The sequence below is a fragment of the Solenopsis invicta genome, chromosome 1, assembly GCF_016802725.1.
Source record: "Solenopsis invicta isolate M01_SB chromosome 1, UNIL_Sinv_3.0, whole genome shotgun sequence".
NCBI lineage: Eukaryota > Metazoa > Arthropoda > Insecta > Hymenoptera > Formicidae > Solenopsis > Solenopsis invicta.
The window spans coordinates 23,040,260-23,249,722 of record NC_052664.1 but is presented as its reverse complement, the minus strand read 5'-3'; the positions used below and the strand labels follow the sequence as shown (position 1 = coordinate 23,249,722).

General features: G+C 32.2%; 15 protein-coding genes and 1 long non-coding RNA gene across 27 annotated transcripts; 3 read left to right on the top strand and 13 right to left on the bottom strand.

The window, feature by feature from the left end:
• The first annotated feature begins 16,689 nt into the window (after positions 1–16,689).
• On the top strand, positions 16,690–19,910 carry LOC105193262 (F-box only protein 39). Its single transcript, XM_011157640.3, has 7 exons — positions 16,690–17,256; positions 17,899–18,131; positions 18,206–18,370; positions 18,541–18,767; positions 18,996–19,154; positions 19,374–19,538; positions 19,597–19,910. The coding sequence occupies exons 1-7, from the start codon at positions 17,065–17,067 to the stop codon at positions 19,746–19,748; spliced, it is 1,293 nt and encodes a 430-aa protein (XP_011155942.1). The 5' UTR covers positions 16,690–17,064; the 3' UTR covers positions 19,749–19,910.
• Positions 19,911–22,100: 2,190 nt separating this feature from the next.
• On the bottom strand, positions 22,101–22,889 carry LOC105193302 (zinc finger protein 239). The gene has a single exon (XM_011157709.2). The coding sequence runs from the start codon at positions 22,887–22,889 to the stop codon at positions 22,101–22,103; it is 789 nt and encodes a 262-aa protein (XP_011156011.1).
• A 1-nt stretch (position 22,890) lies between these two features.
• On the bottom strand, positions 22,891–26,286 carry LOC120357222 (zinc finger protein 525-like). The gene is made up of 3 exons (XM_039447223.1): positions 25,715–26,286; positions 24,607–25,636; positions 22,891–23,043 (listed from the first exon to the last, which is right to left on the bottom strand). The coding sequence occupies exons 2-3, from the start codon at positions 25,624–25,626 to the stop codon at positions 23,029–23,031; spliced, it is 1,035 nt and encodes a 344-aa protein (XP_039303157.1). The 5' UTR covers positions 25,627–25,636; positions 25,715–26,286; the 3' UTR covers positions 22,891–23,028.
• A 223-nt stretch (positions 26,287–26,509) lies between these two features.
• On the bottom strand, positions 26,510–28,575 carry LOC105193258 (gastrula zinc finger protein XlCGF7.1). Its single transcript, XM_011157636.3, has 2 exons — positions 28,171–28,575; positions 26,510–27,980 (listed from the first exon to the last, which is right to left on the bottom strand). The coding sequence occupies exon 2, from the start codon at positions 27,920–27,922 to the stop codon at positions 26,960–26,962; it is 963 nt and encodes a 320-aa protein (XP_011155938.1). The 5' UTR covers positions 27,923–27,980; positions 28,171–28,575; the 3' UTR covers positions 26,510–26,959.
• Positions 28,576–28,706: 131 nt separating this feature from the next.
• Positions 28,707–29,675, bottom strand: LOC120358339 (gastrula zinc finger protein XlCGF7.1-like). Its single transcript, XM_039452274.1, has one exon. The coding sequence runs from the start codon at positions 29,673–29,675 to the stop codon at positions 28,707–28,709; it is 969 nt and encodes a 322-aa protein (XP_039308208.1).
• A 2,352-nt stretch (positions 29,676–32,027) lies between these two features.
• LOC105193298 (zinc finger protein 436) lies at positions 32,028–84,133 on the bottom strand. Of its 5 annotated transcripts, none has more exons than XM_026131249.2 (5): positions 83,868–84,129; positions 82,780–82,947; positions 81,980–82,322; positions 81,685–81,868; positions 32,028–33,795 (listed from the first exon to the last, which is right to left on the bottom strand). In XM_026131249.2, the coding sequence occupies exons 1-5, from the start codon at positions 83,997–83,999 to the stop codon at positions 32,283–32,285; spliced, it is 2,340 nt and encodes a 779-aa protein (XP_025987034.1). In that variant the 5' UTR covers positions 84,000–84,129; the 3' UTR covers positions 32,028–32,282. The 5 variants fall into 5 exon arrangements, with proteins under 5 accessions (XP_025987034.1, XP_025987033.1, XP_025987036.2 ...); XM_026131248.2 differs by lacking the exon at positions 32,028–33,795 and adding an exon at positions 40,455–43,170 and having other exon boundaries at positions 83,868–84,133; XM_026131251.2 differs by lacking the exon at positions 32,028–33,795 and adding an exon at positions 47,739–49,041 and having other exon boundaries at positions 83,868–84,127.
• On the bottom strand, positions 34,869–37,011 carry LOC120357217 (zinc finger protein 525-like). The gene is made up of 2 exons (XM_039447217.1): positions 36,187–37,011; positions 34,869–36,112 (listed from the first exon to the last, which is right to left on the bottom strand). Exons 1-2 carry the CDS (start codon positions 36,192–36,194, stop codon positions 35,074–35,076), a joined length of 1,047 nt encoding a protein of 348 aa, XP_039303151.1. The 5' UTR covers positions 36,195–37,011; the 3' UTR covers positions 34,869–35,073.
• Positions 60,756–64,519, bottom strand: LOC120357216 (zinc finger protein 239-like). Its single transcript, XM_039447209.1, has 2 exons — positions 63,521–64,519; positions 60,756–62,860 (listed from the first exon to the last, which is right to left on the bottom strand). The coding sequence occupies exon 2, from the start codon at positions 62,803–62,805 to the stop codon at positions 61,735–61,737; it is 1,071 nt and encodes a 356-aa protein (XP_039303143.1). The 5' UTR covers positions 62,806–62,860; positions 63,521–64,519; the 3' UTR covers positions 60,756–61,734.
• LOC105193261 (endothelial zinc finger protein induced by tumor necrosis factor alpha) lies at positions 74,503–81,678 on the bottom strand. The gene has a single exon (XM_026131255.2). The coding sequence runs from the start codon at positions 78,767–78,769 to the stop codon at positions 77,621–77,623; it is 1,149 nt and encodes a 382-aa protein (XP_025987040.1). The 5' UTR covers positions 78,770–81,678; the 3' UTR covers positions 74,503–77,620.
• Positions 84,134–86,841: 2,708 nt separating the features above from the next.
• Positions 86,842–176,165, bottom strand: LOC105193257 (two pore potassium channel protein sup-9). The gene is made up of 7 exons (XM_011157634.3): positions 175,479–176,165; positions 99,966–100,093; positions 99,074–99,466; positions 96,365–96,520; positions 95,574–95,749; positions 94,144–94,473; positions 86,842–93,746 (listed from the first exon to the last, which is right to left on the bottom strand). Exons 3-7 carry the CDS (start codon positions 99,198–99,200, stop codon positions 93,438–93,440), a joined length of 1,098 nt encoding a protein of 365 aa, XP_011155936.1. The 5' UTR covers positions 99,201–99,466; positions 99,966–100,093; positions 175,479–176,165; the 3' UTR covers positions 86,842–93,437.
• LOC105193296 (putative OPA3-like protein CG13603) lies at positions 138,122–138,683 on the top strand. Its single transcript, XM_011157703.1, has 2 exons — positions 138,122–138,370; positions 138,435–138,683. The coding sequence occupies exons 1-2, from the start codon at positions 138,122–138,124 to the stop codon at positions 138,681–138,683; spliced, it is 498 nt and encodes a 165-aa protein (XP_011156005.1).
• A 3,534-nt stretch (positions 176,166–179,699) lies between the features above and the next one.
• LOC113003162 lies at positions 179,700–183,258 on the bottom strand. 2 transcript variants are annotated; one of them, XR_005575213.1, is made up of 6 exons: positions 183,203–183,258; positions 182,956–183,016; positions 182,313–182,739; positions 181,989–182,040; positions 180,262–180,567; positions 179,700–180,087 (listed from the first exon to the last, which is right to left on the bottom strand). It is a non-coding gene; the product is annotated as an uncharacterized LOC113003162 (long non-coding RNA). The 2 variants fall into 2 exon arrangements; XR_005575211.1 differs by lacking the exon at positions 183,203–183,258 and having other exon boundaries at positions 182,956–183,148.
• Positions 183,259–185,278: 2,020 nt separating this feature from the next.
• Positions 185,279–191,916, bottom strand: LOC105193256. 4 transcript variants are annotated; one of them, XM_011157631.3, is made up of 6 exons: positions 191,578–191,915; positions 191,115–191,362; positions 187,523–189,118; positions 187,273–187,402; positions 186,993–187,151; positions 185,279–185,748 (listed from the first exon to the last, which is right to left on the bottom strand). In XM_011157631.3, coding segments are annotated over exons 3-6 (1,863 nt in total). In that variant the 5' UTR covers positions 189,096–189,118; positions 191,115–191,362; positions 191,578–191,915; the 3' UTR covers positions 185,279–185,747. The 4 variants fall into 4 exon arrangements, with proteins under 4 accessions (XP_011155933.1, XP_011155932.1, XP_011155935.1 ...); XM_011157630.3 differs by having other exon boundaries at positions 185,279–185,703; positions 191,578–191,914; XM_011157633.3 differs by lacking the exon at positions 185,279–185,748 and having other exon boundaries at positions 185,792–187,151; positions 187,523–189,030; positions 191,578–191,916.
• Positions 191,917–192,923: 1,007 nt separating this feature from the next.
• On the bottom strand, positions 192,924–194,465 carry LOC105193255 (viral IAP-associated factor homolog). Its single transcript, XM_011157629.3, has 5 exons — positions 194,255–194,465; positions 193,893–194,034; positions 193,586–193,814; positions 193,302–193,510; positions 192,924–193,226 (listed from the first exon to the last, which is right to left on the bottom strand). Exons 1-5 carry the CDS (start codon positions 194,255–194,257, stop codon positions 193,093–193,095), a joined length of 717 nt encoding a protein of 238 aa, XP_011155931.1. The 5' UTR covers positions 194,258–194,465; the 3' UTR covers positions 192,924–193,092.
• A 242-nt stretch (positions 194,466–194,707) lies between these two features.
• On the bottom strand, positions 194,708–199,146 carry LOC105207367 (synaptic vesicle 2-related protein). 4 transcript variants are annotated; one of them, XM_011176788.3, is made up of 8 exons: positions 198,274–198,918; positions 197,979–198,172; positions 197,182–197,366; positions 196,894–197,090; positions 196,747–196,810; positions 196,529–196,654; positions 196,233–196,441; positions 194,708–196,148 (listed from the first exon to the last, which is right to left on the bottom strand). In XM_011176788.3, the coding sequence occupies exons 2-8, from the start codon at positions 197,998–198,000 to the stop codon at positions 195,539–195,541; spliced, it is 1,413 nt and encodes a 470-aa protein (XP_011175090.2). In that variant the 5' UTR covers positions 198,001–198,172; positions 198,274–198,918; the 3' UTR covers positions 194,708–195,538. The 4 variants fall into 4 exon arrangements, with proteins under 4 accessions (XP_011175090.2, XP_025987068.2, XP_011175089.2 ...); XM_011176787.3 differs by lacking the exon at positions 197,979–198,172 and adding an exon at positions 198,925–199,146 and having other exon boundaries at positions 195,539–196,148; positions 198,274–198,478; XM_011176786.3 differs by lacking the exon at positions 197,979–198,172 and adding an exon at positions 198,925–199,145 and having other exon boundaries at positions 195,539–196,148; positions 198,274–198,503.
• A 286-nt stretch (positions 199,147–199,432) lies between these two features.
• LOC105193254 (ATP-dependent DNA/RNA helicase DHX36) lies at positions 199,433–205,552 on the top strand. Its single transcript, XM_026131280.2, has 14 exons — positions 199,433–199,754; positions 200,859–201,362; positions 201,554–201,743; positions 201,807–201,981; positions 202,216–202,364; positions 202,651–202,783; positions 202,902–203,097; positions 203,364–203,628; positions 203,729–204,021; positions 204,100–204,526; positions 204,609–204,817; positions 204,924–205,009; positions 205,078–205,169; positions 205,332–205,552. The coding sequence occupies exons 1-14, from the start codon at positions 199,694–199,696 to the stop codon at positions 205,426–205,428; spliced, it is 2,877 nt and encodes a 958-aa protein (XP_025987065.2). The 5' UTR covers positions 199,433–199,693; the 3' UTR covers positions 205,429–205,552.
• Positions 205,553–209,463: the final 3,911 nt, after the last annotated feature.

Sequence of the window (209,463 nt, the reverse complement as noted above, 5' to 3'; positions counted from 1 at the left end):
TTGACAGCACTATTCCCGTTCCTGCAAATGACGGAAGAGTTCGCGCCTGAAGTTATTTAGCAACTCCGATTCCTTCATGAAAACAGAAAGCGAGCTTCAATACAAGGTAAAGAAAAATATAATCCGAATATTTTATAAATGTTGCATATGAACCTTGCAAGCGACGGCATACCCCAACTCAGACGAATGATAACATGTTACAGACGAGAGCCACGATGCAGCTACAACATGAGGAAACTCACCCCGCGGAAATGACAGCATGTGAGAAGGAGGACCGACAGCAACAGCAGCAGGTCATAACAAGCGATAGTGTTAGCCGAAAGGATGGAGTGGCTGAGAGAATGCTTCCATTGAGGCATATGTACTTGGTTGTCACCTGAAAGATAGAAAAGTGATGACTCGATGCAGCAAAGTCAACAGTTGAACCAGCAGATGCAAACGTCGTATTTACAGTGCCAGATACCGACGGAAGATGTACTGGGAATCACCAAAAGACCAGTCAAGAAAGCGTCGTAGCGGAACGTCATAACATAAAACGCATAACGATGATATAGTGATATTATCAGTATAATTACTTAGTTTATTTCTTTGACCATTAGCAGCGAGTTTATTTTTGTTATTATCTTATTCAAATTTTAAATTCAGTTATGCGTAAACCAGTATTTACTCTGTTATTATTATTATTATTCTTTTATTATTCAAATTACACTAATGTTACTGATTATTTTTATATTTACATATGTGTGTGTGTGTGTGTGTATACATATGCGTAAACATATACATATATAATAGCCTAGTATTCGGTAACACAGCAAATTATTATATTCAAATTATATTTATTTTATAACTTATTAATCTCTTAATTAAACAATATCTATTAATAACTTAATTTTAAGCGTGTACATGAGTACATACATGAATGAGTGTATAAGCATGATACAGAACGTTTCTCATAGTTTTAGTCTATTTTATATTATGTAAGGTCAAACAAATGCGCAGTAATAAATAATATTAATCTTGCGTTTTAATTTTATATTATATAATGTAGGGATCGGCGTTGTGGTACATGTACTCACACGTTTGTGCCCATTTCTACCAGTGTAGATTAACTTTAATCTCAGCTTAACTTACTCTTTGTCTTCTTCTAATTCTTATAACTAAAGGAAGATAAAGAATAAGTTAAACTGAGATTAAAGCGTTGGTAGAAGTAGGCATTAGAGATTGTTACGCGACGATATAAGACGATTGTATCAGAACTAGTAACGGCGCTAATGCGCATTAACATTAACGAGTGTGAGTGTACGTGTATGGGATCGGATTTAAAAGATAAGCAAACAATTATACGGAATATATAACAAGGACGGAAACGGGCGCGTGATATAAATATATGTATTTTATTACAATAAACTTTTACACAGTTACATTCTCACATAAGTACGCGGAGTGCTTATTCACGAGACGTTCCGCCGCATTTCGTTATCCTATAAACGCGTGCATTTCTGAAACAGACAATAAAATAAACATTAATAAATAAACAAATTGTAATACGATACTTATCCGAGTTCGATGAATCCAGAAGGAGAATCCTGAAGCGATATAACCAGATGACATCCCACGTAGAGGCGTTTGTTCAGGAGATAGTCTAGAGATCCGATGATTAGAGATAGAGGCATAGAGAGCGGGCAAAAAAGATGAGATAGGAGTGAGGGCAAGGACGTGACAATGTAAAACCCCTTCCTCCGTGTATGATGAACGGAACGGGATTCGTGACAAAAGGAAAAATCGCGAAACACGGCTGATCAGTGCGACTTAACAGGCTCGGTCTTTTTTCCTCTTTTTGTCTTTCTTTTTTTCTATCTTTTGGCGATTAAAATCGCATTTTCTTCATTAGACATCGTAAACGCCGCGGGTGTATATTCGCGTGTTACACACGTGGACGGGGTGCTCAGGGTCTCGTATGCGTGTTAGTATACGCTTTTCTATTTTTTTCCTCTTTCGTTTCTCTTTCTCTGTGTACATCAGCGCGCACATGTGTTATTTCATCTCTGTGTATGTTGTATGTGCGTGCATATATATATGTCTCCGTTTACGTGCGTATCCATATCGATTGGTGATCCCGTTAGTTAGCTCGCTCGCTAGAAGGCCTCGTTTGCCTCGCTCGCTCGCTTGGTCGCATGCTTTTACTTTCAGTTTGCAAGCGAAAGTAAAGGCTTAATAAAAAACCCGCAAACTGGTTTTTCTGCTGTATCGCGTGTTAATGCTAAGGAGCAGCTGGTGTGGTCAGAGTGCCTCTATTACCGGTCTCTATATAATAATAATAATAATAATAATATTATGTTATTAATAATAATTATAGGATAATAATTATAATATTAAAAATAACATCTATTTTAAAAAGAAGATAAAATGGATATATAGGTTGAAAAGTTTGTTCCAAATTTTTTATGTAAGTTCAGAACGCAATATTTTACTCACAGAGTAACTTTATTGAAGTATATATGCTTCGTTTTGTTTAATGACTTTAGCTCATTTTTTGAGTGACTGTGTAATGCCCTTGCTCCAAAATGAAGATTACTGGCAAAAAATAGATCGAGGTGAATTTTAACGAATTCCAAAGAATTTTTTGGCGCGAAGAAAATTGTTCAAAGAAAGGAATAGATAATAGTTAGATGGGGCAAGGTCGGAAGAATACGGAGGACGAAGAAAAACGTCCCAGTTAAAGTCCAACAGCTTTCTACGGATGAATATCGCGACATGTAGTTTAGCGTTATCGTATGGAAGATTCCACCTGTTGATCGCTTCCGTGCGATGGCAGCCCTCAATTTGTCTAATTGCAGGAAATCCAGCCTGTACTTCTCTGCATTGATAGTCACATTCGACTGAAGAAATTCGTAATACACCACGCCCTTGAAATTCCATCAGATGTTAAGAACTTTTTTGGGTAAAGCCCCGGCTTGGCCACTGTTTGCGCAAAAGCATCTCTGGTTCCCCGTGATCTCTTGCGGCTAACATTGTTGTATAGAAGCCAGTTTTCATCCCCTGTTATAATCCTCTTCAGAAAAGATTCCTTTTGAAGCAGCATATATATCGCAGGTATTCACATGTGCCACTAACTCGACTTGATGTCTGGATGCCACATAAAATGGGTAAACGCATATACGAGGTGTGTTCAAAAAGTATCGCGAATTTTGAATTTTCGCGGGTTACGTATATTCGAATTTCGATCTTTTTGTGGCGTTATGTTGGTACTCATGTCTCTCACTTATGCCGACAAGCTCGGCCATTTTGAATGTTCACTTAATTGTTGACAGCTGCTTTGCTTGCACGTGTTTTGGATCGTCTTCGATTTTTACCTATTCAAAAAAATGGATCAAAGAACCTGTATCAAATTTTGTGTGAAAAACGAAATTAAGTGCGCGGATGCATTCCGAATGTTGACTGTGGCATACGGAGAAGCTACCTTGGACCGAAGCAACGTTTATCGGTGGTACAAAATGTTCTCAGAAGGCCGAGAAGATGTGAACGACGAAGAGCGTGCCGGACGCCCGAGCACTTCAACAACAGACGAAAAAATTAATGAAGTGGAGAAAATGGTATTGGCCAATCGTCGAATCACCGTTAGAGAAGTTGCTGAGGACCTAAACATATCGATTGGCTCGTGCCATTCGATTTTTATCAATGATTTGGGCATGAGACGGGTCGCCGCGAAATTCGTACCAAAATTGCTCAATTGCGACCAAAAACAGCATCGCATGAACATTGCTAATGAGATGTTGGACTCTGTCCGCGACGACCCAAATTTGCTCCAGAGGGTCATAACTGGTGACGAATCGTGGGTTTATGGTTATGACGTGGAAACCAAAGCTCAATCATCTCAATGGAAGTTGCCGCACGAACCAAGACCGAAAAAAGCGCGCCAAGTTCGGTCGAATGTGAAAGTTTTGCTGACAGTTTTCTTCGATTGCAGGGGCGTGGTGCATCATGAGTTCTTGCCACAGGGTAGAACGGTCAATAAGGAATATTACCTGCAAGTTATGCGCAATTTGCGCGAAGCAATCCGCCAGAAACGCCCGGATTTGTGGAAGAACAAAAATTGGCTTTTGCACCACGATAACGCCCCTGCTCACACATCGTTGCTTGTGCGCGACTTTTTGGCCAAAAACAACACACTAATGATGCCGCAGCCACCGTATTCCCCAGATCTGGCCCCCTGTGACTTTTTCTTGTTCCCTAAACTGAAGAGGCCCATGAAAGGACGACGTTACGCTACGCTTGACGAGATAAAGACGGCATCGAAGGAGGAGCTGAACAAGATAAAAAAAAATGATTTTTTGAAGTGCTTCGAAGATTGGAAAAACCGTTGGCACAGGTGTATAATATCTCATGGGGATTACTTTGAAGGGGACAAAATAGATATTCATGAATAAATAAATAATTTTTGAAAAAACACAAAATTCGCGATTTGAACACACCTCGTATATATATATATATATATATATATATATATCTTATGTTGTGTCAAGTAGTTAAACATTACAGTTATACGTTACAAGCACACTTAACTTTTAAGTCCCGGTTTTTCATTATTTGCTTAACTTGTGGTTAAATTTAACCTGATGTTTTAATCAATGAGCTTCACCTATGGCATCATCATGGGTAAAACATCTCATTGGATAAAACATCAGATTAAGTTTAACCTTATTAACCGGATAATGAAAAACCGGGCCTAAGGATTAATGTTAGTCAACATCTTGTTGGGATAATGGATCAAATTCAACATTAAGACACGTCCTAACATTGCTGACAATCTGGTTTTCCAAGTTTCAAGATTATAGTAAATATAAAATCGCACCTTCTTATCGCGATATTTCTGCTTGATTAATTAATTACTTAAATTTCGATGACGATATTCGATTATGCAATGTGCGTATTATTTTCATTTTTAGCCGCAAACCCACTGGACTTTTACATATAATATTGTACGTTACAACTGCGTGGGGCTAGTGTAGTTGTTTGAGATAAATTATCTACTAAACCAGTATTAAATCAGTACGAAATCTCGTTTTATCATAACCCGTCATAGTAGCTTGTAATTAAATTCGTATCTCGTGCGGCGGCGGTAGCAATCTGAATTACGAATTTAATAATGTCGTGAAATTTACTCACGACAGTTTCGTAAGCGTTTCGCGGCAATTAACTTCAATACGAATTGTCACATCTAATCCACATCATTTTTTTTTTTGCTTGCTTGCTCATGAACGTATGCGTGTACGAGTATGTACGCATATGCTTGCTCTAAAAGTTATCCGCTAGAATAAAATCTCGCGGTCGTGTGCGATAACATAACGTCGCGCTCGTGGCGATTATTGCATAAGTGCAGCGCAAAATTTCGAATGCAATCGTGTTGAAATAAGGCGCTTGGTTATTTTGCTTGCTTGCTTTCTCTTAGAAACGTAAATTCCTTAAAAAGCTTTCAAATTCTTTGGGTATTTTCGTTGAACCGTACAACCTGGCTATCTACTTCTGCTAAATCTTGATATTTGCTGCGGAGGACAAGAATCAGGTCCAGTATCATCACGTTTTGCGAGTCTTTCCAAAGAACATCGAAGGTACTCAGTACGAGAAGTACATCAGTAGAAAACCTGGAAACATGTAAGTAGACATTAGTTGATCGAATATTTGATAAATTGATTTATCGAATATTATATGTTAAAATATGGATTACTGTCCGTCGTTGGAACAATCCTGAGGAAAAAATATGTGCGGCGCATAAGGGGATAAAAGAGAGAGAAACAAAAAATCGCCTTTCGAGAGAAATAGCCGTAAAATCGTGGGATGAAGCGTAGAATCAAAATTCGATGCGACGAACGTGAACAAGCGTGCGCGCACTTTCTCTGAGAGCGTAATGAACTTCCTCCATCATTGTCGGTTATTATTCATTATTAGAAAATATTCAAAAATATTTTGCTGCCTGTGTGCGGTGCGAGTGTCACAATAAGTTATAAGCGGGAATAACGAGGTGTATAATTCTGTGTAATTATACGCGTGCACGATTCGGTACACTGTAATTATAAACGCTTGTTGCGTATTTGCACCTGGTCTTTTAATTACTGGTCAATCTAATAAAAGCGCGCTGTGCGCGTCGATGCCATTTACAAGTATATAGTAGAGATTATTCAAAGGTATTAATTATAGTATTTGTGAGCCGGTAATAATTGGTGGGCTGGATGTGACTATAAGGCAATACGCGCATATTTCGTGGGATAAGTATTATCGATTGGACAAATTTTAGTTTAATCGCAAAAAAGATTTGTCCTATGAAATTTTTCACTAGTACTAAAGCTTCTAAGCTTATTCTGAAAGCACATGTACTGTTCTTTATTTTGTAATTTCGAGGACGTTCTTTGCTTATTTTTATACGTACGTTTTATAAGTCTCAAATTTCTATACGTAGCAAATGTTGGCTAACAAAACTATATTTTTATAATTTTTTTTTCATTTTTCATGAGAAATTGTAAATAACCTGTGGTCCGTTTGGAAGGCGCATATTTAGTAAGATTATTAGCTGCGATCACAAATATATTTGGTGTGGAAGCGTTAGTAATTGAAACAAATCTGTTGCCTACTCAACGAAACCTCTCCGTGAGATTGATCGACTGTAGAGGAGCGGAATCTTTTGCCACGAACAAATCTTTTCTGTTCAATATTGATTTTTCCCTGCGGCCAGCTGATTAAAAAGCTTGGTCGCTAACAATACGGACGCAACAATATTATAGAATAAACGCTAGGGTAAACACAATCATTTCACGATTGCTCAGTAAATGAAGATATCGTTTTTTTGTTATGCCATTTTTCTCTTCGGATATTAAACGGGGTTTTAATTTTCAGATATTCATGTAAAACCTACACCGTTTAAGATTGATGATGAAAAAAAGAACACTAACTTAATGAGGTTGTCATTTACTAATGATACTGACAACAAATCACGGTGATGATTGATGGTTAAAAATTAACAGGTCATCATCAGGACGATCGTTCATGGATCCGCCTACCTCACGATGAATCATAAAAAAGTATTGAGATAATTGATTTACGTTCTTACAACAATCTCTTCCTTTCTCCTCTATTGAAAACGACATATTTCAGCAGTGTACATTGACGGGGATGGAAAGAGCGATCAAAGATTTGCATTGCAGATTGGCATTCCAGATAAAAATATTTTCCTGCTATTTCTGTGTTATTTCTTTGCAAAAGCGATTTGTGAAAAAATATCAGAGAAATTTGTCCGTAAATTACATTAGCATAGAAATCGACGAGAAACTGCAAACAAAATTGCAGAAAAAATGTACAAAAATTTGCAGACAATATGTACAGAAATTGAAAGAGACATTTCTATACATTTTTTTTCTGTGAAACTTACTTGCTGAAAAATTGAAGAGAAACTAAAGACAAAGCTACAGAGAAACAGATAAATTTTCAGAAAATTTGTAAAGAATATTGTTGAGGTTCCCGATATTTTTTTTATAAGACCCATCTGCAAAGAAATTGAGAAGAATTTAATAATTTTTTAAAATTATAAAAATTATAAAATTTTAAAATTATAAAAAAAACAAGAACTAAAAATATTAAAAAAAAAAACGTAAAAAATATGTAAACGTATAAGAAGTAAAAAAGATTTAGGACATATTGACAAAAAAAATATGTCAAAATGTATAAAAAATATAAATAAAAAAACTGAAGCACGTTGGATTAATTTATATGCTGTATGGCAGCGATGTAATTAAAGATTCTTTTGGTTTGTGTAATGTAAGGTATTAACCTTACATTACACAAACTAAAGGAATCTTTAATTACATCGCTGAATTATCAGATCATCCTTTCCTTTTCCTCCATTTCTAAATAAAGTTTTCTACAAGTGAAACCGCGTTTCTTAATCATTTTTTTAATGTTTTATATGTCGAGTTTTAAAAAATGTATAGATTTAATCTTGCTGTTAGGAATTAATGTTTTATACATGTGTAAAGTTGAGTATTTGGATAGAATAAAAAAATTCCTTTTTAACGGAAAACATTAATTTGAGCTAAAATTAATGACAGATTTTTTCATATTTTGACATAACAAGCAATTGTAAAAAATTTATGAAAAATTTGATGTCTGACGTTCCTCGAGATTTACTTGTCAAAATATTTTTTAACGCTATTATAAAGTAAAATGGAAGAATACTATACATGCTAGTGCGTATACATTCGCGGTATTATTTATCCAAATAACTAAACGTGATATAGCATATTGAGAAAACTAATGAATTGCACGTTTGCTGTATGTACATTTGCTAACATGGACATAGTCACATTACGAATGCAGCAACATGACTATTTATACTGGAAGTACTGGAAAATAATCTCCAAATCTTGGGGTGGTGTGCCTAAATTGTATAGAAATTGAAACGTGTTGAAATAATGCGGTTTAAAGCTAGAGCGCAACGATTGGTAAAGATTTCAACAACGACGATGACAATGAGATGAGGACGAGATGAGGACGGTACCCGAAATATTCAGACCACAAGACCGTCCCCTGCGGGCTCACGTGGCGTATTTATATTATATTAGGGAAGTAAAAGTGCAGCAGAATAAAATGCGGCATTTTCAGGGCCTGCGGCGTTTCAATTGTACACGTTAATCAAACATTGATCATGGATTTAGGTGAGGTGGAAAGAGGATGCCGCGCAATAATAAATATTCCCTTTCATTCTTTGCATGTGTGTAAATATTTGCACTTTTCTGCGAGAATTGGCAATTTCGGAGAATATTTCAAACGATGATGATAAAACTCGCGACGAGAATTACCGTTATACACCCCCATTCTCTTCCTATTGCATTACGAGTAAATAAAGAGATCGCTTTGTCGGCGATTTGATTTTACGCCAAATAAATATGCCGGATATTCGACCCTTGATATCTGCTATGAGCAGAAAGAGATAATAAAATGCAAACCAGTGCATTTTAATATAACATTAAATATTTATGTTACACACGCGTTGAAAATGTATGTGATATTTTCCATATTCACGCAGTAAAGATCAACTTTGCACGATTACTTATTTAATCGCGATAAATTTATGTGTATATTATGATGCATGACATATTGACATTAAACTCTCTGTCTTCAGCATTAATTTAACATACGTTAGGATGGGTAACCGCTTGGAAATTTCCGAAAAAGATGTTGAGAAAAGATTACCAAGTATTTTTTTGCTTTAAACAACATTTTTATTTAACATTAAGAAAACATTTTTTTTCAATATTAAAATATTTTTTTGACAAAAAAAGTTTGGAGATTAATCCTTTTCGGCGGTCAATCCTATTTATCCACTTACATTTTTCATTATAATTTTCGATTCCGAGATATTTAAATCGAACATTTGACAAGGCGAAAACTCGGGATAAAATTAATAATGATACGATAGCACCTTAACAATGCCAGTACTACAGTCACAAAATATTGTCTCGAATTTTTTTATATATAATACTTAGCGTAATGACCGCATTGCTTGCTATTTTATCATTTTCGTGATGGAAATTTATCTATTGTAAGAATGCCATGGGGAATGTGAAACATCACTGTGTCACGATGTTGGTATATAATTAAAGAAAAACGGAAATATTTCTGATAAAAAACACACGAGATATTTTTCGTACTGTTTTCTTTTGTGTTGCGATTATCACAATATATCATTGAGATCGAGGATTTGCACAAACGTGTTAAATATTCTCGCGGAGAATAAGGTATAAATTTATACAAGAACTATTATAATCTGACTAAGCATCAGGTAACACGTTAGCGTTCACATTGTTAATTAACTATTCTCTTGATATCACATGTCAAGAACAGACGGATAATCTTGCTAAGAGTAAGATAATCTATACAAGATTCCGTTTTAATTTAACAAGATATCAAGTAATGCTCTTGAAATCAATTAGCTATTATCTTATTGCAATTTTACTGGATCACTCGAATAAAAACGAATAATTACTGCCGTTGCGTTAAACTCTTGCCGAAATCACTGTACTTAGAGAATAATAAGTAAGAAAAGAATTGTTGAATACATATCACTGAAATTATCCTTTGTTATGTACTATTTTGTTATGTACTAATTTCTACGCAAATAAATGTTAGAAAATGTACTTCAAGTTGCAAGTACTTACTGTAATATTTCATGTTTTTTATTAATTTTAACACAAATTGATTGATAAATTGATAATTGTGATAATTGATTTGTGTTAAAATTGATAAAAAATAAACACGCAACGTTGTTGACTCCCTGCGAAAAATGATAAGTCGGATCGATATTGACTCGACGTCGATAACTTTTCCACGTCGAAAAATATTAATCAAATCGACATCGATCAGACGTCGATAGCATTTTTGATAGGTGTAATAAATAAACCGCGATACAAAATTTAAAAGTTGTACAAAAACAAAATTTATTAAAAGTTGCACTAAATTAAGTTAAATTAAAAGTGTATTTTTAAAAGTATTATTTATATTAATTATTTAAATTAAATATTTTCTGGTATGACTTTTCCGTCCTTTCAGTTCATTAAACGACTCCCGACAAATAATTAAATTGTAGCACTCCGTAGCATTCCGTACTACTCCGTAGCATTCGTAGCACACGTATTTATAAATAATACTTTTAGAAGTACACTTTTAATTGCTTTAAAATGTTTTAACTTCTGGCATCTCGATCAGATGTCAACAGCATTTACTGCAACAGCAATTTTTAGTAGGTACAATTAATAAACCTCAATAAAAAATTTAAAAGTTGCATAAAAAGCAACTAAATTAATTAAAAGTTGCATTAAGAAATTAAATTAAGTTAAATTAAAAGTTTAATGTTAACAGTTTTATTTGTATTAATTGTTTTATAGAATATAGTTCTTTAAAATTAGGTTTTGAAAATTATTCTAAATGTCAACATAATAAAAGAACATATGTAAACATATTTTAAATACAGTTTAATTATATATTTTTTTTTACATAAAAAGGCGCTAACGATGCTTTGATTATTGTAAACATACCAGTTAATCTGTGCTATCGAGTTGTATGATATCGTACTGTGTGCTAAGGGCACCCACTCATTATTGTTTTTATAAAATATTCATTATATTTATTTTGTAAAATTATAAAAAATATGTTCCTAACAAATTTATACGTATATTCAAAACTGTATAATTTTTAATAATTTATAAATTATGTGCAATTTGTTTTATTTTATGTACAATTTGCAAAATATTATATTACTGGTTTAATTTCAGGAATATGTTAAAGTATTATAGGCAGGTTTAAGTATTATAAAATGTATATTATATTTTTAAAAGGAGATATATTATATTTTTATATAAAATGTATTTTTAATCAAATATTTTAACTTCTGGTATGATTTTTCCGTCCTTTCAGTCCATATTAAAAGACTAAAATTCAGTCCACGACTCCCGATAAATAAAATTGATGTTGAATCGATATCAATTCGATGTCGATATTAACATCTGAAATTCGAACATTTTAACATCGATGTAGACATCAAACTTGATTTTATTTCAACCGTCAAAATGACATCAATTTGATGTCGATCCAACTTATCATTTTTTCCTGCATGGGATTAAACGACTCCCAAGAAATAATTAAATTGATGCCAAACCAATATCAAATCAATGTCGATATTAATATCCAAATAGCATCAAAATTCGAACATTTTAACATCGATGTAGACGTTTGATCTTATTTCAACCGTCACAATGATATCGATTTGATGTCGATCCGACTTATCACTTCTCCCTGGGCTACTGTAACGGCGATTCTGCTTTTTCGAAGCGTTCTGTCACTAAACTGCTTTTAACAAGCCACTCGCGCAGAATTATCAAGTTAGTAAGTCACTCGCGATAATTGATGATTTGAGGAAACGAAATTAAAACACAATTGTTCGATCGGCACAATAAGCACTCTTACGTTTATTCATTGTAAATTGTACATCTTGCTCACAATAGCCGGGAAAAAAGGCAATGTCTCGCGTTCGGTCATTCGCTTCTGTAAATCGTGTCGCGGTTTCGCGGAATTTGGTCTGTATTTCACTGTAGTTACTTATTAAGGTAACTACAGTGAGGGCTAGTATTGTGAACGCGAAATTTTGAAATTCAATTTAAAAGATGGATTTAGAAATTTACTGGGTATAAAATCATAATTATTTCAAGTTTCTATAATACTAGAAATATGACTGTTAGAATCTGAGCGGCAGTTATTAGTGAAATTATTTTAAGTTCCCACGAGAGATTTGCGCGATATTCACTGTCACTCACGATATGAACGGGATGGACAGAGAATCGAAAATTCGGGTTATTCTCGAAAATCGGGGTTTATATACAGTCAGTTTGGTGATGACGCACGGTGGCGAGGGGATGCGAGGTCTTGCGCGCAAGTGTCGTGAAATTGTACATAGCTGTAATTGTGTCACGTACAACATTGTGCCCGTCACGTGTTTCCATTATCAGTTACAATCAAAATTTAAACTTTTAAATAATAAATGTATAAATCATTATGTTTAATGGGACTGGTTCGATTAATTTGAGATACCTTTTGTTCATTAAAACTTTGTTAGTGTTACAATACTTTTCGTATTTAGGCTCGCATAAATTTTATTTCTATTTGTTGCCAATAACTCTACAAATATGTATGTGTGTATGTTCGTACGAGGGTGCGCGCATACACCCACTAAAATCAATTTCATACGTGAAACATTTCCGGTTTGAATAAAGGTAAGGCCACCGTAAAATTAAACTCCGGAATTATATCTCTGTTTCAACGCATCGTGAAAATTCGCATTTCACGGTGTGCACACATCCACGTTCGAGGGTGATTCGAAACAATCGATGCAAAATTTAATAGTTTGCAACGCATGCGTGAAATGGACGTACAGTGACGAAGATAAAAGAGAATTGATAAGTGCGTAAATCGCCTAAACCATATTTCATCAATATTTTATATTTTTACATAATATAGGCAACATTTATATGCAAAAAATAGGACCAAAATCGTTGGTTAGAAACAGCAATTTCCCGTGGCAACAGTTCGGAGAAGTACAAAGAAAAAAGAATAAAAATTTTATTAAAGTAGTAGAGAGATATTTTGACCGTTGCTGTATCAATACAAATTGAACAAGAATGCCTTCTGCGCAGCTAGGTCTTCGTGCTTGTATTGTATGTGTGATTTTATATACTTTCCTCAAGTTCAAAAATTTTATTAGTGGTCAGCGCAAACGCCACAAACTTTTCCACTTTTAAAAACAGTTTTCTATAAATAAAACTAGTTTTTGATTAAAATATTCAATTTCAAATACTAGTGAAAAACTTACGAATCTATATTATCCTGTTTCAAATATCCTACTTTATATTCTTCCAGTATCCATTTAAACATTCAATGCAAGTAAAAAATACCGCTGTACCGCGGGATTCGTAGTCTCCCTGCACTGTAGTTAAGGTAAGCTTCAAAGTGAAGTTAGTTAAAAGTGAAAATTCCATTGCACTAACCATACGAAAATGCCGATTGATTAAAATTTTTTTCAGGTTCAAAGATCCACTGAAGTAGCTGAAAGTTATTCAATAAAAAAATTATTCGATAAAATGAAAATGAGTGTCTATTACTCCTTTCTCCTCTACGCAAATAATTCGATTCTACGGAATGGAATGCACTTCGTCTCGTGCGTCGTAAAAGATTTAAATTTTGTATCGATTGTTTCCAATCACCCTCTCGAACGTGGATGTGTGTGCCGTCACACGGTGGAATACGAACTTTGTGATGTGATGTAAAAACAGATGTATAACCCTGTGATTTAATTTTGTAGTGACCTCACCTTTAAATTTACTCATAACAGAAATGTATCACGTATGAAATTGTATTCAGTGTGTATGTGCATGCGCGCACAAATATACACGTGCGCGCGCGCACACACACATACACACACATATTTACAGTGTTATCAGCAACAGGTGGAATTAATTTATGGGACCCTGGTGACACAAACAATATTTTTCAACATTACATTGACTTCGTAAAATATTCAATATATTTTAATTTAAATATCAATTCATATTTTTTTTATATTTTTGCGCGTCTTTTACCGCATCTATTATATCTGACGTTTTACATTTAATTTTTCTTTATTTTTTTTCAGCACTTTTGTTGCATCCGACGCACATCGCTTACGCGACTTTTATTTTTTTTGATAGTGCAATTAAGGAACTATTCTTTCAATTACTAATCAGTCTAATGAAGTAAATTGAAAATTGATTGAAAGTCATTTGAAATGTTATCATAAAAAATGATTAGTGTATGTAATTTATTTAAATATATTCTGTAAATTTTTAATGTAAGTGTTGACAGTTGAAATTATGAGAAATGGTACAAAAATATCAGAAGAATCCTGTGATTTCGTTAAAATTATGCATTTCCGGGACATAAACCTAAAATTATTGGACACAGGACAAACCAACGAATTTCGGGAATTCCGGGACTTTCCCGAAAATCCCGGAGACCTGACAACCTTACGTTTATGTGTTGTACCGCGACAATTGGCTTATAGCCGAGTCTATTATTGTCATTATTGCTTGGTAGCATAAGATATATGTCGGTTAATTAGTGCGCGATCACGCAGTAACGTGAAATTTTAATCTCACACCTTTGTCACGAAAAATACTCTAATGTGGTAGAATTCCGAATAACGAGGCTTTCATCAATATTAATCGCAAATTACGGCCTTTTAAAGCCATTTGGACAAAGATTTAATAGTTCAATTTAAGCACGTTGATGTGGGTACAATATTACGTGCAGAGAAGCGCGATTAAACAGACCATCACTAATCCGATCACATTTTGAGTGCATTTTCAATGGACATATTGTTATGAATTACTATTACACGTCATCACTGAAGTGATGTAATATGAAGAGTCTGAACGTAAAAGATTTAAAAAAATAATAATAATGATAATAATATTATTAATAATGATAATAATTTAATTAGTTTGATAATAATCAAACTAATTAAATGATGAGACAAAATTCGCGTTAAAATATTTTTTTCTCGCTGCGTGCCGACGTCATTGAACATGGCGCGATGGGCCGTGCTATGAGTTTAGGAGGCGCGGCGTCACCGCACATTGGTTCAGACGTTTTATTTTTTAAGTCGATAATTGTAACGAATATCCCAAAATGGTATAAAATTTTTTTGTTATTCTTGACCGTTTCTACATTGCCGAAACAGCTCGTATCTCTAAGACACCCTGTGAATATACACATATATTGTAACATATACAAATATATTTATAATATACAAACTCAAAAAGAAACGCGAGATCAGATAGACATCTATTGGACATCTATTCGACCGTCTAAAATACTTATTAAAAAATTTACTAGAATTTGTCAGAAAATTTGTTGGAATTATATTGACATTTGGAACAGTTTGTAGGCATTTATCGGATAAATTCTGGTAAAAATACTAAATTCTCTCTCTTGAAATCTGTTTGAATTTCTCGTAAAAACGCGGACAGCCATGACAGATGTAAATCTAGTCTTTAATCTAAGGTTTCTTCTCTAACGCGTACAACGCAATCTTCGCGATGACAGCAGCTCACGAAGTAAGCACAACGGGAGAATCAATCAGCATTACGGAAAAGCGTCAACAATAAACTTCGAGAGATGCGCGACTATCGATATAATATGGATTTTTTCAGATAGGATTTATTTTTTGTTTTATACTTCAAAATATTTCTACTTTTCAATTTTTTAAAAATCTTATTTACCTTTTATTTATTTACATTTATCTTTTAAATTTCTTCATTTCTAATAAAATGGCAATTTTCTCGCCAGCAACAGGAAGTGGTGTTTTATTGGACGGAAACAACAAGTGGCGATATTTCCGCCGGAAACAACAAGTGGCGATATTTCCGCCGGAAACAGGAAATGACGTTGTTTCCGCCGGAAACAGGAAATGCCGTTATTTCCGCCGGAAATAAAAAGTGGCGTTATTTCCGCAGGAAACAGGAAGTGGCTTTATTTCCGTAAGAAACAGAAAGTGACATTTTTTCGCCAGAAACAAGATGTGGCGTTTTTTTACCGGAAACAAGAAGTGGCATTTTTTTACCGGAAACAGGAAGTAGCTTTTTTTCGCCGGAAACAAGAAGTGGCATTTTTTCACCGCAAACAAGAAGTGGCGTTTTTTACTGGAAACAAAAAGTAACATTTTTCCGCCGGAAACACGAAGTGGTGTTTTTTTCGCCGGATAACAGAAAGTGACGTTTTTTTGCCGGAAACTTATCATTTCTCTTTGTGTATGGTTATGCAGCTTTGCAAGTTTGTCTGGAGAGGCCCTAAAATTGTAAAATATGAAATAGGTACGCTTTAGAATACCGGTAACTTTTCCCTGTATAATGTTAGACAGTTAAAATATAACTTACCTCTTTTTCCTTTATACTTGTTGCGGGCACATGAAGAACAAACTGCACGCTGTGAAGATTGTAGGATAACCCTTTGCTTCGCTTCGCTTTACAGCGTGAATTTGAATATAATTGACCAAAAATGACACCTGAAGGATAAGGTTGGACGAGGTGGTAGTCTTTTGATTACATTGCGATTGATTATCATTCCTTCACAATACGCGCGATTCGCACGGTCGATTGAAGCAGCTGTCATCTATGAAGCGTTTAGTGGATTACAGTTGCAGTCGGTAAATCACCTTTAATCGCAGGGATTTTATTCCGCGAGTTTTAAATCACCTTTCCCAATTTTCTTCAAATTTTGAACAGAGGTGCTAATATCAATACGGTGAGCTTTTTTTTCTCGGATCATACACATAAATTCCTTTATTATTTCGGGACATACTTCATCCAATCCTTTATGATCGATCGTTTTTGACAAGAGCAATCGACGAAACTCGACAACGTAACCAAGATTAAGAACTTTAGACCAACGATTGTGCAAGAGGGATGAGGACGGCAAAGCTTAAGCCGAAAAATGTGGGATCAACTACCTGCGCTGATATTGACGCAGATATTTAGCCGTCTCGATCGCGCCGATCGCATTAGCGTCAGTCAAGTCTGTCGATCATGGAATCGCACGTTGTCTTCACCAGTGCTTTGGCGATCCGTTACAGTCTTCATCGATCGAGATTTGTGCGGCGACATTCCCCTAGCAAGCGAACTAGTCGTAAGGGAATTTTCCGATAAGATTTTTCCCGGCAAGTTTAACTAAATCTATTAAATTTTTTCTATTATAAGAATCTATTATAAAATTCATTTCATGTATTTTATTTAATTAGAATTAATTCAATTAATTGGTTTTGATTTCACTCGATTTCAAATTCTAACAGAATTAAATTCAATTTAATTAAATTCAAAATTGAAATTAAAATTGTGAATTTATAGAAGAAAGTATTATTCAAGAAGAAGACAAGAGCTAATCACATTGAAAAATAAGTAAAAAAGGGATGAAAATAAATATTTCAGTAATAAAATGAAATTTACACTTATAATATTTTTGAATTTAAAGTCTCTCAACTTTTGTCAAAGAATTCTCATTAATATAATATAGATTCAAGACTGTTATTTGTGTACAACAAATTAAATAGATGATGGGCCAAGACGGTCATAGCAAGATCTTAATGCTGAAATAATATTTCATATGTGAATTTTACATACAGCTTCTAATTCCTTCTCATCAATCTCATTAATCATTTTGAAGTTGTCATGATAGTTGAAATGTTTCTGCTCTGTATTGTTATTATTAGCCTATTACGTTATCAATGTAAACGTTCAATGTAATTGGCATCAATTTATCGATTTGACATAGACGAAATATGGTCAGCATATGCGCAGTCTAGAGCTCGCCTTTTCACGACCGTACATCTCGCTGAGACAGATCAGGATTAAACGCAACAGTCAAACCGAAGCGGGTGCTGATTTCCTCGCGATCGTGCGCGCCAAGAACGTGCAGCTGCGGCAACTAACGTTAACCAACTGGATATTCGGCTATAAATGGGGCAATCGGAGAACACTGCTGTGTGCCCTGGTAAACTTTCTACGGTAAACCAGTTTCTATTTTATTGATTGTAACAGATGGAATTTAAAAACTGAAGATCTTTTTTCCTATTTTGCAGCAGTCAACGCAGCCTGGAGATCCTGAGCTTATTAAACGCCAACTTCGGCATGGCTGATGTCTTGCGACTGCTGGGAACAGTTGCCAAAGGATCTGGCGAACACCTGATCTCCCTGGACCTCCGCGGTGCTTTCAGAGAGTGGCAAGCTCCTCATGATAATCCAAGGCATGTAAAGGCGTTTAAAAATAGTTTTATATATTTATGAATATAGAAATAAGAGTTAAACTGTGTAAAATGAATATCTTAAATGCTTTTACAACTTCAAAATTTATGTGTAACAATTTTATGTAAATTGTTACACATAATTAATAGAATGTATTTTAATCTTTTTCTAGATACTTGTGTTTATTAGGTCGTTTTCACGCGCTAACTCTATTAAAATTGGATTATCCTGCTTTATCTAATCGCGCTCTTGATGCCCTTGCAAACGGAGCATCAAAAACGCTGAAATATCTATACATATCCGTAAGGGATTCAGATTCTAGACAGCATATAATAGCGGACTCTGCCTGGCGCAACTTGGTGTCAGCTTGCCCCGATTTGACAGTTTCCTATACTATAGGTATAATAGAACGTCGTTGTTCACATACTTTAAGATTACTTTTACTTGTTTAGTTCGATTAAATACAATTAGATAAATAACTTTAAAATCTATTTTATGTTTAATTTTTTGTTTTCATCACACTATACAGTGTTCTATAAGTGAAGAAATTTAATTTTACAAAAAATAATTTATGAAAGATTTACGAAGTATTATTGCCTTAGTCAGCTTTTCACGTTTGATTTTCAGTGAATATCTCGCACTACGAAGATATGTATTACTTGCTATTACCTAGTGTTCCCCTAGCCAAGTTCCATATGTTTAATGGACACGTATGGGATCAGAGCAGATCACGCAACTTCAGAAACACGATCGGTCTGATAATTACTCAATATACGAATACGTTAGGTATTTTACAAGCTGTACTTGCTAATCAATTTTCGAGACTTAACAAAATAAAGTAAAATGTTTATTAGTGCTGCCAAATTTGTTATACACACTATAAGTTATATATACATTTGTATATTCTATAAATTGTAGATCATATGCATGTCGATAAATAAATTCTGTACTTTTCGTACTTTTATAAGTTATAAACTGGATAAGAAGAAGACATCTTCTTTGCAGTTGAAGTTCTGCTACAGCTTAGAAACAATCGTGAATCACTCGACGATTTGTTAGTGTCCATGCTGATACGTTGCAAGCGCTTAACGAGATTGCAGTATGATGGAATTGTAAGAAGCCTTGAAATTATACGCAACATATGTCAGCTTCAAGTCGAACGTAAAACTCGTAAGTAGGAATATCTTTTACGTCTGAATAAACTTGTCTGAATAAATGTAATATGCAGATTTCAGCACAATACATGTGAAACCTCGGAACGTCAATATTCAAAATCGTATCATATTAAACAATATTAATTATCAATATGATCGCAAAATGCACGAACAAGGAGTCGACTTTCAGATTGAAGATCCCACATCGATTTTATTCTTTTATTGATGATTTATTTTGTTATCGTGGATAATTCTGAATGTTTATAATTTGATAAAAAAACTATTATACTTATTTTGATATTGATATTGATTTTACGATGTTATAATATGTACACCAATTTTTATCAAATATAATATAATGATAATTAAATAACAATTTTAAAATTGTCCAAAAATGATAAAATATGTGTTTGTACTAACAATAACAAATACCATACTGTAGAAAAATATTAAAATTGACTGAACTATAATTTTGATTCAAGTTTTAATTGACTAATACGTATGTATGTTTAAATATAATAGTATATATAATAATTTATATAAAATCATTAAATTGTCTTTTTTTCATATTTTTTCATCGTAAAAATGCAAATAATTAGATACAGTAAAATGACATTGATTATAAAAATTTGATTGTGTTTTATAGAACATGTTCGCATATAAGAAATATTATCATATATCAAATCAAAAATATTTTTTATAAAAAATATGTAACATTTATTAAAAAAGTTTTTAATTATATTAAAAAATGTTTTATCAGACATTTAAATATTCTTTATCTTGTTGTAGTCATTAATGTATAAAAAAATAAATTGAAATAAAAAAGAATGTTTATTGCAATATTTTATTTATATTTTGTTTTACGCAAAATACGCATAATTGTACTATTTATAATTATCAATAGATATCCCAGATAACATATAAACAGAGACATGTTTTTCATTATTAATATCACAGTTTTTATCACTAAAGTTACAAAATAAATTTATTTTGAGAAAAAAAAAACATTTAATCCTTAATTATAATATTTTCAGAATTTGGTAAATTTTTATATTAAGACGATCTCACCAATTATTGCATAAATTACTGAAGCTGCATTTGTTGTTCATGCTCTTCGGCGTGTGCAACTTCTTTTTCATATGGGCGTTAAGCATGAATTGCTGGGAATAATTCTTGTCACGTAGGTGACGTACTTAAAAAGTCAATAGATGCCATGCGCTATTCTCAGATGCCCAGTCTAGTAACAAGGTGAAATTTTGATTGTCATATCACAGATCTTCCTTGCCATCTTCGAATCTGCAACCGTTTGAAACAGCAAGCGTTCAAACGGTTTTCTTCCTTTTACAGAGAGAGCCTAGATCGACAACTTATTTATTTAAAATAAATTAATTTAAAATAAATTCCTTCAGACTTATACAAGTATTTTTTCAAACACAAATTGTGCCATCACACATGTAGAATATGAATATATAAAAATATTAGAGTCAATAAGTTAATTAATAAATATCTTTAAAGATATCTCATTAAAATATCAAAATTTTCGATTAAAAATCTACAAAAATTTTAGAAATAAAAACTAAAAACCTACCTTTTTGTGTCATGTTCTCCACCTTCAAATCATTATTCGTCCATTATTGGTTGCAATAATCGATACACATTTACGTAAAGAATCGTAAAAATGTAATTCTGTAAATACTCATTTAATATTATTTAGGATAAAGTCGATACTTTTGTAAAGTGCGCTTTCGCAGCTGAAGAAAACTCACAAGCCGGTATTCATAATCGATTCTCATTTCAAGACCGTCTTAATATGTTAATATGGCTTTCTGATTGATTGATGACATCTTATAAATTGTACTTGAAAGAGTCTTAAATAAGAAGAATCAATTATCAACATTGTAATTAGAATCGCATATGGCAAACGAGATTCGAATCACGAATTTCAGACGTAGAAAAAAAAGGGGAATTGTAGAATTTTGTTTTTTGATAATAACTTAAAACGTTTAAAATAATGTCTTTGCTTCTAATAAATATTTTACGTCTACAATGAGATTAATTGTAAAGTCGTAATGGCGGATGACCATATTCTACAAATCTACAACAACAGCTCACAACATGATTAAATTTGCCGAATTCATACATATATTACGACACACATTAAATTCAATATTATTTGAAATTCACATTCAGGGTCTCCAAGTTAAAGTTAAACAATTAATATGTAACATACTTCACAAAATTACTTAGAGAGGATACATTTGTAAAAATTTCTGCTACCTGTAAAACGGAAATTCAGCTTTTATAAAAATACAGTAAACGCTAATGCATCCTATAAATGTCTAAATAAATTGTAATGAAGTCATTTTAACGATTGCTCTTTGAATTTAACGCGAATTATACGAGATATCATGATATTCCAGTATTCCACCACCCCAGATATATTCCACGATCGCCGTTCTCTAATTAAAATCATTTCTCATTTCAAATCATTTACGTTGCATTTATTAAAATATTATAATACAATCACAGTCAATAAGTCAAATATATGTATTGGACTTTCCTCGAAAGTTCTCTTATCTCACAGCTTTGGCTGCGTGGTCTTCTTGTGCACTTTGCGATGTCTCTTGAGCAAGGTGTTGGACACAAAGCCCTTGTTACAATCCGAACATTGATAAGGTCTCTGACCCGAATGATATCGCAGATGCAGCACCAAGGATGTCCTCTGCGTGAAACCGCGGTCACATTGCGGACACACATACGGTTTGTCGCCAGTGTGCGTTCGCTTATGGATGCTCAGATTTTCCTTGCTGGCGAACTTCTTGTTGCACGTGACACACTCAAAGATTTTCTCCCCCATGTGATTGCGCTTGTGCACCATCAGTCGTCTCATCGACGATAATTCCGCGCCGCAAATGTCGCACAAATGCTTTGTCGGCGCGTCTGTGAATCCGTGCTGATTTTTCATATGCCTCTCCAACAATCTCTTGTACACAAATCTTTCCTGACAAAAGTTACACGCGTGTCTTGTTCTCGTGTTTCTCGTAGACGCAGAAGTTGGTTTGTCGGCATGATGCGTTACCAGATGCACAAGTAGGTTCTTCTTATACACGAAGTGCTTACAACAATGCTCGCAGCGATACATACTCTTGTTCGTGTGCGCATTGTTTGTGTGCACGTTCTCGTGTTCCATATACTCGGTCCTGTGAAAAAAGCCTTTGCCACACGTTTCGCATTTAAAATTATAGTCCTTCGCGTGCCGACGACGATGGCACTCTAGATTGGACTTCTGGTTAGTGCTATACTCGCATAGATCGCAGGTGAACATTCTCAGTCCTGTGTGGATCAATTTGTGGCGAGCTATGTTCATCGGGCTGCGAAATGTTTCGTTGCACTCGTCGCAGCTAAACGCTCGGTCGATGTTGTGTAAGTTCTTCAGATGCTCCACAAGTTTTCGCGTATGACAGAAACGAGCCCCGCATTTAACGCACTGATGCACGGCGCGCGATCTACCCCGTCGTTGTCTGAAAGAAAAAGAGAATAATAAAGTACGCGTCTCAGAATTTTGCAAGAGAACAAAAATTAATGCTACAATTTGAAACTCTTAAATAATTTACTGTTACTTTTTCAATTTGTGAACGCTACCTACCCTCATTTACTTTTCTTCAACAAACAGATGCGATAACATAAGGAACTTTAACAATATGGTAACATAATAATTCTTCAAAGTTTAGTTTCGTTTTTGTAAAATAAAAATAAAAATTATAACTGAGAATAAATCACATTTGTATGGTTCGTCGAAACAGCATATTTTTACGTTAAATCGCAAAACAATGTAAATAAATTAGAAATATTATTCAAATAGATTTCAAAAATAAATTTTTAAAAAGTAATGTTATTTCATTCTGTTAGCTATGATATATTAAATATACAATCTTGTAAATTCGTGTAAAAGTCTTGTAACAAATACGTATTGCAAAAACAATAGATTATTTTTATAAATACATGCTCGAAAAAGAATATATTAATTTTAAAAATATTAATTTAGATTATACGCAAAAATACTACGCATAACTATACAACAAATTAGTGTGCGCATTATGTCCAAACATTTTAGTTATTAAAAAGTTATTAAAGAATAATGATTTTTCATAAAAATAAAAAAATACTTAGTTAAAAGAAGTAAATATATAATTATTATATTTATATATATACACTATATTTATACAACTAGTATAACTTGAAAAAAAAACTGAAGTTTATACATATATAATTTCAAAATATGATAAAATTTTCGCAAGTGTTAAAACTTTTTGATTTTCATTTCCGCGATTTTTCTTTTACCCTTAAAAATATATAACAAAATTAAAATTTATATACCAAATAATTAGGATGACGCTTCTTAATATGAGAGTGATTTCGACAGGTCTTGAGTTTGATTTTTCTCATGTGTCACATATGATTTATGAAATGTTAATTCGAAAGTTTGAAAATTTGTTAGTAAATTAATATCCAACAATAATAAATTATAATCCAACAATAAATTGATATTTATATCAAGTAATTATAATTATAATTTATACAATTTTTCTCTATTTAAAAATTCCAATTTTTGTGCAAGATATATTATTCTTAGTTGCAATGACATAACTAAAAAAACTACATTTTTTAGTTTAAATGTTTTAAATAAAAATGTTGTCAGACTTTAAATACCGGCTTTAATCATGAAAGAGACAGAGTTGTGTAATTAGTAAAATTCTTAACTCAGAAAATAAATAAACTTGTTTAATTCTAAAACTGTATGTATCATTATGGATTACTTTCATCATGTAGAAATTCTCTCTATCGATTACTTTACTACAATATATTAAACTAAATGTTCCAAAAATTAAATTTCAAAAATCAGATTGTTCTTTTAAGACACTTTTCGATATTCAGAGAAATAAATTTTAAATTGATCGCAATAACATATGCTTTCATGTATATAAAATTCTAAGAGTGTACATCCTTGGATAAATGTAAACAAATTTAATTAATTTCGTTGTTGATCGGAGAAAATGATTTCTCAAATAAATTTAGCTATCTACTTTATCTTGTTGCGTAGAAGAGATCAATTCCTGCGTGAAGTCCATGATTATTTTCTTAATGGATACCACAGGTAATGGCGGCAGTGGTCCAGGATGTCGCTTTCTGTGGCAGATGAGTCCAGGTTTCTGCGCAAAGGTATGTCCACATATATCGCAGATGTATGGCTTCTTGCCAGTGTGAATTAATATGTGCTGCTCTTGCGCGGTCTTCCTGGGAAAGGTTTTGCCACAGACTGGACAGGAGAATGGTCGGATACCTTGATGAATCCTCAAGTGAAGATCCAAGTCCCTCTTCTGGCCGAAGGTCTTGCCACAGGTGGGACAAACGACTTTTTCCTTTCGTTCGTGCCAGATCAAATGTTGGTCGAGATTCTCTTGCGTGGTCAGACCGCGCTTGCATATTTTACATTCGTAAGCTGGCTTGTAATGTCGATATTTCATGTGCGCCTTGATGGCAGGCACGTTCTTGCAAGCGTGTCCGCAGATACTGCAGATAATGGGCGGCTCGCCGCTGTGCACCTGATTCATGTGTTGCTTCAAGTCGTTCTTGATCTTGAACTGCTTCTTGCAGACTGCACAAGAATGCTGAAAACCGCTGGTGTGTTTTCGTATAAAGTGGTCCTTTAGGGTGCATTTGTTATTGCTCTTGTACTCACAGATGCTGCAGGGATACAAAAGAGGTCCATGGACATTCATGATATGGCGCTTCAACTCTCGCTTTAGACTGAAGTTTTGGCAACAGGTTTGGCACTGATATTTGTGCAAACTCATGTGTTTTATCATGGTAGCTTTCTGACTGAAACGTTTGCCGCATGTAGCACATTCCAAAGAAAGTTGAGGCTTCTTCTTATCGTTTTTGTTCCGATTCAAATTCTGCTTTCTCGTGTCTTCTCTCATTCTTCTTTTCCTAACTATGTGTCGTTCGATTCTATTTGATAATAAGTCGTACTCAGGTACGCATTCTATGCTTTCAGGCGAGTGTTCCACATTATTTGCCTCCACGACAATAAGAGGGTCCATGGGTGAATTACTAAAACATAAATTACGAAAGAATTAAATTTTATTACACACAATACAGAATCTATCGCTGGATATTAAACTTACTTACTTGGAATATTAATAGTGTTGAATGATTTCCAGTTTTTTTTTACACGAAAATATTTTTAATCTACAAAGAGAATGTAAAAAGTTTGAAAATAATCATTATATTAAATCGATTCCTCCAAATATAAACCATAATTAAAGCAATGGAAAATATTTTTAAAACATTCTAGCACACTAATAAAAAAATAATTAGTTGTTAAAAAATGATTTTTATTTAAATAAATTTACTTAATAAAATAAATTTACTTTATGGTAAATATTTTTAAACAAATCAGATCGTGATTTAAATCTGCAATGCAAATAAAGAATGCGACCAAACGTATTTAAACATTTTGCGAATGTCTTAATACCGTTTTAATTAGGAATTTTGTTATAAGTGGAGTAGTTATAAGGTGAAGACTATTATTTATGTAATAAAAGTGACCGAAGAAGACCAAGTTAGGTCCAAACGTCTTGTCAAATTGTATAAACAAATTAATATTAAATGAAATCTAAGACATTATGCTCGTTTTTAACTCGGGCTTCTATGATTTACTAAAATTTTTTAATAATACTAAAACTATCAAAATAACCTATATTCTTCTAAAATCTTATTACTGCCAAAAATATTTTTAGATAAAAGAAGATAATGCATTTGATAGTTAAAATATTACAATCTATATGACAACTAGTTATAAGTATGTTTGTATTGAACAAAAATGTAATATCAATATATTAAAAATGAATAGAATATTTTATTTACAATTCTTTCATACTATATTCGTTATCACACAGAGGAAATTAATAAATATATAAACAATTTATAAAAATTGTGATTTTTATTACAAAGTACATACAAACTACAGTAAAAATTGCAAAAAAAAGCAATTTTAACATTAAAATTTGACATAAAAAACTGTGTACATACTGTGCATATACTGGATATTTCATGTTATATTAATTTATAATTTTTTATTACAAAGTTTATATGTATCAAAACTATTAAAAGAGGTAATTTTTGTAAGAATATTTATGAGATATACAAATATCACACATTTATATGTACAAAATATATAAAAGAAATATGTATCTCTTCTATATAAATGAAAAATATCATTTAAGTTAGCAACTTCTGAGATTTTTATTTCGTCACTATAGCCTTTTCTATGTCAAACTTTTAATTATTCTCAACGTAATTGCAAAACATTCTATATATCCACAGTTAATTTCGTTACATGTATTCCGTATAAATATTACAAACTTGTATATCTTATTCAATCTTTATAACCGCGTTTTTCGTCGCGTATTCTTTCGTAAATTCCGTAATAATGTTCTTGATGGAAACTACGGGTAGCGGAGGCAGAGGACCAGGATGCCTTTTCCTGTGACAAATTAAGCCGGGCTTTTGGGCAAATGCTTGACCGCAAATATCGCATATGTAAGGTCTCTTTCCGGTGTGGATCAACACGTGCTGTTCTTGAGCAGTTTGCCGTCGAAAAGTCTTTCCGCAGACAGGACAGGGGAATGGCTTCACTCCAGTATGCACTCTCATGTGCGAGTCCAGGTCGCGTCCCCGAAATCTCTTGCCGCAAGTCGGACAAAGCACTTTCTCTCTAGTTTCATGCCACATGAGATGCTGCTCTAAATTCTCCTGCGTAGTCATACCCCGGCGGCATATCCGGCAGATGAATTCCGGTTTGTAGTGCCGATACTTCATGTGAGCTTTGAGAGCGTGAAGGTTCTTGCTGAAGTGACCACAAACGTCACATACGATCGGTGGAGCTTCACTGTGATTTTGCTTTACATGGTGATTCAGAGCCTTCTTTATCTTAAACTGCTTGCCGCATGTATCACACGCGTAATCGTAGTTGCTCGTATGCAGCCGGATGTAGTGATTCTTCAGGGTACCCTTGTTATTGCTCTTGTACTTGCACACGCTGCACTCGTACATCTGCTGTCGATGATTCTTTTCGACGTGGGAGACCAGATAACGCCGAAGGCTGAAGGTTTTCGGGCAGTCAGCGCATTTGTGCCTATGTTGCTTCAGGTGTTCGGCAAGATTGCTTTTCTTCAAGAACCTGCGGCGACAGTGATCGCATTCTACGCACGTCGTCTTTCCTCTAGTCGATCGATTCTCTTCAGTCTGCGGACTAAGGGCCTCTTTTGTTAGATTCGCATTTAGCTTTTCTAACAATCGTCCTTCATGTTTTGTTAACGATTTTTCTCTTTTCATCCGTTCACATTCGACGAATAATTTTTGGATATTAGATTCAACGTTCAATGGATCCACTCTAAAACATAAAAAGGCATAGGTTTACATTATTTTCAATTATAAATCGAAAGAATAATTATATGTCGAGTAAAGTCATCGAAAACTGGATAAGAGGAAAAGGAGAAGATAACTGAGGGTGGTTTATAATAACCATTGGAGGCGGTTTGATAAACATTCGGATGCTTTATTGTCGACGTTCTTTAAATTACCTTCCTAAGTGATTAGAAGTCTGCAGAGATTTGCGAAAATTAAATATCGGCTTTTCATAATGCAACACAAATTTCTCGAATCACCTAAAAAAGAGTACGTATCAGTACCATAATTAATTATGTAACATAATTAATTAATGGCAAATGGTAACTTACCTGACAACGAACAAGTAAATTCTACAAATCAGTACGTAATTTTTGAGGAATAGATTAATCAAACAGTTTGGAAAAACAATATGGATTAATTTTCCTTTTATATATTTCAAGTAAATTCACTATACATGTACGAAATAATCATATACAAGTCGAACCGTATTTATAAAATATAGCATCGTAACATTAACAGAAACTTGCAATTTACCCGAAAAAATAACAACCATCTTATCCTATAATTGCAATTACTGAAGACACTTATAGAAAAATCACGTACTTGTTGGAAATTTATCTTTAAAGAAATTCTATCTCTATAAAGAAAGAGTAACGTGTAAAAAAAGGATTCAGTTAGTACTCTCTAGATTTAACCGTCAGATTTCGAATTAAGTGTTCGGTAAATTTTTTGTTTTGCTAATGTAATTCTTAACGAATTCGCTCACAATGCCTATGACGGGTATAACCGGTAATTTCCCGAGCGGCCCAGGATGCATTTTCCTGTGCCATATCAAGGCAGCCCTTCGTGAATATCTCAGTCCACATATGTCGCACTCGTAAACGTTACTCATATGCGTCAAAATATGTTGCACTTGATTCGCCCGTTTTTCGAAGGCTTTCTGGCATACCGGACATACGTAAGGATTGCTCTCACCGTGAATGATCACATGTTTGTTCAGATTATTCTTAGTGAGAAAAGTCTCTCCGCATGTTGTACAGATATAACTGTCCAGGTTTCGCGAGCCTTCGTGCCGTCGTAGGTGCGCTTCCAAAGAGTCCACGGAGAGGAGACGTCGCTTGCATATCTCGCACTGGTAACCAGTCTTCAAGTGAATTAGCTTGGTATGCGCTTTCAACGCGTGGTAACTGTTATAGACGCGTCTGCAGATGGTGCACGCCACCGAGAGCTTCGTGTGTTGACTGTACATGTGCCTTTCTATAGCGTACTTCGATTGGAACACCTTATTGCATGCGTTGCACGTGTTGCAGAAAGGGTCTAAGTGGGTCACGAGGAAGTGCTTCTTCATGTCCGATTTGTTCCATATCACAGTGTAGCACAGTTTGCAGGTGTACTTCGGCTCGCCGTGCTGCACAACCATGTGAAGTTCTAGCTTCTCCGATGAGACGAACAGCTCGTTACAGACTTTACACGTGTTCTTGTGAAGCTGCATGTGCTTTCTTAAATTTCCCTTTGTCCGGCATGGAAACGAGCAAACGTCACAAGCGTAATGTAAGCGTCTCACTACACTCCTGTTTTCTTTACTGCTATCCGTGCTGATTATCTCGGCGATACTCGAAGACGTCTCGATAAAGAATGCGTGAGAATCCCTCATGCCCTCGCTCTTGATTCCCTCCATTTCTAGCAAATCAAACCTACAACATAAAAGATTTTTTGTCAAAAAATGTCCAAAAATATGAGGGAAGTGCCTCTCTCACTCATATTATTTTCATTTAATGATTTATACGCTTTGCCTATAAACAGCTTGGATTATGGTCGACTTTACAAAATATAAGCTTAACGTTCTGTGAAAAGTGTCGAAGACGCAAAGCAAAAAAATTATACATTAATTACATTTTGCAGTTTTTAAATAAACATTTCATAAAATTTATTATTATAACCTAATTTTAGTATGCATTATTTTATTATAATGATTATAATAAAAAAACGTTAAAATGACATCTTCCTTTAAGGATTACGCAACTAAAGATGACTATTTTAGTACTGCGAAAGGTAAAGTAAAATGAGAAAAAGTCAAAATATTTTATTAACATTTATCATTTTAACAATTTTAATACTGTCACTTTTTAGAAGGTACATGATATGTAAATACCATGTCAATAACAAAAATACAGCGTACATACTTTTTTTTATCCAAAATACGACATCAGAATTAGCAATCTTCAGTTTCCAATCTGCAAAACTTAGATATTTTCGTTAAAAAAATAACGATCAATAAAGATGTTTTTTAAATATCATTTAATGGAAAATACTTGCATCGGACTCTGTTGTTCCATATAAAATGTTTGATTTCTATTTATTTAGTAAAATAACAAATATTTACATACTTATATTTTTAAATATATAATTACATGTCTTAAAATAATGTTTAAGACACTAAGCTTGTAGCATTCACAATGCAATAATTAAGAAGGTATTTTAGTGTAAATATTCATTTTTAAGGTGAATTTTTGGGAATTAATTTAATAAAAAAGTATCAAACCTACAAAGATAATGTTTTATATTCACATTTAGTCATATTTAAAGTAACATCTCAAATTTTTGCAAAGCTTTTTATTTAAAATTGTACAAAACAGAGAGATTCGACACACAGGTCATGTCGCGAAATAACATTCTTATTGGATACAGTAATTGCCGCTGTCTTCATCATTTAAAAGAGTAATAAGTTTTTATTTTATCCTTTACAAATGTAATTATCATTCGGCCTTTTAGTGAATTATATGAAGAAACATTAACAAAATAGCAATATTAAAAAAAAAGTATTCCGATTTTTACTCAAAAATTTTCACTTTTTGCGGACCGGAAAAATAATAATTTTAAAGACATCAAAAAATTGGAAGGACAACCAATAGCCTAATATGTACAAACTCTAAGTTGATCGGCCCAAAGTGTGAAAAAAATACACGCTCGATTTGAAAAATGTCGTTTCGAAAAAATGCGTTTAAAGTTTCTTGTGCAGTTACGAAGAGAATAATGAATAATTTCAATAACTTACCCTTAGTCAGTCACATTTTCAAAATCCCAAACTATTAAAATATGCAAAAAAATCGACTTTTTTTTACCAGTTACACTAGAATATCCCCTTAACTTTTGCTTTAATTTGACTAAAAAGAGAAATAAAAATAATAGCTTTTATTCAAGCATAAAAGATGTTAAATATATTTATTAAAATATGGAGACTCTCTTTTTTAATATAATATTGCATCAACCTTCTCCTTGCAAACTGTCACGACGCGGTCATATATAAATTTTGTTCAAAGTTAGGACTAAATTAACGTCTTGATTTCGTTTTTCCATCTTCTCTTCACTTCTGTCTTCAGCAGGCATTTCATAAGATCTATCGATATCACGGATAACAAAAGATCCAAAATGATTTGGACAACACTAAGTGTTGTCTAGTATTGTCTTTCGACAGAGTTCTTACTAATAACGTAAGATTCCAATAATGTAAGATACACCATGTTCGTAAATAGAATTGTCATTTTATGTACGTTCTTTAAAAGTTTATTATGTGTCAATATTAAGCTGATGAAGACTTAGCACAGTGGAAACGTACACATTATAAGGAAAATAAATCCTTTGTTATAAATCATTTTTCATCTATAATTACTTGTTAACTGGACCGTTTTTTATTTTGTGCTTTGCAAAAAAAATGAGCGTTACTAATACAATATTATTTAATATAATTATATCTATAAAGAAAAAATGAATTAATCTCATGGAGAAATTTATATAAACAATAATTTGCTTATTGTTTTATATACTTTCTTGTTTTCCTTTATTTTAATTTTCCAAAAGCGCAATACCGTAATTTTCTGATTTACACTTTACTTTTCTTTATTATTTATTACTTTTTGTCTTTCGTTTCCTATTTTCCATTATTTTGAATTTGTTTAAGATGCAATACGCGTAAAAGAACAAATAATAAATAATGAAAAATGGATGGGGAAGAATATAGATGTGAACAATATAGATTAAAAAGCCCAATTGTATTATTAAAATCAAGGAATCATAATTATCATAAACATTACATAATTCTGCACATAAACATAAATAATACATAAAAAATTCAATTTGCAGTTATTGCCTGAGGTGCTCTTAATGTTTCTGTCTCGTACAATTTTTCAATTGTATCATTCCTATTCTGTAACAATCGTGTGCTTTTATTATTTTGGACACTGGTAAAAAGAAACTTGGACATATATCTACGCGATGATTTAAACAGTCACACTTCCTCGTTGATTTTATCCTCGGTCTCTTCTCGCGCAATGATTTCCTGCGTGTATCCGTCGGTGAATTCTTTAACAATGTCTGCGATTGGCATCACAGGCAACGGCGGATGCGAGCCAGGGTGAGTTTTTCTGTGACAGATCAAACCTGGCTTTTGCGTGAAAGCTTTGCCACATATATCACATACAAACGGCCGTTTGCCAGTATGGATGAGCAGATGTTGGCGCAATTGCGACCGCCGTGCAAAAGGTTTACTACAGATCATACAGGAATGCGGTTTGCACCCCGTGTGTACCACCATGTGCCTCTTGAATGAGTCTTTTTTCGAGAAAGTCTTACCGCATTCTGCGCAGACTATCTTATCACGTTTCTCATGCTGCGTCAGCAAATGCTGATCAAGATTCTCTTGCGTTACCATGCGTCGTTTGCAGATGTGACATTCGAACTTGGGCTTGTAGTGCGCCCATTTCTGATGCACGTAAAGCGAGCCACTATTAAGGCACAATTTGCCACATACGTCACACTTGATCGGCTTTTCTTTATGATGGAATCGTACATGATTCGTTAGATCTCCCTTGACCTTGAACTTTTTTGAACAGAAATTGCATTGGTATTCGTAATTGTCTGTATGCTTCCTCGTGAAGTGAGACTGCAAGGAATGTTTCGATCTGCAAACAAAACCGCAAACGTCACAAGGGAATTTTGTGTTGCCAGATCGTTTCCTGGACCAAGTATCATGCTTCCTCTCCAAATGAGCGGCGAACGAACTCTTTTTCATGGTTCTAAAGCCGCACACGGCGCATACAAAAGCGCCGTCCTCTCTTATACACATCTTCTTTTTATGGGTCCATGCAACGTGTTTTCTGAAAGATAAAACCGTATCAAATGTATCTGAGCACAATTTGCATTTCAAAGCCTCATTGGAGTTTTTTGCAGATATTTTCACAGACGATGCATTATTACTAAGTGTTACGCTAGGTATGCTAGATACATCTTCCATTTCTTCCTCAAGATATTCTATTTCTCCCTCATCATCATTTATGTCCTCCATCTGGTCTTCGTTTTCTTTCGCATCTGTCTCTGGGTTAGACGCAAGTTTTTCGATGGTCACCATACTGCCCTCTACTTTCACCTGGTATAAATCCCCAGCCGTCTTATCATCCACAGATTCACTGATGCCGTTTAGTGTAATTGGCTTTAAATCTCCTGTATCCATAGCGCTTCCGTTAAAGATTCTCTCATCATTATATGATTTTTCTTCCGTAGAATCATATTCTTCAGCCTCAAAGTGACATTCTTCTTTCATATCATCTATATTAATAAGATTTTCATTTTCCATTTCCTCCTCTAATTGTTCTGGTATATCTTCGTCCAATAGAGGCGTATCGTCTTCAGGTACAAAAGCGTAATACGGTTTACCATCAAATTCCAAAATTTGCCACTTCTTCATTAGCACTGATTCATTATCAAAGATGAAAATACCACGAGGATTATACACGCCTTCGTACCTGAAACATTACAGAATAAAATAATTATTAAAAAGAACGATCATACATGATTTTATTTATACTGCAGTAAATTATACGCTAAAAGTTATTGGTTATCCTACAACCATATATATATATACATATATATATATATATATATATACACATACATATATACATATACATATATATACATATATAAAGATCACAGATCAACGAAGGTACTCACAAACGAGGAGCTAAAACTACCTTTCTTGTTGATCAGCATTGCAGTCCGTTGTGACCTACATTACGAAATTGCCATAAAATGGGAAAAATTCGAAACAAACAAAATACTTTTATAAAATAAAATATTATTGCACATGCGTACACGTTCAGTATAATCAATACAATTTATTTCAATAATTTTAGAAATAGATATCCATTTGAAATTAGCTTATTTCTAAAATAATATATTACATTGCTAAAAAACATAATGAGAAACAAATTGTATTAAGAAATATTTAAAACATAAAATAACAAAATGTAAGTATCATAAATAATATTGCTTATAACTGCGTAATCAATTTTACTTTTGCAAAATTGCAATAATTAAACCTTAGCGTAAATCAGGAATTAAACTTCATAACATAACTTGACAAACTTTCTTTCATTTCTCTAGTTTTCACGTATTTTTACATAAAATATTTTTATATAATATCCTTTTATTTGCACATTTCAATTTTTATTTTAAAATAAAATTAAAAAAATTTTAACATTACAAAGTTTACAAACATTATTTTTTGTAACTTGTTTTATAGATATTTTTTTATATTATTTAGGAATCTATGAATTAATATATAAGATCAAATATATTGCAAAGTAATATGTTAAATATAATAACATTAACGTATAAGTATTAATAAAACGAAATAAGAAATAAAAAGCTTCTCGCATGCAGAATATTCGAAAATAATTCATAATAATTTTCACATTATTACTATTATATTATTGCAAACTCTATGAATCTTGCTATGAAGCTTCGTTGTTTTCAACAAGTCTTTACAATCAAAAGTAAAATAAAACTAAAATAGAATAAAAATGGACTAATTGAACTCATTTGAATTTTTTATATCTGTATCATCAGTCATTATGAGCAAGTGTCTTGTACCTTATGCAATTTTTTTTCCTTTACATTTCAGTGATCAATCAGAAATATATCTTGATTGCAATGCAAACGCGATATTTACATTATTTATTTATCATATAAAAAATGAAAGATAAAGATCGCGAGGCACCAACAATTCAAGTCACGTGATCTCATTTCTTGATAAACTCCTTCAGTATGTGATCGATATGTATTACGGGCAGGGGCGGCAGAACGCCTGAGTGGATCTTCCTGTGGCAGATGAGACCCGCCTTCTGAGCAAACGATTTGCCGCAAACATCGCACGTATAGATACGCTCGCCGGTGTGCAGAAGGAGATGCTGGCTCAGGCTGCTGTGCCTGGCGAACATTCTGCCACAGACCGTGCAACCGTACGGCTTATCACCCGTGTGGATCCTCATGTGCTTTTTCAGATCGTAATTCTCGAAGAAGGTTTTGCCGCACTCCTCGCACACTGACTTCTCTTTCCTCTCATGCTGCGTCAACATGTGCTGATCTAGATTTTCCTGCGTAACGAGCCGCCGATGGCACAGCGGGCACTCGTACTTCGCCTTGTAATGCGCGTGCTTCTGATGGGTGTACAGACTGTGGCTGTTCCGGCAAGTCTTACCGCAGACATCACATATCACTGGTGGTTCCCGATGATTCAGCCGAGTGTGCGTGGTAAGATCGCCCTTGATTTTGAATTCCTTACCGCAGTGCTCACACGAGTAGCTGAAGTGATGAGTGTGCTTGCGGACGAAGTGAGATCTCAGAGTCTCCTTGCGGGCGCATACCAAGCCGCAGATGATGCAGATAAACTTGTTGCTGCTGAGTTTACTGTTGTCCGCGGTTTTCTCGTGCTTCTCGGCGAGATGCGCGATCATCGTGGATCTCTTATTACAACGGAAATTGCAAGTTACGCACGAGAGAGCTTCCTGATTTCGCGGCACTACATCAGTGAAAGCGGAATTCTCTTTTTTTACTTCCGTTTTGCATCCACGCACGATCTCTGCCTTATGTGTGAGCATGTGCTGTTTCAATAAGTACTGACTCTGGAAACGTTTAGGACAGACGTCGCAGCCGAACAAATTACGCTTTTCTTCGCAATCTTTCACCTGCGACTTTTTCTCTTTTTTGCGTTTGGGGACCGATGTTTTCGTTCCAGTTTTGTTCGACGCCGTTTGACCGGCAAGGATGCCTATCAGCTTCCTAAAACATCACACAAAGGTATATCTTTATTACAGTTCTACAACTGAAAAATATACAGATCTTGGACTACTTACATTCGCATCTAAAATTTGCGAAGACACATTGGTACGAGCAGAATCGAAATTATTCTCACCCTCTCTGCTAGGGGTTTAAAAAACAGAAATTTTGTTGATGCAGGAAGCTTAGGGTAATAGAATAATTACGATATATTTATTTTTATATGATTAAAGGCTACTTCAACTAATTTCAGTTAACTTTAATCGACAATTAATTCTATCAGCAATATTGCCAACAGTACGTGTTCATTATATAATAAAAAATTAACAATTTCAGCCATATTAAAACCATAAAATATATCAGATGCGATCAAATATATTATAAAGAGACAAAAGAAAAATTTTGCGTCTTGATCTAATAATAATAAACTATTTTCCTTTCTATATTGACAACTCTGTGGATTGAGTTAATTATCGAAAGTTAATCGAAGTTGGTTAAAGTGGTCCTTAATGTAATAAAATATGCTCTGGACGACTATACAACGGACTTAGCATAACTTTTCTACATTAAACTGTTAAATATACAGCACATTAGCATATTTTTATATTTTATATTATAGAAATATTTTTTAGATATTTTTTTATAATATTTATACGATATTTAAAAAAAAGATTACAACTGTTATCATAGAATCATAAATATAATTACAGAGAGTGTTTTCTGTAACATGATTATTTAGCATATCTGTTGTTTGTAACAATATGAAAAAAAAAATCAAAAGAAAAAAATGTTTGTTTCGAAGAGGTAAATATTAGGATATACAAAAAATTTTTCCTAAAATCAAATTTTTCAAGATTTTAAAGTTATCACATTTTTTTAATGAAATATTTTCACTAACGTAGTAATGTACTTCATAAAAAAACAAATTCAACCGTATAAAATATATTATCATTGAGATAATCTTAAACGTAATAAAAATCGTATTTATATAGGAAAAAACTGTTTTAATTAAACGCGTTTTCAATATTTATTTTATTTTAGAAGGTATTCAAAATGATTACCATTAATTTCCATACATTTTCGAATACGACGAATAAATGATTCTCTCACGATCGTCAATCTTATGCAAATTGATTTTTTGTTACGAGGACATTTAAAAAACTAAGTTTATTGTGATATTTCTATAATATCAAAAAACATTGCAAGAAAGAATTCGGCGTGCATGTACTGCATCGCCCCAGAACTTATTGAAAGTGAGAGACAATCATTTATTCGTCGTATTCAAAAGTGTACAGAAGTTAATAGTAATTAGTTTAAACACCTTCTAAAATAAAATAAAACAAATATTGAAAACGCGTTTAATTTCCATATAAATGATTTTATGTTTAAAGTAATTTCAAGGTAAGAATATTTAATACGATTGAATTTGTTTTTTTATTAACTACCTTACTTAGTGAAAATATGCAATCCTATTTCTAAAAAACGATGATAATCTTAAAATTTTTTAAAATATAACTTTGAAAAAATTTTTTTATGTATTTGATCCTACGAAACAAACTATTCTTCTCTTTGATATTCATATCATCACAAATAATATAGATATTCTAAATAATTGAGTACAAACAACACCCTGTAAAATTCGATGTATTTGTAGTAATTATCTTTATCTTTTTACGTTTCAATTTTTGATTATTTCGACAATATTGCATATCGTAGAAATTCTTGGATTTAATCATAAAAGATTTGGAAAAAAGAAGTTAATTATTATTAAAAGTCACAATTGCGATTATTTCCAACCTGGAAATTTGCTGTAAGAACTCTTCTTCTGTTATATATAAAATTGGAAACATGTCACAGCTTAAAAAAAAAGTTGTTACTTTATATTTAATAATTATTATAAAAATCTAAAAATATTTTTGTCTTTAATTGCTGAAATTAATAAACACTTAGGAAAATGTTATTTTGATAAAAATTCATAATTATAGATTCCTTCATAGATACACAAGTTATTCATAATTCTTGAAATAAATATAACAAAAAAATGTTAATAAAATGATTCTAAAAACAGATTTGATCAATCCTAATGTTACTTACGCCAATATAAGGGAACTAAATAAGATATATTTCTTTGCTAATATTTTATGGAAACAAGACACAAGAACAGGAACATCTGCCTCCAATTTCTGTAAGCACATTTCATATGTAAATCTTTTAGATTCAGAAAGATTATAAAATAATTTTAATTATATATAATTTATTATACTTACATAATTGTTGCTCATTTCTGTATCATATAAAATAAATTTGTGAAAGCATTTTATTGTTTATTTCGCACAGTAAAAAAAAATATTTATAAAAAAATTTACAATAAAGTATTATAAAAAAGATTCGATATTAAATTGCAAATAAGTTATCTTCATCGGCGAAAGAACTTTTTATTAAAATACAATCTGCTATTTATCACATTTTTGTAATCTTATATTTCAACACATGCTGTTTTACGCAATAAAGACATTGATTGTAGAATGAAACTTACATATATTTGATTATGTACATTCAATGAAATTTTTTTTTAAATAATATCGGAAATAAGCATTTATTTTTATCAAAATCTTTTTTTATTTATTGAAAAATAAATGAAATAATCTAATTTATTTTGTGTGTGTGTGTGTGTGTGTGTGTGTGTGTTAGTGTCTAAAAGAAAAATTTATTTAAATCTACATAAAAAAGTAACCTAATGAAGTCTAATGGTTAAAATAATAATTTTGAATTTCTAAAATGTAATCTCAAATTTTTAATATGTAGAGCAATTTTAAATTTTAGAATTTTTTATGTGAGTGTGGTGTGTACTACATAATCACACTTTTTTCATAAAATCATTCAGAATGTGATCGATGTGCACCACCGGTAAAGGAGGATGCACTCCAGGATGAGATTTTCGATGACATATTAATCCAGGTTTTTGCGTGAAAGCTTTCCCACAAATATCGCAAACGTATGGTCGCATGCCCGTGTGAATTAACAGATGCTGCCTAAAAGCAGTCCTACGCGCAAAAGCTTTACCACAAATGTGACAGTCATGCGGTCGATCGCCGGTGTGGGTCATCATGTGCTGCTTCAATCGGTGATTTTCTGAAAAAGACTTGCCGCACTCTTCACACACGAAACTCTCTCTACGCTCATGTTGCAGCAAGATATGTTGATCCAAATTTTCCTGCGTAACCATACGCCTCTTGCAAATTTCGCACTTATATTTGGGCTTAAAATGCGCCCATTTTTGGTGCACGTACAGCGAATTGCTGTTGGAGCAAGTTTTGCCGCAGACGTCACATATTATCGGACTCTCCTTGTGCTTGAAACGCACATGCAATCTCATGTCGCTCTTCACTTTGAATTTCTTGTCACAGAACTCACAATTGTACTTGTATTCAGACCCATGCTTGCGATCGAGATGCTCCTTCAGCCGTCGTCGGTTTGGACATTTAAACCCGCACACGTCACAAGAGTACTCCTCTGGCTCGATAATTTTTTTGCTGAGTCTGCGTCTTCGTTTAATCACGCGTTTCGTAGAATGTTTTCTACTGATGTGCGAACTTAAAGTCGATTTATTAGTACTCTCGTAGTTGCAGAAGTTACACTTATACGTAACGTTCTTTACATTGTTTTTAGTGTTCGTCATCATTTCCTGTTCGTGCACTGTGTCCTGATGATACTTTAACATTTGCATCACGGGGAAGCAAATATTACACTCATCACAAGCATAGACCTTTTCATCCTCCTCCTCCTCCTCCAGTTCCTCCACTTCCTCCACTTCCTCTTCCTCCTCCTCCTCAATGCAAGGTTGATCTTCATCTGTCATTACTAACTCGTCCATCGAAAATGCATTCTCGTTTTCCACCTTTAATGTATAAATATTATTCAACATGTCCGTATACATCACATTGTTGTCACTTGTAATTACGAAGTTTTCCGCATTGTCAATGTTGATTTTCGAGATTTCATCATCTTTTTCATCACATTGATTCTCTTCTATTTTTGACGTTTGATTTACTGGAAGGAAGGCATAATAGAGACATCCTTCGAAATCAACTAGTTTCCACGGCTGCATTGGAATAGATTCTTTGCCATATAGAAAATGTCCACTTCCTTTTACGACCCTGAAAATCATACAATATGTTAGTTAAGAATTTTATTATCAAATGTTTTATTAGAATCTTTTTGTCGTAATTTTATCCTTTTTATATCTCTAACAAAAAGTTTGATACTTGAAACAAAATAAAGGATACTTTGTAAATGAATAAGGTGCATAAGGTACATAAGGTGCATGTTCTAAATAAAACATAAGTTTTAAATTTCATTAATTATTTGTATATTCCAATAATTTTTTCTAATCTCTCAAGAATTACAATCAACGCCAAAAATCACACTTATTTCTAGTGATAAATGGAAGTCTGTTTTGTAGTAACTCACATATTCCGTGACATATATTCATTAAACAGTTAAATCACATTCGGTTACAGCTCATGTATGTAAAAAAGTATTTCTAGGATATAAATACGGTGTTACACGTATATATAAAAAAATATATACCATTCAAATGTTAAAATTTAAACATTCTTTCACAATAGATTTACTGTACTCCCAAAAGCGAATAAATGTACAATAATTTTATATGCATACATTATATATTTAAAATAGCTTTAAAGAAAAGATAACAAAATAACGAACAAAAAATGAAATTCTAACAATCAATTGCTTTACGAATATTGTTAAATATAAATTTCATCATTTTTAAAAACTTCAAAGATTCTTATAATTCTTCTTTAATTAATATATAATGCTAAACAAATTAAATAAGATAATAATGTAATGCATAACAATGTGAAACAAATTAACATACTTAGAAATTTCGTTTAATTTGAGAATATTGATATATTTGATATTATAATATAAAAAGATTCATTTATTACACGTACATATGGCAATTAAAATTTTTTGTAAATAATATATTCAGTTGTCTTACAATATAAATTGTCATAACATCTCTAAATATCACTGAATAAAAAACTCGTGTTAAGGAGCATCTCGTTCGCAATTATACAAGCATGTTTATTTTTTATACATTGCCATCACCGGATAGTCTATTCAAATATTCAGAATCGTCCAAACTTTAATGCAAATTTTATACCGATCAATCAGCGTGTCAACCGTTCATAACGTCATTCAAGATATGATCGATGAGGACGCGCGGCAAAGGCGGGTGAGAACCCGGATGCGACTTCCTATGGCTGATCAAACCTGGCTTCTGAGTGAAGGCTTTGCCGCAAATATCACACACGTATGGCCTGATACCGGTGTGAATGAGTAGATGCTGCTTGAGAGCTGTTCTGCGGGCGAAGGACTTGTTGCAGATGGTGCAGTTGTACGGTTTGTCTCCAGTATGGATCCTCATGTGTACCTTTAATCTGCTGTTCCGCGAGAAAGTTTTGCCACACTCTTCGCACACTACGTTCTCTCTACGCTCGTGCTGCCTGAGCATGTGTTCATTGAGGTTCTCCTGGCTGACCATTCGCCTCTTGCATATTTGACACTCATACTTGGCCTTGTAATGCGCGAATTTCTGATGCACATACAAGGAATTGCTATTGAGACAGGTCTTACCACAAACGTCACAAATCACCGGCTGCTCCCGATGACTGAAACGTATGTGATTCGTCAAATCACCTTTGACCTTGAACTTCTTACCGCAGGTCTCACAGGAGAACTTGAAGTCATCCGTGTGCTTCCGCGCAACATGTATCTTCAACTCATATTTGTTCTTGTTCTTGTAGTCGCACTGACTGCAATAGAACAGTTCCGGTTGCGCATCACCGTCGTAAATCCGTGGCTCTTTATGCTTCCGCTTAATATGAGAGTACAGCGATGACTTCTTGGCGGTCTTGAAGCCGCACTCGTTGCACGCGTACACCTCGTTAGTATTCTCTACCTTGTGCCGGCGTTTATGCGAGTATAACGTGCTCCTCTTCGCGCATGTAAAATCGCAGAGATCGCAATGTTCCTCGACGGGCCTCTTCTGATTAGGTTGTTCCGGGACATCGGCAGTCGATGTCTGGCTATCTTCCACACATACTTCTTTTTTAACTGCCAACGAATCTTCGTGCAAGATTGACTTTGTTCTTCTAGTCATTCCGCGACTGTGCGAGCCAGCCGATTGATTAGGCTTCTTGTGAGACGTATAGTTATACTCCGTTATTCTACGTTTTTTTTCCATACAACTTGCGTCCAATTTTTTTTTAGATTTTTTATGATTTTGTACCAGATGAGACGCCAGAGTAGTGCTTCTTTTACACTCGAAATCACATAAGTTGCAAGCAAAACTCGTCGTATTTTTGTTCCTGTGCTTGAGCATGTGTTTGCTTAAATTTGCTTCATTCGAGCACTCGTAACTGCAAATAATACAAATGAATTTCTTCGGATTCGTATTGGCCGCATGCTTCCTCTTTACATGCGCGTCCAAAGTCGTCAATCTATTACACTCAAAATCGCAAAATGTGCAAACGTATTTTGTTCCCCGTAAACGCTTTTGCGCCTTCAACTGTCTAGACTGTCTTCGAGCATTCGTCCTTAAATATCGCTCATATTTTTCTTTCAGACGTCCTTCACGAAACCATAAACGCATATTGTGCGTCACTTTGTGGCGACTCAGCATAGACTGTATAGGAAATTTCACACCGCACTTGTTGCAAGTGTAATTATCGATAACTACCTTGCGCATACGCATCGAGGAATCCATGCAATTACGGACGCTGCAACCGCTGATTCTTCGATTTCTCTGCTGATCCTCGGTCTCTTCGACTTTAACAGAGGTCAACGATAATATATCGAATACCTTTACATCTTCCTCAGCTTTATCGGTATCGTTTGACATCGGTATTAATGAATAACGCAGTTTACCGTAATTATCAGCGTGCTGCCATAGTCTCATCGGTATCGAATCTTTTCCGACAATAAAGCAACCGGAATCATCCATCTGCAAGATCTTCTTGCTGCAGTTTTGCTCTCTAAAACATATTAAAATACAGCAGTTAGCTTCAATGATATTGTTAGAAGTTAAACATCTCAATCACTACTTACTTCAGGTCTAAAAGATGTTTCAAGAAAGTTTTGGATACAATTGAATCTTGTGGAACTATTGCATGATTTGAAAATCATGAATTCAGTTATCTTTATTAATCAAAACTGTTCATTATAAGAATCTTTTTCCTTCGAAATTAAAGGAACTCTATTAAAATTAATTCTAATGATTCAAATCTATACTATGTAAAGAAAAAGGGCGTATAATTTAAAAATTGTGTAACATAAATTTCAGATAACTTAATGCAATACATTGTTTAATAAGTATAACCGCTTTGTGGCAAATATTTATAATTAGTTTAACTTGTGTTTATGTTAGTTTAACACAATTCTTATTGTTTCTTGTATATCTTTAGACAAGTGCATTTATTAATTGTGTGCAAAATCAAATATAAGTAAAATAATTTTACATGATTAAAACATATGTATTATGCATTAAACTCATCGCATAATAAAAATCACATTATAAATTCCAAATTACATCATACAGCTCTCAACATACAGATCTTTTGCATTACGATAATTGCATGCAATTTTGCATTACAATAATATCCATTTTTAAACTTTGTTAAAAAATTTTTATTAATTTTGGCCTTATCCCTTTACAGTCAATTAATTTGACTTGTATTTTTATTTCACTGGAATTAAGGTCTTTAGGTACCTATAGACAAAAACAAAGTTTTAAAAAGTTAAGCAATTTTGAGAAACCTTCAGAATAGACGGAGAGATGGATGGACAGACCATACTGTAAAATTAAGTCGTTTGCTATGAATAAGTTTTTGCGCTCAAATATCTTTATTGTCGTATGCTTTTCATCATTTTGACATTTATCTTCATGTTGCAACTGTTTGTAAATACAATTTTTATCATCCTAATATTTACACTTGCATAAATGTTGCATAAGATAACATCTATTCTGACATATTTGGCCATATATATATATAATTACAAACTACAGTATGAAGCTCTATATGTTTCAAAAATACCGCCTCATTTTTTAACAATTCAAGACAAGATTGACATTTGTAGACGTAGATGTTAATATGTTGTTTTATCTGATGGTATTTAAGAAACTTTTGCCAACTCAAAACCGCCAACTTAAAACCGCAATCTGAACAATGAAATAAATTCTTGTCGCTTTTATGTAATGACATATGAGATTTGAGCAATGTCTTGCTTTTTAGACATAAACATTTTAGGCCTAATTAATAACCATTAATTAGCTCCCTCTAGAGCATTTTGTATGAAACATTTTTTTCTAACTCGTTAAAATATTTTACCGGTCCAATACTTTTGTTACCCTGTATACACATTTTTAATAAAAATATTAAATCAGGAGTATACAAAATATTATATTACTACATTTCAAGAAATATTAAATTGAAATATTAAAATATGGTACTATATTTTCAATTGATCTCTATTACGTAAACAAAATTATAAGGTTTCGATATAAAAATAAAATATAATTAAACGGTTACAAATTTAAAATAAAATAGGACATTAAAAATAAACTGCACCTAATATTAGATCGATACACATATTACTTCTCTTATACTGTATTACATTATCAACAGATTTATTGTAAATCGTAATACGAGTACGTTAAATTTACAGAAATAAAAAATAATAGAAAGTTTATTATTTCATGAAATAAAATCTTCAAATTTATTTTAAACATAACGTCACAAAATAAATAATTGATTGCAGTTTTAAAATTTAATTTAAACCTGACCAATTGTAATATAGCATTAATTCATAACTTGATTTTGAACAAATATTTTAATGTATGTGAACATAAAATCGATATATCAACATAAAAGCATGTACTTCAGGGAAAAAATTTCGGAATCTATACTTGTCACAAGATAATACATTAATACTTTACATTGTCACCTTTGATGTAGGCAAGATTATCTAAGCTATGTTATATAACAATTGTATCGCCACTGAGATAATATTAAAAAATCACACTTTCGCGCTTTCAAATTATTTATATTTAAAAAATACAAAAATTTTTCGAATTACTCTCCTCATTTTCACATTATTTTATCTGTTGCATATACTAGTCACTTGCCACCATAATTAAAAACAATTTAGTCTTACACGTCGTACAGGAGATTTACAATTCTGATGAGTAGCGATGAATGTACGCCAGGATGCTTCTTCCGGTGTAGTATTTCTCGTAATGTACGAAGTTTTAACCATACATATCTGCAGTAGCAATATGAAGGCGTAAACATTATCGTGTTATTTTATCTTATGGCATTTAAGATTCGAAACCCTTTGCCAACTTGAAATCACAATCTGTAGGGAAATAAATCCCTGTCGTTTTCATGTAATGACACATGAGATTTAAGCAATGTCTCTGGTATTAGGCGTAGACGAAAAATTGCGCACTCGTATGGATAAAAGTTGCTGTGAACATGCAGTTGCTTTTCTCATGTGCCTTTTCAAATACTCATTTCTAGCAAATCTTTTCCCACAATAAAGGCACATAGGTCTCAAATATGTACGCTTTAATTTTTCAGGATATATTTCTGATGACGAATTCAATTTGTTCCTTTTATCTTTGTACATTTCTTCAGGCTTCTCCATAGGTTTATCAGCAATCTCCCTTTTTACTTCCGGCGAAAAATACCTCGATTCTACAATCGCATTTTTATTTGCATCTTTGAGAAATTTGTAAGAATCTGGCATCGACAAAGAATAAAGTTGATAGTTGCTTTGAACCACAAAGAAAGTCTGTTCAAGAGGATCACATGGCACAGACCTAAAAGTAAAAAAAATAAGTCAGTTTAATGCAAAGCACATACACAGACATGTGAGGTCTATAACTGTAAAAAATATCTTTTTATATTCTATTAAACATTATACATTCAATAAATACATAAACAATATGTTATAGAATATTATAACATATATAATAATTAAATTTGCAATTTTAATTGCTAATTGTTGTTAAAAAATGTTCCCTTTATACTATAAGCATTTTTACAAATTTAATTTTCATTACATTATAATTAATATTTATCATGTGAATAACATAGAAACTACATCGTACCACATTAATCATTATTCCACTCCGTTTTACTTTCAAAAATGTATGTCTATCTGTCTTGTACTATTGGAATATAATGTTTAAAAGTAAAATTCAATATGTATTCTTCTGAAGCCATAAGCTATTATAAATAAAATGTTAATGAAGCATATTTCTCTATCGTACGTGTACTATTCGTTGCTTTTTTTAATAGAAAAATTATTACATTAGTACAACTCGATATTTAGAATAACTCATTTACATGAAAATATTTTTCATAGCAATTGTTTTGAAAAGCATTCTTTACAATGATAAAAAATTCTGTTGCTTAAAATACGATTTCCAGTTAATTTATATTATATTTTATTATATTGTTACTTTCTATTATATTTAAAATATTTTCTACAAAAAGGTTTCGTCAACTTTTTAATAGTACAAAATTCATTTACTAAAAACATATGTATTTATTAGTATCTTACATCGATTTTATACTGTACATTGCATCGTCCCATTTGACAAACAGAAGATCACTATCAAACAACTGACGAGGATTATTCTCGAAGAAAGTCTATATTTTCAATAAATTTTGAAAGAAATTTTCATTTTACAGAAAACTGAATGATAATATTGCCAACGTCAAAAATTTAAATTACATGCGGATTATTTAATAAATAACATATGCTTCTTTGTATAATCAATAAAAAAGCAAAATTCTTATTCAATACAATATAGTGTATCGTTAACAAAAATATATTACATTCTTAATCGAAATTTCAAACTGAAGTATACAAGACATTATGATAAATTATGATAAATACCGTATTCAAGTTGCCTAATTTCAAGAAATATCATTAAATTTGACATTATAAAAATGGTGACATATTAAATTCTACATATAAACAAGATTGGAAGACTTTTTATAAAAATAAAATGCAATTATACTGTGAGCGAATTCAAGATAAAGCAGAACATTGATAAATAAACTAATATTAGATTAATGCAGGCATCACTTCTCCTATACTAATTACACAATTTTATTATAAATCATAATATAAATATATTAAAGTTTCAAATAAAAACTAAAAAATGACACTTTTGTAAAATGATAAAATTGATTTTCATTTTATAAAATAAATATTTAAATATTTATATTTAATATCGAAAAGTAATCAATACTTTATTTTAGCAGAATTTTAAAATTTAGTTGTAAATTTGATCAATTGTAATATAACATTAATTCATAATTTTATGTCAAATAAACATTTTAACGAATTTAAACGTAAAATTGATATACCGACATGAGAGCATATACTTTCGAGAAAAGAATCCTCTAATTTAGAATCTATACATCATAAGATAATAACGTATGTTATTACGCTTTTGGTGTAGGCGGGATTGTCCAAGCTGCGTTACATGACAAATGTATCGCCACTAAGATAATATTAAAAAATCACATTTGCATATCACGCGCTTTCAGATTATTTGTATTAGAAAGATACAAAAATTATCCGAATCATAAAGTCATTCTTCATTTTCACACGTTCATCTGTCGCATACACTCGTGAATCACTTGGCACTTTTATTCACAATAATTTTATCTTGCACGCCATGCAAAAGATTCGTAATTTTGATGGGTGGTGGCGGTGGATGTATACCAGGATGCTTCTTTCGATGCAGCATCATCGGTGACCGTTGAGTAAAGCTCTGGCCGCAAATGTCGCAAACATAAGGTCGCTCGCCGACGTGGGTTAGCAAATGGATCTTTTGCGAACTGAGGCAGCCAAAGGTCTTGCCGCATATCGCACAGAGATACGATTTCTCGCCCGAGTGCGTCCTGAGGTGCTTAGTGAGACCGTACTTGAATTTGAACTCCAAACCACATTGTTCACAAACATACTTCATTTTGTGCAACTCAGCGTGACTATCGAGATTCTTCTGGGTTTTGAAACGCTTCCTACAAATCTGGCACTCAAACTCCTTAACTTTTGTCTTGTGTTTATAATGCTTATGGAAATATAAAGAGCTCTTGCTAGGATAAGACGTGCCGCATATATCGCAAACGCAGGACTCCGTATCATGGTCCTTCATGTGTGTCGTGTAATCAGACTGCACCTTGAACATCTTACCGCACTGCTCACAGCTATAATTATAATCTTCAGTGTGCTTGCGAATATAATGTATCTTCAGATATGGTTTCGTGCGTGCCTTGAAATCACACAAGGTGCACGCGTGAAGCTGTGCAGGTTCATCGTGGATTTCCATATGCCTAGAAAGATACGCACCAGTCTTGAAGCCCTTGGAACAGATCGTGCACTTGTGTGGCCGTGAATTGCTATGCTTGAACATGTGACTAGTAAGCTTGCTCTTGCGATCAAACGTGATGTAACAGATTTCGCAGATATGCGACTTCTTCTTTAAACTAGTTGTATTCTTGCCAGATCGCGTTTTTGAGAGTACATCTTTGCGCCGTTTTCTAAAGTCCAAAGGAGCGTCATCCAAATCATCCAAATCATCTAAATCTTCGATGATGGTTTTATTTCTCTTCCTGGTCTCAACGCGTCCTTGATTCTTTTCGACGCGATTATTCTTCTCCTCTTTTCTTTCTTGTTCTTTCAATTCTTCGATTTTGGAACTATTTTCCTCGGTAGGTGGCGGTTCTTTCATCATAAATACGCTCAATGATTTTGGGATGCGAAAATAATCGTCTTCCAGTTTTACTATCAGAAAAGTTGGTGAGAGTGGATCTAGCTGATTGTACCTAAAAAAATTATAAAAATTGTCAGTCGATTTTGATTTGTTAGGGATATGGTCGTGCTGGTTGCACGCGAGCATGCATTGGTGCAACTTCAGCTAAAAGTTTCAATAAAAAAGAAGCTTGGCTGAATTTCATAAAAATTATTTTTCTCCACTGCTTACAGATATTTTCTTAGATAAATATTTCTCATTATTCTAACATTACAATTTATAACAATAAACAGCAAAGTGACCTTAAACTAAATTACATATAAAACAAAACATTTGATTACATTAATATATAAACTATATGATACAATGTATAATATATACAATATTTATTTAGATTATTTAGGCCCAATTGCATTAATGTTATACCGACTTTAAACAAAACTTAAACATATGTCTGCTTTTATTTAGAAAAAAGATGAAGACAGATATATATTTAAATCTCGTTTAAAGCCAAAATAACGTTATTGCATCCGGACTTAATGCATTTAATTTCTAAAAAAAATTTAATTTCTGTAGATCTAAAACTGAAAATATATTGTTGATTTTATCACGTATTGCAATATAAACATTACTGAAGTATGCACAAGTCTCTAAGTTAGATAAACAAAAATTGTTGAAAATTTTACGAGATTAATTTATGCAATGTAAGATGTAAGGCATTACTTAACTTTCCCTTTGAATTGTTTTTAAAGTCTCGGTATTAAATCGATATGTATCAGAAGAACAGAAGTAACAACTTGCATTCTTGTAAAGTTACTCTTAAAAAATAAGAAAAAAAATTAATTAAGCTAAATAATTATGAAACATTCTAAATAAACTAACTTTTCGAAATGGATGACAATGACAGTAAGAATCCATGATTAATCCTTTCGACGTTTCGTGAGATAGAAGGTTGTTTTTTTTCACATCCCAGAATTAAATTTCTTGCACGATTAATTTTTCTTCTTTTTTTTTCATATTAAAGAAAAAAAATAAAACATAAAAAGTTTAGTTCTCTCTTGTGAAAAAAGAACAGATTATAGATCACTGTGTAAAATTCACATCATTAATATCACAATGCAAATTATATAATAGTACAATTACGAGGGTAGATAAAGTCATTTTGCTTTATATTCTGCATTCTACGTTATGATTACAATTTGTAACGCTCCATCAGATCTTTTGAATACTTTTGAAACACTTTTGATCCTAATGGAAGATCAGTAGACGATTGCCCAATTCGGTGTGCATTATATCAACAAATATATTTCGTACTTTTGCGAGTTTATCCTCTCGGAAAATTTCGAGCGTTTTGATGAACTGATCGCAGAAACAATAAATCCATTAGTCGATCGCATAAGAGAGAATATTATATATCAGACTTCTATACAATCTTGAACTTTGCTTCGCTATGCGAGCAAATTATATTAGTCATAACAAGCTTAAATACTTTTAAAATCTTAATTCACACGTTGTACACATAAATTGTCTAATTTTTAATTTGCTCAATATACCAATTCTGATGCATAAACTTTTAATTTAATTCTTGCTCTTCCACAAAATATTATTTAAGATGACTTCTAAGTCCAATTTGATTCTCGATGATGAACTTCTGTAACACGTTGCATAAATTTATATGCAAGTGTGTACAGATATATTTTTTATTTAAACGTCTGCTACAACTTTAGTCTTTCTCATTTTAAACTCTTTTTATGACACAATGCATAATCCTTCATATAAACAATTGTCTCACACAGTAATCCATTGATTCCTGTAACAAGGATGAATTTAATAAGTAGAAAAAAAAACAATTTAGCGCTACAGTGAAGAAATCACAACTATTATAGTTACTCAAATATAAATTAGTCATATAAAATATACAGAGAAACTTTTTTCATACAAAATATTCTCTGCTTATATAGCTTTTTTGAAATTAGAAAAAAATTTCTTTGAGATTTCTCCAAAAATATAATATTTTTAGTAGGTAAAACATATAAATAAAACTTAAATAAAATTTGCCTATAGAACAAAACCTATGGCAATTTAAACAAAAAATAATTATTCGTAAATCGCAAATGGTTTTCTGTATCAATATACCTATGTTAAACTTATTACAAAATACTTCAAATTATTAATATTTATTAAAGAAATTACATAATTGCTCCTATATTCTTTTATAAAAAATATTTTCGCATGTATAATTAATAATTAACTCTATGATTTATTTCATGGCAAAAATTTATTTAAATAAAAATTAGAAATTACATCAGAAATATTGTATTCTCTAATTATATATATATATATATAGTTTCAATATAACTTGTATACTTATGAAAGGGTTAGCATAGCTTCTCAATGCTAAAAAAACTACTAATTTTTGAAAATTTTTTTCAAATGTATAATGAATTTGATATTTACAAAAAGAACATGTTTTATTCATTAATAATGTATAAAAAGATAATTTAAAAAAAAAAACTGTTTTAACTTGTTTAAATTGACTTTTACTAAGGCTACTCTTGAACCTACCTTTCCAAATCTTAACACGATAACTTTAACAATTTTTAATATTTTTTTGTAAAAGACGTTTTCACTTGAATATGCACTTCTTTTTAAGACTTGACGAACCATTTAAAAAAAATTTTAATTATAACAATTTTTATAAACATTTGAAGGTCGCAAAAATTGTTGGAAAAAAAACAAATTTTTTTCTTTAAGATGCTATAACATTTCAATTTTTACAAAATTTTAAAATTCGGCTCATATCAAGTCTTAATAAAAATATCATTCTAAAAGATCTTAATTATTTTTTTTATTTGTTTACAGAGTACTGGAGTGCAAATATTGGAAGGATATTTTACCGGACAACTCAAAAGCAACCCTAATAAAAGTTTATTTTAATATATTAAATCATTATAAAAAAGAATTTTTTTATACACTAATAATCAATTAAATATGCCCTTTTTGTAGATATCAAATTTATTTATTCTTTCCAAAAAATTTCTAAAAATTGGTAATTTTTCAGCATCAAAAAAATACGTACTCCTTAAATTATGTACATTTTTCACAATTTTTTATCAGATATGATAATTTGATAATTATCATAATTCACATAAACCAGAAATTTTTTTATTGAATATTTCTAATGTAAAACTTATTTTGCACAATACATAAAAATTAATTTAGTAATTTCTTTTTAATGTAGTGACATTTCAACTAATGCATAAAAAAATATCAAAAAACATTTTCTGAAAAAGAACTTAATCATATATAGAATACTCTTATAAATACTTTTATAACTATATATCAGTTGTTTTTTTTAAAAAGACAAAAGTATAATTCACACGTAAATAAACATACAAAGTACAATTAAAAATTTATAAATATATGAATTGTGCATTCAATTAGTTTTATGTATTTTATACGTTCCTTAGCAACTCTTACTAAGATATCATTTTACAGTCCTTTGTTAATAATCACGCATTCAATAAAAAATTATTATCGATGCTCATTTTGAACCTTTTCAAGATATTTCCTGGCAAGCTCAGCTATTTGCGGATGCGACGATGATAACGGCGGTAATGGTCCAGGATGATGATTTCTATGCCTTAACAAACTGGAGCGTTGTGTAAAATCCTTCTCGCAGACGTCGCATTTGTATGGCCGTATGCTGGCGTGGGTGAGCACATGCTGGTAAAAATTACTAATCGACAAGAACGATTTCTGGCATAGAATACAAGTAGAAATGTTCGTATGACCGTGTTTGAAACGTTTATGGCTCGTAAGTTCGCGAGTGCCGCTGTACTCCTTGCCACATTCCTCGCACTTGAAACCTTTCTTATGCAACATTAAATGGTTGTCCAGTCTGCTTCTATGATGAAATTTTTTGCGGCACAAGTGACACGGATATTCATATTTAATATCACGATTTCGCTTCTGATGACGCCACTCGTGACCCTTCACGTCTTTGACCTTCTTGCCGCAAAAACGGCAAATTTGCAGATCCAATACGTGAGTTCTCTTCATATGATGCGTCAGATCAATCTTCAGCTTATAACTGCGACCGCAATGTTCACAAATGTATTTCGGTTCGCGGTCGCTATGAATGCGAATGTTGTGTCTTTTCAGTCCATCTTCACTTTTGTACTTCACATGACAAATCTCACATTCGAAGAAATAGTCCGGCCGATGTATTCTTTTGTGCGCCTCCAACCCCGCTAATGTGTAACAAGCTCTTTTACACTTGTCGCATTGATACGGTTTACGATGTACGTATCTGACATGTCGCTCAACCATTTTCGCGTTATCAAAGTGCTTCTCGCAAAATGGACACGTATTTCTTATCTCTTTCATGACTTCGTCTACTTCAGTGATTTTTTTGTATGAATTTGGCATATTGGAGACTTGCGGCGTTTTTGTGATCAATGAAGATTGAATTGAAACATTGGCGTCCTTAGCAGTTTTTACGACTAAGTTCTGCGAATCTACATTAATCGGTCTATGTATACTTCGACACTGTATCGTAACAGGTTTAAATTTTCCACTTGTATTTGTAGAATTAGATTCACTTTGAGCAGATTTCCACGAGCCCAACAAAATGGAGACATAACGGAAAGATCCTTTTTGGTATTCCCCTTCTTTCTGCCTGATGATGATGGGCTTTTCCCTGAAACAGGGATAAATCGTGTCAGTGTAAAAGTATTAACACTGTATTTTAAACATATGTTTAGGTGGTTAAGTAAAGATGCCACAAAAAGACGCTTCATTAGCCACTGTATATGAAAAGATAAATTTCACTGTTATTACATTACAGCTATCACCATCAATTTCTCATTAATAATAAAAAAAATTTGTTTAAATAATATTAAAAAAATTTATGCATATTTTAACATCAACATTTTTATAAAATTTAAACGCTCTTATATTTCGTTATATCCAAAGAAATGTAATCCAAAATGAATGCTTAATATATTTCAATACATAAAATCTGTCACAGTCAAATATAAGAATAATAATGTAAACTTACTTCAAAAATTGTAAATAATATAGTAAATATTTTTTAGACAAAATAAAGCTATTACACAATAAAAATATTTCACATAAAACTCATTTAATTTGAACAATACACATATGAAAAAAATATGATGTATTAATAGCATTAGTCTTTCAATACTTCACGTTATTTTAATAAAAAAAAAAAGTATTCATTAATGCAATTATTAAATTAACAAAATTATTTCCAATTAGATCTAATGCTATTAATAGAATAAAATTATTTAATTAATTAAATAAATAAATTACTTTTTATTCGTTTACAATATTAATGTGTGCAATAATACTAATTTATTTAATAGTAATATAAAAAGAATCTGGCAAAAATACATTCTGCTTTATTTATTAAAAAATGTTTAATTACAAACATTATCCAAATAATATAATTCGGAATTATATGTTTACTTAGGTACATCTCATAATTAATTAAGCATTATTATCACGTACAGGGTGGGGGAAAAGTACTGGAACAGCAAAATATCTCAAAACTGAGCATTTTAGAAAAAAGTGTTTCAGATAAAAGTTGTAGAGTTTCAAAAGATTTATTTACTAATATTATCAGTTTGACCTTGGATGACGTCGCCAAGGTCAGATCAAAAGCACATTAACTTTTTTAAATGGAACACCCTATTTTTTATTTCAGAATCTAATAGGTGTCAAAACCTTTCCAAAATCCTACAAGAAAGTTCATTTTCGTTGAGTACTTTTCGAATTGTGAGGCTTGAAAGCTACAGTGTACTGTAACTTTCAAGCGTCATAACTCGGAAAGTACTTAATGAAAAATAACTTCTGATTGAAATATATAGGGTTACAATAGTATTACACAATCTAAACACTTTTTTCTAAAATGTTTAGTTTTCGAGATATTTTGCTGTTCCGGTACTTTTTCCCCACCCTGTATATATTTCAACCATTCTAGATAAATATTTGACCATACTAAATACTTGTATTTTGTATTTGTAAAAGAAATATGTTCTCACATACAGAAAATATAAATATTCAGAATAATTAAATTAATTAGAAATAACTTTATAATCTATTGCATAAAAATCAGTCTTTTTAGGTTTATAAACTGCCGTCCTAAAAACTTGTTGAATTATATCGGGATTTGTACAATTTTGTATACTTTTACTAAATTTCAAGTTGACTTTTTCTTGGCGTGTAATAATAAGACACATCTCTAAAATGAGGTATATGTTATACTTATCATTAATTTAAAATTAAACTAAAAAGAAAAATAACGTCTACCGTACAAAGAAAAAAAACAGAGAAACTTTTAATTATAACGATATACATATATAAAAAAATATATTGCAAGAATATGAAAATATCAGCAAAACAAATAAATTAATATCTTTATAATACTTTTCTATTCTCACAATTATATCAGCAAATAATTTTTTGTAAGAAAATGTTTTCGAATATTGTTTTTATAAATCTCTGTAGACCAGGGACGTCTTTTGTAGAAGTAACGTATTACTGACTCTTCTAACAAATATCAGTCATTCTAGTTTAAAAAGTTTCTGTAAAACATTTTTGGCTAAACCAGCGATGGGTACTTGTGATGTATAGGGTGGAAGAGGACCGGGATGATTTCTTCGGTGCCGAAAGAGACTGGATCGTTGAGTAAAGTCTTCGCCGCAAATATCGCAATTATATGGCCTAATACCGGCATGTGTAAGGACATGTTGATAAAATTTGTTACCCGTTGACACAAACACTTTCTTACAAATTGAGCAAGTTGTGCCCGGTTTGTGTACCCGGTTCTTATGATACTCTAGTTGTCTCGCTGAAGTCATAACAATATTACACTCAGTGCACTTATAACCCTGTTTATGCATCAACAAATGATTATCGAGACGAGTTTTGGTCTGAAATTTCTTGATACATAAATGACACGAAAATTTTAAGTTGGCCATTTCGTCTCGCTTCTTATGCTTCCATTCGTGACTGTGAAAATCCGTCACGGATTTTCCGCAATATCGGCATATATAAACGTTGGTGTTGTGCTTTCTTTTAATATGCACAAGAAGATCAACTTTCACCTTGAACGACTGACCGCAAGAATCGCAAATAAACTGAGCAGCCTCGTCACTATGCGCTCGCACTTGATGCTGTTGCAGGGTTACCTTACGTTTGTACTTCAAATGACATATGTCACATTCAAAAAAGTAATCATCACTATGACTCTTACGATGCTTTTCCAAATTTTGCTTGGTATGGTAGGACACGCGACACTTGTCACATTTATACGCTCTTTTCTGATGACTTGTTACGATATGTCTTTTCAAATGTTTCTCACTATCAAAGTACTTTAAACAAAACGGACATGCGGTCCGCACTTCATCCAATACTTGATCCACATCTTCATTTTGCAAAGTATCTTTGGATGGTGACATTTCTACAGATTTATTTTCTTCTTTAACAATTTTCAATAATTCTTGATCTGCTTCTTTTTCTGTATGAAGTTCTTCATCTCTGCCGTTGTCCTTTATTCGTTGTCGAATCTTTTCCTTTTCGTTCTGTCGTATTGGATTACGGCGTTTCTTCACACTTTTTTTAGAAGTAATTTCTATCATGTCATCATGTATTACAATCACTTCCCGACATATATCACCATCCCACACTGTGGTCCATCGTCCCCTGAAACATCCATTAGTTTCAATCAATACAAACACGAAACGTGCAGTGTCTACCATAATTGTGTAAAAATCAAGAAAGTCTTCAATAATTAATAGCAATATTCGGTAAAATACTAATAAAATCATTTGGCTGATATATTCAATATTATTGGTATTGTATAATTTTCTTTTTTTTATAAAGATTAAGCAATTAAATGTAATTTAAATGCATTGGGATAGAATCAAAGTTATAAAAGCTTTGTTTAACTTGTAACATTTCTTAAGTATTTATCTGTTTTAGCACCAATTACAGTATCAATACATATCCAAAATAAATAATTAATTTAACAATCATCATTTTGAACAAATTCGTAAATGTATCGTATCCAGTTACTAGTTCAACTTTCAGACAAGTTGACTAAGTAGGAACGATGGCGGCACCGGATAATTATAAATATTGGGATGTTTACGACGATGCACCATCATGCTGCTACGTGTAGTGAAAGTTTGTTCGCAAATATTGCATTTCTATGGTTTCTCGCCCGTGTGAGTAACTTTGTGCATCCTAAGAGTAGTAAATCTCGCGAAAGCTTTCGGACATAACTAGCACTGATAGGGTCGTTCGCCGGCGTGCCCGCGTTTGAGAATAGTTAACGTCGACCTCTGCGAGAACACTTTCGGGCATTGGTCGCACTTATACGGTTTCTCCCCCGTATGTTCTCTCCTATGCAGCCTCAGATTTTCAGAATCGGTGAAATCCTTTCTGTAAATGTCACAAACGTAGGGTTTTTCACTGTTGTACAAACATTTGTGTAGCATTAGTACGTGATTCGATGCAAACATTTTGCCGCATTGGGAGCATAGGAACGTTTGCAAATGTAAGTGATTACGAAGGTTAAGATCTGTGGCAAAGGTCTCTTTACACCGATGCTACTTCGGCGCACTCTTTTGTATCTTATGCATCACGCGTTTGTGTGCAATCAGAAATGATCTGTGCAAATAAGCATTGCCGCAATAATCGCAAATAAAGATTTTGGTACTCAAATAACTCGTCTTATGATCTTCGAGATCATAATTCGACACGAATCTCTTGCTACACTAATCACAACGATGTCGACAGTCACACTTATGTACCTGTCGAATGCGGGTTCTAGACGAGTCTCTGTTCCTTAAAATCATGCCACATAAGTCGCAAGTATACGTGACGCCGCTGTGGATCTGCATGTGACTGTTCATATTCGACATACGTTTGAAAGTTTTTTCACAAACCGTGCATTTGAACGGACGCGCGTCGCTGTGTTTCACCATGTGCTGTTTATAACTCCCGTGCAGATAGAAAGTCACATGGCACATGGGATATTTGTATTTCGCTTTTTTTTTCTCTTTTCGGCATTAATCAAAATATTTTTTACATTTTCATCATGCGCTGGTTTAAAAGACTCCTTTAACGTTACTTCTTCTTCCTTCTCTTCTATCAATTCTTCGATTATTAAACTGGAATTTATCTCCTGTATAATTGTGGCTCTTGAATTCTTCGCTACACTCAACCATGATACTTTGCCCTACGAATTCTCCAACCTCGAGGATTCTGTAAGCAACAATAGTAATTTTTCAGCATGTTAAACACAATAAACACAATCACATCGCCAAGACTTTCATTGATACTGCCTCTTGATCATTCGAAGTTTCTTACAAGAATATGCAATCCAAGAACTATCGTGAGAATTTTTGTAAATGTTGGACTTCTTCGCTTTAAGATCAAAGAATAAATTTAATAGACAAAGATAAAGTTTCATAATCACAACACTTTTTGATATACGAGTTATTTTATTAAACGTATAATAACGAATATCATTAATGATAATTAACATAAATTTGTCGATGCATTTATCCACATTCGTATGAGTAAGCCTGAAGTCTCGCCTGGAGAAAAAGTCTAGAAAAGAAATGAGAAAAAATAAGAAAAAGGAAACGAATTCGTCGTTCAACAACATTGGCATTATTCGGCTTACAAATTATTCCTATCTACACTGAAAAAATAGAGCAACAATATTCGTAACGGAACCTTTGAGCACAACGTACAAATGTATAATCATATAATTCATGAAGAACCAAATAGACAAATATCGCGCGTAAGCTTGTCTTTTGAGCGCCGTACAATTTACGCAAATATTACAATCAGAGTACAAAAGATATCATAGAGATTTATCGAAAAGCATTGGAATCAATATCGCAAGTATGACGCTCTGACGACATTGTCCAACGTCAACATAGTGATAGATATATAATCTATAATAATTCAAAAGACTTTTCTCAGTTTTTGTCTGTTCCGCTGTTACGATACATAGGTAACAACGCGTATGCGCGTACTGTCGCACTGTTCTTATCATTAAAAGTGGTCTTGTAACCGTCGTATGAGCGTCAACGGGAACAGTTAACGTGACATCAACGAAACAGTCTCAAGTCATTCACAAAACAACTTTATCGTCGAAATTCTTAAACACATGTAGATTTCTGGTGGGCCGTCAAGTTGCCCTGGCAAGAGAATCCACGATGGCATATCTGGCAGACGTAAGGTCGTTCACCGGTGTGTCCGCGTTTGTGAATAGTCAACGTCGACCTCTGCGAGAACGCTTTCGTGCATTGGTCGCACTTGTACGGTTTTTCCCCCGTATGCACTCTCCTGTGCATTCTCAAATTTTCGGAGTCGGTGAAACCCTTTCCGCAGATGTCGCAAACGTAGGGTTTTTCCCCGGTGTGAATCCTCCTGTGTTTCTTCAAATGCTCGGCACTACTGAGACTCTTTCCGCAGTAATCACAGAGATACAACTTGGTCGGATTGTGACTCTCCTTATGTCGGAAGAGCGACCTCTTCGTGGCAAGTACACGGCCGCAAATGTCGCAGGCGGTGCTGGTCACCTTGTTGGCTTTTAGTTCGGGATGATTGCGTCTACAGTGCGCGGAGAGCTGTCGTCTTAGATAGAAAGCGTTATTGCAGAGCTGACAAACAAATGGCTTCTCGCCCGAATGAATGTTATAGTGCTCCTGAAGATCGAGTTTCTTCCGAAAACGTTTGTCGCATTCGTTGCACTTGAACGGCAAATCTGCTTTATCCATGTGTCGCGTCATATGTATGCTTAGAGCCGCCAAAACAGTGGTCTCGTAATCGCACTCCTTGCACATATAACTCGGTAAGAAATGCGTCTTCTCGTGCCTCGTTAAGTCGCGAAACAACCGAAATTTCTTGGGACAATGCTTGCAAGTAAGATCACCTACTGTGTGGCGCAACAAATGCTTCTGGTAGTTGCTTTTGTGTCGAAAAATTTTGTTACAAGTCTTGCAGAGAAACTCCTCGGGCTTCTCTTTCTTCACCTTCTTCAATGATGCGGTACGGCTGGCCACTCCTGAAGAGTTGCTTTTGCGACCGCTTTTACGTACCGAATGTGCCTTCATGTGTTTACGGAGGCTGATACCAGTTCTGAAGACCCGGCCGCATTGGGCACACGTGTTCTTCCGCTTACCTTTGTGCTCGATCTCATGAGTATCCAACAAGGATTGTGAGGCAAAGAAGACGCCGCAGAGTTTACAATGATACGCCAAAGGAAGATCTTCCTCATCATCCTCATCGTTTACTTCCTGCTTTATAAAGTCTTGTTCGGGCTTCGTTGAAACTGCTTCCTCGTCAATCATATCCGCCGATTCCGGGCACTTCGACGGGGACTTCGCAGGTTCGCCATTCTTCTTCACCAGATCAAGTTTAGAGAACATCGGGAAATAGTCTTCAGAAAACGGTAGTTGGTTGTACCTGAAATGGAAAAATTCAGGGGGATATCAGTATCGAATATCCTTGTTACATCGTAACGATCTTTCTTTCATTGTCTGGTCTCGTTGTCTAGCAAATTATTTCTACTCCTGTAAGTAAAATTGCCAAATTTGCGCATTCGTCTGCAACTTCATTAATGATGTCATAAACTAGATAATTTAGTTATAAAGAATAATTTAGAATCTTATCATATTTTATATAACGGAAACACTTAAAATATGAAACAAAAAATACGATAAGACAACTTTTGATAATCACATAATTCTGTGAGAGTAGCATTTTTATTCATAATGTATTATAATAATTATATTGTATTATAATAATACATAATACAACAATATATTCATATTAAAAAAATCAATTACTCTTACTGTAATCCTGTATAAAATAAATGATTACACGTATCTTTTCCGATATTTCTGTTTGTTTTTCTATTGATATTTGCTGTACAATTGTTTATTTTTACATAAACATTAATTTCTTAATATTCCACTTTATTTATGCCGTCTGTCAAAAATAAAAAGCGGTAACTTCATTCAGAAGAAACTTCATTTCATTAGAATTGCAGAGAAAATGATTATAGTACATTTGATAAAATTCAAGTTATTTATTTAATATATTGTAAATAGTATTTCAATTAAAAAAGTAAAAATAAAAAATTAATGTTTTAGTTCAAGTTTTAAAAATTAAATTATAAATACACTAAAGAAAATGTATCAGTCATCACAAACATTAAATTTCCACAAAAAGTATAAAGTCAATATATTTAATCGTAATTCAGATGAACATCGCCAAAATATAAAATGACAGCGTTCAGACTATTAATACTGTTTCGTCTTGTTTCGCAGCTTGAATCCATACGTAGGCTGCGTTCCAATATACTGTCAGTACTTTCAGTATTAACTAAATTTTAGAATACAGTTCTAAGTGGAGCGACATAAGGTGAGCTATTGCGCATAAAAGGTACGCGAAATGAAGACTAATCACATTCGGTCCAAAGCGCGAACCGCGCGCTGTCAGCCATGTGGATTTTCATCACACAAACCAAATGTGATTGACTATTAACTCTCCATTATTTTTGGGTTACTGCACATCCACACCTCAGGAATAGCTCATCTTATTGATCCACACTTGGTGAGATCCACATAAGTCTGGTATAAATATCGTTACACAATATCTTGAACACGGGAGATGCAATTGACACAGTATAATAGAAATAAACATCCAAATATGATTATACGGGCTGTATCTCTATTACGTTAACTACATGTGTTTTATTATGTGCGTTAAGTAATCCCCTAGATACAAATGATTTGTTGCAATAACTACACTGATACGGTCTTTGGCCGGTGTGATATCGTTTATGTATTACGAGAGTCGAATGTTGCGTAAAAGATTTTCCGCAGGTATCGCATGAATACGGCTTCTCGCCGGTGTGAGTCCTCTTATGCACAACCAACGTTGTTCTCTTGTGAAAAGCCTTGCCGCAAACATCGCAGACCAGTGACTTCTCCCCGCCGTGAAGACGCAAATGATCCTGAAGAGATCCCTTAGACGAGACAGATTTGTTGCACAGGTGACAATCGTATTTGTTCTCACCAGTATGTGATTTGACATGGACCACCAATGAGTTCTTGTAAGCAAATGTCTTGCCACAGAATTCACACTGATGCTTCACTGGTTTAAAATTTGGATCATGAATCTTCAAGTGGCGCACCAAGGTGTGATTGTTGGGGAAAGACTTGCTGCAGACGGTACACACGTGCTCCTTGGCGCCATGCTTCACGTTCATGTGCCCGTGAAGTTCGGCATTCGTAAAGAAACCCTTGTTGCAAATCTCACAATGTTTCGTGTATTTCTCGAAATGACGCCTGTGATGAGTGGCCAGCTGAGAAGCTTGCACAAATGCGCGACCGCACACATCACAAACGAAGTTCTTCTCATGAGTATGTATTCGTTTATGTACTGCTAAAGTATTGGTTCTCTTGAAAGACTTGTTGCAGACGTCGCATTGATAGGGTCGAGCATCGCTATGGGCCACTAAATGACCTTCAAATAAATTCTTTGATCTGAAAAGCTTCGTGCATATACTACACTTGTAAAATGTTTGACTGGTAGATTGTTTTTTCATACTTGAATAATTCTGACAAATAATTCCTCTGTTTGTGGTTTCTTCAGGTTCTTTTTGCATTAATGAGTTTTGGGAAGATTTATATTTCAAACTTACAGTTTCGTATTGCACACTGCGATCTTTCTGTTTTATATTTTCTTCTTTAACGAAAGTTGAAACCAATATAGAATCCATATATTCATCTACAGACAGTGCATTTTTTACACACGTCTCTGCCGGTTTTTCATTTCTGAAAAGAAAATGAAATAATGACTATATATGTAATAAAATTAAGTGATTAATTTAATTATTATAAAAAAAAGATTCCACAATTTTTATTTTTAATTTTATTTCAATTTACTTTGTATATATGAATGTCTCTTTTAAGATGTGTAGTAATATAATTTTTAGATGTTATCACAAATATTATCAAAAAATACAATCTAATTTTTTTAAAAAAAGTTGTAGCTTTATGATGTGTGTGCGTGTGTATCAAGAGACATTATGTCTCGCGACAAACGCACTGCACACAAGATATACACACATACATACAATCGTAAAAATAATGAATTATAAATATTTAAAAAACGCATTTAACACACACGCACGCACACAATGTATATACATTTAATACATAATTGCTATGTAATTAAATTTGTTTTTCTAGAAATTTATTTATAACTAAGCAATTGCAATACGCCCGAATTTTTTTTAAAGATTTTATATATACATTTATATTATAAATATAAATATGTAATTTAATTTTTGGAATTTCTCATAAAGTAGAAGACATCTTTTCAAATGATACATTTTTTACCCTAAAGAATTTGCAAATAAAATATAATAACCATGTACTGTAAATATAATATTGAGCATTAGACCCAGTCTCGAAATACAGAATGATGCGTACCTTTTAGAAACTTGTAGTAAGTATTTATTGTAATATTTATAATCCAAGTAACATTTTCATATTGGCAGTTGTTCCATTGGTTGTTCCGCTTCCCATGTGCAATTATTAACATAGGAATCCTTCAATATTTAATATGACAAAAAATGTTTAATAAACTGTAGGATAAACAAAAAAGTCGCAACTATCAAAAGCAATGGACATATTTATAATACATCTTTTATTTTTGATACAATAAATGTTACAGCAATCTATATGCAATAGAAAATGACATATAATATATATTTACAGCATTACAAATTTGATGATAATTGACACATTTATTAAACTATTCAAATAATGTAATTATGATTTCAATAAATCAATTTTACATAAATTTAAAATGAATAAAATTTCTCAAAATAAAAAATATTAAGAAATAGTTTTAATAAATTTCATCGTACATTAAATTAAAATATTTGTGACTCTATTAGATTATACAGCAACATATATTTTTCTGCATTACATTTTCGTATTAAATTCATATCTTCAAATAAAACATTAAATTAAACTTTAAAAACTTCAAAAAAATACAATTGCGTAATAAATATCTATTTAATGGCACATATCTGCCAAAATTAATTCAGAACATATTTTGTAAAATATATTAGTAGTCTTTATTTTTTAAGTATGCATTCTTTTTTATTTTTTATTATCAGTCTCATGTCTCTAACGAGAAATTAAAATTTTTTCACATACATTTTCATCGGTTTTGTTCATTCTATATTTCCAAAACTTTACGGTTTTAGTTCTTTAATACTTACAAAACTTAATTTAATAATTATGAGGTAATATACAATTTATATCATTCAATCATTGAACCTAATATGTGTTCATTTTATAATTAAGCCTTTTCAAACACAAATTTAATAATCATCACATTATTTATGGATCTATATTAGTATTCCTCAATACAGTGATTGTATATAATCAGAGATTTCAAGCCAAAATAAAGATTGGAGAATCACGTTTAACACTCAGTACAGCAGTGAACAATACACAACCTTTGAAAAATGTCTTATTCATTTGCTCTCATTATGAGATTTCATATGCGAGTTCAGTGAGCCTTGTTGCGTAAATCTCTTTTGACATATTTTACACTCGTAAGGTCTTTCGCCGGTATGCGTTCTTAGGTGCACAATTAAATATTTCCGTACGCTGAACGCCTTGCCGCATACTTCGCAAACGTGTGGTTTCTCACCCGAATGTATACGCATATGTATTTGCAAGTACGTCTTGCTGCTTACAGACTTCCCACACACTTCGCATGTGATTTGATTCTCGCCAGTGTGTATCTTAAGATGCACTTTTAGCGCGGCCTTCCAATAGCTTTCAAAGTCGCAGATATTGCACTTGTGCTTCTCTCTCTCCCCATGGGATCTCATATGCATGTTGAGATACGCCGCGCTTGCATATGCGGTATTACATATTTTACACACAAACGGCTTCTCGCCAGTATGCGTGAGCAAGTGCCGCTCCAGCGTCTGATTTGTGTAGAAGCCCTTGTTGCAGATCTCACAATGAATCACATATTCCTGGTTATGTTTCTTCTTATGCAAACGTAGATCGTATCCGGAGACCTTCGACACGCCACATATGTCGCAAGTGAAACGTTTGTTATGCTGTTTTAGGTGGGTTTTTAAAAACTCCTCGATCTTGAAACACTTGCCGCACAGAACGCATTGAAACGGCTTCTCCTTCTGATGTGACTTTATCATATGCTTTCGCAACTTTTCGTCACTGTCAAAAATTTTATCGCATTCCTCACAATGACCTTCGGTTTTTGGATTCCTCTCATGATCTTGTCTATGTTTCAAAAACTGCAGCTTCTTGAGCATTCGCTTTCCACAAATTTCACATTCGTAAACCGTCGCACGCTTGCGACTCGAATCGTGCTCGGAAACCCGTTTTACGACACATATCTCCGACGCAGATTCTAGTTTGTCACTCAAATCTGTAGTCTTATATTCAATCGTTTCCATAACTATTTCTTGATGGCCAATGTGTTGATACTCTTCTACTGTGGGTACTTCTTGATATTGCACTAACTCTATACCTTGTAATTCGTCGATTGGATCCAGTTTTACGTCTTCTATGTCAAGCTCGTCGCACCTGTAATAAATAATATCTGTCAACAGCGCGAGGAAGTAACGGAGAATCATATGTTAGAATAAATATAGAAAATACTTTTGTTAATTGATTTACTTGAACTAAGCACTTTACATATTCTTGATAAGTTTTCCATAGGAGACACTTTCATACTAATTAAATCAATTATGGCTGTCAATCTCAATTTGCCTGTCACTAATCAATTTTTGTTTGAAATTAAATAACACAATCTTAAAATTTTTTCAGAAAAACTTAAATTTTTAATCATGTATATTAAATTTTTTTTAAGTTAAATACTGCAACATATTTTCTTTATAAAGTTCATATAAACTTTTCCTTTTTCGCATTTTTTTTATAAATTATTGTTTCCTAAAGATATTACATTTTAAAAAAACAATTGATAGTCAACATTTTATTTTTAAAAGTGTAGTAGTTTGATTAAAGTGATATAAAATTATAACAAATATTTTATAGTATTCATCATAAGATTAAAATATTAAAATATCATGATTATAAATGAAATACATGAAATTATTTAGGTAAACTATGTTTCAAGTAGAAAACGAGTTGTAACAAAAATTGTATTGCACACTCTTCCTATTTGAATAATTTCATGTACTTAATTTATTCAAATCGAGAAAGGAGTCATAGCAAGACTTCAGTGCCGAAATAATGTTGTGTGAATAATTTTTTAAAAATACATTTTCTAATTTTTTAAACTCTGCGCCATTACTTTTGTCTCACATACAACACTTAAATTGAATCAGAAAAGTAATATCACAGTATTCAATTCATAATCAATTTAATAATACTGATGCTAACACGTTCTATAATATAAGATCATCCTTCTCCTCGAAAAATCTATTGCAAATATATTACCTCAGCCAAGATTTGAACCTGGATCTCCCTTTTGTATGGGCGTCTAGTTCGGTAAGTGGTATATAGTACAATATTTATCGCAACAATCGCTGATATTAAGAAAACATTATTGTAAAGCCAATAACGTGTATTAAAAGTAATTATCGACCTTTCTCGATTTGACTTGTGTTATACAAATCGCGTTCTCTCTTTCTCTAACCTAAATTACTGCTTAATTTATGTTTCAACTGATCATTTTATTATTACTAGTAACGATTTTATTAAATTCTATTTTAAAATATAAGATTAAAAGCGAGGTGTGAAATATGAACTAGAGAACATATATGTATTCGAGAAAAACATTAAGATTTATTACATTATCGACATAATGTACAATATATAGTATTAAAAAGGATTATTTGTCTGTTTGGCTGTATCTTAATTGATATGACTAACACGTAAAATATAATTAATACCACATTATGTTATATTACATGATTAATCGTATGCATATATCGCTACGACAGATGCATATATTTGCTACAATATAACTAAAAAAATAAAATTTTTTATTTTGAATGTTTTAAAATTTTGTGAATATTTTTAAATGCTATTTAATGTAATAATTTTTTTACTAATTGTAAAGAAATACAAGTTTCATCAGTTCTTCACTGTGTATTGAATTCTCTTCAGAATTTTTCTTTTTTCTTTTATAGACAATTGAAAAATAGCAATTTTTAAGTTGCGTAATAAATAAGTGATATTGTGTAAAATATATTAAGTAAATATTTTAAAGATACGTAAATTAGTAGGTGAACTGCTAAAATACCCCTAAAAAAAATTTTACAGTTACATTTTTTAATTATATTATATCATAAAATTTACATTAATTATATTTGTATTAAATAAAAAATAAACAAAGCTTTAAAACTTTTGGTAAATACTTTTTATTTTATTTTTCAAAACAAGATTTAGAAAACTATAGATGAAAACTTCTGAGATGTTACGATCATCCCACCTATTAACTTAAAAATTAAATTACAAATATTAAAATGTAATAATGATTCTATTCAGAGAATAAGCGCAATATATTAATTAACATAACCAACATTGTATAACGATCATTCTACAAAAGCGTCAGTACTATTTGATGTTTTCATTTGGCTGTCCGTGTTTGCGATCTACAACGTGTTTTATGTAGAATGGCCATAATACAAATATAAATAATCAACACAAAAGTGTTTTAATAATAGGTTTAGAGGAAAAAATAAAGAGAAAAGTTTTCACTTAGGATTCTCGTGTCTCCGAAGATGCACACTGAGAGTACCCCGTTGAGTGAAACGTTTCTCGCAAATTTTACATTTATAAGGCTTTTCACCAGTATGAGTTCGCCGATGTTTAATTAAATACGGTCTAGCACTGAACGCTTTGCCACAAAACTCACAAACCTCTGGTTTCTCGCCAGTATGCATTCTAATATGAATCTTCATGTACTGCCGTCTGACTAACTTGCCACATACTTCACATGCCACTTGGCTCTCGCCCGTATGAGTCCACATGTGCTCTTTATAGCAATAACTATAAAATGTTTCAAAACTGCATAATTCGCACTTGAACTTTTTCCTCGTTTCAGGCTGATTATGAATCTTCATATGAGTTCGGAGATAGATTCGACTGCGGAAGGACTTATGACAGATCTCGCAGATGTAAGCCTTCTCTTCATTATGCATAATCATGTGATTTCTTAAATTTGCCTTCAAGTAGAAACCCTTGTTACAAATTTCACAGTATTCCGTAAACTGTTTATTGTGTCGCATAACATGAATCTTGAGATAATAATCTGACGTCATCTTCGCACCACATATATAACAAATATGCACATTTGCGCCATGTAACGTTTTGTGTACGTTCAAGTACCTTTCCTTCTTAAATACTTTGTTACACTGGTCACACTTAACAGGACCTATTAATAACTTCTTGCTCTCCTCTTGACTCTTGATTTTCGTGGCCGTTTCTTTAAATTCTTTCTTTTGTGCGTCCAAAAATTTAACGAGACTTACCGACGATTTTTTTATCTCTTCTCGATTCACCTTGATTTTCCTGACTGTCTCTTTCCATTTCTGTTTCTTCTGTGAATTTAGAAAATTAACGGGATTTACCGACATATTCTTGTTCTGCTTTTGAGAACTCTCCATGATATTCCTAGTTGTCTCTTTTCTTTCCTCCTTCACCTGTGCGTCTAGAAAATATCTACATCGCATCTGATGTTTGATCAATTGTAAATTTGTCATATGCTGACCGCACATATCACACTTGTGTGTTTTTTCTGCTTGACGCAATGCTTTTCGAGTTCTAAGTATCGATTGCTCCGTTCTATGTACTATCAAACTAGCTTTTGTATCAAAATCTTCGTCGCACGAATCACAGTGGTAAGCAATTACTTCTTGAACAAGAATAGTTGTGTCGTCAATTTTTTGAAGAACAACGAAAGATGCATCTTGACTTCCTCTTTCTATCGTAGATATTTTTTGAGGTATCTTGGAACTCTGGTTTACAGTTCTGAAATAAAGAAATTAAATATATTTGTAATTAAAAGATGAATAAATGCATTCAACTTTTATTTCAGTTATTTCATGTTAAACATGGGTAGACAATATTTATTATCCAAGAGATAGGGGTAATACAAATATAAGATAAATTATGTAAAGTGAAAAATCAATAGATTTGATTTAAGTAATAATCTTTTATATTCATTAAAATCTTCACAAATGCAGTAAAAAGTTTAATTAATAAAATTTTCAATATAAAATATTAAAATTTTGTTACTTACTGTACAATTTCAGAGCTGCAATCTCAGTGACACATCGAGTCAGATATTTCATAAGTTATTACAAATCAAAATTTATACAAAAAAACATGTGCAAGTTTAAAAAAGATTAACATAAACAAAATAATTTTTAAATTATTTATGTAAAAAATAATAAAATGTAACAAATCATCTTAAGAAAGACTCCTACTATCCGCAAAATTGAAGAATTATGGAAAAAATTTAACATTTTAGTATGTAATTATAACATATTGAAATATTTTTATAAATTTAGATTAGAAGAAATTTTCAAGAAAAACAATATTTTTAAAGAATTACATAACATTTTATTAAAATAATTGCTTACATAATATTAAAATAATAAAATTATAAAGCAAGTTATTCCATAAATAAATTACGCAAAAATATCAAATTTTATTGTAAATACGTCTAACAAAGTAGAATAGTTAAAAATGAAAGAAATATTTCCCACTAATTTCTCATAAAAACTTAAAACTTTTCTTTATGACTGAAGTTAATTGATTCACGATATAAAATATAAATGTTTTGAAGAGAATATAACATCTTAAAAATAAAATACTATTATAAATAACATGTAAAATGCAAAGATTTATAATATTATTTAACTTGTTATTTCTTATAGAAAAATTTTTCTTATAGAAAATTTTTTCTTATAGAAAAATTTTTCTTATAGAAAATATGATAAAATAATGATAAACTATATTTTTAAAAATTTGATGTTTTTTATATTGATACGATAAACGTGATGCTTACAAACATTTTTTATCACTATACAATTATAATATCAATATCAAAATAAACATTTTATTTTACTTGAAAAGATTTAGTTTTATTTTTCTTGTAAAAAAATTAATAAAATTAAACAAGTAAATAAAGTAACTACGCTACATAGCTTAATATGGCCTACCTGCTGTTTCTAAGTAGTTACATAATAACTTAAATAAGTAATTAGTGTGTCGTATAGATTGCCAACATGATTTGATTACAACAGGTTGCCTACTGTATGTATTCTATTATTGACAGTTAAGTCAAAAGTAAAATTTTCTTGAATGTGTTTTCCATGATCTAATATTTCGTCAGAAAATAACTGCTTTCTACAACTATCAAGTAATAGTTATTAATCTCTGCAATTCATATTATTGTAGCTCTATATTTATACTTTACGTTGAATTTAACTTATATTTTCATGTTAACATTCTGCTTATATCTAAAGAAAAAAAATTCTTTGTAAGATAGAACCAATATGGCTTAGATCAATAATGAGTACACAGACATCAACTCTAATTTTTTTTTTTTGGTACTTTTATTACTTCGATCAATGATTTATTTAATGGATTGTTAATGAAAATAATTCTTTTGTGTACTGTTATACGAGTATGTCAATGTACCAATAAATAAGTCAATGCGTTAATAAACTTATAAACTTATTGATGTAACATTATTTTATTGAATCACTTTATTAATTTTTCCTAACACTTTTTTGTAAAAAAGTGGAAAACATAATTAGGTCATATTGAGTACATATTCCCAATAAAACCTAAATAGTACTTTTTCTAAGAATCCTCACTGTACGTACGTAAATATTTAAAACTGCATTTTTATGTTTAAAAATGTTTTCTACTTTGAATCTGATCATCAATTTTTAATTAGATTTGGCAAAAAATAAGAAAAAATCGCAACGCTTAGGTAGGCCATATACAATTAATTTTATTGGAAGAAAATAGTAAAATATATATTTCTACATGTTATGTAAAAATTATAGTAATTTTGTTTAGATATTATTAGATCATATACATAATAGTAATAATTTATAATAGATTTATTCTCATAATTTTTATATAATTGTGTATAACTTTCTTTAAACAATGATGTATAACAAAGGCACTAGAAATTTTATTTCCGGTAATTGTATTTAATAAACATTTATAATTAGGCAAGTATTACACTCGTATTAAGAGTGTACAATTATTTACACTAAAATATATCATTAACAAATTTTTATATATAAAGATAAAGACGCGCACAAAGCAAATATTGAATAAATAATTATCTATCTATAATTATATTAGCATTAAAAATGAAACATATAAGCACAAATTAAAAAAATACTGTCACAATAATATAACTGAAAAGCAGAGATGGGAATTACGAATTATGATTAATATCGTTATCGAGATGTTTTTATAACAACAATTTGACAATAATATAACAATTTTTCGTAACAATAATAGTAAAATCTGGATTGGAATAGTAACTTTTGTCAAATAACGTTATTATTGCGCATGACTCAATGAAAAAAATAACTCAGTTGACACATAATGTAACGAGTAAAATTAGAAGTTACTTATTTATAGTAAAAAATTTTATAACAGTAAAAAAATTACTTAGTAAAAGTAATCTCGTGTGCATGAAAATCGCCGATTCACTAGCTGCGCTTGGACTTTGTACAGAGACGCGACCACGTCTCTTGATTTATTCCAATCTTAGCATTACCATTACTATTATAAAAAATTGTAACTTCATTATCAAATAGTTATTATAAAAACGTAAAAGTAATGATAATTTATTTGCAATGCGTTACCATCCCTGCTAAAAAGTTATGGACGGCTTATTACTTCGCAAAGTATCATTTACTCTTTCTGATATTTTTGGACATAGCCAACAAACTTCAAACTGTGAACAGACATACGAGAACTATTTATTGCTCCGATTTTTCTTCAATTTATATTTATTAATTTGTTCACAAAATTAACTAATTTTATATTGGTAAAACTTATACAATTTGATCAAATCTCACAAGTATCTTTTTAATGAAGATCTTGGATTGTACAGTTTAGTTTGCAAGACTTTATGTTTAAATGATTCTTTTACCTACTCATCAACTACAATAAATAGTTGAAATTATCTGATTTTTTAAAATCATGTATAAATGTCAACAATATTATCTGTTAGATTTTTCAGAGGAATGCGAGGTACCTAACTCTCTTAAACTGAATCAGTGAAAATTTCTTTGTTGATCGAGTAATACAAAATTTTTCTAAAAATCAGTAATTTTCAATATAAATACCCTTTGTTCTTTTATATCTCAGTGATTATAGCCCCCTCTTTTAATTCCAATCTTAAAAGAGACTCTCAAAATAGTCAAACACGTATTGCAATTTTTCATAATTTTGAATAATTTCCAAAATATAAGGGTAAAAACAGACTTTACAGACTTCGCGTACAAATGAATATATCTGCATTATGTAATTCACAAAACTTTCTGCATTTCTATTTTTGGTTTCTATTTTTCGGCAAAAACTCTCCTATCTGAAACTTGTATAACAAATTCAAAATAAGATCTTATTATATATTTTTATTTCTAAAGCTGCCACTATTCATAGCCACTGTCTTCAACAGTATATCACAAACAGTGATATTAAAACAGTAATTCCAATAAGATTTCATAAAAAAGTCAGTGCTATAGTTATAACTGTTGCAACACTCTTAATACACTGATTTCATTTAAGAGAGACCCTGACTCGATAAAATACTCGTTCACATTTTAACAAATTAATGTATACGAATTACAAGCATATTTTTCATCTAAGATGGCGTAAAAGATATTATAAAAGAGAGTTTATGTCTTATAATATGCTTTCATCAGTTATCCTATAGAATTCCAAAACTTATCAATCTGTATAGATTATATTTATACCTAAAGTTTTCTCTGCTAATATCACTTATATTGAAAAAACATAAAAAAAGCAAACTTGGTTACATAAAAAATACGAAATCCATTTTAGCAATCATTGTTCTAACTACATTATTATGACGGTTTCGAACGGCAATGAAGCTTCTTGTTGCTGCTGTGAACTTTCCTCCTGCATTATCTGCTGTTGTTGCTGTTCCTGTTCCTGTTGCTGACGGGCGTTTTGTTTTGCATGTGTTTTCAAGTGCGAGTTCAGCATCGTTTTCGAAGCAAACGATTTGTGACAGTATGTGCAGGGATAAGGTCGATCTCCCGTGTGACCCCGTAGATGCACCACCAACGTAGTCCGTTGAGTAAACCTTTTGTTGCAGTGAGTACATTGATGAGGTTTCTCGCCCGTGTGTGTCCGACGATGTACGCTCAGGTAGTTTTGCGAGATGAAGCCTTTGCCGCAAATATCGCAAACATGTGGCTTCTCGCCGGTGTGCTTGCGCAGATGCACTGCGAGATAAGTCTTGCTCGACACGGACTTACCGCACATCGTGCACACGTATTCATTTTGTGGTTCCACGTTGCCGTGAGTCTTCATGTGCACCAGCAATACCTGCCTCCGAGAGAAACGCTTGTTGCATAGCTCACAGTGATGTTTCCTCTGTGGCTGCACGTAATCCGGTTGATGCAGCTTTGTGTGCAGCCGAAGACCTTGGCGGTAGCGAAACGTGGCATTACATACGTCACACTGAAACGGCTTTTCATTTTGCGAGTGCGACAACAGGTGCACCTGACAGTTGCTCTTGTTCTGAAATTGTTCGCCGCACACCTCGCATTGGTACTTGAAATCGGACCTGTGGCATCGCTCATGAACAATCAAACTCTCCTTGTTCGAGGTCATGTAGTCACAACTGTCACAACTGAAACATTCCTCGGAAACGTGTTCTTTCTGATGCTCGTGCAGTCCAGCTGTCGTTGTGAAGCTGCAGCCGCAACTTTCACAGACCAATTGCTCATCCTGTGCTTGTTCCTCCGAATGCGTCTCTAGATGTATTTTAAAAGCCTGATCGCTAAGAAAACTGTCGCCGCATAATTCGCACTGTAAGGCGCTCTCTTGAGAGAGCATATTCGTCGTTTCAACCTTCGGATGCACGTGCAATGGATCCGTTGTCACTGACTGCGTACGCTGCTGAATAAAGACGTGCTTGATTTCGCCGGGCCCACTCTGCTGCCGATCCCGAGGCAGCGTCCTGAGTTTTGACACAAAATATCTGGAAAGAAGAGAGACACAAACGGGAGTCAATCAGTGCTGGTTCCTCGCCACTTCTTTTGTTCTTTAGCGTTGCCTTAATCAGGACCTTACGTGGTAAGCGAGATATGTACAGGGACGATCAGCTGAACACTCGTGCTCGATTGTATGGAAATTAGGTAGTTAATAAAGTGCCTCACTTATGATTTCCAGTATTCTCTTTATTATGTAGCCATGTCTCTGCTCTCTACCCTCATTGAGACGTCTTATTATTAAACAATGATTATTCGTCAACGAACATTGTCGTCTTCTGTACTATTTGTTGTACTTGCAGCTTGTTTACATAATTTTGTAGTAGCACACAATCTGCGACTACAAAATATTGCTTATATGCTATACTATGTTCTCTTAATATTAAAGATGCGGTCAATTTGATTGACCAATTAGAATTAAGAATTTTATAAATCATTCCAAGACTTCAATGCATTTGCAGTATCTTGACCACACCTTAACAGATATGTGTTAATATATTGTGTTCGTTAATAAAATGCGCTTGTCTTAACAATATTAACATATTTTTCTTTCTTCTTCTAAGTGCACAATCGCACTATTTCTTGTTTACAATATATACAAAATGTTGCATTATTATACGAACCATAAATTCAGCTATACATTCTCTGATAAATTTTGAGTCAACTTTATTCTCCAAGCAAGTCTGACAAAAAATAAAATTTGCTAAATCTCCATTATTTTAAATATACTCGCGAATAATTTTTAAATTAAAAATTAATATTAATTATAATTAGATAAAAAATGCTATAAATTTCTTTTGTTTATTCACTTAAAATTTAATTATTAAAAGTTTTAATTTTTAATTACTTATACCAGACATATGTATAAATAAATAAATCACACTTCTTAACTGAGCTTTTAGCATCCAAGATTGAAGAGATCTATACCTAATATAAACAACCTGTATAACATATTCGTACTTGGTGAACATAATTATTATTTCTCTTCACATAGGTTGCTATAGTTTATTATTTAATATAACTACAATAAAAAATTATTTCTATTCTATAAATGATTAAAGATTTTTAATATTCCGTTTTTTGTTCTTAGCTAAAGAAAAAGGCAAAATATCAGTTAATTCAGTAATATGATATTAATGATATTACTAATATCAGGAAAAATCTTGTAACATGCAAAATTATATAATCTTTCGATATACGTGCACGTATAATAAATTATTGTTTATGTTGCAAAGCAATTATAACAATTTTAAACTGTTGATAATAGTAGCACATTACAAAAAATTATTTCTGCTAATCATATTGGAGATTAATATTGAAAAATATCAAAGTTAAGCGGTCGATTACTGAAGTGGTACGTTCAACGATATCGACATTTTGTACATTTTGTCGACTGTATTAATGCGTAAATCGTTGAAACTGATAAAAAAATCAAAGTTTAAAGAAACGAAAACGATTTAAAAATTCATATTTTTTTTTAACTCTAATACATGCTTCCATATAAATCTTACTTCAGTATTAAATTTCCTAAACACAACATATTTATTGCATTGTTCAAATAAAAAATCCATTCTTAAAATTTAGAATACTGTTATTAAAAATTTGGTAAATAAAACCGATTAAAATTTAATTCAAGAACACATTTTTGCATATACGTATAAACAGAATTTTCAGTATAATTGGCTATTGTATTATATACATATACAGATGAATAAATATAGGTATGCATTATGCTCTATTTGCAGATACATGTTTGTATATCCAAAACAAAAATTAAAAAAATAGAATTGAAAAATTTCATTAAGTTTTTCGAATTAAAAAAAATTTTGTATATAATATCTACCAAAGCAAACATTGTAGCAATATGTAATCTTTACAAAAGATATTTATCAATTTTAATTGAAAATACATATAGAACTATGTATAATACAAGTTTGCAAAAAAAAATACAATAAAATATTAATTAAAAAAAAGAATTTATAAAGCAATAAAGTTAAAAATATCTGTGAAAAGTCATTAAATATCATTTACTTTATCTGCATATCTTCGAATTGTATACAATTTCTAGAACTACATCTAAATATTTAAGCGTCTTCATACTTACATGTCACATTTAAATAATTAATGTTACACGTTCTACCCTGTCTTTCACCCTATATTAATTAAAGGCACCTGAATTCAGTTATACGTTGAAATTAATTGTTGCATTCTAGATTAGCAATCGATCAACAATATAATTAAAATTTTAATGTCAATGCGAAGTACAAAAATAATTTATTTGCCATGTTTCTAAATTTTAGATTTTTATCCCATAATAAAATAATTTAAAAAGTTGTGGACTTTTAGGCACTTTTTTCATATTATTGCGCAGGTACTAATTTTTCTTATTATAGAAACTGAATTACGCCACATCAACTTTCATTTAGAAGGATAGAAAAAAAGTTTCGCGATGCGTCTAATAATATTAACATTATTCTAAATATCTTGTATAATATACAAACGATATCACAGTGATGACAACATTTATGATTATAACATATAATTATTCGCTTTTCGTGATTCTGGTTTGATTGATCATTAAATATATTTTATCCGAAACTATACGGAGTTACATATCGCGTGTAGACGTGTCCATAAAAAATTTAATTTACACATTTTAATTCGTTCGTTATATTATATCGACTTATTTATTATACTGCGATAGTAACTTGAGTAATTTCAGGCACTTGGACATCAACACTCTATACAATTCCAATAAAAAGAATACTTTTAATAAAAAATATTTGAATTTTAGCTTCTTTTAAATAACTATGTTTTTGAAAAATTACAAACACTAGTCATTAAAATCCGGTTTCAATAAACAGTTACAAAAGTGCAATGTGCAATTAAATGTAACCTCCTTTAGCAAATTTTTCTTTTTAAATTAAAGTTACTGTGCTAATTCCTAAATCACCGAATAATTGCTTAAGAAAAAATATTAAAATAATAAAATTTCAAAATAATTACAAATTAATATTTTTTGGTCTAATTTTCATATAGATTTGATTTGAATGTCATTTTTTACTCGAAAATTATATCAAGTTTTTATTTGTTCATCGACTATGCGATTCTATATAATAGTTTTCTATATAAATTAAAAAAATGTTTTTCTCTAGAGAGTGTTGATGAAATATTCGATTTCGAGATCAAATAAGAACATCGTTTTTTTTGCACCTCGAATTTAAAATGTCCTTACATCTTGAATTTAATCGCGCGCAGCAAAAGATCTCGTAGATCTATCGTTGGCTCAATGTTTCTTCATGTGATTAAGCATAATTGTTCGCGTGACAAATCCCTTTCCGCAGAGCGTACAGGTGTACGGACGCTCTCCCGTATGATAACGACGATGCACAGTGAGCGTCGACGCCTGCGTGAACGATTTGCCGCACATGGCACAGAGATACGGCCTTTCGCCGGTGTGGATGCGCTGGTGCACCACGTAATACTTGCGATGCGTGAAACCCTTGCCGCATACGTCGCAGACCAGCGGTCGCGATCTGTGCACCGCTTTATGCGAGGTCAACGACTCGGCGGTCGTAAATTGTTTGGAGCACGAGTCGCAGGGATAAGAAGGCATGGACTTTGCGGGTATTATGGGACCACTACTTCCGTCGCTGCCGCCAACACCGAGATTACTAGTTACTATCGGATCGACTGGCGACGACACCGTATTGCTACCCGCAATTATTCGATTATCATGACTCGCCGGTAATGGTCTGTGGGTTTTAGCGTGATGATTGTACGAGTTGCGCGTCTCAAAGCGCATTAAGCATCTTGGGCAGGAGTATGGTTTTTCCTGGCTGGCTTCCTGGTGCATCCTCCGATGACGTTCCAGTAGCGTGCGATATCGAAAGCTTGCCTGGCAGAAATCGCAGGCAAACGTTTTCTCCATATTACCGCCGGACGACGTAGCGAGAGTAACGGAAGTCGATGCACACGTGGGTACAGGCGCGGAATGTGTGACCTCGTGCATCCTCAGGTGGTTCAACGCAACAAAGGTTCGCGAGCAGACCGCGCAAGAGTACCGCGGCTGATTCTCGATACTATGCTCGAATTCCGTACGCACGACGTGACTCGTTCGCATGTGATAGTTAAGCTTAAGGACACTTCGGAACTCCAATCCGCACGTTGGACATGGATAAGACTCGGTGAAGATTTGCACCTGATCGAGCAGAGACTGATCAGGGCATACTGATTGAAAATGCGGAGGGAGTAAAGTCGACGATAGCATCGACGATTGGTTCGAGAATATCGAGTTGTTCTGTAGAAGATTACAATTGATGGACATACCGGCCTCCCCGATCTCGGGCGAAGGCGAGAGAATCTGACGCAGCATTCCCGACAATCCACCGAAGGTCTCGCCTCCTTCCCTGAAATTGACAAAACCCAAGAACATTGCAACGGAGAACGACCCGTGGGCACACACTTTGTCTTTTGAATCTGTTTTTTGTGATCATAACAAATATATCTTGCATACAGGCGGTGATGAAAGAGGAAAAGAGAAAAAGAGAGATAGAAAGATAGATTTATGCTTATGTGAGTGCTGCAAGGTGGCCGGTGCAAGGTGCTTGGGCATTGCTGGCATCCCTCTTGAAGCGCAGCAATAATAAACGTGTTACAAGAGCGCACGTGCAAATCGAGAAAGTCATCGCAATTGTCGTCAAGTCAAACAGCATTGGAAATTTCATCATCCGCTACGTGAATATTCATTAAGCTTTCCGAATTCACAAAGCTTACATGATAATATTTAAACACTATTGGATGAATTATATTACAATATGATAAAAATGACTTATTAATTACAAAATGCTTTTGTAGACCTCTCTTATTACGTTCATTGCTAATTAATATCGTTTAAATTATAATCATAAATATGTACATAAAAATATGTTTAAATATATATTTCATATTCCCTAACGATACAGCAGAAGGGAAAAGTAAAGATCAAGCCATAAAACTTGGCAAAATAGTTCGAGAAAAGCAAATTCTTACTCAAAAGATCACTAATGATTTGGGATAGAACATATTAAAACGCAAATTAAATCAGGTACAGAAAAATCTCACCTTTATAAATAATCCGTTACGATAAGGCATCTTCTTCTCATTTGCACGGAGAACAGAGATTTCTCACATATGTATGTACTCCGCATTCAACACAATCTAACGCCATTTTAACATATCACAAATACGTTTTATGCAGAACAAGACAAAAACGCAGTTAAGAACTGCAATAATAGCAGACAAAGGAGAAAAATTAACATATTATTCAGTACTTTAAAGTGAAAAATGAAAATTTATGAAAGCTTGATGCATTAAAAGCACAAAAAAAATGCTATGTATCAATCTTTCATTTATCATATGTCCACTGTACTCAGAACTGAATAGTACAATTTTCTCCGTTAACAAAAGCATTAAAAAAATATATAATGGCATATGCCTAGACTATTCTCTATGACGATATATATATATCAAATATTGCAGCCAATTAAAGGCGCAATAAATAATTGGATTCCTGCGCATTTTATTACAAACGCAAAACCGGCGCAACTATAATGCAAGCCTGGTTTACCAATCGTTAAAAATAACTATCCCTCGCGGTATATTTTCTGCATTTATGGAAATGCGCAAAAAAATACGCGCATCCAAGCAGTATAAATAATAGAATATAACACGCGTTGAGATATTTATAAAAGAATTCGTTTGATGCCAAAAAATGGCATCGTTTAAACTTATCGCAGGTAACCATGAAATTCACATACCGATAATATTCATACAAATCCGCAATATTTTTGCATATAACAAAAAATAGTCCATAAACAAACTAGAATATAGAATATAAAAAAAGTGATACTCGCCTTTGTGTTTACAATGCAAAAAATCCTCTTGACTCAGCAGTCTCTTGATGGATGATTCTTTTTCCTTTGTTTCGCAGAAGTCTTCAAATCGGAAAATATACGATCCTTCTTCTTCGACATCGAGACTCTTAACAATTTCTGAACCGATTTTCTTCTCGGTTGTACACTATTGCGCAATTACTTTGTCGTAGAATTCCGGAGAATCGTACCGGACACGCAAAATTTATTAACGATCTCGTTGAAGCACAATCTTTTTATATCAATTAAAAGATAATCTCTTAAGATTAATATAGTAATAGTGTCCTGGCAATATCGTAAAGCGCAGGCGTCGGAAAGCACGAAAATCATAAATCAGAAATAGTAGATATACGTTGCATCAATTAAAATATCTATCGTCTGTGATTTTTGAATCGGCTGAATATCGGTCATGTGCGGCATTTAGTGCCATCACGTAAGCGTGGGAATATTAATATCGACAACATGTAAACATTTGGTTTCTGAGTGGACAGAGAGATCAAGCTGGTTTCTCTTAAGCAATAGGCATAGTTACTACTGAATAAGAAATTTATTCTTCTCTCCTATCATGTATATGAATAATCCAGAGAAATCCCTCTATCCATTTTCTTGCACATATATAAATAATGTCTAACATAAAGTCCATTTCGATTAATTGTATAAAATTATTTCCAAATATCTATAAGATGTAGAGAAACATAAAAAAAAACTTATAGATTATGTTTCATCGAAATGCACTCTATGTACATGCTACCACATGTAAAAGTAAGGTGCTTAGCAATTTGTATTCTGAATTAAACAATCGCGTAGTGCAATATTAAATAAAAATTTACCAAATTGTTTAAAAGTAATGTAAATGTTATACGTAATACAAAAAATATTTGTATAAATTGCTAAACACCTAGGGCCAAAGATGGTTGTGGGGTGTGTTGAAACTTACCTTGTGTTTACCTGTATTTTATATTTATAAACATTAAAAGTTCAGATGTAGTTATCTATCTTATTTTTATTTCTACCGTACGGGTTCAAAATTTCTTTTAAGATTTATTATTGAATTTATACAGAGAAGAGCTAATGTACAATTAAAAGCACTTTAAAATAAAAATTTTTAAAACAATATTCTTAAACAGAAAACACATTAGATATTATTTCTATAGAAATTTCTCTAGAAATATCTACACTGCTGTTGGTAACTTTATGTATGAATTATTAAAAAATTGCTTTTAATAATTTATTAACAGAATATATCATTAATTTATTTTATTTATATCTATCGTTAATTTCATTCAAGACAAGTTTTATTCATTTTGAAATTGGATTAAAGTTGATAGAAATAACAAATAAATAAAACTAACGCAATATTTAGGTATGATTGTTTATGTTTACCACAACAAATGGCATCTTTGGCCCTCAAACAGTAAAATAAGAACAGAGAACTCACCCAGTTTTCGGATCCACATCTGTTGTTTGTTGCATTACCATCTCGGGCATGTCTGTAATTTTTTGTTGCTGAAGTCCAGATGGGCCTGCCTCGTCGCACGCCAAAGAAACGTTAACAAACGTTGTAGGCTCTATAGTTCTATTACTATTAGGATCTTCTTCACTTTCTTCTTTTATAGGTAGGCCTTAAACAGAATTAAAAAATTTTTTTCTTTTATGTTCTTCAAACTTCTAAATAATGTTAGTGCTTAGTAATTAAATAAGTAAATTACAAAATGTGTAACACGGATATATACCTTCATCTCCATCACACTCATCATCCGAGTTTTCCTCTTCTTCGCTGCTTTCTTCTTCCTCTTCTTGTTGCGTAGGCGCGTCTGTTTGATTCTGTGTAATTTGGTCATGTGTCGTTTGTGTGCTTGGTCCAGCTACTGGTTGAACATTTTGTACAGAGCTACCACTGTTGTCCATAGGAACTGAGGTTATTTGTTGTTGGGTATTATTCGACATCATCATGGGTATACTCAGGCCCATATTGTCCATCATACCCATATTCATATTGTTCTGATGTTCGCTCACTTGTTGCATCACAGTACCATCTAACCTGCTCTCGTTGTTCTGATCTTGCTTCATTCCATTCTAAAATTGCAAAACAAAAACCGATACAAGTTAGTTTATCAAGATTTGAAAATTTCAATAAATTAAATATAAATTTATTTTACTTTATTTCTTAATTAAAATAATTCAAAAATTTTGTAAATTATATTATCTAATAATTATATCTCAATTTTATATAAAACTTATCCATTACAAAGACATTTGTATAAAAGATTGTAATATATAAAAATGTAAAGTGTAAAAAGTATTAAAAAGAACTTACAAGTGTACAATATGCAAAATATTATGATCACTATCACTGCTAAGATAAACATAGACAAAAGAAAACTAAATAAATGACAATCTGAGATTTATATAATTTATAAAGGCTAATCTTCAAGACTATACAAGATCGTATAGGGTGTTTATTAATTTCTTTTAAGTTCATCAAGAAAAATAATCAGATAAGAAATAAGTTGTACAAAACAGCAATAATTACCGGATTGAGAACATTGTAACCCTGTTTGTCTTCCATGTTTACATCGCCTAGCCATTGCAGCAATTGTTTTTCGGCATTCGCCGTCGTATGCCAAAATTGATAACATAATTCTACTTTATACACACAGTCATCGCATATTTTCTTAGGTAATTTGTCTTCCCTGTTCACCTATAATAAAGAAAAAAGATGAGATTGAGATATTCCATCAAAAATAAATTTATGCAATTTTTGAGGTATTACGATTCTTATATATGCACTGCAATATTTTATTTATATAAATATTTCTCTAATATATCCAACTTGTACAGTTATCTTCTTAAATTAACAAAAAAAAAACATTCATATTATATTAATACATCTCCTAAAAATCATGCAGGAATTATCTCTCCGCCAGAGCAACAAACACAAGGGACGCCATTAAATCGTAGGCGATTAACGAGCTCACGACCAATCACGCATAGCGTTTGAGATTTTAATCCCTCCGCGATAAAAATCCATATGTGAGCCAAAATCGGAGCACGAATTGCACTAGACGATTCATTCTCGCGATGAAAAAGAATTTTCGAACAAAATACGGGAATATCGATCTGTGGGAATCATTGGGGAGTCGACATTACGTGTTTCGCGAGCGTGAACAATGTCGGTGGCAAGATGTCGAAAACATTCAAGATTAACGAATTCCACGCTACACGAGATGAAAGACGCTTTCCATCAACCGCTTTCTCACGAGCCTCACGAGACATCGGCAGTATTATGAGCGCAACGAGGCGACTTTTCTATCGAGCAACATCCACGCAAAGAGGAAAAAAGCGCGGCAAAGTCCATCGACTAATTAGCGGCGTCACAAAGGCGACGAGCGACGAGCGACGAGACCGGGATTAGACGCAGCGCAAGGTGTAGCATCATAAAAGACCGTGCCATCTCGACGCCGTCTCGGAGCGATTCTCTCTCGTCTACAGAGCGATTCAGAATATGCCCAACGAGGCCGAGATCCTCGTCGAGGTCAGTCCGCGAGCTTGTTCGAGAAGGCTCGGCAAAATGGCGGATCGCCATAGCTGGTAAGCCGAATGGCGTAGTTGGCTTCTTACCTTGACCGGCAAACAGGCTGTGATCTTGAGGAAGATCTGCCGCACGTCTCCCTCGCCCTCGAAGATCGGCACCGAGACGCGGTCCTTCACAAGACACAGCCGACACACCTCCAGATAATCGAGGGAGGACATTTTACCGCGTAAAACGCCAGCTTCGAGACGCAAAGCCGCGCCCGTTGAGAACGCGTACGCCGTTCACCGCGAATCCACAGAGGGGTCCCCGCGTCGTTCACTATGCGTCGCCCGTCGCCACCTAACCGTGCCTCGGCTGCGTCCGGCGCACTTCGGCCGCGCTCGGCTCGTCTCGACCCTCGTCGGCGCGCCTCGACAACCGCCGTGACGACTCGACGGCCGCGTTCGCGTATCGATCGGCTTTGACCGAAGCCAACCGCCTTTACACACGACAGTCTCGAGTGACACGAAGGTTCTCTCCTTGAAATATATCGATGCGAGAAATGCCTCTCTCCGATTTCTCTCTCGAAATCGGACTTTCAACCACGAAAATCGCTATTGTTTTCTCTTTTTCCTTCTTTTCTTTTTCCCTCAATTGTCGAAATCGAAATGGAAATTCGAGCCATCCCGAGCCGCAATTCGAACGATACATGCGAAGCCGGCAAAATTAGTTTTTCATAATTAACTCGAATACACGTAATTGCATAGAGATACACAGAGCTTTCCACGAGAGAAGCGCTTGTCTTTTTAAATTCATTTGGAGTTCGCCGATTGATTGATCGGACAGGTGACTGAGAAAGGTCGCCCAAGTACATGCATGCTATGAAGTTTTCATGCTCAATTACTCCCACTTTAGTTAGATGTTCAACGACGCATGATCAAACCGTGTAACGTCTATCAGCAAACAAAGAGACTAGTAGAAAAAAAAAAGTTGATACATATTCATTGATTTTGTACAATTGTTCTTTGTCTCCGTTGCACAAATTACGAATATCTATATTGTTTAAGCAATTTTTTTACGAGAACAATCGCTACTCTATAATTTAACATTAATTAATTATAATTTAACATTCGACAGAAATAAGGTGAAATAAGTTTGGGACAACCATTGTGTAAGAAGTATGCATAAATAAATAGCATTGTAAATCTAAAAATCGTAAAAAATGTATTTACTTTTAATATTTTTCATTGAAAAAAAAAAGAATTTGTTGCCACAATATTTTAATTTTCTTATGAATTGAAATTTACGATGCAGCACTGTACGAAATAATAATTTAAAAAATGACAAAAGGGAAAAAGACGTAGTCTCCCTTTGTAATCAGGGTGCTTTCACACGAAATAGACAACAAATATCGTATCGGAATCAAATTTAAATCGATTTTCTTTCAACACGAATGATCTGTAAATAGCACTGAAATTAATTATCTATTAGAAAAATCTAATCGTAAATAACCGTTCGATTATGATATAAATATCTTTCGCTCGATCATGATTTGATGTGAAATTAGCTTTATTCTGACGTCACAAGAAATATCAATGACCTCTCGTGTCTTCTTTCCCTACATTGCATTGGCTGTGTTTTACTTCAATGATGTTTCAAAAAAATAAATTTGTTCTGCATTAAAAATGCTTTTACCATTTATTTATATTAGACTTTTTATTACTCATTACGTTTCATTAATAGATTCAAAATTTATTACATATTTATGTATTTATTATATGCACACACACAACACACGCACTCACGTATGTGTTTGTGTGTATTGTATATATATATATATAAAATCCTGCGCACACACACAAGACACACGCACTCACGTATGTGTTTGTGTGTATTGTATATATATATATATAAAATCCTGCGCACAATAGAAGATAGAGGAATATTAGATATTAAGATTAGGAATTAAAATTTTAGAATCAGTTTTCTTAATGAACATCAGACGTAATGCACCATGAATACGAATAAGACGTAAAGCAGAAGTAAAAAGATACTTATTATTTATCTAGTGTTCATTGAAAAAACGGATTCTAATATTTTTAATTCCTATTCCTAATATCTAGTATTCCTTTATTGTACGCAGGGCCTAACTTCTATAGTAAAAATAACAGCAATTGTAATTATCTGTAATTACACAAAAGTTGCAAAATTTTCCCTAAAAATTCAAATTCAAATAATAAATCAGAAATATGACGAAATAATGCCGATACAAGCCAACACGGATGTTCATGTATACATAATTTTATTTTTACAATCTCCAACTCATGCAAATTACGCGCCGAATATTTTGTTGAACTTTAAAACACATCCATTATATGAAGTCGGAATCCGAATAATATATATAAACATACAAAATTAAAAATGGTACATGGTTTCTATATTACTTAATAGAATACAAAAGAAAACATTCTTTACAGTTATAGAAAATATGAAATAAATCCATCATATTTTATTTCTTTTAACTATGAAGAACCAATTTTTGAAAACTTGAAAAAAATACATGTTAATAAGATCAATATAAAAGTATATAAAAAATGTGATGTATTACATCCTTCCAAAATCAAAAATGCTTTTTTAATAAAAAAAATATACCAAAAAAATAGTGAGATTCCTAGCAAAAATCTTTAAAAAATATATTTATGCCAAGTATAAAAAAAAACATGTTACTACAGTCTTAAATAAAAAATATTTTTTAATAAAAAAATATACCAAAAAGTAAGTGAGGTCCCTAAAAAACATTTAAAAAAAAACCTAAAAAAAATTTTTTTATTAAATTAAGGTCGAAAAGTAAATATTAGATTGTACAATTAAAAATTTTAATTTCTATTATTAGTATTTAATATTTCTCTATTGCGCTCAGGACCTTACTTTCCAAGTAACGGCGACGATAACGAGGTACTTTTTCAAGGTAGCGTTTCCAACCCTATATACATATATATATGAAATCAATAAAAAATTATTGTTGTTTGTGATAAATATATTTATTGTTTATATATGGGAGAAGAAAATACTGCGGCAGAGTAGATAAAAAAAACTGCTTTATTGTGGCAGAGCACATGTATCATTATATACCAGCATATAATAGGAAGTCCATAATAATTTACAAATTACGATCCACTTAAATGTCATTACACATGGCGGTGTGTGCAGGCAGGGGATTTGAGAACCGATTCCGATCACTCCCTCTTATCTTGAATTATTTTCGCCCACTTACTTTGTTCGTACTCTCCTTGAAACTTTTAAACGTCAATTGTTAATCTCGAGTAGCTTTTCAAAGGCCCTTGAAGGGTATGCTATGTATAATACACGAAAACAAGAGATATGTAGTCACCTTTCCTACGTTTCTTTTTTCGTCGAAATTTTTAGTCATAATTAGTCGAGGAACATTGTGCAAATCTTGTTCTGCGTCTTACAATATTGCTATTAATATCGCGAACAATAATTTTCATATGTATCGAAAACACTGAAAGTCAGCTACTTTCTGTCAAAACAGATTTAGTCAATTCTTTCCGATTTCGTTTTGGTAACAAAATCGTATATTTTATTTGTCAAAAATGTTTATTGGTTTTTGAGAGAAATAGCAAATCGATCGTTTTACTTATTGAATAAGCCGTTCGAATTAATTTTATTAAACGCAATCTCATCGATGAGATCGTTTTAAGTTCCATTGTTATTGGAAGTTGCAGCGAATAAAGTTATAAGTAGATTAATGGAAGAATGAATTTTTATGAATTTTAAAGATACAATATCCGAATACAACATCCGCGTATTTATTTTACAAACTTCTTACTCCTTTTTTTTCCCAGCAACTTGAGAATCGCGCAATCAGTAAATCGATTAAGATCACGACAAAATTGCATTACTTCGATGCTTGTAGTTGATTAATTAATTGATTAATTCATTTTTCAAATCCATAACTATATACTTTACGTTATAACAATAATAGCAAAAATTGCGTGAATTTTTTAATTTTTTTTTTTTTTTTTTTTTTTCGTTTTAAATTTCATATCCTCTTCGGTTACTTCGTAATGTAAATTTACAGCTATTATAAGCTATTATTGTTTATATTTGTGTAAGGTAATATTACAATAATAGCAGACTCTTCCTCGTGCCCGTCACCTACTTAAATACAAAGTTAAAAATGCACGAGTTTTAAATCTTTCTTCAGATCCGCGAATGCGTTCAGCTGAATGTTCCGCGCGTGCACATCTGCGTGCACGTGTGCGCAGAGCACGGTGAATTTGCGCCTGGCACTTGCCTGTACTGTTGTTCCTCTCTGGATTTTTTTCCGGAGATCTAAATTAAAAGAACGCGTCGAAGGCTCGTATCGCGTTAACGAGATATCGTAAATCTACATCATCAGTTCCCAAGCAGAATAAGGAGTCATCACAGCATCAAAATGACATTAAGAAGGCTGCAAAATGATTATTAAATTTTTGTATATTTAATTTTCGATTTACTTTGATGTCATTTTAATGTTATTGTGACTCGTTGTTCCGCTTGGCTAAAACCTACGTGAATTACAATGTGAAGGTAATAAATTATATCTAAATCTAGATCAATAAAATGATTACTTGTCATCAAGAATACTTTAAGTTTTCTTTTTCTCTCTTTTTTTAATTTTTTTTATTAACGCTTTGCAGGCGCTTTGAGACGTTCTTTTAACTTCAGATGTCCTAGAATTTGGAAGGCCGCTGATGTATCGTTCGAAAAAACTTTTTCAAACCAATTTCTAAGCTAAAGACTGTAGTCTACCTAATAGAACCGATCGAACAAGCGTAATGTCTAAACCAAACGTTCTTGCGTTTATCGAGAACGAAGGAGTCTCCTATTGTGTATTTTCCTGCGTGCAATTAGTCTTGTTCACGATTATCGTGAAGCAGAGATGACACTGCCGAGTCCTCTTTAAATTAAAAACATTGGTCGTGTGAAAGACGCGCAATTATATGCAAGAAGTTGTCTCAGACATCATCTTATTAAGTTCTAATTAACTAGACTATAGCCTGAAAAATGATCTCATATCGTCAACCCGTCAGGATTAACTAAGCTAGCGTTGGTCGAAGAATCGTTGATAGTTTTAGCATATCTAGAAACACACCTCGCATTGATACGCCGTATCGATGGGACTCGTTTAGCTGAACGATAAAACATCAAGTGGAAAAGGCTTGGAAGTGAACATAATCCTACAGCGATTTCAACAAAGCGTATGTCTCACTCTATACCGTACAGTATCCTCTCGTACGTAAAAAGTGTTACGTATACTTCGATCTACTTCGACAACGTTCCATGCTACCATTCGATTCTTCTCGACTCTTTTCTTCGAATCTTTGGGACGTCAATGATAAAATGCAACTTTTATTTCTCTAAGAATTGCACTATAGTTGAAAACCATAAATGGTCAATCAAAATACTCGATAATTATAAATTACGAGTAATCAACGTTAAATAATGTCAAATGAAGATTGTCAAATTAGATGCGAAGCAAAGCGTCCCAACCAAGACTTAGACAGAAACTATATTACAACATTATATATATATATGTATATATATATATATAATTAATAAAAATTCTTTAGTGACGAAACAGCGCCACGCTTTCACAATTTACAATTATCGATAGAAACTTCATATTTAATTTTATGGCCATTTATATTATAATAATGCATGAAATTATTTTCTGGCTTTATTTTTACAGTACGACGTGTCAATCAAGACTAATCTCTTCACAAAAATAGGGAAGTTGCATGTAGATGCACTATCCTATAAGTTTATGAACTATTTGCCATGTTATTCTGTAGTATTATAAATTGTTTGTCGGCATTTAAAAGAGATATACTACAACAAATGTCTTTTACTCAGAACAAAATTGTTTAAATATATTTTATTATCATTTTCATATTTTTTTATATCAAAATAATACAAGTAATAGCAATTTAAACGTACGTCAGGAAATTATGGCACTGCGGTATAATTACAGTGACTTTACTTAGATTTCTGTATTTTTCCTTTCGAACGTTGCATTCACGTTGAACAATACATCATTTCATTCTGCATTTTAGCTAAATCGATGTGAACACATTCCATTCAACGTTCACTGTTTCGCGAAACGTTTAGATGGATAGCCATAAAGAAAATATTCTTAGCGAAATCATATTCTTTTAGACGTCAAACTTTCGACAAGCACATTTCGAGAGAAATAACTTCGTCGATCATTAAAATTATGCTAGATTAATCACGTGATTATTACAAATGAAATCATGTGTGTTGTTTTATCCTTAAAATAAGTTATATTTTGCATTTTGACAATGACAATTTTTAATCGCCTACTTAATAATTCAAGATAATTTTGAGATGAAAGCAAACGAAAAATCATTTTTGCAGCTAAATTCTATAACCTCGACTTTGTAAGCTCAACTTCTTACTTTTTTTTTTTATAGAATGTTACAATAAATATAAAATATTATATGAAAGTGTATATAATTCTTGTATTATCTTAAAACGCTATGACCGTTCACCTGAGAATTAAAAAAATTGTATATCCGATTATTCAAAACTTTATTTACGTGAAGACTCTAGCAAAGATAGATAATGAACTAGATAATAAACTACGGAGTTCAAGAACAAATGGGTAACTGTCGATCGTTCCAAACGGTAAAATATCTACGTGTCATATCGAAAAGCCTCGTAATCGTTACTGTTATTTAGCTCAAACGAGTTGAAATGATGCGTCAAATAGAATACGAATAAAATAAACATTACATCGACTATTGATTAATACAAGATGCATGGCTAATTACGCATTCACTTAGTTTATCTTCGTTAAGTTTGTCTTTTTTTATTTATCCTCCTTATCTCATAAAAATCTTGTACGATCTACGCGATCGCGTTACTTTTTTTGTTACTACCTATAATATATTACAGATTTAATTCGCCATAATTAATGGTAATGAACGAGAGTAAATTCTAGCAGTTCTTATCTTCTTTCTTTTTGTAGAGTAAGATATTCATAAGTGAAATGGCGTAACTGATAAACGGTCGACAAGTACGGCTGTTTCGACAATCACGCTTGTTCTCATAAAAAAAAAACATTTTTTTCATGTTTCTTTACGTTAAGAGTTTCAAATAAGCATCTAATGTATATATATGCATTACTAAGAAATGGTAAAACTACGGACAAGATCGCGCGCCGCAGCCTTTCATTAATCTGAAATGGTCATACGTATAGTATTACATATAAATTACATTTGGTCACGAGATATATCAGTATCCTCGAATTGTTAGTGTATGATTAAAAAGTGTTTGGTTTTTGGAAAATTCTGATTGTACACCATAATGAAAACGTCTCATGAATGTACAATTTAAATAACAAGACAATCGCTGCGTTTAGCAGAAAAGGCAATTTTGCAACTATTGAAAGATTCTTTAATACGATTAATTCTTGCCTCTTAGTTCCTACTGGATCAGCGTAAACCAATCATATTAAAGAATTTTACGACAATTGCGAAGCTACTTTTTCTGCTGAACACAGTTATTGTCTACGAGAGAACTGCCGTACCGGTCGGCGTTTTTCCTGTATAGACCATTCGATCGGATAAAGAAACGTTTTCTACTCGCACACATGCAATCCAGTATATCTTAAAAATATACGAGTAGATTCTATTTCTCGATAAAAGGCAAGAGAATTGTTCCGCTCGTGTTCATCCTATAGTATGATAACGCATCTACCGGGAATATGTACTTGTCTCGTGTTTCGATGGATTGACTCTTCGTAGGTAGACTGTAAACGATCAAATTCGGGAGAGAGTAAATTCGCGTAAAAGTTTTTTTTTCTCCGTGCGCACATTTGTCTCTCTCCGTATTCGTGTCAATGGCTGAGCGCCCGTTTGTATGTTTTAGGAGACCTACGGCAATCTACTGAATTCTACAAATCTATGCGACCGTAGCCACCTCGATAATCTCGATCTGCACTTAAATAATAATAGATGAAAAATTGAAATTTTTGGGATATTATATATGTATATATGTATATACATATATGAATATATATGTATATATTTATATATCACGTATTAGCGAAGTCGCTTTATAATAATCGTGATGTATCTTACAAATATGTATATTACATAGTGTATCTCTGTAAGATCGGAACGCCCTTGTGTGTCGTATACCTAAAGTCATAATTTTCTTTCTTTTCATACTTTATATTATATACAAATTGTAAAATGTCTTCTTAATGAAAAAGTTGTGTCTGTGTATATCTCTTTCTTTGGTGTGTATTTATATTTTCTTTTAAATATTTTTCTCTCTCTCTCTCCCACATACACCACGGAACGTGAACGTATATTTGACATTCACATTGTTTTTTTTCTTTTACGCATTCTAATATATTTGCACACAAACGATATTCCCATGCACGCTCGCACTCACTCACTGACATTTGTACCCCTTTCGCATACGCTCCCTTCCGTTCTTCCCACGCAAACGTTTTTCGTGTCTTCGCAAGTACTCTCGGTCGCAAGATACATAATTACCCCGCACAGCCTTTTTACTCACATCTTTTCAAGGTCAGTTCACCGTATAATCGCCGCTGCGACGTGATTCCGTATTTCTATTGTATCATAAGGAGGCATAAATAAGGAATAAATATGAGAATATCATAAAGCAAGAGCAAGGATTATTCTAAATTGGTAGCTGATATTCCAAATGTGGACTCTAATATTTATACACTTGAGATTCATAAAATCGACTGAATTTTTATTGAGAAAACATGTAATATCCTTTCGCGCGCGAAGAAAATGTAATAGATATAATAATTTTGGTCACAAAGGATGGAAGGTAACTATATATAGACTAAAAGTAACCTACATCGCTACAGACTTATCATACGTATAGAATTTTATCGCACGTCGCACTTAACGATGCCAGTGAACGACCATTTATCTAGAGCGCTAAAACAGAAAGCCTCATCTCGGCATTTCGAGGGCCGATTCTCGCTTTCTCACTCGTCGAATTCACATTTCTCACTCGATGATGGCACAGACGTATCCAGACGTATTCATTCATTGCACATCGAGTATTCTAATATTCTCGGCGAACGTGAATTAAACTCGGACGATAGCGGGCGTATTGCGAATGGAAAGAAGAATTATATGTACCGCGCGGCTATTAATTATACGTATCCGCACGTTGCGAAACGACAAAACGTTTCCGTTGAGAAGAAGCATCCGGCGCCGTCGTTATCTCGGTCACGATCCGAATTAAACAGTTCCAGCGATTCAATTTCTAATCGATCCAATCTCTCGATTATCTGTACGAAATCTTACTCTCGCTCGAGAGCGGAACGCGAAAAAGGGAGAGAGAGGAGAAGAGAGAGAGAGAAAGAGAAAGAGAGAGAGAGAGAGAGAGAGGAAGAGAAGGAGAGATAAAGAGAAAGAGCGAGAAAAAGAGAATTCGTGGCGATGATGAATCGTTCTGACGATGATTGAAATTCGTTGAAGTCGCCGGCTGCCGGGCAGAGGCACACGCTCCTCTCAGACGGATACCCGCCGCGGCTGTTCCTGGTAGTGATGTTGCTGCTGTTCATCAAGGAGCATCACGCTCCTTGCAGCGGAGCAACGTCAAATGCTGGCGCGGTGCTGATACAATGGCAGGAACGGAACGAGTGGCGGCTGCCCCGGTTCGTCGTCCTGCACACTCGACATCGACAGCTGTTGCATCGGCAGCAAGTGCGAAATTTTGCCTGGTGAGCGGCGCACCGTGAAACGCGGTCTCCGCCGCTTCCTCTGGAAGCCACTGCAGCGGCAGCTGCATACCGACGCCTCGTCGTCCAACGACATCGCGTTTCCGTGATTGCCGATTTGGCCGGACAATATCGAGCCGTTCGCCGTTATAACGTCGCCCTCGAGACGCACCGCACCCTGGGCCGCCTAGAGAGACAACGCAAAGATATTTGATCAGAGGTCTCGTGACGATGCGTGGATATACGTTGCAACAGAAATAAAAGAGTCCTTAACAATTCTATGTTAATCCATGGTCATTATTCGTGCGTTACTTATTTGTATTAGAAAGTCTTCTAATTCTTAAAGCTAGGAAAAAGATGGGAAGTAAGTTGAACCGAAATAAAGTTAATGGTGAAAATAGGTCTTAGCGAGATGTGTCAAAGCGAAGAATCTTGCACAAAGGTACTACAATCCTAAAAATGTCATGAAGAAAGGAATGGCAAATAGAATCGCATACAGTCGCATTTGGTGCAAACTAAATATTCAGCAAAAAATGATAAATGAACAAATACATCTTAGAAATGCAGAAAAAGGTGACTTATACCTGTAACGCTTCGGCTTCGTCCCGTCTTTCATCCTCCGTGTTCATAGTAACGAATCTCAAAACCAGCAAATTAAGCGAGGCCGCCACGATCGCCAAACCGAAGAGAATAAATATTAGGGCGAACATCACATATTCGGGCTTATCGTTGAGCGCGTTGTCCTTTTGAAGGGCGACCATGTCGCCAAAACCGATTGTCGTCAGAGTGATGAAGCAATAGTAAATCGAATCGAAGTAGGTCCATCCTTCATACCTAGAGAATGCGGCGGCGCCGCCGCAGATGGTCAGGCACGACAACGTCGTTACCACGCAGATGAGATTTATCTCCGAGGCCTATAACACGTCGCGTGTTAATTCATAAACATGATTGATTGAGTTAATATTTTGTTTAACTAAATTCACTAAGTTAAAGTTAATGGATTACCAAATTAATTTAGTAAAAGTTGAACAAAGATCTAACTTGTTGTTAAAAGTTGCGTTAAAATTAAATCAATTTAAAATAATTTAAAAGTTAATTTCGTAAAAAGCATTATTTATATCTGTTAGGTGATTAGAATGCCATGAAATTAGAATGCCATAGTTTTTTTAAAAAAGAGATTACTCTAAATAATAAAACAATTAATATAAATCATTAAATAAACACGGTTTTATATTGAATAAAATGTAATATTTATAAATTAAGTTTATATAAAAGAAATATCGTTTTTTATATACGGAAATGTATGTTTTACAACTTTTTTTTTTACATAAATACGTTTTTAACTTAGAAAAAGAGTTAAAAAATATGTTTTAAAAATAACTAGTTCAACTTAAAAGTTGAAATAAAAAAAATAAGTAAGGTCTGCTAAATAAATGTTATAACAGTCGAAATTAAAAAAAAATTTTTTAAATTAATTTGAATAATGCTACGTTAATTATTAGATAATTTGGAATATTAATTATAAGTTCACTTTAATTTTATACGGTTCTTATATTAAGTAAGATAAATATTAAAATTTATTTTTATAACATGTATATAATACTTTATAAAATTCTAGAATCTATGTTTCTAGGTGAGTTTATTTGTTCGTATTATGTGCAAACGCAACTTTGTTCTGTTAAAGATATATTTGTGCATAATACGATTGATCAATCGATTAATTAAAAACTCGTTTAATTTTATAGAAAATTCTGTTTAAAATAGATCAATAAACAAATTCGGCCATTTACATCTGGGTTCATTGCAGTTCCGGTATTTTTTGTTTGTTATTTTGAGCAGAAACAATTTCGTGCATGTTTTAAGTTTTATAATCTACTGTGAGAAAGTTTCGTCGATTTTAGTACGACTCGTGCGCCGTTCTCTCAAGAAATGGAATAGAATGCGTTTGAATCCCATTTGAATCATTTGAATATTGCAACGACGAAGCATGTGGCACGTCTAAGCTTATTGTTACCTGGACTTCCCTACAGTTGAGAAGAATCTTTACGTTCCGTATGACAACAGACGAAAACTTGTTCACGCGTTCTCCTATACTCTGGAACATCACGAGTCCTAACGGGATACCGATGATCGCGTAGCACATCGTGAACAATTTGCCGTATATAGTATTTGGCGTTGAATGTCCGTAACCTGAAATTCGAATGAAATGCGAAACTAACTTTGACGGTTCTGCAGCTTTTGCGGGAAATCGACGAGAAACGATACCATCCGCGATCGCGAATGTAATCGTGACGTTTCGTGCAAAACCGCAAAACAATCGTGCACAATGTGAGCCTGCGTATCCTCTGTCACAATGAAAATAGTTAAATCGATTAAAACGCACTCACTGGCGAATATATGACATATATATTTGACCATTCGTACTCGAACAATCACTTTCGGCCTCAAAATCACGGCAGTTGACCAAAACGCTCGTAGAATTGAAAAATCATTTTTCGCGATAAGTGAACAAAATTGACGTACACCCAAAATGATGTAGAAAAATTTTGAATGTAAAAAAAAATTGTTTGTTCTTCCTATTTACGAAGAAAAAAGAGCGGCAGTTGTATAACACTTACAATAGTTGAAAGAGATCCGAATTGCAAATCAAACTTGCTTTTTTCAAACTGCATTTGGCCGTCCGCCAAACGGGTTATCGAGCAGTTTTCAATGTAAATGGATAGTAACGTAACAGTAGTTACGCGTAATAAACTCGGTTTGAACATCCGACGGTATTCGGAGCAACGATAACTTTGTAACACGTACCTATCGTGGTGAGGACCGTTGTGGCGTAATAAAACGCGCCGGCGAACTTCCACTGTTGGCCAGCTTTGTGAGGTTCTGTCTTCAGCACCACTGTTTCCATGATCTTGTAGTCGTCCTCGCTTATATTGTACTTTTCTATGATTATTTTCTCAATGTCTGCGAATAAAACAAGAGTACGCGGTAATTATCATTGAGAATTGTAATTAGTTATAATTAATTGACATATATTTTGAGATCTGATTAAAAGTATCAAGAGCAGTAGTGAGTGATACTCGATACTGAAGAAAAATTGAAATAGGTTCAATATAGAAATATTTATTTAAAAAATGTATCAATACAAAATATTGGAAATAAGTATTTTGTTTAGTAAATATTTAAAAACAAAAACCAAAATATATACTATTTAACATTTATATATATTTTTACTTGAAATAAAATATTTATGTTAATTTACATGTAACTCAATTTCTATAAACAAGTTTTAAAATAAATTCTCTTATGACTGATTATCTAACTTGATAACAAAAAAAGAGTTACAATTTTTTATTTTATGCTCTTAAAAAATAGAAAACAGTAAATAAACAATATCTCACCATCCCACACGTATCTCACGACCCCCGTCTTTCCTTTATTATTTGCTTTTTTTTATATTTATTGTACAAAATACTTATGTAAAATAGTATTTTTTATAGATAAAATTTACATAAATATTTCTATTACTATTTTTTATTTCAATCAAGTACTTTCTCCGACATTGACTCAATTGTGCACGTTATTTTTTATTATTATTTATATAACGATTTCATCGAATAAAGAGAGAGAAGAAGAGAATGTGATATGAAGAAAGAAAGAAAAACGAATGAATACATCACAGGGCTAAATAAAATGACTAATGACCTTTGAACTTTTCAGAGTGTGCTTTCACAGAGTCTATCTGAACAGATGTACGTCGAGACAATACCTTTAATGAAAATTATGTGTCAGATTACGCAGAATTGTCTTTCCCACAAATAAAAACCGTGAATCATTTTTGTAAAGAAAAAAAGAACATGGCAATATACAAATCAGTGCTCTCTCTCTCTCTTTTCATTCTACTGTCGCCAGGATTTATAAGGCTCGTGGGAGGTGGTATTTATCAGGCGCTTTCAAGCCATCAACAAGACGATAGTCGCGACGTTGTAAGATCATTCGCCTTTGACGACAGTGCAACGACATTCTTCTATTGGGGGTGCCTTTCTGCATACCCCGTCTTGCACAAATACTGTCGTCGCCGCACACACGATTGCACATTAATGCCCTTCATTCGCATAGACGCTCGTTGCTTACTATATATGACTAAGTAATCTACACGAATGGCAATAAAGCAGCTTAAGAAAACCCCAGACAACACAAATGCCTGGAAACGTTGTAGAATCATCTAAGAGACGCTTCAATCTCTTCGATGATCTTTCGAAGTTTTCAGATGTCTCTGGGCTTTTACTTAAAGCTCCATCCATTCATTGAAATTTTCTTTTTATTTGATGCATCATTTCCAACAAAATCAAATTTAAAAATTAGCATATTTTAATATAAAATATAAAATATCTCATAATTTGTTTTTAATACTTTTGCACGTAATAACGAAATAAATCCATTCAAGTAAGGAAAACACATGACATTTTCTCTCAAGTCAATCTTTCATGACTAAAAATCATGGTCTCCATTTGATGTTTCACTATTTTAACAAAGGCACTTTCAGACATTTTCCATTGCTCTCCGAAAAAATGAAAATCAATTAAAAATCTAGGAGAATTTGAGTCTGAATTTTTGGCATACAAAGTAGGCGTGCCTTGCGCCACGTATCTAATCATCACACATAATACATTACTTTAAAAAAAAATGTAATTGCATAATATACTAGGGTAAATAAAAAATTATTTGCATTTTTGCTAGAACACGTCTTTAAGTTTGTCATATTGCATTTCGGGCAGGCAGGCTTTAAGTTAGCACTACTAGAATCCCCTAATTAAAGCTGGACCTTGATCGCGTCAGTTTGTTTACCGCTACGAGCGTGTAAATATGACCCCTCCGCTAGAAGTTTGCACTAAGGAGGAACAAAGAGCTGTAATATGATTTCTTTGGTCGGAAGGAGTGAAAGGTGCTGAAATTCATCGGAGGTTTTTAACACAGTACGCCGGTTTGCCAGTATCATCTCTTAACCTTGCTGAACCTTTTCGTCGATGGTGGAAGTTGACAGGCCTCCTGCTTTGTGCGTCACACTTATGCGTTCACTTTTAATCTTTTCAATTCATTCATATACATTTTTGCGTGGTAAAGTACTGTCCCCGTATTGTGTTGAAAGCCTCCGACAAATTTCAACACCTTTTACTCCTTTCGACCAAAGAAATCGTATCATAGCTCTCTGTTCATCCTTGATGCAAACTTTTAGCAGAGCGGCCATATTTACAGGCTTGTAGCAGTAAATGCGATCAAGGTCCAGCTTTGATCATGGGACCCCAGTAGTGCCAACTTAAAGCCTGCCTGACCGGAACGCAGTATGACAAACTTAAAAACGTGTTCTAGCAAAAATATAATTTTTTACTTACCTTCGTATATAATTTTTTTTAAAGCAATTACATGTTTCTGTTATTTTCTGCAAAAATTCAGTCATTTTAAGAACGACATGCTGCATCTATTTCGAAATACTTGTAAAACGAGTCGATTACTTACCCTCTAGCATTTCTTTGCGTGATTTCTCCGTCTCGGACTCGAGCACGTCGAAGATTGCAGCACCAACGAGGAGGTAAGTAAGCGTGAAGACGATTAATGATAAAGTCCGGACGTTTTGCTTCTTCATTCTCTAGTGAGCCACATGCTCACTAGCAGGGCCCCGGCCCTAATTACTTGCATCGCTCAGTGAGATACGATTTGCGTTGTAGGGCCCATGACGACCCCTTCTCTTTTCTCCTTCTAAAGTACTTGACGGGGGCCCTCTCTTCCTTATCGAACGCTACAGACTTGGCACGCGGGCTCTTGTCTTCAAGATATTTGCTTCTTTGCTGTAGCAATCGTGCAGTCGTTTTCGTTCATCTGAAACTGTCGCGTCCACTTGTCCTATCAAAGCTAAAAAAGGCATCACGTTATTGCATCTGATATACAGCGATTTATTAATAAAAATCAGATCAACAATAAATTCCTGATAAAATAAGAATGAGAAACCAAGATGTGTGTGGTAATTGGAACACCGAATCGATTTCATGGCAATCGAAAGCGAGCCAATGATATAAACGAAATTTACGAATCTGCTCCAGCAATACTTCACGTTATTTTTAAAGATGTAGGTCACTTAAGAATGAACCGCGAATGTTGAAATCGATTTCATTTAACACTTTTTCTCGTCCCTCCTTCCTCAGTTCGCTTTTTTGGAATCGCTTTCCTAGCTTGAAATTCAGATGCAAGATGAAAAGGTATAATCGTTGTAAGCAACCAAGCGAGAGAGATGGCTGGTTTTAAGACCATCCTTTTTCCTCATTGACGTAGCGAGACGAATTTGTTTTCCGCGATGAGGATCATACCGAGCAAAAAATGTGCTGATTTAGAAGAAAAAGATTTAGCAGCTCACCAGCAACCTGTTCCGGGTTCTCCTTTAGGTACGAAGAGTTGAGCAGAATGATATGGCAGTGCTTTCGCTGCTCCCACTGCCACGTTCCCTCCATTCCTCGGCTTAGCACCCTACGCTTTCAGAGCCGACTAAACAAAAAAATAGATTTTCTGATAAGAATAGAAATTCTGATAAGTGACGAGGTAAATTTTGCCGAGTAATTGATTCATGGTAACGCATTCGAGAAACGATGTCGGGTGTAATTCATTTCGCCAATTTTCACTGTTATTATTTTTCACTTAAGTCTCTGATATCACAAATTTTCTATTTGTCAAAAAAAAAATACTGAAATTGAATAAACAGTGTAAAGATTGGAAGCATAGTAAAAATATGAAAAATGCGTATAAACGTATTTGTTTATACGTATATATGAAAAATATACAAATTTATTTAAGAGAAGCGAAATCAAAAAGTTATCGTAAATAAGTACTAAGTCTTTTTACTAAAACTGTATGTCAGCAAGAAAATGATTGAACAAGCAATTAGAATTGTTTTGGATGTGGATTACAGCGGATTTTGGATGTAAAAGTTTCAGAGAAGCTTTTACGGGATTAATTACCGATCCAATTGAGCTCTTTGTTATCCATTAATTTGCTAATTGCTTCCAGCTAAGCGTTATTTGAGGAAACAACTCTGTAAAATTCATGTTAAGATTAGCAAATCTTAACAGGAATAACATTCTCATGGTGTAAAATAATCATTGATATATTATTGCAAGATATTCAGCACATGTCTGTGTATGTGTGTGATTCTCATATTTACATTAAACATATTTTCCATTTAAATACATGTGATTCTAAGATTACATTATATATACAGTAGAATAATTTACACTCTACTCGAATACGAATGATGTTTCAAAGATTAAAATCTGCGATAATTCTGATGCGATTTATTATATATGTACATTTATTCATGAAGTATCATCAATAAAATATACATTTTCCCTGCATTTATAGCATTCAAAATTAAACTTATCGGACCTATATCGATTTCATTTATTGATTTGCACTAATATTCTTCACTAGCGCTATTGTGGATTATTATGACAAACTTTCTTTCGCATACATGCTTCCTGTTTTGTTCGACTTATGCGTATAATTTTCAAAAATAAAAAAATGAACAAAAACATATTATTTCGTTACATTAAATATATAGGAAATTCCAAATTTTCTTGTTATGTTTTTAAATCCAGCTTTCACATATACAACTGCAGAAAATATAGCTGAGACTGATATTCATAGTCGATTCTTATTTCAAGGCTGTCTTAAGTAATACGATCCTAATATGGTTCTTTGATTAGTTAATGACAGTTTAAGACAGTACTTAAGATGATCTTAAATACAAAGATCGATTATACTGGCCCAAAAAACAAAAGAAGAAAAAATAAAAAAATAATTTTGCAATCAAATATCTAGAATAGAAATTTGAGACTGTTCATTATCCATTAAATTTAAGATGAGTTTTAATAATTTTGTGAACGAGTCTAGCAACATAGACTCAAATCAAGTCACAAATCCCTCTTTTCCCTCCCTCTCTCCTCTCCCCCGTCTTTCTCTCACTCTCTTTCCTTTTCTCACAGTTGAAATTAAGTTTGCGCGATAATTAGTTACTCTGAGATAAATATTTGGTAAGATCCAGCAAAGTTTAGTAAATAGTGATCGAATAAATTTTATCGTTATTAAATATGTAATTGTTTTGATCAAACAATTTGTAGCTTTAACCAAACAATTATTTCTATATAACTAATTATCAAATATTTCGTTAAATATAACTAAGTTTTTGATACCAGTAACTACAAAATTCACTATTATTTAACTAAATTTTGGTTGGCCTCACCAAAATATTTCTTTCAATGCAGAGATTGGCAGCCTGTATTTTATTGAATATATGATAAATTGCTTTCAAAATTCCCATCTACTATGAGGATAACGTTATGAGCCGAGGAAAGAGAAAAGGATGGAAAGGAAAAAGTCGTTTTCGCACATTTAACTCATGAAAGAAGAGGTCGCGGAAATCCCTTCGTGAATCAAGGTAACGACCGCGATTAGAATCGCGGCGACTCCTTTCACAAGGGGGAGAATCTGCTGAATACATTCAAACTTGATATTCGCGACATTAGCGCCAGTAATGATCGATGAATGTACAAATCTGACAGTCTCCGAAGAGGGGAGTTCACATCTAATCCGGGCGTTCTAATCAAATTTTTCTGTTCTAGTTGATTGTCTTCAAACAGAAGACAAGCTAAATCAATTCGGGCGAGCCTCTGTTAGATTGATTGCGTAAATCACATCTTGTCAAAACAAAAAAAAATAAGAGTCACATATTAATCTATTATTTTACATTATATTTTTAATCATTTCTATGCAATTTATGTTCAATTTTATGTATAAACTTATTATGCAAACCTAATATGTAGTAATATTTGAATCATTTGTTCCTACGTATAAAATAATAAGAAAAAAATAATTAAAAAAAAATTTTTTTAATAACAAAAATGTATATAATTACTACAAGTTTAAAATTATTTTCACATTTTCACTTTAATTACAAAACTTTATTCATTCTTCATCAAAGGTAAATAAAATCCTTGTAGAATGTGAGATGTCCTTTTCAGAAATGCAGAATGTCCTCGAGTCTTCTATTTTCGACCTCAATTAAACCTTTTGAATTCCTATCTTGAGCTTCAAAATGGTAGTTATCGGAAAATTTCTCACTTTGTGGTTCAAAAGAAGTTTTCTTAAAACCTCTTAAAACCTCTTAAAACTTCACAAAGACCCGATTGTAATCAATAGGTTCAAAAGAGGTCTATTTGAGTGTTTAAAGTATCAAAATAGACGTAAAAGATCTAAGTTAAAAATAACCGAGGTCAAAAATAGAAGTAAAATTTTGACTCAGGTCATTACGTTTTATTTTAAAGGGTACGCGAGGATGATTAAAGTTCTCATAGCCGTGTGATTTAGCATGTTACTTACCAATGTAAGGAAAACAAGAACGCGTATTTCTTATAGAGAGAATATATATCATATATCTATAGTCCAATCGAAAAAGTAACTTAGCTTTAGAGGAAGACACGTCACAATTTTGCGCCATCGAGTCATTATCACATGATAGAATCTTTATTGTTGTACCCTTGGATAAGTCACGAGTTTAATAATATCAGTTAGCTACCGTGTCGTTCGCGATGCTCCTTAATATCGATTATTGTGTGCATAATTCCGTAAAGGGTTGTTGCGATAACGACTTATTTGCTTCATTATGAATCAACGAGAACAATAAGCCGTAGTAAAGAACGACCGTTCACGTGGCTCTTTCCCAAAGACAAAGAGAGTTTTCCTAGATGTGCTAAGCAGAAACTGAGAAATCATTATCGCGCCGCTTTGAATTATTACGAGAAATGCGAGACATCTAATACAACGACAATAAAACCGATCTGTTTTAAATACTCAGATTTCGAAACTAAGTTGCAATGTTATTTATGACTTAACATAACAGAACTTTTTTGCATTAATTTGTTCTAAAATTGTTTCAACATAAAAATGACAAAATAATAGCAAAATTAATACGATTTCAAATTGGATTAAAACTCAAATTAAAATTATGATAAAAACGAGATTAAATGTTTCGCCTCTACACGTGCCATTGAACTCTGTGAAAGTTTGTTTAAAAAACTGTGGGAATGAGCTTTTTGCACTAATAAAATTTTGCTATAAAATAAAATTCCTGTACTTTTGAAGTAAAATTTATAAATATGTATGAATATTTTGTTTAAACATTAAATATTATTTTAATTGATCACAAAATTATTACATTAATATAATATATAATTATTATATTAGTTATAACTGAAACATTAATAACAGCATAAAGAAAATATTAAATCTTACACGAAAAGTATATGTAGATTCACAGTTTTATAAAATTTTTACTAAAAATCTTTGAAAAGGTAAATAAATCAAAGAACTTCCAATCAGCTTCGTTTCTATTTATAAATATTCTCATGGAAAAACAATACATTACGGGAATAACGGTAGCTCTTCTGAATTTCGAATCTCCTCATTTATTCTCATGAGTAAGCCCTGGAAAATCCTTAGAAGCTAATAACTCTTACACAAAATCATTAAGTATCAATAAGCGGACGAATCAGTGGCGTGTAAATGATCGCGGTCTCAAACGGGATATATATCGACAAGGATTATAAGGGTCGATCGTATTTTACGTCATATTACAAAGCGAACTTACGGCGAGAACCATCTTGCTGTCGCGAAAGTCGTAGGAATCCGACTTCGGACAAATTTATCACGTGATTGCGATCATGTTCATTAACGTACAAAATCACGAAGCGGATACCTCTGCCACGAGTTTTACAGTTACTTTTAATAAAGTATTTTCACGACCGATCAGAAATTAAACTTTCATCAAGCGCAAAACGTATGGGATGCATCTTCTCTTGGATCTCGTATAATGATACTTCCGTCATCAATGTTGCGTTTAGATAATTTAAAATCATTTAAATAAAGATAAATTACAAAAAGTATTGTAAACGTATCTTAGATAAGATAAAAATAATTTAATTGTATTACACATTTATCTATGACAAATAATAGATAAAATTATATAACGTTTTATGAACAAAATAATTTTGAGGTAATAATTGAAATAATAATGTTGCTGTTAAACAATTTAAAATATAAAAACAATATCTTTATATTTTCATTTATAAATCATTATTTCTTGAAAACAGAAACTCTTCATAATTTAACTTAACAAACTTAACAAATATTCTTCTTTAGATTTAAATCAATACGCAAATAAAAATCTAAGTTAAAAAATAGAAAGAATATATAACTCCACATTGTATAATGACTGACAAAATTTCTTGTAAAAGTTTTCAAACCAGCTATAGTTTTGAAGCATTCAACTAATATTTTCTGGTCTGTGCAATTTGTTATCTTTTAAAAAAATTCTCTTATAAAAAAAATAACGAGAAAGAGGACGAGAGGCGAAAATCCTTTTCATCTTTCAATTTATAAAGCAAATTGCAAAAGTCGGAGTAATCAATCTGATATGTAATATCAACGTGTAACATACATATTCATGTGTACGATATACGGTAGAAGTGTGCGCAATCCTTGCACGTGCAGTTGCAATTCCTTGCAATTCCGAGAAATTGTGGCAGGACTGCCCGGCGTAATATCGAAATTGCACGTGTGACGGTTTGTGGCAATCGATTACGCGGAAATAGAACCCGCTCTAATTCGTGCAATTCTCGCGAGCGCAACATCCGGTTCTTCTTGTGACTTTTAGTCTTTGTTACCGATAGTAGTCTCCATATCTTAGCGTTCAATATTAAGATACATCGATTAATGAAGTCCACGTGGCACATGAATAATTAATTAAATTATCAGTCCCTATTATCGTCAAACTTGTATTAGAATATAAAAATTAAAGCTGAATTAAAATTATTACATTTTCCTGTGCGGGTAAATGAGAAAAAAAAATTTCATGTGTCTCGTATAATGCAATAATTTTAATGTGTCATTGAATTATTATCTTAAAAATTGTTACAGTTACACAAATAAAAAGTGCAAAAATGTTATACAGCTTCCTATAGTTAGTATGTCCAGATTGGCGATGAATATGAATATAATTGTAAAATGCTAAGATTCAAATGCAAGACTGTTTTAAATCTCTTCTATATCTCCCAAAAATTTAAAAACATTTGTAATCTTATATTGAATTAAAATTTTGCACAAATTTAAACATGAAATCGACACTTCCACTTCATATTTAAGTTAAAATTAGTGCATTTTCATGTGGAAACAAATAAAATAAAAGTAATGCAACGTATCTCGTTACGCAATAATTTTTAATTATTATTAAACCATTAATACATTACTTAAAAAATTCTCATTATAATTATTCGAGTAAAAAGTGAAAACATATCAACTGTTCTGTGCGATTAATATAAATGTAATTGTAGAATACTAGAATGATTTCAAATGCAATTGAATAATATTTTTAATCTCTCTTATATTTCGTAAAAGTTTAAAAACATTTGCAATCTATTATATTAATAAAATTGCAGGAGATATATGCAGTATTATGTCTTGTTTGTACGTTTGTACTCTCGCGAAATACGACCGTCGGAGAAGTTGATATCCCCAATCCCATCTCACAGATACGCGGTCGTCGTGTGGCGTTTTGTGTAGCGGACGAATGCAAAAGGTCATTTTCTTTAAATCGTGCATCGTGAGTGGCAGGATAGTCTGCTAGCATTATCAGCGTCATGCTCTTCAATGACAAAACTTGCGCACAACTTCCGTAATGAAACGAGGTCAAAGAAGATGAAACTCCTGCACTTCGTCGCTGATCCTGCCGTCGCTACCTAAAGCGATCTCGTCAAGCAGCCACGCGCTGATGCTTTCGCAAGCACGAGAGTGCAATGCTTGCGCGTTCCTCCTCGATTCAATTACATTAGAGGATGTCCGGAGACCTTTCTTCTCCCCCGTTTAGTATAGGATGGTGCGTGTTCCGGCTCACCTTCGTCGACGTGTATAACCGCCCGACCGTTTCTCTCCATTTTTTCCGCCCGTTCCCTACGGCGCTATCTTTTAAAGTACTATGCAAACCCACGAAAGTCGACAAGTCTCATAAATAAATGCATTCCGTTAGAATATGTTCGCCAGTATCTTTTAATAAATTTTTACTATTCAGCTTATATCGTTCCGAAGAGAAAATACATGTATTCAACGATTAAATGTCGTAGGTGTTCAACACACAATTTTTGATATTTGACTGACGCCAAATCACACATGCAAAATCTATATTTTGCCCGTTTAAATGAAATGATAAGAGAGTTGTTAATTATATACATATTGATCGTATACATAGAGCTATTCAATCTTCGTTTGACAGTATTTTTCTCTTAAGAGAAACGATGTCGGATTAAAATCGATTTCTACTACTGTGGATGATACAAGTCGTACTATTGTAACGAGCAATAGTTCTTAGTTTATCTTCCTGTGCAAATATTCTGATGTATAGTTTCGCTTTTGTAAAATCGTCCATCTTATACACGAAAAGAATTTTCCCTTAGAATTTATCCTTAAAATCATGCTAGTTACGAAACATCAAAGAATTTTACTAAAATTTAGTACAATTTCAATAAATTTAAAAGTATAATAAGTCTAACAAGTTACTAACTTCAAACTTTTTCCACATGAATGTTTTCCACTATTATTGAAATAGTTACAAATGTATGTTATGCTATCTTTAAGTTCCGACACAATTCGGTTAAAGGCTGATTATGAATTAATTTGAAAACAGACAGTTCAAAATAGAAACTAACTTTGTATCAGAAAGTATTGATATCGCATGCTATTTAAAACTCAAAATATCAGAAGAAATTACAATTGCATTTATATCATTTACATGCTTTAAATTTATCATTTTTGCACTTTTCAAATTTTTTACATGAGACAAGCACCTCGTTCGCCACACTCTATTTCCGGCTTTGAATGTCCATGGCCTCACAATTACCATGATTTTAATTTTAAGAGAAAATTCTCTCTATAATAACTTGTTAACGAGTTATATTAAAATTTTAATTGAATAAAATCAGCTGCTTTTTATAAAAATAATTTATATAAAACGGCATTGTAATTTCAATTATCTTATATCAGCCTTTTGTCTCAAGAGATATTTTCATGCTTAAGATTCTCTTAAATGCTCGTGACATTATCAATGCAAAGAAGCACGGAAAGGAGTCGAAATAAATAGCCTGACTGTGCACAACGTCGTTTAAATACTTGGAAATGTCACGTATCCTTCGACGCCACGTGTGTCTTTTTGTCATCACTACGAAAAGAGGGCATAATTTCGAGGAAGGGGGTTAGTAACCCCTATACGTTTGCCAGAATGGTAGGAGCCACTTTGGCTCTTTTCAAATCGACTGGACCAGTCGAATGATTAATGGGAAGATACTGAAAAAAGAACTTTCATCCATCTTTCGTCCCCCTCATCCACCCACACATCTCTCCCTCTGTCCTCCCTCTCATCTTTCTTTTTCTCGTCCCTCTGCTTGTTTCCCGTACGTTGCTCCACGTGTGCTTCAAGGACGCATGCGGTCATCGGAGAGCACGAGGAACAAAAATGTCGAGGGACGGATAAACGGATTTATCATGGGATATCATTTGCAGGGTGCGCTTGACAAATTTTAGATTCCCTTAACTGTTTAAGAGTTCATTCTCCTTTTCCTTCCTTTCCTGCCCGTGACCGTTCTCCACCGACGCCCTCATCCAGTGGTGATGGATAACCGTGAGAAAATGAAAAGCCGTCTTTGATTTATCGCTAACCGATCATCTCTATCCGCGCTATCTTCGCAAGAAGCGTGCATCGCGAATATGCGGCGCGAGTAATGGAGCTCTAGGATCACTTCTCAAATTATCACGCTGCAAAACACGCCCTGGGAACGCCAAAAGGATAATGTGTAATCGCGCGTACATTAATTATCGCGCAGCCTCGAAATTGCTTCTGGTAATATTATATTAGCGCAAGAAGCTACCGGTATGGAGATTTATAAGAAGCACGAAAGATATTGCTTGAACGCTGCTCTTAATCAGTCGGTATGCATTAATTTCTGAATTTTTATTCCAATCCTTAGCGAACGATCACTCTTAGCTGAATAAAAAGAAACAAAAAAACGAAATTCTCGTATTTAATTAAAATAGAGGCAATGCATTAATTTAATGAAATTGTACTATTTTTTTTTTTTCAAACGTAATGCATCAACGTTTTTACAATAAAATCCTTTAGAAAATTGCTGTCATTAGTAAAAGAAGATAAAACGCAAACGAGTTCATCGGAACGATCAAGGCTATTACTTCGTCATATTTAGTGCAAGTAGTCGTATCAACCACTCGCTTACCGCTATCATTATCAAAGGCTTTAAGCGATATCTCGAATTTAGTGAACAAAAATATTCTTCAAATTTACAATATTCTCGCATAGTTTCAAGTACATGTTCAAATATAAGCAGAGTTTATATTTTTAAATGTTAAATTAACATCCAAAATTTTTTCTTATTTCTCTTTTCCGATTTATTCGTCAGAAATGATAATTTTGGTGTATCAAATACTTTTTAAATATTTTTTATTACAGTTTTTTCTACTTTGAGGTGCCTGAAAACGAGAATTTAATTACTCGGAATGCATCTAAAAACAGTCGCTGAAAAAGTACATTTAAAGCTCTGCACCGCCCAATCCTCGTTTCCGGCGAGATAGTCCATTAATTAGCGAAAGAAAGAAACATTTTCGCAGCCGTGATATTTCGTCGGTCTAATAGCCTAGACATGGCATCACACTATCTCATTCAAATACACAAAGCGCCAATTCAGCATTCTCAAAGTTTATACATGTATGCGCGCGCGCGCAATAATACGATAATTTAAAATATAAAAGCTGAATATATTTTTCAAAACAAATGTAATTGTCAAGTAAAACGGACAAGATTATATTTTTGTAAATATAACATTTAAAAAAATTCAACATTTGATGAAACTTGTAAATTTAAAAAATTCTTGAATAAATACAATAAAATGATCCAAAGAATTATATATATACATTGTACGCTTTATCAAATCACTGTTGAGTGAAAAAGTTCAATTATGTTCACACAAATTAAATTATTTCTTTGCAAAGTCGATTTCACTTCCAAGAATAAAATTCATTTCCAGACCATCCATTTGCGCGTTATTCACAGCTCATAGCGTCGAGTTCTCCGAGTGATTTTTGCTACATACGTTCACTCTGATTTCAGCTACCGTTCTCTCGGCACGTCCATCCTTCGCTGTTGACCATTCTGTCCTGCTGTTGACCGCTATTCTAACCGTCAAGCGACATGACCAACTTCTCTATGTCCAACTGTATGCCTGTGGCGGGTCGGTATAGCTACTTATTAATGGGAAGACTTGTTGCTCCGTCACAACACGACAGTTGCAGTTCCATTGTAGTTTGCGCGGCAGTCTCTCTCCGATTTTCAAGAGATACACAGCTTTTTACACGCGGGTTAAAACAGATTTACGAATCGAGATAAATAATAACTGGCGCAGCTTAACTTACTCTATTTTAACAAAACACGTTGCCGAAATAATAAGATCTATAAGAATGTCTGCGATCTAAATAAGATTAGAGTACTATAAATAAACGTAATAATTTAACAATAAGTAACAACAAATATAAATAACAGAATCTATTTAAAAATGTATAAATCTCTAACCTAACACGCTCAATTTCCATCCTTGTGCATTTTGTATAACAAATTGGTACTTAATAGTTATTATCCTTAACTCCGAAGGATGTAAGTCTCGCAGTTAAAGAAGGAAAAAAATCAAAAAAAGCTGAGTATCGTTCCCTTTCGCTTGAGTATCCTCTCAATTGAAAGCGTTCTGTTGATGTACATTTTACGTACGTTGGTTGCAACAGAGCCAAATGTATTTTTCATGAAGCCGCAATAAAACTTGCAGCGACGAAAGCCAATAACAGTAAACCGGCGGCTCGTGTAAAGCATACTCGTGTACTCTCTCGCACATCTCGCCGCGCACTTTTCGTTACGAGGCGTGAAAACTAGTGAATTAGCCATACATTTAACTCATTAATGTACTTTAATTAATTAGACAGCAAAAAAAAATTAGATTGCATTCTTGTTCTGATAAGCAACAAGTTACGTGCCTAGAAGTCGTATTAATAACGTAACTAACGTTAACAACGCTAACGACGTACGCATTTCGTTTTTCATTATCTTAAAATATACCATCGTTGCAAGTAATTAATACCTCGGCTGTTATCATCCACTTAATAACTCTGTTTAATAAACAGTGTTCTTGATGAAGCGTGTAAAAAATAATAGAGAAGTATCTATAAAAGAACGCATTTTTAGAGAAATTTTAAACTAAAATATTTAGAAAGCTCTCTTCCAATGATTTAAAAAGATTAAAATATTTTATACTAAAAATTTAAAATATTAGAACAAAACAGGCGCGCGCTACAGAGCTTTTAATATCATGTACATTCACACTAATTACAATAAAACAAAAGATTTAAAACAAAAGAAATTTAATATTAATTAATAAAAAGAAATTCTTCAAAAAATAAATAAATAAATAAATAAAACTTAATAAAAAATAACTTTCTTATGTTTCAAAAAACTTTCAAGACCGACTACAAGAAAATCCAATAAAAAATAGGAATTTCTATTTGAAAATGATTTTAATTTCCGAAATATTAAGAGGTATCGGATGCTTCTCTAACACCCTCTATTTGTTATTGCATTTTCTTGTAGTCAATTTCGAAAACTTTTCAAAACATTACAAGAAAGTTATTTTTCATTATGTAGTTTCCGAGTTGTGAGGCTTGAAAGCTATAGTACATTGTAACTTTCAAGCCTCATAAATCGGAAAGTACTTCAGAAAAAAATAACTTTAGTATAATGTTTTGAAAAGCTCTTGATATCAGCTATTAGATTAGATGTTTTATGATGTGATAAAAAAAGAGAGAGGGAAGAGAGAGAGAAAGAGAGAGAAAAATGGATCGGCATAATTAAGACTTTTTGCAAATGACAGAATCAAGAAGATTTTTCGGGAAAAACCAGCGATAGGCGGAAGATATGACGCGAGATAATTGGAAATGATTCATCGATCGAACCGGCAGTGGCAGTATGACATTAATTTAAAATTGAACTGATCTGAATTATTTCCATTCTATTATCGCGAGCATAATTGCGGGACTGTTAGACAGAAATTCAGTCGGTATAATTAATTTCATCGTCATACAGTACATCGCGAATCTGTAACTGTTAGTCAGATCTTTCGAAATTAATCTTGAATCTGTGTGGAAAATACTGTATGGAATATACTATCCTTGTCTCAAGATTGATGAATGCTACCAAGGGACGTGTATATAGATACAGTTAGATTGGAATAAGTCACCGATCCACTCTTAATGCCTCAGACAACATCGTTCAATAAAAAGTCATTTTCGATAAACGTAACAAAAATAAAAGGAAAATATTATAAGTATTATAAGTAAATATGATGTGAATCTATATGTTATAAATTTAACGTAAAATACATCTCTATATAAAATCGAGTTGACAAATTATATCTCATATTTAATTTCGACAATTTTATATGTTGAAACCATTAAGTAATATTTAAAAACATTTGTGTTTTTTCATCGCATGTTTAGCTCTAAATGTAGCAATTTGATTTTTATCTATTTTTATTGTCATCCACTCTTGTTAGGCAAATAAAATTCTCAACCAAACAGATCAATTTGCCGTTAAAAATATGTTAAAATTATATGTTTTACATACACATTAAAATATTCTCTAACATCGTTGAAAAAGCTTTCGTCGAAGTAGATATTGTTTCGTTAATCACGTCGAATACGCTAACGATACGTTGCATAATCAGGAAAATTTAATGTCGATCATCGAGATACGAGAACGAAACGATCAAGACGATAATATAAAAATACTGTGAAAAATGTACATACTTGGCTAAATGTAACTTGGCTAAAAATATCAAAAACGAATTTTCAGTATTTTTAGTCAAGAACGGCATTAAAAAAAAAATTAATTTTTTTTCCTTGTGAAATAAATTCGAAAAAAACTAAATTTATATAATATTCAGAAATCATCATATAGAAAATTTCAAATGTAGATTCCTCCACGAATATACATAATTAATTTTTGCAAAGCAAGTACTTGGCGCAAGTGACCTAATTACGGAGATACTTAACATTAAAAATTAGCCCGGAATTATATGCGTTGAACTGTGTATAGTGTTTTTTTTGAGCTCGGAGATTTTCTAAAAACGAAAACCTCTCATCTAAAGAGAAAGGTTTCTCGTGTATGTGCAATAATTAAAATTGTGTTATGCTATAATAAAATAATATCATGTATTATAGTCTTTAAATCTGAATCAATGAAATCAGTCTAATTTGCAGTGCTTAAAAAAGGAGTATCACTGATTGGAATCATTGAATATCACTGAATAATGATACATATATCACTGATTGATATAGTTATAAAGCTATATTCACTGTTTTAGTGAATAATACATTAATTTCTGATTTAGAGAACACATTTGTGAAATTTAATTTCGTCAAAAACTACACACACACGCACACACGCGCACACACACACACACACACACACATACACTCTCTCTCTCTCTCTCTCTCTCTCTCTCTCTCTCTCTCTCTCTCTCTCTTCTCAATCCTTCATGATTGAAGATTATAATAAAAATAAATTACACACACATCTTTAATTGTGTGTATTCCAAAAGATATTAAAAAACCGTTATTTTTTTCTTGCTATTTAGATATTATGCACTTGCCGTACGTACATATACGTATGTATATCGATTGGATCACAAGGGTGAAGGAAAGATGTGACAAAAGAACGGGCATTTTGACGCCCTTCTTGTAGTCCCTCCAGACATCAACGACCGAATAGCTTCATCGATATGAAAGCTAATGAACCAATTACACGTAATAGAACCGCCGCCTTCGAGAGACGATTGTCTCGACTTTCTCGGTTGCTTCAAGGACTCTCGCTATGCAAACAATGGCCTCGAGGAACATTGCAACGGCCTGCACTCGATCGGTATCGAATCGTGCTTTTAATTGGAGTCGAATACTATCGCATGGCTCGCGGACTGAAAAGCTGAAGTTTCCTATACGCGATGCATGGCATTATAATTTAATTTTTTGCTTTATAGATTAATTAGGATGGAATAATTAGGAAATTACGTTACATAAGGATTTTTAGACGGAATCAAAGCATGACGTTAATTACAGTAATTATATGCTGAAATTGAGACTCTTTTTCATATAATAGAAGATAAGAAATCTCTAAAAAATAAAATACTACATTTTCACAATTACAGAAATTTTTAAAAGAAAATGTAGAAATAAATCATATAAGTTATTTATTAAAAACATGATCATTAAGCTACAAATATTTTTGATCATAAAAGATTTAATTAAAATTCTTTGATTCTTTGATTCTTTGACAATATAATAAAAAAACATTATTTCAGAAATTAAACAAAATTATGAAAAATATATTATAAAAGTATATCTAATCAATTATCAATATATCAAATATATATTATACAAATCTTACCACTGTAATGCAATATTCTTTTCTGTTCCAGCTAAATTTGTATAATCCTCGTAAGCTACAATTTTATCTCAAATCCCAATTCTAAAATGCATGCATACGTTTATTTGATCGAAACGTGACCTAATTATTATCCACAATAAATTGCTCCCAAACTGAGCTAATGCCTGAAGAAGAGATTAATCCAAGGCCATAACAATATTCTTAACGCTTAGTAAATCGGATCTCATGATGGAAAATTCATGTCCCCGGATATTCACCATCATTCGTCGCTCACAATCCTTACGTTAATTAATTAATAGTGGAGGCTCGCTTAAATTTTCTAAATTCAACCTTGCCATTGAGTTTCTCTCAGTAAAACCTCATTATATATATGTATATAGATTTCGCAATTCGTATGACTCCTTTTCATGTTTAGTCAGCTCGTCGCGGCATTAGTTAATGCTTACATTGTGGGTAAGAAGAATTCACCAACCGAGAAAGAAGAATTTTAAGTGCTTGTCCCAAGTAAAACGGAAAATAGAATAAATTATACAGCCAACAAAAAGAAAGTTTCGTGGCTTTTTCTCTTTTTCCCTTTCTTCTATTCTCTGTTACTCGTCTTTTCACCCTCTCACCCTCTTTTTCAACTTTCCTTCTTTTCCTTCCCTCCCCCTCGTCGCTCTCTCTCTCTCTCTCTTTCTCTCTCCGTCTGTCTCTCACAGCTCTCTCATTATAAATTACTCACTCACTCGCTTTTTTTTTCTGCCTCGCACACAAGTTTAACAAAATTTATCTCACGCATATCAAATCAAAGTGGAGATTCGGAAATGCGTCATTACTTTAATAATATAACTGTGACGTTTCGGAACGTTCCAGATGAAGTAAGCGCACGTGTCTGTTATATTTCTCGTAGCAAGAAGGACATTTAAGTGGATGAACAGCACAATATACAGACATATACGCTGACTTCACAACAAACCGCAATAAAAGAATCTGTGATTTTTACGGTAATATTAGTCTCATTAATCAAACCAGCGGATCATCCTGGATTCCACAATCCTGACTAATGTCAATTGAGGTGGCTTTCCTCGATTACTTAGCTTCAAGTCGAAAACAAAAATAATATCTTTTTATAAAAAGGCAATCGTATATTTCTTCAACAGTAAAATAAAAAAACTTTAACTTTTTATACTTGGTGAATTTGAAACGCCTTTGGTCAATTTACTTGTTTTACATTAGAAAAGAGTTTGTAACTAAATTTTTTATACATAAGTTGTTAAAAAAAAAAAACATTTCTTATAACTAAACAATTTATTTCGATTAAATTTGATATTTTTATTAAAACGCACGTATCTGATATTTTTATTACTTTCCAAATTGTTATAATCTATCTTGTATATCTTATATTTACTCAAACTACAAAAAATCAAAATGTGTTTTGCGAGTTTGCAAGCACATTTCAACGCGTAATAGTAGTTTGCCAAGATTCCGTCTTGAAAATAAAACTTTTCTAGATACATGTTTATTTAGTCTTTTTCAGAAACTCAACCCTTCATGTTTGTGACTCTACTCTACAATATTGTTCTTACTATGTTGGACAAACTCTTCGTTTCTTTACTAACGGCTGAATCTCTGAGAGAAATTTCGTGGTTAATACTAAAACCAATATATACACCGCAAACTTTAACCTTCTCCGTCATATAATCAGAAATAATTTCCTTCCTTCATTAGTATGCCTTTTAATTGCGAATTATCACTATCACAATATTTATTCTGCGATAATGTTAATCTATAATAAATTTTATGCCTTGGATGTTCGAAAATCAAAAGTTGTATCTTCAAATAATAAAACAATATACGAAATGCTAAACTGTAAAAAAGTATTTCACGCATTAAAAAAAGTATTTTACAAAGATACAACACTATTTAAAGATTTAACACTAATTAATTCTTTTTTTTTATATAAATATAGTATTAGGTATACTTAATTTGTTAAGAACAAATCGTAAATTTATTTAAAGAAATAAAGAAATAAAGTAATTTTCTATTACTAAGGTTTCAAGATTTTTTTTTTATGTTATTGATTTTTACCCTGAATCAACGAAATATTTACGCTCCAGAGAGGCAATTCACTCTGGTTAATGAAGTTTTGGAATTATCTCCTTTGAGTCAATCGGAATCTTAAATGCTCCTATAGCCCTACGGAAGGACGGATATATTTAGGATATTGCCTCGTGACCACGCGGACTGCAGCTCCGAAATTAGTAATCAAGTTCCATTTCGATAAAGGATTTGCACTTGGATTATTCGGTTCAAAGTACAGAAATCCGTGTACATCGAATATGCACAGTACGCAATTTTGAAACCCATCAATGTTATTAAGCCTGTAGATAACGCCGCAAATATGAATGACAATATTTTTTCCTGACGATTTAAATATTCAAAATCCAATACGTAAAGGAGATTATAAAATTTGATTTCGTAATTCATCATTATTATGATTCATATCGTATACTGTGCACGTAGATTTAGGATGAATATATTTTGGCGTTTTTATTTTAAAAGTCCATTCAATATTTTAATGCTGAGGCAAAGTTAAATGTACATAGCGAATAACAAAGATAAAAAATAATAACTTCACAGAAGATACATTATTTTAGTAAATAATTCCTTCATATTTTATATTTAACAATAAATATGGCAATTTAATTTTCAATCCAAAAGTAATATAGACAATCTGTATGTGAAACAAATAAAATATAAAATCAGACAACCACATTTAGTGCTAAATCTGGGACACTGACAGATATCCCGTATTTCCTGAATTTTTGTGCTTTCGCTGAATCACTCTTCCTTTATAATGATACCAAAATGTATTGAAATCATTCATGAATGAAAATACAATTAAATTCATAAAATACAAAGACAGTAAAATAGAATATTAATAACAGTTATAAATATAAATGTCTTGTCAATATTATTAAAATTTGTATTAAAGTACCGTGGCACTACAGTATTTCATATGATATATGTCGTACAATTGATGTAATAATTGTATTTGTTTCTGTGTTGAATCTAAGACGCGACAATACATTGATTATTCATTTTCCATAGATAATTAGAAATAATATAAACTTTTTTTCTCTTAAAAAAACATCCATATTAATTGTGAAAATATAATTATACAGTTTTCTGACATTCACAATTTATTAAACGTTAAAAGTTAGTTCTTTGAAAGGAAAACTAGTTCTTACAAATGACTTGTAAAAAGATGAATAGCAAAGTGTTAAAACCGCACTGTTTTCAGCAGAATCCGATTTTAACGATACATATAACTTCGCGCCAGAAAGATCGGTTTCAAAGTTTGAGACAAATAACTCCGCTGGGTTAATCAATCTCGTTGCGTACCCGCTTAAGTACATTCGCAGGTGACATGTACCTACGTATACGTGTATATGTACATACATATGTACAAAACCATATATCCGGTACTCGACGTCCTATGGCGCGGCGTTTTAGAATCCTGCGGCGCGTACCAGGACGAAGGATGACAAGGCATTCGCGGGGTAGTCGGAAGAGGGTGGCTCAGGAGGCCGTGGCCCATTTTCACGCAATGACGTCAAGCCGTATCCCCGCGTACGTCACTGGATTCGGAAAATGTAGCTTTACCAGCTATGGGACACCGCCATGCGCGATCGGCACTGCCCATTGCATCCGAAATTTATACTGCATGCGCATTTTTGATGCATGCGATGCGCGCAAGCGAATAACTGCAGAATCAAATTGTATCCCTTTTATTTTTACTTAATTTTATAATAAAGCTGTCGTATCTCAAAAATCGTATCTTAAAAATAAAAGCATAAAAATATCAATTTTGTATTGCGATTTATTTTTGTATTGCATCATTCATTAGAGCTAATAATTATTTCCTTCAAGTTTTTGTTTGAGTGGTACTTTTTTCATCGTCACACTTTTAAACGTTGCTGATTTCATAAAAATGAAATTCAATTAAAAAGAATTTTTTGAACTTCTATTAAAAAAATTGAAATTCGAGTTAAATTTCGAATTTATAATCTCCGTTCGGAAGTTTAGTAATTACATTCAAACAAACATTTTGTACATATTTATCTTATTGCTTTTATAATTATAGAACGGAAGTTGCAAAATTCAATATTCAGAGAATTAGTCCTATGAGATTTATCAAGCAAACAGAAACTTTGCTCGGATTATCATAACCGATTCGAATAAAACAGGCCAGAAAATTGGGTCAGAAATATATATGTATATATTAAGAAATTAAAAGTCAAATTTCCCTTAATCCTCGACAGTTTTAAATCCTTTAAGTCGCTAAAAAGATGCTAATTGATATCTCTCTGAAAGTTAAATACATATTATCGAAGTAATATTTTCACTTCGCAGGAAAGTTGAATTATTCAACAGTCTTGAATTCACCACTGTACTTCTATCTATCTACGTGTAATCTAACTGCAGGCAAACTATGGATGCAGAGACGATCGAAAACAGGTGCAGTGTCCGCTGTGGAAAAGTGTTCCCAGGAATTTCCCAATGTAAGCGACGCAATGTAGATAAATAGACATTTATCGGTCCCTTAGGAAAATATCTCCTCGAGGATCAAGTCGTAAATTCAAGTTTAATAACGTACATTTAAACACGTAAAAAGAATAAAAACTTGAAATTATTGTATGATTAATATATTACAAAAAATAATAATAAAGAAAATAAAAATTCTGTTGAAGAAACCGTCATTAAACTGACATCATGTATATGCGATATTACTACGTAAACTTAACAAGAAGTGGCGTTTAAAATTATTAATAACGTTCGTGTATCAGATTTAAAGAAGGATCTTCTTCTGTAAGTTTGTTGCAAAACTCTCTCTCTCCCTCTGAAAATTTGTTAGCATTTTAATGGAGAATGTTGGAATCAAGTTTTCCTTGAAAATTTCTTGTGTATTCCTCGAAATACTTTTCTTATTTTTACTTAAGCGTTATACAAAATTAACCAAAAATACATCAAAACTTTTGAACGTACATCACAGGTATTATCCTTAAAACATTTGTTCTGAAGTAGTATAACGATCAATTTTTTGAAGTTAAAATAGTATGGAGCTAGATTATGTAATGTATACATCAATCTTCATCTAAAAAATAAACGAGAATTCAATGTATGTTCTTTGCAATATTATCGTAATATCACAGACAACAGAAGAAACAAATTGAATAGAGTGACAATTATTCTCTTTCAATTTCTTAAAAATTTTGTTTTTTACTCATTGCATGATTTTATTACAATAATAATAAAACATGCACTTAAAACGTATTTAACATTAATTAGCTAAGTATAATACATTTTTCTATATTTTAGCTTTGAATATAATAAAATAACTGTTAGAAAAAAAGCTTGTTTCGTAGGCATATCATAGTACAGTAGTCTTCTTAAATTTGGCCCCTCTAATCTTTGCATTCCTTCACACGTACTTTCACAAACACTAATATCATATCCCTTCCTTAACAGAATACCCTCACCACAGCACAAGTCTACCAATCACCGTGTACTTGCGCGAGCAAACTTATTTAAGAATTATTTTTATAATTATACAAATTAAGAATTTTCAGTAAACTTTAAATAAAAGATTTTTAAGTGTGTTAAAAATTATTATTATAAAATTACAAAACGTTATACATTGTATAATAAAAATTTTAATTATATTTTATATCGAATTATCAATTACTTATATTTAAATATGAATGAAAGTAATATAACTAACTAAGATAAATCATTTAGTACAACGATAATTTATTGGTCAAATGGAGTATTGAAATTACGCTTTTCTACACTCGAAAACACATGTTGGCTGCGCAACCAATGCGGTTCGATAGTGATAAACGAATTGTCCGCTGAATTTTAATTAAAACGTAACACACGGCATAACGACATTAGCTTTTAGCACGCACTCATTTTGGTATACAGCGTTCAGTGGAGCAATTCGATTTATGCAGAATATATCTCAACAATTGCTATATTAATATATAATGTATTATTTTTTATCAAAAACAGGAAAAGCTCATCTTGGAAAAAAAAATAGAAAAACTGTTTTCTTATTTAATAAAAAAATTGTTAACAAGCCAATCTTTTCTTGTTAATTTCTTATTCTTCTTAATTTCAAGTACTGTATTAAAAATATTAACAAACGGAAAACAAAATATCTCTTAAAAATTTGAAAAAAAAATTAACTTAAAAAAACAATTAAATTTCGATGGAGAAAATATCATTTAAAGGATAAAAAATGCTACTCGATTCAACAAATATGAGTGTAATACTCTATACAGTAATTTACTTTGGGGCACGCATATTTTGCGCTTGAAAATCCTATGAAAATTGTAATAAAATGGGTTGCGAATTGGCCGGCTGTTGTAAATAAATAAATTCAACGAAGCGGATTGACTGCTCGAAAAAAGTGGATCGCGCTGATTGCAGTCATGCTGCAGTTTCGCGCCTATATTGCGAGCAAATTCAACGGAGAGGTGTTTATATAACTGGGACAGAGAATTTGACTCGGGGTCTTCTATATCCCTCTTCATGTCTTTCTATCGACATATTTGTACGATTTATGATAGATGTGAAACAGAAAGATTTGTGGAAGTTGACTTTTTAATTGCGACGAGTCCATTAATTCAAAGATATACGTTGTTGAATAACAGAGTGATATATTAAAAAATGGAGGATCGCGAAATTTACAATGTAATATTTCTAATAGTATCTTTATATAAGCATAACATAATATGTCATTGTGTTTTGTAATGTAATATATATTATTTATCTTTATATTATTAATTTTCAATTCAGTATGAATGTAAATAATATCATTGTTATTCAATTGATGTCCCGATAAATACGTTTGATACTTTTTCATGAATTATTCGATTTAAGAAAGAAATTTCGTTTCGTCACGGATATAGTATTAGAAACAATACAAATTTGTTTTAATTTTTCTGCATAAGACTTTTCCATGTGAAGATGTTGCAATAGCAGAGAAAGTCGTTGAAATGTTCATTATCGACCTCATGTCGAAATAAAGAACAGTTGAGTCAAGTCTCGTAGTAATACCTGCGTGTGTGTTATAAACTAGGACGTTTACACGTAAAATATGTATAAACTGCATTACGCGTATACGATATAAATTATGTAAACTATGTTTCATACGTCATCTATGTAAACAATTAATAATCAATGCATCATGAAAGATTCAGATATCATCAAAATTAATAAAAATTATGTTCCACATTTTTTTGTATTTTTAATATTATATATTTCTATTGTATTAATACTAAAATTAAATATATTTACAATTTTATAATTTAATTATTTCTTCTGTAGTGTGTTATTTCCAATTTATAATAATTTACATTACTTGTATCGTTTATATGAAAAGGATTCATGTAAACATAATGTAAACAATACATAAATAATCCATCTAGACATAATCTTAAAATTTATGGCACAACTCTGCTGTAAACTACCGTGACGCTCATTTAAATTATGAATGAGCTATCTGCCGAAAACTTTAAAACGTTATAACTTGATAAGAATTAATATAACGATATAAAAATAAGAACATCTGGGGACGACATGCACAGAGAAATTGTCAGTCCATCGAAAATTTTTTAGAAGATTAAAGATGTTACTATGTTATTTATTATTTCAGTGCTAGTATAAATTGAAAAATTTAAAAATTTGGAGACAAGAAAAAAATAGCTAATAAATCTTGTTTCAATAAATAAATTATTAGCACACGTGAAGTTTTCATTTTTTTCAAATTTAAATTATTAAATTACAACTTATGTATAAAATATATGCAAAATTTAATGAAAAGAGATTAGAATTTCTTATTATTGCTAGACAAAACTTTGATGATTTTTCATTATCGTTCCTTTTCCTAACTTCATCTTTAATTTACACTTCCTATTTCGAAGGAAAGACGCTTCACGACTATGTACACACACACATATATATATCTTACTATTGCAATCCATTCCAAATCTGTACGCGGTTGCGGTTGCACAGCAATCTGCTGTAGAGAGACGAAAGTAGCCTCCGGGTAAAACTAATGAGCCGCGCAGGAACGATTTCCGCGGCCTAATTTGGCGGCCGTTCATGATAGCCGCGGTAACGTATAAAAATGAGAAGGAGTACGTAGGAGATGAGACTCGATGGTGTGATAACGTGCAGCCGCATTGCGGCACACGATCCACCATGCTTCGAGTCGGTTGCATCGCCGAAGCGGTCGTACAGACGAACTCTCCCGCGCTTGAACCTTTCTCTTCCTCAGTCGTGCTAATATTACTACGACTATCGCGAACTACCTCACTGCGTCACTTATTCGCACAACCACTATCGTACGATAGTGAATCTGCATATTTGGCCCGAAATGTGCTCTCTAAATGTGCGGAACGCGTCAAGGTAGGATTGATGCCTCGCGTTAAAAATGCATTTACAAGGTGGATTTCTCGATGACGAAATCTCGTTTATTCACGTGGTCTCTCAAGAAATCGTTCTATGATGACGAAGAATATATAATGCAAATGTGTAAAGAAAAGAGGAAGGAGTTGTGGAATATCATTTTGTTTTTTGACAATAACTCATGGTCAGTAAATATTAACGCAATGCAATTTTAATCAATGCCAGTTTATTAGCCATAGAATTCTACTAATCATTCTATAAATAAAAGTTTATCGGGTAGAACAAACGTAATTTACAATTTACTGAAGAAGGAAATAAGGATGCTTTTGTGAAATCGCAAAGGGATCGTGGACTACTAACAATTCATGTCATGAAAGGCACTTTTATATTCAATAATATTTGAAATTCACATTCAAGGCCTTTAAGTTAGACTTCAAGTTAAAAAATAAATATGCAACATACTTTTCAAAATTACGTACAGAGTATACATCTGTAAAAATTTCTGCTACCAGCAAAATTAAAATTCAATTTTTTATAAAAACGCAGCGAACACTAATGACTAATAATCATTCTACAATATTTAAATAAACTGTAACAAAATAATTTTAATGCTCTTAGAATTTAACGTAAATTGTATCATGATATTCCATCCCTCCGAATATATTCCACGACTGCCGTCATTCTTCTACATTTGAACAACCATACAGATGGCAAATTTTTTAACCCATTAGCATATTATTCTTACGCGATGTGATACTACATTTTACAAGAAACATTAAATAGCATTACACGAGAAATTATGCAATTTAGCGTAATAAAGATTAAATATAAAATTGTCATAAAAAAACGTTAAAAGTAAAATACATTAATATATTAATATATTATACAATAACAAAACTATATTAATATAATTCTAAAGAAGAAATTAATGAAATAAAATAAAGGGAACATTAGTATTATATCGATATTATTACATTTCACATTTTCAACCGCATGCTAATGTTAAAAAAATATTTGAGTTTAATAAAAAATATAAAACGTGCAATAAAATTAAAAAAAAAATGAAAACAGTCTCTCTTTCTCTATTTCTACCCTCCCCTTCTTCATATTTTAATCTCGACTTTATATAAAAGAATAGAGTACGGCTAATAATTTCATCAATCATAAATAATATAAATTATTTACAATTTTAAAATGTTACACATCACTTTTAATTAAAATTAGTAAAAAAAATACTTGTCTCTAATTAGAAAACTATTTTCACCTTCACTTTCTGATAAAACGAACAATATTCTTCTTGTACTTTAATATTAATATTGCTTAAATATCAATTCATAACCTAACATCTCAAGTAGCCATTTGACAATGACATCTCGATGATTCTGTGAAATCTTCATCTTGTTATTACATGCGATTTCTGCAGTTCGCTGATTAATGGTTGTGCACGTGTTGACATATGTATTACGCGATGTGCAGCTGTTCACCGCGCATGTAATATTCAACGTACTTGTTAATTGTTTCAAAGTATCTGTAAGCTTTTCAACCCATACACTCATTGAACATCGGAACGATTTTGTCGACGCAAAATGAAACGAAAAATTACGCGAAAAATAGAGAGGAAGAAATGCAACGTCGTTTTTCAGCTCATAAATGAATAGAGTATTAATGAGGGTGATAAAGTAAAGAGTTTTTTTTTACTGATTCGCGAAATTGACTTGTAATTTTGAAAAATACTAATATGATTTTTGTGTAAAATGTGCTTAACGAAGCTAGATGAGAAAGAAAAAGACCTCTGATATCTTTTATTAGTTACAAATAATCGGTATTAATTAACACAAGTATGAAAAAAAGCAAGTGAGTCTGATAAAACTACGAAGAATGATATCAAAGCGGCTTAGCTTGTATTTATATAATATTAATCCATTTCTCACTTTACGTTATTGCCTTTTCTATATAGTACACAGTTAATCGGCTTATGTATTATGACCTTTTTCAGAGATTTTCTATTAAAAGTTAACAAAATACAATACAAAATCAAATAGAAAAGCTAATAAAGGATAATGAGATTAGTTTCTCTACTTGGTTTACGATTAAGAGTCTTTTTCATATTAAATTTGTATAACAATCCATACTCTTGCTTTGTAAAATGATCAGAATTCTAGTTAAATTTGCTGCAAATCAAAGTTTGAAAGTAACATAATATGCATTGTTACTGGTCAGAGTAACAATTATAATATTTAATCACTTAGTGCGACTAACAGAACGTCGAGACATATATTCTCTCACGGCCTGCTACAATCTTTTAAACTTCCATGCATACATTATCCTTTTCATGCAATAAACGTATCTAGATAATCATTTAAAGACTACTTTTTTTAGAAAAAGTGTTGTTAAACGATTGCCACTTGATATTATAAATTTTATAGAATTTAAGAAAAAAAAGCTATAAACAATTATTTTATAATAAACGTAATCAGAAGGACAATAATACTTTTAATCAAATAATCTTTTAATTAAAAGAAATTGTAATTATCTATCCAAGTTATTGATTAAATTACTATTACATCTTTTCTATAGGATAATTAAGATTTTCCAATTTTCCGGGTGTTTAGATCCGTTTTCTCGCTCGAGTTGCAATTTTTGTGCAGACAATACGAAAGCTTGAAACAAAAACTGTTCCCTAATGTCGTTGGAGCTTAAACAATTAATATTTATCCACCTATCGCGAGATGACGAGTAACGAGATACGAGCGCGTAATATGAGGCGATCTGTAATGAATTGAATCCTCACACACACACACGCGCACACGCACACACACACACACACACGCACGCACACACATTCAAACACACACAAACATACACAGGCTGACTTCCTCCAGGCACACAATTAGGACAGAATAGGTAAATAGCAATTGGTGAATGAAACGAGGCAGGTAAAGAGGTGGGCGTATGGAGAACGACGCCGTTATCTCTTGTATTAAACGGACTCGAATTCGCTATCGATCGTGGCTTGTCGAATTAACTCACGGTTCGCATCGGTATGTGTCTACGTGCATATGCATATGTGTATTCGGTGTTCGTGTTTGCAGTATTTCCGATGCCTCCAAGCAACAAAATTATATTCAGGTGTCGAACAGATGGGTAAGAGAGAGAAAGAAGATTAATTATCAGCACTGAAGATAATTTACACAACTGTTAAAATAATGATTGCAATATATGTAGTCTTATGCACATTATGCATTATAATTCATTGCAGATATTTGTTGCATTACTGATGTAAAATTGCCAATATAATAATTATTCTTACTTTATCACATTATACGTACAATAATCGTATTATTAAATTAAATAACAGGTATAATTAACTACAATCAAGAAGATAACGTGTACATAATTGTAAGCTGTTAATTATAACTATAAAAAAATGTTTTTCAAGAAATTAAAACAAAATTGAAAAGTTTCCGTGAAAATTAAATGCTTTGTGAAGATAATAATGCCCGATATTATCAATAATTTTTAATAATTTTACATTAACAAGCGTGTCTGTGTTGCTCGTCAATATTCCTCACAAACGTAGCATTGCAATCGCTACGTAATATCGCCTGCATTTTCAATTTAAAACGTATCAAAAAGTGAATTTGTATTGTGCCTCGCGGCACGCAGAAGATCGGTGACGTCAATCAGCGTATACTAAGAAGAGGTGATTCGCAAAATGCAATTTGATTTGATTTCTCGGCGCAAGATGATACGCGCGCCGCCACGCCGCCCGGTCAGAACGAAGATGACTGAAATACAGGTCGATCGCGTCCAATTAATCGCAACGGCGATACATATGCATGCGCGCGTACGACCCTGGAATAACGTCCGTCCTCACTATCGTCTCGCGCCAGTTATGTATTTATGCAACGACATTTATGTGCATACGTCCAAAACACGCTTGACGATACGTACATACACGCACATACGCACATACGCACGCACGCACGCACGCACACACGCACGCACGCACGCACGCACGCACGCACGCACGCACGCACGCACGCACGCATGCGACGGAACATTATATCTCGGCCTTATCGCCACGTCGAATATGCGTAGGAGAATTCACGCTGATAGCTTTTAGCTCGGCGTAAAAAGCACGCGCGATATAATTACATCGCAGAACACTCAGGATATCAGTAGAATTACATTCGTTCGTATTTCCTAAATTTATTTTGCTTTACGAACAACGAACGTATATGTATATAACGCAATTAGCTCCTCCTATTTCAGAGATTACTTTAGCAGGACGTCGCCATTATAGCGCGATCGCAATCATCCGACGCGCAACTGATCGCGTCGGCGGACAATAATTTGCCGTGGTATTTGCCGCAAAACGCTGCAGATTTCCTCAGGGAATTGAGACCTTTAACGATTACAATCGCTCCCGCGTGAGAGCTTTAAGATCACATCGGCCTCATCGGCCAATCTATCAGCTTAGCGTTTGTTACATCTATACGGGATGCGTACCAATTATCGACTAATTACCGGCTGTACCAAATGGACCATATAAAATGTAATAAATGCGTTTTAAACCGAGTGATCGATGAGATCTTTAAACCGATTAAAGTCAAAGCATATTAAAGGCAATTTCATCAAAATCATAAGCATATATATCTCGTAAAAACTGCGAAACTCGGCAATTTAAATGCATAAAAATTTAAAATTAAATCGTTGAATGTGTTTAAAATATTAATGATTGATAAAAAGTGTTTACCGTTACCATTTGTCCCTAAAAGGTATAAAGGTATTTAAATTTTAACTAAAAGTTACCATCTCTGCTATTGTACATGTATGTACGTAAAAAAAAGAGATTTAAAGAGAACGAAAAAATTCGATTATTACGACTAGCAGTATTGGCGTGGATTATCCATGTACACGTGATCCCGATTAATCAGATCCGAATTCCAATTAATCATGTATGTTGGCCAAAAGCAATTGCGCAATGCGCAAAAGCGGCGCCGGCGATTTCAATCGGCCGATCTGAAATCGATTCGTTTCGGCGCCGAAGGTAATCGTGCCTTCTAAAATTTATTACGTTATTCGGTCGTTCACTAATACGAACCGTACTTGCAATTCTTACCGATTGCTTTTTCTATGTACTTTTGGATAATAAACTTAAATGATATTGAAATAAAATACTAATACTAAAATTTTGAAATATGCCGATTGAGATTCATACTAGAAAAGTATGAAAAAATATATCACCAGCAAAGATGTAAATGTTATTTAGCAAAAGCTGTGGTGAACAAAATGGTGAACACAAAAGTCATACAGCCAGATAAAAAATCTACAAGCCAACATTTAGAATAACAATATATTTATTTATATATATTATTACAAGTCTATCGCTTTCATATGAAGCCACGCGACATCCCATCATACGGCCTATACAGTATAAAATATAGAGTAGTAAAACGGGGAGGAAATCTTCGAAGATCTAAGCCCTAATCAGATCCTATCGAGTGGCTATCGCTTTCACGCCACTCACCACCCCAAGAGTTGAAGATTATTTGCCAATATTTCAATACAGAAATTCACCGATGTCAATGAGCTTCTGCTCCATCTCTTGATACATCTATATAAATACATTTTTAATAAAAGTAAATAAATCCATACAGTATCGATTGTTACGTAAATTTTTCAACTTTTCGCATTTCATGCAACTTTTAAAATAATTTTGCAAAATGTCGTATAAAATTTTACAATAGAAATGTTTCTCAAATCTATATCACGTGCAATAAATTCTCAAATAAAGCTTTCTAAAATTTTCAAGTTAGGCAAATTTTCTTCTTAAGTATGTTAACAGCAGCAGGTTCTTGATAATGAACATTTCTTGATCAAACATTTGCTATCCGAAATGTTACGCAAAAACAAATAAACAACATCCTTGATATTTTTGAACAAGTTCTACGTTAATGCTCTTGCCGTCCGTATTGGTGTATTGTATTATCGATCTCTTTTGTTTATGTATTAAGTTATAGTTTGAGCCATGTTACACTTTAGCTTCACTTCAATTTTAAGCCATCTTCAGCGGTCAACAAGTTTATAATAGAGTTCGTTAATGATTTATTATATTTTAATATACATACAGTTTTTATAGTATTTTTATAATAAACTACATAATGTATATTAAGAGAAAAAAAGTTTCGCGACCCCTCAAGAAGTTGCGATCCATAATTTGCGCACAGTTGATTCAATACATTTAAAAATAATACCCAATGTTAAACGGCTACCGTTCGTTAATTTCTCACATAAGAATCGCAGAATCACTTTTCAACAATGTTCAACAAGAGCATTCGAAAATCAAGTTACAATTCTACCTATAATATAAGAGAGGTACGAGGAAACCTGGATTAGTTAGTTTCGGAGATGAATCTAAATGTCTCATCTCGGATGCAACTGATGTACGGCCGTTTGTCTGCAGGCATAATGGATAAGCGTAACATTATTAGCTATCAAAATTAATGAACGATATAGTATCCAAGCTAATCTCTCGCTTAAATACGCACTGCACGTCGCGATGAGAATCGCAGACGCTGAACAGATGACGTAATCAACGATGGCGTGCATTCTGCATTTCTTACGCAGATCTGTACAATTTAGCCCGTCGCACAAAGAGATGCTGTAACGTGCGGATACACCTTTCGCATAGCGAGTGTTGGAATCTGCCGTTAACGTGATGAGAAATTTTTATACCTTCTCGACAAACTGATTAGGAATTATCGAGATGATTGGAGTTTATTAATGTTCGCCCGCGCGTCATTGTAATCATTCGTGATTTTAGTATGGTAATTCTAATGCGGAAGTATCGCGAGATAATCCGCTTGAACCCATCTTATTTCGTGCTGTTCATCGTCGTATTAAAACGACGACGTCAGGTCATCTTCCAACTGGATATTAAGTCCACCTCGTCGACTTAATGGTGCCGTTAAAAGCGCTTTACGGACACTCGCGTTTTCGCTCCTATCTTATACACGCACCTCTCTCTTATAATCACCGCTCATAAACCGTAAATTGTAGCTTACGAGGGATACGCGGAGATGCGAGCAATAAAAGTATATTAACGAATCTCTTAATGTTGAACGACGATCCGATCACGCTTAAATGTGAAAATCGCGGATGTGTAGCTTTGTTTTACAGTATACACTTGCTGAGAACACCTGAGAACACTGATAATTGCAGCACGTGCCATAGTGCGTACTTGGAGGCGTTATCGGCGTTCTAACACGTTTGCTTTAACTTGGCAAAGGACGCTTGGATATAAGTAGCAGGGAAGCTTCTTGCAAATGGGGGAGGAAGGGGAGATACTTAATATAAGATGTCTTTTTTAAGAGTTCAAGTATAAAGCGGAAAATAGAGAGAAAAGAGTCTCTTTATACCTTATTCCTAATAATATTTACTCATGTGTGTATATATAAAAAAACATTGTTACTTAAAATATAAAGGATAAAAATATGTAATTAAAAAAATATGAAAGAATAAAGGTAGGACCAATAATTACAATGATAAAAAGGAACATTATTTTCCATTATTAAAGTCAATAATCCTTCAAGATTGTCAATAATGTAAACTGATGTAATAAAAAGAAAGCAACACAAGCAGATTTTAAACTTAATTCTTTTCTTCCGTTTCTTTCCACACGCTTGAGCACACATTTTACATAGAGAAACCATTATTAACATTCTGATTATCTTTATCATTTATTCAGAACTATATATATATATATATATATATATATATATAGCATTTATTTTAATTTTCAGAATATCTCCCAAGAGAAAAATTGAATAAATTTCCTCCTTTTTTCCGAAAACCGGGACGATTCTTAGTTATACCAGAATGCAACATTTGGTGGATGCTGTTGGAAGCGGCGGTGACGACGTCGGCGGCGTCGCCGCGTGCCGCAACGGAAAGCCGTCGCATCCGTCGGCCTCGCGCGCGCGGACGTGCCTTGAGAACGGGGAGCTGAATGGGGGATGCATTTCTACGTACGAGAAGTCGCGCGCGCCCTGCGCAGAGGGGATGGTGTGGCCTGGTTTCATTGAACCGCCTGCACCGCGTACAACACCTCCGTGCCGTACGGCGGCCCCCGCAATCCCGCGGCAACCCCCGCGCACCCCATGATCCCACCCGCGAATGTTCGCAGTGCGGAGCGGTGCGCTCGCGACGTCGAGGGCAGCGGTCGGCGGAGGGCCGGGGGGTGACTGGGCCGGGTGAGTTGAAGCTATGCATAGCCCGCGACGGGCTATTATAGGTCGCCGTTTCTATAAATAGAACCTCGGTCGTCCCCACCAGTGCCACCGACGCCGCAGCTCATGCGGGGCTCCGCGGCGGCGACGACGACGACGGCGGCGGCCATAAGGGACGGTCGGTGTACCATCCCGGTATATAAAAGTTTATAGCTAAATATACAGCCACCCCCGCCCGCGCTCTCGCGATCCAACCACCGTCGTCGCGTTTCTGCCGCAGATCGACACGCTCTTGAAAATATATACTCTTTACCCTCGACAACTTTGTCCACTAAACGTGCAGCCAGGATACAGTTGCACAGCTTCGCTATGCTTAGACAGAGTTTGAAAATTCAGATCATTTTTCGTTGCTCCAAGGAGCAAACTTTGCAATTGACGCGATAGATGTAGGGTCAGACGTGGGAGATTCAGATGGCACATTCTTTTTTTATTAGGATCATCCCCTTGGGGTGGTTTCGCTTAATATCTTTTCTAAAAACACTTCTAGATATACAAAAGAAGAGATTTAGATCTGACATGTTAGAAAATGCTTAGAAGAAATCTCTCGACTTTCGCATGAGACGGGCTGTAATCATACGCTGCCGCTGTTGCTGAGGAGGGATGCGATTCGAGCCACGTCAGCTATGAGATCAGGTTTTTGCAGCATCCGAGTTTCGTTGGAAGCGGTTTGCGCGATACACCACGCTTCCGTTCTTGCGACCACAGACGGTTTTCGCATGAGCTCATTTATGCAAGGACCAGCTTAGTGGACGTAATTCCTTCTCTACGAGGCGAAACCTCTAGATTTATCCACCACTCGAGGACTCTTACGTCGATACGTTGTCTCTATAGCGAAAACTACTCCCCATCTCCCTCCCGTGTGCTTCTATCAAGCGCTATTCTATTTTCTTTGAGTTTGTGGAGAACCTTTCGGAAACGTCAACCGTGTCAGCCTTAAGACCAGCGGTTGGCGCGGTTGCACGGTACAATGTGTTTTCGTTTGCTGCAACTTCAGAAAGCTTCTTTTTAATCGTACTATTAAACTGTATTTTCCTGTCCACCAAAATCTCTGTCCCTTTCAAGAGAACTTTAATAAACTCTACACTTACTCTGACTTTATTTCGAATACCACAATTCCTTCGAATATTTGGCTCGATGAAATTTGAAATTTTCATGTAACGCTGTATACATTGTATTCTGCGCAAATTGAATCCAATGGAAAGCGCACGTTGCATCGTTGACGTTAATATTAACGATGATTATCAGTTATTCGTTTAGCAAACGAATAGACGTGATGTAGGTGTGATGTATGTAGGACGATCTCTTGTTTACATTTATGAACATATGAGAATAGACTCGCGTGATTACCTCGCCCTTTTCGTAAGTCGCGTCGAATGTCAAACAGAGACCTGATATATTAATTAAAATATTGCACGAATAAGCGTAAATGTAAAAAAACAAAATGTATATTTCGCGTAAAAGAACACAGATGTATTAACTACGTCGCTTTAAATTAACATTTAAGTTAATCAAGTTATTTAAGAATGTGTGTGTGTCATATCTTAAAGTATTATTCAAAATTTTAAAATTTTACAGATTGTTCTATTATGTCTTGAGTATCCCCTTTACAATTTTTTTTTTTTATACATAATTCTCTTATTGGTTTAAAAGTTATGTAATTTTTTGTTTAAATATTCTTGATTCTAATGTAAAATCGCGTTTGTAGTAACTTCATAAAAAAGTAGCATTACGAATTAAATCAAAATTTTTACATATATTGATAAAACTCTAATAAATATTCATAAAATCCAAAAGTTTATTTAGAGCCACTTACTGGTTTAAAAATTACTTACTTAATATTATAGCAAAATAAGGTCTTTCTCGTTAAATCAGCCATTATAAGCCAAGCTGTTTATTGTTTTCTTCTTTGCTGTTAATTTTAAATCCAAAATTCGAATATTAATAACCCAAATTTTCTCGTTGAATAGAAAAAAAACAATAATAAAAAGATTGTATAGTTTTAAATTTTGATAATTTTTAGCTGGTATTAGAGCCAAAACAATCTTAAAAGCATTCTTTTAAAAATAATTAAGGAACAAAAGATTCTATTATTTATAAAAAAAAGTTAGTTCACTCTATTGCAGTTGCTTACAGCAAAGAAGTTGTTACATATTGTAATTCAATATTTAAATTAGTCAAAGTTTCATCAAAATTTTAATCAAATAACCACATAAAATAAAAATTCGAGTTTCCGTTTACCCTTTACAGATTCTAATTGTACAGTAGCACGCACACTGCTTTTCTCATTTAATTCTTATTACACAAATGAAGCTATCCCTATTTTGGGATATATTTCCCATTTACGTGTGACATACATAACACACGGAGCTGATACTAATTGAAACTAACAGAGAGTACTATTCTCTATCACGTTAGTGTCTAAGTATAAATTAAACGGCAGTACAGAACTGAGATCAAATACAAATAGAATATAACGTGACGTAATAATATAATTTAAATATAACTCGATTCATTTACATTATACGGCAAAGAATAAAAATGTACACTCGTTTATAATTATAATATAAAAAAGAAGAAACAGAAGAAACGTTCATTACCTTGACTGTCTTTAATTATCGTGGAAGAATTTATGTTGCCATTTTCTCTCATGTAAACCAGCAATTAATCTTTCTTTACAAAGTTAATTTCTTCCCGGTTACAGTTTTAAGTTATTACCTCAGTTAATTAAAAATTTATTTCAATAGTTATTTGAGAAGTTTACTTATCTGTTACATAGAATGTACTCTCTCGATATGGGGAAAGTGTCAGGTATATTTAGCGGCAAATCATGGACCTCTGGCATTCCTCTCCCTTCTTTTAAATAACTACAGAGAGTTTATAGGATGGGACCAAGATAGTCACCCCAAAATACCCACGTTTAGAAATAAATATGAAGCATCGTCATAACTTTAAAATGACCAGCAAACAAATACTATATCATTTATTATGAAAACTGGTTCGTGTGGAAACTTTATTCTCGGATTAGCATGTGACAAGAAAATTTATCCAAGAGAAAGAAACAGAAAGAGGATAACGGGCGATGACGCATTATCCAAAGAAACAAGAAACAGGCTTTGCCAACGCAAATCGCGTAGCGCAAAAGTTTTAATCGGCGATCAACCGAACCGAAATTCTCCCCGGATCAAACAAGATAACGATAGCGATATCCTAACATTTAATGTATTGATCAACCGAGGAGCAATAAATAGAGGCAGAGCGAGGGGTGCCGTGAGCCTGATTAAACTTCATTCTCCGCTAATAGTTTATAAATAGGCATCTTTTTTTTCTTTGCCTTCCATGCGGTCACGATGGACGGGAGAAGTGTGCTCCTGGAACGAACGTCCTTCCATTCCGCTGTCCTGCCTCCTCGCCTACACCTCGCCTGCCGACCTCGTCGACATTTTCCGATATTTCCCAGCCGATTTTCCCAACGCGCGGCGCCGACATCGGCGACGTGTTTTCGCAGGAAATTGCGTATCGACACTTTTAATGGCGGCTGTTATTTGATGCTCTTGAATGCGGAGATTTTAAACGCTCGATGATGTTGAAATCGTGGCGATGATGAAAACCGATCCGTTATGCATTAATTAAAGCGATCGAAAGATGTACGCGCATTCAATAGTTATTAATTTTACTCTTACGTAATTCTATGAGCAAAAGTTTATTATGGATGCTGCGTGATCGTCATTTTTGCAAATATTTCCTTTTAAACGATCACAAAAGAATTGTTTTTATTCTTGCCGTGCAAACTGCTAGCGAAATGACATTACCATGTATAAAACTGAGATTAATTGAATAAAATGCAAATATGCAAATGCAATAATTGCATCAAGTATCGCGTAAAATAAGCTTCGAACATCATCTATCTCTTTACAAAAAATAATCTTTCAAAACCACAAAATGATTGATACATAACGCTATTACATAGTATATTTAAAAATAAATATATTACTATTTCAAGCTGCTATGAAAATATCATCAATTTAATAAATACAATAAATATAAGAAACGCTTTAAATTCAAAGAATTTTAAACAGCATATTATTAAAATAAGCCACATTTTTCTCTCTCTCTCTCTCTCTCTCTCTATATATATATATATATATATATATAGATATATATATATATATATATATCTTTCTCTTCAGAAATAATTCATTTACTACCTAAAATACCTATTTTATTATTCACTTATTTATTATTCGAAAGTTAGTATTATTTGTTAGCATTTCTATAATGAACGATGAACTTTGAAATGTCACGGAGCTTGCACACGTGCTTATAGAGATTCTTTGTTTCTATCCCGCACGCGGGCCCCGCAAATAGCCGTGTATAGGGGCGTAGGTCGGATCGATCGCGGGGTAAAAGTGAAAGGACGCCCCAAGGGGTGGCCGAGAGGGCTATGAAATCGAGCATCGAGTCGGCCGATTCAAGAGAGAAAGAGAGAGAGAGAAAGACCGAGGTCACCCAGGATCGCTTGTTAGAAAAGAAGCGAAGCGTCAAAAATTGAGGCTCCCGGAAGACCGATGCGCGAAGATAGAACATTTCATTTCCTAGATACGTCTTTCCTAAACCGAGATACGTCTCTCTTAACCAGATCAAATTGAAAGACAATTTTACTCTTCTATATTCAATTATCATTTACCTGAAGTACATAATATTTAATATAATCTCTTTTCTTATTTGATCAGTAAACGTTTGATTTTAATGAAAGCTTTGAATCTCCATTTTCTCCTCGAGATTTCTCGGGAAATACGTTATGCGTAAAAATATCCGATATACGACAAAATTTAAATTTCAAAGAAAAACAAGATTTAAAAAAACGTAGAATAAGCCTTACTATTTAAAGAATTATATACATCTCTATTTAAAGATAAAGATGAAGATAAAAGCTATTGTTACGCACACCAATGATAAAGAATATCAAAAGATAAAAAAAATATAAAAAAATAGTAAAAGTCTCATCTTAGTGATGTATTAGTTAATACAACTAAATAGGTTCATATAAAAAGCATGGTTGCGTTAATATGACTATTCAAAGAACGGAATTCTTTTTGTAGCAACTTTTTTTTATTCTTTATCTCTTGCTATAATATTTTAGTTTTATTACAAAAAATATGCAATTAAGTTAATTAGATGTCACTGCAGTATTATTCCTAATTAAATCTCAGTTCAATTGACGACCGATAGTTATTCCTAGAAATTTCTATCAAACATTATTTATGAGATCATGAAAGAAGCGTATCCTATATGAAGGGGATTGGTAAAAGATGAGGGCAAAATTCTGGATTTTCTCGCAAGAGATCGTGTGCGGTTCGTACCTTCGCGACAATCTAGTAGATCTCGGCGACGGATGACGGCTTATATCTCGACTGCGTCATTTCACTGGATTCGATTTCGCCGGTAAATCCAAGCAGATGATATCGAGACACAAGGGAAATGGATGAAAATGTTTTAGCGAACAAGGAGGGAAAACGTTGACCAAACAAAATTTTCGACCTAAACAGGACGCTATTTATAGTCCTTATTCCATTCTTATTTCATCAACTTAAGTAATGTGTTAAGATGCCAATACGGCTGTGATTGATTTATGACATCTTAAGAGACTGTAGTTAAAGCGTCCTTAAGTATAAAAATCGACTGTGAATATTGGCTATAGTAAATGGGTTGTCCCGCGTCATTCCTGTGTTCATTTCATAAATATAGGTCAACATACAGAGTCGCAAAGCGTATTTAAAGCGCGTTTTTAAGTAGAAACAAATGACAGAATATAATCATCATAAAGATTTAACAGAATTAAATTTAAAATTCAAACTGACGCGCAACTAGTTATGTTTCAATACAAAATACAAATTCTTTTTACAATAAATATATTCTTACCAAATTCACAAGTTTATAATATTTAAAAATGTTAAGAAACATAATTTTAAAAAATTATATTTTTTCAAAAACATAAATAAATCACAGCTAGAAACAATCGGATTAATAAACATGCTGCCTTTTCTAATTTTATACACAATAATCCAAATGTATATTAGTGTTAATAAATACAATTACTCATATTTAAAATATATGATTAATTTATTCGATACTAAGTAGTTTATTCAATATTACGCAGCAATATAAAAAAAATTTTCAAAGATTTTATTTTATCTAAAAAAAAATTTCCTCGCTGTTTTGCATTTTATATTATTTTAAATAATGTATACGATGAGCGTACGATAAAATTAATATTCTCATATCACCGTCATTTAAAACGTATGCTGCTCAAATGATACTTCACTGTGATAAGCTTTCAAAAGAGTTACGCGGTTACCACTTTCAAATCGAAAGTGATTGTACACCGCGTAACAGGATCAACTCTGTGATTTTTGACATATAGATAGATATAATCCGTTTAGGTCGGTGTGGAAGAGACACACATACTTCCCAAGCCTCGCATGAAATGTAGAGATACCTCAAAACGATATCCCATTTTGAAAATGTTCAAAAAAATATCGGAATATTCTCATAAAGACTATTATATTTAAATATAATTTTAAAAAATATTAAATTACCGTGTTATCCTCACAAAAAAGTACACCCGGCCCACGTATACTCTATTATGATGTTATCTAAACTATCATGATCATTTATGCTATAAGAATTTATTTTATAATAGAAAAAAAAAGATATTTATTCAAAGATTGATAAATTTGTTTACAATCATAAACATGCAAAATAAAATATAAATCACGTAAATTTAATTAATTTACTTTTTAACTATTAAATTTAGTTCAAAGAAAAATCAGGTATAACATGTTGTGCTAACTCTAAATTTTAATAATAAACACATAAAAGCAGATAATAAAATGTGTAAAAAAATAGAAGATATTGATCATTTCTAAAAGTATAAGGTTAAGAATTTTTATTATTTAAAGGGAGAATAAATGTCAAGAGCTGACAATCAGCTTTCAATGTAAAAACAAACAACTTAACTCCAATTTAATATTTCCTTTACGTCAAAATGTGACAATTTCTTTCAAGCTAAATAACGATTATTAATCAAAATTCATTATTCGCGAATATCATTCGCAGGAAAATTTTATTAAATTATTTCCTTTAATGAAAGCACCTCCTCGGGTGTTCGTAATTATGATGATGCAAGGGTTTCCCGGTGCGAATCTTATTGGACTGATTCTAAGACGATTCACGCAACCGTTGTCAAAGGCGATAGTGAGGCGTGTGAAGAAACAACCGCTTCTAAGAAAATATGTTCTGATTCAACTGGGACGTTTCTATTATTGGTGCGAGAACATGATAAAATGGCAAGAGATTCCAGGGAAAAAAAGACCCGTTAATGACGAGCACACAATGGAACTCGGAACAACATTGCTACTCGAGGTAACGATAGCAATTATGAGATCGTCACGCGCGTTATTAGAGTATCAATTTTTTTTCGCTTCAGACATTAGTCTTCGGACTTTTATGCAGCGTACTCATATACGAGACACAAAAGGCTGCAGAGAAATCGCGCGTCGCAGAGCAGCTGAAAATTCAGAAGCTCAACGACTTAGAGACAGAGAAGAATCGATTAATGCAACGAGTCCAGGATCAAGTGATCTTGGCGAAGCAGCTCAAAGACTTCATTGTGAATTATTCGAAACAAGTCGGATGTACGTTACCGAGTGATCCCGAGGAAGAGAAAAGCGAATAGAATGATCCGCTCGATTTAAGATAGATGCAAAAGGTCAGTCGCAAAAGAATTTTTGAATGGCATTCGTAGCGTCGTTAAAGGATTGCATTTACGTACGGCGCGAATCGCGGAGAGGAATTCTTTCTCTCTTTCTCTTCCCTCTCGTCGCAATTTCTTCCCGCGGGGTAGAATTTACCGCGTTACGTTCTCGGTGAACCGCAACCTGACGAGCGGTTCTCGTGGATCGCGGATCTCGCCAACCACACTACGACAATTCAAACTTTGCGCGAATATTCTTCCGAATACTCATCCGTCTATCGTTTCGGTTCACATTAGCATTCGTTAGCATAATGAACGTTATTTCCACTGCGCGCGTCCTCGCCCGCGTGTCTGACTCGCTGTTTGAACGAAATTTGACTTTCAGCATCAAAATCGACAACAAAAGAGAGAACATCATTAGAGGCAGGCGGTACGGAAAATGCGCGAATCGCGTTGACTTAACAAATGAAGAATAGATTATCGTACACGTTGATTTCGTGTTCACATCATGGAACATTAAATAACTCGAAAATTTACATTCAAATAGTCGAGAAGAGTAAGAGCGATGGCACATTTCTCATTATATATTTCTTCATATAATATAATAAAAATTTAATCATGAAAATGAAAAGGTCGCAAATGATTATCTACGGTTAAATTATCACCAAGAACGAATCAGCTACAAAATTTATCAGAAAATCCAAACTGAAACTGGCAGCGAAGTTCGCAATTTCTTGTACAAACGCATGCCCTAGTAAAGTTGTCTGTATGTGTGCAATTAATTCGTATAAGCGCAAGATCACTAGAGTTAAAACGATTCGCACAGGAATGTTTCCGGCAGGAGTCCGATTAAGAATGTAGTCCGCACCGGCGGAAACGGAACGTTTTCTCGATTTCCACTCTCTGCAGTTCTTTGACTGAAACGTGCCGTTACTAAAAAAAAAGGGAAAAAAATGTTTTTTAAAATTTCGCTTAAAAACACTGAACGAAACGCAAAGGCTTATTTCGCCTTTCCACGTAAATCATACGACCCCAGCGTAAAGAGACTCTTATTCAAAGTAAAAAAAAAAAGAAAAAGTACTCACACATCCCCTTTAATTTTTTGAGTGCTGTATATGTACGTTCTAATTTACATCTTCATATTCGTACACTTTATACACTGCAGCTCCTTCAATATTTACGTACCTCTTATTACACATTTAATTGCTAAACGCAAAGAGTTTTAGTATTTTATACAAACTGTGTGCGCACGCTTTTTTTCTTAACGGAACATATTATTTTTTTATACCAATAATTTAAAAAAAAAAGATTATTCTTGTTTAACCATTGTTGCGCTAAAAAAACCTTGAAAAATTGCGATATGCAGTGTAAAATATCTCTCTTCCTGATTTTCTTTTCCGAATTATATCAATTTTAGAAACATGTTACCTCGGAATCTCCAAGTGGAGTATTACAAGGAACAGGATAAATGTCACGTGTGCGACGCGAGAATCTTAGTTATCTGTGTATGTGAGGAGGGAAACGCCGATCGTATATCCAAGATCTCCAAGCATTTGCGGGACTCTCGAGAGAACATTTCGAGTTCGGTTTGAGACAGACGTGAAATTCGATATTGATGTCTCCATGACATCGCGACCGAGGAAACCCTTACGTGGGACCTGTTTCTCGCGCGATACATAGCGATTCAAATCGGGTAACAAGAGAACAACGATGCATCGTGTACTCTATTGGCGTACGATGAATAAAAATATTGACAGGATCCCCGAGATAAACTCGCAAGACCTTTCTGTAGCTTCTATATTTCCCGAGGGCGCAAATTTTCGAGATAACACATTTGAGTGAAATACTTGTAAAAAAAACGCAGATGGCAAAACGATCGCTATTTTATGTTACCTCTGCATATTTATTTTAACTTTTTTAATTATAATTTATATTTTTACATATATCGTGCATCAATATATCGTAATTAATGTAACATTAAGAAGAAAAATTATTTATAAAAATAAGAAAATTGTGAAATATCATTTTCCGAAGACCGCTGAATTAAACACGATAATATCTTTTGTTAGAGATTAATGCTCGAGAATCTCATTTACGAGATCAAATAACTTACTTGTGCGCCAAATAAATAATTCAGAAAAAAATCATTTTTAAATAAACAAGTTTTTCTTCTTACTCGAGAAGAAAAATAATATCAAGGACGACTATTATAACATGGAATTACAATCAAATAATTCTTTGATTTTACTTTGTAAGATGAGAACTTGGCGGTAAAGGCGGTCACTTTACTTTAGCTATCGAAATATTAATGAGATACTAATTTCCTACGAAATTATTATTTCTTATTATTTCTTATTATTTCTTCCACTGAAAAGTTATAAGGGAAGCATACAAAGTATTGCAAAGTGAAAATTTACGCAAACATTTATTCGACCAACAAACATTCATTCCCTTTTTACGTAAATTATGTAATCTAAAATATTGGTTTTACATCAATAAATTTTTATTAATAACAAAACTGACAATGTTTATCGATAATTGTATCAGATGCAGTCTCCATATTGTTTTTAATGTCAGTTTGGCGATTCCATCCCGTTAAAATCTAGAAACTTTACATACAAAAGCGTACAAAAATCGAAAATTACTGCTTATTATCGTACCACGTAATGCAATATGATTGTTTCAACTGAATAATATTACGAGTTATTTCTAGCGTCCTACTTCGACATTATAACATTCATCGATTTTCTCCATCAATTTACGTTCCAATGCATTTGACGTAACTCAAAGCGCTCTACAAAAGACAAACTTTCAAAATCCATCGTTTTATATGCAACAATCTAATAGCATCGAAAGTCATTTCAGTTTACCACAATAAATTATAAATGCAATATTCGCACAGGTAGATAGGAAGTGTGACGTCGAAACAGGATACATGTTTTGCACGTGATCGTTAAAAGTAATTTGCCAAACTGCGTGATATATCAAGCAAGTTAGAAATAAAATACAAAATCACTAGAAACAATCTTGATGGCAAAACATCGAACGTGCTATCTCGTCGAAACCAAAAAGCTAAATTAGTATAGATTACAAAGCTTTCGTTAATTTAATTTTCACAAGACAATAATCCCTTTCAGTTTACTTTAATCGTATCTGATCTTAAGGACAGCTTTCGCGTCAAAGTTCTGGTGATTAAGGATCGACAAGTCGACTAGTCCCTTTTAGGTCTATACAGACATTGTTCTTAAGCCTTCAGAGCACCTTTTTTCGGTCAATAAGCAATGATGTCTGAAAATAGGTCAAAGCTGGAACCAATAACAATTTACAATGGCACTTTGTCGCACACTATATTATTAATATATCACAAAATAATAAAAAATAAACAATATTTGATTTATATTATTACATTTTTTAATTTTATACCCAGATATTATAAATATACATAGATACTACTAATTTTCGAGATAATATTCAAATAAATAATTTTACATAAAGATATATTTAATTGAAACTTTTTTAATGTACTTCAGTTTAACTAAAAAAAGTTTTCCTTTTATATTAAAATTGATTAAAAATCACAATTTTTACCACTTTCCATTTTTAACTAAACAAATTTTAAACAAATTAAAAAATGATTAATGCTTGATATAATAAATTAATTATTAATCACTTTGTATTTTTTAATGAATTTTTTAAATCTGTATTTACCTCCTCTGTATTTTTTTCAGACATTTTTCGTGTGTGCAACAATCATGTTACTAATTAATAACAAAAGATCAACGTATATGTATGTATTATAAACGTACTTTCTTTTTCAAAAATTTATCTTTTTAAAGAGATTAACTTTTTATTCGGAACAACGACCAATATAGATCAGTTTTCGTGTTCCAATAACAAATTTTCGAACAAGAGCAATCTCTCTTTTTTTCTGTACGAGACATCTTGAATTAGGCCATAACCACACAGACCGATGAATTGATCTCTCCAACGTCGTAATGGACGAAACTTAATCTCTTATCTACCATATATAGAAATATGTACTATATAGAGAAATATAGGCGTCTTATTTTAACAAGAATAATGTTCTGTATAATTTTCGATACCTCCCAAAAAAATATACTATTAATAGAGAAAGAGAGAGGGAAAGAATGTACTTTATTCTGTAATTTATTTACAAACTTCTGAAATTCAAAGACAATAGAAAATATATTTTTTTCATTTTATTTGTATAATTAATAAAGTTCAATTATTCTAGTTGATTAAAATGTTGAACTTAATCATTGTAGTAAAACAATTTTCTATTAATATATTTTCGTAGCACTTAAATATCTAAAAAATTTAAAGCTGCACACTCCTTCCCGAAGAATATAAAGAGATAATATTAAAGTACTATTTTTTTTCCAATGTCATCGTAAAGTTAAAAATGTTTTACATCCTTGATATCTTGAAGAAAAAATATACAAAAAATTAGCCACGTCATAAAATTGCAATTGATCGCTTTGCCATCCTCAATTTCTATTTTAACAAAAAAAAGCAATATTTACATTAAATATATTAATACATTCGAAGGTGCCCAAGATTTACTATTTCGTAAAACGTTAAAAAATTTATTTTTAACGCTTGATGGCTACGTAGAACTATCTGACTTGTTGGAACTTTTCGGTTACAATTGTCGCAATGTCAGGGAAGGAAGACGGATATCGCGGTGACTAGCGACAATCGGCGATTACTTTAACCTCTGACCTTCCTTGTGCGATTCCACGGTCGGGTGAACAAACGGCAAGATTTATGTGCGGCGAAAACCACTGAGTGCAAAACCGGCCCTTTGATCGCGGTATTGCCCTTGGACTAAGCAATAAGGCACTCGAGCCACAAAAGCGTCGCATGATGTAATTTGTAATGTCACGTCAACTCCCTCAACGACGTTTGAATATTGAAGAAATTGATTAATTCCTGTTTAGACTAATACTGTCGAGATGTGTAATTATAATCTGAGAACTTTAATTATCGGTTCTTATACAGAAAATTGGATGGTAAAAGAGTTTATCGGGCATCAGCGACGAAAATAAAAAAGAATGAATATTATCTCACTATCAAAGTATTAATAGCCGTTTAGTTATAAACATCTACAAAATAAAGACTTTTATGACCTTTAATAAATTTTGTGGTAAATAAGTAACAAAATCTTATTATAGTAGTTAGTGTATATTAGATTAGTAATACGATAAAATATAATAAAATGTAAAACAGTTGAACTAAATTATATGTTTAAAAAATTTTCAATTTTTTTATTTTTTTATCTAAATCTGCTTAATCACTGCTCAATATTTTATAACGGTAATAAATAGAATCAGAAGAAGAACGAAAGTACATTCCGCGCATAAAAGTAAAGAAAATTAAAGAGAAACTATTATGCAGCCATCTACTTACGTACCAAGGCAAAGACGTCATCTTTAGGTACAATATAGTATAAAATTTTACTACATTATTACTGTATTACATTATAACTGTACTATAAGGCTATATTAATGTACTATAACGTATCCCCCCACCCTTATAATTTTAAATAAACGTAAATAAATTAGCGTGCGCAAAATAAAATACGGGGAGCATCAGCATAAAGTTAAAAGTAATGATATTAGACGAAATTTGCACATTCATTGCTCATTTTAACGTCACGCCTAACGTAGTCTCCGTTTGAGTCTGTGTTTTATTTAGGTAACATGATAAATGCATTTAACGTCAAAGCGAGGTGAGAATGGGACAGTCGCATTTAGCGCTAAATTCGGAATACGGATGGAAGAAGACCGGAGCGGAAATGAAAGTATGAGAATGAGAAAGGGTGACTATTTGCTCCGAATAATTCGTTGAACTTGCGGCATAATGGACGTCCCGGGATAAAAGAGCACAAGACGAACGCGAACGGCTGAAAGAATTTACGACGGACGTTGACTTTTACCCTCGCTTCTTTCCTTTCTTTCTTCTACCCCCCCCCCTCTCCCTCTTTCTTCTTTAACGTTAAAACAATATTATAACTTCAAATTTTGCTGGAATGTTGGCAACCTATTCGTAAGATTATATCAGCCAATCCTTCATTCAACAGAATTTGGCTGACACGCCCTACAAAACACGCAATGGCGTCAAAACGAGGGTAAAAGGGCAATTCATATCCTACCGAAATAAAGTATAATGGGTCTTACACATCATACATAATGTGAACGTTGAAAAAAATAGAACACATGAGTCATGCTTTTTAAAATACAACTGATAAAATAATCAATATATTTCTTTGGAAGGAAAATAATATTATCTTGTCGCGTGAAATTTAAAATCGTACGATCGATAATATCAACGTTATACTTTCAGTAATTAAATTTAATAGATAAATCATTCTAATCACATTCAAATTTAAACTTCTCATTATTTCTGTGCAAGTTAGGAAATTATAAATGTCGATCGATCCAAGTTTGAATGAGAACAATGAGAATATCATCCAATATCTGAAATGGTGGAAATAGTGACTCGAGATATGACGAATGAACAAGAAATTAGCGAGAGATATCTGTACAAATCGGGCAGGCTTCTCGCTCCTTCTTAGTATAAAAAAAAAGAATTTTGATGTAATAGTACGCCACTGGATCGAAGTATTAATTCTCATCGAAGGCTCGCGTTATGAGCAGTGAGAGACAGACGATGATCCACTCCATTATAACTCCCCACGCTTCGCTTTTGCTTTTTATCAAATATCATTGAAATACTTGGCCGTCACATATATCGATATGATGCTGTTTCACAGATTGTCACTTTTCTAATTGCTGTGCGCACGTAATTAATTTTATTATTATTTAAAGAAAGAATAAGTGAAAAAAAAATCTCTCGCTCGTCTATTAATAATTTAAGAAAGCTTTCTGATATTTTACGCATCTTAAAGGTAATTTATCATTCATAATTAATTATTAATTGTATACTGTTCCAATAATAAAAAGCTTTCATCCACTTTCTTTTAATTACGTCATCGATTATTACCGAGACGCTGAAAGGGCACGTGTAGGAAGTGTGTAACGCAACTGAAAATAAATCAGTTCATAAACTTTTTCCTTCGCGTCCTTTCTTCTAGCGGCGTTTCATCCAACGTGGTGCGGTTCAAAAATGGTTAACAATGTAATCGCTTAAAATCGCGGATATTTCGGTCGTATTTCATTAGTAAATATCAATCGCGCCGCTTCAACAAAAATTAACGCTGTAATCGACGTATTCGCGCATGCAAATGGTGATACCAATGGTACTGCAAATGTCGAAACTTGTGCGTCAGATCGTAGTAGAATTGTCCATGCATAATTCAGGAAAATTAATTTGCCGCTCGCGTCGACTGCGCCGATGATTTTGCGACCACATTATCACCCTTCTCTTTACCACCTCACTCCACCGAACTCCCCTCCGCATTTCTTCCGTCACAGATGCAATTTAATTTCATTAGTAGTGGGCGTTTCTAACGTAACCATTTTGCTCGTTTAAAGACTACTGTTTACATTGTACTATTTTTAGATGATATATTATAAGATCAGCTCAAACCCGTATTCTGTTATATATATGTATACAATTTTGCATCGTGTAATATTATCTAGATATCGAGATATATAAAGAAAATACAAAGCAGAGTTAGAAAAAGAGATAATTTGAATAAGAGAGAAAGAGAGAGAGAGAGAGAGAGAGAGAGAGAGAGAGAAATGTAAGATGTAAAACAAATGAAAAATAGCAGCCAGTTATATTTTAAACAAATCACAAATTCAAATAATTGATGTTTCATCGCGCTTTGACGCGTTGATTTAACTGCCAAAAGCATGTAGTACTGTTTATTTTTCAGTATTTGTTTTGCGTTACAATGGAGAAAGGTTACATTAAAAATTGTATGCAGAGACAAATAAAAAAAAATATATATATAAAGCATAAAGAATAGTTAAAAACAAAGTTTCATCTAAAAAAAAATCATTTAAACGGTCTAAAAAGTCCCTAAAAAATTTTGTCTCTTAAACATTTAAAGATGTCCTTACTGCACGTTTACTATTTAGAAATCTATATTTTCGGTGGAATAATAATTTTGTTATAGCAAGTATCGTTAGAAAAAATCAATTATTTGTTTTTCTCGTGTTCTACTATTTATTAATTCAAAAAAATATTAAGAAATATTGATTTTATAAGTCGCTGATGTCGACAAATACGTCCCTATATTCCGTATAGTACATTACGACGTTACTCTAGATAAATCGATTTTCAGATTCGTTTTCATGTCCCAGGGCAAACTCTCGAGAAAATGCCGGAAATTTAAGTCCCATCCTATTATGAGTATCTTCCGATATCTTGTAGCTACCACCTACTATTATTGTAGATATCTATTGCTAGTATTATTGACGGTGGTATCAAAGAAATGTCTCTATGCCTTTTTACTAAAAAAATTTTGACGTGTTCTTCCCTCTTTTCTCTTCCGTAAAGAAATATATATCTTTATTAAGCAACGGAGCATTAAAAATATATGATTTTACATTTATACTTCAATAATAATTATATATCGCTCATTCGCTATAACATAACTCAAAAATTGACATTTTTTTTAGTTGTGGGCAAGAAAAGAATGGCTTTTTGGAGTTCTTATAACTGTTAAAATGGCATGATTCAGTTTCTAAAATTGAAAAAGAAAAGAGAATTTTAAGTGTGTTATGTCAAAGGTAAAAAAAATTACTTTTAAAAATTTTATTTGTATAATAGATAAAAAGTACACAAATGCACACTGAATAAAGAGCAACTTTTATTCCTCTATAATCAGACATTAAAATCGCATTAAAAAATACTATATTTTTCTGATTTCAATAAATTAAAGTCTTAATGAGCAAAATATTCAAACGTATTTTTTAGAAAACCTTGTTTATTTGCTTGTTACAGCAAATGTACAATATATTATCATTTTCATCGAACGTTCCCAACCTCGTGAAACTCTCGCGTTCGCATCGTAAATTACATCAATTATATTTTCAGTTATGAATATTATATCACTATCAAAGTCCTGGCGAAGGTTCTACATGGCAGAGTGTACGTGAAAATTATTACAGAGATTTGGTATTATAGAGAGCAGTTAAATGATAATGAATTACACTGTCGCTAGAACTCGCCAACATCTGTTTCCAATTTCCATTCTCTCGCCCAGCACTACGTACTTCGACTTCCAAAATCTCCGTACAGCACTGCCGGCTGTGTCGAGTCTCTCGCGCGGAGAAGTTCGTACGAATAATGTATCCAGTCAGCCGAATCTCTCCCGGATTAGCTGTGTATCCTGCTGTACAGCGCTTTCACGGTAACGCGATAACGATTACCGCGATCGCATGGTAACATTTCTTCTACGTACACACATGGAATACTCGCGGTATCTCTATCTCTACCGTAATGTTCAAACGAAGCGGACGTACAATCGTTTCATCGCTCGTTCTACCGACACTTCGACGTATCCGTTTGTCTTCCCGCTTTGTCTCTTTGTGACGATCGTTGGCTGAGAAAAAAAATTACTTCATGCGTTATCGCGCTGTACTATCGCATGTCCGTGAAAAGTGCCACTTTATGATCGTACAAAATGAGGCAGACGATAATCGGTAATTTTATTGTCACACAAGTAATTCTATATTCCGTCATGAAGCTTTACTGTCGCATCCCTTGAAACAGTTCGCTAGGACGAATCAGTATATATAATTAGGCTGAATTAGGCCACAATTAGGCTGAAACAAATATACGTACACGTAACATTCGAACATCTACTATTTAAATCGCGTACTCGTAAATGATTTGTAATATAATAATGATGTAATAAATAGAAAAAAAATTTTTTCCATAAAAAAAACGACTTTGTTAGAATAAAAATTTAGCTGGATACAAATCTGAAAGTAATAATTGGATAATCAAAATAATTATATACGCTCAAACGCATAAAGTTTTATTTTGGTAACCAACTCGCGAGTGTCATATATAAATTATTTTAACGGTTTTTTTTAGTTTTTATCTGATTAAAATTTAATTAATTTTAACAAATTATTTTCAAAACGTACTGTATCTAATTAAATTTTTCATATATTTTAGCAAATATCATTTTTTTCCATAGGTATTGAAAATTATCTTTATACGTGTGTTTCTTCTCATCGTATTGAACGCATATTTTCAGTATCATTATTCAATCGCGTGTCACATAATTAAAATCTTAGAACCATACAAGATACGTAATAAAATGTTCTGATAAGAGACGCTTTTCGAATAACTACTGGCGTTCGCGTGATCGATTCCCTTGAGCTTAAACTTGAGCATTTAACTGGAACGTTTAAATAAATAAACGTTTGTTTGTGTGCACATCGTTCTCGAGCGTGCGGTCCCTTTCTCAATACTGGTTGTGCAGCTCATTTGTTTGATTCCTCCTCGTTTCCATCATCCTATCCTGTCCACACGTGCGTGTGCTATATATGACGGGTTCCAGCATCGACCACGACGGGTTCCTTTTGTGTGCACGAGAACGGAGTGGTCGGCGTAAAGAGGATTGGATGACGCTGTTGGGAACAAACCTAAGGGGGAGGGTTCGGCGCAGGGAGAGACTCGGCGGAGAGAATGGTTCGAGAAGGGTGCTACAACAGTAGGGGCACGAAACAGGAAGAAAACTGTGCATTGGGACAAAAACACGCGAGTTTCCTGTCAGTGGTCAATAGACCGATACGTTTCGTAAGTCTAACGTTTTATCTTTGCCCGTATCTTTTTTCGACCGTCGTTTGAGGGTCGCTTGTATACCAATTGTATTGCGGCAGATTTTGATAGAGAAATCTAAACGAGAAGAGAAATATTCAGAAGAGGAGATGTCAGAAAATTTGATTGCCATCACTCTTCGTAGTATAGAATAAAATTTTTTTTCTGTTTAATAACAAGATTGTCTAAATTTCATTTGTATTTGCGCATAGAAAGAATAAAATGCATTAATTGTATTGAAGTATATTAACAGAAAGTGATTTATATAAAACTTTGTGTATTAAATAAACCGCGTTCGATTAAAGTCGCCTGTCAGATTAGCGCTGCAATCTATTTATAGATTGTAGGTTTACATGCACACGTCCTACGCAATTAATTAAAGATAAAATACAATATAAGTAAAAAATATATATGTTAAATAACATAAAATTAACGAATAAATAAATAAAGGAGAAAGAGAGAGAAAAAATAATTTTTTAACAATTTTTTTAATGATTTTTTAACAATTTTTTTAATGATTTTTTTGGGGGGTTTACGTTCATTTTTGTTTTGGGCAAACAACGCAATATCCGTATGTGGCTAACCAGCTATAATTACAGGGCAGAATTAGGTGAGTAGGCGGTTGTAGCAACCACTAACTAGAGCCTCATAATCGTCGGAATCCATTTCCGTTCATTCTGTGGTTTCATTGTGATAAAGTATACGTCGCTCTGCGAACCCCCGTTTCTTCCATATCGACATATCACGCGACCCCAAAAGAAATTATACCATGAGAGATCCATTAAGCATTTGTTGCCCCATTCGCGAAAACATAGAACAAATTTACCGTCCCGACTAAGAGCTCTTAACAGGCAAAAAATTTCCGCATCGCTGCCTGCACTAACCAGATTGTACGTGGCAATTTTAAAAGGTACCTGAGTCAAAAATTTATGATGAACTCTCGGAGGATCTACCTGACGCTCCTATATGATAAAAGTTTTTCCAGACATTTTCATTTCCAGGAAATACGAGAAACTAGAGAGTAGTTCTCAACATATAGTTGATATTCATTAGAAAAATTGAAGATAATAAAGAAAACTCCAACTAAACTTTTTGAATTTTAGAAAAATATTTTATCTCCCCTTTAAATTATGAAAGTCGTTTGATCGACGATGTTGTCAGAAGCATCGAGTGTCCTTCGCAACTATAGATTGTAAAATAAATGCGCAATATATTTTTCACTTTGCATAAAAGCACGAGACACGCGGCGGATTTGCGTCACAAGTTTCTAACTTCCACTATTGCAATATCTTTTGCAATTACACTTGATAATTACACTTTAGGTTAAAATTATGTTAAGGTAAAATATGATTATAAATTTAACTGATGAAAACAAGATTTTGTTACTCATTTCCACCCTTGAAATTTAATTGGCTATAATCGTGTTTTTTTTTTTTTAATTTTCAAAGTTAAATAACTCCATAATTAAGTAATGCCTCACCGTTGAAACAACTGTTGCTTTTCTCAACTTTAAACTTTGACTATCTGACCGAAAAGATAGCTAGCAATTCTATTACACTCTTTTTTAATTTCACGATAAAAATTTCACAGCGCTTAAGAGAATCGAGAATAAAGCAAGCAAACTGTCCTCAGAAGCGCCGCGAAAAGTTCCACTTTATTTTCTAATCGCTCGTGAAATATCTCTCTGGCGGATGAGTAAGAATTACAAGCCGCGTGAGATTTATGAGCGTTGCGTTTGTTTGCGAACGGTCGTAACCGCGACCTTAGCTTTTCTTTAGCATCGGTTGCGACTGGGTCGATATCGGCCCATGAGAAAGAGCAGCATCCATTCAAACGCTATTCTCTTACACTCACGCTTCACTCTGTACTCTTCCATCGCTCTGTCGTATTCTATTCGCCATCTGTTCATTATCCCAATCTACTAAACTTGAGGGTGGCAATGAGAAAATAGTTCTCTCTCTCTCTCTCTCTCTCTCTCTCTCTCTCTCTCTCTCTCTCTCTCTCTCTCTCTCTCTCTCTCTCTTTATCTCTCACGGCAAGGCAAATTTCAATCAAATAATCGTTATATAATAAAACATCGACATAAAATTTACATATCTCCGGCTTTAGATATTACATAAATTGACTTGAAAACTCGAACATCAATACCTTGGCTTAAAGAACATTTTGTACCCAATTTGACAATTTTAACATTACTTTCTTTAAATTATATATATATGTAAGCCTATAATCAAAAATATTAAAATTAATAATAGAAATAAAAGAAATAATGTTATGTCTAAATTTTTATTTAGTTTATTTTCTCTCATTTAGATTATAACAGACAAAATTAGAATACTTAAAAAATAATTGAAATGCTTCCATTATTTAATTCAGATTTAATCAAGATATTTCCAAAACAGAATATATACCATGCTATTTTAACCATATGTAGATATTAGCAGAATAAAATTTAGATATATTATCTTGTAGAAAGCAAGAAAAAAGAGAAAATCTTTTGCCATCTTATAGTCCTTTATGATTCACGATAGATTTGAGGGGGGGGGGCGTATCGATATGCAGCTGTGTACATTATCTTCGAATAGCCTCTAAATCTCTTGTCGCTATATTTAGATAGGACTATGTGCCGCATAACAATGTCAAGATTTAATTTAATAAAGTAGATATGTTTTGGAAGTTCATAGTATATGACCTCGTGAATAATTCTATATTTTCCGGATCAATATTAACCACGTTCCTAATTATTTATCTGACGATCTTGCTACAACATAGATAAGGGTGTGGTTTTGTTAGCGAATGACCACACCCGAATCCATTCTTTGTAAATCATCCCTCTTTTATGCATGTAAACATGCAAGCAGCGCACAAAAAAAATATACATATCTTTATTTTTTTTTTTAATAATAAAATGTATTCAAAGTTACGCTCGTCATGTTATTATTAGACAGTTTGTACATACATAATTTATGCATATAATTATAAATATACATATATAATTTTATGTCTTATATAATTATTGATATGATAGCATAACACAGTTTTCTTGTACCAAGAATCTATACCATGCGCTTCATTTCTTTATTCGCGAGTTTTTTTTACAATACTGTGGCATACGTGGAACGAGGATTCAAACTCGGGATTCATCAACTGCATATCGATTACTTTCACACTGAGTTGTCTAATGGTGAATTCAGTTACCCGCACTACACTAGATTAGCGCACATTAAAGGTCGCTACACATAAAATTTTCAAATATATTGGCATAATACAATCAATAAAATAATACGTGTATATTCTGTTTAATAATGTGACAGTATCATTATTGGCTAATCATTTAAAATATTTAACTTTGCTAACTTTATGTATAGCAAGCAGCTTGTAGTACTTATGCACTAATCTGGTATAATACTAGTGACCCAATTTGCTACAAACCATGTGCTGCCCCTGAGATTTCTATATCATTTCTCAACATTTTTAGTCCAATCAGTAAACTTTGGTTGATGTTAAAAGCATAAATATATACTGAGGGAAAAGTAGATTGATATTTGTGACTATAATTGAATGTTAAAACAATTATGGTTAGATGCTTTATTTTTATAGTGCTATAATATTAGTAATAACATACAATAAAATACAAGATTTATGGAATTCTTAATAAACGTCAATCTTTAATTATTTGTTCGTACTATTACATTTTTATCCATCGTAAACGTTTAAACAAAAATAGATTATAAATTTTAATCGAGTTTATCAATTTTTTTATTTACATATTTGCCTCGTTTAGTTTATTGTTCTAACTGAGAATTTTCAACAAAAACTTGCTTTCGGTTGAATGGGCCGCGTTTATCAATTTCTGAGAGCACGATCAGATTAAAGATACAGGTTCATCTCGCTTGTTTATAAAAGTAAAAAATACAGAGACAATTGCTGCGTGCACGCAGCGATTCATCGGCAAGGAAATAGCGGTAAAACACAAAAAAGAAGGATATGTAAACACGGTACCGTTACATTTAATAAAAATAAATTAATTAATATTTATTTAATTTTACATTTATTTAATTTTAAAACAGATGTGAATTAAAACTAAGGATCAATACGCAAAATGCATGCATTCCTACATTCCTTTTCTACTTTGAACAGTTTATCGATGCAATTTGTCAATGCGTCTATCGATATTCCTACCGAGAAAATCGTGATGTGTCGAGGATTTGGCAGATACAGAGAAAAGGATGGAACTACAATATATCGTCGACTTGCCCCTAGCGTCGATATTTTCTATTCATGTAACTCCGCGCGCTACAATACGTATTACGAACATATGGTCGGTAAATGCCGCATACTTTCAACAGATTATCTGCACACGAAGGAAAACAAGCCAGACCGTGCTAAATTCCACTGAATTAGATAAAAGATATCAGACGATTAGGTGTGTAAAAATTGACTATTATATTTGTATCCAACGTATTAAAATTTACATATTAATTAAAATTACCTCAAAAGTAATCTTTAAAGTTCCATTTCTGTGAGTAAATTTTGTTTTCATAAAATTTTAATTCAAGAATATTAAAAATTCTACATATATTCAACAAATACATATATAAATTATAAAAAAAATTATATTGAAAAAAGAGAAGCATATTGACAGCGAATTTTTTCGCTTACGATAAATCAATTATGAACCAGCTAAAAAATATGTAATTTAATTTAATTTAATTTAACTGCACGAATAATATAGTCTAACTAAATTTAATTTTATGTGTAATTTTACATATATTTAACATAACAAATATCATCTGTTATTAAAGTATCATTATTCTGCTGTATTTTTGTAATACAATTCTTAATAAAAAATATTTTTAAAAAAAGTAATCTAATACATTTTATTATGTAAGTTATCGATTTTTTATTTGCAAACATTTAATGTTTAGAAATGTTTCTTACTTTTATATAGTATACAACATATAATAAATCGTATGTTACACCATACTTAAAAGATTCTATATTTTAGTGACACAAAAAAAAGATATAAAAGTATCCTTTTTATAACATTTTGTCATTTTAAATTTTCAGAAAAAAATGATTTCTCTCTTGTCTCTTAATTTAAGTATCTATATATAAGAAAACAATATCCTGTATAGTCTATTTAAACTTTGCGATTTTTTTTAATTTTTTGTTGAATCCAAAATTAAAAACTAGCCAAATTAAAAGTAAGAAACATTTCTCAACATTACTTTAAATTATTTAAATGTGTAACAATTTCAAATATTTACGTGGATGCAGTAAAGATTTTTAGAAAAAAATGCTATTTAGGTCATATTGGGTACATATGTACTCAATTATCCTCTTTTTCAGTTTTTCTCTTTTTCATAAAAAGTGTTAGCAAAATGGATAATAAAGTAGTCCAACGTTACATTTATGAGTTTATAAGTTCATTAACATATTGACATGTTTATATTGACATATGAGTATTAACATAGAGTAACACAAGTAACAAGAGTAACACAAAAAACTATTTTCATCAACAATCCATTAAGTAAAACAATTGACTTATATTAACTTTTTTCCGCTTTAAACCATGGCTTATGAATTGGAGTTAATAGGTAAATTAAAATTTATAATTTAAAATAATAAAAGTACTGAAAAGTAAGTTGATGTGTGTGTACCCATTATTGATCTAGGCCATATTACTAGTTGTATTACTTTGTAAAGAGTTTTCTGTCTTTCTTTGGTTATAAACAGAATATTAAAATTAAATATAAATGTAGAAATACAATAATGTGAGCTGCAGAGATTAATAACCATCGCTTGATAATTATAAAAAGCAACTTTCCCACAAAATATTAAATTATGAAAAACGTAATAAAAAGAAAATCTACTTTTGACTACACTATTAATAATAAAATACACAAACTAAGCAGTCAATTATTGCAAACAAGTCACGTTGACAACTTGTACACTAGCGTTATTTATTAAATTCAGCACATAACTACTTAGAAACAGCAAGGCTGTAGGTCATATTGGGTACTAAACCATATAAGGTACACTTACCTATATTATCGGTCATATATATATATAACGTATGCCTTCAAAAAAAAAGCTTATATTTTTTCCTAAAAAGTTATTTTAAAAGATATTTCCCTCGAGAATTTATTCAGAGAATCAACAACACACATTTCCCCGCCATCCTTTCTCTATCTCTCTTTCTCTCTCTCTATTGGTGCATTTTCTGAACTCTTATTTTTAATATCTTACACTAAGTATTTTTCTACTATATATTGTGCCTATTTAGGCGCCTAAAGGGATACAATCCCAGGGCGCATTAATAAGTGCACGCATTCTCTTTGTCTTTCTAAGTACAAATTATTCAATTTTTATTAAAACCACGTAACCGTGAACAAACGTGAGAGTATCTTTATAACTAAGTTACGTTGATATCGGGGTTAACTAATTCTGGATTAGCGACACGCTATCCCTGCCTAGAATTAATCCTATCTACCTATCTAGCTATTGCGGGGAGTGACGAGGAAAATTTAGTTAACCAGGTTTACCGCTAACTCGTGTTAGTACGATTCGTCTGACTCCAAATGCAATTTTGTGCAACATTATTATGTAATATTATTACTGGATATCGTAGTGTACATCACCTCTTCACGTATCGTATATTGAGAACATCTCAAGCATTACAAAGAAGATTATAGCTTGATTCTTTCAGACACTTTATTTTATATGTCTTTCAGAAAAATAAAATAAACATTTTACTCTATTTCTCAAAGATAAGTGTAAATTAAATTGAAAATTTCCGCGATTATTGCAAAATCTTAGCATGCAGATTAGGAAAAAAGGGAAACACTGTGTTTTTATAATATAGTTAAAAAATAAGATTAAATTAACTTAAATTAAAAGTTATCTTTAAAAATCATTATATTTATATGTTATAATTTTTAAAGTTAAATTACTCAAAATAATTATAATTTGAATCATCAAATAAATTTAATATGTTATTTATATTACATACAACAATAAATATTGCTTAATATTGTTTTTTAGATAAAAATGTATTTTTCTTTTACAGGTAAATATTTCTAACTTAGGAAAAAAGTTAATAAGTTAAAGTTTTTGTTTAAAAAATAAATAGCTGAAGTTGAAAAATTAACTCATTTAAAATTAACTAATTGTAAGTTAAGTTAAAAGTTATTAACTTTTAACTGTATTATTTAACATTTACTTTTTAACTATATTTACTACTCAACTCAGTTTAAATTATCGCTATAATTATTATTGTAATTATTGTTATAATCATTAAAATCACTCTGTTGTTGCATCAACTTAAAAGTTCAAGCAGATCAAAAGTTCAAACTGCAGCTTTTTAAAATTAATGTTTTATACGTTTCATATAATATACCGCAACACAAAATCACGAATCATCAATAAAATAAAACTCCATGTCATTTAAAGATTATTATTATTAATACGGCATCTCATTCTTACTTGTGGGTATAAAAAACTTCATGTTATCATTTCATAGACTACGGATTTAAAAAATAATCATTCTAATAATAAATTATTATTATTAATTCTTATAAATAATTGGTTTCTCGAATATATTTCGCTCTAACTGATTAATTAAGTTGTCGATAATGTGCTTAAACATAGAACAGAACAAATTAAAAAATAAAAAAAACCTTTGCAGGCGATAAATTAAATTATCCTTCACAACAAAGATCATCGACGAGGAATTATTATGGGAAAAAAAGAGAGATGGAGTCCGGTAATCTGAGCGGATCACTAAGCTAATAAATCTTCATCGCATTTCGACACGCCGCGACGTAATAAATAAATTGGATAAAGAAAAGATATATGTATACCACACCAGTTATTCAAACCTAGTATGAACTCATAAATTTTTCCGCATATCCGTCATGGTATATCCACAGGCGATTGTTTTACGTTCTCCTTTCTTTTTGACAACTGCGGTGAGCGAACTACATTAACTATCCGCTATAACTATCTAGATCCGCAATATCTTCTAGATACATTCTCCAAATTTTAATCTGTCTCTTTTCAATTTTATCAACAATTTTTAAAAGTAATCCTACCAAAGTGGTAATAATTTGATTGTTCGCGTCCAAATTTATAAACAACGTTTCTTTTTACAATTACATTTTTCGACAATTTCTGAACAGCTCGACAAGTCAATTAAACTTTTTTAATTGACATCTACATTATTGATGAACACATCAACTGCAAAATCAGCATGGAAATCAATTTTTGTCGCCTACCCTTCAATCGTATTACACGTTATTTAAAAAAATGCACTTGAGATGATAGCACTTGATAATCAACACTCATATTTGATGGTCAACTATATTTCATGCTGAATGATCTATAACAAAAGAGAAGGGGAAAATGAAAAGCTAAAAACAGATGAAAGACACAGAGAAAAAGAGATAAAAATAAGGAGGAAAGCGATTGGATAGGTCGAGTGGCAACCTATACCTAAAGTTGCCGATATCGTTGTGAAAAGTTGAATGCTTTTAAGAGTACTTTACGAGGGTACCTGAAGTACTGTCAGGTTTACGAGTTTACGGAGGGGACCATCCCTGGCTGCGGATCAACAAAATGTTTCAGTAATGATGATGATGAGAGAGAGAGAGAGAGAGAGAGAGAGAGAGAGAGAGAGAGAGAGAAAGAAAGGTAGAAACGTGCAAGATCAATGAAAGATAAATTCCCCTCCATAGGAGTCAAATACAGTTCGATCCCCGATTCAGCGAATCGATCTACGTTGAACGAATTGCGAGCTAAATAGATTTAATGCAACGGCCCTTCATTTCCTAGACGAAAAAATAATCGATGTCGCGACGGTCGATTATTACAAATTTAGTCGATTAAACGCGGGAAATTATGAAATCGATAGCAGGCGCAAATATAGAGGCTTCAGCCGAGACGATTGAAAGCCCCGGGTCGAGTAATCCTCCGGCGGCAATCGGTCAATGTAAACGAGCCGCGCAAAGTGTGCGCGCTTATTTCTCTTTCACACTAAACCGCCGCGTCCGACAGTTCCGGACACCAGCGTGGAATCTTAAGCGGAACGACATGACCTATCTCATCGCAACGTAACTGGCGCACGCGATATTAATAAACTTATAAATCGAGACAACGCCGTCCGTGGTATGCAGAAATAAGCAATAGATACTAGCCTCCCCTCGGCGAGAGGCTATTGCTTAACCTTCGAACTTTAATATTAGCGGAGCAATGCTCGCGTCAGGTAGTAGCGTTAACGGGTCTCTAATCAAACACGCTCGCGCGGTTAGACGCTCAGAAGCTGAAGCGAGGCAAAGCCTTGAACAGTGTTTGCCCCAGCGGGCGAGGCCTGTTGACATTCGTCCACTCCCTGCTCACTGATAGATAGGCAAAGGACATTCCCAGCCAACCAGCCTGTCGAACGGAACGTCTGCTCGACAATAACAAACCAATTAATAAAAGAAACTTGTATTTATTGATAAAATTGGACGCGGATTACCGTGTCTAATACGGTTGACGAAAGAAGAAATTGACGATCGAATTGATTGAGCGCCACTTCATCATGGCGTGATCGACAGTCTAATCTTCTTGCGAAAAACACCGAAGAATATGAAGAAAGCGCATAACGAAGGTACGACGGACAAAAGACAATGAATCAAAAGCAGGAAGACTCCACTACTGATTGTGAGATCTATCTATTCTTTAGCATCGTCGATTCTGTACAAAACGGGAACGTAGATGATTAATATCGGGAATGGTGAAAAAACACTACAATCACGAGTAGAAACATACATTTTCTTCAAGAGGCAAACATTAGATGTCAAAGTAATCTCGACATTAATCTCGACGAAACAAAGAAATGACATTTAAAAGATTATTAACTTTTTCAACTTCACTTACGGACAACGAACAATCTTTTGCATCTTCCAATTAGATTATTCGACAAAACTATAAAAGAAATATGAAATGGAGAATTTAATATACTAACCACAGATAACACAAAGTTATAAGTAAATAAAACCGATCAGAAAATTCTACTATTAGAAAATGGAAGAGAGCAGAGAATGTAAATCCAAGAAGTAGATTAAACATGAATATCATGTTAAAGATAAAAGTTGAAAACAAAAATATAAAATTTAAAAAATCAAATTATTACGATAAAAATATAAAATTGTGGAAAATAAAAATGTATAAAAGATTAAAAGATATTTAGGTCGTCTTTTTCAAGACAAATAAATTATAAATAAATTCGATGTGTTATAGATAAAAACTAAAGAATTAAATTTTTTTATTAAATTAAATAATAAGATGCAATAAAATGCAAAACAAAATTTTGTCTACTTCGTCGCAACGTTGCTTGTTCTTTCGCGCTCTCAAATTTTTTTAAAAGTTTGAAACGGAAATTTATGCTAAAATAGACTGTCCTACGAGGAAAACGTATGTGTGTGTGTATGTGTTTGTGTGTAATTCAAATGTTATAACTTATATTTTCATCTGTACAACTTTACTAACAGTGTTTCCTGACGACGGCGACGCTTCGAGAGACAAACTCGTTGACCTCCGCGATCCGCCTCGCCTCGACATTAAACGCGAACAAGAGTTCCATTTGTGCCGTAGGAACTTCCTAATTGTCGAGGTATAATCCGTCGTCGGCGTATTTAGCGCAAGTTTATCGACCGAGGCCAACTTCCCTGAGATACATTTGCCTTTTATCCGCCTTTGTTTAGCCGGTTTAACACGCGGTCTTCAGGCAAAGTTATCGTCGAAAATGACACTGTTGAAACTTCGTTGCAGTTCGTGAACTTCACGTTTTACGTAAACTATCAACGATAAAATTCATTAACTTACAGAGTTTTTTTAGAAGAAGAAGCAAATTAGAGACTCTGACCTTAGAAATTCTAAACGTTAAAAATCTTTAAATTAGTAAATAATCCATATTAATCCATAATAGTAGATAGGGATCGTGTAATATGTCTGGGATGATGAAAATTAATTATTTATAAAAAAAACAAAAATGGTATTCCACCACCCCCTTCCTTCCTCTAACGTGTTAATTATAATTTTAATCTATGAAATATTAATCTTTCAAAGGGTATCACAAAAATAAATCGTATATTTTATATTATTTTATGTTGAAACAATTAAATTAACTTAATAATTATAAGTTATAATAAGTTATTACGTAAGTTGTTAACTGCAAGTTAAAATCGCGAGGCATCAGAGTTATTAAATTGATTGCAATTTATTTAAATTATAAAACTTTTATGTGCGTGTGAAAATATCTCAAGCCATGGAGTTTTACTCGTCTTTATTTCATCGATCATTGATAGACAAGTTCGATAATTCCAATTACCGTCTTACTCGGCGATCGCCTATCATCACGACTTCAGATCAGGAAACTCCTTCGTTTCCCGTTCGTGCTGGCTATGATAATTACCAACCGGATAACAGAAATGATTCTCAGCGATCTTTCTTTTCTTCTTTCTTCTTTAACAATTTTTCAACAGAATTTACAGTTGTCAAGATAAAAAATAAGTAAAATATAAGAAAAAAATCACGTCTATCAAATGTATTATATATATTTCTTGGAGCATTTTATGTGCAAAAATTTCTTAACGCGAGTTAAAATATTTTTGTTCTGATTTTATAGAATGCCATCTTTTTTTGTAAATTTTCTGCAAACTTGTAATATATTGTGGTATATTTTATGAAAAATTAAATTAAAACATTATATTCAAATAAGAAAGAAAGGATGTTCGTTGAAAGAATATAAGTATATTTTATTATTAAATTTACAATTTTGAAAATAAATATTCGTAAATATTGTTTCTAAATATTAACAATACTACCATTTTATTCTATATTTTTCTTTCTTTATTGGCATTTCGGTTTTAATTAGTCTCGCCATCGCACTGCATTGTTGAGCTTTCATTGTCCCATTATTCATAAATTAAAACAATTATCAGAAGCAAAACTGCAGTTAATGGATCTATCTTTACCTGCGATACAGTTTTCGATCGTAAAAAGTAGCTAGAATAACGGACTAAAATATTACTAACTATAAAAAGTGATTCAAACCTGGAACGAGGTTAATGTACAAAATATACTTTTTAATAGAACGTAGCAAGAAAAGAACGAAATTACCCCCCAATAATTATTATTTTACAATTATATCAATATTTATTATTCTATAAATGTCATAATTTTTTTTTAATTTTAATTTAATTGATTCAAATCACTTTTTTATCGAGGTAATAATTTTTGCAACAAAGTTTTCTTCAAAGTTTTCAGGACAGGGAAATTTGTAAAGATACTTAGAGGCATCAAAATTATTAAATTGATTAGCAATTTAATTTATATATCACATTTCTTGTTCTAGTTAACAGATGCATTTAAAAATCTGGAGAACGTAGTTCGGGAGAATTTGTAAATGCATACAAATTTATCTAGAAAATTATTATTGAGTACTAAAATCGGTTTTCAACCGGTTAACCGTTTTTCTTAATTAAAAAAAATTAAATTAAATGTGTTGATTAAATAACTCTGTTTAGTGTTATTCTGTTCTATTCCATTTTAGAAGGAAAGTAAAAATATTAAAAACTTTAATTGTATTACGCTACTTATCGATCAATTAAATTAATTTATTATTCTAAATGTTTTAGTGCATTATGGTTATAAATTATTCTGTTTCTAAATTGATGTTATACAATTATTTATGTTTCTTCTATTTATCTAAAAAAGCAAAAGCAGTCAAATCTATTGATGTATTATAGCATAAAATTGAACCATGAATTCGCTTTACAATCACTTTCGTATAAAATTCTTTTTCAGAGACAATCCGGATGTGTATCGAAAAAAAAGTAAAAACGTGCCTCAAATATCCGCCAAAATGATTTTAAGGGAACCGTCCTTTCCGGGTCGCACACATACTAACAAGATACACTAAAGAAGAAAAACAAAAACATTTCGCGTCAGTGAAAATACGCAAGGTAAAAAAGTGAGACTCATTCGACGCAAGCGTGCCCGTGCGTGACAATGCGTATCATGCCGGTCGGTGTGTTCACGGTGACGCACGCGAGTATGCAGATATCGAGAAACGATATCCAAAACCAGCTTCCCTCCCCGCCTCACCCCCTGTAGCAGCGGCTGAACGTTGATGACGTCACGGGAGATGCGCACGCGCGAATCTCGGTACATGTTGATCGTTACCCACCAGCAGCCAGGCTGCTGAAGGTGCGTTCACACGCAAGATGCCATCGAGGGTTGCTCGGAAACTACGGGGATATCTGGGATAATGCAGTGGCGCAAATAGAGAAGAGAAAGGACGATGCAGCACTCAGGGCGTGAGCCTTGAGGGAGAGGTGTAACCGAACTTATCAGTTGATTTACTAGGAGTACAATTTCTGGCTAATTAGAAATTCGCACATGCTCCCGATTTTGTATGTAAGGGGTTGAACGCAAAGGTCGGGTGTAAAGCCGATACTAGCGTTAAGATACACTACCGGTTAATTTATTAAAGCCATGGTCTTTTAGCTGTTGTAAACTTGCTTTCAACAGTAGGTCTATATTGTAACGGGAAGGAGGAAGAGAGAAGAAAAATGAATATTTAAACTCATGACCACAATCTTGCAAGTGTTTCAAGTTGCTTGATGGTATACGACATAAAACGTTGGACGTTATGCAAGGCATTTACGACCATATTTCTTAGAAAGAACGGAAGAAATGTAGCAGGAAAGCGTAACTAAGTAATAAAATTGCTTTTAAAATTTACGTCAAGTGAAGGATAACGTCAGGGCAGAATGGTTAAAATAAAAGATGCTTACGCCGTGCCTAGGTTCGTTTACATCTTTACGGCGTTACGATTAATAATCGTGAAAAGAATGAAAAATTCAATCGCTACGGGCTAACAATAAGACGAATAAGACTCTTGTAAAGTTTCAACTTTTAAATAAGCCAACCGATTGCCATTCCATTCGTGATTATTTTTTATTGTACTTAAAAATAAATTGCATGCTTTTCTTAAATTTTGAAGAATACGAATTCAAAGATCGATTTTTTTTAGGACAATTAAAAAGAGACAAATTGCGAAAAGATGAAACAGATATAATTTTATATCTGTCCTGTACAATTAATTTTTTGTACAACTAATCTGTTTACGTAAATATAATACATAATCAGAATTTGGAGTTATTCATTATTTTCAATTATATTATTAATCAAATATTATTTTAATAAATCAAGCTTTCTTATAAGTTATTGTATATAACAATAACTAATAAGAAAACTTTAAAAAAGTGTAAAAAATTAAAAAAAATTTATCCTTATTATTTAAAGAAGACGGTAGCTTATAAATGTCACCTAGAGCTTCATTATTCAAGCTAAACTGCACTTGGCAGCTCAAAGATATCAATTACGAATTTATTTATTATCAGTATTATCAACTAATAGTAGCACCTCTTAATAGCAATATCCACTATTATTACGCAAGATAAGTAAAATAATACCTACTATTTAAATGGCATACTAGTATTATATATACATGAGAATAATATCTACTACTTACATGATAAACATTTACTATCATTGCATAAGATATAGAATAGAATCTATTACTTCAATGATACACCTGATGCATGTGCATATCACGTCCTGAATGTTAAATATATTATTCGTCCGATATCGCGCAGCGGAAAACGGCGTGTTTCGCGGAACAGTCACTTATGCAAACGCTTAAGGATATCGCGGATCGGATCGCTCGTTTGGAAATTTCCGCGGAAAATTTTGCCGGGTCCCCGCAAGTGACTCGCTGACGCTCGGTTGAATTCCGATTTTGCGCGAGGTTGACAAGGGTGTCGTTGATGCAGTTAAATTTGCATCCCGTATACATTATGTAAATCATTGGCCGCTCGAAAGCGGACATCTTGGGGCCGTGTTTCGGCTTCCTCGGTTTAATCTCGAACCTCTCGATTGACCGGAACGGACGTGAACACCTTAAACGCGCGAGTCGGCAGGTTTTACTAAAATCAGTCCAAAAGTGATCTAAGATCGCTTGTCTGCCTCGCTATCTGATACGATGTCAGGCGTAACGGATTGTTGCAACAGCATGTAATGATTAATTGGTTGTCAATATTTGCCATCTGTATATTTGCCATCGAGCTTTCCGATCCGGACGCAAATACGTCACGCGCAAAACGAGTTACATTAAAAACTATTCACGTATTCATATAAATACGCGTTTATTTCAGTTAATTTATATTCTAGATATAAATGCAAATCGACATTACCGATACTAGTGCTGCGCGAAACAGTCGATGTTTCGCAATTTTAATTAACGAATGCGCACGAGACAACGGTCATCGTCCTATTAGCCCGAACAATCTGTAACGCTCGCGCGGAAGGACTAAACTTATTCCCCAGGAGCAATGAAACCGTGACGTTTACCCGATTCACCGTTTTGTCCCGCTAAATGACGACGGTTAGTTTAGTCGAGTTGAGTCACCGAGCAGAAGACAAGGAAAAGTATAAATGGAAAAGATGTTCGGTCGGGACGCGGGAAGAGAATTGTTCTCCTCGATGGTAATGGCTCGCAATTTGTCAAGAATGATCGTACTACTGACTATCCTGAATTCTACTACAGCCTTCCACCTATTTTACATAAATCGATAATTCTGGTATAGATTATGTCAAAGTCAGTATTCCTCGAACTGTCATAATAATGATACATTTGTAACAAACTATTTTTATTTCTTTCTCAAAAGAGCGAATAACTTCATCATCTTAATTCGAGAAATAAGCGATAAGTAATCCAATCAGAAAACAAGAGGAGATTGACACTTTGAAACTCGTGTCTTCTTTAATGAAAATACGCTCGTGCTATTTTAGAAGAACAATTTTTCGAAAAAATGGATTGAATAGAGTAACATTACTTACTTACACATGACAAATTTGTCTTTAAAAATTTTGATAACTATATTAATAACTACAAATGAAATTAAAATTAAATTCAAAATACATGTATGTTGAACAAAATTAAATAAACGTGATCTTTGTATCGAAATAAAATAAATCAAATAAAACTATGCGTCAATCTATAAATCCCATGTTCTTATTAAATAAAGAGTTTAATTTATAAATAGTTTATTATTATTGCTTATTATTAATCAACTTCAAGTGCCTCATAATATCGTGATGAGAAATTCAGTTATATAAATCAAAAATTCTTTTTAACCAATAGCAATATCGAATTTATTGACTTACGCGTTTACCTTATCAGTGAAATTTTTATTAATAAGTATATCACAAAAAAATTCAATATTTATCAAATTGAGAACAGATTCAATCTACCGAATACCTTTTTAAATATTGATTTCTTGCCAAATTTAATATCGATTCTTCCCAATTAAAAATAATAAAAGTCATTTTTATCTGTACCTTTCCAATTTCTAATATTAAATATTCCAATAATTAAATCTTAGGCGATATTTCTATTAATCTAAAATCCACTTGAAGATAAATTTAAAAAGAACAAAGTTTATTATCTGTTTGTCTCTTTAAAACTTAGAGATTTCCAAGAGTCTTCAATTATCAATTCATTATAATTCTATAAACATAAATACTTTGACACACTTCAAAATAATTTTTTTTTTATTTCATGAAAGAGCACTCAATAAGTCTAATAAATCGTCCATATATTGAATATGTGCACAAATTAGAAAAAAATGGTGTGCCTGTCAACACAATAATTTTTCTAGCATTCGAGAACATATCACGTTTGATTTATCATATTGGCATACACGCAACGGTATCGATTTATCTCCCATTCTTCGAAAAGAGTTTCACCCTCACTGTTATTTAGATCGTAAAACTTGATATCAAACTGCCTGCGGAGAATTCTTATGAACTTAACTTTCATCAGCTCGTATCGACAAATCTTAGAGTTATAGTAAATTGAACTCATACACACGTCACACATAACGTTACAAAATTTTTCTATAGAATTAACATAAAAATAATTTTTAAACGCGTGTCTTTACATGAGATATATCTTACAAGATATTGTTTTCGAGGATTCGAGTAATAGTAACAACAGTTACAAATATATTCGTTAAGCCTCTCATCCCATGCATTTTTAAATAATTATTTCTTCGCGTATCGCTCGAGTTTAGGGAGTTATAAGAATATTCTTGCGCGTTTCAATGTAAATTAACATAAAATCAAGGCTTCTTGATCATCATGATAAAAGAGACAAAACTTTATCTCATTATATTTAACGAATAGACAGAAGGAAGAAAAAGAGAAAAAGAAGAATATAAAAGGTTGAAACTCTGAACCACTACCACCAAAGTGGATTATGACGTCAAAAGCGAGAAAGCGCAAGTAATATTTTCTTGCAATATATATCAAATAGAATATTTTTCTTTTCATCATTTACCATCGATAAAAACATGTCATAAAATATGTCATAAACTTCTATACTTTCATTCTTCTTCACAAATAAACAGATATATATTTATTTTGCATGTTCTCTTGGTTTATAAGTAAGATTAATTAAATTTTACAGTCGTTTATTAATTCGCAAAGTAAAATACAATTTGCAGGAAAAGAAACAGAATGTGTGTGCGTGTATGTGTGTGTGTGCGCGCGCGCGCGTGTGATTTTTCGACTCTGACGTCATAATCCAATATATGCAGGTCCGCAGGCAGGATCCAGAATTTTAATCGAAGCGCATCAAAGATAGATTTCATTACCTAATGTAAACTCAGGTCCCTTCCTGCACACCCTTTCACCATCCAAGCATTATATTAAATTTCATTTCGCCATTTTTATCAGATCGAATCACCGCTATTACTGGCAAGCTTCCAAGTCTCTCAGCCACAGCGAATCATCTTTTCACATGGAATAGGAAAGTCAGAAAACGGAAGGATACTCTGAAATTTTCCGATAACACGACAGAAAAATTTATAGCCAGATATCGATATCAGGCATTTTATTACTTCGAAATTTATCATTGTATTATAATAGCATAATAAATGCACACCAAAATATATGTGTAAATTTGAAATATCACAAAAAAAGATAAATAATGTATACATATGTCTGTTTATATCAGAACGTCTGCGTATAAGATATTTGTAAAATATTATGTAGACACTTTTTAAATATTCCATACAAATCGAGAAAAGTAAAACTTCGTCAATTTCATTCTCTATTCCAAACCTATTTCGGCTACATGCTAGCCCGCCTTAAGTGGTAGATAGAAAATGGGAATATATAGTGTGACGTTAAAAGGAAGAGTGAACTTTGCATCATAATGGCAAACAGCGAAGAACAATTTCTTTTGTATCGATCTATGCGAACGTGAGTTGCGACGTCAAGCGCATATTACAAGAAAATGCACTTAGAAAGTAAGTGATTGGAAAATCATTCGACATAAAGTTGGTATCAACTATTTAACTATAATATAAACATGACGATGTTTACATTACAGTTAAATAGTTGATACCAACTTTATGTCAAATAATTTTATAACTAATCACAATACAATAAAATATATTAAATTTGTTGTAATTTTGAGGATATTTGATTTCTATAATTATATTAATATTTTTACACTTTATGAATAATAATGTAATCAAATTTGATTACTGTGGACAGAGAATGAACAGTTAAAACGTCAGTCTTGTTTGTTCCATAGTGTAAAATAAACAATATTAATTGATAGATCTTAATATTATATGTGTCAATCTATACAACAATTTTATATATGTCAATCAACAACATTTTCTTTTAAATTTTTTCTTTGACATCAAATTCTTTTTTTAAATAAAGATTGTGTTTACACGATATAATAGATATCTAAATTTCAAAAGAAAGCATTAGTGAGAAAATAGACAACTAAGAATGTAAGCCCACAATCGCATGAAAATTGCATCAAGCAAAAGAGGCTTTGTTGCAAATGACAAATTGATGCACGAATTTACTAAAAACTATCTCGCGTGTTACTTTTAAGACTGTCGGTATTGTACTCTTTCATTTGCTTGCGATACCTCAGTAAATTAATCAATTAATTCGCCGACGGTTTTAAGTAGAATTTAATTATTTATCTCATTATTTATCTATTTTTATATATATGTAAAAAATAAAATTATTTCACAAACGTCATAACAAGAATGCTATAGTTAATGTGCACGTTTTATATAAAAAAGAAGCGTTATATAAAAAACGTTTATTAAAATTTGTTTTTGCACGGTATCGAAATTGTATTTTAAAAACGCGAACATATTCTGAACTATATCAACTTGCTTTTGCATTCGTGAGTTGTGACATCCTCGTTACTACAATTCGTCTCTTATATTTGCCGTGAAAAATCTGAATCCAAGAAAAAAATGAGAAAACTTAATTGAAAAACTTTTTACCGGTTTGGGTGGCTAGCGCGGGTATCGCCATCATTAGTAAATCGCAAAAAATTTCAAGACCTATCATAAAATCCGCAAACTCAATAACCGAACAAATAAAGCAAATAAAAATAAATCTGTTCACGCGTCTCCTAATTTGCTTAAAACATTAAAAATGTATACATTAAAAACATTAACAAATTAGTATTTTGTTGGCAAAAAGAATGTGAGAAACAAATGCCAATATCTTTCATCCATTTAACTCTTGTCAAAATGATTAAAATCTAATTGCCAATAATATAAATTCGCAATAATTGAAAATGCAAAAGTATAAAAAACTTAAAAACATTTGTTGCAGTATTCGTTTTCTTAATATATCGTAATAGATGTTAATCGATAAAATGTATTAATATATTGCATAATCAAAATTAGCCAGAACAAAAATAACCGTAACTTGTCATTATTTAATGTTGCAGTACCGCAACAACATGCAAATTCTCTGCTCATCAACATTAAAACTGATTCCGCAATAGTGCCTAGCGCAATAATTTATCAAACGATTACATTGCATTGCGCGTTTATCTATCTTTATTATACCTATCATGCAACATCCTAGAGCGGTCGTATTAACTTCTTTACACTAATTACGTACGAATTTATTTAATTGAAATTAATAGTTAATAAATCAACGATGTAAAAAATGTGACAGATTTTTATCATGTAATTGATAACGATGAAAAAAAATATTAAGGCGTAAAAGAATGTTTATTCTATAATTTTTACTCGAAATGATATGTTAACTATTTAGTGTTTATATTAGCATACAGATTGTATTGTATTGTATAATACAAAAACGTAATTTAAATAATTATATATAGGAATATGATATATGAGATAAGCAGATTTTTAACAGAGATAGGAGATGTGATTTTTGCACTCTAAAAAGTCGATTGCAAAATGTAATTCTCGGAGTCAAGAGATCAATTTCATTTGTCGAAAAAGATTCATATACATAAAAAGATACGTAACTGTTTTAATTTAATAAATAACACCGTTATAATGTTTTTCAGGCACAATAAACTCGATAAACCGTCTGAAAGTAAAAATAAAATCTAACATAAAAGTGCGCTCCGCGAGATCAAATTATTTGCGTTTCTCATGCATATTTGATATTTAGAAGTAGCAGAATAAAATAGTGAAAAACTACATGTTTAGTCGAAAAACATTCACATTTCTCTTTTTTTCAATCTTTCCACGATTTTTTATCGTAAATATTAATTTAAAAATGTAATAACTTTATTCAGAAAAAATATTAAATTGTTAACAAAATATACTTTTTTTCATCATTTTGCTCTACTCTAATCACTTTAAGTTTATTTTTTAAATTCAACGACCAATTTTACAATAAAACATATTATTTGCAGACAATTGCAAAATTTCACTTCGCATCGCATTTGAAATGATCCAGTATAAACTTTTATATTAGATTTCGTCTCTATTTTTTTTAAACACAGCAAATTTTTTGTGCGTAAAAAAATCATTTTTGTTATACTGTATAATAATGTAATAAAAATCATATTATTCTTAAAATAATTTTTTATATCATATTAAACAATTTTTTTACTTTGCGATAATTTCAATATTAATATTTTAATAAGTAATATAATAGAATAGAATACAATGTTAATGGATAATAAAAACAAGTAATGAGTTTACGTAATTAGATAAACTAATTTAATTTATTAATTATAGTTGTCCCTATATGTGCAGCCATAATAGTAAGGCCAGTGTACCTTGATATATTACGTTCCAAGCTTTTTGCTACGTGTGCAAGGACGGCAAAAGCAAACACAGAAGTGATTGTGACGCGTAGCAATCTCTATGACATCCGGTATACCTGAATAACTAGATGTAAAATTTTCTTATAGAATAATAAGTAATACTAGACTATTAAAATCGAATGCAGAAACAATTTCCAATAAAGTCTTTCAAGTATTTCGAAATATAGAATTGCGCAAGCATATCCCGTTCCCTTCGGGCGTGATTATAAATATACCACACAGATTTTTTACTAATAACAATTAACAAAGAAAATTACTAAAATAAGAAAGACAAGAAGATAAAAAAGATTATCGACGCGAATAAACTCGGTCGAATGCACAGGAACGAGAGGACGACGGGGTCAGGAACGGACATAAAAATAACGATATTAAAGAATTAAAGAATTGTTCGTGTCTGAACTGATTTTGGCAATGTTAAAAATAAGAATAAACCGGTTATTTAATAAACTATAGCACAGCATTGTACAAGAATTTTCTTTTATAATGCAATACTCGAATGTATCAAACTGTTTGGATGCTTTATTAAAAAATCTTTAAATAATCAAAAGATCAATTTTATCTTTTGCGTACGATAAAAAGATAGAAGGTAGTACTTGCAATTTTAAATTTAAAGCTAAAATTGTTAAATAATTTTTACAACTATCAACTACGTATAAATATCATTATTCTGCTGAAGATTCCACTCAGAAAAGTTTATAGATACTAAAAATCAAAGTAAAGAAAAAATACGCGCGTACAGAACGCTTAAATGCGTTAATAATGTTACAATGTTATTTAATAGTGACTCGTGAAAATCCAAAAATTATTGATAAAAATATCGAAAAAGCAATTATAACATTACACCTCACTTTATAAAAAGAATCAAATGAAATTCTATATAGCTGATAAAATACATTGATTTGTTTATCTATTTACGTTTGAGTTTATCAACGTTACGCTTTAATTAACAAACGCTACAAAGGAAGAGAAATAGTTCAAGCGCGAGCGTCACGTGCGCGTACACAGAGCTTCATAATGTGAGCTTAAATTCCGGTAGAACAGACCCATGATGGGATTCCGGTTTTGGCGCAGCAACGTATGACATGCGTTATCAACATCGCTGACAAGGCACCGAGTTGAGAGTGACGATAACGCGGTTAGAGGAGGAGAGCAAAGGTACGTAGTTGATTTAGGATGATCATGAATACGAGCGAGTATCGTTTAGTCAGCATTCAACTCCCGACGATGAATTAACCGCGTCGCAGGTCGCGGTTAGGAACGTGCCGCGTCCCGGAAAAGTACCAACGGCAATACGGCTATGCAATTTTCCGTTGCATCGTCGGACGGACGCGGGGCGCCGTCTGGACGCCCGTAATCACCCCACCTCCGCAGACCCGGTATCTATGCTTTTTCGCGGCGAGTCTCACGCATGAATGCGCGCGAATGCACAACGTGCAGTTTAGTCACGAATTCATAAATCGTACAATATGAGAAAGCTCTACCGCGGGATAGCTATATACGGGATTTTCCGGAATATCCTATATGACACGGCGATGCGCATGCAAATTTTTTACGCGTAATTTTTGCGCGCTCACTCGCGATGTCTCACCAAAATTTGATTTGAGGTTTAATCACGCAGCTGTAGTAATCTTGAAGCAAAATAAGATCAAGCTTCAACATAAGCTAACGAAATAAACGCGCACTGTACGTAAATATACGTGCGCTGAATTTGTTTTATAGATACCAGGTTAATTCGGGATCAAGCCGAGTCGAGTAACGTTGAAAATCAGACGTATCTATTATGACAAGTGAAAATCTGAGTTTCAATTTCAGAGAAATTCAATTTACGCTGATATCTCAATAAACGCAATTTACTTTCGATTAGCTTTCGTAGTGGAATAACGCGGATTAAAATCGGCCAATCTAGATGCACGACGAGGAATATCATAAAATCTGAACAAAATTGTGAAGCTGGTTAAAACAAAATTACAGCCGTTTTACTATGTCATTTACCGTAACGAATCTCAATTTTTGATTTAACATTGCACAACGATAAAGGAACTCTGAAGAATCGTTATGAGCGTCGCGCACATGTTAGAAATAATAATAGCCTATAACCGCACGGAATTTAATATAGGAAACAAAAATTAAATTGCGCTTCCAACCTATTGTGGAATCTTTATCGTGCCTCGATATCTTTTGAGGCATCTAACTCATCTAACAATAAGTCGCTAAACCAATAAATAGCGGTGAGAACACCAGTAAATTAAAAATATCGCGCAAAATCTTGCTTGAAACAAATAAAAATTCTCGATTCATTAAAATATATCATTTATCGTATACATATTAGTCTGATAATCTGAATTAAAATAAAATAAATTCCTAATCCAAGTGAGGTGAGTCACTTGGAATCCTTTAAATTAATAAATTCGTAAAGTGCAAGTATTATTTCAAATCAAATTCAAATTTGTGATAGTTTTATTTCTTCATGCCATCGTCTCAGTCTAATGCTAAAATCGAACAAAACCAAAAATTAAAAAAAACCCACAATTACTTAATTTAAAAAATAACATATTCATTAGCTGTTCCAAAGCCATTTGATATACAGATATCATTTCATAATTCAAGGACATTCTTCATTCAAAAATTCTAATAAAATTACTAGTAATTTGTACGCATTCAATTTCCTTTTTATCAAATATATTATCTTCACATAATTAAATAGATTTCGCTACAAGTTTACACAAGATTGAGTTGCGCCAGTTGCTATGTGTGTGTGCGTGTGCATATGTGTGCAAAGAAAATATACAAGAAAGGAAGATTATTATAACATGCTCGTTAATAAACTTGGCTGCAAAAAAATGCAAAATTTTGAATTTATAACATTTCTTTAGTAAATATCTACATTTTGCAAATATTCTATTTATTTTTAATTATTTGGCTGACAATTTATTTAAAGGTTATATGAATTTTTATATTCATAAAAATATTTTAAATGATAATTAAAGATGAAAATGATAAGTTAAATTACAATATTACAGCAATTTATAAAACATTTAACTCAGATTCGTCATTGTTTGTCTTTCTTTAGTTACAATATTATACAAAAAAAGCATTATACAAAAAAAATATATTTTATTTGAAAATTTTAACGAAAAACCTTGAAGTCTCATTCTTTGCAATGCCTCGCCAATAAAACAACTACGTATATTACGTGATGTTTTCCTTGAAACCTTCAACTTTGCATATCATATTTGCATGAATTGATTAAAGGGCGAAACCTTGTATAATGAACCAAATATAAATAAAGGAATTTCCTTTTGCAAAAATCGCGCCTGTTTCAGCTCTTTAACTTTTCAATATACCGACATTTCCAAATCGTCTTGCCACAAACACACATGCTTAGGCGAACAAAAAAATACCGCGAATAAATATTTCTGAACTCAATTTCCTTCGTGCCATACTATCAGACAATGTGTTTACCACGTAATAGAGACAAGAACGTCAGATTCGCAAAAGAGATTATACTCGAGAGGATATCGATCGGCGTCACGTGTGATCTTCGCCTACACGCCACGTTTACACCGAGGTATTCTCGTTTATTGAGAGTCTCGGCCCTTTTCTCTCAGCCCCACCAACAACCCTCTCGTCAAGATAAATAAGTTCTTTCCTCATAAATAATCGGTAACGAAGCACTCTGTCTTTTTTTATCGTTGCTCCGCGCGGCAGAGGCTCACAGTAAAGGTGAAATTCGCTGACTATGCGGGCGTCAGTCGTAAATTTTATCCGCGAAATTAAACATTTTCTTAGGCCGCGGGATGCAGGAAGACGTATAGTCGGGCATTTACAGTTCCGTAGAAATGACCATTCTTCCTTTATTTTCGTCATGCATCAAGAAAAAAACTACGGCCGTTTTTTTTTTATTAAAACATTTTAGAAGTCGAAAGGTGCGACATGCATTCTTACAGAAAAATAATAAAAAATCTAAACAATTTATTCCTACTTTTTGCAACGGATATTATGCACTATTTTTGTGCTGTTTTATGATCTTACATTAAAAAGAAGGAGCATCGCAATAATTTAATTTGACAATCAATTTCCTCGACAATCATTAAATCACGTTCATTTTTACAATAAACAATTAAATGTAAACTTCAGCATTGTTCGCAATAATTGGTATTTTTTCACGTACGAATGTGCCAACGTGACATTTTAGACGTATAAAATTTCTCGTTTCGCTGAGCCTCCCACATTAATCCTCAACAATGCTTCTGAGTAAAGATCTTAAAAAGTATAAAAAATACAATATTATTTCAACGTCACAAGGCGATGCATTACGAAACCCTCTATAGAAATTCATTCTCAAAAGAATGGGCACGTATATTTCCTGACGCGATCGTCAGGCAGTTTGTTAAAATCAGAACTTACAACCATCAGTGGTAACAGCACGCGTCGCGTCAGACGCGCACGCGACAGGACGTACCGCACGGCGCGGCGCTACGCGGCGTCGCGACGCCGCGACGTGTCGCGTCGTGCCGGTCGAGCCGATGGACGATCGTCCTTTCGAGCGTCGCGAATCGGAGCGGATTGGAAACGCGAATCAGATTCGAGAAAATTGCGTCGATCGCGCCAGCTAGACGCTGGACGAGAGGCTGCAGGCCAGAAGGAGTCTCTCCGGCGACCATTCCGGAGCAGCGCGTGGCGAAAGAGGTTAAAATAAAAACGGGGAAGAAAAGAAGCAAAAGAGAGAAATGCATAAAGCAGCATTTTCTTACCTTCCTACGTCACGGCGAGATACACGCGAAATCCGTCCACGCCATTCTCTTTCTCTCTTTCTCTCTCTCTCTTTTTCTTGCTCTCTCTCTCTCTCTCTCTCTCTCTCTATCTCTCTCTCTCTCGAGCACAGCACCGCACTGCACCATACACAGAGCACTACTTGAGCAACACCTCTCTCCGCCGGTTGGTCGCTCTCTATCTCGTTCTATATTCCTCGTTCCTTCCGTCTACCTTTCTCCCCTTTCTATCTTGGTCCACCTGTCCGTTTCTCTCTCCCTCTTTCTATCTCGATCTATCTCTATCTGTCTGCCTGTCTCTCTCTCTCTCTCCCCCCCTCCTCCTCGGTCACGCCGGCAGGAGAAATCCTTCGTCGTCGTCGTCGTTGTCGTCGGCCTCCCTTTTCGACAGCACCTTCTCCTTGTTCTCGGGGGCGACGATCGGGGGCCGTGTCAATGAGCGCGAGACGCCGCGATCGGGAACGACGACGGGGATGACGATGATGACGGCGACGGCAACGGCGACGTCGCCGATGGCGAGGGCGACGCGAGACGTGATTAGGAGGAAGAGGAAGAAGAAAAGGAAGCGCCTCCCTGCGGCACGCGCGCGCGCGAGAGAGAGAGACGATCCAGCATCCAGCTACGCCCGTGACAGCGTCTGGGCAACTACTGAGGAGAGGATCTGCGCGGTTCCGGCGCAAGCTTTCGTTCCCGTTTTGACCAGACACGGCGCCACCGTGGACCACCCTTCTCGACAAGGGAGAGACGGAGAGAAAACCGATGGTCCGCCGAGGGGTGACATCACGCGCGACCCACGAGGATAAAGACACGCGCGCGCGTTTACGCTCCTACTCCGACACGGGGGTTACGGACAGTCCCAATGAGATACTGCGATATTAGAAAATATAGGTATATCCTCTTTTCCCTTTTCGCACTTTCGTATCTTCACATCGACGTTTACTTATCGATACTACAGGTGATATCGATATTTTATAGGGACATTGCTATCAACATCCCACGTCAAGGCTATCTTTTCTCATTGTTTCTAAATCTTTTCAGAATGACAACGTACTCCCCCGTAAGCTTTATTTGTAATGTGACTTTTTTCATCACAAAGTCGTCTTTTGATATGATGTAATAAATACGTTTGTTATGCAATAATTTAACGTTATTTTGAAATTTTTCATCATTCGATGTCATACAGTATAGCAAAAACATTGCAAAACATTACTACAATGTTTCAACAATATTGCAGCAACGATAAAATGTTCACTTAAGAAATATTGATACGTCGATACAATATTGCAGCAACGTTAATAAAATATTAATATACATGTTGCTGCAATGTTGCTGAAACATTGCAACAATATTTTACAATGTTTTTGCTATGTTATGCTGTATGGCTTGATATTTATAAAAATATTCCGCAATTTTTTATGTTTAAACGAGCATTGACACAGTCCATAATTTTTTTTATATTTTAAATGAAAATCTCTAAATTATATAATTATCTAATTATACACTTCCATTCTTTACATAAGAAAAGAAAGACTTATCAACACTTCTCTAAAAGCAACTTATTTATTTATATCAATCTCGATTAGACTGTCTCTAATAAAATTTAAGAATTTAACTTTCACGTTTCTATTTCTCTTTGCGGAGAAATGACACAGACATCGTAAATGTATCTTTCTGAAATAATTCAATACATCATGTTACTTTAAATTGACATAAAGACGAAGGTATAGACGACCAGATTTCATTGCACTGAAATTTAAATTTATCATTGTCGTGTAAACATCAGTAAGGACTATGAAATGTATCAGCACTCAGCTTAAAATTTCATTTAATTAAAGTTTGTCGAGAAAAGTTTGCTGCGCTTCCAGATGCAATGCCGATTGGGGCCGCGAAGATTACACCGGTGAGATAACACGGTATCTCGGCGAGATGAGTTTCGCACGGTCGATACTGCGTTACATATCAAAGGCGACGTATTAACAGACCACCGATACTGATATCGTACGTCGTTAAAAAGGGGAGGCCCGCCCTTTACCCATCGGGAAACGATCGTCAGTAAATTCGACAAGCTACGTGACGGGGCCACGTTACAATTTACGGTTGAGAACCAACGTATAAATGGCAACGAATGGACGATATTTTCGCGGAACGACATCGTGATCGGAATCGCGAGCCAATCAAAATTTTTTTTCTACATAATATAATTTACATCTGACATAATTAATTTAATTCGTCAAATTTATTTGATCATTATTTAACCAAACTTTAGTTGATTTCACCAAACATTTGTCTCATTGTCAATGTGGGAGAAGCCGTGTACTTACATATATATATTTATGCAAATCATAATTTTTGATCAATATCAACTATCTTTAATGGATTACTTTTTTCTTCCGGCCAAATTGGTCTTATCTTTCGTTAATCCTGGCCAAATTTATTCTGGCTGTATGTCAACTATTATAAATAATTCGAGTAATGACGAATCGAATAAGATTGCATTTTAAAAAATTAAAATTTTTTAATATATTTATCATATACAGAGTTGAGTGTATTCTAAAGAAAAAAAAATTACAAAAAATTACAAAAAATCATATTTAATGATATAATTAATACTTTAAATATAATTTTTAAAGTCGATTACTTATTTCCTTAGAATTTCATGTCATTAGTACTCGGGAGTCTGTTCCCCCGAGTACTTGAACTATATAATAGCTGGAAATGTGATCAGATCAGCTATTTATATTTCTAGCCTGTAAGAATATAATAATACACCGGAAGTTTAAATAAAAAGAGTATTCATAATTAGATATATGATTATGACATATTGATACAACGATACATAATAAAAAAAAAAAAAACAATACATGATTTTTACTATTAAGCTCTGAAATCTTATTTTTGAATTACAAATATGTTTTAGACCGATAGTGTAACAACACAATGATAATAGTAAGAAAGCCTTCTTTCGGTCGCAGCTAGGTCTTAGTCCTAATATTTATTCGTGTGATTTTATATACTTCTTCGAATTCAACCAGAATGTGCGCCGAATTAATTCCGGTCGTGACACAGCATGTCGAATAGGAATTAGTAATATCACTATTTATATTAAATTGATTAACTTAATATAACAATTTTTTTTTTAATTAATTCTCTTATTCGATGTGTCACGAAGAAATCACTCTTAACTATATTCGTGAATATTTTTTTCAAAATCTTACTTTCCTGTATCGTAATAATAATTTTATTTAATGAGAAAGTTGTACGTACAAACACTAATAAAATATTTAATGACATTTCTATCAAACAGACAAAAATAGTTCTACGATAATCGTTTTTATATTACCGTTTCTTCGACTTTCAATGATTTCTATGACAAATTTTAATAAAATCATATTTTTAATTCATTATTGAACAGTTTGTACTCTATCCTCCTCCGCAATGTACCACCGAAAAATTCATCATCGTCTCTTCTCTACATGCTTCCCACTCGATTTCTTGTTGCAACAAAGTTTCGAACAGCATTTTTTAATACGTCTGCAGCAAATTTCCGACATTACCTATGAGCTTTAGATCTAAAGCAACTTTTTCGTGGCACGTACAAAAGACATTGCTTGTTACGTAATTCGCGAAATAACGTTTCATCTATATCGACTCGATAGATACAGGTCCGACAGTAAGAAATGCAATGTCTAAAAGTGATCGGTTAAAACTTAATAATAATAATAATCATGAATGATTTAATTAGTTACAGAAAAATAAATCAATTATTAATTTAAAAAATAATAATCGATCGTTAATTACACATTAATTTGTAACCATATTTAAAATTTATGTTCACATAATTATATTTATAATTATATATATTAATTATTTTTGTAATTTTTAAGTGTAATTATTAATCACAAAGTTAATAAAATTTGTTCCAACACTGTAGAACATATAAATTAATATTTTATAAATTCTTTAATTTAACCTTGGTTGGATTCATCATCACTCGAACCAGATCTCAAATCATATGAAGAGTTCAAAAAACGTGATGCTCACAAGAGATTCAACAAGAATAAATAATTTTTATAGCAATTATGTGATGTCTGATTTCTATTTCACTATACATTTGGTAGTTATTACCAAACGTTTTCTGCGGTATACTTTACACGCACATCCGAACCGATCGTGTTTAATTGGGTACTTGGATTTGCCTTCAAACTTGTCTGGGTCTACTGAAAAAGAGTTTGACAATAGTTATGAAAGATATGTTGAGTAAAATGATAATACCAATTAAACATTTGTGTAATTAATATGACCAAAAATATTTTTACTCCTTTGAATATTTAGCAAGTATTATCAAATTTAGTAATTTACAAAATGTTTAGAAAAGTAAAATTTTTGATTATATTAATCAAATATTTAATTATTTAGTTTTATTTCACCCATCATTGAAGCTATTATCAAACTTCTTTTTCAGTGTTCCTCTCTTTGATCTTTCACAAAACATTGCACAACATTGAAAGCAGAAATTAAAAAATTGATGATTTTGACTCACCGACCTGATGCGCAACGAGCGGAGTTAATCAGCCACGAAGCTGCGATGATACTGTAACACACAAATATATAAGAGATAATTAAAACTGTGCTCAAAATAATCAATATTTCAAAATTAAATTTTACATGAATTCTTTCTTTAAGTTTTTTTTTTAATTTATTGGGATAAAATTAAATAAGAAAGAAAAAGACTATAAATTTTATATAAATAAAAAATTATATTTACCCCAAGGTTGCTCCGCTGAGGCCCGATGCCTCTCCCAGGCCATCTCCTCCTCTCAGAATACTTGAATAGGCAAACCTCTTCCTTCTTCTCTTTCTTCTGTTGCACACTCGCGAAAAACACTCGCGACACTATACTAAAATCGCCCGCGGACTATCATTTACAAGAGTCTAACTTCAATAACTTAAACGGCACTCGCAAAATATTAAAACGTGCGACGCGACGAACAGACTGCGGTTCGTTTCTTTTATAATTCGGCGACAATGGATGATTTGTCTTCCTCTCGTCGATTTCCATTTCGGAGAATATCTGTAGCATAAGATGCCGATATACTTTGATTAGACTAGGTACGTTATACACACTGTATATGTTACAAATATTTTAACTTACATCATGATTTGTCACTCGAATCTGATTTTAAAAACATATCATGAGAAATTGACAAAGAGTGATGTGAGATTTAAAAAAAGTAAATAACTTTTATTGCAATTTTGATATTTTTACTTTATCGCGCAATACATCTATATTTTTATGACACATATTAAGATATGTATTTTTTAAATTTTGTTTAAATAATGTTATAAAAATTATTATTTATAATGTTTGTAATATCTATTACGTTAAAAATAGATATTAATTAAAATTAATTAAAATCTAATGTCGTTATTGTCAAAAAAATTTTTTTGTAGACAAAAATAACTTTAACAAAATGCAGAATACAATTTATAAGATCTCTCATCACACATTATTGTTTTATTCTTTATAAAACCAATTTATTAATCTATTAAATAAATAAGCTACAAAACTCTATGTTAAAATTGGTAATTTAAAATACAATAACAATTAATTATTTAATAATATATAATAACTTATTCTATTTAAAATAAATTAGTTGCAATGTACATTATTATAATATTTCTTGTTTTTTTATAAGGAAGGACAATGTTTTTAATTATTTACTATATTTTAAAAATGTTCACTAATTTGTATATTATTTTTTGCAACAATTTATAAAATATTCAATCTTAAACAAATATTTGGAAAAGAAATTAAAGAAAATATATACCTAAATCGTTTAATGATTTTATCTCTAATAACATTTTTATTTCAGTTATATAATATATAAATATCTTGAACTAATCTTTTTTTTAATTTTTATAAATAATTTTATATTTTTAAAATAACAATATTTTAATTGTAATACAATTTTATTTCTTAAATTATTTGTGATTTGTACTTTGATAATTTTAATTTAACAACGACCTAACTATTTTAATAATATTTCTTTATGTCTGAAACTATTTTTATTAAGATATAAAATATAAATATTTTTCAAATTTCATTGTTTCTAATAATAAAGAATCTTTACTTTAATTAACTTTGTTCAAACTTAACAATTTAATTATTTTTTTATTATATTTCAGGCAAATAATATAATCATTAAAATCCATTTTCTCTGTGCGTACGTACCTGTGCGAGTGTAATCTCAAGCACAATAACACAAAAAATAGCAATTGATGAGAAACAAGTCCAAGGTTAAATATTTTCTATAATGTTTTAAAAACTTATCCATTTTACAGTAGCAAATCTATGAAGTTTTTACTTATTTTAAGTGTAATTATAATTTATTTTTATACGATTATTATGCGATATATACATTTATATGTGTATGATTTAATAGATTTTCATAGATTCCTTATTTTATTATTTATATATACTTTTTCTATTACCTACTGTCCGATGCGCAACAATGGAGTTGTCAGCAACGTAGCTACAATGAATCTGTAACATAGAAACACAAGATTCAAATTAATAATGTATCATTTAAAAGAATCAATGATTCATCATAATTTTATACGCACAAAATTTTTCAATTGCTTTTCAATGAAATACTTATTAAAATAATTATTTAATTTTAAAGACCTAATAAAAATAAAATTTTTATCAACTTTCAAATTAAAATTCTTTAATTGTTATTTTAATTATTATTTTTAAATCGTCGAAATAAAATAAATACAAAGGAAAGGCTAATGCAAATAAATAATAATGTCTACCACTATGTTGCTCCACCGATGGCTCTCCTAAGCTTTCTTCTCCGGCTTTGAAATTGTTAATTTAATCTCTTTTCTTCCTTCTTCTCACAAGTTGTCAGTTGCGATGCTATTCGTTTCGAAGCAGATCTGTCTCGCATCCGCCACGTAATATAAACGTGAATACAATTAATACAATCTCTTCGTTTTCTGAAGTTAACTTGACGAGCGTCGCGACGGCAGTATACATTTCGATCTTCGTTCCAATAAGTATTACGAAATACGCGTTCGAGCAAATTATCAGCGTACGAATGCCACTTCTTTTTTTTCAATATATTAGATATCATATAAAGCATAATATTAACATAAGTGTCGTTTACCAATTAAAATCGCGATACCATTCATTCCGGAATCATTTCGTCCCGTGTCTTGTAAAAGTGTCCAGCGCATTCTGTAAATATAAATGCAATTACAATAGCGAAGCGGTTTCATCTCCCGCGTAATTGATGCGCCACGAGCGTCACGGTGTGCGACGACGCTATTAAGTTATAACCTTCGTTCGAACGAGTATTGTGAAATATGCATTCAAACGTATTACTAGCGTACAAATTCCGGATCTATTACGCGACTATTAGATATAATATGAAAACGTAACGTTGACGCTTACCTATTAAACAAGCTGCGACGCCACTCGCTCAGGTTCCGATTCGTCCCGCGCCCGCCGCGTTCTGCAATCAGACGTGAATACGAGACAAGATGGCGAGCCGGCTTCGTTTCCGCGCGCGCGGTCAACTTTACGCGTCAGGATCGACGCCGCGCCGCGCGCCGCGCCCGTGCTACATACAGCCATCGAATCTACATTACGCAATGATCGAATTGACAGTAAATATCAATGCGAGTTGAGTTTCGCTCACCTGTTGAAAGCTTTGCGCTGCCACTCGTTCCGGAGCCGGTCCGTCCTGCGTCTGCCGCGTTCTGGAAAGGACGTGAATGCAGTCAACATAGCGTGAAACGGCTTCGTCTTTCTCGCGCGGTCAACTTCACGCGTCAAGATCGACACTACGTATCCCGTACTCTTTGCGTTCATGCATTTTTCACATTACGATGCAAATTATTGTTATTTTGTGTTTTATGAAAACATGTCTCAGATTATAATAACTTTTAAAAATAAAAATAAAAAATATAAGATAGAATCCGAATCCCCTTACACGACATCGACGCTCTACACGACGTCGATCGATATCGATTAGATCGATATAAATTAGATCGATTGTTTTTGGGCGCGGAACAGTCGAAAGCTGTCAAAAGACCGGACGAATATTTCAGAGGAATTGTTGAATATTTGTGTAAGCATTGGGCTACGTGCACATAAGAAATGGTGTCATTATTGTCAAAACACTTGCTTTTAATCAGTGAGATTAATTTGTTCCTTTTTAAGTACGATTACATCAGACATAACCTCAAATATAAGAGGTTATAGTTATAAACATTGGTTATTTATTTCTAATATATGTAATTATATTTTATCTATTTTAACTATATATTTTTTTTATCTCTTTATCGATTGCCATACCTTATACATTACATGCAATCTTATTTTCTTATTTTTTAGAAAAATGGTTGTAAGACAATATCAAGAGAAACTTAAATATTTGAAAAAAATTAATTATTATTGTTGGAAAATCAAACAAGGCTTTTAACCAAACATGGTGATAAGCTTTTTCTTCTTTTATTTCACATGAATGTAAAAATGGGTATTAACTATAGCTATGCTTCAATATATTTTACGAAATATGCTTCAACGTGCACTATTAAAAACAAAAATTTATAGTTTACATTACATCCCAAACAGCACCATGTCTAAAATTAGCACATTAGACGTCTTAAAAACGACTTAAAATTGTTTTTATGTTGTTTCATGTTGATTTTGAATTGTATGCTTTTTAAGATATATTATAAATTTTCAATACTATAATATTAATACATATTGAAACACAATCTAAATGTCATTTTAACCAACTTTAATGAATCGCAATTGAGTTAACTATCAATTATAAAGTTAATTGGAGTTGGTTATAGTAGTCTTAAGAAGCATATATAGATATGAATGCAATTCAAAAATTTTAAATGTTTATTAATGTTGTTTATATATTTATCTTATTGTATAAACAAACTGATTTAAGGTTGAATGAATTTTTTATGTGAACAACACATTGGAGCGTTTGATGAGTTGCGCAATGCATGTTGGTCAGATGCAGTTGGTGGTTTCCTTCCTGGGATGAAACAGATTGCTAACGTTTCAACACTGCCTGGAGAGTATTGTATGGAGATCCGTCGATGTACCAGATGTACTGGATATACCTTTACTATACAATATATCATGTTTTCTTATATTTTACAAATATGCAGAATTCAAAATAATTTGTGATAATTATCTCAAATGAATAAAATAACAAAAATAATGAATAAATTATTATATTTAGGCAATATGTATGGCGGCATTCGACATGAGCGACCAAAATCAATTGTATCACTTGGTGGTGTAAGGCTTTGATATTAATTGTGGTGTTCATCTATTACGAATAAATTTATTCAAGAGTGATGTTTTACCTGTGAAGGTAACTGATATTTTTTAATATTTATTTTTAATAATAAATGACATTTAAACTGATGGCAGATATGAACAATATAAGAATAAGGAAATATCATTTTTTTATCACAATGGATCTTTATGCTGAATAATATTTCTATATCAATTTTTAAATGTATTTTTACGCGCGTTTTATAAATTTTATGTCTTAATACAGATTATCAACCTTGATACAATCATTAATTGAAGTTAGAAATAACATCACAAGTTAAATTGATTATCAATTTTACTAATGATACTACAAGAATCGTTAATAAATGTAATTTATAGAAATTAAATATTTAACAATTTATATAGCTATATTTTTCATCATCAAAATTTGCTGTAATTAAAAATAGTATTTCTTTCTACTTACATTTATTTTTATAATTGTATATGTATTAATACAAATAAAATGATATACATTTAAACTTTAGTAATATTTTTTGTCAGAATCTTCATAAGTAAATTCATTAGTAAATTCATGAATAATGCAAGTAACATTTTAAATGATACATGTTGACATTATAAATACATAATTTAGCAATTTCGCTTAGTAATTAATAATTATTTTTGCAACAAACAATTCTACCCTTTTCTCTTAAAAGTGACTATTTGAGATATCCTGGCACACATTCAATTGTAAGATAATCGTGCTTTATGTATGCGGTAAATTCAATGTATTTGCTACTTTGAAATGATATGACAATGTCGTCACGATTATATGAAAGATTCCTGTATACCTATGTTTACTTTTCAGACCTTGTAAAATGACACATGTGCATCCTAAAATAAATAGTCAAATATCTTTCTCATGTATTTCATATCATCCTGAAATAAAGTTTCGTTTATGAAAAACATCACATGTTGAAGATATTGCGACGTTTTCTTTCTTTTTATTATAACAGATTTTATTTTTAAGTTCAGTCACATAGGATGTTGTATAGAATCATCAACATCATGTTCTCACAATTATTATTGCTTTAACTCTTCGAAGTGACGTGAACTTATTACAGTAGTAGATATTTATTGGCTAAATAAATATGTTTGACAATAATATACTAATATACTAATAATAATTAATAATACTAATTAATATACTAATAATAATTAATAATATACTAATAAATGCTCACAAATATCAAATTATAATACTTCGTTAGAATATGTAAAAATTATAAAAATCACACTTTTTATATATACTAATAGTTATAATGTGCCATTATAGTAACTAAACATACATAACCCCAAAATAAAATGTTAAGTACTTCGAATTTATAATTATGACTTTTTCTCATCCTTAAAACAAAAGACCAGTTTTACAAGATTTCCAATCTTTGGCAATATATTTCAAGAAATAAAAAGAAGACATAAAAGGAACAAAATATTAGTCAAATATTAGTAAAATACATTAATATTAGTTGCCCACTTATATTAACTTATATGCTTTAAATTCTTTTATATAAAAATAAATATAAATTAAAAGTTTGTGTGATTAGTATTGATTACCACTGTATTTCCATTCATATATTCTTTAAAAAAATTTGAAGTCAATTATACAAATTTTTTATCTATGCTTTCTCTGATAAAAATTTTTTTTACTTTTTATTAAATATCTTTTTTAATCACTAAATAAATATTTTATTGGAATAAAGTTAACATAGAATTATGATAAAGTTTATCATTTACGTACTTATAAATCTCAATTTAAAGTGAAGAATCTGTGATGTATTACACAGAAATACAGTAGTAATAAGGTACGTTGTAGTACACTAAACTAAAAAAAATTCTAATAGAAAACACTAATAGGAAAATCTAACCAAAGAGGAACATTTCTAAATAATAACAAAAATAACAATAAAAAAACAAAAAATTAAGAATTGACTTATAAAAATAGAAAATTATTCATAAAATCTGGAATTACTTATTAATTTAAGTCTTAAATGCATATCGAATGAACAGTCAATAAGTTGTACTTTTGTGCGTACTTCTGTGATGTTCATGTACGATTTTTGCAATTTAATAATTGCAATCTCAGCTCAAAAACATTACATCAGAAACCACATTGGACTTACTAATCATGATGAAGAAGCATGTGTCTTTGAAAAGAGCGAAATCTAACATATGATTTTGGACACTTGTTACAGGTATAGAACTTCTCGTGGTGTGTACCACTACCATTGTGTGATACTTCATGTACTATCCGTAAATGTTGAGCTAATGACGATTTATGTCTGTAAATGTGTTAATACCACATATGTACATAAAACATATTCTCTACTCGTTTTTAACATATTTTTAACTATGAGACAGCAAACAAGCTTATTATTACTTATTTATTTCCAGTATTCTTACCTGTAATTTTTATTGCAAATATGACATTGAAAATTTTCCTTGTAAAAGTTACAGCGAGTAAAATGTTTCCATAACTGAGGTTTTTTATTAAATAGTTTTCCACATTGAGAACACTGGATAACACATAAATCTAAAAAAAAATATTTTATATTTTATTCTATATTTTAAGCAATTTATATAATGAAAACTAGTAATGATTTATTTCAATTCTTTATCTGTTATCTACTTTTTATTATTTTATCCTATTTACCTTTATCATTTTTCGGTGTCTGATATAGACATTCAGAGTCGAAAATATTAGTCGGGACAGCATTCTGAAGTAGCGTTTCATCTTGAGAAATTATTTTACCTTCCTTCATTGAAAAGTTTTCCAAATTTAAATAATTGGAGACATCGGTTTCATTGAAAACTCTTACATTTTTCATTTCTTCTGTTCCATTGAGATATGTAGGAAGTTTGGTAGGATATGATTCTACACAAATATCTGGTATTTCATCAATGTAAGATTGTAAATTTTGTGATTTATTTTGATCTACGGATGACACATTTACGTTGCTTTTAACTAGCTCTGTATTATTACAACTAGTATTCTCTTTCGTAATATTGTTATCGCCAAACTGTTCATAATAAAGATCGGTCTCTTCAAAGTCTATTAAAGTATCACCAAATATATGAAAATAATCCATATAAAAATCATATATATTTGTATACAAATCACATGTGTAAAGTCCTGTTTCCATGTCTTCATTGTTTGTGAAGGTTGAAACTGGATCTTCATAAAATACCATATCTTTGTCATGTGACATACAATTTGCACAGGAACAAGAATACATTTTAGGTTCAAATACATTAGAGCCAATGTATCTGTCTATCGGTTTTTGTTGCAAATTATTCTCTGTTATTGGCAATCCGTAATTTGTAGGATCTCTTTGGATACTTTCGTACTGTGTTGTGTTAAGCTCTGTTTGCTTGCAAGAAATAACATCATTAAGATTTACATCACATTTCTTGACATTGTAAACCTCGTTGTTACAGCAAAAAGTATTAGACGGCTCAATCGGGTTTGTTGCAATATTATTTAAATCATTTACATTTATTGTTAAAAAATTAGGATCGTAAACGGGCTGAATAAGTATATCATTCTCTAAAAAATTATTAGCGTTTTGCACTAATATAGTACTCTTCATATTAATATCTGGAATAATAGTCGAAACGTCTGGCTTTTCATATGATATTTGCGTACTACTGCCGGATTTACGAGCTGCTGTTTTCTTCAATTTTTTATCACGTAAACGCTTCTTCTGCTTTTTTTTACATTTTAATTTCTTCAGTATGTTTTTCTCGTGACTTTGTGACACAAGTAATGTGTTCAATTGATTAACTGTTTGTGGTAGATTTTTATTTTTATTATTGTTGCAATCAGAAATATCATATTGAATGTCCAACGGATTATGCACTTGTTTCCTTTGATGGTGTAACTTCGGTGATAAAGTTTTATTATAATTGGCTTCACTATCTAAATCATTACTGGATGATGTCGTATTTAATTCCAAAGAATTATTTTCGTCTTCCACATAAGATGTGAAAGATGTATCAATGTTACTCAACAATTTACGATTTTTAGATATTTTTGTATTATTACTTCTTAAAATATTAGGCAAATTCCGAATAAGCTGCACATTATAGAATGCTTGATTTGTAATAGCTTCCTCTTTAGAGATATTTACATCTTCCATTATAAGGGTTTTGAAAGACTTCCTAGAAGATAAATATACATCATCATTCTTCATCTTCTTCCTATCATCATATCTCTGTGTCCGCATACTCTGCTGCGATGTATATAAACCTTCCAGTAAATAAAATAAAATTAATAGTAATATCTAATAAACATTTGTCTATTTTAATAAAAACATAGATACATAAAATAAATAGCATATTGAGTTATTTCTCCATGATCAATTGTTAGATTCATAACTCTGATTGTTTAATTAAAACTTAATGCTTTATGATCAACATTTCAAAGAATTTTATTATGTATTTAGTTAAACTCTATCTTCTAATGCCTAGTTTGTTTAAAATCGTAACAAAGTTCATATAATGGTCAATTGTATCGCATGTTTATTTAATAGCAATCGTTTACTTGTAAGTAACAGAGCTTTAGAGATCATGGAGATCATTTAAAGCTGTGGTCGGAATTAGATTTTGAGCCGTGATATCTAACGCGACGTCTACTTCTCTCAACTGCCACTCAAAACTCGACGGCCGAAACTCGCTGATCATACTATATCAGAGAAACGTCCTTATATCAGAAATATGTTGGAATGAATCATATTGTCCACCAAACTAATGCATTATTATTAACATCTATATTACAATATTATAAAACATACATAATATACTAATAATATATAGAAAACTTAAGTTTTAATTATTTATAAAAATAAAAATTATCTAACATGACAGTTTGATGAAAATTATACATTCTCAGTATATTTCTGATATGGGCACGCTCTTGAAATAGTGTCATGCATTTGGTAATTGAGTATCAAGCAATAGTAAGTGATAATAGACATTGAAATCCCCTGAAATGTGCATCAAATTCCGACCAAACTCCTAATCTAAAATAGAAATTATTTTAAATATAATTATTAAAAATTGTTTGCAAAAATTATTATTATTATAAATATTTATTCTAAATTTCATAAATTTTTATATTTAATTGAATCATTAATATGACTTTATAAGTCTTATCAATTACTCTTCAATTTTTAATTGCTACATATTATTTTATTCTTATTGTAAAATACAAAGAAATACAGTTCAACTTGACTACATTTTCATTCAAATTTGAGAGAAACATAAAAATCATAAACTTAAAGCTTCTTATTTTTAAAAATTTGGTTTTATTCAATTTTTATTAAAAAATCTTAAAGGAAAATATTATTTCTTACAGAAAAATATGTTGAAAGATTTGGCTATAAAACTGAAATATCCATGACAGAATAAATTTATTGTTTATCATTTAATTATTGTCATTAAAGCAATAAAATTTTTCATAATCAATATTTCAAAAAATTACTAAAAACAATCGTCTAACACTTATTTTATTCTCAAAAGCTATTATAGGTAAATTTCACCCAAGTGTTAATTTAAATTTAATACAGTTCTTGTTAATAATTTTGATAATTTAAAATAACAATATTTTTTTACATTAACTCTTACAATGCAATGTAAAAAGAGTATCGTATTATTCATGGATATCTCACATTTAATCACTTTTTCATTTATTTAAAGTGGTATAAAAATTCTCTAAAACTTCACAAACATATTTTCAAATTTCTAGAACAAATGTCTATATTTTTGTTTAAAGGATAAGATGTAATGTATAATGTATCTTTTTAAAAATTAAATGCAATACAATTTAATTACCTTAGAAATTTCAAGAAACTAATAAAAAAAATCAATCTAACATAAAATACCCGTGATTTGATCTTAACAATTAAAATGTGTCAATTTAGTTATTCTAACACATTGCAACTTATAAAATAGACATAAAAAAATTGTTAAGTACAATTATATAAAAAAGATATGTAGCATTCCAGGGTATTAAAGCTGTAAATATTTGTATATAATAAATATTTATATATATATATATATATTTAAGTCAAACATCACATATTTATTTAATTCAACGACGGTATAAATAAAAGTCAGGATCATTGTTTATTAATGTCTCTCTAATGTATCAGTACGTATAAAAAGCAACAGGTACACTGCTTGCAAACAGTTAAGCACCGATCGAATGCGAGATGAAAATACGTCTCTGTGCACATCCCCCATACCTTTCAAGAAACTGCAAAATTGCCAATTAAAAGCCTTCGTCGGAAATTCGCCAATGAGAAGAAGTCAAGCTTCAGAGTCACAGTATGTCATAAACTTTATCCTTGCGGTTTTATTCGCAGAGTGATTTACCGGTGACAAAAATTCATCCAGGCGTCACAGTGATAAGTCACACAAGTCTGCTTTCGTCCGTGTGCAACTGAAGTGACTGAAGCTGTCGACGAGACACAAGATCCCACTCTCTTAGCCGCTAAACAAAAAGGGTAACCTGAGAAGTCCTTGAGAGAAAGAGAGAGAGCGATAATCGCATGAAAAGATATCCTACAGGCCACTACCACGAATGTAAACAAAGTCGCCCCGTAGCCCGTAGCCCGGCAGCGTCGCTTTTTTTTCTAAACATTCGCTATTCAGGTCAACTTGAATGTGTCTCAATAGGAAATATGTATATATATTTTTTGTACGTACGTTTTCGATAGGTTTCAAGGCATGTATCGGCACTACGGACCTCTCTCTCTTTCTCTCTCGATGTACGCAAAAAAACGTCGTAATAGAATGTGAAATTCTAAAATGGCTGAGCGATCGTCTTGAAGTTAATCGCCGTTTCTTGCAATCTGAAGTTATCCATTTGAATCGGGGTTCACAAAACCTAGGGTGCGTTCCGTTTCACGTATAATGCGTGCAATGCATCATTTATCTTTGTTGTTTAACTAGTGTTAAACAAGGATATGTGATGCATTATGCGTATCATGAAACTGAACGCACTTTTATTGTCTTCCCGCCCAACGCAATGACTTTAAACTCATCTCAAACGATCTATAATTTGCGATAAAAATTTAGAAAATCAATTATTGCAAAGGTAAGAAAATTCACTAGATTTTGACTAATGAAATTATAGACATTCTAGTAAATTTATTCATTTTTGTAACTTTCATCAAGTTGTATAATACACAATCCAGTCTAGTCCAGTTAATTAAATAGTCACAGTATGAGTATATTTACTTATATTGTAGCGTCAAGTGGATTGTAGCAACAATCGATCCTCAAGATAGAATTTTCGAATCTGTTTGGGGCCGTCTACATATTCGGACGTGTTCGCCCGTTACTGATATTTTTTCTAACGGTTGCATCACAATCGACCGCCGGGACAACGTTGTTGTCCTTTAAGCTTTGAATTTCACTATTGTCTTTGTATAATGGTCAAATCGTCTCTGCGAATCAAGACAAGGGGCGGATACCAATAAAATTGGAATTAGATAGAATTTTCGCTCGTGGCTCTCTATGCGTCGCATGATACGAAAAACATGTTAAAAAAACGCGCGCGTACATAAAATACGTTAAGATGTAAAAATAGAAAATACAGGTTTCAAAATTGTAACTATGCAAATGAATTGAATCCATGATGTTTAGAACCTTATTCCTAATTATTTATTATATGTAAATAAAAAAAGAGAAATTTTAACTTTTAACTGAAAAAATCTATATTAATCAGTGAATGTTAATTAAATTTTGTTAGTTTTAAAATATATTAATATATATTTTGACAATTATAACTTTTTTGTAAGACATAAGACATCTCTATGCTATTCCTAGAATCATATTTTTTCATATCTACAATATTAAAAATAAACTGTGTAATACATATGACTAAGCTTACACAAATTTTTAACAATTTTTAAAAACTTTCTGATTCCAATTAAAAAATAAATCGTTTATATTTCCATTAGCATAATTTCTATTTAAAAAATTGTGTATATCACCGAACAAATGCTTTATAAACAATCTATGGGGAAACAGCATAATATAAAATGATATAACATTGTAATAAAATATTTTATTAAAATGATCGGTAGTTTTAAAAACAGTATTTTTACAAGTAATGAATTCTCTTATGACATAATAAAATAAATTAAATATAAAACATTGATCTGATAATACTTATTATATATGCACCAATCTCTTAATAATGTCACGTAGATAAAATTACCAATCATTACCATCATCAAAATTGTTTCCATCTTTTAACCTTGAAAATAAGACATCATTGACTTTGGGGCGAGGATCCTCCTTGATCTTCGTTGGTATCGCTTCTACTTGTCCCAACATCCATTCTAATTCTAAATAACAAAATAAACGGCACAATCATTTCCTTGTATATTTTCTTTGTGACACTTTGCAATCAAATGTATCACCTGCTTCGGACAGTTTCATGCCACGGAATTCGAGCGGCCCAATAATTTGTTTCACCATATTTCCCTCGTGATAGATGAATATTGTAGGAAGATTGCTATCAGGCCAGTTGGGGATACAAGTGGTAGAGATGCTCTTCAAAAACTTGGTGGCACGAAACTTTTTCGCCAGACTAGCAAGGTGCTGATTGATTAGAGTACAGAGTGGAATCCTAAAAGCATACACTTTTGTTAGTTTCGTGTTACATTTGCTACAAGCAGGTTTACTTTGCTTTATTTTATCATACCCAGACTTGTAAAGGTGTAAAACAACCCAAACGTCCTCCCCGGCGTTATTAACTTCTTTAACGTAATCTTCTGCAGATATTTCTTGCACCTCTCCATATTTACATTTGCTTGCTAGCTCCTTCATCTCTGCTATCCTTTTTCGTCGATATTCCTCCAGAACGCGTTCATCCTCTTCATCCTCGAGCTCATCTAACTCGTCCAAGGTCTTTTCTTCTAAACTATTAGGAACTGAAAACCAGATCATAAGCAGACAGTATTGCATAGTATATATTGATAAAAATTAAAAAGAGCAATTTGATTAATCACCATGTCCTGTTTTCTCATCTATCGTACTCTCCAAGAGATTTACTATCTGATCTTCAGTAATTTCCTGTTCCTTTTTCTTCTCAGGTATAATACCTTTTCTCCTAAGAATGTCATTCCATTCGGTATCTTCATTTGGATCTTGCTGAAATTCAAAAACCAATTTGAAGCTGTTTGAAATAATATAAAAAGTAACTAAATTTTTTTTTATATTATGAGATAATATATTTAAAACCTATATACATGTATATGTATATATATTTTCTGCCTACACAGTCTTGTTACCATATAAGGAATCGAGCGTGACAAACTCCATGACTTAACCTCTTAACCTCTAAAATATTCCAATTTTTATCAGTACTTACCATTTTCGAAAATGAATATTACACTTCTATTTTATTTACTTGAAACTGATCCTGTTTTGTGTTTTTTATACAAAAAGTCCTTCGAATATATACAATTATTGCAGTGGGAGAGATCAACAACGATAGCCGATCTGTTTTCGACTACGCGAACGCCTGACGTAGTCGGTACTTCGGTAGTTGCACGATACCCAGTCAGACTGTTCTTTGCTATATTTTATACGCATAAACTAATTATAACATTTCAATTTACGGAAAACATGTGTTAAATATTTATCAAATAACAGTGAAATAGCTCTATACATAATACACTAACTTGCAATATTCACATTTTTAGATAACTACTTATCTTGATAAATATTTAATTTTATTATATAAATATAACTTACATATTATCTTTTGATGCATATTGCTAAACACTGCAGAAAAGAAATGGGATATTAAATTTCAATAATACAAAATTTTATTTATTGTATTTATCTAATAGTTATAAAAATTGATATTAAATTTTTACACACAAAAAATTGTCTTAAAATATTTGTAATAATCTGTCTTCTTCAAATAATTATAATAAATACAGTATATATACTTTAGAGTTTTTCCAATCTAACTCATCATGCACATAGAATAGATTCTGAATATCAGTTTCAATTTTTATTATGATATTCATCAGTATTAGCCTTAAATTGAATTTATATTTATTTATTAAACCAATCATGTATACTAAGCTAAAATTTATTCATTTATTCATTTCTTCAAATATTCATAATCATTATCTCTAGAAAAAAAAACATTCAAAATTATGTGTATAAAATTGAGAATAAATATAAAACATTCATGATTAATATTTGTTTTGGCACTTTTCTTGAAAGTTGTCACACGTACGTATCAGTCTTTGCATTTGTGTATTGTACATAATTTAGAATTAATATTCTTGTGCAAATGAAAAAATTCCCCTTGTTAACACTTATGTGCACTATATATTAAATAGATAAAAGATTATATATATATATATATATATATATATATATATATATTTACAACAAAGGTACATCCATTTGATTAAACAATGAATTGAAAATATTAATAAATGCATATTCGTATACATGCATGATCGTACATGAATACACAAGATGAGTTCTCAATTAATCAAGAGTTGACTGTGTGTGTACGTATTATTGAATATCGTCGTAATGCATTAAAAAGAATAATAAAAATATCCTAAATAATGCAATTGAGTAGTAAATTTCAGTCAATATGTTAAAATACATTATTACGGAAAGATGTCTATCTATTTTCTTGACACGCATCATTTGATTGTTGATTCTTCGTCTCTACGGGAAGTGCAAGCGTAGCAATTGCAGCACATAAAGCGGTTGTCGCATAAATAATCATAGCTCCCGTGATGGACCATTGTAAAAATACTTGTGCTATGTAAGGAGTAATCATAGCACCAATTCGCGCCATAGCACTACACGCGCTTACACCTATGCTTCGTAAATGCGTAGGATATACTTCTGGTGTATAAACATACGCAGCTTGAAATACACCAGCGATTAAGCCTCTGGCTAGGAAAACAGCGATGGTCAACGCCGCTCTGCTCAACAAGCAGGTCCTACCTAAGAAGCAAATCACTATAGCAAACAGAACTAACTGGCAGGCCATTGTTTTTCGTCTTCCTATTTTTTCGATTGCAAAAACGGTAGAAAATATGCCGGGAAATTCCGCCAATGTCGTCCAAAGTAGATCGATGTAGTCGCTACGTCGTAATTTGCAGTCAAGTTGGCATGTATCCTCATCGCTATTCATGCTCCATGTGCTACATTGCTCTGAAGATGTATGAAAAAGTTCAGTTGTCATTAATACCACTCCATAATAACAGAATGCTGTACTCATCCTGCAAAATGTGAAAAATATATATTAAAATTTTTAATATTACGAATATATTCTACCTCATTTTATATTGCAGTTTGCTATTCACCATACAAGCCAAAGTAAAGCAGAGGTTCTACACATTTCTTTGCTTAAGACATCTTTAAATCGACCATGATGACCTTGGTAAAATCGATCCATAACTAGTCTTCCTAAAGGCAATGACTTTTTATTTTCTCTAGCTACACGTTCTAATGTCGAAATTGCACGATCTGTTCTTCCAGCTGTCATATCGAATACTGTAGATTCTGGCAGCCACTACAAATACATGGAATCATTTCATGTAATTCATTTATAAAGTATTTTTTAAATAAATGATATATATTGAAAATATAAATTACAAACCGGTGTTATTACAGCAAATATAAATAAAGGGATGGACGATAATATAAGAAGCCATCTCCATCCAAAATTTGGCATAACGATTAATGCAATCGCCACTTCAAAACAAGCTCCAAGAGCCCAAAAGCACTAATACACACGATATACATGTACTTATTATATTTGATAGGTACTATTATCCATATTAATCTGTATTACATATATTTATAATATAAACTTACGTCCAGTAAAATAACGCATCTTGAACGTTGTTTTGCTGGCAGAAACTCTGCGTACAGTGTTACTCTAGAGGAAAAAATATGTGTAAATAATAACAGATTTCAAAGCAAACTATTCTTTCGTCTTTAAGAAACTTACCAAATACTTACGATTGTGGTACACAACCAATAGCAAACCCTACAACTCCTCTAAGCAATAGGATCCAGAGAAAATTTGGGGCAAATGAACTCAGAAATGCATAATAGGCTAGTAGCACCGCGCATAAAGTTAAAGCTTGCTTACGACCGTATCTGTCGCTCAAATTATTCCAGAAAGTGGAGCTTAACATCATACCAAGAAATACTACCTAAAAAGTTCAATTCCCATAATAATAAATATGAGATATCATCATGTATATATATATTTTGAAGAATAATTTTTCCAAGTCCAAGAAATACCGTTGTGGTCAATGCTTGCTGATATCTAGAAATCCCCCAATCACAATGTAAGGATGGACTTAGAATACTCAGTATCGTAATTTCCATACTATCTACCATCCAACAAAGACCCGTAAACAGAGACAATTTTACTTGGAATTTTCCAAAGCCTAATGCATTGATAGCTTGTACCACAGTAAAGGTGTCTGTCAATAAAATTTAATTTAACTTAATATAACTTATTACAATTACTATTATATCTCTTCAAACTACTGTATTATTTTATATTTATATTTATCTTATAATGTTTCACAATTTGTACATTATGTATAAATGTATACAGAATATGTATACAGAATGTTTCTTGTCAATTATTTAAAATATTTCTTTTGTTTAATAAAGTAAAAAAATACCACAAAAAAGATCATTTCAAAAGAACAAATATTATATAATAGGTAGCATATCTATATACATTTTTTTCATGTTTATTATTTTGTAAAATTTAAAAATCAACTTTTTTTATGGAATGGATATATTAGCAATAATATAATTCATTAAAAAAGTATATTTTACATTTTAATGTAAATTTATATTTAAGATCACCTTAAAGTCAATGTCATATATATATGATTGAATCTTTTTTTTAACTACATTACTTTATTAATGAAAATGTGCCATCCCATTTAAAAAAGTTGATGATTTCTAAGAATCCTAAAACCAAGTTATAAGAAACATCCTGTAGAAACATATATATTGCTTGTTTAAATGTCAAATGATCTATTTCATTATTATACAAAGTTCATGAAAAATATACACACCTAATTCCTTGCACACATGCATGTCTAAATGTATACTGTTGTTAAAGACATTTTGCTGTGTTCCATGTTACCACAACTTAATGTAATGTATTATGTGACCATTAGTAAAAACCAGTTTTCCCAATGTTATGTTATCATGCGGTACTAAATATTTACAGCATACGATCCTTCTTTTTTGTGTTAGGTAAACCCTTCTGTACAATTAAAAAATGGCAGATTAACTAAACATTGCGATACATTAAATACATCTACATTGTTTACATACTTAAGGAGCTTATGGTTCAATGTAACATACCATCAGGTATAACTACAACAGAGGAAAGTTCCATCGATCGTTCAGTGTCATTTTCCAAACTTGGGTGACAGCTCGACGTACTTTGAGCGCCAACATTTAGCTCGGCTCCATGTGATTCCTCTAATTGGCGATACGGTTCGTTACATTTTTTATCTGGGTCCAACATGGTTATACTCCTCAATGTGATCACGACATAAATATGTTCCTAAACATCCACCGACTATCAACAACTGATGAAAACAAACGAATTCAAATTAACTTTGAGAAATGTTCTGTTAAATAAATCTTGCGTACAGTTCCAACTGTCAAATCTTACTGCACGTGTCACTATACAAAATTGTCAACCGTTTTGTAGGTTAATCCTTCAGTCGTATGCATAATAATGAATACTTTTTGCTTCAATAATTAAGAATGCACAATTTAATTCAATTTCTAATTAATCACATCATTTTTCTTTTGACATTAAAATTTGCATTGTTTAATTAATAATGAAAAGACAAACTAAATAAACCGGAGTATAAAAAAAAATAAAGAAAACGTAAATAAGATGCGAAATTTCTTAAGTTTCCAAATAGAGGTGGTCTTTTATCTTTTCGTTTAGTGTCACGAATTTTAATAGAATTTTTCCAAATTGTTGTTTACAATGCTTACATAGAAAAACTATTGAGGGCAGTGACAACTCTTTCGATTCTTCGCTTCCTCTTGGATTTGTTCCTTGTTTTTCTTTTCTCTTTCTCTCCTCCATGTCTGATTATATTTCTATTTCATTCTTAAATGCAGAATGTGTAATATGGTATATACAGCTAACGACAAGGTTGAGACTGAGATAAATGAGTTAATATATTTTTTTATTTAAATTAATTTAGTTATATTAAAAGTTAGAAAAACAAAGAACTAACTCAATTAAAAGTTACATTGACCTCATTCAACGGACTCAACAGTTGAGTGAGCGCTTGCTGTTATTGGTGTATTCTTCTAGCTCTGGAGGTCTGATTGGATAATCTATAATCTAGGATAATCTATACACCAATAACAGCGAGCGCTCACTCAACTGTTGAATCCGCTGACCATTCTAATGCATAGCGTGAAGTGTGATACGGGCTTTACATAACTCTTTAGTTCTAAAGTGCAGAAAGTGTAATAGTAGAAGTGCAAAAATACTTTAATAAAAGGCGTTTTGTCACTTTTCAGCCTTTCCAGTGCTCATTGCCCATGGTGCCCAGCTGCTTCTAGGCTTTCTAGCTACATTCAGCACATCCAGCTACATCGAGGATTTAGACGCCCAGGCCTAGCGCTCACTATGCTCAGTTAAGATTGTGTCAAAAAAATTGACGTTCATTCCGATGTGCGAGAAATAGTGTATGGATTAGTTCAACCATTCAACATTTCAGCGTTAATAAGAGCCTTCGTATTTACAAAAATGTCACATCGACGCGGTTTCAGAGGCTTGTCGAACTCCTTCATGCGACGTGACAGAGATGGTAAGATTGAAATTTCTCAAAAAATGCTGCATGCCATTATTAAAGACGTTAGTTACATTTTTGTTATTATATGAATGCTTTTTATTGGACATTATTTCTGTTTTATTTTTAATATGAACATTAATCATACTTTAGATAAACAATTCATGAAAGTTCAGAGATTCTGAATTTTCAGAGATTTATACACTGAAATTCATTGTTTTTCTTGCAAATTTTTTGAGTTTAATGAATCTCTATTAAAAATGACAGATTATTTAAATAATGTAACTTAACAAAATAATTTAGATTATATTGTAATTTAAAATTCAATAGATATTTTATTTCTCAAAAGATTCTTTGTTTCTATGGACCTAAATAAAAAAATGTTAATAAAGCAATTGTTTTGTAAGAATATTTTCTCAATCATGGCTAGTATTATGTTAACTTTTGTTACATATGTAGTATATTAAATCAACAATAATTTTTTTAATCTAATTCTTAAAAGTAATTTAAAATTTAGAAACAAATTTTAAGAAAGCAGATATACATTCTTATATGTGCAATATTTCTTCCATAAAGTTAACTAATGTAAAAGGCTTTATTGTAACAGGCATTGACTAAAAATCTTTGTTAAATCAATCAATCTATAATATCCATTATTAACAAGAGACGTGTTCAAGAAACACGCTATCAGTGCCTATGCAGCAATTATGCGCTATTGTGTCATTCTTTCTTTATCAGATGCAAAACAAGGATAGAATGACATGATAGGGTTGATAACATTCTCAAATTGTGCCTAAGATATACAATTGTTCATATCAAAATAATTAATAAGATATAAATGCATTATTTGATACTTTTTTTTATATAATTTTTTAGTTTTTGATATTAAATATTTTGCTAATTAGAGTGCAAATAAAACTTATTGATACTTTGTGTTTATCTTGAGTCTAATTTTTTAAAATCTTTTGATCTTTAAATATTCTTGCTTTGAATACTTCATTATTTCAGTTTTGTAATAATGGCTATTTTATTCCTCAAAGTATGTATTGTTAAATAATAAATAAAATTTGTCAAATAAAGAAAAAATATTTCTCAAATATAATTTACTATGAATTTTTTTAGGACAATCACAGTCTACATCTGGACGTGGAAGACCTCCAGGACTGAGGGGAAAAGAAATAGGATTGTATTATAGAAACAAAAATATAGAAAGAGAAAAAAGAAATAGTTCAGCAAGGCTCAAATTGTCACCTGAAATAGAGCAAAGAATTAAGACCATATTATATAATTCAAAGAGCTATTACAATTTAACTTCTTACGATGATTTCAAGTCTGAAGATAGCAGATATCATCAGATTCATGATGTTCAATTTAAAAGAAAATTTTTAACTATTATAAATGGTGATATGCAGCAGAATCTTGCTAGGGCTATGACTGCAAAGTCAAAGTTGCAAAGAAATAGTGACATTGATAGAATATTACAAAAGGAATACAGAGAAAAGCAGAGTGAGGATGCTTATCAAAGTATGTTGAAATTTCGATCAAAGTTACCAGCATATAAAAAAAAATCAGAAATACTACAACTGATAGAAGATAATCAAGTTGTTGTTATTAGTGGAGAAACCGGTAAGTTGCAAAAGTTATTTGCTAACAGTTGAGATAAAATGTTTTTGTTTATTTTGTTGACATTTGTTGAAGCAATGCAATGCTCTTAACAAATTTGATTTTAAATATACACTGGTGTAATTTTTAGTTATTCAGGAATTTTAATTAATAAGTAATGAACTGTTAATAACAGTTCTTTTAAAAAATTTTAGGGTGTGGCAAAACCACTCAAGTTGCACAGTTTATATTGGATGATGAATTAGAAGCTGGAAATGGTAGCGTTACTCGAATAATTTGCACACAGCCTAGAAGGATATCGGCTATTTCCGTTGCTGAACGTGTAGCTATGGAAAGAACAGAAAAACTTGGAAGATCTGTCGGCTATCAAATACGACTCGAAAAGTAAATATTTTATATATTTTATAAAGAAATATAGCTTTCTTTTACTTTAATTTCTCTCTATAGGATTCCATCGCGAGATCAAGGAAGTATATTGTTTTGTACTACTGGTGTATTACTACAAATTATGAAGCATGATCCAGCGTTAAAAAGTTTCTCTCATGTGATATTGGATGAAATTCATGAACGTACCACAGAAAGTGATTTTGTCATTACATTATTAAAGCAAGTTATTCCAAAAGTAAGTTTACATGATATGTGGTATGTCATCGTTACATAATATTAAAATTAATGTATAATATATTTTTACTTGAATTGCATTTCACTGTTGTGTTTTGTGTTGCTATTATTTTATTCCAAGGCATCAAATATATTTTTTTTTTTTTATGTTTATAACATACATTCTCATCTATAAATTATTCAATTAAATTTTATAACCTTACTATCTGTATTATCTTTTTTTATTTTACTCTAGAGAGTAGATTTAAAAGTTCTCTTGATGAGTGCAACATTGAATGCTGAAAGGTTTTCCAAGTATTATGACAATTGCCCGATGATACATATACCAGGATTCACCTATCCAGTACAGGAATTTTATTTAGAAGATGTTTTGTCATTTGTAGAGTAAGTATCAATATAATATTATTGAAACTATATATATATATATATTCGTTTATTGTTTCTGCGTTACAGTCTCATATTCAACAATTTTATTAAAATTTTTAATTCTTTAATCAATACCTTAAATATAAACTGGAGCACATGGAATGAGGATTAAAATCTGATTATGAATCGACAGTTTTCAACTCGTCCCATTTTATTGAAATATTATCATTACTTGATAAAAATTTTGTTATCATTAATTACAATATTTGTAATAATACAATAATTATATTTGTTTAATTTATAGTTATAGATTTCCTGACCCACGGCCAGAACCTACAGGTTACAGGAAACACTTAAAAAGCTACAAAGAGCAAAAACACAAGACAGAAGAATTTTTAGATATATTACAACCTTATATTAGACAACTTACACTTGAGGTAAATATAAATATTTTCTACTACTTCAGAAGAATTATATGTATACATTATTTAAAGCTGTATTAATGATGATCATTTTATTTATCTGAATATTAAAATATAAAAAAATTAATTGCAGAACAAATACGATGCACGTGTTATTAATCAGTTACGGAATCCAGTTAGTGAAACTCTTTCATTGGATCTTATAGAAGAATTAGTTAGATATATCTGTAATACAAAAGGTCCTGGAGCTATTCTTATTTTTTTACCTGGTATGCTAGATATATCGAATTTAAATAAAATGATGTTAGATTCTGAACGTTATCCAAGTCGTAAGTATATATTTGTATTATTAATATAACACAATAATATAAATATATATTGTTTTATGTTTCTAATTGATATATTACAATGTACATTGAAACGTCGAATTATTATCGAACTAATTTTTTTAATTTGATGAAATTTGTTTGCCTCTTTCTAATAATTGTATTATTTTATGCTGCATCCTAAAATTTTATGAATTTATAGTTGTTTTGATATACCATTTGATATATATTTTAAAGCAAACATCATAATTACAAGACTTTTCTTACAGATAAATACATCATCTATGCTCTTCATTCACGTTTGCCATCAGTTGATCAGAAACTTATATTTAAAGAACCACCTCATGGCGTTCGTAAGATTATCATTGCGACTTCAATTGCTGAAACATCAATAACAATAGAAGATGTTGTATATGTAATAGATTGTGGAAAAACAAAATTTGGAAAATTTGACATAAATAAGAATATTCAGACTTTAGAGCCTGAATGGGTATCCTTAGCTAATGCCAAGCAAAGACGTGGTAGGGCTGGCAGGTACGATATCATAACTTACTACAGTTTTGAATTAGAAAAATAATACATTTTATGAAACTTCTTCCGTAGATTAAAATTATATATATAATGTCTTCTATAGGGTTCAAAGTGGAGAATGTTATCATCTGTATACAAAAGCACGAGAAATGACATTTGATCAATACCCATTGCCAGAGATGTTAAGAACGCGCTTAGAAGAGGTAATTTTGCAAATAAAAATTCTGCAATTGGGAAAAGTTGAAGAATTCCTCGTTACCGTCATGGATCCGCCAGATCCAAAAGCGATTCATCTGTCCCTTGAATTACTTCAGACACTCAATGCCCTCGATACACACGAGAATTTGACTCCTTTGGGTTATCACTTGGCGCACTTGCCACTTGATCCTAGAACAGGTAATTTTATTATCATTATTTTTGCGAAGCCGATTTGTAACATATATTTGATGTAACGTATATTATGTTTTATTATAGGAAAAATGATTCTGTGGGGCGCATTATTCTCTTGTGTCGAGCCAATATTTGCTATTGCTGCTAGTCTCACATTTAAAGATGCTTTCTATTGTCCATTAGGACAAGAGGAAAAGGCTAATAGAAAGAAATTAGAACTCAGCATGCAACAGTGTAGCGATCATATTGCTCTCGCGGAAGCTTTAAGAAGATATGAAGTTGCACGTCACAGAGGAAATGCTCGCCAGTTTTGTCGGGAGTATTTCCTTTCTTATAACACATTGAAGCTCCTTTCTGAAATGAAAAATCAATTTGCACAATATTTATACGACATGAAATTTCTAGACAGCGATAACCCAAGTCATGTAAATTCTAACAGAAATTCGGATAACATAGCTTTGATAAAAGCTATTGTCTGTGCAGGATTATATCCTAACATCGCTGTTATAAGGTGCAGATATTGATTTATTTTAATTCTCTATTCAAAATATAACAAATCATAACGTTAATGTATACTGATTCTAACTATTTAGGCGAGTTACTAAAAATGGAATAATTAGTTGGACTCCGGAAGACGGTAGTGTACGTATACATCCGTCGAGCGTAAACAACAAAGCTTTCAGCTTTCCTAGTCGGTACTTGACATATTTCACAAAACAACGCTCCACCGCCATATTTTTACATGACACTACATGTATAAGTGTACCTATCTTACTGTTCGCCGGACCAAATATATCGATAAGTAAATATATTTCTTCTATTTAAACGCGCTAATCATTTAATCTATTAATTAATATATTAATAATATATTAATTAAATAATGCACGTGGGATAATATTATATTTCAGGACGAGAAAAAGGACAATATGTAATTGGTAATTTCAGTTTTTCGGAAAACATCATTTGTGAACAAGAAACTGCGCAAATGATACAGGTATATAAATATCATATATGCTTTTTTTTAGAGAAAGATTGTTTCAAAATAATTTTTTTGTTATATAGGAACTTCAACAAGCTCTGAATAGTTTATTGGAATATAAAATTACGAATCCAGCAACGGTATCTTGGCTCACTTTTGAAGGAGACTTATTAAAGTAAATTTACACACATTTTATATATATATATATATATATATATATATATATATATATATACGTTTACTATTTACATATATAATCATTTCTTGCAAATAAGAGCATGGTAGTATAATTATAATTATTATGAATGTGTGATGAATTTCTGTTATTATGTTACAGTGGAATCATTGAACTGATCTCTCAAACAGATGAAGATTTGGGTTTTAATAGAGATGCATATCTTTATGAACATTTCAGTGGTAATGATGTTCATTGATTGCATTCATTAATTTATAAATATTAATAACTTATTTAATCGCTTCGATACTCTTAGAAATATAATCATTGTTAAAAGAATTATGTCATAATTTTTAAAAATAAACTAAAATAGTTTCTCTTCATTGATTTTTAATTCGTTGACATCACTTTTTTATTATCTTTTCTATTACTAAGCAAAGAAATATTTATTCTCTACAATGTGTGATAATTATTGACAAATCAAAATTAATCAATGTCTAAATGATTATCATCTATAGCCTTCGATCTTAATAATAATGTAAAATGTAAAATAATAAATAATGTAAAATTTTATTTGACTTATGAAAATCAGAGAAAAAGTGTTTATAAGGCTTAAAATTTTTCTTCTGCATGTAAGCAAATTATGTCTGTTTAAGATTATAAATTCTTCATAAAGATTTTATATTTTTGCTTATATACGAAACAATGAATTGTTGATTTAATACTAATTTTTTTCTGTGTAATTGAATGGTCCATTATATTTACAGACGAATAATGATCCAATATTTAGATAGATATTAGAAATATACTACGTTAATTAGTTGTTTAAAGCGTTAATTACTTGTTTAATATTTAAAAGTTCTTAAAAACTTATAGTTTTTATTTTAAATAAAAAAAACAAACTTAATCTTTTTAGATCTTTAAATTGACAATATAAAACAAACAAAAATCGTATATATTTTATTTTCCTGATCATTAAATAATTACATTTGAGAATCACAAGAGAGATAAGCATGGTACACTAATTATTTATGTACTTTCGGTGGAACACAGACGCATGTAGGCCTCGAGAAGTGCAAAAGTGCCAATTGATTATATTAGCCTTTTACCTATAAACAATATTCTAAAATATTTATAACGCTGTGTAATATAAATAAAGTCGAGCAACATACCGCAGCTTGTCATTGTCAGATTGTCTATATAAAGTGACGATTTAAACTGGATTATCAAAGGAGAATTGTTCGAAGAGAAAAAGCCGAGAATAACGTGCTGTGATTCCTTAACGCAACACACACACACACACACACACACACACAGGGCGCGAACTTTTGACCCATCTATACTTCACGCCTGATCGTCAATAAAACACTACATCCAGTTTCTTCCTGACTCGCGGCCGCTTTGCATCGGCTTTTGTCATTCATGAACGTAGAACGTACTGCCGTCTTCTCGGCGTTTGCTAGTACTTTCGCTACGAGAGGCAAAGAAGTGTAAAGAGAGTCGCACGGTTTAATTTATGAGAACAATTATCATCTCAGATATAACGCGATGCTGTTCGAAGTTGACCGCTTCGCGAAATATCGTACAGCTTTTCATACGCTGCAAAGCGTTTCGCAGTGTCGTCTTTTTTATCTAATCCGCCACTGCAATAATGCAGAATGACTTCGCAATCCCAGAATTATTATCTTTCTCTTTGAGGAAAACGAATTTTTTATTATTTACTTACAGGCATGCGCGCACACAATCATATACATCTTCCTTCTTTTTTTCTCTTTCACGCGCGCGCGTATGTACATACACACTCACAATCTTGCATACTAGCATTCTCATTGATTACACTGTACATGTGCACATTCAGAATTTTTTTAAGGGCAAATTTTATCAATTTTGTTATCACAAGCAGCAATTTTTGCATTAATAAATTGTTTTTGTTAGATATTTCAATGGTTGGAATGAATCTCTTCCTGATTTTGGATTAAAAAAAAATTGTTTTTATAAATTATAATTTTTATTTCTTTTCCTGAAGAAAATATAGACAGATGTTAAAAATGAAAAGGGCAGTTCTGTAATTTTGATGGCATTATTATTATATACAAAATATTGATTATTTTCTTAGAAAAAAGAATTAAAAAATGTTCAAATAATATAGAAAGGCCTTCTATATAAAAAGGATTGCCAAATATTATAAAAAATGAGATATTAAACTTAAAGTTGAATAAAAAGAAATGGAATAATGAATAAGAAAGTTCACTCAATAAAATTTATAAAATTAAAGAATTAATCGACGATTTTTTTCCAAAGCGATTTAACACATCTTCAATATTTTATATGACAACAAAAATGTACTCAGAGTTAAAAGTAAAGTTGTTTTTTTTTCTAATTAAAAATAAAAAAATGAACGAAAAATTTTGAAAAGAATTTAAATTCTCCCTTCTTATTCCCGTCCATAATTCTGTACATCGAGGATTATTAAATAGTAAAAAGTTAAATAATAAAAATTAAAATGTTAATAATTTATTTAATTATAAAATTTATTTACAATTTTAAATAAATTTAATTCTAACTAGTTATTTTACAATATATAAACTTTAACTTATTAACCCTTTTCCTGCTTTAAAAATTGATCTATATGAAAGAATAATGAATATATTTTTATATAAAAAATAATATTTTTTTTGTTATTACATATAAACTTTATTTACAAGTATAATATTAAATTTATTTGGTGATCAAAAATTACATAATTTAATATAAATATGTAATGTTTTCCAAAATAAATTTTTAATTTAACTTAATTTAATTTTAACGTAACCGATTTAGCTTTTGATCATGTAACTTTTAATATACAAATCTAATATATAAAGTAAAAGTTAATAGCTTATAAAATGAATTTAATTAAAAGTTATATGAACAAAAATTATAAAATCAGTTACGTTAAAATTATAATAAGTTAAATTAAAAATTAATTTTGAAAATCATATTATATGGGAATATACCTACACACTCATACATAAGGTAACTCCGATATACAATACGCTACTTTGATCGAAAATTTAATTGATCAGAATTATGCCCGGTTGTTCCTGTTATCTAACAGTTAAATTTACTTGACACTTACCAAAAGGTGAAACAACCGCGCCTTAAGCATATGTATTTTCGTGTACTTTATCCTTTATTATCTCTCTAAACTTATATATTATGAAATAATCAATATGAATCTCTTACACTTTCCCTACAGAAAGAATAATCTATAAACACAATACTAATATAACGTAAATATAACAGAGTGATTGCAAGCAAGTTATCTCTACTTCTATTCTTTCTTATTTTTGCAGCGTAAATCCTCACGCGATGTAAATACTGGAATTACTCTATATACAATACATATAAAATAACACCTTAGCTAGGAATCGAATTTGGGACAATATTATTTTAAATTAAAAAATACAATTAATGTTATCTATATAAATACTGATTTTAATAACTATGTTTTGTTTGTTGATAATATGTATGTACATATTCTCTGTGTTTGTAACGTACTACATACAATGTGCTCTTATTAAATTAATATTAAATATAAAAAGCGAGATACAAAAATTAATTTTGCAACTAATTGTTATAAACAAATTAGCATAATGGTGCTTACAAGCGCTGCGAACGCCGTGAACAATTTGAAAGTTTTTTTTTAGTAAAATCTTTTCTTGTAAAATCGATTGGCTCAAATCAGTTTTTCTATACAGTCTATTTTTAAAAATTTATTTATAACATTATTAAAATTAATTTTGCTTTTAATGTCAGTAAAGTTTTGTTTTAAACTCTGATCCTATTTTCAATTATTGTTTTTTTTTGTCTGATCGTAGGTTTTACTGGGGGTTAATTTAATTAAAAAAAAAATTACCAATCCTGCATATATTAATTTTATTTTTGCCTAATCTGTGTAACGTTTCCCTTTATTTTTGTCTTTTATAATTTATTATTATCTTTGTATTAATTTGATTGTTTAATATAACACAACATGCTGAAAATAATATATATAATGCTCAGCGCTGGAAAGAATGTTATCTTACATATTAGCAATCTCTTTTTCCTCAAGATGTTTTGTCAGTATAATCAGAAAGTGAACTAAAAATATCATAAAAGATTCTCTCCGCACTTTAAATTTCATTTCCGCATCTGCGGAAGGTCAATTAAAGATCGCGTCAAACACATTTGGACTGAATTATTAACGTAACTGAGCTTAAGGATAAGATACTTTGGGGTGATTTTTCTGAGCAACGTGCTCCTTCCGATTTTC

What these genes read in the sequence shown, in the direction of transcription:
- LOC105207367 (XM_011176787.3), bottom strand. Translation starts at nt 198,439, where the DNA reads ATGTTGGACCCAGATAAAAAATGTAACGAACCGTATCGCCAATTAGAG. An exon ending in ATTGGTTGTGTACCACAATC is followed by an intron (nt 196,811 to 196,893) that starts GTAAGTATTTGG and finishes TTTTTCCTCTAG; the next exon opens with AGTAACACTGTACGCAGAGT. An exon ending in GATGCGTTATTTTACTGGAC is followed by an intron (nt 196,655 to 196,746) that starts GTAAGTTTATAT and finishes CGTGTGTATTAG; the next exon opens with TGCTTTTGGGCTCTTGGAGC.
- LOC105193262 (XM_011157640.3), top strand. Translation starts at nt 17,065, where the DNA reads ATGTGGGATCAACTACCTGCGCTGATATTGACGCAGATATTTAGCCGT. An exon ending in GCCCTGGTAAACTTTCTACG is followed by an intron (nt 18,132 to 18,205) that starts GTAAACCAGTTT and finishes CCTATTTTGCAG; the next exon opens with CAGTCAACGCAGCCTGGAGA. An exon ending in TCAATATACGAATACGTTAG is followed by an intron (nt 19,155 to 19,373) that starts GTATTTTACAAG and finishes TCTTCTTTGCAG; the next exon opens with TTGAAGTTCTGCTACAGCTT.
- LOC105193296 (XM_011157703.1), top strand. Translation starts at nt 138,122, where the DNA reads ATGATGATGCAAGGGTTTCCCGGTGCGAATCTTATTGGACTGATTCTA. An exon ending in GAACAACATTGCTACTCGAG is followed by an intron (nt 138,371 to 138,434) that starts GTAACGATAGCA and finishes TTTTCGCTTCAG; the next exon opens with ACATTAGTCTTCGGACTTTT.
- LOC105193302 (XM_011157709.2), bottom strand. Translation starts at nt 22,889, where the DNA reads ATGAACATAGCTCGCCACAAATTGATCCACACAGGACTGAGAATGTTC.
- LOC105193254 (XM_026131280.2), top strand. Translation starts at nt 199,694, where the DNA reads ATGTCACATCGACGCGGTTTCAGAGGCTTGTCGAACTCCTTCATGCGA. An exon ending in CCTAACATCGCTGTTATAAG is followed by an intron (nt 204,527 to 204,608) that starts GTGCAGATATTG and finishes CTAACTATTTAG; the next exon opens with GCGAGTTACTAAAAATGGAA. An exon ending in CGGACCAAATATATCGATAA is followed by an intron (nt 204,818 to 204,923) that starts GTAAATATATTT and finishes ATTATATTTCAG; the next exon opens with GACGAGAAAAAGGACAATAT.
- LOC105193255 (XM_011157629.3), bottom strand. An exon ending in AGATGAGAAAACAGGACATG is followed by an intron (nt 193,815 to 193,892) that starts GTGATTAATCAA and finishes TCTGGTTTTCAG; the next exon opens with TTCCTAATAGTTTAGAAGAA. An exon ending in CATGAAACTGTCCGAAGCAG is followed by an intron (nt 193,227 to 193,301) that starts GTGATACATTTG and finishes TTTGTTATTTAG; the next exon opens with AATTAGAATGGATGTTGGGA.
- LOC105193298 (XM_026131248.2), bottom strand. Translation starts at nt 83,999, where the DNA reads ATGTCCTCCCTCGATTATCTGGAGGTGTGTCGGCTGTGTCTTGTGAAG. An exon ending in GTTACAATGTTCTCAATCCG is followed by an intron (nt 82,323 to 82,779) that starts GTAATTATTGCT and finishes TTGCAATTTTAG; the next exon opens with AATGGAATGAAGCAAGATCA. An exon ending in GATGTGGATCCGAAAACTGG is followed by an intron (nt 43,171 to 81,684) that starts GTGAGTTCTCTG and finishes AATATGTTTTAG; the next exon opens with AGAGCAAAACTGCAGCAAGA.
- LOC105193256 (XM_011157631.3), bottom strand. Translation starts at nt 189,095, where the DNA reads ATGCGGACACAGAGATATGATGATAGGAAGAAGATGAAGAATGATGAT. An exon ending in GACACCGAAAAATGATAAAG is followed by an intron (nt 187,403 to 187,522) that starts GTAAATAGGATA and finishes ATTTTTTTTTAG; the next exon opens with ATTTATGTGTTATCCAGTGT. An exon ending in ATTTGCAATAAAAATTACAG is followed by an intron (nt 187,152 to 187,272) that starts GTAAGAATACTG and finishes ACACATTTACAG; the next exon opens with ACATAAATCGTCATTAGCTC.
- LOC120357216 (XM_039447209.1), bottom strand. Translation starts at nt 62,805, where the DNA reads ATGGATTCTATATTGGTTTCAACTTTCGTTAAAGAAGAAAATATAAAA.
- LOC120358339 (XM_039452274.1), bottom strand. Translation starts at nt 29,675, where the DNA reads ATGGAGGGAATCAAGAGCGAGGGCATGAGGGATTCTCACGCATTCTTT.
- LOC105193257 (XM_011157634.3), bottom strand. Translation starts at nt 99,200, where the DNA reads ATGAAGAAGCAAAACGTCCGGACTTTATCATTAATCGTCTTCACGCTT. An exon ending in ACGCAAAGAAATGCTAGAGG is followed by an intron (nt 96,521 to 99,073) that starts GTAAGTAATCGA and finishes TTTTATTCGCAG; the next exon opens with ACATTGAGAAAATAATCATA. An exon ending in AACGGTCCTCACCACGATAG is followed by an intron (nt 95,750 to 96,364) that starts GTACGTGTTACA and finishes TTCGAATTTCAG; the next exon opens with GTTACGGACATTCAACGCCA.
- LOC105193261 (XM_026131255.2), bottom strand. Translation starts at nt 78,769, where the DNA reads ATGTTCTTGGGTTTTGTCAATTTCAGGGAAGGAGGCGAGACCTTCGGT.
- LOC105193258 (XM_011157636.3), bottom strand. Translation starts at nt 27,922, where the DNA reads ATGAAAAGAGAAAAATCGTTAACAAAACATGAAGGACGATTGTTAGAA.
- LOC120357222 (XM_039447223.1), bottom strand. Translation starts at nt 25,626, where the DNA reads ATGGACCCTCTTATTGTCGTGGAGGCAAATAATGTGGAACACTCGCCT.